At 38.0% G+C, this 288,358-nt stretch overlaps 2 protein-coding genes, 2 non-coding genes and 1 pseudogene across 16 annotated transcripts; 4 read left to right on the top strand and 1 right to left on the bottom strand.

The window, feature by feature from the left end:
- Nucleotides 1–11,815: 11,815 nt before the first annotated feature.
- Tpd52 (tumor protein D52) lies at nucleotides 11,816–115,272 on the top strand. Of its 13 annotated transcripts, none has more exons than XM_077800386.1 (8): nucleotides 11,816–11,934; nucleotides 87,535–87,650; nucleotides 97,903–98,051; nucleotides 101,277–101,378; nucleotides 102,455–102,481; nucleotides 109,214–109,255; nucleotides 110,715–110,775; nucleotides 113,012–115,272. In XM_077800386.1, the coding sequence occupies exons 1-8, from the start codon at nucleotides 11,916–11,918 to the stop codon at nucleotides 113,129–113,131; spliced, it is 636 nt and encodes a 211-aa protein (XP_077656512.1). In that variant the 5' UTR covers nucleotides 11,816–11,915; the 3' UTR covers nucleotides 113,132–115,272. The 13 variants fall into 13 exon arrangements, with proteins under 13 accessions (XP_077656512.1, XP_026238176.1, XP_077656516.1 ...); XM_026382391.2 differs by having other exon boundaries at nucleotides 110,715–110,763; XM_077800390.1 differs by having other exon boundaries at nucleotides 110,715–110,763; nucleotides 113,019–113,101.
- On the top strand, nucleotides 41,682–41,788 carry LOC113180172 (U6 spliceosomal RNA). The gene has a single exon (XR_003300438.1). It is a non-coding gene; the product is annotated as a U6 spliceosomal RNA (small nuclear RNA).
- On the top strand, nucleotides 106,325–106,396 carry Trnaa-ugc (transfer RNA alanine (anticodon UGC)). Its single transcript has one exon. It is a non-coding gene; the product is annotated as a tRNA-Ala (tRNA).
- A 3,943-nt stretch (nucleotides 115,273–119,215) lies between the features above and the next one.
- Nucleotides 119,216–221,922, top strand: Mrps28 (mitochondrial ribosomal protein S28). Its single transcript, XM_026382742.1, has 3 exons — nucleotides 119,216–119,450; nucleotides 143,115–143,296; nucleotides 221,649–221,922. Exons 1-3 carry the CDS (start codon nucleotides 119,241–119,243, stop codon nucleotides 221,809–221,811), a joined length of 555 nt encoding a protein of 184 aa, XP_026238527.1. The 5' UTR covers nucleotides 119,216–119,240; the 3' UTR covers nucleotides 221,812–221,922.
- Nucleotides 144,457–145,375, bottom strand: LOC113179675 (small ribosomal subunit protein eS8-like; annotated as a pseudogene).
- Nucleotides 221,923–288,358: the final 66,436 nt, after the last annotated feature.

Below are 288,358 nucleotides of genomic sequence, written 5' to 3' on the forward strand. Positions count from 1 at the left end.
GTTAGAAAAGCTACATTTTCTCCAACTTATGCTTTTGACTCTTTTGTCAAGGATTAGATGACTATGTATCTATGTGGATTTGTCTCTGTGTCTTCTTGTCTATTCCATTGGTCTTAGTATCTATTTTTATGCCAACATCACGCTGTTATGTGACTATAGTCCTGTCGTATAATTTGAGAGTGCATTGTGGTGACTCCAGCCTCACTCTTGATGCTCAGGAATGCTTTGGCTATTCTGGGTCTTTTATTCTTCCACATAAATTTTAGGACTGTTTTTTTCTAGTTCTGGAAAGAATGTCATTGGTATTTAATGAAATTTGCATTAAATCTGTAGATTGCTTTTGGTAACAGTCCATTTTGGTGATATTATCTCTACCTATCTATAAATAGGGGAGTCTTCTTATCTTGTAAGGTCTTCTTCCATTTCTTTCTTTTTTTTTATTGATTGTTCAAAACATTACAGAGCTCATGATATATCATCTTTCATACATTTGACTCAATTGGGTTTTGAACTCCCTTCCATTTCTTTCTTCAGTGTTTTATAATTTTCTTTGTAGAAGTCTTTCACCTCCTTAGATTTATTCTCAAGTATTTTTATTTTGAGACTATCATAAATGAAATCATGTTCATGATTTCTTTCTCAGCAGATTTATTATTAGAGTATAGGAGAGCTATTGATTTTCATATGTTGATCTTCATCTCCTACAACTTTGCTGAATTTGTTTATCGATCCAAGAGTCTTTTGGAGGAAGTTTTTTTTTTTTTGGGGGGGTGTCTTCTAGGTATAGGATAATGTTGTGAGCAAACAGATAAGTTTACTTCATTTCCTATGTGTATCGCTTTCATTTCCTTCTCCAGACTGATAGCTCTGGCTAATACTTTTAAGAACTATGTTGAATAGGATTGAATACCACCATTTCTTTATCCATTCATCCATGCATGGGTGATTCCATATCTTGGCTACTGTGAATGATGCTGCAATAATGATGCTGCAATAATTTCCTTTAGATGTATACCTAATATTAGAATTGCTGAATCATATGGCACTTCTGGGTTTTTATTTTTTTGAGGAATCTTCATACTGTTTTGCATTATGACTGTACTAATTTATATTAGAGCAAGAGTGTAGGAGAGTCCCCTTTCTCTACATGTCTGCCAGGATTTATTTATTTATTTTTGTCTTTTTGGTAATAGCCATTCTAATGGTGGCAAAATAATGCCTTATCATGACTTGAATATGCATTTAGCAGTGCTGGGAATGGAACCCAGGGCCTAAGTGCTACGCAAGCATTCTACCACTGAGCTACATCTTCAGCCCTGAGCAGTTTTTTGTAAACTTCTTGGGTCATTTGTCATTTGTATACTTTTCTTTAGAGAGGTACCTATTCAGATCATTTGCCCATTTTTCTGTTGTTTGAATTCTTCATGTATTTAAATGTTTGGGATATTAATCTGAAAGATTAATACTTTGCAAATATTTTCTCTCATTCTGTAGATTACTTTTTAACTTAGCCAATGTTTCCTTTGGTCTGTAGAATGCTTTCTTACTTTTAGTAACTAGCATATGTTGCTGTTTCTTCTGGTTTTAGGCACATTCACCAGTTTGTCCACCATGAATGATGAGGGAGGATTCAACCCTCCTGTTCATCCCTCACTATTCCCCATCCTTAACTTTTCTGTTTGCTCCTTATTCTGTCCGTGCAGTACAAGGGAGCAATAAGAGAGGATCACTTTTCTTCGGCAAATTAAAGGCAAGTCTCCATTGTCTTTTACTTTTGTTTAAAAGTTCAGTGCTCTTATTATTCCTTCTACTTTCATTATGACCTTTTCCCCTTCATCTCTAGAACTTGTAGTTACTTGTCTCCAGTGTTCTGAATTTCATAAATATGTGCCTTACTCTGGGATCTCAGTGAGCCCTTTCAATGTAGAAATCAAGTCTGAATTATTTCACTGATGATTTCCGTTTTTTTCTCTCCTCCATCTTACTCTCTTGAACCCTTTTGTGGAATGTTGGATCTCTGGGATCAGACTTCTAATTCTCTTTTTTCCGTCTACTCTGGGAAATTTACTTAATGAAGTAAGTTGAAATAACACAAATGTATCATCTTATAATTCTGAGGCTCAGAAATCTATCAAGAGTTGCACTGGAATAAACAAGTTGGCTGGAGGACTACGCTTTTTCTGGAGACTTGGGAAAAATATGTTTCTTGCTTATTCATGCTGTTGGCAGAACTCAGTTTTATGTAATTGTAAGAATGACATCCTGCTCTCTGGATAGCTGTCAGCAAAGGGATCTTTTAGCTTCTATATCTACCCACAGTTCTTAGCTCATGCCTCTTCCTCTCTCTTTAAGCCAGTAACAATGGGTCAAGTTCTTCTCATGCCTTCTAATCTCTCTTGCTTCTTTGTCTGCTGCAGTATCTCCCAACCTCTGGCCACTAGATTCTCATATTTTAAGACCTCATGCAGTTAGATTGGGCCCACCCAATGATCCAGGAGAGTTCCCCCATCTCAAGATCTCAAACCTTAGAGTCTGAAAAGTCTTTTTTTTTTTTTTTTTTTTTTGCCATAGGCTCTGAGGATTAGGACATAGTCTCTACCTACTGCAGGAGTTGTTTTTTTTAAATTTATTTATTTATTCTAATTTGATATATATGATATGCATTTCAATTCATAGTAGACATATGGAACACAATTTTTCATTTCTCTGGTTGTACACAAAGTAGAGTCACACCATTTGTGTCTTCATGCATGCACCTAGGGTAATGATGTTCATCTCATTCCACTATCTTTCCTACCCCCATGTCCTCTCTCCTTGTCCTCCCTCCCCTTTGCCCTATCCAAAGTTCCTCCATCATGGATCAGCATCCACTTATCAGAGAAAACATTCGGCCTTTGGTTTTTTGGGATTGGCTTACTTCACTTAGCACAATATCCTCCATCTCCATCCATTTACCTGCAAATGTCATGATTTTATTCTCTTTTTAATACTGAGTAATATTCCGTTGTGTATATATACCACGGTTTCTTTATCCATTCATCTATTGAGGGGCATCTAGTTTGGTTCCTCAATTTAGCTATTGTGAGTTGTGCTGCTATAAACATTGATGTGGCTGCGTCACTGGAGTATGCTGTTTTTAAGTCCTTTAGGTATAAACCGAGGAGTGGGATAGCTGGGTCAAATGGTGATTCCATTCCAAGTTTTCCAAGGAATCTCCATACTGCTTTCCAGATTGGTTACTGTAGGAGTTTTAATGTCTATTATAATCTATTGAATTTTGAAGAACTTTTTGTTCTCTAAATGTTCCCTTTTTCATATAGCAAATTATTTTTGTTTCATGCTTGGAATATTTGCTTTTTATTTTTTTTTTCTTTTTAGTGTTAGGAGTTGAACCTTGGCCCTCTGCATGTGGAGTGTGCACTGTACCACTGAACTACATCCTCAGTCATAGGATGTCTTCACTTATCTCTCTAAATATATAATGAGAGCTTTTATTTCTTTTATTTTTATTTTTTTAAGAATCCTAATTGGCTTTATTTTAATTTTAAAATCAGATAACACTTCATTCCATAAAACAGAATCCGTTTTCCTATGAGCCAAGCACTCATCAAAAATAATTTGATGAGTCAACATCAGATTATTTATTTTGCTTACACAAAATAAGGACAAGGGAACTTCATTATTTCGCCAGTTGAGAATGGCTGTTCTCCCTCCAATCCAGATTTCTCTTGGAGGACCAGATGTGTCAGCTTGGTTTGATTGACTCTATGTTGGTTTTTTTCCCCCCCTGGAATATTGTCTCTGTTAAAAAACTGGCTTCACAAAGAAGGTGGCAGCAGGAAAATTTCAAAATCCAAAGCTTAAAAATAAGTCTTGGGCAGTGTGGGGTTATTTTCTGTCTCTGGGAGGGATCATCCGGTGTCTGAGGCCTGGAGACAGAGGCAAAGTCCCAGCCACCCATCCAGGAGATGTCACTCTCAGTAGCATCTGGTGTCCTGACCTGTGCTCGCCCAGGATGACAGTGGGTAAGGAGCAGAAGGTCACAGGGGCCCCCTGACCCTCTGGGAGACAGAGCTCTCCCTGGGCAGACCCTGGGGCTGAGGGTCGATGGCCAGGGGAGAATCATGTCAATGACTCCCCACCTGTGGTCCCTGAGGTCCTGGGGCAGGGATGCAGGAGGCAGCTAGTGTCATAAGACGTCCCTGTCCCCAGCAAGGCTGGGCGCCTGGTTAAGCCAGGAGAAAGACGGTATCCCTCCTCAGGGCTTGGCCCCTGCTCCTGGTCTCACTTCCTCCTCTGCACCGCCTGGAAGGGGAAGAAGTGACACCCAGGGGAAGGCCGGGAGAGGAGGCCACCGTTAGATTCAAGTTCAGGGTGTGACAGCTCAGTCTACCCACCAACAGGCCCCATACTCAGCTCCCCTTCATGGGCCACGTCCCTTCTAAGAGTCATGCCTTGCCCTTTATAGGCACAAGGACCCAGAAGTTCCAGGGACACATCCATGTTTAGGCCCCCGATCCGGATCCAGAAGTTTCAAAGGTGCACGTCCATGTTTAGGAGCCCGGATCCGGAAGTTCCTCAGGCGTCCATATTTAGGCCCACGGATCCGGAGGTTCCTCAGGTGCATGTCCGTCTTTAAGCCCCCAGGGCCGGAAGTTCCTCAGCATCCATGTTTAGGCTCTAGGATCCGGAAGTGCCTCAGGTGTCCATGTTTAGGCCCTCGGATGCGGAAGTTCCTCAGGCACACGTCCATGTTTAAGCCCCCGGATCCGGAAGTTTATCAGTCCTCCATGTTTAGGCCCCCGGATCCGGAAGTTGCTCAGACATTCATGTTTAGGCCCCTGGATCCGGATCCAGAAGTTTCAAAGGTGCTCGTCCATGTTTAGGAGCCCGGATCCGGAAGTTCCTGAGGTGTCCATGTTTAGGTCCACGGATCTGGAGGTTCCTCAGGTGCACATCCATGTTTAAGCCCCAGGATGTGGAAGTTTGTTGGGTGCACGTCCATGTTTAAGCCCCCCGGGTCCGGAAGTTCCTCAGGAATCCATGGTTAGGCTCTAGGATCTGGAAGTGCCTCAGGCATTGATGTTTAGGCCCCCAGATCTGGAAGTTCCTCAGGTGCACTTCCATCTTTGGGCCCTCAGATCGGGAAGTGCCTCAGGAGTCCATGTTTAGGCCCCAGGATCTTAATGAGAGCTTTTAAAGTCCATTTTCTCCTCTTTGTAAAGTTTATTTCATGTAAGTTACCTTTTTATTGTGATAAGTTTGGTCTCTATTTTCCAGCTGCTTGCCCTAGGCATGAAGCACCTGATTGGTTCCTCCGGGTACCTGGGAAAGACCTGTGGACCATGAGTTTGAAGATACAGCGACCTGGCTTGTCCAATATGAATCTTTTTAGTTCTTTCCTCATGGGTTAGTCGAATCCATGAGAGATGGATCTTTCAATATCCTGCTTTCAGGGTGTGGTGCTGGCTGTTTGCATTCTGGGAAACAAGGAGAGGGAAGTTGGGGATCTCACCATTCATAATGTGCCTGCTAATGGATTTCTCATCTTCCAGTAGGAAATCCTTACCATCAAATGTACTTACTAACTGTCCTTGCATCAGGAGATTATTCAATTCCCTTCTTCAAAAAAATCATTTTGGTTTTCTTTGCAGAGGAGGGGAGGAACCTGGGACTTAACTCCTTTTTAAGTGGACATGCAAACCATCCTCTTGTTTTGAGTCTTGCTTTCTGCAGCAAAGATACCTGATGCCAAGTCCCAAAGCTTTCTGGAAGTTCTGTGGTGTAAATTAGAATGGTCTTGGCTTTCTCCTCTGCTAGCTTAGCATTGGTTTTTTTTTTTTTCAGATCTGAAAGATCAATGATCACTGTGTATCCTCTCATATTCTCTTTGTCCTTGTAGGTTTGTCCCCTGACTGTGAGTTTGTAGCTATGGGAGGAGGTAAAAATGAATCTATGTCGTGAATACACTAAAAATCAACGAATTATATACTTCAGAAGGGTGAATTTTATAGTGTGTGAATTATATCCTAATAAAATAAATTGAAAAAAAATTAATGGAATATGTGTAATATAGCATTTTAAACCCAAGATATAACTTCAGGTTTTAGAAATGAGGATGGTGAATCAGAGAAGGCTATGTGAGAAGCCCAGGACTGGGATGGTTTAAGTGATGACGTGCGTGTGTGTGTGTGTGTGTGTGTGTGTGTGTGTCTGTTTGTGTGTTGCTGGTATGACTTTTAAGTGGTGATTCAGCTGAACCTGTTCTCATGTTCTGAGTTGTATCTGGTCTTGCAGTGTTGTGTTTTAGTGACAGTAACACACACAGGTATTCCTCAGCCTTCACCCTGGGTTCTTGCTATTCGAACCTACACCATTTCTTCAAGAGGATCACTGTTAACGCTGGAAAACTACTCACACTTGCAGGATGAAATGATCTGTAAGACACTAAGTCCAAACATCCGTTAAAAATTTTAGAATATAGGGCTGGGGTTGTAGCTCAGTGGTAGAGTGCTTGCCTTGCACACGTGAGACCCTAGGTTCCATCCCCAGCACCATATAAAAATAAACAAATAAAAATATTTATATTGTGTCCATCTACAACTAAATTTTTTTTTTAAAAAAAATTTAGAATATTATTAATTGTTTAGTTGTTGAATCGATATACAAGTAATTTATACCCTGGGTCATTTAAAGGATGGTTGAAAGTATAAAAATGCTTGATAACAGAGACCACAGAGGAAAAGGGGTCACATCTCTCTCTGTGCTTCCCTCCCCACCCAGCTCTCATAACACAATTTGATAAATACACAGAATTCAAAGTGGCTCAAAAACATACAAGGAAGATTAAGTGGTCTATGGCTTTTCTTAACATAGCCAAAATCAATAATGTGAGATTGCTTCCTCTTAATGTTTAGGAATTTATGTGTCCAACTTGTATTAGTGTTAAGTACTCTTTCCTGCCAATACCCATTTCTACACATTTTTTTAGTTGTTTATCTCATATCCACAGTTAGTCTTTATAGCCGAGAGTACAAGAAGATGGCTCTCCTGTTTTCTTGATCAATTAAATGTTAATTACCTGACATTAAACTGATTTTTCTACAAAATTTGTTCTTAATATCTTGGATCTCCTGATCCTCACCCTCTCATTTACTTTCATGGCTTAAGCAGGAACAGTCTGCCCTTCTCCTGAATGATAACTTTCAAAATTGTGGTATCATCTGCCTTTGCTTGTTGGATGAATCAGTGAGTCCTACTGTCCTTAGATAAACGGTTGTCAGATTTAGCAAATAAAAACATATGATGCCTAAGACTTTTGAATAAATAAGGAATAATTTTTTTTCAGTATAAGCAAGTTACAAATACTTTGGGGATAGATATATTTAATCTAAAAAATTACTTGTTATTTATCCGAAATTCATATTGAATGACACATCCTTTATCTTAGGGGGCAACTCTAGATCTAGGCTCCTGGGAACCCATGTATGGGCCCCCAGCTTTAAAGACTGCCTACCAGTGGTCTCTTCAAGGAGGAGAGTCCTTGGCACCAAACAAACATCTCCATTCATACCTGCACACTTTTTATAGAGCACGCACCAGGTACCTGAAACTCTGAAATCTCCTTCCTACAGTGACCCGCATAGGCTGTCAGGGCCTCCAAACTTTTCCCCAAGACAATCTTTTTGGAGGCTGGCAGTATGGCAAAGAGGCAGCTGATGGAAGAGGGTGGATGGATATGGGATATGTTGTAAGGTGTCTGTATCCAGAGGAGTGGGCCAGGCTCACACTGATGTAGGACAGGGCAAAATGGAAAACAGAAGAGAAAGTCAGGGCTCCATTTGTACTCTTGCCCCCAATATGAGGGTGGGCCTGAAGAAAACATCCTAATATCCATACATTTTGTGTGATTTCTGCTGGTTATCATTTTGAGGTATGTGTATAAGGAAGGCAGAGTGTAGAGGTTTATACTTATATAACCTTTATTTATTTATTTATTTATGCCAGAGATCAAACCCAGGGCTTTTCATATGTTAAGTGCATGATCTAAGTGCATGATCACTGAACTTTGAATTACATTCCCAGCCTCTAAATTCTGTCTGTCCTCTTTAATACTTTTACTTGCTTCAATCCATCTGTTTCTTGTAGTCTACAGTTTCTTGTAGAAATTTCATCAATGAGTGAGTGTTTTGAAAAATAAAAATAAAAAAACCCATGGGGCTGGGGATGTGGCTCAAGCGGTAGCGCGCTAGCCTGGCATGCGTGCGGCCCGGGTTTGATCCCCAGCACCACATACAAACAAAGATGTTGTGTCCGCCGATAACTAAAAAAAAAAAAAAAAATATTAAAATTCTCTCTCTTCTCTCACTCTCTCTTTAAAAAAAAAAAAAAAAAACCATGTCACCCACCAATAACAATAGTAACACAGCAAAGTAAATCTAGCGTCTCTCTCTTGTTCTGAACCTTTTAAGTGTGGCTCAGCTAACTGCACCCAGGTCCTTTGTTTAAGTGCTAACCGTTCTCCAGAGATTCCTCAGAAGGATATTAGCTCTGTTCATTTTAGAAGAAACAGAGTTGTAAGTGAAGGGTTCTGGTTGTCAGGGGGGGAAATTAATTAGAAGACAAAAGAGAAAAGCAAGCTTTTGTGGAAATATTTATGTGTTAGGTTGTTCATAGAACAAAAAGAACTTATTTAACCTTACAGTGAAAATTAAGGTACTATTTGCCTAAGGCTCAGGATTGCATGAACCCATCTTTGTGGATATATGCCAGAAGGGGATTTAAAATATCCCCTCTTTATCAGGATTGCTTTCAGCTCCATGTAACAGGAATCCAACCAACTACAGTGGCTTAAAAGAGTGGAATATTTGTTTTTCTCCTGTAGGAACCAAATCTGTGATGCCATTAAATACTCATTTATTTATTTATTTTTGCCTTTCTGCTCTGCTTGCCATCTTTACCTTGTGTCTTTCTTCTTCATATTTGCAAGATGGCAGCTGCTGCTCCTCCATGCAGGAAGGGCAAAGGGGAAAATAATATTGTGGAGTCTGTTTTCATTATAAATATTTACTTGAAGATTCATTTTTTTAAAAAAATATTTTTTGTTGTAGATTGATATAATACCTTCATTTTATCTATCTGTCTATCTATTTTTTTTAATGTGGCACTGAGGATTGAACCCAGTGCCTCACACGTGCTACACAAATGCTCTATCACTGAACCACAACCCCAGCTCCTGGAGATTCCTACTGGCAAACTTTGCTTACATCTCATTGGTTATTAATGACTTAGAGAGCTACCCCTAGCAGTAAGGGAGTCTGAAGTGTTCAGTGCGTCAGCTGGGCACATTGCTTTCCCAAACAATATTTGGGTTCTTTCAAGAAGGAAAATGAGAAAGCTGCCATGTGTGAACAAGTACATAAACTCTTCAAAATATAACATTTTTGCTTTTCAACATTCATATAAATCAAATCCATCACTACATAGTGAATTGAACGGTGTTTTAGCCAATACTCATTTTCAAGTGTCATTCATTTCTACACAAATTAGTTCATAGCCTGAGAGATTGTCTTTCCAGATGTTTATCTCCATGAAATAGATGGAGCAGTAGCTAAATCAAGAATTCTTTTTTTGTGTGTGTGGTGCTGGGGATTGAACCCAGGGCTTTGCATGTGCTAGGTAAATGTCCCCTCTCTGAGCTATGCCCCAGCTCCATCTAGTCAAAATTCTTTAACACATTATAGAATTTCCTTCCAATGCCAAAATTTATTTTAAAATATATTTATATTAAGAATACTTATGTATTTATTTACTTTAGTACCAGGAATTTTACTCAGGGGTTCTTAACTACTGAGCCAAGCCCTTTTATTTTTTATTTTGAGGCAAGTTCTTGTTAAGTTGTTAATGGACTCCCTAAGTTGCTGAGGCTGGTTTTGAACCTGAGATCCTGCCTCAGCTTTCTGAGCTGTTGGAATTATAGGTCAGCACCACTGTGACCACAAAAATATATTTTTTAAAAGCATACCCTTTCACTTCTTTGTTACAAATATTGGATTGGTAGCAGAGACAGTATACCTTGTTATACAATATACCTTACCCTGAAAGCTAAAATTACAACACCTATTTAGTGTGTGTGTGTGTGTGTGTGTGTGTGTGTTTCTGTCACTACAACCAAAATGTCTGAGATAATCAACTTATAGAGAAAAGGTTTATTTTGGTCCACAGTTTGTGGAGGTCCCAGTCCATGATCAGTTGACCCTGTTGTTTGGGCCTGGCAAGGTACCACTATCATGGAGGGAGCTCACAACAACATCATGGTCAAGAAGAAAAAGAGAAGAAGGAGCTAAGGTCCCACTATCCCCTTCAGGGGCATGTCCACCTCCATCTAATGACCTCCTAATATGGCCCACTTCCTAAAGGTTCTAACATTTCCCTATAGCAGTACCATGGGACCAAGCGTTGAACACATGGTCTTTGGGAGACATTCAAGATCCAGATTATAACATATGTGTGTAATTACAGGGATGCAAAGATGACCAAAATGATCCTTGTCCTCCGGAACTTGTAACATAGTTGAATTGTGAAACAGATAAAACTGTGACAGGCTGGAGCCAGGGACAGCCATCAGGATTAAGTGCTAGAAGAGACAAGCCAGGTGCAGTGAGAGGAGTCAATACCATACCGAGTTGGGGTAAACAGAATACACTTCAACAAAGAGAAGACTTTGGGGAGATTCTGACCAGAAGCAGCTACACTATACATACAGTGCAATAGTCTATAAAGAGAAAGCAAGGAGCCACTTTCCATAACTAGGAGTAATTTTAAAATATACTAACAAAAGCTTAGCGTCTGAGGAGTACTATACAATGCTCAGAGCTGAAGGTCAAGAGCCTCAGAGTCTCCACGGGTAACACAAAGGCACTCGCATCTCAGATGGCTATTGAAATTGAGGTACCATCTTAGGACCTATATAATCAAAATGCGTGGAAGAGGAGTAACCTGTAAAACACCTTGAAAACAGAGTGCCCATGCTGATAATTGAAAGTATTGTCATAGGAACTTCAAACAGACGTTTGATCAATGAACATGAAGCCTAAAAATGCATGTCTCAAAGATCCCTGCTGATATTTTCTGCCCAGTGGTTGATTAATTTCATTTAATTCACTTGAGTGTTGTCTCCAGTCCTGCTACTCAAAACACTCACATTCTTATGACATGAAATTCTTCCTAATTGGTCACCTAAAAAAATCCGTAGATTCTATGAAAAGAAAGGACTATTATTTTCCAGAGATCTTTTGTAATGTTCGCCTCTGCTGGTTTTTGACCTAGTTAGTGAAGATATCACAGGGTATTGAGAATATGGAGACTAAAGGGGAAAAAAGAGCCACTGGCATTTCCAAAGACCCTTCCTGTGGTTTCTACTCTACAAGTGCATGAGAACAGGTGCTCCCAGAGGCGGAGAAAGGGCACCTGCAAAGCCCCGGAGGAAACTTTTGATTTTTATAAATAACTTGGTGGAGCCACACGAACGCCATCTCGGTTCCCAAGCCCTCTCCACGCGGCCTCCATGGTGAGCCTCTCCTCGCGGCCGTCCTCCTCCCTTCTCCCGGTCGATTTCCTGCCCGAGCCCCAGCCGCGACGCGCCCTCCTCGCCGGGCACCGCCCGCCCGCGCCGACGTGGCGGAGCGCACAGGTCGCGGGTCAGGTGGTCGGGTGACGCCCCGGGTAAGCGCTCCCGCCCCGGGCGGGCGGTGCCGCCGCGCCCGACGCCTCAGGGGGTGGGGACTTGGCAGGAGTCGCGGCGGAGGCGAGGAGGAGCTCCGGGCGCGGCGCGGCGCGGCGCGGCTGGCAGGGGCGGAGGCGGACGGGCAGCGGGCGGCAGAGGCGTAGAGGACGCGAGGCGGCCGGCGGGAGACATGGACCGCAGCGAGCAAGGTGAGCGCGCGGCCGCGGCGGGCTCCGCGGCTCCCGGGGCGGGGGCGTTCGGCGGGCGCGGGTTCGGCGCCGGGCTGCGGGGCGGCCGGCCGGGCAGGTGCTGAGCCTCTCCGGCCCGAGCCGCAAGTTGCTTCTCCCGGATCCAGATCCGGCGTCTTGGGGTGGCTGAGCTGGAGGGAGCTGCCCTGGTGGGCGGAATCGGTACTTGGGTATGTGTGAGTGTGTGTGTGTGTGTGTGTGTGTGTGTGTGTGTGTGTGTGTGTGTGTTGGGGAGAAATGGAGAGGGAGGGGAAGGACCTATAGGAAGGAGGGCGAGGGAGAGAAGATTCTGGGATGCAGAGGAGCTGCTGGCCAAGCACCCAACGCTTTGGGCGTACAGTATAGCTAGAGCTTACAAGTGATGGGAACCAGGAACTGGGGGGCTGTGAGTCGTTTTTTTTTTTTTTTTTTTTTTTTGTCCCTCAATAAGGACCTCAGAATGGGCACCTGACTTGTTAAAAGACTTTTTGCCTACTTGGAGTTTAGGTGCTTAGTTAAGATTTTGAGTGGTCTTTGATCCTGTGGCAATGGTTTTGGAAGTAAGACATTTGACATACCAGGTGTTCCCAAATTGTGGAGTGGTGTCTGTGGGTTTAATTTGGGGGGTGGTGGTGTGCGGGAGGGAGCTTTTTATATTGAGGGTTTTCTTTTTTCCAGCAAGGTGAAATCCCACAGGACAGACCCCTTAATTTACCGTAGCTCTATTTTTTAAGATGGTAACTTAAGTGAAATTGCCTTGAAGATAATCCTTCTATGAGGTGTGGTAATATTAGGGCACAATTTTTAGATTTAATTATTGCTTCATCCTAGAGATCTCTCTGCTGATAATAAACCAGACTAACGTAGATATGCATGGCAGGCCTTTAAAAAGATATACAAATGCTAAGAAAAGATAACAAGGTAACATTTGGGAAGTAGGAATAGGAATCATTCCTGTTTTGAGCCTAGACACAACACTTAACCATTTTTGCTTATTTTCTTGCAGTATTTGCCTTCATGATGAGTTTTTATGTAAATAAAACCATATTCCACATATACTGTTTTGTCTTTTACTTCTGATACCTTGTAAGATAGAATCCGTGGAATCCTCTGACACTTGTTTTCCTCCCAACCCCTCAAATTAATTTCACACTTACCATGTGAATGCTTATAAATCTTATGTACAATATGTTTTATACATACACATATTATTCATTATATATGTATCTATTTGATTTATATGCATACATATATTATCTGCTAGATTTTCAGCTTTTGTTTTTGTTTGCGTTTTATGCTAGGGGTGGAACCCAGGGTCTCAGCAATGCTAGGTAAGCTGTATACCACTGAGCCATATCCTCAGCCTGTTTTTAGCTTCTTAAGGTCAGAACATTCCATCTTTGATCATGTGTGGTTGGTTGGGCAGCATGGTGACTTGTACATAGTAGACCCTCAAATGAGTGAAGAAATCTCAACATAGGTTTTATATGTATTGTTAGAAGACTTGGGGGCCACCGTGGCCCCCCAACTCTGGTTTTTAATGTGGGTGATGGCAGAGGTAAACATGTACATGGATATTTGTATACTCATTTGTTTTTAACATAAATTTGCTTTTAACATAAATGAGATTTTTAGAGTAACTGAGCTTGGTACATGCCAAAGTAGTTTAAACAGCTGTTTGATAAAGGTGATTGGACTGATTAGTTTTAATATGTTGTGTGTTCTGCTTTGCGTGGTAACAATTGCAGTATTACTGCGATATTCTAGCTTGCTTACATACTTTCTGTGATTTTATAGAATTTTTTTTTAAAGTTTCTAATTCTAAGAAAGTTTAATTAATCCTTTGGCTTAAGGCAAGTCTATAATATTCAGATGGTGTCTTTGGTTGGTTGAGATATTCATTAGTTAAGTTAGTCCTTGTTTTTAATTGTCCATCCTGGAGGGCTAGGGAAATCCACCTTTTTAATGTGATGGACAATGATGAAGAGGAGTTCCCTGCTTTGGGAAGGTATGTTGGCTTACTCCTATGCTTTGCCATGCTAGATCATATGGCCTTTTCTTAAACTTTTTGCTTCTGTCTGCCTGTCATTTCATCTGTATGTTCTCATGGCATACAGTTAGTGCTCAGCAGTGTGTTGACTGGCTAAAATGTGAGGGAAAGGTATCCAAGAGCAGGTTCCAGTAACGGGAACCTCTGTCTCTCTCCAAATTGATCTCTTGTTTCCCACTGCCTCATGTCTCTTTTTCCCCATTTCTCAAGAAGCAGAACTCTGCGGTTAGGTAAAGAAAGTTGCTGATAAGGCTGTGTTGGGCTTAGTGGATAAGTTTACTTCGAAGGCCTTTGAACTGGTAGCACAGAGGGATCTGTCTTAAATGAATCTGTATCAAGATGTCTGGCTTAAAGTGAACAAGGTGGAATGTTTGAGTTTGATGTTCATTAGCAAACTGTGGTGACTGAGATAAGATTTATAAAACTTTGTGATTGTCTCTTGAATTGTGATGATTTTTTTTCAAATCAAACCAAATCATAAAATTTTTATGATTTCTTTATTTCTTATGTGCCTGAAGTTTTCTTAAATTTGTCTCTTAAAAACCAAAACTCTCATCACAAAGTTAAATGCCCTCTTTCCTTACATGCATTCTTTGTTGAAAATGTCTTGCTTAAACCTTATAAGATCTCAAAATCTGTCCATTGCTGGAAATTTTATTAACAGCTGCAAAGTTTAAAAAAGGGACTCTTTTCTTTGTGTTTTCAGACATGTATTCTAATGTTGTGTTGTAGGAAGACCAGAATATTTTTCTACTTTCTTCTATACCCAGTCCTTATATACAATACTCTGCTTACAGTGAGAGTTCAAAAAACATTCAGTGATTTGAAATACCTTAAACTGCATAATGTCTTTCAATAATTTCTAAGCATTAAGCTAACCGCAGTGCATTTAATGTGTGAGGCGTTTCCCAGTGTGACTGGCTAACTAGAGCATACCTTATGTTGAAACGAAACAAAACTAACAACAACACCCCCCTCCCCAACTCCTGCCTCCTTTTATAGGCTGAATAAATATTTATATGCAAGTATTCTCTTATGTAAGTTTAGTTTAGCATTATTATATTGAAGCTGAGATAGTCACCTAGCCACTAAGAATTTTAATAGTTAGAATTAAAGGGAAAAAAGCCAACTTTATGACTTTCAGAGGATAGGGGAAGATTTCTGAGGCCAAAAACCTGCAGAGGAGAGGCTGCAAGATAATTGCCACTATGATTTCCTCATTGTAATTATGCCTTAGGTATAACACAAATGTGGCATGTCATTTATTTAAAAGTAAAGCATTTATAGAGAAGAAAGGACACCATTGTGAGGGTCTGCTCACAGTCTATGGCTGTGATCTACCTAGGCTATTAATTTCTTTGGTCAACACTCTCGATTTCCATATGGTGCTAATGTCTTTGTTAGCCCTCCTTCACTTCCTGCATTTATTTTTATGCAACAGCTTGCCTAGTCCCTGGAGGAAAAGCTGAGTGGTGGGAGGGGTTGTGATCTCTTAGCAAGATCTCAAAACAGAATAATCTAAGCGTGCAGTAAAAACAAATATTATACATGCACAGTTTAGAACACAATAGAATACCCAAATCCCCCAAACTTCAATGCTCCTGAGCCTTTTGTTGCAGGCTAAGCTTATTTTATTTTCCTGTTGGGGTTAATTATTGCTGCTTTAGTTGTTGACTGTTGTAAAATAGTAAATTGTAAATTGTCTCTCCTCTGAGACATTCCCAAATTTATTTAAACTGGGTGGTTACCAGCTGTGCTGAAACCATAATTTTAGCATGTCTTTTTATCTAAGACAAAAAAGGTAAAAATGATAAAGATATTTAAATTTTAATGAAAGTTCATAAAGAAAATGTTTGAATCTAAAATTACTTTGTTTTTTGTTATCAAGAATAGTTGTCCATTTTAGAAAAATCAATAGTATAGATTCAGAAAAAGAAAATGAAATCACTTGTAATCCTATTCTGGAAAATTATAGTTAACATATTGGTTTGTTTTCATCTGTATAGTTATCCTTTTAAAATAAATCACAAAGCAGTCTTATTGAATGCTCTACATTTAAACTTTTTAAAAAAATAAACTTGATGTATTTTAAAAATATACTTCAACATCATTTGTCTAGTATTTTCAAGTAATTAATGCACTCCATATAAAACTCAAAATGACTGAAAGGGTGTAAAATTTAAATCTCTTTCTCATTCTCATCTCTTGGCTATTATTTCTTTAGATAACAATGCTGTCATAGTTTCTCTGTTCATCCTGAGAGATTCTATGTATGTTTGTATAGATACATATATATACTTAAACATGTATGTATGGCTTATATAAACTAGCATATAAGTTGTTAAGAACCCAACTTTCTTCATTAAATACAGTATTTGTTTTACTGATCACTCAACACAATATTATTATATGGAACGGCTTTTTGTTGTGGTGGTTGTTATGCTGGGGACAGAATCCAGAGCCTTGTATATGTTAAGCAGGCACTCTACCAGTGAGCTATAGCCCAACTTAGAACAGCTTCATTAAAAAAAGAATATTTTTAGTTGTAGATGGACACAATATTTATCTATTTTTATATTAATCAAACCCAGTGCCTCACATGCTCCAGGCAAGTGCTCTACCATTGAGCTACAGCCCTAGCCCCTAGAATAGCTTCATTTTTAATGGCCATTTGTACATGTCTGTTATATATATACTATTTTGTGTCTGCATTAGGCAATTTTTAACCCATTTTGTTGTATCTTCCCAGATGTGAAACACCTATAAAAACTTATATTGAGCAACGAATGATGTCACTTATAGTAACTCTGAAATAATATTTACATATTTATTATGTTTGCAGAATTGAAAGCTTGGGACTCAGTAAGTTAACTTGTTCTCTGCTGATGGGTATTTTAAGTGTGGCTTTATAGGGGAAGGGAAATTTCTTCTCTAGTTTCTCAAGAGTTTTCTGATGGGCTAATGTATAAAGTCAAATCAACAGAAGAAAAATATACTCATCGTATGATTCAAATGTATGATATGTCAACATCATTGTACTGTCATGTGTAACTAATTAAAACAAATGAAAAAAATTTAAAAAAGAAAAAGTATACTCATTTATAAAAGTATGCAAATTTATTCAGTTTACCTGTACAGGGGGGCCACTCACAAGAAAATTGAAGACCCAAATAAGTGACTTAAGTTCTTATATACTAGGATTGGCAATTGTGAAAAAGTAACTAAGACAAAGGTTAGTTTAACAAGATTTGTTGGTATAGATTTCTCTTTATCTTCTATGTTTGCTGTAAGAATGTTTCTTTTTTCCTGTGTAGGAAGGACATTGTTCATATGTAAGTTTCATCTGATTGCAGATGTCAGAATTGAAAGGATGTCAGAATGCCCTGCTATTATTCAGGGTCATTTAGCTCAAAATAATCATTAAGCCAAAATGGAATGTTTTAGTGATGGTGTGTGTTGAAAAGCTTCAGCAGATATATACCTATATATGTATATAGATCTATACGCATATATATGCATCATTTTGCAAAAATGCCAATATGTCTGTAGGAAGAATTCTTAGAAGAATGTGACTGTTCAGTTTTGATTGTGCCAAATTCTGCTCCATAAAAGTGGTGCCAATTATACTTCTACCAGCAGTGTGACCGTCTGCTTTCCTGCACCACGTGGCCAGGCTGTTCTCACACTTTTTCAGCTTTGCTTATCTCACAGAAGAAAAGTGGCTTCTCAGTGTGTGTCTCATCATATATCCTTAATATGAAGTTAGTTGTACTTCTGATATGTTTTATTTTATTTATTTATTTATTTATTTATTTATTTTAAATATTTATTTTTTAGTTCTCGGCGGAGACAACATCTTTGTTGGTATGTGGTGCTGAGGATCGAACCCTGGCCGCACGCATGCCAGGAGAGCGCGCTACCGCTTGAGCCACATCCCCAGCCCTACTTCTGATATGTTTTAGATCTAGATTTCAATTTCTGTGAAGTTTCTGGTTGTAGTAACCTTTGCCAGCTTATCTATTATGTGTTTTTTCTCTTTGTTTTGTAATGTGTAGCTCTTTGATCATAATGTGAGTTTTTAATACGTATTTTTCCTAGTTTGTCATTTCTTTTTTCTTTTTTTTTGATTTTAGTGATTTCCCCTCCCCCCCAACCAGAAATACTAATTGATGGCTTCATTTGTGGATTCTAACTTTTAAATCATTCCTAGAAAAGCCTTCCTCACTTTAAATTTATGTTTTTATGATTTTATTTTTTACATCTAAATCTTTCATCCATCTGGAGTTTATTTTGGCTGGGCGTGGTGGTGCATGCTTGTAATCCCAGACTTTGGAGGCTGAGACAGAAGGATTCCAAGTTTGAGGCCAGCCTCAGCAATTTAGCAAAGGCCCTCAACAATTTAGTGAGTTCCTGTCTCAAAAAAAATACTGGGAAAGCAAATCTGGGTGAAATCCTTCGTACCCTCTACCCCAAAACAAAGTGACTGGAGTTTATTTTGATTGAAGTAAATCTTGACTTTCAATACCTTCCCCCCTCCCCTCTTTTGGATACCCATTTGCTTAACACAATTCATCACCCAATGGAGTTTTCCTCTACTGATTTGAAATGCTAACGTTATCATATACTATTCTTTTTTGTTGTTATTGTTATGCTGGGGATTGAACCCAGGGCCTTGTGCATGTGAGGTAAGCGCTCTACCAACTGAGCTATATCCCCAGCTGTAAATTCTTAACTTATTTTTTCCCCTTGATATATATGTTCATTGCCAACAACTAAACTGTGTAAATTATTGTAGTTTCATAAAATGTAAAAATTCCTGGAAGGGGATCACTTCCTTGATTACTCCCCGAATTACTCTCTCTCCCTTTTTTTTTGGAGATTAGATTTTTCTTGCCAGATTTTATTTTCAAATGAATATTGCCGTCGACCTATATAGGTGAAAATTCAACAGAAATGGTGTTAGCCTAGCTGTTTGTCTTCTGTCCCTTTTCCTCTCTCTTTTTCAGAAATTGGTCTGTTTCTTTATCGAACACCCCAATAATATGTCCATCAGGTTCATATTATATATATTTTTAATCTTAATGTTTAGGGTACTATTAGATAATAAGACTTTGCCATAGCATTATAAATGTTTCCTAAACCTGTAATATTTTATGGTTTCACCCTTCCACCATTTGAATATTCATTTAAATGTTTCTCTGTTACAGTATAGATTGTGTGCCATTTCAGCTACTACAAATAATGCTTTAAGAGAAATTATTTTAAGATGGAATTCCTAAGACATCAAGGAGGTGAAATGTTTCCGGCTTTAAATATGTGATATCTTAATAATTTTTAAGTTTAACATACAGTAGTGTTAACTATATGTACTTTATTTAACAGATCTCTGGAACTTTTTCCTATTGCAAAACTGAATCTAAACCCATTGAATAACAATTCCTTCTTTCCCTCTCCCCTGTCCTGGTAACTGCCATTCCTGAATTTACTGTTTGACATACCTCATGAAGGAGGAATCACTTAGTATTTGTCTTTTTGAGTTTTAATCATTGTGCTTAGTATAAAGTCCTCAAGGTTCATCCAGGTTGTAGCACGTGACAGTTCTTCTTTCTTTTGGGAGATGAATAATGTTGTATGCATACCCTGCATTTTCTTTATCATTCATCTGTCAGTGGACATTTATGTTGCTTCTGTCTTTTGGCTGCTGTGAGTAATGTTGCAGTAAACATGGGCATGCACATCTCTTTGAAATACTGTTTTCACTTCCATTAGAGGTGTCTCTAGAAGTGACATTGTTGGATGGTAGGGCTTTTCTATTTTTAGTTTTTAGAGGAACCTCAATATTTCCTCACATGTCTATACCAGTACATATTCTCACCAGCAGTGCCCAAGGATTATCCCAGTTTATCCACATCTTTGCCAACACTTCCTCTTTCCTTTTTACCTCTTCTTCCCTCTCCTTCTCCCTGTCCCTCTCTCCTCCCTCCCCTTCTGCCATCCTAATGGGTGCAAGGTAGTGTTTCATTTTGGTTTTGATTTGCATTTCTCAAATGGTAAGTAATGTGTGATTTTGCATATATTTGTTGGCTTTTTGTGTATCTTCTTTGGGGAAATGTTCAAGCTCTTTGACTTTTTTTTTTAAGTCAGTTTACTTATTATTGAGTTGTGGGAGTTCTTTATTCTAGATATTAACTTAAGAGTAAATGTTTTATAGGTGACATTCTTGGATACATTGCTTGGCTCTTGAGTGGCTTTTAATACTTCCCTCTCTCTATCTTCTCTCTTTAGATACTTCTGTAACCAGTACTAAAAAGAGTGGTTTCAGAGAAGCTATTAATTTATATACTTTAGTATATAAACTGTATTTCATATTAACAGCTATGTTCATATTGCAAAACTGAATCTAAACCCATTGAACAACAGTTATAATTCATAATAATTCATAAGCTTTAAATAACAATATTGTATATTACTATAATTTTGTTATTATTGTAATCTCTGTTGTAAATTGCAAATTTTTATTTTCCAAAGGGTTTGGATAGAGTCCTCTATTAATATTTTTTTTTAAATTTACTTTTTAGTTGTAGTTGGACACAATACCTTTATTTTACTTATTTGTTTATATATGGTGCTGAGGATTGAACCCAGGGCTTCACAGGTGCTAGGCATGCGCCAGACACCTCTATCGATACTTTTAATAATACATTTTCTGTACTGTTCTATCAAAGTTAGTTACTTGCTTTTAAAGTGTCCTGATCTTAGGACACATGGGTGGTCTCAATATAGTTTAGAAGTAGTTTCTTTGAAAGTAAATTTCTAAAAGAGTGGTGTCAGAGAAGCTATTAACTTCATACCTTAGCTTATAACATAATATATTTCATGTATAGCATAGCACCTATGCTATGTACTTATTGCAAAATTGAATCTAAACCAAGTGTGGGATGTATAATTCATGAACAATTCCTTCAAAATAATTCATAAGCTTTAAACAACTTTCAATATTGTACATTGCTATAATTATTTTTATTTAATTAGTTATTCTTAGCTACTTGGGAGGCTGAGGCAGGAAGATTGAAAGTTTGCCATCCTGGGCAAGTTAGTGATATCCTGTCTAAAAATATAAGAAAAAGGGCTGAGATATAGCTGTGAAGTAGGTAAATGCCAGTTTCAAAAATGACATAATTTTTGAATATAATCATACTATACCTTGATAAAGTTTTGGACTATGAATTTACGAGGATTAAATTAGGGTTTATTGGAACTATTATGGTATGGAAATGAAGCTTGTGGTTCAATCAGGAGGGCTGAAGGAATAAAGATAATAGTTTATCCAACTTGTTGGAAAATGTTCTTGGCTAGAAATAAAGTGTCGCTAGAATATTTTCTCAGCACTCAGTTCAAGGGTGTGTGTAGTAGGTATTCCATCAATATTTGTTATATCACACTCACATCAGCTGGAAGGACTTCTAGCATAAATAGAGTCAGATGGGAGTAGACAGAAAAGGCTAAGAATTAGTGAAAGAAAAAGGTTTGGCAGGGAGATAGGCGTATATGTTCCAAATGTGCTTAAGGTTTTATATATAACTACTGAAAATCTGATCTGTAAATAGAGGAGAAATTGGAACTCTGCTTTGGAATTCTACATGTAAAAATGTGCATGTATACATAGAAGGGCTAATGTTGGCTAAATTTTTATTCTTCAAAGGGTGTGGGATATAGTGCTCTATCAATACTTTTTTAATAACACACTTTCTATGCTGTTCTATCAAAGTTAGTTACTTGCTTTTAATGTGTCCTGACGTTAGGAGACATGTGTAGTCATAATACATTTTAGAAGTAGTTTCTTTGAATGTCACTGAGAAGGGTGTGTTAACAGTAGTGAAAAATGCTTGCTACTAGGAAAAGAGAACAAAAACTCAATAAAGAAAAAAAATGCAGCCAGGTGTGGTGACACCTGCCTGTAATCCCAGTTGGGATTACAGGGGCTGAGGCAGGAAACTTGAAAGTTTGAGCCATTCTGGGCAAGTCAGCGATATCCTGTCTCTAAATAGAAAAAGGGCTGGGATATGGCTCTAAGATAGGGAAACAAAACAAAACAAAAAACAAACAAAAATGCAAAGTCAGCCTGTCTGGGACATTTGCAAAGGAGAGACCCTCCTACAGAGGGTCCTACAGAGGGTCTCTCTTATCCATGGAGATTAGATACATCCTAGGGCCCATAGAGAATGCCTGAAACTGTGGATCATACCCAATCCTGTATGTATTTTGTTTTATCCTGTGTGTGTGTGTGTGTGTGTGTGTGTGTGTATATATATATATATATATATATATATATATATATATATATATCCCTGAGAGTGTTTAATTTGCAAATTAGACATAGTAAGAGATTAATAATAATAACTAATAAAAATAGAATAATTATAACATTGTACTATATTAGAAGTTATTTAAAGCTTATGAATTATTTATTTCTGGAAATTTCCATTGAATATTTTCATACTGTGTCGAAGCAGAGTAACTGAAACCACAGAAAATGAAACCTGGATGGGGAGATTCTCTGTATTATCATCCCAGGTGATGGTGCCATGTGGTCTTTCAGAGCTCCTACTAACTTTCCTACCTCTTACCTCCTTTGAGTCCTCGTGGTGTAGGAGCTAGGACTGGCAAATGGGGAAGCAATCTGAATGACCATGGCTTCCCCAGACTTACTCTTCTGGATGTAGAGAGCTGTACAAAAACTTCATCCCAAACCTCTTGTCTCTAACAAAATAACCTGGGTTCCAAGAAAAACTTAATTAACATTTGCTGCGCAGTTTGGAGGGATAGGAACCTGTTCTAACTCTTTAGAAGTGTTTTCCTTACAAGGAATTTAAGCAAAATTGAAATCTGGAGGGACACAGCTTCAGTCCTGTGTTTTATTTGCTAAAGTTTTCCAGCTGAGGTTTAGGGAGTGTTTTAGTAATACTATTATTACCAGTAGCTGCAACATTTATTGAGTATTTTCTGTATGTCAGGTTCTGTTCTAAGTGCTATTCTGGTTTCATTTTTTTAAAATCTTGACAACAGGCAGGGAGCAGGTGTTGATAGTGTTTCTGCTTTACAAAGGAAACAACCAGGCGTGAAGGGATGGAGTAATAATAACTTCAGGGACACAGAGCTTGGCATAGATGGAGAGCTTGACACAGAGCTTGACACAGAGCTTGGCACACTTGGAGAGCTTGGCATAGAGCTTGCACTTCTGATCTGTGATGCCTTGATATAGAGTACACGACGTCCTTACCTATTATACTGCCTCAAAGTTATACAGCCTCTTTTGTTTCCAAAAGTGGTGTTCAAGAGTAGCATAGCTATGGTAGAAGCTACTAATGGCAGCTCTAAGAAGCAGATGGCCTGCATGCCTGTCTTTGTGCTTCAGAGCTAACTGTATATGTTCGGGCAGAGTGCAGAATGTGAAGCATCACCTGGGTTCAGAATTTGACTTCATCATTTTCTGTTTATGAGACATTGGATACGTTGCTAAACCTCTATTGAGATTGTCGGTACTTTAAATATTTGTGAAAATTAAGTAAAAAATCTGTTGAGTAGCACTGGTGCTCCATAGATACCAGTTCTGAAACTGAGTGGCACGTATTTCTGGGGAATGCTGACTCTGTGGTTCCAAATACAAATTATCAACATGTTATTTATTTGGGGACAAATAGGATAGAATGACTGTCCCCGGACTCATCGGCCAGTCTGGAGGAAACAAACATGCAACTGGGCCGCTGTGGGGAAATGGATGTTGTGAGAGCCACACAACTCTGCCAAGGAGGAAGTGAGCAGCTTCTGCTGGGGTCATCAGGAAAGAACCCAAAGATGACCTTTGAACTTGGATTTGAAGGTTGCTATGGACTGAATGTTTGAACTCCTCCCTAAATTCACATGTGGGAGTCTTAATCTCTAATGTGATATTTGGAGTGAAGTCTTTTGGGAGCCCGCAGGAGTGGGATTAGTGCCCTTTATGAGAAAAGTGAGAGGTGATCTGCGTCTACCCTGTGTGGGTTTAGCAAGACGCAGCCATCCGCAAACTGGAAAAAGGGTTTTCACCAGGAACCGAATCTGTGGTGCCTGTGAGAAGCCAGTGTCTTGTTGAAGTCCCTCAGCCTGTAGTGTTTTGTTATAGTAGCCCATGCTGACAAAGACAAAGTAGGACTCTCCTAAGTGCTGAGATAAAGGGGCGAGGAAGGAAGTTTACCATGATGATTGAGCATGTGCAAAGGTGCAAAGGCATAAAACCACAAACAACACAAATGCAAAAGTAGGTGAGGAGACAAGGAGAGTGAGGTGCTTGATTCCTGAGACTTCTGGGATAGAATAGGTCAGATGGCAGGGGGTGGGGTAAGGAAGGAAAGAAGAGAGAAAAGCTTTCAGATTGAATGAAGGAGAAACTGGAATAGTGAATACAGAAGGAAGAGCAGATACCAGGAGGGAGATAAGGAATTTGTTTTGGGGGTACTTTATATTTGATGTCTGTCCCAAGTTCCAGAGCTGCATAACAAACCTATCCCACCTTATTAAGCAACCACATTTATTGTGGCACAGACCTGTGATTGGAGAAGGGCCTCTGAGGACAGCTATTCTCATTCAGCCTCGGCTGTAAGGATTTGAAGACAGAGGCTGGGGTCTTCCAAAACCTCACATGAGGGATGCTTGGTATCAGGAAGATTTGAACAGCTGTGTTCCTTGGACAGCTGTCTCTATTAACCTGGTCTTGTGCAGCCCCCAGATGCCCAGACTTATTGGATGTTAGCTCAGTGCTTCTCAGGAGGGACCCTGAAGGAGGCAGGGACAAGCTATATGGCATTTGATGACCTGGCCTTGGAAGTCAGGAGGCCTCACTTCTGCATCATTTGAGTGGTTAGAAATGTGTCCCCAGCACCAGCTTACGTTCAGAGGGGAATTAGACTTCACCTTTAGGTGGGAAGAGTCAGTGAATGTGTTCAGGCTTTATGATCACCAGGTCCTTGTGGAATTTCCAAGTGGATAGGTTCAGGAGCAGAAAACATAGATCTCCACACTAACAAGTTGGGCAGGATTAGATCACAGTTGTGGAGATGGCCTGGGAGAAAAAGTAGAGCTGAAAGAAAAGATTGGGGAGGGGAATGTGTGAATTAAGAAATAGAGTTAGACTTCCAAAGGCTGTGGAGTTGTAGGTCAAGGTGGGCAGGTATAATTATTCCAGGCTATGAATAGTGAAACAGAGGCATCCAAAAAGGGGACTCTGCTCTTTGGATAAGTCAAGGTGTGTTTTGAAGGGAAATTTGGAGTAGGAGGTGATGGCAATTTGCAATTTGTTTGTCTGCCCCCCCCCCCCCCCCCCCCCCCCGGGTATTGGGGTTTGAACCCAGGGACACTGAACCACTGAGCTACATCCCCAGCCCTTTTTACTTTTTCTTTTGAGATAGTGTCTTGCTAAGTTGCCCAGCTGGACTCCAAGCCTCCAAAGTTGCTGGGATGGTAGGCATGCACCACTTCACTCAGTGCTTGCCTATGTGGAGTGTTGTTATTTACTTTGGAAATGGAGAGGATAAGTCCTTTGACATTTGTGAGTTGTTTGTAAAATGAAAGAGAAACCGGAGGGCAAGGGAGGAAAAGTGAGTTTGCTATTCCTACATATACCAATGGTTTTAGTTAAGATGCTTTTAATGCGAAATGTATTTTATTTTATTTTGGGGGGTAGTGGAGATTGAACTCAGAGGCACTCTGAACCACATCCCCAGCTCTATTTTGTATTTTATGTAGAGACAGAATTTTACTGAGTGCTTAGCACCTTGCTTTTTGCTGAGGTTGGCTTTGAACTCGAAATTCTCCTGCCTAGCCTCCCAAGCCACTGGGATTACAGGCATGCACCACCATGCCCAGCTGCAAAATGTACTTTAATAGTGTTATTATCGGGTCTGACCTTCAGGGAGCTAAAGTCTGTAAGCAATAATTCACTTCAATGTGTAAGAGTGTTGTGGAGAATAAGCACTTATTAACTATTTCCTTGGTGAAAGTTTTATACTTTCCTTGGGTTGTCTGATCACCAGAGAAGCCATTTAGCCTAGAGGTGACGTTAGAGCAAAATTGTACTGCTGTTATTTTAAAAAAATTTAACCAGCGGTTTCAAAGGGCAAACTGAAGTTGTGAGTACCTGCTTTCCTCATGGAGGGTCTTGGAGATGGGATTGATTTGTGTGGTGTCTGGATTTATCAAATAGTCTTGCTCATGTTTTTTTGAGAAATGATTTTCATTCTGCAGTGCCAGTTCCCTAACTCGGGTGAAAGTCAGCTCTTTCCTTCAGGTTATCTTTGGATAAACCTGTTTGCCCTGTCTGCCTTGCCTGGTGATTTTAAATGGATTGTTACTGCTCATTGCTTCAGGGATTCAGTGAAAATTTGACTCATAGTAAAGATAACATGACAGATTTTTCTTGTTTAGGATCTTTAGAATTCCTTCCCAAACTTTCTTCCTTTTTATTGTTTTAAATTCCCCAAGAGGGGACTCGGATAGGGCTCTGGCCAGGGCTGTGGTCTCTGCAGAGCACATTCTCCTGGTGCAATTATTCCACTCATAATGAAAGCAGGTAAGTCTGTTGAGATAGCCAACTTCTCAAAATGCTCCAGATAACTTTTCTCATTTTCTCCAATGTCTAGGGAAGTACAGACCTCAAATCAGCGTGTCCACTTTCTTGTTTTCCTCTCTGCAGGTGCCTTTCTTTCAGGGCTTCTACCTCCCATTCTTACTTTCCTATCCTTTTTCTTCACCAATTCCCTTCTTTCTCTTTTTATCTTTTCCCATTTGGAGCCATTAAAGTGGAACTCAAGTGTTTTTGTCTTGCTTCTGTTTTAGGAATTTTATGAACTTATTCAGTGTGCTTTATGTATCCTATTAATTTATTTTTGTGTGCAGGAATAAGAGAAAAATAACTTCTGAAAATGGATTTCACTTACCATGTTCATTTATTATTCATTTCATTGCTTTTTCAAAGCTGATTTAGTGTGGGTGGGAGAAATGCTTCAAGGTTTAAAAGAAACATTTCAAATTGTTAATTGATGACTTAAGAAAATCATATTTTATTGGTTAGCTTAACTTTTTGGGTTTCTCTGGGCCAGCAGAGAAATAGAGGCCACAATAGCTTTCCCTTAATGTTATTGTCATTTTAACTTATTAGAAGATGAACAGGAAATTTTGAATTTTTCTTTCTCAAATAAAGGTTTTGAGGGAAAGTGGCGAGTCAGTTGTTGATTCTAATCTGGCTTCATCCTAGGACCTGGACTTCTGTGGTATTTATTGTCTTCGTCCTCATGGACACTGGCCAGTGCTCAGAGCTCCTGCTCCTGCGGTGCTTGCTTGGGCCTAGAATTCAGGAGGCGATGCAGGTTGGGCCTGTGTCTTTCTGACTCTCCTGCTTCTTTTGACCAGAAACCTGCCTGCCCAATCACTTTTTTACTTTTGACACTAACACACTTTTTTAGGTGTGTTCATTTTCCCAAAGTTAGAATATGTTAAATCTCTTATCTTTGCACAGTGAACAAAGGAAAGATGTCATTGTGTTCTTCATAGTGTGGCAGTTCTACTCATCTCTTTCTTAAAGGTTGGAAAAGGTGAATGAGAGAATGCAGAGGGTGAGATGGTTGGTCTGGGCTGAAGAATTTGGAGTTTTTAGTTCTTTTCAACTAGTACTGTATGGAAAAGAAGCAATTTCGTTTGATAGTGATACTAACTTGTATCATGCGCTTCCTAGGTCCTGGCTACGGCTCCACATTTATGGGTGAGTGCCTTAATTGAGCCTCACTTCAGCCCTGACAGCTGATGTACTTTTCCTTTTCCTGTTTACTGATGTGGGAGTTTAAAGCTCATGAGGATTAAGAAACTACCCCAAATCACTGAGTTTATCTGCAGTCTTACTACCTGTTTCTAATGTAGAAAGACCTTATTTTAAATGAATTTGTTATAGACATTAATCTGCCAAAATGAAGTTGATTTATTTGATAATACCAAATCTCAAATAAGGGATGGAATTTTGGCTGAGAATTATTGAGTTAATCATGGGTGGAATGTTATGGTACATGGAGAGCAAAATCTTTGGTTTTGCTGTAGGCCATTTTGGAGAGAAAAGCCCCTGTGATGTAGGAGAGGAGAGAAGGCAGTGGTAAGCTGTGGAAAGTGCTGAGGAAGTGTTCTGCTCACCCCTGCCCAGCCTGCCCAGGGGAGCTGTAACTGCCTTTGAAGAAGTAACTGTTCTATGGAGGCTGTGCACCTCTGTTGATTCTAGCAGAAGCCTGGGCAGGCCACTGGGTAGCCCTGTGTTCTTGGAGACAGCTGTGGTCACCTTCAGTTTCCTTCAATTTCTGGGCATTGTGAAGTCAAATCAGCTGTACTTAATGTATTTAGTATTTTTTTATGTTTTCAAGTAATTACCTTTTTTTTTTTTTCCTTTTGTATCAGGGATTGAAACCAGGGATGCTTAACCACATCCCTAACCTTTTTTATTTTGAGATAGGATCTCACTAAGTTGCTTAGAGCCTTGCTAAGTTGTTGAGGCTGGCTTTGAACTCATGATCCTCCTGTCTCAGCCTTCAGAGTTGCTGGGATTGCAGCAACTGTGCGTCACCATACCTGGCATAATTATAACTTTTTTTTTCTTTCCTAAGTTACACATAACTTTAGTGAAGAAATGTATAGGAGAGCATAGCAATGAGACATTTTAATAAAACTAGACTTTCATTAATTTATTTATGTTTATATGTAAATAAATTAATTATTAGAACCTACACAGTCTTAAGCACTCTTCTACATTGACTTGTTAGTGTCTTAAGAGTCGATGTTTCTTTGAATATACACGTAAATTAAGGGGCAAATATGCTAACAGGAACATAAGCACTTCTAATAAGAGTGGAACTCAAGCAGGACCTCATTTTCTGTATTCACTCGCAGTGGTCGGCCCTCCCTGCACACACCCCATCAAGTCACCCTTCAGGTTCTCAATCACAGGCCTTTACTTGAAACACAGGCTGCTTTTGTTGGCAGCCCTTCAAACTATCAGGTTTCCTTGGTTCAAAGGGAACCCAAGACCTGCTTGTGCCTGCCTTTTTCATGTAAGAGATCGTGTTTAGAGCTGGATTTGCCTGTCTCAGTTTGGATTTAAATGTAGTGGGTGTTTTTTGGTGGGGTGGGTGCAGAGAAGGAAAAATGTTTTCACAGCATCATTTCATGCCCGTCTCGGTGCCCCAGGTGGGGTTTCCTTGTGTCAAAATGGGCTTGTCAATTTCTTGTGGGCTGGCCTGGTGTTGAGAGCCACAGCCAAAGGGGCCCCAGAAAACTTCCAGCTGCCAGCAAACTCCCAGCTGCCGGCTGATGATTGGCTCACAGTGGCCCCAGCAACATCTAGCTGATTGGCTCCTCTGTGGTGATGTTCATTGGGCTGTTTCCCTGCCCTTCAGACTGCCAGCTGATGATTGGCTCACAGCGGCCCCAGCAACATCTAGCTGATTGGCTCCTCTGCGGTGATATTCATTGGGCTGTTTCCCTGCCCTTCAGACTACGGAACTGCTCATTGGGGGACTTCTTTGGCTCCGCCCACGCGACCCAGCCAATCGGCCTCAAGAGCAGGAGGATTGTGGGAGGTGGTGTGGTTTGTGTAGGGAGAGGCTTCTGGAAGCCAGTGGTGGCAGTTGGGCTCTGAGGGTTTTTCCTGAGGAGCTGTTTTGTTTGGCGTTTGTAGTTTTAAAAATAAAGTTTGTTTCTTTTGACAAGTGGCTCCTGAATTGTGCCCAGTCAGACTGCGGCAGCCTGGCTCCTACATGCTTCTCAGCTTCCCCATCAGTTCTCTACCTCTGGATGGGGAAAAATGTCCAGGTCTCACTTGTTGCTGAAATGGGGGCCCAAGGGCAGGTAAAGTCAGTTCTGGCCTTCCTCCTTTCTTGAGTTGTTGCAGGCTATTCAGACAAGTCTGTTTCAGAAGTCTCCAAAGCCCAAACCCCCAAGAAGAAAGAAAGGTGCAGGGCTCTTGTTCTATGGAAAGCTGCTGATCAGGAAGTGCTGAGGCCTCTTCTGACAAATATTGACATAAAGGCAATTATATCTGATGTCTTGCTTTTAACTTGTTTCCTGACTCATGTAGGAATGGATATATTCCAGAATGTTCATGTACTGTGTCTTACACCTGTCAAAAGACAGAATGACAACAAATTTAGTTACAGATCAAATTGAGTTTTATTTGAGATTCATTTAGAATGAGAACTCCCAGTGGGAATGATGGAACAGCGGGCTTTGTAAGGTGGGAACAAGAAAATGGAACAATAGGAAAAAAAAAAAAAAGATTGATTGACTTCAGGTTACTTTTTTTCCCCAAGGTTTAAAGCAGGGGGGACTTCCTTTGTTCAGCTGACTTGGGTAGACTGGAATCTTGTGTTTTCAGAAAAAAGCTAGACTTTTTTTGGGAATCTGCCTGTTCAAGTTTCAGTTTGATTCTGTGGCACTTAGCAAAAGTTGACTCCATTTTTCTTTGATCTGCTTTCTTGGGCTTTAGTATAGCTGATTCTCAAACAAATGGCCTCTAATTTTTTTGTTTAACATGTCTTAAAAACGATTTATGCTGCTTTTCTCAAGTATTAAACATCCTCCCTTTAGAGGTAAAGTATATCTATTTCTCTTGTTCCTTCTCACACAGTAGCAGATACTTTTCCTTTTTGGATAATTGGTTATCCCTGTTTTATGAGACTGTAACAACAACACTTTTTGTATTATCTTCTCTGGTGAAGACTAAGTTTCTTAAATGGATACAACTAAAAATCTGACCTTGTTAAAGGAATCAAAAGATAGACTGACTAGTGGGAGATGAGAAGAGTCGTATTTGCTTTCAGGTTAAAAAGGGAAATATTTTTTTTTTTTCTATACAATGGAAAATCATTGCTCCAAAAGTCGAACAGCACACAGCTGTTTCTTTGTAGTTCTGCAGTCCCTTCCAGCATGGGGTCTCAGCAAATGTGAGGATGACAGAGAGGGCTGGGAGCTGCAGTGGATGTATAGTGCTAAAGACTCAAAAAAAAAAAAAAAAAAAACAGGACAACAAAAGACCTTATAACCATAGAGCTTTGCCAAAACAAGGTCTGCATTGTTCAGTCTTTTTCATCCTGTGGCTTCTAGCTGTCCTCCTTGCTAGACTTGGCCACTTGTCATGTACTCTCTCCATGGAAGATCCCAGTAAGACCAGCTCTTGAGGGTTTGAGTGAAATCTCTACTGGATGTGTTTTTGTGCCCTTTGTGATCTCCACTGCTGAGCCTCTCCTAAGGACCCTCATTCTGTTTCACTAGCTTTGTCTCTCCCATTCTTGCATAGTTAGCCATTTCACTAATCCCCCCATCCCAGCACTGTAGTATCTCAAACAAGTTACTTTTAATTTATAGAAGCAATGCACAAATACACTCTTCTTGTTTAAAAGTAAGTGAAAGAGAATATAGATAAAGCTCAGGGATCTCAGTTGGTGTAATTCTCTCTTAGTGATCTCTATGCTAATGTAGACCAGGGGCTCTTAAACTGTAGGGGTATCCAAGGGCTTGTTAAAATATAAATACACACCCCACCCACAGAATCCTAATTCAGTAGGTCTGAGGTCAGGCCCAAGAATTAGCATTTTTAGCAAGTTCCTGGTAGTGCTGATACTGTTGGTTCAGGGATCACATTTTTTTCCCCCGTAGTTTTATTGGTGCATTATAATTATTCATAATAGTGGGATTTGTTGTTAAATATTCACAGGGACCACATTTAGCAATACTACATGGAACTGGTTTTTGTGTGTGTGCCTTTTTTTTTTTCTTGGTTTTGCAATGCAGGCAATCAAACTTAGTGACTCATGCATGCTAGACAAGAGCACAACTGCTGTGCTACACTTCACAACCTTGTGTGTCTTTATAAAAAGCAAATGCTAACACTATTCCTGTTTTTATCAGATTTGTGTCATGGAGACCTTTCTGTGCAAGTACACATTGGGCATTTCACTCTTTTTAACTGCCGCATAGTGTTCCACGGTATAAATATTCCTTAATTCAGCTTCTAATAATGGACATTTCCAGTATTTTTATTATTATAAAAATGCTGCATTTCACCTCTTTGTATATTCCTCTTCTATGCAAGCATGCTTACCTAGGGTAATATGGAGCAGTGGAATTGCTCAGCATGCATACACATGTTTAATTTCATTTTGGGGCTAATAAATAATGGCCCCCTGACTTTTTGATTCTTATCACATTAATGCACAGTTCTAGGTAATTTGTTTTTTTCCTCTTACCAATTTGGGACTTCCTCAGAGTTGATAAGAAAATCATAAAATATGTGCTAGCTGGACCCTTTAAAAATTCAACGTGCATTGAGTTTTGAGCTGTTGGCTAATTTAATTTTTTAGATAGAATTTCTAAAGCAGTGACATTCAGTGTCTGCCTGCTAGTACACCGAGGGATGAGAATTGCCCTCAGCAGCGACTCACTTGGATCCACTTCTAGGGGATATTTTTTTTCGTGGGGTTGGTGCTTGGCTTTCCCAGGGGATCTCTCACCTGGTGTGTAACCAAGTGCAGCATTTTTGTGCCCTCCTCTTTCCAAACCAGTTCTTCCTCTTTCTTCTTGGACCTGAGCAGTAATGGGTGTTACTTGAGTTGGACAGGTTTTGGGGAGGCCTACTGTCATAGGTGAGTTCGAGCAGGGTGAGTGGGTGTTAATCCTGCTACTACCAATCCTTATTTTTTTGGATTTCATAAAATGATAAAATCAGGGACAAGGAGAGCTCACACTGGATTTTCAATTCCTTCTTTTGCCAAGTCATTAAAAGCAACCAACAAAAAGTCACCATCTTTTTATAAATACGAGATTTTTTACCACCCCTGCCCCCCCAATCTGGAAGAACATTATCTCAGAATAAAAGGCATTACTTCTAGGTTTAGTGTCAGGAAAATTGCTTTTTCATTTCTCCTTTTGCCTCACACAAGTGGAAATGTTGATGTGGTTTAGAATTGTCCTGGTTTTTCGAGGAACTCAGTCATTTCTTGAATAGGTTTGATGGCTGGTTCAGGCTGGACTGGATTGTCATGTTGCAATCTTTCTCTGCCTTAGAGGCTGCTGGGCATGCGGTGGGCCTGGAGTCTGTGGTGTCCTGAAGGAAGCAGCATTCTTGTGATTCTTAGAGTTCCCACCCTTTGAGCACCTGCTGTGTTCCTGCACTGAGCTAGACCTGGAGAAGGAATGGTGTCCCTGCAGGACAGCAGCTCCTGAATACAGCTTCTTCAATAGTGTACAATCTGCTGTCCTGTGAAACCTTCTGTGCTGATAGCTTGCCATGCCCGCGCAGGTATCACTTGCCATCAGAATTGACATAGATCTGTCACTTCTGGCCACTGCTGGGCTTGAAGAGCTCTGCTGTGTCTGAGAGTGTTTTGGGAGGCATTGCTACTCACTTAGCTGCAGGCAGGGTGGGGTCAGGCAATGGCAGCCCTTTATTGCTAGGAAATCTTCATATCTGTTCCCAACTTCTGTGCTTCTGCTTTGGGATGTGAAAATAACCCTAATACGTGACAACAAAATTTTCACTAACGTTAACATCCAGGCTCCCTAGATATGGAATGGCCCTCCAGGAAGGCTTCTGCTGAGTCTAAGGTAGCTGTTAATTTTAAACCTCATGTGGTATGTGGAAACAAATTAAAAAATAACCCACAGAATAACTCTTTGCAATTATAATTCTTTCCAAACAATGAAGACATAAAGGGCTTATTAGGTTTTAAATAGATACTGTACTTCATTAGATTTTTTGTCATTGTTGTTCTAACTTACTAGGATGAGGTGCTGAGGGGATTGAGATGACCTGAAAACTTTGAAAAACATTTCAAAATGGACACAGAATGCCATGCAAGAAATGGAAAAGGAGTCGTGTTGGACTGGGATGTTACTTCCCACCCCAAATAATCGTTGTGGACATTCTCTTTCTGGGTTTCAGTGAATCTGAAGGAAGAGGTGTCCTTGAAGGACAGATGGTACGCTCTAAGCTGTGTGTGCCTCCCATGAACTTCTCCAAGAAGCCCCCTGTTCTGAAGCCTAATAAATGTTTAATGTTAGAGGAGGCATCTGAAGGGCTTGCTGCAATTGCTATGGAGGCAGTGTTGGCCTCAGCTGTGTGACACAGGCAGGGCTTTTAGCAACCAGAGCAAGAGCAAAAGGTCATTTAATCTCCGCTCGAAGTGCCCTCTTGGTTCTGGTGAGCATTGAGCATTCTCCATGGTCTCCCATATTGTAATGTGTCTAACATTTTTAACTGTTCATGATTTTTTAAAGTACTGTTTTATTTGAATTAGAATTTTATTTGGACTAGTTCCAGTTGCAGAATCTTATTGGCCTTGTATGTTGGTAAAATTAAGATATAATTTACTTGCCAATTGTTTGTAACATTGTACAATTCTTCACAGTAGGTTAAAAGAACAAAATATTACAATATTTATAATAATTATGAAATATTAAAAAATTCTTGCCTGACAAAGATTGTTTTCATTTGAAGAAGCATAAATGCTCTCGATTGATTCTGAGTATACCTAGAATTTTTAAAAACTTATTATAAAATTTGTCTTATTTTGTCATGTAATTTAAATTTTGGAATCTTTTACATGAATTTCATTTTATGGATTAACCAACAAATGGACTGTGATTTTAGTGATGGTTTAAAAAGTTAATCTTTATATTTCATGAATATTATATGAGAATGTTTCATAAATAACATTTAAAAATATTTTTAGTTATGGATGGACACAATGCCTTTATTTTATTTAGTTTTATATGGTGCTGGGGATCAAACCCAGGGCCTCACATATGCTAGGCAAGTACTCTACCACTGAGCTACAACCCCAGCCCCATAAATAACATTTTTGGGAAAACATTTTTGCTTCTTTTTGTCTGTTTTGGTTCCTAATACAGTGGAATGTATTAGGAACTTTTTTTTTTTTTTCTCCTTGTGCTGGGGATGGAACCTAGAGTCTCACACATGCCAGACAGACACTGCACCACTGACTACATCTCTAGCCCAGAATGTTCTAGAATCTAATAACTATTTAACAAATGTGCTTCACGTTGAAAATAAAACTATCCAATTCTTAGTAGGTTCAGTGTTTCTACTTTCTTAGTCTTCTGAGTGAGGTTATATGATCCTTGGTAAGTTCTAGAAATATTAATTTTTGGTTGACTACTCAGTTGTCTTTAAAGTAATGGATACTATGCTAAACTATGATACTTTTAGGAATAAAAGGAGAGAAGGAAAGGCATCCTTGGCTTCTGTACCTAAGTAAGGTATAGATAGGTGAGGGAGGCCAGGATGTGTTATTTCGAGTGGTACTCTGTATAATTATTAATTCAGAATAAGCTTGTGGGTGGCCTCCTGTTAAGTTTTAAAGAGTTGTGATTAATATATGTTTTAAGGGAGCCAAACTTTTAGTTGGGGCCACCCTTATGAATTCAAGAATGGTAGAGCCTCTTGGGATTTGTGGCAACAAAAGCAAATAGGAATGACTTTGGGTCTTCAGGTTGCTGCTTATACCTTCCTATTCTGGGCACAACTTCTCAAAGGCCCAGAGAGGGGAAGGGAGTGAATGATTTGACAAGCTTTGTTCTGGGTGTTTTGTTAACTTCTAGATGGGTGCATTTTCTCTCTTCAACAGCTGTCTCAGTCATTTATAGGTGATCCAAGGGTCCAAGAAGTGGATACTTCTTCCTTGCTCATGATCCATAGTGGAGTCAAGATGGAAACCTGAGTTGGTTGGATTCTTAAGTGTGTGATCTATGGCCACTACTATCAACCGTCAGCTGTGGGAAGATCTGGGTAGATGACTTGGTGGGTGGTGTTCTGTTGCCTCTTGACCTACCTGCCTTTACCTCACTTCCCCTGTGAACATGTGCACCCATGGGTATGTATGAACACATAACTGAACATGTGTACAGAGGCCTTAGCTTTTTCTGGATTTTGGGCACAGCATCATCATCATCAAGATGATGTTTCTGTGAACTATTTCTCCTTTCCCACTGCTTCTGGTAGCAATATAAGAGAGGGGAGGGGTAAGAAAGGTAAGCAAAGATTGAGTTCTGGGAAGGACCTCTCTGAGTGTGCTTTTTTCTTCCCTCTTTCTTCGACCCTCCATGTTTTTCTCATGTGGTCCCTGATTAGAGAAGGTCTCTCCATGGTTAATCAAGTCTTTTTATCATTGGGAAAAAGCCCAATCCTAATGTAACATCCAGCAATGTCACTTCCCAGTTTTTTCTTTACGCAGGTGTGGGTGAGTCTCTAACATAACCAGGCCAAACTGCTCTTGGTGAGAAGAGATAGGCTACATCCATGTCTTAATGTAGGGTGGGATGCAGGGCCATGAGCCTTAAAGCAGAGTGACATCAATGTTAAAGACTGAGCCATGCAATTTGAGTGAAGAGAAAGAAGTAACTCCTGAGAGTGAGATTGCAAAGTATTGTCATAAATGATAAGCCACTTTTCTTGGATCACAGTGTTGAGAATTTTTGCAGGTCATCCTAGGGAAGAACATTCTAGATAAAGGGGATATGGAGCTTGTCTTAGTGTCTGTTGCTGCATAACATACTATTCCCTTCCAAAACAAAACAAAACCTAGAACATTGTTACCTCTCGCGGTCCCTGCAGCTCAGGAGCTTGGTGTGGAGCTAGCTGAGTGGTTCTGGCTCAGTGTTTTCCTGGAGGATCCAGTAAAGCTGTTGGTTGGAGCTCCAATCATCCCAAGGCTCAGTGGGACTGGAGGATCTACCTCCAAGCTCACATGGGTAGGCCGTGTCAGTTCCTTGCTCCTGGGTCTCTCTGTAAGGCTGTATAGGACATGGCTTCTCTCAGGGTCAGTGATCTGAGAGAGAACCTAAGGACTGTTTTAGTCTGTTGGTTGCACAGATCAACCCTGGTACCATGTGCAAAAGGCCTACTACACAGTGTGTATATCTCAGTGATCTTGGGGGCCACAGAGATGATGGTCCAGGTGTGCGATGTATGTGGGGAGAAGACACACCTACTTTAGCTAGGACCTAGGGGCTCAGGAGTGATGTCTGGAAGGTAAAATTGATGCTGATGAGTGGTTGAGTTTTGTGGGGTGTGGAACATGTGGAATTGACCTTCAAGTAGCTTAGTCTAGTTGGGTGTTAGCATTTTTTGTGTAACTGTGATCCATGTAGGAAATTAATACACATGCAGAGGTATGGATTGTAAGGATGAGAGTTTGGAGGTCACTGGGAGCTAAGAGAGTAGAGCAGAGCCAGGTTTGTGTGGATGGGGTTTGGTCCAAGTGTGGCTCACCTTGGGTTTTTATGCCATGGACTGCTGTGATTGTGCACATGAACACACACACACACACACACACACACACACACACACTTGTCTAGTCATTGAAAGAGCCTCTGCTTGTGTGTTTTCTTGCTAGGATGATGGAACTTGTAGAATGCTAGTGTAGAGTCAAGTTAAGTGGTCACTCTAGTTGGTTTGGGAGTGTTGACCCCTCTAACTTTTCTGGTTTTAAGTGGTGCAGAAGTTGGAGCTGGTAGGAAATATGTAATTTTCTAGATTGCACTTCTACTAAACCTTTTAATTTATGTTATATTGTTTAGAGTTTGTTACCACATGTGACCAATTCACTTAAAAATAGATGACATGAGGGAGTTGTGTTTGTCCAGGTCATTGTTAATTTTAAGAGACGTGTCCTGCACCCCGGGAGGTCTTAACCATTGTTACTTATGTGGATTACTTTTCAGTAGTTAGTTAATCTCTTTAGGTCATTAACAGCTTAGAGATTAAGACACAAACCCACAAAATACTACTTTGTGCTTGAAAAAAAGAGTTAATGTTCCTGGAAAAAGCAAGCTGCTTTTTCTAGCTAACAAGGTAAAGCCGGTGTTCCTAGTGGCTCAGGTTATAAGACTGGATGAGTCAGGAGTGATGTCATTCTGGGGGGCAACTGTCGAGCAGATTAGAATTTTGCTTCAATTTAATTAAAAGATTCTAACTTTAATATACCTTCCCATCTGAGGGACACATATGTACTTTAGGTTCTGTTCCTGATTTTCCATGTAATCTGGGGAGAACTCCGGACTTTGACATCGGGGAGGGCTCTCATTCTTGCCACCAAACAAAGGGAAAGCATTTATACGGGACATCGGACCAGTGTCTGTGTGTCACAGGCAGGCCAGTGCCGAGAAAATCTCCAGGGTTTAGCATAAAACAAAGGCATGCTTTGTTGTGTTGAGAGCATAAATAGCTTGCTCTTATTTTCCTTTTTTTGAGTCAGATATGTGGTTGGAATTGCTTAACTGTAACACGGTGTCTGCTCAGTGAGCCGGTTTGTTCACTTTTCCTACACAGGCAGAAGAGCTGGTCTAGGGGTTCAGCCTGGGTGACTGGGAACCAGGTGTCACCCTTGAGTGACAGGCTCTCCACTTACAACTATCCTGTGTACCTACCAAGATGGTTGGAAGAATTGAAAAATAGCCACTGTTTTATAAAATTTGATTTTGTGATATGACCATTTTCCAAGAGACCTACACTCCTAATAAATTTTTAAATGTATAATATAGTATTGCTAGCTGTAGTATTTGAGTGCATTTTATAAGTTGTCCAAGCACAGATACATTTATTGTTGCATATTATTTTTTTTAGTTGTAATTGGACACAAAACCTTTATTTTATTTATTTATTTTTATGTAGTAATGAGGATCGAACCCAGTGCCTTGCACGTGCTGGGTGAGCACTCTACTGCTGAGCCACAACCCCAGCCCTGTTGCATATTATTTTAATAGTTATGCCGATTTTTTTCCCCCAGGGGAAACCTTACCTCTGCTCTATAAGTTGCATATGCTCAACAGTGGGTAATTATTAACTGTACTAATCTAGATCACATACTGTACAGTCTTTGGATAACATGAATAGTTTATAAGTTTAAATGTTCTTAAAGTTTGTACATATGAAACTCTGAAAAAAAATCTTTTTTTTTTTGTCATAAGATCACTATCCCGGACTGCTGATGGGTACAAGTTTCTCTTTGGGGTAATGAAATGTTCCTAAAATTAGATCCGGGTGACGGTTGCACAACTATGAATAAACCCTTTATAACCACTGAATCGTACTCTTTATGAAGGGTGAATTTTACAGCGTGTGGATTATGTCTCGGTAAAACTGCTGTTAAGAAACAAAACACGTCCCTAAACGTTACTACAAAAAATCCCCTCATTTCTGGCCTCTCGGTGTCTAAGACACAGTAAGCTATTCAGCACATACAGGTATCTGAATGTTGCACAGTATTTTAGTCCATTTTCTGCTGTTGTAATGAAATATCTGAAACGAGGTAATTTCTAGTGAACACAGATTTCATTCAGCTCGTGTTCGTGGGAACTGGGATGTCCATGGTGCAAGGACCTTCATGCTGCCTCGTCCCCTGGAGTAACGTGGAAGGGTGAGAGAGAAGCCAGAGAGTGCTGAACTTGCTCTTATGACAGATCCATACTTGCAGTGACAGATCACCCTCTTCTCTGATAATAAAATCCATTCATGATTGCAGATCTCTTGTGACCTAATGACCTCTGATGAGGCCTCACTTCCCAGCACTGTTGCATTGGGGATTAAGTTTCTAACACACGAATTTTGAGAGACACATTCAAACCCTAGCAGATAATGCAGTTGAAGTAATCCAAATGGCACAAATAGGTCAGAGTGGGTGTAGGGGCTGTAAGAGTGGGAGTAAAACTCCCAGGGGAGAGAAAGGTCCCAAGGGTGGCAGGGATGTTGGCTCAGAAGGAAGACAGGCCTCATCCAGATGGGAAGACTGTAGTCGAGTCTGGATGCAGGTTGGACACAAGTCCTGTGTTTGAAAGTTGGGTAGTATTTTATGATTCCAGTCCTGGTTACTGGGGTCTTCTACATCAGGGTGGGCTTGAGGCTGGAGAAAGCTGCATTTTGTGGAAGTTGGGGAGGTGAGGATGGGGTGAGCCATAAGTTCTCCATTTGCTATGTCTGGGTCCTGGCATTGCAAGGTGATAGATAGCCAAGGGGTGAGGGGAGGTAAGAAGTGGAGCCACACCTGGGACTGGACAGTTGTTGAACGGCCGACTGGCAGCTTTGGGAGTGTGGGAGCTATTTTGGGGGTCTGTTTTAGTTTTTTCTTTGTGGTATTTTTATTTTTGATAACTCTCCATAAAGGAGTACCTTTTCAGTTCCCTTGGTGCTGATAGCCCTGTACTGGGGTATAATATAGCTAGTGCCTTTTCAGATTTCCAGTTGCAAAGCTTAAGAGTTTCATTTGAGCACCTGCAGAGGCAGATGACTAAGATTTAGGAAGCCACACTTCCCCTCCTCGGGGGGCATTCAAATTCTCTTCCTGTTGGGTTTTATGCAGTAAGCTTTCAGATGGAAGATTCTGTCACTTGGCATTTTATTGTCAAAGACAGACCTTTTAAATGTAGTCTTTTACTGAGGAATATTTAAATTCTGAAGCACCCTCTTTCAAAGGACAGAATCGACTAGCACCATAAGGAACTTGGGATTACTGTGTGAGTCCTACTTCTGAGGGCTTCCACCCAACTTGTTTTTGTGTTTATGAAAAATAATACGTGCTCAAGGCAAATAAATTCAAATAGTATAAAGTGGTGTGCAGTTAAAAGCCAAACTCTCTTTACCTGGACCCGTTTCCTGCAGATAACAACTGTCATGATTGGCCTTTTGGGTGTCTCACCAGAAATGTCCAGGCACGTAATGTGGGCAGCCACCTGCTTGTCCCACACATTGTCTTGTACTTTGCTTGTTTTAACTTCCTTGAATCTTGACCATTTTTCCTTATTTGGCATGTAAAGATTTTTTTTTTTTTAAATAACCCTATTGAGGTATAATTTGCCATAAATAATTACCATATAATTTACCTTAAAATTTGCTTTTTAATGAGGAATTCATTGGAATTTAGTAAACTTAGCATTGTGCAGCCGTCACCATAATCCTTTTAGAACCTTTCTGTCGCCCTGTGCCTGTTTACAGTCCTGCATGTTCCTACCCCTAGGCAACCCCTAATCTACTTTCTGTCTCTGTAGATCGATTTTACTCTTTTAAACAGAAGCTGCTGGTCCATTTTGTGGAAGTACAAAAATGTACGTAACTGGTCTCTTTCCAAGCAGATTTAGTTTTTTTGCTGATGTATTATTCTAAAGCTTTCCTACTTCCTCCTAAAAATGTTTTGACAAGATGGAAATTTTGCCTTTCAGCCACACTTTGTAAGATTGATAAGAGAATTTTAGCTGAAGTTGTTTATGGGTTTTCCAGTCATTAACTGTAGGACTAGGAGAATTTTAGGGCCTGGATAATTATCTGCATTTGAATAGAAACTGCCTGAGGTTGTTCTTGATTAGGTAGAATTCCATGCATTAAATGTGTATTTTATGGATGTGGATGAAGTGGAACTAAGTATTTGCACATGATTGAGGCTGAAGGGAATTTATTATTTGGGTTTTCACTTTCATCTCTAAGTAGGAGGATTTCAGGAGCTGTGGAATGTTCAGGCATATAATTAAGAATATATTTTTCTGTGTATTGGGACCTATTACTGGGTGATGACTTTTGACCAATTGTTTTTTTAAGAAACAAAGTAGAGTGCTCCCTTTGGCAGCACATATACTAAAATTGGAACGATACAGAGAAGATTAGCATGGCCCCTGCGCAAGGATGACACACAAATTCGAGAAGCATTCCATATTTTTTAAAGGAGAATAAAATCATGGCATTTGCAGGTAAATGGATGGAGTTGGAGAATATAATACTGAGTAAAGTAAGCTAGTCCTCCAAAACCAAATGCCTGAATGTTTTCTCATATATAAGGATGCTGCTTCATAATGGGGATGGGGGGGCATGGGAGGAATGGAGAAACTTTAGATAGGGCAAAGGGGAGGAAGGGGAAGGGAGGGGGCATGGGGGTAGGAAAGACAGGGGAATGAGATGGACATCATTACCCCTGAGTACATGTATGAAGACACGAATGGTGAGTGGTGTGACTCTGCTTTGTGTGCAGTCAGAGACATGAAAAGCTGTGCTATATATGTGTAATATGAGTTGAATCTCATTCTGCTGTCATGTATAACAAATTAGAATAAAAAAAGGAATAGAACATATAATAGTAAAATATTTTACATGTTGTGGTGGTGAGCCTTGTTCTCTGAAACTTGAGATTTAGTTGTGTGTGTGTGTGTGTGTGTGTGTGTGTGTGTGTGTATGTGTTAGATAAATATCAGAATCAAGGGATCTAACAGGTTATATTCAGGATTCCTCCACATCTGAGTTTTCTGGGTGTTGGTATGGTAGGATGAGAAGACTAGGATCCAATGGCTAGTGGTTTTTTTTTTTTTTTTTTTTTTTTGAGAGGGAAGGGTACTGGGGATTGAACCCAGAGGTGCTGTACCAGTGAGCTACATCCAGAGCCCCTTTAATTTTTTATTTTGAGGCAGGGTCCCACTGGGTTGCCCAGACTGGCCTCCAATTTGTGATCCTCCTTCCTCAACCTCCCAGATCACTAGAATTACCGATATTTGTCACCGTGCCTAGAAAGTGGTTACTTGATTGAGATAAAAATGTGTTGGGGTTATCTAGGGAAGTCAGTTAGTTAATTGTGGGAACTGAGAGGTGAAAATGACACTTCCTGTGTAACCACTTTTCTTCACCAAAATAATGAATCATTTCAAATGTTCTTGACAGGAGGCTTTGAGTGATTTCTGTTTATCAACCAATCACTTCTGGAATTTTTGAAAATATTATATAGGAAATCTAGACTAGGAAAGATTTTAGAAAAAAATAAATTCATTAGATCTTATGGTTGAAAGTAATGTGAATGGCCCATCCTGTGCAGGTTTCTATCTGAGGTATGCATCCTTCTATCATATCTGTTTGATATTTCTACATACCATATTTGTATATATCAGTCAAAAGGAAAGTCATTAATTCCAGGGATCCCAGTTCTTTAGTTTCTTCATGTTGAAGATTAGGCTTCATATGTCTCAGTTTTCTGGATTGGGTAACTGTATTACTTATCACTGTTTAATAGATTATCTCAAAATTTAGTGGCTTAGGCATCAAATATTATCTCAGGAATAAGTTGAGAATCTTGGATTGAATTATCTGGATGGTCTGGCTGAGGGTTTCTTATGAGACTGCAATCAAGTTGACAGGGCTGCATTCAATGGAAGGTTGCATGGGCAAGAGGATCGTCTTTTAAGATGGCTCACTTACATAGCTATTGGCAGGAGACCTGCGTTCCTCACTGTGTAGCTTTCTGCATGGAGTTGCTTGAGTGTTTGCATGACACACTCTCACATCAAGAGTGAGGGAGAAGGGCTGTGGATGTATCTCAGTTGATAGAGTGCTTGTCTGGCATGCATAAGGCCCTGGGTTCAATCTCCAGCACGCACACACAAAAAGAAGAGGTAAGAATGTCTTTTATGATTTTACTTTGAAATATGTATAATATACTAAGTATATTATATATAATCACATGTATAATCACTTTTGTATTTTATTGGTCACCCAGACCAACCCTGATACAATGTGGGAGGGTTTACCCAAGAGTGTGAGTACCAGCAGGTGGGATCGCAGGGGCCATCATGGAGACTGGTCACCATAGCAGCTGACTAGATGATGGTTATGGTAGTGTTCTAGGAGATATTGGTGGGATCTTGTGATCCTCCTGAGCACAGTTCAACTTGACTGTCGATGATGAGTTGAGTTTGGCTGTGCTGAGCTTAATATACAGTTGTGCATTGCTTGATAGGGGTATGTTTTGCAAAAGATGTCTTTAGGTGATTTTTTTTTTTTTTTGCCTAATACCATGGAGTGTGCTTGCACAAATATAGATGGCATAGCCTACAGCATACCTTGGCTAAATGGTGTGGCATGTTGCTCCTAGGATGCAAATCTGAATAGCTTGTACTGTACTCAGTACTGAAGGTAGTTGTATACTAAACATAGAAAAGGTACAGTAGAAATTATGTATAAAAGACACACACACACACACACACACACACACACACAAAGTGACATACCTGTATAGAGCACTTAGCTTGAATGAAACTTGCAGGACTGGCAGTTTGCTCTGGGTGAGTTGGCGAGTGACTGGGAAGCGAAGCCCTAGGACTCCACTGTACAGTGCTGTAGTACTACGGTATTTATAAAAAGTTTTCTTCAATAGTAAGTTAACCTTAGGTTAACTGTAATGCTCTTACTTCATAGATTTTTAACTTTTAAAACCCTTTTTGACTCTTGTAATACCACTTAGCTTAGGGCTGGGGTGTAACTTAGTGGTAGAGCACTGCCTAGTGTGCACAGGATCGCTATGCTAGATCACATAGTCATGTGTTGCTTAAAATTGGGGGTAATTTGAGAAAGGTATCATTAGGCAATTTCATTTTTGTGTGAATATCATAGAAACTGCTTAGAAATTCAGACAGCTACCATGTCTATTATGCAATATGATCTCATGGATCCACCATTATGGACCAAAACATCATTATGTGGCAATGACTGTGTTTGAATGACTGCAACACCCCTTAGGGTTGCAGTGAAGATCATGGGAGAGAGTACATGTAGATCACAAAGCCTAGTACCTAGTGCATGGCAAATGTGCAATTAATAGTGCTGTCAGAGTTCCCAAAATAGAGATGACTAAGTAAGACTGTTAAGGTAAATGGCTGCTGCCCCTAAGCCATGACCATGGGTCAGGGTCCACACTGTATCTGCCACATCATTGACTGTACAGAATATTAGATATAGGGAAATGGTTCTTATTATTTTCTGTCTGGATGACATAGAATAAATGTCATTTTCTGTGTCTAGATGATTTCCCCAATTTAAGTTTCAACCATGACTCCTGGTGCCCTGAGTCATTGTCATCTTAGGCTGCATCGTACAAGAGAAACTTAAATGCTTAAAAATTATTCTTCCTTGGTGTGTATTGACTGTTCTCTTCCTCTTTACCTGGCTTCCTCAAGATGTACCAGCAGTTCTTTTCCTTTTTAATGTTAGTGATACCAGCAGTTTCTGGACTCCAGATTGAAGAATGGAGACAGGGTCTGCAGCAATCCATTAGGATAAGGTGGTGGTGTCATCTAGGCCTAAGGTGTGGTAGGAGGAATGGAAAGAAACAAAGCCGAAGGATTTGGTTGTGCACTAGCTGAATTAGTGTATGGGACCAGGAAGTTATAAATAGGGTGACTGCAGAGAGTGCTGTGTGTGTGTGTGTGTGTGTGTGTGTGACTTGAATCCAAGGACATTCATCATTGTGCTACATCCCCAGTCCATTTTATTTATTTATTTTTGAGACAGGGTAACTAAATTGCTGAGAGTCTTGCTAAGTTGCTGAGGCTGACCTCAAACTTGGTGGTCTTCCTTCCCCAGCTTCCCTAGTTGCTGGGATTAGAGGCATGTGCCACCATGTGATTATGTTATTAAGAAACCAGAAAGAACAGAAAGGAAAAGAGAAAAGAATATCTGGTTTTGGAGGGGGAGAAGTAAAATTCAGTTTAGATTTTACATTGAAGGGAATGGGTGTTATCCACCCGATGGTTTTACTGGAGATTATGACCCCAGATGGCTATAATGTTCCTTGATGTTACTCTTTGAACCTCTTGCGATTCAGAGGGTATAAAGTTCTTACAGATAACATCTTGAGTTGGTCCAGGAAAAGGGATTTGTGGTTTATGGAAGAAAGGTAGAGAATAATTTTTCCCCCCAGTACTGGAGGTTGAACCCAGGGAATCTTTACCACTGAGTTACATCCCCATCCCTTTTTATTTTACTTTGAGACAGGGTCTTGCTTACTTGCTTTGGTGAACTTGTGCTCCTTCTGCCTCAACTTCCTGGGTAGCTGGGATTATAGGCATGCACTACTATGCCTAGTAGAATAAACATTTTTAAGCACCAAGAATTGTTACTTCTGAGTGTCATACTTATTCTTCATAGCAATTATATAAAGTATATTGGCTACCCTAGTTTTAAAAATATAGGAAAAATGGGACTGCAGTTACCAGCAGACCTGTTCAAGGTCACAGAGCTAGTAGATGTGGGAGCTAAGATTTGCATTCTACACTCAGTTTTTATCATCTTTTGCCCTTCATTTCTTTAGCCACTAGAGGATGTCTTCATGTGGTACTCTATCTCCCAAAGGGCACTGTTCCCTCCTGCTATTGAGGCTGGAGACTGTGTTTTCTTTTGTTAATCAGCAAGAGGTAGCAGCAAATAGCAAATGGAGGTCTGGTTTCAAATCCTGTCCTTCAAAGCCTCTGGCACCATCCACTCCTCTTCCCTCTTGGTCCTCTCCAGCCTCACCCTGATATACTGAAAAACCAGGAAGGACAGTTCTGTGTGGCTCCCACCATTGATTGTATTATGTCAGTGTGGAAGAGGGAGGGTTGGTTGGCAGGTAGATTTTCTCACAGGCTCCTAAATCCTCTCTCGCAAATAATATCAATCACAATTTCCAATAACTAATTCTGGAACATTTGCCATGTATGGAAAGATTTGTGGATACAGAAAGAGTTAATCCTTTATAGCAACTGAATTAGATTTAAATTTTTTTTTTTTAGTTGTAGATGGGCACAATACCTTTATTTTATTTATTTATTTTTATGTGGTTCTGAGAATCGAACCCAGGGTCTCACATGTGCTAGGTGAGCACTCTACCACTGCCATAATCCAAGCCCCTGAGATTTTTATTGTCCCACTGTAAAAAAAAAAGTTGTCCATGGACCTTTATTTTACTTATTTATATGCAGTGCTGAGATTCGAACCTAGGACCTCACACATGCCAGGCAAGCGCTGAGCCACAACTCCAGCCCTATTGTCCCACTTTTATTGAAGAAGTTTGTTTCACCAATTTACACATTTAGTAAGTGGTAGATATTTAGCAGCATTTGGCATCCCTGGAGTTTCAGACTTTGATGTTCTGTGCTAGGACGCTGAGTTGTCTCTTCACATGAAACCTCTTCCAAACAAAAGCCATTTCATCCACAGCTCTTCTTAAATCATTTGGTTTTGATGGCTGCTACGTGGAGGAGCCGTAAGGGCATATATGGTTGAGACAACTAGTGGTTCTCCTCTCTTAGAAGGAATCTTCTTGTAGGTATTGCTGGGGGGCCTGAGCTCCAAGGAAGACTAAACGTGGCCACATCTCAACAATGTTGGGTGAGGGTGGAGGAAGTGAACTGCTTAGTAGTGGCCCAGGGACTCTATGAAAGCTACCTGATAAGTGTACCATTATACCTGGGAAGTTGTGCTGAAGTCTTGCCCAGGAGGAGTGAAGGGCTTAGGAGACATACTGATCTTCTGAAGACACCAGGATATTAGATGAGATTAGCATTTAAAAGGGAGTCTCAATTATTCAGTGTACCAATTAATACTTGAGGGTGTTCATGTGCTAGATATTTTGCCATGAAATGTGTTTACTGTGATTAATAAAGCAGGTTTATCAGTATAATGATTTATTAGTTCCAGAGGAATATACCTGACAAGCAAATGGAGTCATTGGTGAGTTTGCTCCCCTTCTGTAGGTGGCCAGTTTTTACTGGCCTCCTCATCTTAACACCAGGCTTTGTTCTTGACCCTCCTCTCAATTTTCTGTCCACACTGGCCCTGTAGGTGATCTTACTTAGTACCAGGGCTTTGAATACCACGGAGACACTGACTCTTCAAGCCAAAACTTCACCCCCTCCCAACCCCCCTATTCCTAGAAGTCATTGTTGTGGGTGGGAAGAAAAAATAATTCCCAGGACTTGGGAGAAGACTGGTTAAACCACTTTCCCCCTCCATTACCCTCTTTTTAAAAATGTTATTTTAAGTATGGTTAAAATTGTTCCTCTTCATAAACAGAAGCATGAAATCAGATATTTTATTTCCCAGCCCTTAGGCAATACTTAGTGTGTTGATGACTCTTACTGGGGAGAAAATGTCAGGATTTATCTTCTTTGTGGGTTGGATTAAGGGTGAGCTGTAATGTTGAGGGCAGGTGAGGTTGGATTCTAAACAGTTCATCCTGGAGTATGCATCTTAATGTTTAAGTCGTTTCAAACAATGTTTCTTCAAGCTATAAATGTGAAAACAATTTGGCTAGTGTATTGCTGATGATTTGTCGTCTCCGTCTTGTCCAAATCAACTTAAAAAGTAGCTAAAGCTCCCTACTGTGGGTAAGAGAAGTGTCCTGGATGGGCGGCAGTGTGTATCATGTCCTGAAGGTTACCTAGCTCTTTGTAATACTGCTCAGTGACCAGGATGATGTAGTAGTAGGTGGACTGCAATGGGGTTGGTAACAGAGGCCTAAGAGTCTTGTGTGCCTCATTAAAGAAGTAAATTTGGTCTTAAGGGCCATAGAAGGTCTTTGTTTATAACCAGGTACTACAAAGTGAGTTAAAATTTGGTTTTGTTTTTAATAGAACTGGGGATTAAACCCAGGAATGCTTTGCTACTGAGCTACATTACCTTTGAAAAATTTGAGACAGTCTCAATAAGTTGACCAGGCTGATCTCAAAGTTATGATTCTCCTGCCTCAGCCTCCCTATTAGCTGGGCTTACAGACATGTGCCACTGTGCTCAGAGAGCCAGTTTTTAAAAGTAGTGGCGCACACCTATAGTCCTACCATCTTGGGAGGATTGCAAGTTCAAAGCCAGCCTCAGCAAAAGCAAAGTGCTAAGCAACTCAGTGACACCCTGTCTCTAAATAAAATACAAAATAGGGCTGGGAATGTGGCTCAGTGGTTTAATGCTCCTGGATTCAATCACCAGTACCAAAAAAAAAAAAAAAAAAAAAAAAGATTTTCCAGCCTATGATATCAACGTCCTATGCTTTTATAGGTTGAGTATCCTTTGTTTGAAATACTTGGGTTGCTGCCCTCCCCTTCTCTTCCTCTTGTTAATGTAAGTGAAATCAGCTGTGCAAACTGTGGCACATAGGTGGTGGTTCTTTAGTGGTAAATAAAAAACAATAACGAAACATGCAGCTAGAATACAAGAGCAGAGAAAACCTACCAGCACTTGGGTGTGACTCAGCTGACAGATCTTGGCGTTGGTGTTTGTGTCACGTAAGACTGGTTGTTATTTTTACAATAATAACAACTATTTAAAATTTGTTATTTTAAAAAAAGACTTTGTGTTTGGAGCCAGGCAGATATAATAGTGGGGAACAACCATGAATGTCTTCATTATTCATAAACTCGTATGCCTAATATAGATAGATGAGAATGAGGAAATGTCAGAATCCTGCTTATACATTAAGTTCTTGAAAATAAGTGAGGATTATATTACAACATTTACCTTCAAGTTACAAGTCAAACACACTTTCCACAGGCCCTCGGTGCCTCTCTAGTATTATCTAATGTCTCGCTTTCTTTCTTCTGTTCAGTTCTCCAAGAGGTCTGCTCTATCTTCACTTCCTTACTTTCAGCTCTGGTCATTAGACTTCTTCCTTCTGCCACTTTCCTGACTGCTGTTGTCCACATCCCGTCTCCTCCTGCTTGCCACTGGTTTGGCCTTCCTTATGTTATCAGACATTTCTGTTGCGTGGGGTGCTGTTTCCCCATTCTTCTTCTTGAACCTCTATTCCAAAATCTTTCTGGTTGAACTTGTACGGTGTTGCTCATACTACTTGGATCAGTTCTTCAAGACGACATTCTCTGTCCGTCCTTTACAAGTTCATGGTTCTCTGTCTCCCTGGGTGCATTCTGTCAGAGCTTAGGCCTTTCTCACAGTTTTAGCTTCAATTTTATGCTCATGATTTAGAAACCTGTTCTTTGGCTGTTCCTCAGCATCCCATTTCCAACTGCTCATGTAGTATATCTACTTGGATATTCCTTGAACTTGATCAAATGAAATTCAGTTTTCTTTAAACCTTCTTAACCTTTTGCATTCTTTTTTGTTTGGTGACACCACTGTCTAACCAGTCTTTTGAGAGTCATCCTTCTCTCTTTTTTTAGCTTCTGTGTGCAGTAGTTTAGTGTGTAAATTTTATCTTCTGAGTCTTTCTCAGCATTCACTTTACTCCTATCATAAGCCATCAAGGATCCCCCCACCAAAACCACACCCAATCGTGGAAATGTGAGAGCTCTCCTAGCTGGTCTCTCTGTCTCTGGGTTTGGTCTCACCTGATCCTCCAGTCTCCAGAGGCACTCACCTAAGTGGCTGATCCCAGTGTGTCACCTCTCTGGCTTCCGGTCTCCAACATATAGGTACTTTCCTTGCTCCCATCTCCACTGCCCTTTGTCTGGAGCCTCCTGGTCCCCTGTGTTTGCCTTCCCTCTGCTCCTGTGCCCCACTGCTCTGGCCCAGGCTTGCGTTTTCTGCCCTTGGGTAAAGCTCAGCACTCTCAGCCTGGCAGGGAAGGTTCTCCAGACCTTACTTTCTAACCTAGATAATTTATTCCTGTTCTTAGAATGGACCTGTCTTTGTGTGTGTTGCTGTCTATTCAGTCCAAATGCTGCTTCTTATTCAAATGCTGTGCACTCCAACCTGGCTTAATCATATTTTTTTCTGTTTTGTTTTGAGATGCAGTGTATTGCAATAGATTTGAAAGCCCTCCTCAGGGTGTAAGACTTGATTCCTGGTTCTCATGAGAGGACTCCCCTGTGATTTTAGCTAAATTAAATGAATGGTTTGATCTACAGTGTTCTCATGGATAAAATGGCAGTGATGATATAACAACATTGCCTCAGAATTTTTTTTTTTGAAGCTGTGAGTATATTGAAAACAAAAGGGGACTATATAAGGTAGAAATAATAAACTGATAAACATAATCCTATAGCATTTATTATTTAACTAATAATAATGGAAAAGGAAACTTTCACCTATGTCTTATTACTCATAGCTCTAGGACCTCAGCCATAAAGAAAAAGGACAAATTCAGGGCTGGCATTGTAGCTCAGTGGTGAAGAGCTCGCTTGGCATGTGTGAGGCACTGGGTTCCATCCTCAGCACCACATAAAAATAAATAAAGGTATTAAAAAAGAAAAGAAAAGAAAAAGAAAAAGGACACAGTCAGATTGGATCCCTGGTGGTACCTCAGGCTGAGAGTAGAGGGAGACAAAGGTGGCCGGCAGGGCAGGCTAGGGTCATGAAGGCTGGGTTAGGTCTGGGATTGGATTGTTTTGGAGTTAATTACAGGTATTCGTATAAGAATGTAATCTCAGTTGGAATTTCTTGTAGAAAATGTACAGAGTTTAGGGGGAGATAATTATAAGATATTTCCCGAGTGCCTTTTGAGGTTTCATAGGATTAGCTTGTATGGTCTATTTGTATGCTTGACTACTTCCACACAATGTACTTGTTAGTTTTGCACTGTGGCATTTGTGAGGATTAATGGCTGCATTAAGAATAAACCCAAGACTCTGAGAGATCATTGTGAAAACATTGTCAAAATCCCCAGTCTCTGTGGCCATAATCTTTTGATCGAATTGAGTAATGTGGCTTCTTATCCTTTGCGGAGAAAGGTCTTGTCCTGTCATGTTCATTGGGGACTCCTGCCATTCTTGCCTTTTCTGGACTTGTGAAAGGGTGGCAGATTTACTGCATTCATCTTAAATCCTTAGTTTTACATTGATTATTTGTTCCTGTGAAAAATGATAGAAATGTTGATTCCAGTTGTCTTGGCAAGATATATTTGCAAATTTGTATGGGTAAAGGAAGAGAAAACCAATATAAACAGATTTTGAATTTTTATTTTACTATCAACATTATATTTAAAGATGTGTGGCAGGTGAAGAAAGCCTGCTTCATTTTGAACTATTTTTCTTAGATTTTTCTAACTAAAATGATTATAATAAATATTTGTTTATATTGCTCACTAGAGAGGATCAAACACTTTACATACCAAAGCTGCATTTCACTTCTGTACATATATTGCATTTTAGCACCATCAGTAACTTCCTGAATCAAACTGTAATTCAGTCCACACATGATTTTTTATTAACTGGTCCCCTCCCACCATCTGTTTTAGAAATGTATACCAAGGCCCCCAGTGGATGCCTGAGAGTATATACATGGTGTCAAACCCTGTATGTGTTGTTTTTTCTGTACATAAGAGTCCTATGATAAAATGATTTATAAGTGAGATACAAATATGGGGAAAAAGGCATACTCATACATTGCTGGTGGGAATGCAAATTGGTGCAGCCAATATGGAAAGCAGTATCCAGATTCCTTGAAAATCTCGGAATGGAACCACCATTTGACACAGCTGTCCCTCTCCTCAGTCTATACCCAAAAGACTTAAAAACAGCATACTACAGGGACACAGCCACCTCAATGTTTATAGCAGCACAAGTCACAGTAGCTAAACTGTGGAGCCAACCTAGATACCCTTCAGTGGATGAATGAATAAAAGAAAAGTGTCATATATATACAATGGGATTTTACTCAGCAATGAAAGAGAACAAAATTATGGCATTTGCAGGTAAATGGATGGCGTTGGAGAAGATAATGAAGTGAAGTTAGCCAATCTCCAAAACACAAATGCCCAATGTTTTCTCTGATATAAGGAGGCTGACTCATAGTGGGGCAGGGAGGGAGAGCATGGGAGGAATAGATGAATTCTAGATAGGGCAGAGGGGTGGGAGGGAAAGGGAAGGGGCAAGGGATTAGCAAGGATGGTGGAATGTGATAGACATCATTATCCAGCATACATGTATGAAGACACGAATTGGTGTCAACATACTTTATGTACAACCAGAGATATGAAAAATTATGCTGTTTATGTGGAATAAGAATTGTAATGCATTCTGCTGTCATTTATTTAAAAAAATAAAAAAATAAGTGAGACACAATAAGTTTAACAACAACTAATAATAAAACAGAGCAAATATTATCATATACTATAATAAAAATTATTAAAAACTTAAAAACTAATTTAATTCTAATTTTGTTTTTTAGGATGTTTTCGAATTATTATTCTATGTATGCTGCAAAATATATAAACTCAGGTCTGTTGTAAACATTTTCTATCACTCATCTTTTAACATTTTTTATTATAATATTTTATATGTAGTCAAATTCGTTAGTCTTCTAGTAACTTTTGAATTTTTAATCTTAAATCATCTATACTCAAATCATAAATGTAATATCTGATAGATTTTCTAGCATTTTTCTTGTATAGATTTTTCTAATGTTTATGTGTAAGTTTTTTATTCCATCATGAATTTCTGACTTAGGCTGGAAAATGACTTCTTTTCTCCTCTCATATAATATTTTCATATATTAGTTATATTTTCATATATTAAATTACTTTGTAGTCATGGAATTATTTCTGAATTTCAGTTTGTTTCTATATTTTGTTTATTTTGATGCTAGCATTGTATCTTTAAATGCCATATAAACTAAAGCCTGTATTCCTTCAATTAAAAAAAAAAGTTTATATTTTCTCTTACATATTGTTACATATCTGAAACAAATTTTATGTGACTAGCAAGGTATTAAATAAAAATTGAAACCCTCTTTCTTGAACCTCTTCCTTGTTCCCTTCTACCTTTCTTTCCTTTCCTGGGATTGAACCTAGGTCCTCATGCATACTAAGTATATGCTCTACCACTGAGCCCCATGACCTGCCTTCTATCTTTTATTTTGTTGTATGTGCTTTTGGTGTCATATCTAAGAAAACATTGCATAATCCAGGCCATGTAATTTATGTCTGTGTTTTCTTAGAATTTTATAGTTTAAGCCCTTACATGTAGGTCTTTGGTTCAAAGTGTGTGCTTTGAGGAATGGATCCAGTTTTGCACTTTTGTGTGTGGATAGCCATTTTCCCCAACCATTTTATGAAAAGTCTATTTTCTTTTTTTAAAAAATATTTTATTGTTGTCAATGGACCTTTATTTTATTTATTTATATGTGGTGCTGAGAATTGAACCTAGGGCAAGTGCTATTCCACTAAGCCACAACCCCAGCCCATGAAAAGTCTATTTTCATCATTGGATCATCTTGGTATCTTGTAAAAAACCAATTGACCTTAAATGTGAATTTTGCCTCTGTACTCTTAATTCTTTTCCAAGGATCTGTATGTCTTATCTCTAGACCCATGTCCTATTCTCTTGATTATATATAGTAATGTGGCAAGTTTTGAAATTAGAAAGCATAAGTCTTCTAATATACTATTTCTCAAGATTATTCCAGCTATTTTGGCTACTCAATTTCCACATGAATTTTAGGGTGAACTCTTAAATTGCTGAAAGGAAATCAGCTGGGATTTTGATAGGTATTACATTGAATCTGTCAAGTGATTTGGAACACCATCTTAACAATATCATGAAATTGATGCACCACCTACTGCGTTAACAAGGCACCTCCATCCTAACATATTAAGTCTTCAGATCCATGGGTATGGGGCATCATCCCACCCATTTAAGCTGTCTGATTTCTTTCAAAAATATTTTATAGTTTTCAGAGTATCAATTCTGCTTTTCTTTTGTTAAAGAAAATTTGCTGTTGCAAATAGAATTTATCTTAATTTCATTTTCATATTATTCATTACAATTGACCAGATACTTGACAACTTTTATATATTGGTCTTACTTCCTGTAAGCTTGCTAAACTTGTTATGTAGTTCTAATAGTTTTTAATGGATTCTTCAGTTGTTCTATATATGAGATAATGTTATCTGTAAGTAGAGATTATCTTCTTCATTTACAAAACAGATGCCTTTCATTCACAATAGGTTTGATACTGAAGGTGAAAGTGTTGTGGTATAATCAAGGCACTCTAGAAAGAGGGATACATGAATAAAGGCACTGAGGTAGGAAAACAGAAAGTTGAGGAAATGCCATCACCCTGGATTTCTGGGTCTCATTTAGTGGAATTAAAGTTAAAGGTCAGTTAGGACCCAGTTTTGGAGTGTGAGGAATCCCTGAGAGGATGTCTGAATTTTATTTATAAGTATTGGAAAGCTACTAAAAGTTTTGAGCTGGACACTGACACGTATGTAATCCAACAGATTTCTGTGTGTCAGGTACTGTTGTAGGCACTTTGAGGTATGTGTGTTTTTTTTTTTTTTTTTTTTTTTTGTGGGGCTAGGGATTGAACCCAGGGCCTGTGCATGCAAGGCCAGCACTCTATCAACTGAGCTATATCCCCAGCCCAACTTTGGGAATGTCAATAAGGAAAAAAGGAAAAAAAAAAGGAATAAAAAAATTCCTGCTGTTAGAATTTATGTTGGGAGAGACAGACAATAATGAAGATACATAATAAGTATATCACATATTAGGTATATATTCCATTATAAAACTAAATAGAGTGGGGCGGTGAGGTTGGTTGCACATGTAGGGGCTTTAAGGTAAAGAACATAGTTGTGTGATTTGAAATAGGTGGTCAAGGTAGAGTTCAGAATAAAGGTGGCAGATGATAGAACCTAATAGTTCCTCAGGGAGGACAGTCTAGAAAGCCAGGGGTGGTGTGGCATGAGGGGGCAGGTAGGTGGAAAGTCTGCAGGCAGGCATGTGCTGGAGTATCGTATGACCTAATGTGATGCTTTAGTTTTGCAAGTGGAATTCCTGTTCCACTTGGTTGTGTATTTTTATACCTTAGCAAAGTCTAGCACTTAATTACCCTGATCAGCTCTACTTTGTTTTTTAGACTTAAGAGAAATACGATTCTTAAACTGTACGTATTGTTTACTACAGATAGGGTTCAAGTGTTTCTCGAAGTGTACTCATGGACTATCAGTATCAGAATCACTTGGGAGCCCAGTTACAGATCCAGATATCTGGGCCCTGTCTTGGGGGCAGAGCCGAATGGTAATTAACACAGGCTCCAGAGAGTCAGCCTGCGTTCAAATCCTGGATCTGCCCCTTACTCGGTGGTCTTGGGCCAGATATGTAACCTTTTGGCACCTCTCTAATGGTACTATCTCGTCCATAAAATTGTTGTGAGATTAAAATGCTATGAAGTGCTCAGAGCACTGCCAACAGGCAATGCCTTGTCATTACTAAGTGTTTGATACTGTTGTTTTTGTTTTTATTGGCACATGATCTCTGAAGATGAGACAAGTAATTTTCAGACTCAGCAGTGAACCTGTTGGTTCATTTGGCCATGTGCAATGGGGTATGCATTATTGCTACTTCTAGAACTACAGTAGTATGGTGTCTTTGTTTTAATATGAACCAACTAGTTTTTAAATTTCCCAGATACAGTGGTTTATTTAGCAACTGATGCCATTGTTGTGGTGTGTATGACTGCTAAGCATGTTGTGCTCATTTCCAACAACCCCATGAAATAGGGAGATATTAGCTTAATTTTATAGATGAAAAACCTAGGTTCATGGACGAAATGACACGGCCAGTGACCTATGGAATGCCATGAATATTTTATTTTTCCTGACTCCAGAGCATCCACTCCTTCCTTGATACTGTCTTCTACTTATTACCCTCTGAATCTTGTAAATGTGTACTTTATAGTCAGATGTGTTGAGTCACATCATCCTATAGGATTGAGAACTTAAGAAAAAAAATATATTTTTTTGGATCTTTACAAGTGTGGTGAAACAGCACTGGAAAAAACCAAAGTATTTTTTTTTTCCATTCTCACGGTCACTCAGTCTACCACAAAATGCTTTTGTGACCAAATGTGTGTGAGCTTTTCCCACCCACAGATTTTCCAAGTAGCTCTGCAGTGGACACAGGCCTGGTGTCCTCTGATTGAGTTCATTCTGACACTGTGTACCTGGAGGTTGCATGATTACACAGGCTGAGAGCTCAGTCTTCTAAGACACTCTCCTGCTTCAGATGCCAGTCCCAAGTCTGGGCCACTAGGGCTTCTAACTGACCAGCTCTGAATTGTAGTTCTCATAAATCTCTTAGTAATTTGCTTGAGTAACTAAAAAACAAAACAAAACAAAACACCTCAGAAATACTTTACAGATAATTTCCCATTTATGACAGAGGTTTCTCATGCATAGCCAGAGGGAAGGGATGCATAAGGTGAAGTCCATGGGAAGGGGCACAGAACTCCATTTCCTTTCCATCTGTGCCATGGTCCAGGAACCTCCCCCTGTTCACTTGTCTGAAAGCTCCCAGAACTTGGTTCTTTGGGATTTTTATGGAAGTTCCATTGTGTAGGCATGAGTGATTGAATCATCGGTCATTGTTTTATCAGTCCTCAACCTGTAGCCCTTCTCTCCTTCCTGGAGATCAGGAGTAAGACTGACAACCCGCAAGTCACATGGTTGGTTTGCCTGACTACCTGATCCCTTCCTAGCTAGCTAGGGTCCCCCAGCCACCAGCAAAAGATAGCCCTCTGGAGATTCCACGTAGTGTAGGAACTGTATGTCAGAAAAAGGGATGAAGACCAAATATATATTAATATCATAGTAAGATATTTTTGAAAACTGTTCTATTTGCGAGTTTCCAGTACCAAAACTCACTACAAGGTGTTTTTCTGCCCCACCCCCAGTACTGACACACCCAGGTGGTAGACAGCCTCCAGGATGCTATCCAGTGATCCAGCATTCACTCCTGGATATAGTCCCCTGCCATGCACTAGACTAGGTTTAGTTTGTGTGTGACCAGTAGGATATGGCAGAAATGATGGCAAGTGACTTCTGAGATGGGGTTATAAAAGACTGCAGCTTCCATCTTGGCCTCTTTTTCTAGTCACTTTCTGGGGGAAGCTAAGTGCCAGGTTGTGAACACCTCTATGAAAGGCCAATGTGGGGAGAGAGAAAACCTCCAGCCAGTAGCTACGTGAGTGAGCTTGGCAGTGGCTCCCCCAGCTGGACTCAAGCTTGCCTGCAACCTCATGAGATCCTCAAGTAAGAACCACCCAGCTGAGCTATTCTCTGATACCTCGCCTTCAAATTTGTTAAGCAGCCTTGGTACTAGCAATCCTCCAATTCCTGTTGCAAAATTACAAATTACACCCTTTCTCCCAGCATTCTAGAGTTTCTCAGTGCTTGCCTCTCTCCTCTTCTTTTTCTCATAACATTTCATGTAGTTGCCTAATTTACTTCTTTATTATGCCTGTTAACCTAGACCATCTGTGTTCTACCTGTTTTTCCACTGAATATGTTGTTGACTGCGTTGCTGTTGCTAAAACTTGAAAAGTGAATGTATTAGTGAAGCCCTCAGTGTGTGGCAGTACTCTGAGCAGCTTAGTGATGAAGTGTTTGTGTATGTGTCAACTTGAGTGGGCCACGGGTTGCCCAGACTTTGGGTCAAACAGCCTGGATTTGTCTCTGAGGATGTTTTTGGATAAGATGAGTGTTTCAGTTGATAGAGAAGTAAAGCAGACCTCCATCCCCATGTGGGTGGGCTCCCGAAATCCACTGGAGGCCTGAGGAGAATAAAAAGGCTGCATTAGAGGGGAACCCGTGGGACCTTTCTTCACCTGTCTTTAGCTGGGACCGTGGTCTTTTCCTGCTTTCAGACTTTGACTGGAAATTAACATCCTCGCCTCTCCTGGGCTGCTGGCTGGCCAACTACAGATCTGGGGATTTCTCAGCCTCCAGAATGGCAAGAGAGATATATCTAACTACAGTGAAGTCTGACTAATATGGATGACTTAAGACACATGAGCTGAACATAGTCATTCTGAGATGCTGCATGCTGGCAGGCCTTCCCCTAGCAGCCCCCAGTGAACCTTGTTTCTGGTAGAGTTTTCAGTGATGCAGCTTCTAATTTCTGCTGCAGAAATGCTCTTGGTTTTTTAGGGAGAAGTCTTTCTTGCTTCTCATGCAGAGTAAAATCTGGAAGGGGAAGTCATTGTGAGTCATGTTTCGGTTTTTGTTTAAAAGTAAGAAATGGTGATAGAGAAAAATCATTAGGGCTCAGATCTGCATTTTTAAAGCAATGATCTTCCTATAAAGGTAAGTATTACCATGGTTTCTGTTTCACAGCTTGTTTCTGTAAGTCATTTTGCTTCATCCTGTAGTTAGTGCCCTATGATTTCCAGTTCTTAAAATGTGGAGGTCAGTTTTCTCTAGAGGATTACTTTCCTAAACCAAATCTTCTTATGGAGAATATGAATTTAGAATTGCTCTCTGTTTTGATCAACATGTGGGTTAAGTGTTCAGCACACGCTTAGGGGAGCTGCTGGGGCCCTGTCTGCCTTCCTAGAAATCCATAGAAAAGAGCCAGGGCTACCAGTGTTCAGTGTGTCATTGGTACTAAAGGTTTTGTCATCTTGGTAGGCTGTTTCCACTGAATTTTTGCCAAGAAGGAAACTTAAGGATCAAGTGTAGGCTTTCAACTTCGTATCCTTTTTCTATATTAACTCATTATGTCCATTGTCTTATAATAGGTCACCCATAAAAAAAAAAAACCTATACAGAAATTCAAAGGACAGCTACTCAGTTGCTCAGTTTGTTTTTATAGGATGATGGGACATAATGGTTAAATAGATATCTGTTCCTGATTAGTTAGTTTTAGAAAGATGTTAGATTACCAGTAAGTTTTGCGAAACACCTTTACCTGAGGTAGAAGGTTCTTTGAAAATGATACTGTTGTCTTGTAGTTTGCAGCATCTTTAGTTTGACAGATACTGAAACCACTACATTTTTTTTCTTTTAAGAGAGGAGTGTATCTAGAGATGCTCAGGTGATTGTCCACTTCCCATTAATAATGTAACTTGCTAATAAAGCGATCATTTATTTATCATGAGCTTAGAACTTACTTTCTGTGGTGAAGCATTGACAATAAAAAGCCCAAGTAAAGTTGTTTCAGTATTCTGGTGCTTTCCCTTAGGCAGAGTAGGTGAAATGGGTTCATTTTTAAAATTAATAGGTTTTAATTGTTTTCAAGCAGTACAAAAAATTGAGCAGATAGTACAAAAAGTACCCCTTAGTTTACCCTGTTAACATCTTATATTTGTCAGGCATAGTGACATACACCTGTAATCCCAGCTACTCAGGAGGCTGAGGCAGGAATTTGATGAGTTTTTAGGGAAACCCTGTTTTCTTAGTATGTGGGAGGCCCTGGGTTCAATACCCAGTACTGCAAAAAACAAAATAAGTACATTTGTATGGCAGGTATGTTGCAGTTGATTAATGTGATACATTATTAACTAAAGTGTGTGGTTTACATTAGGATTCACTCATTGTGTTGGACGTTGAAAGGGTTTTGATAAATGTACATGACACGAACCCACCATTATAGTATCCTACAAAGTATGTATATTTCATTGCCCTAAAATCCCCTGTGTTCTGCTGACCTCTCCTTCCTTCCTCTCACACCTAGTCCTTGGCAGCCACTGATCTTTTTCCTGACTGCATGGTTTTGCTCTCCAGAATGTCTTATGTTAGAGTCATGTGTATCTTTTTTCTGTCTCCATGGTTTTGTCTCTCCAAAATGTCAGATGTTGGAATCATGCGTATGTGGTCTTTTTGCGTAGCTTCTTTCACTCATTCCCAGTGTCTGTCCTCTTGCTGATACCTGTCCTTTTTTCCTGTGGCAACCGTCCTGGTTCTGCCTCTGCTAGGTGTTCTTCTTCACAGGAAACATTTCCTGAACAAATCTGGACCCAGATTTTGATTGTGTGATTTTAAGTACACTTCCAGAAAGGGTACTTAAAAATTTTAATCACAAATATTCCTTAATCATAGTAATGGGCTCCTACCCTTTCCATTGTTCCATGTTGAACTTCTTATTTTGTTTTTTTTCTGATATTAATTAATTTTAAAATGTAAATGTCTTTATGTGATTTTGGGATGTTTTTTATTGTGATAGAATGTGTATAACAAAATTTGCCATTTTAACCTTTTTATTTAATTTATATATTTTAGTTGTAGATTGATACAATACCTTTATTTATTTTATTTATTTTTTTTATATGGTGCTGAGTATCAAACCCAGTGCCTCACATGTGCTAGGCAGGGGCTCCACCACTGAGCTACAACCCCAGCCCTTAACCATTTTTAAATGTACGGTTGAGAGCATTTATTATATTCACAGCATTTGGAAACTATCTTCACTATCTGGTTCTAAAACTTTTTCATCTGGGGATATGATCATTTTAAAAGAGAAATTTATTTATTTATTTATTTTTTGCTTTTTATAGAACTGTATTTCCTTCCGTAGTTAATTACTTTTTTTATGATTTTCTTTTTTTTTATTGTTGGTCGTTCAAAACATTATATAGTTCTTAATACATCATATTTCACAGTTTGATTCAAGTGGGTTATGAACTCTCACTTTTACCCCGTATACAGATTGCTGTATCACATCAGTTACCCTTCCATTGATTGACAAATTGCCTTTCTAGTGTCTGATGTATTCTGCTGTCTGTCCTATTCTCTACTATCCCCCCTCCCCTCCCCTCCCCTTTTCTCTCTCTACCCCTTCTACTGTAAATCATTTTTTCGATTTGTATTATCTTGTTTTACCCCTCCTTTCCTCTTATATGTCATTTTGTATAACCCTGAGGATCGCCTTCCGTTTCCATGCGATTTCTCTTCTCACTCCCTTTCCCTCCCACCTCTCATCCCTGTTTAATGTAAATCTAAAAGAGAAATTTAAAACAATCCATTTGAAGCTCTGTTTGGCTGAATAATCAGCTTATGCTGAATTCTGCCACAGTTAACACTCCCCGACTCTCAGTGGCCATGGACAGTAATCTTTGTGTCTTCCTTATGTTGTGTAGGTATCATTTTCCTTTGGCTACAACTTAGTCTCGTTGCCATATCTAACTGCAGGAGCCTGGAAACTGTACTAGCTACGTGCATAGGAATAAGAGGAAATTGGTTTGGTGATTAGTTAGCATTCTTAGTCATATTAAGTAAGATGATTAAACCATACTCATAATCATCTTGATCTTTCAGGGATGACATGGCAGTAAATGCATGGTTTCCCAGTTCTGGAGACTTTTCAGGAGAGCATTTTTCCACTTCATGCTCCCTTCTCATCCATACTTCAGTGATCGTACCCTTTCAACACTGGGAATGCTTCCTGGAATAAATAAAGTGATGTGTTGTTTTGATAAATACCCATTTGATAATAACTTTATGTAAAACCGAAAAAAAGGCCATAAAGAGCCTTTACAGTAATAAGTACTGTTATTATAGTCAGATGATTTTAAAATTTCAGGACTCTCCTCCAGTACCTCCATTGGGGTACTCTTGTAGCATTGCTGTTCTATTGTTGTCTTTAAGAAGCAAAGGATTTGGAACAAACTATGTTACGTGCATTTATGAATCTGTCAAAATTTACCCCACCATTGTGTATAACTATAATGTATTAATAAAAACATTAAAAGAAGAAGGAAAAGCTATGAAATTTGGAATTGGAGACAGCATCTCCCAGAGTACCAGGATCAGAGACAGATGCTATAAATTTTGACATAAGACTCTTATTTCTTAATAAAATTCAGCAATAGGCAGTATTTGTGCTGTGTATTTTTTAATCGTTGACCCACTGGATACAGCTAGTTAGCTTAATACAAGATTAAAAGTGAGTTCAGCTGCCTGGCTATATGACTTGCTGGTATTTTGAGCATGTTTGGTATGCCTCAGCTTGCTGGTGATTGAAGTTCATGGCCAACATTCATTTTGAGTAAGTGCCTACTGTTCTCAAGAAACTCCCACTCCCTTAGTAAAGTATTTCATCTGAGCCTCCAGTTGCTGGGAATAGCTGTGTAAGCATTGTGGAAGTTTTTCCAAATTAAAATTAGGTTTGCCAATGCATTAATTCCTTTTAGGGTTCTGACAGTTGGGTTTATTATGCACCCCTATAGAGAGCTCTTTAAACTCAGTCAGCAAATTGGAATCATTCAGCTTGGACGAATCCTCTTTATCTTCCAGTAATCTCACCATAGAGACCATGGTGCTCTCAAACGCATCGTTAATACTCTTAGGCAGAATGGCCAGCTTTCCTTCCCATATTACTGTTCCAATCTGTTTATTGTTATTATAATTCTAGACTTGAGGTAATTATCCATAGAAACACCCTATCATGACAGGACATATCAGTTTGTCCTGAACTTGCTTCCTTTGTGAGCTGTTGGGACAGTAGGAAAACAAAAACAAACATCAAAAAGAAAAAAAAAAAAAAACCCTTCTTTGGCTATAAAGTCTTTTATCAAAAATATATATTTGAAAATGATGAGATTATGTAGAGTGACAGTCATGTGTCAAGTAACATTTTGTTTTTAGTGGGGAGGGTTTACTGGGAATGAACCCAGGGGTGTTTTACCACTGAGCTACATCCCCAGCCTTTTCTGTTTTTAATTTTGAAACAGGGTCTTGCTAAGTTGCTGGGGGTCTTGCTAAATTGCTGAAGATGACCTTGAACTTGTGATCCTTCTGCCTCCACCTCCTTAGTTGCTGAGACCATAGGCGTGTGCAATGCCTGGCAAAAATAATATTTCAATTAACTATTCCAATGCTTTGTCTCTGGGATGTTCCGGAAGGACTCATTTATTGAAGGCTTGCTCACCATCCTTGGCACCATTAGGAGGTGGTAGAACCTTCAAGAGGTAGGGTCTACTGGAAGCAAGTTAGAAGTGGGGGGCATGCCCTAGAAGAGGATTAGGAACTCCTGCCCCTTTCTGTCTGCTTCCTGTCCCCCAGGGGGTGAGTGGCTGTGCTCCACCACATACTTGGGCTGCCATGTTCTGCCTTGCTACACTTGGGCTCAAAGGGACCAGGGACTGAAACCTCTGAATCTGATCCAAAATAAATCTTTCCTCCTTTTGAATATCTCAGGCAATTTGTCACAGTTATGGAAATCTGACCAGCACAAGAATGAGCCACATGTAAGACAGTGATCCCATAATATCATATCATCTAATGAAGTCATAATTTTCTTAGTTTTTGTTAGTGCACTCAGTGATGTTCTCACAGTGACCAAATTATGTAATTACATGTTTCCCAGGGTATGTCTTCTGGTTAGGTGACACATGACTATAGAGTTTGCTCAAGATGTCATCCTCAGGAAACTTAGCAGCTGCTAACTAAAGCTGGCCCTACAGCATCCAGAATCACCTCGAGCTTTTCTCCAAAGCAGAATCTCAGGTTCCTCTCCAGCCCTTCTCAATCAATCTATAGTTCAACAAGGTCCCCATGTGGTTCATGTGTGTGGCAAAGTTGGAGAAGTAGTGGTTGGAGAACTTTTATCTGAGCCTATAATGTAGGAAACCACTGGTTAGTTTGAAGAGTGATCATAAATTTTTTAAAATATGAAATTATAAATTTATTACCAACAAAGTTACATTTCCAACTGAGTTTTTATCAATTGCAGATATGTACACATCCAGTAACCAGACAAAATAATATTTTTCACAACTAAGGGTTCATACTGGAAAGAAAATAGGCATATGTCCAAAAGATAATCAGAAAGCCACAGAAATTTTTCCTCTTTCAATATGGAAAATCTTCTAAGGGAGACTCTTTCTGGGCAAGATTTAGTAATCAAAACTGCTTGTAACCTTAAGGTTTTCAATATCATTTTATTCATCAAATCAGACTTTTATTTGAAGTTTTCAAAATTTCCATGTTAATTAAAAATCAACATTTGTAGAAAACACGAAGTTTCAAGTGGCTGCAACTCTACTGTGCTAAATTTATTATTCTTTAATGTGCTAAAATGATGCATAATTCATCCTTCACAACTGAAAATTCAATATAAAACCAAATATTGGTTTTGTCCAGTGGAGAAATATAAATGCTTACAAAGTATGCAATAATTGTTAGAATGTATAAATTGAAATTTTATTTCAATCTTATATTTAAATATGCTTAATTTTCAAGCTTCTTTTTCACACTGAAGTTCATTTTGTATAAACGAGATGTCTAAAACTGTCAATAAACAAGCTACACCAAGAACATATTAGTAAAGATATAATGGAAAACAAAGTAACAGCAGACACAGTTGATAACATCCATTTACTGTGCTACTATGTTACCAAGTTTTTCAATGTTCATATGTCTTGTTCATACTAGTAAATATGTTATTTCAAAATATTTCATGTCATACATTAGTCTTAGCTTAGAAGGGGAGGACTCTTTAAAAATATTTATAAAGAAAAAATACCTTTTAAGAGAGAAAATGTGTAATGGAAAGGACATAAACTCAGGGTTCATTATTTTTTTGACCTAGTAAGAATATAAATATCAGTGGTTATTTAAGAATACACAAAACCCAAACTGAATGTAATTTCTCAATTTATTCAGCCTAGCAACTAAAAAAATAATAATTTTGTCATTCCTGGCACAGATCCAATCCATGATTCAAAGTCGTGTCCTTGGACCAGCCCATTTTCTTACAAGATTTATTTTTTAAAAGAAAAGAACTTGTTTGGCTCTATTTATTAACTTAACTCAAAGATAAGCAAATGATTTTCTCATTTAATTCAAGATGGAAGAAAACAGATTAAAGTAGATCAACACTGTAAAGAAGGACATCTAAGCTCAAAATCAAAAACATTTTGGTTTCAGACAAATCAGTGCTTTCCCCTCACTCTACATTGAGAAATTTCAGATATAAATTGGAGAAACCAGTATATGAAATTTTTGGAAAATCTTGCTAAAAGTGATTATAAAAATGCTTTTAGAAATTTAAGATGTAAAATACAGTTGACCATAAATTAAAGTACAAAACAACCTCACCCCACCTCCCCCAATTTACAAGGTTATACCTTAAAAACTGATTTTATTCTTGTCAGTATTTTGGCTGTATTTCCCATCATCCGGTGGCCACCTTGTGGCATTTCAAAGAAGTTCTGCTAGCATTTTTGAAGCCCAGTGCTTTTTTCCCCTTTGAAATACTATAACAGGGCATCAAGTTTCATAATACTTACTTCAAAGGCTCCCCTCCCTGCCCCAAAAGTCTATTTCCTAGTGGAGTTAAGGTAATCTTTATATATATGCATGTGTGTGTGTGTATATATATATATACACACACACACATATATGATGTATGCATCTCTCTCTCTCTCTATACACACACACACACACACACACACACACATACACACACACTTTTATTTTAATGTGGTGCTTAGGATTGAACCTAGTGCCTGACACATGCTAGGTGAGCACTCTACCTCTGAGCCACAACCTCAGCCCCAAGGTAATCTTTTTTAATAGGAAGCAGTGGGATTTGTGAGTGACTAACTCAGCCTCTTTATAAAAATGAAAAAGCTTTTTTCTTTTCCTTGATATATGGTAGTTAAAATCTACATATATGGCAAATATCAAGCTATGTTTCTATTTTGTGCTATGATACTGAAGCCTTTTTAGTCTGTGAATAGTGGTGGCAAAAACATGCTCTGAGACGACTGAATCACCTTGGTAAGATCTTGTGCACTTTGGAATTCAGTGTGACTTTCTGTGACAGAGAATACTGGCACTCCTGAGAATTCTCAACAGGTGCTGATCTGCCCAGTTAAAGGCTTAACTAGAAAATGTGTCTGGTGGTAGGTTGAGGGAGGGAATGAAATCTCATTAAGTGTCACTTTTAATTTAAAACAAAAGCAAAAAATCTTGAGTGGGGGAGAAAGACTCTGGCCTGACAACTGACAGGAACTCAATTACTATTATTTTGTGAAGGCAGAACATTCCTGAAATGTTAGGGTTCCTGCCAAGTGAGGATTTCTTTGCAAGTCAAAGGGTCAGATAAATGGAGTTGAACTTTTTAAAGAGCTCATTTATCACTGAAGAAGTATTTGCATTTAGGTATAAATAATTTGAATATGTTTTCTAGTTTATGTATTTTTATTCAGGATAGGGGTCTTCAAAGAGGACATGTTTTTGTTTGTTTGTTTGTTTATTTGTAGTACTGGGGATTGAATCCAGGGTGTCAAGGATGCTAAGGAAACCCTCTGCCACTGAGCCACACGATCAGACCAGATAGATTTTTAAATTTCAACTTTTAAATAATACTGGGCACTGTAGACTTTTCTCCCCTTGGGGTGGAAAATAAAGGGGGAAAGTAATGGTGTTTCCATAAGGAATATTTCCTCAATTTCTAATGCAAAGTTTTAAACTTGAAGGCTGACATATATTTTTTACTTTTTAAAAAATCTATTTAATTTTTTTTTTTTTTTTTGGCCAGGTGTTATGGTGCTCGCCTGAATTCCTAGTGGCTCAGGAGGCTGAGGCAGGAGGATCATGAGCTCAAAGCTAGCCTCAGAAACAGCGAGGCGCTAAGCAACTACGTGAGACCCCGTCTCTAAATTAAGTACAAAATAGGGCTGGGGATGTGGCTCAGTAGTTGAGTGCCCCTGAGTTCAATCCCCAGTCCCCTCTGGAAATTGAACATATAGGTGCTATCTCCAAACTACCTCCGCAGTTTTTTTTTTTTAATTTATTTTTAAAATTTTGACACAGGGTCTTACTGAGTTGCTAAGGATCTTGTTAAATTGCCAAGGCTGGCCTCAAACTCGCAATTCTCCTGTCTCAGCCTCCCCACTCACTGTCATTGCAGGAGTGCTGGGCTTTCCCAACATATATTTTTAAAACAAAGCCGAAATGATTTAATCTAGTTATACTAAATTTAGAAATTGAAGTCACCTCCAAACCTTCCTAGACATCTGACGTCACTCTACACCTGCCTTTGTATTGCCTCTTTTGTCTCTTCCAATATACACAAATTTTATTTTTTTAAAACTTATTTTCACTTGACTTTTCCCTTCTCTACCCTTCGCTAGCCTCCACATTCCCTTATCTTTTGCCATGGCTTGTAACTAAAACTTACCTGCAAGGTCACTTGGACCCCAAGTCCAGTGGTTTCATTCAGAGTCTCTCTGGTGTTTGATCTCATCCATCCTTTTCCTTTTATTCCTGTGATATTGGTCGCTCAAGGTTTTCTTCCATGTGTTTTGCTTCTTGATAGCACAGGAGCCAGACTGCAGGAACTCAAGTCCCAGCTTCACCTCTTCCTGTGTGCCTGAGGCAAATCACTTTACTTTTGTGGGCCTCAGTTTTTTCATCTGCAAAATGAGTGTGGTGAAAAAGTCTGCCCCAAAGGACCCGTGAGAAGTGCATTGAAGAATGCCTGGTTCCCATTAGTGGTTCCTTAGGGGTGAGTCATGGTTGTCATCATCATTAAAGGACATTTTCTGCCTTTGGCCCATTCCTGGCTTTGCTTCCTGCTGGCAGGTGTTCACTGTTCCCCCTGCCTCAGAAAATATGTCACCAGCAAAGGATGTGACGGTGAGACTGCTTTTACTGCAGATGGAAGATCAGGTGTTTGTTCAGTGGAAAGGGGAGCAATCCTTTCAGCTCTCAGAAGTGGCTGGGAGCCAGGATGCGCCTGTGCATCTCAGTGGTAACCGAAGCCCAGTCCTGTCAGGCCAGTGACCCCATTACTGCCTCTTCCTTTTTATTTGCTCCCTCAGGACTGCTAAATCTGATGCAGAGGAGTTCTTGCCATTCAGTTTTTAATTTCATATTTATAGAAAGATGGCAAAAAAAGAATAATATAAGGAACACATGCATTCTCTTTTCAGATTCCCCTACTGTTAACATTTTACCCCACCTGCTTTATCATTCTCTGAGTCTGAAGTACTTGAGAGGAAGTCGCATATTCCAGGGCCATTTGCCACTCACTACTTCTTGTATTTCCTACAAAGGGGAATATTCTCTTATAGCCTTAGTGCAGTGGGCAACCTTAGTAAATTTAAAATTTGTACAGCTTTTGACTGATTTGCAGTTGTATTCCAGTTTTCACAGCTGACCCAGTAATGGCCTATTTTATACAGTTTCTTTTTTTTTTTCTTCCCTTGAATATACAACCAAATCTAGGACCACGTGTTGACTCTTTAGTTGTTGTGTCTTTATAATCTCCTTTAGTATGAATCATTTTCATAGTCTTAGTTTTTAATGAAGTCAGTAATTTCCAAGAATGCAACCCCCTCCCCCCTTTTAAATATTTATTTTTAGTTATAGGCGGACACAACATCTTTGTTTTATTTTTATGTGGTGCTGAGGATTGAACCCAGTGCTTCATGCAAGTGAGGTGAGCACTCTCCCTCTGAGCCACAATCCCAGCCCCAACCCCTCCCCTTTTAAAAAAACAGAACCTTCTCATGTTGGATTTGTCTGATGTTTTCTCATTAATAGGTTCAGGGTCTGCTTTCCTAGTCAGAACACCATAGACATTTTCAGAATATCATACTTAAGGACACACATCCATCTGCCTTTCATTGGGTGATGGCAGTTTTGGTCATCATTTAAGGTGCTGTCCATTTCTTCTCTGTATCACTAGTATATTTTCCCTTCTGACAGCTGATTAATCTCCTGGGGAGGGACACTTTAAAACACATAATATCCTGCTTACGGCTTACTAAAATTTCTCCCTAGATTTGGCTTCCATTCATTATTCTTGCCTGACTCTTTGCAGTGATGGCCAGGATGGCATTCTTCTGAAATCAAGAGTCGTCCTTCTCCCTCTTTACTTATGTTTATATTTATTATTTGCATGGATTCTTGGATTCCTCTTTTCCCAGTGATTTATAATCCATTGCTGCCCCTAATTATTTTGGTCCAGTTGCCCTGTATTTTGGTAAGTGGAGCTCTTTGAAGCTGGCTGCTGTGTCGGGGCTCATGCACTTTACCTAAATCCTTGTGACCTGCCTCTGCTGTTGGGCAGCTAAATTGTCTCTCTTTGACATGCCCTTCAGGCCCCACCCTCTTAAGTTTAGTATATTGTATAGTTTTATTTAAAAATTATATGTGTGTGTGTGCGTGTGTGTGTATAAAATACATGCATATATATGTAAAATTATATGTATCTTTTTTGTGGTTCTGGGTATTGAACCCAAGGATTTACACACACAAATCTCTCTCTACACACACACACACACACACACACTCCCCAGAATCTTATCAATTTATTTATTTATTTTTGGCAGATGGACAGAATGCCTTCATCTTGTTTATTTTTATGTAGTGTGAAGGATCTAACTCAGTGCCTCACATACGCTAGGCAAGTGCTCTGCCACTGAGCTACAGCCCCAGCTCCACAATTTTATTTTTTATGTTTTATCTTGCTCAGTTGCTGAGGGTGACCTTCAACTCCTGAGTGCTGGAATTATAGGTGTGTCCCATGGTGCTCTACTTTCCTATAGTTTTAAATCAGACTAACCCTTAAATGTCTTTCAGATTTGGAGAGGATGCATGCTGACGTATTTGAGTGATGTTTTAGTAGGCAGAGAGAAATTTAATTTTCTGTACGGTTATTGTACCTACTTCCATTTCCATTTGCAATATGAGTCTTCTAATGGGTTTATGCCCTGTTGTATGCACTGTACTGAGTTGACCTCTGAACTGCTCGTGAGTGCCCTCTGCTGGTCATACAGTGCATGAGCACTTTTGGGGGGAGTTGAATGCTGTATTTCTGCCCATTTTCCTTCTTTGATCAGTTGTTTTCAGTTTTTACACAGCTGTGGATCATACAATACAACCTTCTTTTGAACGTGTTTTGTTACTTGAAATTATATCAAGAATGTTTCCATGTAAAAATAGATATATTTTTAGATCATCATGTTAATATTTGCACATTTTCTATTATGAGTGTTTTTTTAAACATTCAAATAATCAAATTTTAATAGGCATTTGTAGTGCCTATTTTAAAAATTTTAAGTAGCATGTAAAATGAACATCTCTTGTACATTATACCATTTGTATGTGACTTATTAGGTAGAGTTTGATTAGTGGTTAGGAATTTGTTAAAAATGTAGAGAAAGGAGAATTTAGCCCGAAAAAAAATTGTCTAGGGAAGGTTTAGAGTATGTTCAAGAAACAGGAAAATCAAATTTGGCAGAAACATGGTTGGGTAATAGTTGGGAAATGTGGTTGGAAAGTAGGAATTTTGAGACTTTTTATATTGGATGAATAAAATCAAACAAGAAAAGCAGAACAGAAATTTATCTGTTAAGTAGCTGGGAAGCCCAGGCAGTTGGATTCAGGAGCTCAGGTGCTGCTGCTATATCCCTTACCTGTCTCTGTTGTGTTCTTTCTCCATCTCAACACTGGTTTTCTTGCCTATTGGAGAGGGGAAGGAAGGAGCCCCAGATCTCTCCAAACCAGCTTCTAACAGCTCAGGTTATAGAGAAAGCCACTTTCCCCCACTCTACTCATAGAGGAATTACAGGGAAGGGCACTAACTGGAGCTATTTGGACATCTTCCCTTAGGCCAGTCTCTGTGAACAAGGGGACCAAGGTCTGCATGGGCCAGATCTGAAGCATAGAATCTCACTTAAGGCCAGTGAATAGGTGAGAACTATGTTCATTTTCCCTCTCAGAACCCATGCAGTAGGTGAGGTGAAATTCCTCAAGGGAAAGAGGGTGTTAAAAAGACAGGACAGGGCTGAAGTTGTGGCTCAGTGGTAGAGTGATCACCTAGCATGCATGAGGCACTGGGTTACTCCTCAGCACCATATAAAAATAAAACAAAGATATTGTGTCCACCTAAAAACTAAAACAAACAAAAAACTAGACAGTGGATATCCACCTACTGTTGTGGCCTGGTCCCTGTGGAAACACTCCAAGCAGGTCTGACTAGGGTGGGGTCAGAGACAGTGGAAGAAAGAGAGGTGGACAGTTTGTGGTGTAGTTGGATAAACAGCCAGCCCTTGGTGGTGACTTATAGAATGGGAGTTCTTGGGAACTGTGCACCATGAGGAAGACTGGTGAATTCAGTCTTAGGCACTTCGATTTTCGACTGTTTTCGACAGTCCTGTAAAAATGTCCAGCAGCACAGGACCACATGTTACCTGACTCTTCCTTGGGCCAACTAGCCCACATGGGAAGTAAAAAGAGCTGCTGTGCATAAAAAAGGAATGACTTCATGACATCTACCGGAAAATGGATGGATCTGGAGACTTTTATGCTAAGTGAAATAAGCCAATCCCTCCCAAACCAAAGGTCGAGTGTTCTCTCTGATAATGTGAATGCTAACACACAACAAGGGGTGGGGGTGGGGGAGAGGAGAATAGAAATTAAGTAGATTAGACAAAGGTGAATGAAGGGGAAGGAGTGGGGACAGGAATAGGAAAGATAGTGGAATGAACTCTTCTTTGTAGATATATAAATATACACCACAGTGAATCTCCACATCATGTACAACTACAAGAGTGGGATCCTAATTAGAATAAGAGGTACTCCATGTTTGTATAAATATGTTAAAATATACTGTCATGTATAATTAAAAAGAAAAATTAAAATAAATAAATAAAAAGAGCTGCTGTGGACCCAAAGACTTCTTTCTTTCTTGTCTGTATTATACTATGATCCTCTTTTTAGATAAGCACCCCCTCCTTATCTTGAGGTGCTGGGGATTGAACCCAGGGTCTCACAAGTGCTAGGCAAGCACTCTGCCACTGAGCTGCATCTCAGCTCCTCATATTTACTTTTTATACTGTCTCACAGTATACTAAGTGTAAATACTCGTCCCTCAAGATTTTTAGTGGTCTGTCCCCAAACCACATTTCTTCCTTTTATTTTTTTCAACTCCTCTTCCACTTTGCTTGTGAATTTTGAACCAGTTGAGCTTCTGTCATTCCATTAACTCATCTGTGATTTTTCCACATCTGGTCATCTGTTTTCACTTTTCTCAAGGCTAGAATGTGTGAATTAGGTTCTGATGGGAGATATGGAGAACAAGAACCTGTTCTAAGAACCAGGCTGTTAACACAGCAGTCCTAAGCTTGCACCTAAGCAGATAGAGAAAAATTTTTAGACAGTTACTTAAATCTCAAATAGTCATATAATGTCTTCATAAGCCATTATTGATTTTTTCCCCCCACTCCATGTTAATTGCAAGCCACATCTTCAGGGTACGTGTAGCCATGCAGCATGGGCCCTGAGGGGAGGCTGTGGAGGCACCGACTAGCTGGCCAACAGGCACTTTACATCTGTGTGCTACTGCTGGGAGAGGGGAGGTCACACTGGGAAGGCTTCTGAGAAGAGGTGGCATTTCTGCCTGACCTTTGAAGGGTGCATAACTTTGGCTAACACTTCAGGTAGAGGGTGTAGCTTATACTCAGCAGAAGGTCAAGGATATGAGTTTGAGGAGGTGAGAGTGTGGAGGTGACTGTGGCATGCATTGTATCTATGTCAGTATTACCTTATAAGACCTGTGGCTTTAGAAAGAAGAACAAGGTAACAGAGAATTATTATTTTTTTCCTACCAGTATTCAGTGACCAAATGCAGAATGTGTGGAGAAGGCCAAAGACCCCATAAACCACTTCTAGCCCAAGGACAGAATTCTGATGTGTGTCCTGTTGCAGTGTGAGTTACCATGGAGTTCAGGAAAATGACAATTCATTCTTTCAAGTAATAATTAAAATAAGAAATCATTCTACTTCTAAATGTAAAATGAACAACATTTGTAGTTGACCCAATTTTGGTACCTTTTAGTAGAAAACAGATTAATTTTTTTTTTGTTATAAAAAATGAAACCTTTAAAAACTTAAATAAGATAAAGACTTGCTGTAAATGGAGTAAAACATGAGAGTAACAACAACAAAAATATTAAAAACCTGCCATAAGTTGAGATGAATATAAACTACCTTGGTGCATGTATATTTTAATATACTAGATATACTCTGATTTTTTTTTTTTTTCAATGCTTAAAATACATTGAAGCTGGGCATGGTGAAACACACCTGTAATCCCAGAGGCTCAGGAGGCTGGGACAGGAGGATCATGAGTTCAAAGTTTAGGAGCCATTTAGCAAGGCCCTAAGCAACTCAGTGAGACCCTGTCTCTCAATGAAATACAAAAAAGGGCTGGGGATGTGGCTAAGCCTGGTTAAGAGCCCCTGAGTTCAAACCCAGGTCCCCACCCCCACCCCGCCCCTGCCCCCAGTGGGGAGTAGGGGGGGATTGAGTTTCTTATTTTGCATAAACGGTTTTAGAGGAGGAAAAGTTTATTTGGGGCTCATGGTTTAAGATGTCTCACTTCATAGGTGGCTGGCTCCATTGTTCTGAGCCCAGGGTGGTGGCAGAAGAATGTGGTGGAGAAATCCAGGTCAGGAAGTGGCCACCAAGAAGCAAAGAGGGCTGGGGTTGTGACTCAGTGGAGCACTTGCCTAGCACGTGTGAGGCACTGGGTTTGATCCTCAGCACCACGTATAAATGAATAAAAAATAAAGGTACATCAAGAACTAAAAAACGCAGAGAGACTTGCTCACCTTGGACAAAATATAAACCCCAAGGGCACGCCCCCAGCGACCCACCTCCTCCAGGCACCCCACCTGCCTACAGTTACCACCCAGTTAACCCCAATCAGTGGACTAATGCATTATTTAGGTTAAGGCTCTCATAATCCAATCATTTCACTTCTGAAATTTCTTGCATTGTCTCACATGAGCTTTTGGGGTGACATCTCATATCTAAATCTTTACACGGTAACAGACCATTGCCTATCAAGGGCAATGGAGTGAACTGCCTTTATTTTTATCTGCTTAGTATTAGAATCAGCAGGAGCTGTAAATGCTGAGCTTGAGCAGAGATCATGCAAAGGTGAGCATACAAAGATTCTGCTAGGAGCCTTGTGGTAAGGAATTTTGTTTTACAAGTTAATTGTGGCCCAGTTGCTGTAGAGGGGCTGTGCAAAGGGAAAGGGGTTTAATGTAGAACCTGCAGAGTCATGGCCTTAGTCATAGGGTCAAAAAGACACGGGAGCTGCACCTTCAAAGCTGTTCATCTCATTTTAAGTACAAGTAACGGAAACACTTCATCCTTCTGAAAAAGAAAGGAAAGAAAGGGAGAAAGAAAAGACGGATTGAAACTTTTATGACAGTAATGCTACTCTACTTTAGATCAAGTAATAATGAAAATACAGCTTTATTTTTGTACCGGGGTTATGCTTAGAAAGCAGGTTGCTAAACCAGGAAGCTTGGCTTCCAGAGTTCATTGGTAATCCAGGGTGGAAAAAAAAAGTATCACCCAGATGGCAGTTGCAGGAGATTATTGATTGATAATCCTTTCTTGTCCTAGAAGATTAAGTCGGCCTGGGGTAGCTGTGGTCAGCTGACTGGTTTTTAAAAGAATAAATTGTAGTTCTTGTAATTCTGCCAGAACCTGGCATTGGCTTGAACTGTTTGCACAGCAAGCGCTGCCGCAGAGCCTGGCCCTCCTTTGTTTACTGAAGCAAGCTCCACTCCCCTGCCCAGGTTGTTCTTTGTTGACTGAAATTAACAACAGGTGGTGAATAGAGCCCCTCCTAAGGGTGCTCTGGAGAAGTCATTTCTGAAATAGGCCTGCTTGCCAGGAGGGAAGGGTTCCCAGAAGGAATTGCTGCACCTGGGCCCGGAAGCCAGGGCGGGGCCTCTAAACCGGGGTGATTTCCTTGGAGAGGGTGCATGGTGCAGAGGGAATATGGTCAGAGGGGCATGCATCTGAAGAGTAACCTCAGGCGGTGGTGATCAAGCCATGCCTCCTGCCTTTGTTTGGAATGGATTGTCCAGACACGGATTTATATGAGGACTACCAGTCCCCGTTTGATTTTGACACGGGAGTGAACAAAAACTACCTCTACTTGTCTCCTAGTGGGAATTCATCTCCACCTGGATCACCTACTCAGATATTCGGTAACTCTTAATTTTGTGAGGCTAAGGTTGCTGTGACAAAAGCTAGACATAGTTTGAGGTTAACCTGGCTTTATGATTTTTAGTGTAAAGATGTACCAGGGTGTTGCTCTGTTGTACCTAGTTAGCAAAGCTGTTCTAGATTCAAAGCCAGGAGAGAGAGGGCTCGTTAAATATTTAGAATGTAGTTAGGTTTTAAATTAATAGACTATGTTTGTGATCATTAGAAGTCTTCTGATCACTTTGAGCATGTTGAGCTGCTAAGTAGGAGGAAAGAAGGAATAGGAAGGACTTGGTTTCCAGTTGCCGAAGGAATTTATGGAGACCCCCCTGTTTTTTGTCTTTGGTAAAATGAGGTGTGAGCTCCTAAAGTACTGACTAAATTCAGGGGCCCACACTAGGTGGCCTGGAGTTTGTAGTGGAAGATTGAGAGCAGTGTACCAAAGTTCCTAGGCAAGAGATTTCTTTAAAAAAGGAAAAAATTGCTGTACCTTTGGAAGCAGTTATTCCCTCCGATGTGCTAGTATGTATTTTTCCGAAGTTTGAAGCCCCATCAGGTAGGATCACAGGACAGCACCAAGCCCACGGCAGCTTAGCCATTGCCTTTGTCCAGGCATTTTATAGCCATCGCTGGAAAATGGGAAAGAGACCTCCTCTTAACTTGTCAGGGAGGTAACCAGTTTTTCCCAGAAAAGGTTAATTATTTCCTTGTTAGTGAAGAACAGGTCACATTTTGTTCTTTCTTTCTTTCTTTTTTTTGGTTGTAGATGGACACAATACCTTTATTTTGCTTTATTTTTATGTGGTGCTGGATATTGAATTCACACATGCTAGGCAAGCACTCTACCACTGAGCCACAACCCCAGCCCACATTTTGTTCTTTTAAAGCATGAAACGTGGAAAACAAATGATAAAGGATAGTATGAAGCCTAGTTATAAGCATCTGAGGTTTGTCTATTTGCTGACCACAGAGTGAGCTAAAGCAACACGCCTTTAACTGGATTGCATTTGGTAGCCACCTTTGGGAGTGCAGTTTGGATTTCTAGGAAGGGAAAAAAATACTGAAAGTAACAGAGAAAGGTCAGCTGGTTTCTAGAAGCTGGGGACTGGTGGACAGCCGCTCATGTCTATTGGAAGAGGTGGATTTTCAGGACTTTTCTGCTTTGCTGACCTTTTCTTGTCTGTGTGGCCCACCTTGGACCTCTGTCATACAGGGGCTCAGTCTTCCTCCTTGCCCAGCCTCTATAAAAAGATGGCATCATCCGTTCTAACTTCTAAATCTTAATCAGAGCTGCACAAGCAGCTGGAAAGTTAGATCTCCGTAATACAACCTCAGTGATAAGGGCTGTATGCACCCTGGAGAAGCCAGGGCTGCAACTGCTGCAATTCAGAGGTGTAAGATTCCTGGGAAACCTTGGGCTGCTTGTTTCTTGTCATTCTTTTTGCCACTTCCAGTTGTGGCTGCCTTTGAATGTTTTCTGTCAAAACAAAGGCAGTTGTAGGGTTGGGTATGCCTTTAGGAAAGTTTTGAAAAATTATGTTCGCAGTTCCTAATAGCAGTCTGAAAGAGCTTGGCTCATGGGATTAAAAAAAAATTATGAAACAAAGGAACAACAAGAACTAAAAACTCCTATAACTGCTAGTGCTCAGATTTAATAGTTTGCATTAATTAATAGAAAGAAGAGGGAGTGAGCAAGAAAATGAGCAGAAAGTATTACAAGAGATCATCTGGTAAGAACACAGTGATTCTAAAATAGACAAAACTGGAACCCAGGACAATGATTACCAGTCTCTGTACCTGGGAACTGTTCTGGCACAAGAGCCCAGTAAACTTGTCTGAACATCAAGTGTGCTGTGTAGACAGAATGAATAACTTGTCCTCTGTGTATGCTATTTGTATTTCTATGTAGAAGTTCTTAGGATTTATGCTGATGAATCTATTTGAAAGTTCATGTGGCTTTTAGCCACTATTTTCTTAATCAGACAAGAAGTGCATATAAAAAGAGAACTGATATTAAAAAAAAGCATCCTACTCAGAAAGGTTGCGAACACTTTATCTGAAAGAACATATTCTTTGATATTTATCCATAATGCCATTTTTGGGCAAATGAGAAAGTAATGAGATTCAATCTACGGGCAGGACGTTCCTAAGAAGCACCCACAGTGAAGAGTAGGAGGTGAACCAGTGACCAGAAAGAAAAGAGACCTTCTGTCAGGACTTCGGACCTCCTTTGTAACCAGTGACCCACATTCAGAAATACCTTATCCTTCTTGATCCTCCTAAATACAAATATCTATCAGTAACTAAGCAAATTGTGTGAAACAGCTTATTCTTACTATGTGTGATACACTCATATATATTTTATGATATTCTGTTCTATTTCTTCTTTTCAAAATGCTTATCAAAGATTCAGTGACCAAAAAAAAAAAAAAATGCTTATCAGGTACTACTACTAAATGAATTTCACCACCTATACTTTTATATAGTAAGTTCCAGAATCTAGAGTGGAAGCTCTATGAGCGGTTGTTAGTTTTGTATTTTTGTGGTTGTTCACAGCTATTTCCTCAAACATCTGGAATGGAACTTGACATTTGTGGCTCAACAAATACTTGTGGAATGAATGAATGAGTGAAGGAAATTGGTAAAGACTACTTCACACTTAGTTCACTTTGCACATGTGAGCACTGAGTCTAGGAGATACGGGTAGTATCTTCAGGTCACTAAGTCCAGCGAGCCTAAGCTGGACTTGCCCTGTTCTTAGCTCTCAAGCCAGGGTTTGTTTTTGGACGACAGCATCTCAGCCTCTCTGGTGATGGATGTTATGGAACAGGTTAGTCATTCAAGGCACAGCTTCTCCTTAGGTCAGGGGTTTTACTCTGGGGTGTTTTGCTGGTTCTTTATGTGCCACAGGTACCTGAGCTTTCCATTCCACCTTTGGGTAACCCTCAGCACCAGTGGTCCCACACATGTTGCGCTTTTCTCTTCCCCAACTCTGAACTCTTACTGAACCCCTGGTGAGGGTAATTCCCAGATGTTATTTATGTAGAATCTCTTCATCTTGAGAATTTTCTAGGAAAAGTCAGGAAGGCAGACCTGACTTTTTATACCTTTGGCTATGATTGGTGACTTCAGAAATTATGAACAATTTATAAAAACAAAATCTCACCGTTAAATGCTGCCATATTTAAAACTCAGAATAAGAGTGAAAAGTGAAACTGAGATGCTGGGGCTTGTACTTCTCTTCCTTTTGTTTTGCCCTTTTTGATTTCTACTTCGTCATTCCCACTTCTTCTTAGGGAAGTAAGTGGTTGTTGCATCTTACAAACTTTTCGTCATTGGAAAGGTGTTAAATAACCTGCACATTATACAAAATAAAAACCAGAGTAGAGCTGAAGAAATGGAGAACTCTTTATCCCTAGAATGAAAATTTAAGGATGGAAGAGACTTCCTCTCTGGCACCCCCACTTCTCCTCTGCAGAGTGTCCATGCTACTGGTTTTACACTAGGTTTGGGAGGAGTCGCGTGGACTGATGAGGGGAGGAGATGGCTTTGAAGTAATTGAAGGTTTTTTTCCCCCATTTTTTAAAAACTTGAAACAGATTTAAGGGTCAGGTTAGAAATATCTGGAAGGAGCAAATAAAACGTTGGAAACTGTGTTCTACCTGTGTTGCACCTTGGCGAGCTCTCCTTCCTTCTCTACTCTTGCTGTGAAGTTTTGGGAGGTGATTCTTTCTTGGGTGGGAAATTGACAGCAGTCCAGAGCCCTGCTTTCCTACTCAAGCCCCAGGATACTCGCCACTATCTGGCTCCCAAGCCCTCCTTTCCCTTTTAGTCCTAGTACCTGCCTTTCCCTTCCTCTCCTTGGAAATGACCTTGATATCCCTCAGTTAAGCTCTTAAGGTTCCTGGATCTGCCCCAGATGGAGCAGATTGAGTTTTCTCAGCTTCGAGGTTCTCTGCTTTACAGTGACTCGGTTTCCTCCCTCAGGTTTTTCCTCTCCTCACCATGGACAAATAATGGGGAAATGACAGCCTCAAGAATCCCAAGTTCCTAGGGCCCTTGCTTCTGCATCACCACCTTTGGAAGGTGATCAGCTGCATGGGTCTTCAGATGTCCCTTGCCCTAAGTCAGTGGTCCTTGCCTGGGGCGCACACCTGGTGTAGGTGTGTGGCTGGTACTTGTGTCTAGTGTGTGGAGGTCCTGATGCTACCCAGGGTAGGGCTTCCACCACAGAGTGAATTCTAACTCAAAACCCGGTGCATGTCTGAGAAGCCCATCTTCACTGAAGAGAACACCTTGGTGTGGGGACCCCCATGTTTTCCCCCACCTCTCCTGGGGTTTCATTACATCCATAAACAAAGAGCAAGGTGCAGAAAGCAGGAGCCCCAAACACAGACCTGTGGGGGGAAAAGCAGCTTTAACTTGTGACGTTTGGGGTATTGCTATTAAAGACACTTCAAACTCTATAGTATCTCTTTCTCTGTCTCTTGGGCTAAAAAGGTGTATATTTCCTGTTTGTGATAAAATAAAACAATCCTAGAGACTAAATTTCTTATTCAGTCTCTTATCTTAAAGCTATTGCTGCCTCTTTGAAGACTGTGCAGTTTTCTTTTTTTGGCGGTGCTGGGGATTGAACCCAGGGCCTTGTGCCTGTGAGGCAAGCATTCTACCAACGGAGCTATATCCCTAGCCCCTACAATTTTATTTTCTAAAGACATGTTGAACACTTAATTATACATCAACAAATTATTTTTGGGTAGATGGGTTAACGCTCTGACCAGATGTCAGATACCTTAGGTTGGTTTTTTTTGGCATCTTCTTTTCTCCTAGTTGAACCTTCTTGGGAACAGCTGATATAGCCCTCCTTCTGTAATGTCACTTGTGCCCCGCCTGTGTAACCATGGTGCCTTTGCCTCGTACACACTTCTCTGTAACACGAAGGGAGGCGGCCTGTCCAAATAGTAAGTCTTTGGATAGATGAAATATGAGATGGAAGTTTTATTGCTTTAGTAAAGTGACAGTTTATGTCTGTTTTAAATAGGAAAGCCTTTGTTGGTAAGAAGCAGTTAAGAGAGAATGCAATGCATGAAATAAAAGTCTCAAAATATATGATAGATAGTGAAGCCAGGCTGGGTTCTTATATTTCCCTCTGACTGAACTGTGTACCTTCTTTTAATCCATTTATTTGGAGAGTATTTCTGAACATCTCCTGTGTGCTGGGCACTGTGCGTCAGAGATCGTGTTGGGGCTACAGGTATGGAACTGGAACGCGGAAGCCAAGCATTGCTTGAGGTTTGCAGAGGTATGTGGCGAATAGGTGGTTATGCATAGGAACAGAGACACCTGTTTTGAATCTTGAATCCAATAAGTCACTTCAAATAAAGTCTTTATTAACATTTGTTCTGTTCTAGGTACTGAGGGTTTTTTGTTTGTTTTGGTTTTTTTGTGTGTTTTTTTGGGGGGGGTACTGGGAATTGAATTGAGGGGTGCTTAACCACTGAGTTACATTCCCATCTTGTTTTTTTATGATTTATTTAGAGATGGCCTTGCTGAGTTGCTTAGGGCCTTGCTAAGTTCCTGAGGCTGGCTTTGAACTCACTGTCCTCCTGCTTCAGCCTCCCAAGCTGTTGGGATTATAGGCGTGTGCCTCTGCACCTGGCTGTAGGCACTGTGAGTTCTAAGATGAAAGGTAAGGAGTAATGTCAGGACTTTATAGTCTAGAACTGGATTGTCTTCCATTCTCTGAACTCTTTTCATTCTCCTCTCAGGCTGGCCTGCTTTCCTCCTGTCCATCACATTTGCTCCCAGGCGTTCCCACAAGGCCAAAAGCTTAAGGACCCTGTCTTCCTCAGATGACCCCCAAGTGCTCACAAGTTTGCATTTGATCAAATCTAAGACCTCAGATCTTATGATGTTCTGTTGTTTTGTGCTTTATTAAGAGGCAAAAGATGTTGGCAATTTAAACCAAGAATCAATACTTTCTTGCCACTTAAAAATTGTAATTTCATATGTAGTGAAAAGTCTTTTTTAGATTTATTTAGATATATATGTACACTGACACGGGCATAATTGTTTTGGAGTGAGAAAGTTGAGGTTTTCCTAAAATGCCTTTACATTTGTTGTCTCACTTGCCTGAATTGCTTTTTATCTAGGAATCCTCTATGCCTGTGCTGTGTATTTTCTTCACACATATTGTCTGTGTGGTAGTCCTTCTTAAGTGAGAGGTCTGTTCTGTAAGTAGATCTGGGGATTTCTAAGCCACTCACACCATTTTGCAGGTGATAGCAGAGTCACAGGCCTGGTTGGCCGAGCAGTCGTACAGTGCCTCTTAAGCTCAGAGATGTAAGAAAGATATCTTAAGACTGGTGCCCTACGTCTTATCCTTCATCCTTGCTCCCCAGAGAGTGGGGCTCTCACCTGCACATCCAACAGTCATCTGTGTGTGAGCTTAAGGCTCTTCTCAGTGCAGGCCACCAGCCACCCTGTTGCTAGAGGGACTTTCTAGAGGATACACCGGTCACTTCCCCCACTTAAACACTTCAAAGGATACATGGGTGGAGTTGAAGATGGCCACAAACGATGACTTGATGGGACATGGGGTCACCAATTTCAGGCTCTTGGTACTTTCAGACCAGTTGTTTCAGTCAGCTTTTTTGCTGCTGTGACTAAAAGACCCAACTAGGACAATTGTAGAGGAGGAAGAGTTTATTTGGGGGCTCACAGTTTCAGAGGTCTTAGTTCGTGGACAGCTAGCTCCATTTCTTGGGGCTCAAGGTGAGGACGTCATGGCAGAAGAGGGTAGCAAAGGGAAGCAGCTCACATGGTTATCAGGAAGCAGAGAGAGAGAGAGGTCTCCACTTATCAGATACAAATATGTACCTCAAAGCCATGCCCCTAATGGCCACCTCCTTCCGCACACCCTACCACTTCAGGTACCACTCAATTAATCCCTAGTAGAGAGATTAATTCACTGACGGGGTGAAAGACTCTCACAACCCAATCATTTCCCCTCTGAACCCTCTCTCATGGTCTCACCCATGAGCTTTTGGGGGACACCTCACATCCAAACCATAACACCAGTGATGTAGTGTGGAGTCTCTGTGGAGAAAGAATTGGCCCTGTTTCCTTTATGCAGGCTTTAAAATCCAGTAGCTTTTTGAGCATCAAGTTTTGTTTTCCAGATTAGGAGTGCTCAACCTATATCTGAATCCCTTTAGATTCTTCCTGAATTGGGGAGTACACATAGACAAAAAGTATATGTCTAAGAAAAAAATGTGAAGGGCAAGAGTTTAAGTGTCAGGAGGACCCTCAGTTTTTATCTTGCTTCTGTGAATCTGGGTGAATTATATACCCTCAGGGGATCTCAGGTTTCTGGTGGAAATAAATAGTAGTTCTCTCATCAGGTGATGGAAGGTTGTAAGGTTTTTCTGTTTTAATGAGACTACATGTTAGAGAAAAAATATTCAGTGATACTTGTTTTAAAGCACAGTGTGAAAGACTTTATCCAAGACCATCAAGGTAGATGTAGGGACCACTGCACTTGGGGGCGTCTTATACTGGGGGAGGGAGACTGGCTCCATTCTGAATTCAGCATGGGCAAATGGGAATTTATAGTCATTTATTGTTATATATATTATTATTATAGCGTGGGGGGTCTGTGGATGGAAAATCACTAAGAGGTTAGGGGTAAAGCAGGTTCTGGCTAAACCAACCCAACAGGATTCTTGCTGAAGGCTGCGGGTGGTGGAGGATGAGGCACCTAATCAGATGTCAAGGTAAATCAGATATCAAGGATGTGGATTCTGGCTAAACTGACTTAGCAGGGTTCTTTTGCTAAAACTAGATTTTACAAGAAAGTGCACAGATGAGCCTAGGAAGAGTTCAAAGGCCTGACTGAAGTTTGGTCAAGCAAAGAATCTTTGCCCATGTAAAAATGTCCCCTCAGAGTAGCTGGTGTATTAAACTTCAATAAATATTATACTAATGTTAATTATCCCCTTCATCTTTTTTGGGGGAAAGGAGGGGGTACTGTGGATTTAACCCAGGGCTTCTTGAATACTAGGCCAGCACTCTTACCACTAAGCTACATCCCCAGTCCCCTCCCTGCCCCATCATTTAAAAAAACAGCTTTCCATCAGATTCTGAGAAGAAACATTAAAATTAACAAGTAAGTTTATTTTTGGATTATTTATAGTTTTAAGCAATACTTTAAAATATCCTCATTTCTCACCTCTCATGTTGAATGTGAAAGTGGCTTGTAAGCTAGATTCTCCTTCCGTCTTAGATATTGAGGTATTACTGATCACATAGGAAGCAAGCTAATATTGAGAAAATACATAAGGCAAATTTGGAAACCATAGAGTTGGAAGTGATGAAGACTGGTTTTGATATAGCTACCAGATTCTTTTATGTTTTTAGTTTTATTTTTATTATTGCTTCCAGATATCTTCCAAGCCTGGCTGCCAGCTTCCTACTTGTGTCTTATGTGTTTTCACATCAGTGATTTGAAACATCTGTTTTCAAATCAGACTGTGTTCAAAATCCTAACTCCACCACTCATTCAGGTGTGTGATCTTGGTCAAGTTACTTCTCCCTTGTGAACTTTTGTTTCCCCATCTGTAAATGGTGGTAGTTTTCCCCACCTTACAGAAATGTTGCAGGTAAATGAATGTTTTTGGACTCTTTAGCTCAGATTTGGATATAAATAGGATGCACGTGTGTTGGTATGTATGGTTAGTAACACTCCTGAGGCACATTGTGCTGGTTGTTTTGTTTATTTGGGATCTACCATTCTGTTTTTTTTTTTTAATGTTCTTTATTTTCATTTTCTTTTTCCAGCTGATTATCTAAAAACAAACCTTCAAAAATATTGATGATTTGCTGCCACCTACAGGCTCCTGTGGGAAAAGCAGAACACATCATTTCTCATCTCTTTTTTCCTCCTGGTACTGGAAACTGAACGCAGGGATACTCTACCATTGTGCTACATCCCAGCCCTTTTCATTTTTGAGACAGGGTCTTCCTAAGTTTCCCAGGCTGGCCTCTAACTTGCAATCCTTCTACCTCAATCTCCCAAATAGTCAGGATTTCAAGTGTCTGCCACCACACCTGGCCATTACCAGCTTCTTAGATGCCAAATATGTTTCCATGTTATCCTGAACCAAATATGAATAATACCACCTCTTTGTTTTCCTTGGTAGCCTAATGGAATATTTAAATAATACATAGATAAATATGGGTATTCCTTATTTGAAATTCTTGGGGCCAGAGTATTTCAGATTTTGGAGTTTTTTAGGATTTTGGGTTGCATAGACTTCACCAATTGTGCATCCCTAATTTGAAAATCTAAAATCATGCATCCTTTAAAATTCAGTAGCTTTTTGAGCATCAAGTTTTGTTTTCCAGATTAGAAGTGCTCAACCTTTATCTGAATCCCTTTAGATTCTTCCTGAATGGGGCAGTACACATAAATCATTAGCAGCTAGATAATATATTTACACCTTGAAGTTGATTTGAAAAGTATGGTTTATTCAAAAGCATGGGAGAGTTTTTTCTGTTTTAAGACATGGCTTAGCACCTGAATTTTTTCTTATTTTGTTTTGGGCTCCTGTTGTAGTTGAGAACTTAGGAGCTCTGAGTAGAGCATTAAAATAATGTTTAGTGTTTGTTTTGGCTGCACATATACTAAAAAAAATAATAATAAAAGAAAAGTATTGTTTATAGGCAGTTCTGTTAGTTCTTTCTGTGCTGCCATATCTGATGGCTCCTTGTGTGTTTGCCTCCTATCCTCAATCTCATACTCCCTTTGTCACACAGTCTGACGTGGAGGGTGAATTTCCAAGTGCACACAGATCTCGGAAGTGGTTTCTGACAGTACAGGGCACAGTGCCTCTTCACAGTTTGGTTTGGCTGGCGTTGTAGTAAGAGGTGCCAATGCCAGGAAGCAGGAGATGGCATCTGGTAAAGGCCTGGGTGCTGACCCAAGGGGCTAAGCTAAAACAATAAGAAACTGCTGGAAGATTTCAAGTGGAGAGTAACATGATCTGACTTCTGTTATGGAAATGTTGCATAAGTAGTCCATTCAGGATATTTTAGAGGAAATGTACAGAAGCCATTATTCATTGAGCTCTTCTACTGGCTGATCATACATTTGAAGTACCGTGTGTGCATTTGAGAGCTTGTTCATATTCTATTTGTCAGTCCAATTTGTGGTTTTGGAATTGTTTTATTTTATTAACAATTCTGTAAACACCTTCAGGTAGGCACTGTTTTGGTACTTCACCTTGGTGATTCTTGTTACTAAGCAGTTATTATACAACAGAGACTATCAGGTCCCTCTGTAAGTGTATGCAATGTTCATACACATTGTCACCTTGGCTCCTTTACTCTTCTCATGTTTGCGGTGATGAAGGCAGCTTTTTCAACATTGTAGCTCTTTTTCCTCTCTGCCTGCCTGCCTGTTAAGTCCTTCATCTGCTGCCTGGCGTCTTGCTTTGGGCAGGTGCCACATGATGATAGGACTGAACAATCCCTTCTCAGACATGGGAGTGGAAGGTGGTAGGGGAAAACTGCAATGGCTGTGACACTCACTGGCAGAAAAAGGAGAATAGAAACAGAGGGAAGCTTCCTCTGGTCCTCCATGAAAAAAAAAAATTGCTGCTACAGAAAACCATGAAATCTCAAATCTGCAACATGGGAACGGGTGGGTGGACCATAGTGTCTGTGTAAGCAGGAGGCCCGTGAGTGCTTGCTTCAGGTGGAGATGTTTAAGTGGGTGCCCAAAACTCAGCAATCAGATATGTTAATACAGTGTTTTTAAAACATCAAACTTAATGCAAACAAAATATGTGATGAACAGAATATTAAAATTGTAAAGTCATGGTCAGTAACAGTGCTGTCCATGTAGAGCCATTTGGGAACCCGAAGCAAGAGGAGAAAAAAAAGCAGTACGGATCCTATTTAAAATTGGGTATTTTGTTTGTCATGGATTCTTGGAATTAATTTTGATTTTAAAACTGCATTACAATATTATTTGTATTGAGTTTTTTTGGTGCTCACTTCCATTTTGTACTTAAGGTTTAGGATCTTGCTGGCCTCATCTTCGCCTTTGGATGAGGATTGAGCAAGAAGACAGGGGAGAGCGGAGGGGCAGCTGCCTTCCTGGCCATGCTCCAGATACAGAGCTCGTCTAGTGGGCTCTGTTCCAGGGGAATGGGTGCAACTGATTTGGCTTTAAGTAATATGAAAAGTCTGTGTTTTTATGTATATGCGTGTATTTGTATGTATGCTTTTTAAAGAGTATCTGGATCCCTCGTACTGAGGATTGAACTCAAGAGTACTCTAACCCTGAGCTACATGGAAAGAAATGGAAGGAATAGAATTTCTTCAGGGCTTTAAGTTCATCCCATGGTTGATTCTTCACTGTTTTTCTTTTCTTTGGATGGTGCTGGGGATGGAACCCAGGACCTCACACATCCTAGGCAAGTGCTCTACCACTGAGCAACCTCCCCATCCCTGAGGTTTTTGAATGTTGGGTTTGATCACCGCAGGAAGCTAACGATGTGTACAGTCTTCTCCCAGGGGCTAAAATCTTTCATCTTGTTTATGCTGATTTGCTTATGTAGCATCTTATAGATGTATCCTGTGCGGATCCCATTCTCAGCCTCTCTTCTGCTCTGTCCAAACTGCATGGTGACTGAGAATGTGAGCAGAAGCTAGCAGAAGCCTGTATTTTTAAAATTCGTATTCTGGCAGAGTCTAAGTTGGTGGTTTTAGTGGTTAGCCCAGACTTTACTCTTATCTTTTGTTGGGAGAGCCAGGTCATTTGAAGGTACAGAGAGGTGATGTGTGGATCTAACCTAATTGACTTTATTCTGGTCGGTTTAGCGGAGCAACCCAAAGGAGAATTCTACTGACCTTTCATAATTGACAGACTTTTCTCTTTCTTTCTTTCTTTTTTTTTTTTTTATCCCCAAGGTTTGCTGAGGACACCCACAGTACCCGAGGAAGGAGAAGATGTTGCAGCCACGCTCAGTGCCACAGAGACCCTCTCAGAAGAGGAGCAAGAAGAGCTGAGAAGAGAACTTGCAAAGGTGAAGGAGAACCATTCCTTTTATAAGCTGGTGTTTTGTTGCACTTAATATGCAATTTCCTTGTTTCTCTAAAGCATGTGGGACTGGTTTACAGTTAGTTCCAGGGAAGAGAAAGCACCTTGTGTTTATTGCTTAAATTAGGTCTTGCTTCAGGAGAGGAGATAGAAGGGGATGATTCCAGTTTGTTTTTATATAATAAAACATATGGGTCAAGTAGGTCTGAGATGTAGCGTGTGGAGGAGGAAATGGGTGGGAACAATACAGCAAGTCTCCTAAGGGACGTTACTGAGCCTGATACTTGTGTTCTTCAGCCACACCAGTGACTGCCCTGTCCCTGCCTGTGTTGTGGGTATTGGCGCCTCTGAACCTTCTGCTCTCCAACTCCATTCCTCCCTCCCTCCTTTCCTTCCTTCAGCTTTCTGCCTGACTTCAAAATTCCAACTTCCTTCTTTCCTAACTTCCTTTCTTCTATAAAACTCACATAACATAAAATTAACTGTTTTTCTGGGCATTGTGGTACACCTGTAAAAATCACAGTGACTTGGGAGGCTGAGGCAGGAGGATTGCAAGTTTGAAGCAGACTGGTCAACTTAGCAAAACCCTGATTCAAAATAAAACAACAAGAAGGACTGTAGATGTGATTTAGTGGTAGAGCATCTCTGGGTACCCTTCAGTTGAACTGTTTTAAAAGTGTACGATTCAATAGCGTTTAGTGCATTTACATGGTTGTGCACTATTACATCTTTCAAGTTCCAAACATTTTCTCTTGCTCCAAAGGAATTGTCCATACTCATTAAGCAGTTACTGTTTGGTTTCCCTTCTCTCAGCCCCTGGAAATAGCTAATCTGCTTGTGCCTGTATGGATTTAACTGCTTTCTGGATATTTCATGTAAATGGAATCATGCAATATGTGACATCTGGTTTCTTCTGCTTAACATAATGTTTTCAAGGTTTATTCATTTCGTAGTATGTGTCAGTACTTCATTTTTATGGCTGAATAATATTCCATTGCATGTACCTTGCATATTTTGTTTCTTCATTCATTTATTGATGGGACATTTGGGTAGTTTCTATCTTTTAATTATTGTGAATAGTGAGCTTTTAGCATTTATGTACAGATATTTGTTATGCCTGGAAGTGGAATTGCTTTGTCATGGGGTGATTCCACCTTTAACATTTTTAGAGAACCACCAAACTTCCACAGCAGTGACACCATTTTGTATTATCACCAGCCATTTATTCACATCCTTGGTAACATGTTTCCTTCATTAATAGCCATTCTAGTGGGTATGAAGTGGTATTTCGTTGTGGTTTTGATTTGAATTTCTCTAATGACTAGTGATATTGAGCATCTATTCATGTGCTCATTGGCCATTTATCTCTCTTGGAGAAATGTCTATTTAAGTCTTTTGCCCATTTAAATAATTGGTTGCTTGTCTGTTGTGGAGATGTAAGAGAGAGAGAGAGAGAGAGAGAGAGAGAGAGAGAGAGAGAGAGAGAGAGAGAGAGAGATTGAGAGTGTGTGTGTGTGTGTGTGTGTGTGTGTGTATTCTGGATGCTAGATCCTTATCAGATACACAGCAGTCAAATGTTTTCTTCTGTCTTGTAGGTTGTCTTTTTACTTTCTCCATAGTATCTCTTGATATGTAAACGTTAATTTTTGATGAATTCCAATTTTTTTCCTCTCTAGTTGCTTGTGGTTTTGGTGTTATATATAAACATTCATTTCCAAATCTCAGATCATAAAGATTTGCCCCTGTGTTTTCTTCTAATATTTTTATGGTGTTAGCTTTTACATTTAAAGCCCTTTGTTTATTTTGAGTTAATCTCTGTGGTTTGTGGTAGGGTTCCAAGTTCATTTTTTTGCATGTGGATGTTTAGTTTTCTCAGACTATTCTTTTCCAGTAAATGCTGTTGGCATCTTTGTCAAAAATCAGTTAACCATATATGAATTTATTTCAGAGCTGTCAATTCTGTTACATTCCTCTAGATGTTTCTTCTTAGAATAATTTTATGCTGTTTTGATTACTATAGCTTTGTAGTAAGTTTTGAAATCTCAAAGTATGAATCCTTGACCTTTTCTTCTTTTAAAAAATGTAATTCAGGGTCCCTTGGAATTAAAAATGGACTTCAGAATCTGCTCCTCTTCTTCTTCATCATCTTTTTTTTTTCCCCCTTTGGTACCAGGGATTGAACCCAGAGGTGCTTAATCACTGAGCCATATCCCCAGCCTTTTTTATTTTATTTTTTTGAGACAGAGTCTCACCAAGTTGCTTAATGGCCTTGCTAAATTGTTGAGGGTGGCTTTGAACCCAGGATCCTCCTTCATCAGACTCGAGAGTCACTGGAATTACAGGTACTCACCACTGCTCCCAGTAGAAGCTGCTTTTCCACCACAAAAAATACCACTGGAATTTTGATAGGGCTGGCATTGAATCTGTAGATTGAGTTGGTGAATATTGCTATATTTTTTGTAGGGGGGTGGATTGCTTAATAAGTTGCTTAGTGTCTTGCTGTTGCTGAGGCTGGCTTTGAATTTGTGATCCTCCTGTTTCAGCCTTCCTAGCCACTGGGATTGTAGGCATGCACCACCACACCTGGTGAATATTGCTACCTTAACAATATTAAGTCTTTAGTCCATCAACATAGAATGTCTTACCATTTAACAGTGTTTTTTATTTTTCTGTGTACAACGTACACTTCCTTAGTTATGTTTATTCCTTTAAAATTTTTATGTATTTGATCCTTTTACTGTTAACATTTTATTGTTTTATTCTTTTGTGTGCAGTCATAAATATAATTTTTTGGGAGACGGTTCTGGGGATCAACCCCTAGAACTTCATGTATGTGAGGCAAGCATTCTACTGCTGAGCTCTATCCTCAATCCTAGAATTATTTTTTAAGTTTCCTTTTTAGGTTGTTCATTGCTATTGTATAGAAATACAATCAAATTTTAATGTTGATCTGATATCCTGACACTTTGCTGAATTTGTTTGTGAGCATTAATAGTTTTTTTTTTTTGGTGGGTTCTTTAGGATTTTCTATATATAAAATCATGTCATCTGTGAATAAAGGTAGTTTTTCTCTTTTTAGTTTGCACATCTTTTATTTATTTTTCTTGCATAATTGCTCTGTCTAAAATATCTAGTAGAGTGTTGAAGAGCAGTGGAGTATTCCTATCCTATTCTTAATCTTGGGATAATCTAGTATTTATTATACTAGCCATCAGTTTTTCATAAGTATACTTTTCCATGCTGAGGAAAAGTAGGGGTTGATCCCCAGAACTGTCTCCCAAAAAATTATTTCTCCCAAAAAAAGATATTCTATTTCTTTTGGCATTGGTTTTGATTATTTCTCTATTTTGAAGAATTTGTCCATTTAATCTAGGTTATCTACTTTGCCTGCATATAATTGTTCATAGTATTCTTTTATAATATTTGTTTCTGCAAGGTTAATAATGGCCCCACTTTCATTCTGACTTAGATTTTTTTGTATCTTCTCTTTCTTCTGTCTAGCTATTTTTTTCAATCATGCTGATCTTTTTAAAGAATCAGCTTCAACTTTATTCATCATTGTTTCCTAGTTTACATTTTGTTTAGTCTTTATTATTCTCTTCCTCTTGTTAGCTTTGCATTTAGTTAACTGGTTTTTTCTCTTTCTTTAAGATGTGGATTTATGGTATTGATTTGACATCTTTATTCTTTTTTTATATAGGTATTGATAGGTGTATATCTCCCACGGACACTGTTTTCATTACAACCCATCAGATTTAGTATCTTGTGGTTTTGTTTTCATTCATCTCAAAATATTTTGGGGCTGGGGATGTGGCTCAAGCGGTAGTGCGCTTGCCTGGCATGCACAGGGTGCTGGGTTCAATCCTCAGCATCACATACAAATAAAATAAAGATGTTGTGTCCACTGAAAACTAAAAAATAAATATTTAAAAAATTCTCTCTCTCTCTCAATTTTTTTTTTTTTTGTAATTCCCTTTGTATTTCTTCTTCAACTTACTGGTGGTTGAACAGTGTGTTACTTTTCATAACTATGAATTTTCCAATTTTCCTTTGGCTTTTGATTTCTAATTTCATTTCATTGTGGTTTAGTAGAAGGTGCTTGTACAGCTTAAATGTTATCAAGACTTACGCTGTTGCCTGGAGAATGTTCCTTTTTGTAACTGAGAAAAATGTGGGTTCTATGGTTTTGTGGGGGAGAGTTCTATGTATGTCCATTAGATCTAGTTGGTTATATTATCTTTCAAAGCCCTGTTTCCTTCTTTGTCTGGCTGTTTGCACTATCCATTTCTTTCCAAAAGGTTTTATGAATAAGGCTGGGATAGAATGGGTAAGGGAGATTGACATAGGCCTTATGAGGAGGGTGAGGATTATTACGAGTATTTAAGGTGTGACTAATGTTACTTTTAAAAAGACAAAACCCAGTTTTTCTACAAGTTATGTTTACTATAGAAACATTAAAAATTGAAGAAGATTGTAATGAACGACAGTGTCAAAGTTTTTAGATTAAGTTTCTTGACTTTCTTTGTATATATTGCTGTAACCTGTTTTAGAAATCTCTTCTAAGAAAACATTAGAATATACATCTGTAGCTTTTCCCCACTTATTTAAATTTCAAAACATTTTTCATACCAATAAATAATCTTTCACAGTCTTATTTTTGATTTCTGTAAGCTCATTTTTAGTTGATGGACATATTGTCATTTATAAACATTCTGGGTTTTTTTTGCTATTATGAATAATTGATAAAAATACTTTCACATAAATCTTTATGCACTTCTTTAATTATTTCTTTAAGAGAAAGTCCTTGAAGTAGAATTATTTATATTCCCACGTACACCAACTTAGCCAAGATGCTCTTCCTCATGTTTTTCTTGGTGTATGAAAGATCATTTTTTCCAAATCCTTTCCAGCTCTCAATATTATATCAAAATAAAAATAATTAATGGCACCTAATGTCTATTAATAAAAATAATATACTGAGCTCTCAGTGTATTATTTTTATTAATTTTTTTTAAAGAGAGAGTGAGAGAGGAAAGAGAGAGAGAGAGAGAATTTTTAATATTTATTTTTTAGTTCTCGGCAGACACAACATCTTTGTTGGTATGTGGTGCTGAGGATCGAACCCGGGCCGCATGCATGCCAGGCGAGCGCGCTACCGCTTGAGCCCCAGCCCCAGCCCTATTTTTATTAATTTTAATAGCAGATGTTATCATGATGGATGGGAGAGGAAACAAAGGTCTAGGTCTTGAAATAGATTATATAACTTTGTTTAGTAAATGAAGTTATGGGGTCTATGATTTGTAAATATTTTCCCCACTCTATGGATTACCTAAGTTGTTTTTTCTTTCCTTTTTTTCCTGGGATTGAACCCAGCACCTTATATATGCTGGACAAGCACTGTACCACTGAGCTACACTTGATTGTACCCTTTGAAACAAAGAGGTTTTTAATTTTGATAGTCAACTTGATGTATATTTCTCCTGTGGTTTCTTGTGCTTTAGTATCCTATGACAGAAGCCTAATCCAAGGTTGTGAAGATCAAGGTTGCCTACACAATGAAGGGTAGCAGCCTTTAGGCCTATATTCAGAGTTAAGCCTTTATGAACTCTGATGCCTGGGCACATCCTGTTTTGTTTGTATAGTATTCATGCTTTTTTTAGAAGTTTATCCACCTTTCCCAAAGTCTGTGAGATATGACAGAATACAATGACAGTTACCTCTTGGTTGTGTAATAATAATAATTAGATACAACAAAAATCATTTACACTTCTAAGTAAGGATAATTTTCAATTTGGAAAAAAACTGGTTGAAATAATTGCAGAAACTTCAATAGATTTAAAAAAAAAAACCCTTTAATTATTTTTTTTGGGGGGGGAGGAGGAACCCAGGGATTGAACTCAGGGGCATACAACCACTGAGCCACATCCCCAGCCCTATTTTGTATTTTATTTAGAGTCAGGGTCTCACTGATTTGCTTAGCACCAAACGAAGTTGCTAGGGCTGGCTTTGAACTTGTGATCCTCCTGTCTCAGCCTCCTGAGCTGTTGGGATTACAGGCATGGGCTGCTGTGCCCAGCTCTTTATTTATTTTAATCAATTTATCTATCTATCTAATCTATTAGTTCCCATCAGTTATACATGATAGTAGAAAGTTCTTTGATTCATTGTACACAAATGGAGTAAAAGTTTTCACTTCTTTAGGTTGTGCATGAAGTAGAGTCTCATCATTTGTGCAATCATACATGTACCTAGAGCAGTGATGCCCATCATTCCACTGTCTTTCCTACCCCTTTGTCTCCTCCCGACCTCCCCTTTGCCCCATCCAAACTTCCTCCACTTATCCCAGGTGCCCCCACCCCCATATGGATTAGCATCCACTTATCAGAGAAAATATTTGGTCCCTGATTTTTTTTGAGATTGGCTTATTTCACTTAGCATAATATTCTCCAACTCTATTCTTACTTTGAGCTATAACTTAAATACTATCAAATTCAACCTTTCAAAGTGTACAATTTGGGGTTTGCCTATGTTCATTCACTAGGTTGTACAGCCATCACTGCCAATACCAGAACATTTTCATCACCTCACAAAGAAACCTGTTCCCCTTAACAGTCAGTCCCAATTCTCCCTCCCCAGCCCCTGATGATTATCTCTTTCCCCATAGATTTGCCTATTCTGAAAGTTGCATGTAAATGAAATCATGTAACACATGGTCATTTATGATTGCTTCTTTTACTTTGTATAATGTTTTCAAAGTTCACTCATGTGACACATACCAGGACTTTTAATGGCTGAACAGTATTCCATTACATGGTCACATTTTGTCTTTCCATTCATCAGTTGATGGACATTTAGGTTGTTTTCACTTGGGGCTGTTAAGAGTAATACTGCTGTGAATATTTGTATATGGGTTTTTCTGGGGATATATGTTTTCAGTTCTCTTCGTTAAATACCTAGGAGTAGAACTGCCAGGACATATGGTAGCTTTTTTTTTTAATTTTTGAGGAACCATCCAACTGCTTTGCTGCCAAACTGCATCATTTTATCTTCCACCAATAGTAACTGAGGTTTACTTTAGTAACTTTGTCCTTGCCAACACTGGTTTATGTCTGTCTTTTTGGTTATAGCAGTCCTACTGGATGTAAAGTGTTATTTCTGTTGATGTTGATCATCTTTTCTTCTTGCAAGAAATGTCTACTCAAGTCTCTTTCCCACTTAAATCTGGTTATTTGTCTTTATTATTCAGCTGTAAGTTTCTTTATATATTTTGGATACTAGACCAGACATATCGTAATATATAACATTTAACTCTCAGGCACTTAATTTGCCCATTCTGTCAGTTTTTCTTTTCTTTTTTTTGGTACAGAGGTTGAGCCCAGAGGTGTTCTACCACTGACCTACATCCCCAGCCCTTTTTGTATTTTTAATTTGAGACAGGATCTTTTTTTCCCCTCTACATATTTTATTGGTGCATTGTAGTTGTACATATTGATGGGATTTATTGTTACAGATTTGTACATGTACACATATAATTTTTAAAAAAAGTTTTTTAGTTGTAGTTGGACACAATAACTTTATTTTATTTATTTATTTTTATGTGGTGCTGAGGATTGAACCCAGTGCCTCATTTATGCTAGGTGAGCACTCTACTACTGAGCCATAACCCCAGCCCCTCAACAATATACTTTTTGAGACAGGATCTTGCCAAGTTGTTGAGGCTGGCCTTAAACTTGTAGTCTTCCTACTTTAAACCCCCTAGTCACTGGGATTACAGACCTACAAGTCAGATTACACCTGATTTGTCAGTTGTCATTTTAATTTCATGATAATGTATTTTGGAGCACAGCAGTTTTTAATTTTGATGATGTCTGATTTAATTTTTTCCTTGTTGCTTGTGCTTTATGTGTCATATCTAAGAAACCATTGCCTAAATCAAGGTTTTAAAGATTTGCCTCGGTGATTTATTTTGAGAGTTATATGGCTTAGTTTTTATATTTAGGTTTCTGATCCATTTTGAGTTAATTTTTGTATATGAACTGAGTTAAGTGCTCAGTTTTATTCTTTTATCCAAGAAATTGGAAATTCAGTTGTCCAAGTCATATTTATTGGGGATAAAAAACAAACCAAAACAAAAAACCAAAAACCAAACAAACAAACCTATTTTTTTCCCACTAGTTATCTTGGCCACTTTTATTGAAAACTAGTTTGCTTAATTTTATTCCACTGGTCAACAGGCCTGTTCTTCCTCTCCTTCCCTTCCCTCTTTTTCAGTACTAGGGATTGAACCCATAGCCTCTCACAAGCTAGGCAGGCAGTGTATGACTAGGCTACATTCCTAGTCCTCACATGTCTGTTCTTAATGCCAAGTACCACAGTCTCCATTAATAGAACCTTGTAATGCCTTTTTCACTTGTTATTTTTGATTTGCACCAGAGATTCTTACTGATGTTCTCTAATGCTTTTAAAGTCATTGTGTATGTGGAATTAAGGAATGGTAGCTATGTTGGGCTATATTTTACCACATCCTAACCAACAAAAGCAGGGAATGCACTGGGTTGTGCATTGTTAGGAAGATTCACAGTGGTCTTTTTTTTTTTTCTTTTCTAAGTTTCATTAGGGAAAATTGGTACCTCAGAAAAGTGGGGGGTAGGAACTTACCATTTAGTTCTATGTGAAGTACCCGGGGATTTGGAGTTTGGGGGAGAAAGAGGTATTGGAAAGGTAAGAGTGCACGATGAGGCCCCTGGGTTTAATTGCAAAGATTTGTAAGTACTTTCAGAGCTTAAACTAAGTCACTCATTCTGAAATCATGGAGAAGTGGAGTCTGGAAACCTGGGTTGAATTTGTGGTTCCTGTGTTACTTGTTGGATGACTTTGGGCAAATCATTCAATTTACTCAATTTTGAACCATATTTACTCCCCTTCTGCTACATTTTTACATTCTACTTCATCAGCATTAATCTTAAAATATATCTTTCAAAACTGGTATATACTTGAGCTATCTCCTACAGGCACAGAAGATGGTCTGTTCTTGCCATACCTTCCAATTAAGCCATTTAAGAGCCGAGTGGTTAGAGTATTCTATTTTTTGGTGTCCACATCATGTTTGACATATGCTTCTCTACATTGTTGGTACTATATTTTTTAATTTCATGTTCTCTTAAGATTTAATTAGCAGCGCAAACAGTTGACTTAGTTATGTATGTTGTTGTTAAAGGTTGTATTGTCTTTGAGGTCATAGAAGTGTGCTGGTGAGGGCTGAGAGTATGGTTTTGCAGTAAGCTAAGGGAAGCATGTCTGTAAAGGTCTAGAATAGTCAGAAGCATACCTTAGGGACCTAATTTTTCAATTTTCTAGGACAAAAAAAACAAAAAACAAATTCTCTCCCATATGGTGTGTTTCCCTGTGTGAGCCTACCCTTTTTCTGATTTCCTGGTTTAGCCTTTTCTCCTTTCTTTTCTTTGTAGCACCTGCTTACAGTTTTAGCTTCCGCAGCTTCTTCCTCCAAGTCTTTTCAGCTTCTCCTTTCAGTGTTATCTCAATTTCTCAAACTGAGCTTCTGGATGAGAGAATGATTAGTTAAGTACCTCTTTCCCACCAGGCATATCACTGGTTCACGGCCCCTCGATGGGTGAATGGTCTTGGGTCCCTGACCCACAAAGGATCTCCACAGGCCCCTGTGGGAGGCAGTGTGGTTTATTATGGCAGTTTCTTTGGCTGTCACGAAAAATGATACACCCAGTATGAACTCACGAAATACACAAGAAGGTTGGATTCTGGTGTGGGTTGGTGGTCCATGTTTTAGTGGGGAATGAAGGTTATTTTGATTTTGTACAAAAATAGAAGATTTTGTGGGCATTCAAATAGTGTAGAATTATTTTATCTGGCAGGTTGCATCACAGGTCAGCAGAATAGGTATTGGAGTGATTTCAGCATTATCTGTTGGAAAGGGTTTTCAGCTCTCATCCACCATTCGATAACTAAGTAAAGAACTACAGGGAGAGAGAAGGCAGATACAGCTCAATAGGAATTTGAACAATTACCTGCAGAGAGAAAAGAACAGCTCTTAGAGAGAACCAGCATGTAGCCTGTTTGTATAACAACATGATGTTTTAAAAAGACAGGTAAATGAATCAATTTTTAAATCACTCTGGAATTTTGAGTAGAGTTTTGCTCTAATAATCTTGACTTACTGAATAACTTTTGCCATATTCCTCCCCCAAATCTCTTCCTCATAGGTAGAAGAAGAAATCCAGACTCTGTCTCAGGTGTTAGCAGCAAAAGAGAAGCATCTAGCAGAGATCAAGCGGAAACTTGGAATCAGTTCACTACAGGAACTAAAACAGAACATTGCCAAAGGGTGGCAAGATGTGACGGCAACGTCTGCGTATGTTCCCTCAATACATTTTTCTAGACAACATGAAGGACATTTCTGTACTTTTTCTTTGGGGAAGGGAAGAGAAAGGGGATGAGGACACTTGGATAGCTTTTATTTAAATCACACAGAACACTTTCTTTCCGTTTCTCTATTATAACTTTGGTTTTCTAACTGTTTTAGGGAATAGAAATAAAACCAGCCTCATATGCAAGTTGAAAAAAACAAAATTCAAATTCAAGAAGGCTATACAATAGTCCTCCTTTACCATAGTTGTTTCCTGAGGTTTCAGTTTCTTATAGTCAACTATACTCTGAGAATATTAAATGAAAAAATTCTAGAAATAAATAATTAATAAGTTTTAAATTGCATGCCCTTCTGAGTAGCATGATAAAATCTCTTGCTTTCTAGCAAAGGAAACAATTAGATGTAAGAGATAACCTACTGAATAGGAGAAAATCTTTCCTAGCTACTCTTCTGATAGGATTAATACCTAGAATATATAAAGCATACAAAAAACTTTAATAAGCAAAATAATCCCACTAATAAAAGGGCAAATGAATTAAACAGACACTTCTCCAAAAAAGAATACAAATGGCCAATAAATATATGAAAAAAAATGTTCATCATTAGCAATAAGGGAAATGCACATCAAAACTACACTGAGTTTTCATCTCACATCAGTCAGATGACAGTCATCAAGAATACAAATAATAATAAATGCTGGGGAGGATGTGGAAAAAAAGGAACACTTTTACACTGTTGGTGAGATTATAAATTAATACAACTGCTATGGAAATCAGTGTGGAGATTTCTCAAAAGACTAGGCATGGAACCACCATATGGTCTAGTTATATCACTTCTTGGTATTTGTCCTAAAGAATTAAAAGTCTTCACACTACAGTGATATATGTATACTCATGTTTATAGCAGCACAATTCACAGAGCCAAACTATGGAACCAGCCGAGGTGTCCATCAATGAATGGATAAAGAAGAGTTTTATTTAGTCATAAAAAAAGAAATTGTTATTTGCAGGAAAATGGGTATAGCTAGAGACCATTATGTTAAGCAAAATAAGTCAAACTCAGAAAGTTAAGGGTCATATGTTTTCTCTCATATGTGGAAGCTAGACAGGAAAAAGAGGGGGAGGATCTCATGAAAATCAAAGGGAAGATCAATAGAAGAAAGGAACTGAAGGAGTTGGGGAGGGAAGAAGGAAGTGCTGGGGAGTGATATTGGCCAAATTATACTGTTATATTGTGTGTTGTATGCATGTATGAATATGTAACAGCAAATACCATCATCATGTACAACTATAATGCACCAATTAAAAACATGAGAGGAAAAATATTTTCCCGCCATTAGGTACTTCCAGAAATCATTAAAAAAACAAACAAAAAAACCAAAAAACTCATGCTATCCTGCTTGGGACACAAATCATCCCCTTTGTCCAGTGTATTCATGTTGAGTATGCTACCAAGTCACTTAGAAGCCACATTAGAGAAAACAGTATATACAGAGCTTGTGAGATCTGTGGTTTTATGCATACACTGATGGTCTTGGAACGTGCATTGCCATCAGATTAGGGAGGGGACTACTGTATATTGACTTTCCAAATATATATATAGTGTCGTTTAGTCCTCAGAATAAGTCATTAGGGTATTGGTAAGACAATCCTAGATAAGGAAATAGGCCCAGATAAGTGAAGTTTTGAGGTCACACACCTCTCAAAATGTTGGGTCAGGACTCAAATTAAAGTCTGGACAACTATACAGCCAGTCCTTTTTATTTTTTAGCCTGCTTGTATGTATCATAAGATTCTCGGGTCAGTCTCTTCTATGTGCTCATAACAGAGACCAGTTCTTTGAGATGCGTCTTTGATCACACAAGTTCTGATATAGCATTATCATAGTGCAGTTTTCTTTCTTGTCACAAGGAGGAGCAAACTTCTAGCAAGGGATTTAAACTGTTTTCTTATCTTTTGTATCTCTGCAACTGCCTACCAGGTGAGCTTAGGAGTTGTTTACAGCTTAGCCATCATTGGTGAGGCCAGCTGCTTTTGACCTGATGGTACTTGCCCACTCTTGATCCACTTCCATTCATATTAGTTGGCAGTGGGAAAACACAAAGGAAACTAGTCTTTGACTGCATTATCATGAACAATGTTTGTTCCTGGTATTTGATCTTGATGGGGTAAGAAAAAATGCCTGAGGGGCTGGGCTTGTAGCTTAGTGGTTGAGCTCTTGTTTCACATTCGTGAGGCCCTGGTTCGATTCTCGGCACCACATAAAAATAAATAAATAAGAATAAAGACATTGTGTCCATCTACAACTAAAAAAGTATTTTAAAAAAATGCCTGAGCATTCATTTCCACAGTGGGGATCTTAACCTTTGTGGTAGGTACCATACTCTTTTTGTTGTTTGTTTTTCTAATCTTAGGTGGCTGGGAAGAGAGGGGATGGTAACTTAACACCTTTCTGGTACAATATCACCCTAGAGTCATTTTAAGTGTTGCATCTTTTACATACTCTGGTGAGGGTTCAACAAGTCCTTACTTGGTAGCTGTACAGATGGGAAAAAATTTTAAAAAATTATGCTCATAAAATTTGTTTAGATAATAAAATATACAAGGGCTCTACTGAACCTGACCTACTTTTTGCTTTTGAGCCTGGTTTTATTTGCTTTAACTACGTGAGATAACGGTGTAAAAGGCATTTGAACAATTTGATTTCATTTTTGCTTTGTTTGATTTATGTGGAAAAGGAAGGAAGAAGAGGTGTAATTTTGTTCAGACTCTGGCTCATTTTCATTTTGCTACTATTTGAAACACTTCCCTTGGATTCTGTGGGCCTTCTGTAATAAGCCTCTGCCTTTCTGTCTGGATGAGGGTGCTGCAGGAAACTGCCTGAAATGATAGCTCAGACTGTGATGTGATTGTTGCTGCCCTGGTATTAGGAAGGATTTTAGAAGTTTTTAAAGATATTTTATTTTGAGGGGCTGGAGTTGTGGCTCAGTTGTAGAGGGTTGTCTAGCACATGTGAAGCACTAGATTCGATCCTCAGCATCACATAAAAATAAATAAAGGCATTGTGTTCATATACAACTAAAAAAATAAAAGATAAAAAAGATACTATTAAAAAAAGATATTTGAGAGTCCTTCAGTAGATGGTGACCACTGCCTTGAAATAATGTTAGAAAATATTAACTCACTTTTTTTTTTTAATAATTGGACATAGATATAAGAAGACGTCTGAAACCCTGTCTCAGGCTGGACAGAAGGCTTCTGCTGCATTGTCATCTGTTGGCTCAGTCATCACCAGAAAGCTGGAAGATGTAAAGTATGTCTGCATTTTTCCTTGCTCACTAAGTAGCTCAGGCAGATTGAAATGCTTTTGTGATTGCTTTTGTTTCCCAACTTTGGCTCAAGATGATGCTGAATTCTCTCCTCTGATGGAGTGAGGGAGGGTGCTCTGTCCAGCCAGGACCTAAAATGTTTGCATAACATTCTGACTTCAAAATGATCACCTTATGAATCTGTTAAAAGTTGTTGAGAAATTCTGGTTGCAAACTTTTGTGTTTTTTAGTCCTCCTTCATTTTACAGGGTGGTAAGTATGTCCTGGTGGTTGCAAATTTGTGATTGTGGGCAGAGCCTGGTGCCTTTCTGGGGATGAGTACAAGAACATTGACATGCACGCTTGGATTGAGACCCAGCTTTACGTTCTGAATGTGACCATGGTGTGATTGCAACAGGCTGATTTGTGCAGTGATGCGTACTAACTCGTAAGCTGTACCTACATTCATGCTTAGGCCCAAATCTTGATTTTTGAGCTGTTGCTTTTTATTTTGCATTTGTATTTGAGATTAGTTTGCAGATATTTTTCTTGTCATTTTGATAAAACCACTTCATAGTGCTTTTGTGCCTCCCTGTACCCATGTGGATTAGAGTAGTGCTGAAGATGACAAACATGGTTTATATCAGCTATGCTTTCTGTTGGCATGCAAAATTTGTGATAAAAAAAAAAAAAGCTCAGATTGCATGACTTTGTGTTTTTTGTTTGTGGAGAAAGTAGATTTTACAACCAGAATTTTGTTAGTTGAATAGGTTTGGTCAGTTAAGGTATTATATACTTTGTATCAAAATAACTAAGTTCCTCGCTCATTGTATTTGGAGTATCGGAAATCTAAGCTTAATGTAATAAGCATAGTTTTCTTGACCCCTTTTACACATATGTGTGTGTTATATATATACATACGTTTATTAGATGCTCTCTCTTCTTTTTATGCTGATTGAATGGTGTAGCATTTTAGGGCCCAGGTAAAACATCATATGACTTTTTAAAAGTAGGTTATTTAATTGTTCTAGATTTATCAGTACTTCCTTTCTTTTTTAATGCTTACTCTGGCTTCTTACAGATTGCAAGCTTTTTCACATTCCTTTAGGTAAGGAGAGTTTGAACCATCACTGCAGTCTAGCAGTCATGTAAGACAAGTGTGCTAAGATGAGATTATTAAGCCACATTGAATAGTCATGTTTGTCCACTACATAATTTTCTTGCATTTGCAATATCTTTTTCCTCTACTGCATTTCTAACTTTAAAGGGAGGGTTTCTTGTATACCATGAGTAATGGATAAATTAAAAGAAGAATTTGACACTGTGGTTCAAGGGATATGGAAATGATTTTGAAGTTTCTTTTTTTTTTTTTTTTTTTTATAAAAAGAAGCAGTCTTACCATGGCATGCAGAATTCCTCCCTTTTAATGTCTGACTTTGTTTGTTTGTTTTTGATGCTTTTGGTTCTTTGGTGCTTTTGTAAGGATGTTGGAATTCTCCTTCACCTGGGTTCCATTATGTAATTATAATAGACTGCATATGTACTGCCTCGTGTTAAGTCCTCTGTCTTTTATGAGCAACTCTACTTTTTTGTGTGTTTGTTAAAATAAACATAAGAATTTTTTTACTATTACTTCACACTTTTTAATACTTGTTTTACTAGCTTACAGTTTTTACCCATTTTATTACCCCAGTTATATTCTTTATGCACCAAAGCAATTTCATGATTTGCAAAGGAAAAAGTGTGTTAGTCTAAAACAGAAAGCTCATTTAAAAGATGTTAGCTCAGGTCATGCCTTATAGGAGTACTTGTGATGTTGAGCAAACCTTTCTTCTCTCCCAGGCAGACTCTGATAATCCAGTCAGGTGTGGGAAGAAAACAAAAGTGGAGGGAGATCTTTAGAGTGTCAGCAGGAAGGATAATATAATAGTTTCCATTTCTGTTCCTGTTACAGCAGATTGTCTTCTCAAGCATCACTGTTATGATCTAGCTATAATAGGCCTTCTTAAGTAAGCAAACAGATACTTAATAGCTCAGATTTTGGTGACACTTAGTCCTAGAAGTGAGTAAGTCATAGGGATGTACAGACTCTAAATATTGAACTCTTTAAAGCAAAAAAATTATGTGTTAAAAATATCAAGTCACTAGCTAGGTGCAATGGCACACGCCTATAGTTTCATTGACCCAGGAGGCTGAGGCAGGAGGATTGCATGTTTGAGCCTAACTTCAGCAATTTAGTGAGACTCTAAGCAACTTAGTCTCAAAATAAAAAATAGAAAGGGTGGGGAGGTAGCTCAGTGGTAAAGCACCCCTGGATTCAACCCTCAATACAAAAAAAAAAAAATTAAAAATCAAGTCACCAGTAATAGGAGGTGATTTTATATCTTTGGAGTTAAGTAAAAAAATGGCCTAGGGGCTGGGGCTGTAGCTCAGTTGGGAGAGTGCTTGCCTTGCATGCACAAGGCCCTGGGTTCAATCCCCGGCACCATATTTTAAAAAATGGCCTAAATATTGCCACTGAGTAAGCATTTAGTTATATAATTCATTCTGCTAACTTGAGGGTGCCTGCTGTGGGCAGATCCTAAGGTTATAACTATAAAACAGACAAGGCAGTTATTAAAATAGAGCTTAAAATTTTTGAGTCAAGTGAGGTAAGGAGAAGGGGACTTGGGATGCATTTAAGAATGGAAGACTCTGTAAGTATTTGATTAAAGAATGTTAGGTGTGATATAGATGTAAACTATAAGAACATGCAAGGGCTCTAGAGAAATGATATGTTTCATCTGTACTTATCACTATTATTTTTCTGCATCTTTAGAAATATCAAGTAGATGGATCTAGGTATCTAGTCTTATTTTTAATGACTATACTGTGTATCAATATGTGGATGTTAAGTAAATCTTTTGATTAATACTTGGAATGAGAGACATAAGATACTGACAAATCTTTGTAATTAATTCTTAACAGACCAAAAGTTGGATAACCTGCCCTCACTTTTTGGTGGTACTGGGAGTTGAACCCAGGGGCACTCTACTGCTAAACCACACCCCAAGTCTTTTTAATTTTTTTGAGACAAGGTCTTGCTAAATTCCCAGGCTGGCCTTGGAATCCTCCTATAATCCCAAGTAGGTGGGATTACAGGTGTGCACCAGTCACTTAATCTGATGGAGTGTGTTAAGATGTATGAAGAAAAACTACATTTTTGAGATCAAGTGGGTCACAGAGGCAAATACTAGCCACAGGAACTATCCAAGGAGAGGGAGCTAGACTGTAGAGTTGAGTGCTCCAATTTCAGCAGCAAGGCCCCTTACCACCAGGGATAGATGCAGGAGGCTCCTTGGGGCAACTGCTTGGTTAATGCAGTTAACTGTTCCAAATCTGTATTTCTGGAAAATTTAGGCCAGTGATTTCACTCTTAAATGTAATTACAAATACAGAAGGAGAAATGTACCTAGTTTTGCCAACTTGAAGGTATTAGAGTCAACTACAGTTTTAATTTTACAGAGTCATCTAATTATCTCTTAAAGTTTAGATATTTGTCATACTTTGATTAGGGGAAAAGATGAGAGGAGAAAGAGAGGGAAAATGAGGGAGATGGAGAGGAAAGAGAAGGAGGTAGAGAGAGATGGAGGGGGTAGGGGGAGTGAGTAAGAGAGAAGGAATGATGATATGAATATCTGTTTTATGCTTTGAGAATGAGGGCCCAGCAGGGTGGCTAAGGGTCAGGTAGGACAAGATAATGAGAACTGTCCTGGGGAACTTCTGGGGACAGCCAGCTTTCCCCCATGTGCTGTATGCATTTCCACCACTCTCCTGTTTGCTTACTCTTTATACATACATATAAGTATTGACTCATGCTTTTACAATTTCAAGATAAACTTTAAAAGAACAGTTCTTCAGTGCTACTGTTAAACATAAGTTTCATTGTTACAAATAGTATAACTGTATTTATTTAGTAGCATGTTGCTCTATTTTTGATACATTTAAGAGGAAGTGCTAAATCATTTTGCCCTCATTTTCAAAGGGAATTGCTTCTTTTAAAATGTTTCTTCATGTATATGATATTTTTTGTTCTGTTAAAATCATTCAAGATAAGTCACTTTTGCTGAAAATTTCTACCCCTTAGTGAAAAAGAAATGTCTCTTTTTAGAAAGAGAATACCCTTTGATTAGACTTTGAAACACTATAATAACTTTTCTACCTTTCATACCTCTACTTCCCAATTTTAGTTAACAAAATTGTTTATTCCTTGATTCTTTCATTTAGAAGTATTTATTGAGTGCTGTGTATTGAGTACTGTTCTGGACTGTAGAGTCAAAGCTAATGAATGAAATAACTATGAAATTTGAAAACTTTGAGAGAGGACATTTAGCACAAAGTAGATGCTGATTTGTGTTTCAACTCAAATCATCCATTATAATAATGGTTAAAGAGTTTATGCCACTCAAAGCTATAGATTGAGCTTCTGAAGTAATTGCGGGTACTGCTTTCATACTGCAGCTGGGAGGAAACTGCCCCTTGGGGAGATTGATTTCCGCAGGGTTGGCAAGCAAGTGTGAGTAACTGATGGTCCGGATTTGACCCCAGGACACCCTAGATCTGAAACTGGCACTCTCAACTGTGCCTCCCCAGAGGAGTGATAGTTTGAGATGGTTTCTCTAGGCATTGCTCAGAAGTAACTCTTCCATTGCCTACATGAAGATATTGTTGGGGGCAAAATGGCGTAATCATGTGCAGACAGCTCTTACAAGCCTGCCTGGCTGAAAGCATTCTAACACGCCCGCATATCCTCTTCCTTCTCTTTCTCCACTTACTGCATCCTTCCCCCACCTCACCATCTGCTCCTCCACCCCTAGTTAATAAGATGAAAAGTTCAAAATAACTGTGTAAGAAATAAGAAAAAAAATTAAAATCAGTTTAGCTATTTTAAAAAAATTATCTTTTGGGGGCTGGGGATATAGCTCAGTTGGTAGAGTGCTTGCCTTGCATGCACAAGGCCTGGGTTCAATCCCCAGCACCACCACCAAAAAAAAAAAAAAGAAGAATAACCTTTTCACAGTAGGAGTAAATTTGAGATTAGAACGTATTTAGTGAGAATCAGGTTGCCCTGTGACTTTTTTATTCTTCTTCTCAGTGTGTTTTGAGAAACACAGCTTTGTATTTCTACTTTGATAATATATTTGATGGTTACAAATCAAGGTGGGAAAGTTTGCTATAGATGCTAACTGATCTTTACAGCCTATGAGATGATTCTGCTCTAACAGCACCCTGCCATTTTGCTTTTGAAGGTTTCCACATTATATTTAACCTTGGATGAAATTTTAAGTTGAAGCAGTTGAAGCTTTTGTTAACTTTCCATAGAGAAGCCCAAATGAGAGAGCTGCTGCCCCCTGGATTACAGACTATCTAAAAAAAAAGGATAGAATTTCATCTAAATTTGGATGGTAGAGAAGACCAGATAATTGGATGGAATTGAAGCTGGTGTGTGCTCCTTGGTCTTCCTACTGAAATGGCTACCTCAAAGGCAGAGAAGCCTCAACTATAACCCTATCTCTATTAATTGATTTCATTTTGTTTAATGGGTACATCTAAAAATCCTTTTACTGTGAAATACAATGCACACAGAGAATTGCTCAAATTGCTCAGATAAAATTCAGTTCAGTGATTTTCACAAATAAACCTTAATCAGATTGCTTCCTTTCTCTTTCTTACATATTACCACTGAAGAACATTGTCGGTTTGTGCTGGTTAATGGGACTGAGAACCCAGCTGTCTGCTGATAAGATCAGTGACTACAATTAGCTGTGAATTTTTAAAATTTGTACTTACCTTATTCACGTATTTCCTCAGTCCGTTGATACTGTAGAATTCAGTGTATGTCCCGTGAACTGTTTATCCGGGTTTGGCCATCCCTTGCCTTCTGTCACCAGAATTTGATAGTTTTTGCCATAATGTGTGTTCTAGTGAAGATCTGGTTGCATGGAACAGAAAACTATCTGTTAGTTCATCTTAAATGGAGACTGGGTTGCACAGATTAAAAAAAAATATTTTGTGATCCACAGAGAGGAAAGGAAGCAAGTCCAGGCCCCAATCAAGGCAGTCCTGCTTTATTGGAAATGGGTTAGAAATTAGGATAACTTCTAGAAACCGAGGAAACCAGTTCCTCCTCAACCCTGTCCTGTTCCCTGCATGGTCTTCTCTCCTTGTTACCTCTAACTGTGATTAGGCTTGATTCCTTCTTTGGGAACAGGCTTCCTATGCTTGAAGCTTTCCCCTTGTCTCAAAGAAGTCTTTGTCAGTATTTAAGTCGATGTGACTTTCTGGCTGAAGTAACTGCCACTAACTGAACCAGAAGCTGACTTTGAATTTTTTAACCCCCTGCCCTATTCAGTCCAAACAGTCTGTAGCTCACAGGAGGTTAGGTGTGGGCTCTGCTCCCTGGCCCAGTTATTATATGACTTATGGTGGAAGGTGGTTTGTGGCAGTGTGGCTGTTCTAGGCAGTTTCTTTAGAAGGATGAGGTGAGGGGCAGATGATGACTGGAGTTCTGGTGTGGGGAATTTAGAAGGATGCTTATCATCAATCTCTGTCCCCCAAATATGGAACCAATAAACTTCAGATCAAGTAGGAAAAGGACTAGTAAATGCCTTCCAGAGTATATTATAGTCCTTTAAGCCAACATATCAACCACCATTGTAGGATGGAGAGAATACTCAGTTAAATGGATCTTTTCCTGTGTTACCTAAGATATCAAGTACAGAGATGTCCAAATATTTTATTGCTTATCTTGATTACACAAACTTTCAGAACATTTTGATGTATTTTAAAATAGTAACTCTATATTACACATGAATACAATACTAGATTTGAGGAGCTGCATTTAAAACACATTATCATTTGTTAACAACCGAGTCTCAGAGAAAACCAAATCATATACACACAAAATACTTAAATATAATTGAGTCTTGCTACCTTGAGGGGTCCACTTTATCCAAAGGAAAGTTTATTTATGTAAAAAAAAAAAAAGCTGTTCCAGTGGTCAAAATTATGTATATGGTAACAGTAAGAGCAGATTGCAATGATTTTAAAATCCTAGGAATAAAGGTACTTTCAGCATATGAAGAGTTCTCTGGGAAATGACTAAAAATAGATACCCTTGAACCTGTACAGTTACTAAGATGCCTTCCTTGAGTAGAAGTTGGACCTAGTAAGACAGAGAACCAAATTTTATTTGGCCTTTTAGAAGCATTCAATTTAATTGGGATGAGTATAAGCATCTCTTATTACAAAATGGGAACTGTTATTACTGAGGAGTGATATGTAATTTTAAAATCACTTAAAGTTGTCAGGTAATTTATTTTGAAACCTACCTGTTTTAGCCTGGGGACAAATAACAAATACCTGAGAGAAAGGGGGCTGCAGGGCCTTTTACTGGCCTCGCTTGTGTATTTGTGTGTGTGCTTCATTTTTGAGGGAGGTGGTAAACATTGAATTAAGAGTCCCTGAGACCCAAGTTCATTCTTAATTCTGCCATGACCTTGGGTAAACCATCTTACTTCTGAGCCTCTGTAAGATTATGCACCTTACAGATCCAGGTGAGAGTACAGTTTCAAATGCAAGGTTGTATTATTAGTTGTAATAATGATTGGGATTAATTGGTTTATGAGTAAAAGTAAGTTATGTTGGAATAACTTTGATCCCCTCCACCTCAAAAAGCAGATACTTCTTCATGGTGCCCAAAGAATAAAGCTATAAAGCTTAAGTTTTGTTGGCTTTTTATATGTTGAATCACCCCTATATACTAACTTCATTTCTATCTCTTTTTAATGCTGCCTCTTAGTATACGCTCCATTCAACATTCAATTAGCATGCCTGCTATGAGGTAAAGTATATTTTTACAAAGTGTAGTTGGTATTATGCTTTCTGGTGCTTTGTTTAAATGTTTAACCTGAACTCTTCTGAGGCAGGGATCTAGAATTCTACTCTTAACAAGCTATGTGTTTAACACTGTATCAGTCTTCAGTTACTCTTACAGTGTTTGCATGGGTACAAGAGATCCATTAAATGTTTGAGTTAAAAAGGAGTTTCTCTTTTATTTTATAAAGCCTTTATGTTGTTTATAAGTGAACGCTACTCTCTAAAGAACCTTCTGTTCAAGGGTATAGCTGGCCCACCTCCTTTGTGAGCATTAGCCTTCGTTACACTCCCCTTTTCTCCCATTCAACCCATCTTTGCTTCCCTCGTCCCAGTGTGATGTTGGGAGACAACTGTGATTAATTCTACTGTCTGTTTTCTTCAGTGAGCACTTGAAGTAGTACATGTTGTTCTCTTTTCCAAACCCTCTAGAGAAGCAGCGGATTTTAAAAATGTCTGCTTGGTGTGTATTGGAATCTCCCAGAGGGCTTGTTAACCCTGCTTGCTGGGCCCACTCCTAGAGTTTCTGCTTCTGTAGAGCTGGGGTGGGACTATGGGTTTGCATTACCCACAAGTGCTGCAAAGTTGTGGACCCAACTGTTGTGGGGGCCACACTTTGAGAACCATTGGCTTACCTTAGTCTGTTAACACCACTGTGAGGAGGAGGAAGCTCCTGGTTTCCTTCTCTGCCTTTTCATCTTGATAGGAGTATATTCAAGGTCTAGTATATAGGATAAAAATTGTGGAAACCCATGGGTGAGATAAAAGTGCTGCAGTCCTTAATTAGTGTGGGTCAGTGTGACTGTGCCTACAAAGCTTCCCTGGGGCTCAGAGGCTATCAGGTGGGGCAACTTGTTAAGTATCAAAGTCAAGTTTCTGTGCTCCTCCCCTCCTCTTGGTCCCTCCTTTCCCTGTCTGTGGTGCTGCTCCCTGGATATTAGGATCCTTGTTGTAGAACCCCACGGATCTGCTTTTCCTGAATGGGTGGTATTGGACTCCTGCCAGGTAGGAAGTGAATATAATCAGGAATTCTAGAGTCTAGTATCTTTACCAAAATTAAACTAATCTAATGGTGGCATTTTCTTGAATTGTGACACGTTGATTGGGGAAGTGACAGACTTGATGTTTTACCTGGTTTGTTCCCACTTCTCTCACATGTACTGGATTTTTTCTGTATCACTTTGTCTAAATGTGATATAGACTTAAAATCATGGACTCAAAATCAGACTTGTAAAAATATTAGCTCAGGAATTGGTAATCTTACATAAAAATATTTGTGCATATACCTGTACACATGTACATGTAAATATATCTGTTATTTTGCTCACTGAGAATAATGGTGAAGAGAAATATGGTCAGCTAATAGTACTCAAAACTGTCGAGTTTTTTCAGTGTTTATAATTTAACTATTTTTTTTCCCTCTCTAGAAACTCTCCAACTTTCAAATCATTTGAAGAAAAGGTTGAAAACTTAAAGGCAAGTACAAAGGTGAACAGGGTCTTTGTAACAAATTGCATGTGCCTTAACTTTCTTTGGTGTGGGCAAATCATTTGCATCTGTATTATTATTATTATTATTTTTTTGGTTGTAGATGGACACAATACCTTTATTTTATTTTATTTATTTATTTTTATGTGGTGTGGAACATCGATCCCAGTGCCTCACATGTGCTAGGCCAGTGCTATAGCACTGAGCTACAAACCAGCCCTTTTAAAATTATTTTTATTTTTCATACTGGGGATTTAACCCAGGGGTACTGTACCTCTGAGCTACATCCTAGCCCTTTTTATTTTATTTTTGAGACAGGGTCTCACTGAGTCACTGAGGGTTTTGCTAAATTGCTGAGGCTGGCCTTGAAATTGTGATTCTCTTCCTCAACCACCCAAGTCACTGAGATTACAGATGTGCACTACCATGCCTAGCTTTTTTTTTAATTAAAAAAACAAAAACCTTTAAGAACCATACTCTTTATGCTATTAATGGATATTTCAAGAGTTATGTAACTCTTTTAACCAATATGTTTTGAGGGTATGTTATAGCATAGTAGCATGCTAAATGCTGAAAGGATTTAGAAATTTAAAAATTTGTGCTGCTTTTTGCTTTATTCATTTTAAATAAAATATACTATAAATTTATTGTAGTTAACAATATAGAAGGCACAAAATTTTTTAAAAACTTGGTGTTACTACCCAGAAACAGTAATGTACACACACACACACACACACACACACACACACAATGCTGTTATACCTTAAAATGGATGTTGTTTTTTAGTTTTTCATTATTGGGCATTCTATTTTTATTTTATTATAGTGATGCCATGATGATTGTCATTTACTGTTCACTGTTTTGCATTATCTCAAGGATTATATTAAAAAGAAAATCATCAGTTCTTAGAATCACAAGTGACCTGAAATGTCATATAATTTATATGCACTGCCTGACTTGCTCTAGTTTGTATGATGGCTATGTGTTCATTGCTTCCTAACTTAATTCTGATAATTATAGTGGCATCTTTGAAGGGTTAAAACCCATATCTTAGTGAGCATAAAAGCTATTATTTAGTCTTTCAGAACTTTAACAATGTCACTCATTCTTAAATCAACTTTTAAAAATTATAGAACCAGGGTATATTTATTGAAAGAAAATCAAATGCTGCATAGTGATCTGGATTTTTTTCCCCCTTGCACATACTAACATTAGCACACACCTTTTCTGTTTGTATGCACATGCCATGAATGTTTTCCAGAGGCACAGTATATACACAGCCTTATAGCTTATTTATTCAAAATCCACCAGCATGGTGCTCTGTGAACTCATAATGATAGGGTCCTGTTCTTTCTGTTCACTGAACTTCTCAGTGGTCTAGAATAATGCTTTGCACATTGCTCAGTATGCATTTGATGAATAAAAAATACATCATTCTTCTAAATCTGTACAAGAGACCTGCTTAGTTTTTGAAATGGCTAGCAAGCACAGATACATCAATGTGGAAAAGCGAGAACTGACATGTTATGTATAAAGGTTTTGAAAAGCATAAAATACTATATAAATGTATATGATTTCAAACATATTTATTGACAATTTCAGTTTAGATAGGCTGGAGTAGTGTTTCACAAACAGAATGTACACATGAATCACCGGGATCCTATAAAAATGTAATTTCAGTTTTGTGGTTGGAATTGGGGTGGGGAAGAGTATGTGTCTGAAGTTTTGCATTTCTGACAAGCTCCCAGATGATGTTGAGTCTGCAGGGCCTTGAAGCACACCTTAAGTAGTAAAGGGCTGACATGCCTACACTGTAGCTGGAAAAAATACATATATTATCTTTTATTTATTTTGCTCAGTATTTCTTCAGTAAGTGGAGCTGAATGAAGAACTGAATGTAATACAAAATGTTTATCAAGCAGCAAGAGTTCAATAGATACTTTATATTTTTCAGTAGATATTTTATTAGAATAGGCTTTACAAAGTTCTTTAAATAAAATTTCCTTTGAAGAATAGTTAGTTGATGGGGCTGGGGCAAGGGTAGAATTTACCACCCTGAATGTTACAACAGTACTAAATTATATATATATATATATATATATATATATATATATATCTCGCTGAGCTACCAGGTTCTTGACTTATTTGTTTTTGAAAGTAAAATTAGAGTTCCTTTATGCAAAGTTAGCTAATTTTGTTTCATATTGTCTTTTCCTTTTTTGAACTTTTTTTTAAGTCTAAAGTAGGGGGAACCAAACCTGCTGGTGGTGATTTTGGAGAAGTCTTGAATTCGACTGCAAATGCTAGTGTCACCGCCACAGAGCCGCCTACAGAACAGACGCAGGAGAACCTGTGAGATTCCTACCTTTGTTCTGCTACCCACTGCCAGATGCTGCAAGCAAGATCCAAGCACATCTTGTCAACATTCATTGCCATGAATTTCTACCAGATGTGCTTTTATTTAGCTTTACATATTCTTTGACCAAATAGTTTGTGGGTTAAACAAAATGAAAATACCTTAACCTCTACTTCTGGGAAACACCCTTTAATGTGTATTGAAGGTCCATTATTTAGGAAATGCTATTATATAAAGTCACATATAGTACCTGGGGATGCTCACTAGGATGATCTGAGAAGCTGCAGGTGATCATAGTTGCTTTCTTACTTTATAAAATTGCTCTGCATCTGGGATGCCAGTTTGCTCTTTTGTCTTCTATAAGAGTATTTCCCTTTTTGAATCACTGCATATTTGATTCCTGACTAAAATTGTTCTTTTAAATTTTATGAATCCTGGTTATTAAAAATTTTAGTGTCATTTTCTTTACCTTAAGGGATGAACTACGAACTACAAAAAAAAACCATTTTTGAATAAACACTCCTTAATATAAGGTACCTATCTTGGGTATCTGAAGATGCCAGACTAAAATAAACAGTTCTATATCCATTTTGTTATAACTTCATATGTACAGTAATTCACACTGCTGGGTGACTTGAGAGTGGGACCCCCATCCCCCATATCCTTGTTAATTGGCATTCGTGACAGTAAGCATTTCAGCCTATTAGTTATTTCACCACTTATGTCAACTTTTCTTCAGATTCAAGTTTAAAGTTCAGAGTAAACTGACATCATTCTGAGTCAAACATACTGTATTTCAGTAGGCCAAAATATGAGTGCACCCATCAGTGTTCAAGTGTTTTAGACCTAGTTGTAAACATGCTAAAATCAACCACATCAGGGAACACATTGCTGTCTCCACTTAATTCATTTAGCATCCTTTAAGTACACAAAGTTATATTACTGTTAAAACTTGAACATATTTTGGTGATAATTCCTGAGGATGTAATACATTAATAAAAATCAATTCATTATTCTCTACTTGTTTTCAGTGTGTTAGAAATTATAAAATGATACTGTAGACATTCCCCTGCTGTGAGAGCTGTGTTGGGGCTGATGAATCAAAGCCTCTGGACAGATCTGCATAGAGACTGAGGTTCTAACTCTACTCTGACTCACCACCACTTTTTTCTTATGCTGTAAATGTAATGGCTTACATTGTCGTATCTATTATTTATCGAGTTGTGATTGTTTAATTGTTTATGCCAAATGTTAATTGCCAAGCTTGGAGTGACCTCAAACATTTTTTTAAAAGCATGATTAGATGTCTTTATGATAAATTCTTCTAAACACCAAATTTGAAAAACCCCAAGTGGTTTTATAAAATAATGTGCTGCCATTCTTGATTGCTAGAGCTTTTGTTAGCACTCTGGTGCAGTTGAATCTATGCTCTATTACATGTGAAAAACTTAATAAGTTCTGTATATCAGTAGTATAGATCTCAATATCTATTATGAGACTAGTGTTCTGGAAATAGTTTATTGTATAAAAGAATCAACTGGTACCTCTTCTTTTAAAAAGGCAATTAAAAAATAATCCACTTTAAACCACTGCTTAATGGTATCAGATTAACATTCTCTAATTTCCTTCTAAAGGCTTTAAGATAAAAGTTGAAGCATTGGCCCAGAAGAGAGCTTTGTAGAAATTTGTCACTTTATAGAAATATTATGGTTGTTCCTCATAGCTGTTAAGTTATTTTTCCCAACAACTAGTCTTTAAAAAATTTGTTGTTTTTCAATCATCTTCAGTTCATCACATTGTTTCTTGGGTGTCCTGCCTTGTTCATGTCTTTTCAACACTGCCAAATAGAGTAAGATGGCAATTTCTTTAGTTAAGAGAAATATTCTCATATCTTTTTACTGTGTGTATGCAAAAAAATTATGGAAATTGGAATGGGAAATGGAATGGGTATATGAAGGTGAGTACTGGAGATAGTCATGAAAGAACTGGAGAATTATTTTTTGTTTTTATCTTGTTTGCCCCCCAGCCAATCATTTTTGTAGACATCTTTCCAGTCTACAAACCAAACCAACCAACTAACCAACCAACACTTGCTTCTTAAAAGTAAAGAATGAGGATGAATTTAGGAAAATAAAACTGGATTTAGACATACTATGCAAAATGTTCTTTGTGGTAGATTTAATATCATGAGACAGATATTTAAGAAATTTGTAAAAGTGATTAATAGGAAAACCCAGAAAGAGGTCCTGGCTACTCTGTTGTGTGTTTTATGTGACACTACAAGAAAACAGCAGGAAAGTGAAATCTTGGATATTTAAGGATTCAAGAAGTGTAACAGAAGAAAATATCACTGACAACAACTCTGTCTTACAAATAGGAATGCCTTTAAATTATAGAGTGTGGGAATATTGCATGATTCGTATGCTTGTAAGACCAAAGTAATCAATGAAGAGGGAACACATTGATTGGATTATCATCTTAGCAACTTAATTACTGCAATACAAAGAAAAAAAAAACCACCAAACAATTTGGACTGTTCTTTAAGATACACACACTGTCTATTTTTTGTATAATATTTGAAAACAATAAAAATTCTATGATTTGGGTATGGGTTCTTTTGTATGTATTACCTGTCTGTGGAGGAAAGGGGTAAGTCCATTAGGCAAACTTAACTCCAAACCTGTTCTATCCTGGATATGTAAGGAACCGTGACAGCTGTATGGAATCAATGTTATCAAGCAAAAATGAGAAAGCTACATGCTGGCTACCAAAAGGCATTTATGAAGTGACTATTTGCTGCACATGTTCCAGAGAAAATGCTGCATAAGGCAGTTTGTCAAAATCATGTTTCTTTATAGTTAAAACCAGATGAAAACTCTGATTTTTGCACGTAGTGAAGACATTTGGCCATTGGTTAATCATTTTTAGTGATGGTCCCATAATTATATATCAGTTATAGAGACCATGGGTGGGTCACAATTAATAGAAAACATTGCTTTTGAATAAACCAGCAAACTTCAAAACTTCCATATTCTGATGTTGAAACCAAAATGAATCTAAAGGCTTTTTCAAACTCTTAGTATGTGAGCTCTTAGAGAGCAGGGTTTGCATGTGCCTGTCACCTGCCAGGATTTCATACTTCAATAAATGCTGTTTGGTGACTCAAATTCTTGAAAACTCATATAATTTTTTTTTTTTTTTTGGTACTGGGGATTGAACTGAGGGACATTCTACCACACACATCCCAGCACTTTCTATTTTCTGAGACGAGGTCTTCCCAAGTTGCACAGGCTGGCCTCAAATTTGTACTTCTCATTTAGCCTCCTAAGTATCTGAAATAACAGGCATGCACCACCCTGCCCAACTCATGTAATTTTGATGTTACTGAGGCTGGTCAGTGTGAATTATTTTAATTTGATGGTTTTTCTACTACACAGTAAAAGCAAAACACGTTTTGGGTTTTGAATTATATTTTTAAGTGGCTATCTTCAATATTCTCTAAAGGTTTTCTTGCTTTCCAGGATTAATTCCATTATTTTCCAATTTGACTAACAGTATTTTCACAATTCCTTAAATGCTATTTGCCTATCTTCATCATTTACAGAATCCATCTTCTTAATGAGCTTATCTATTTCTTTACCTGAAATGACTGTCTTTGGACAGTCTGTACATCTAGACCAGTCCCCTCTCTTTCAGGCATTTATATGTGGTTAAAAGGCACAAATCTTTAATCACCTCCTAGTCATCTTCACCTAGCCATCAATAAGCTATTTTTTGAGCTTTCATTAAGTGCCTAGACATTTTACACATTTCCTTTCATTCTTAGGGGTGTGGTTTCAGTTTTATTGATGAGACTATAGCCAGTACTTGTGAGGCCAGGATTTGAATTATTTTCTTTTCACTTACCTTGTCATCTGCCATTACTATTATTTTTGTAGTGTGTGTTTTAACTTGCAAAAAAAGAGGAATATTTTTAACGAAGCAAGAGGGAAGGTGCAGTTAGGGCAGGATCAGAATCCTTAAAATGTGAAAACCACAGCCCCTCTGTAGTGTCTGTTTCTATTTGTGGCTTGCATAGGCAAAAAAGCCTGCAAAACCTCATTTGCTGTTTCTGATCCTCTATCAGAGGCAGATAGTTTTGCTTATTAAAAAATATTGTGGAAGTAACCTTCAATCTTCAAGTAAAAGTATGAAGAAGATGTAGCCTACTTATGTGGACTCACAGCCCATCGACATGTAACTTTAAAAAAAAAACCCTACAGGAATTGTTCTGAAAATGACTTATCACACAGTCCTTGAGAAGTTTACCATTTGGCTGAACTAGGACATGCTATACCTATTGAGTTTCAGTACTAGGGAGTACTCACCTGGAATAGAATTTATATTAAGCTCCTACTGAATTTATAAGGGTCTTCCCACAGTTGGCTAGTTATTGTGAATCCTACAATTATTTCTAATGTTTTGTACATTGTCTATGCCATACAAGGCATGAGAAAGGCATCCCTAGTCAGAGGCATTAGTAGAATAGGGTTTGTGGTCCTAAAAAGTACTTCCCTCGGTAATTTTTTCAAATGTCATGGAAAAGTGTGTGCCACCTTGTCTCCAAAACAGCTTGATTGCAGGTTAACATTAAAACTACTGGGTAAAAGATGGCTGAACTACTTCATTCATTAAAAAGTGAAGTATGGTGTTTGAAGAGGGTGGGCAAAATCTCGGAATTAATAATATTGAGGTAAAAAAAGTGACAGAGCCTCTGGTACAATACACAGGCACTATCTGAAATTCCCTAATGTTAGGGAACATACAGATGTGAATGGTGGGAACATAGAGATTAAGAGTAATTCCCCCCAAATGGGCCCAGTGTGCTGCCCCCACATGCTTTCTTTTCCAGAAAGCAGTTTACCTGCAGCTCTGTCTGGCCATTCCTCAGCAAACTGCCAGTTATCTGCAGGAGAACTACAGGTGGTTGTTAAGAGGACCCCAAGTTGCACTGAAGGAGGAGCCTTTTATGACCAGATACGGAAATATTAGGAGATAAGAATAGTTCCTCCTAGCCTTAAAATCTACAAGAATATATGGTTAAGAGTCCACCTAAAACTTAAAAATAAATAAATATTTTTTAAAAAATCCAATTAGAACTGGCCAGCATGGGCTAAGGTGACCTAGAGTTGTCAAGGCAGTAGGGATTTGAAAGACTGATGTCATCTTGCTGTCAGCCAAAAGTCATGAGGTGGACCTGGGTGGGACATTTTGGAAACATCTCTGGAATCCGCAATAAGTGTAAGAATGGCACATTGTTTCTCTCCTCTCATAGAGGCAATTCTCTCCTTTGAGAGTGTCCACATTCCTTTTCCCTATCCTTTCAATAAACTCATTCCTGTTACTCTGAGCAACATGTCTGAAATATTTCTGACTTGATCACAAGAATCAGGGTTTGAAGGGCAGGTTTTTGCATTGCCTGGTTCTTGCAAGGACCGAGCTCCTTAACACTAGAAGGTACAATAGCTATTAGGAGGTGACAGACGTCTCAGATTATTATATTCACGTGAGGAATGGCCCCAGAAGTGGCAAAGGATTAACTTGCATCCAGAATTTCACGAATGTGAATTGTTCGATGTGAACTGCGTCTTACTAAGTGCCCAGTACAAAAGACCTAACAGCAAATTCCTTCCTTCATGGAGAAACTTCGGAAAGCACCTAAAATTTTAAGTGCTCAAAGTCACAAAGAAAGCAGAGCACTGGCGTGCATATCCGGACTTCCAATTCTAAGTTGGGTAACAGGGAGATAACTTCCAATTCTAAGTAGGATAACAGGGAGAACTAAGTAGGTTAACAGGGAAAACTGAGGGAGCCTGAAAGGTTGCATTACCGCACTCTGCCATGAACTAAGCGCACTTCCCACACGAAACGGCGATCTCCAGTCCCTGAGGATATAGTCCATGCATTTTAACTTAAACCTCCACCTCCTACACTTCTTCATCAGCACAGCACAGCCCTCAAACAGCCAGTCCTCCTGGCTCCGCGGCCGGTGGGCGGGCCTCTCCTCGCTCCGCCCTTGACCCGCACGCTTGCGGAACGGAGGCCGTAGGTCAGAGGTTGTGAAGGCGTCATGGCGGCGCTGTGTGGGACTCGTGCCGTGGCTGCCGAGAGCCATTTTCTGCGAGTGTTTCTCTTCTCTAGGCCCTTTAGAAGCGCAGGCACTGAGAGTGGCTCCGAAAGCGGGAGCTCCGATTCCTCGAAGCCTCAGACGAGTCCAGGCGGCTTTGCCAGCGCGTTGGAGCGGCACTCAGAGCTGCAGCGGAAGGCGGAGCTCCGACGGGTGAGAGGCAGCCGCGGAGCCACGCCCACGACGCGGTTGAGTGGCTGGGGCCGGCGTAAAGGGTGGGGCCACGCCAGTGACATGTGGGCGGGGCCGGGCCGGATGGTGGGCGGGGAGTCGGCGAGGGGAACCGGAACTGGGAGGGCTGGAGGTGGCTGGTGGCTTGGGGGACCTGGGGGACCTGGGAACCTGGGAGGCTGGAGGGCGGTTGTTGGGCCGTATGTTGGCTCTGTGGCTGGCGGCTTGCTGCCGAGCGCGTGGCTGGTGTTTTTCTTCATTGGTTGTACTTTTATGTGACTGACTCTGTAAGCGCGGGTCTTGCTGGCCCTTGGGCAGCAGGGAGCGCTGCCAGTGAGGCGGTCTGGGGCGAGTCCGGGGACTGGTAGAAGTGGACTCACACTGGGAGAGGCAAGGCTCTGCTTGGTCTCCTTCTATACAACAGCTCCAGTGTGGAGCTTCTTGGTAGCTGTTCTAAGCATTTGTTAAATAGGGGAACGATGGAATTACTATTTTTCTGAACTTGGGCAAGTGATTTAACAGGTCAGTGCTTCACTTTCCTTTTCTGTAAGTGACTTTTTTGGGTTTATTACCCCTTTGCCTTACCAATATTTTTCTAAAGTACGAAATAACTAAATAAGCGAAATAAAGGAAATAGACAGGTACAGATGTTGTTTTTGTTTTGTTTTTTACTATTGCATTCAGCAGACATGAAATTGGATATATTAAAAAAATTCTCAATTTCTGTATTTATTTCCTTGGGGAATAGTATCAAATAGCTAATAGGCAGTTTCTTGGATTGTAGGATCATTTTAGTCGTTAGAGTCAAAATTTTCCTAAGATCCAAGGTATAAAAGAAGTCTGATGTATATTCTCTTCTGCTGTAACAAATTACCACAAGTTTAGTGGCTTAAGACAAATTTGTTATTTTGAGGGTTGTGAGAAGTCTGCAGTCTCACTGGGTTACAACCAAGGTGTTGGCAGCATTTCCTGTTCCATAGGTTTTGGGGAGGAACTGTTTCCTTGCCTTTTCTAATTTATGGGGGCCACTGCCATTTATTGGCTCCTGGCCTCCTTTTGCTTCTTCAAAGCCAGTAACAATAGGTTGAGGCCCTCTCACAGGGAGTTCTGTTATGTCTCATTCATTTTTGTGCTCCTTTATGATTATATTGGATCTGCCAGATAATCCACAATATTTTTTCTAAAATTAGTTGATTAGCAATCTTAATCCAACCTGCATTTTAATTCCTCTTTGCCACAGAAGGTGACATTCACAAATTCTAGGAATTTGGATGTGGACATCTTTAGGGGCACATTATTCTGTCTACCATACCTGAAATCATCAAAGGGATGAATCGGATTCATCCTTGGCATAAGGCATTGCTAACGAAGTGTGGTAAGGTAGGAAGCATAAATATAATTCAGTGTTCTTCTGAATATTTGTGTAGGAAAAGAATTTCCCTGTTTCTCACCTTCATCCTTTCTCATTACCAGCCCCATAAGTACCCCATTTTAAGTTTCTTCAAAATCTCCAGAAAATAATTCTCAGATTGCTGAGTTAATTGTGGTAAGAATGAAAATTGTTGCATCACATTAGCAAGTGTTTGAAGCTAAAATTGTCTCCCATATTTTAGTGTTTCACATGATGAGCAGTAGTAAATGTTTAATGAAGGAGAAATTCAGGGTATTTATGAGTGAGCAGGATTCCCTTTCCATTCCTCTCCAAGACAATTCTAATTGGACTGCTCAGTTTTTCCAGGAGGCAACTGGGTATTTCCTGGGAGTCTCAGCACATCCGTTGGATTTGCCTCGTCCAGCTCAGACTCAACAGTCTCCATGGGCAGTTTTTCTTCACTAACATAGTTTTGAAAACATTATTCTATTAGATGGAGAGTAAATGTGTTTAGTTCTAACATGTGGTTCACATTTTTCTGGTTCATAGTTCTTGGACATCTTGGTTTAATGGAAGGGTAATTTCCTGGGAAGGATGGTATCAGGAATCTGGGGTGTAGTCTTGTGTTTTATGAGTTCTTAGCTTTGTAGCATTTTGAGTGTTCCCTTTTATGCAGTAATGAATACCTCTGACTTCAGCTGTGCTGAAGGTCATTATAGACATAGCAACAGAGTTCTGCTCTACAAATCAGACATAAGGAGGTGGTCTTTATGTTTTTCTTGGGAACGTTGTAAACTGCCATTCCTGTTCCCTCAAACTTAACAATACATTTCTTGCTATGGTATTAAAGACTTACTGGCCTGGGGCAGAGGTTAAAAGTTGCTCAGTTTGAGGCTGCTGGGATTGTGATACTCATCCAGTCTTCTTACTAGTTGAGTGACTTTGACAAATTAGCTTGCATACTCGAGTTTGCACCCTTATATCTAAGTGAAAATAATACTCTAATTGGAGTTATTGGGAAGTTTATATGAAATAATACATTTAAAAGATTCTCAGCACACAGTGTAGAGAAAGCCTTCACTTAATGCATTTTAGATATTATGTGGCCCCAGCCATTTCTCCATTGTCCTCCTGCATATTGGAGAATATTTGCAACAGAGATGTTTCCAGAACCACATAGTTCTTTAATGAAACCCAATATTAAGTTGTGAATAATAAGCCTTGTCAAACCATCCATGTAGGTTCATCCATTGTAACACATATACTCTGGTGGGGATGTTGATAGTAGGGGAGGCTATGCAAGTTGGGGGTCAGAGAGCACATGGGATTTCTCTCTACTATGCAGTTTTGCTCTAAACCTAAAACTGTTCCCCCCAAAAAAGAGTGCACGTAAGAGGCTATTTAAAAAATGTAGATGAGTCTATAATTTTAGATTGAGCTGTACAGAAACAATAGAGTTTTTTACAGAAAAAAAATTAAAACTAACCAAGCAAACAAAATTACTCCAAATCAGCATGCACATGCACATGCACATGCCATTCTGTTTAATCTCTAATTTAAAGATATTTGTAATCTCCAATATCTCAGGCAGCCAGTGCCTCACCAGGGTAATTTTTCCTGCACAGAAGGAGATAAGCCACCTGAGAAATAAAGTCTGAAATAATTAGTGAAGAAATAAGAGGCAGTGTCAAAGAATAGATTTTAAAAGCAGGGCCTCTGATAGGATCTTCCAGTCCTGGTAGGAGCTGGAACAGAGCAATTAAAAAATGGCTCTGGTGGTTTATTTAAGGGGGTACATCAAAGGCAGGGGTAAGGTTTCAGGGGTGGAGTCTTGCTTCCAGATGTCATGTAGTCAGCAGATTGATTGGCATCTTGTCAGGTCACACCCATCTCAGAGACACTATGTGGCTATAGCAGGTTACCCCATCTCTGGTGCTATGTGGGACCTCTGGCAGAGCTTGGTGGGAGTTCACAGCAGGGTTGCCACTGTTAAGTTCCCACATACCAGACTTTCCCATTCAATGGGCTTTCATGCTGATTTGGTCCACACATAGTCCACGGATGATTCTTAATGCTCTAATATGTCAACTTAATATGTCAGAGTACTATGCACACTTCAGAAAGTAGTTTATTTTGACTTTTCTCCCCCCAGTGGAATGTAAGTTTTAGGAGGACAAAAAATTTTTCTCCTTCATTCTGATAAGTCCCTAGTACCTGGCACCATGCTTGACCCGTGGTGGGTACTTTATAAATATTTGCCAAATGGATAAATGAATGAATGGCACATACGTTGCATATTGAAACTTCAGTTCCACTTGACTTGTCTTTGAATTGTGATATGTGTGCGACTGCTCTCAAGCAGTTTGCGCAAGTTGAATAATATAGGCTTGAGCATATTAGTTAAATGTGCCTGACCAGAACAATAATTGAGTGAAAAAAATTGTAGGAATAATAAGAAAACTCAAAATACTACATTAGATTTAATTTTAATGTTTATTTGGAAGTTTTGGGTGTATTTCTATCTTATATTTATGATGGGAATATGAGCAGTTGTTAGTTGTTGATAGGGATCCAACTTAATATTCCTTTTTGAAGTTTTTGGATCTATTTAATTGAAGACTATCCTGAGATTACAAGATGAATAATTACTTATTTTGAATCAGGATTTTTGAAACAATTTAATTATTTAAAAAGTATAAAAGCAATATTTATTTACTTTAAAAAGACATTTTAATAGTGCTGAAAATTATTATGTGAAATATAAACAACTCTGTTTCCTTTTTCTAATTTTCTCAAGGCTGGAGAGTATGATTTTTAATGGATGCCTCTGGAGTTTTATATATATATACATATTCCAAGTGTAATTATTAAATGGTTAATACTAAGTACTGTTCTGGACTATTATTAATGTTTAAGAGTATAAGCTCTGGGCTTTAAATCCTGGCTCTTCTACTATTTATTAGCTACTTTTCTTTGAGAAATGACTTAATATCTGTGTATTTCCTTTTCCTTTTTTGTAAAAGGAAATCCTGTGTCACAGTATTATTATGAGATAATCTCTTTAGGGCTGTTCCCTAAACAAATCATTATTGTTTTACCTTATTATGTTTTATTGATTAAATAATTTATTATTTAAAGCACTGAATACAAGTGCCTAATACTTTTAGAAAAATCAGTATTTTTAGTTGCTGCTGAAAATTGTTATTTTCACTGAAGTATAACTTTGAGTTATAAGTGTACTTTATGTGCCTCATTTAAAAAATTGTTGGTATTCCATAGTAGGTATCATTTATTAACTAGAAAAGGCCTTCATTAAAAGCATTAGATTGTTGCCCCTCCCTCAACAGTCAATCTTACAGTGGACATTTGCTCTTTTGCATGCTTATGAGAGTGAATTTATAGGATGTGTTCTAGGAGAAAGTATATGCATATATGCACAGTTTGAACTTGAACAATTAGTTGGTTTAATAAACTCCCACTGTAGTGCTTGGCAATGCTCATTTCCTCGCCCTCAATAACATATGCTGTTATAAGTGGATTTGATTCTTCTTTTTCTTCTTTTTTGTGGTAGGGGGGATGGAACCCAGGGCCTCCTGCATGCTAGGCAAGAAATACTCTACCTTGGAGCCACACGCCCAGCCCCTAGGTGGATTTTCCTCATATTGGAGGACCAAAACAAAATACAGGAATTAGGAACTGGGTTTGTTATCCCTCATCTCTGATTCCCATCAAAATTACTACACATTCACAGTTTTTACTTTATAATAAAGAAACACTACCAAATTGAACTCATAAAATATACTAACAAAAACTAAGTTATATGTACATATTAGGGTTCTATGTAAGATATTATTGGTAGAATGGCTTCTGCTTAATTTTTTTTTCTTTTGAAGATAAAAGTTTGCTGTTCCCTAAACAGAACATTATTGCTTTACCTTTGCTCTTTACCCTGAAATTAACTTCTCTGACTGCCGATTTCCTTGTAAAAATCACAGGAGGTGGGAGGTTCCAACCAATAGAAGATCTGTTAGGGGAAGAACTAATAGAGGAAGGGGATTGATGGGGAGGGAGGAGGGATGGGATAAGGGAAGAACAGTGAAGGATTCTGACCTGACTTTCCTATGTACACATGTGATATACTACAGTGATTCTCACAATCACGACATCCACAAGACGTTAATTAAAAAGAAAAAACTGTAAGTAAATAGCAGAGAGATCAGTAGAGTAGAGTGAAGGGAACAAGGGGTGGAAGGAAGGGTGGGGAAGGGGAAGTACTGGGGACTGAATCAGAGCAAATTATATTCCATGCTTTTATAATTATGTTAAAGTGAATCCTAATGTTATATAAAACTAAAAAGAACTAATTAAAAACAAAGAAGGGGGAGGATCATGTATTCTTTTGGGCCTCTGTGATCTCACCAACCAGGTGCCAATCCTCTTGAATGTCCTAAGGCATTGTTTTCTACTACCTTTATGTCACAACTGTAGTTTTAAGTTACATTAAAGTCATTTGTGAGCCTGTTTTAATCTGTTTTCTACTTGTAGTTACTAGAGATCAAGGTTATACCTTATTCACTCTTTTTTTTTGATGTGTGTGTGGGGTACTGGGGATTGAATCTAGGGGCACTCAACCACTGAGCCACATCATCAGTCCTATTTTGTATTTTATTTAGAGACAGGGCCTCACTGAGTTCGTTGGCACCTCGCTTTTGCTGAGGCTGGCTTTGAACTCGTGCTCCTCCTGCCTCAGCCTCCTGAAGTGCTGGGATTACAGGCTTGGGCCACCACACCCAGCCCTTATTCACTCTTTTCATCCCTTGCATAAAGCTTTACATATAAGCAAGAATTTAATACAATATAAATTGTAATAATATTTTAGTTTGATGATTGAATAATTATAAATGAAAAATGACATTCAGATCACTTATTGTGGGATTTAAAAAAAAAAAAAAAAATATATATATATATATATATATATATATATACTGAAGTTCAAGTAGTGAGCTTTGATTTAATTTTAAAGTCCTTAAAGTGTAAACTAAAGTATACATAGACCTCAGAAATAAATAATTTTCAGTAAGAGCCCAAAAAATTATCCTTGCAGAGACCTTTTCCTCACAGTCAGGACTGAACCAAGGTCAGTGCATCATGATCCTTTTCCTAATATTTCACTGAAGTTACTCCGTAAAGAGAGCTTGGGTTTAAAAGACCTGCAACACTGTTGTTTTGTGTGGAGGCTTTGAGTTCTGTAATTGTGCTGTGCTCTCTCATTCACTCTCTTTTCTTTTGGTTCATGTGCTTTAATACTGGTTTATGCATCTATTTCTTCAACTAGTTTTTGTTTTGTTTTGGCTTATTTTGGGGATTGGAACAAGTCCTGTTTATTTTTGTGACCAATAAGTTGCCCACTTATGTATAAAAAAACTGGTAAATATTTGCAAAAGTGGGCTGGGGTTATGGCTCAGCGATAGAGCACTTGCCTATCATGTGTGAACCCCTGGGTTCCATCCTCAGCACCACATATGAATAAATAAAATAAAGGTCTTGTGTTCACCCACAACTAAAAATAATTTGCAAAAGTTTGGGATTTTTTGTGTGTGTATTTTTGTTTTTTAGCCAGATACCTTTCTTCTCCCCATTCCCTGCTTTTAAAAATCTTAAAAGCTTCATATCTCTTTTGTACTTAAATAATATAAATTTGCAGACTTGGGACCTGTGCTGTAGCATATAACCCATCTCATAGCCACAAGGTGGCAACAGTTGAACAGAGGTTTGCTTTTTCTGCTGTATGAACATTATTACTACTGGTCCTTTACAGTAGAGGGTGGCACATCACTTTCCAGCACGTTAAAAAAGGCAGTGAAACATCTTACTACTTTTTATTTATTTAGAATGCTGAAGTTACAGGAAAGCTTTTAGTGTTATTTTTAACACTATATTAAATGGATTTCTTGCAAATATTTTTAAATGCTATGTTTCACTAATATTTCTTATTGCTATTTTTTATTTAAAAATACTGGAATATTCTGGGAGACAGAACATTTCAATCAGATGTTTAGTTCTTTTTAGAATACTGAAAAAATGAAAACATAGATTGTTTAAAGGATTTGTTTTAATATAAAGGAAAAATTCTCTAAATTTTTATGTAACTTTTAAGTCCACTAAATTCATATGGTAGTAAAATTATCTAGTTTTGGTTAATCCTTTGTTTTCCCTTAGTTTTGTGTTGAGAACTTTAAAAATTGCACCAATCTTTTAAAATTAAAATTTAATATGTAAAGGAATGTTGGAAAATGTTTCTTATTTTAACTGTGATGCAAGCCTGTTTTTATATTGTAGAATTCTAAGAGAGTTATCTTTGAGTTAATGATAAAGAATCTTCTGAAATGTTTAGTTCCATTTTCAAAGAATGTTTAGAGAAATGTGTCCATTTAATTAAAAAAACAACAACAAAAGAGTGAATTGAAGTAAATAGAATTCTCAGGGAAAAGTAGGTTTTTATCAGTACCTGTATTGTGCTTATGAGCAGTAGAATCCATTTCCTAAAAAGGAAGATGCTTATTTTCTGTATGTATTGTATTTTGTAGGTGGTCATATGATCTGACTTCTCAGGTCAGCATTAGCTTTTGCTATTTGTAGATCTTTCCTTATTCTTATTTTTACCCAGAAATGTTGCTACCTTCCTTTAATGTGGTTAGGTTTTATATTGCTTTTTAAAATTTTTTTCTTTTGAATATATTAATTGTTGTGGCATGAGTATAGCCCCTAAGTTTGTTTTTATTTATTGGCATTAAGGAAATAAAAGAAGCTTTTAAGTTATACAGAATGTAACTTTTGTGAAGAATCTGATTTGTATGGTTCAGGGAGTAAAATTAAATAGTTTGAATTTAGTTTGGATTTTGCTCTCCTTTTTAAAGCTTCAGGGACTCTGTGGTTGGCAACTGCTGGACAGTGAGTCAGTCTTGGCATAGGAGTTGGCAGTTCAAGTTGCCTGGTTTCTGACCAGCTTGATATGGTTGGGTTCTCTCAAAAAAAAAAAAAAAAAAAAGGTGGGGGGGGGGACACTGGGAGTTGGATGCTACTGGGCAGAGAGTATGTATCCCAAAGACATGGAAACATGTTTATATAACAAACTATGCAAATATGGCATTATCTATAGTACTAAAACTGGAAACAGCTTATATGCCCTTTGGTGAATGGTTAAACTACAGTACATTCTTATCATGGAATAGTACTTAGCAATAAAAAGCAACAAGCAATTGATACATGTAACAATTGGAATGACTCTGAAGGGAATTAGGCTACATGAATAAAAAGCCAGTCTCAAAGGGTTATATATATTGAGTAATTCCATTTATATGACATTCTTGGAATGACAGATTTATAGAGATGGAAAACAGATTAGAATGGAATAGGTATGTAGATGGGAGTTTGAGAGGTATAAAAGGACACACAGGGATCTTATGTCAGTGGAACTGTTCTGTATCTGACTGTGGTAATAAATAGGAACCAGTACATATGACAAAATCTCATAGAACCAGATACATGCATGTAAACAATTACAGGTAAAACGAGTGAAATCTGAACAAGACCTTTGGACTGTATCAGTGTTGATTTCATTTCCTAGTTGTGATAGTCTTGCAAGATGTTATCACTGAGGGTAAGTGGTAAGTGGATCTCTGTATATTATTTATTACAACTGCATGCAAATTTACAAGGATTTCAAAAGAGAAAGTTTAATTAAAAATAAAAGGATCATTTCACTAGGCTGTCAGGCCCAACACAGGTAAGACCAATGAATTTAATAAGCAATAAACCTATTACCCTATACTATTTCCTACAAAATGATTCTTTGGTGACAAGCACTGTCGTATGGAATGCCTTGTCAATTAATAGAGCATTATATACATTCAGAAATGTATATAATGCTCTATTCATTGATGGTTTTGGTAGAATCTTTTGGACAAGTAAGATAAGTCTATATTCAGAGTGCCTATTTCCAGTGATAATATGTTGTTATTTTTTTCTCTACATGAAATAATTGAATATAATCAACTTGCCACCAGGGAATGATGCTATATTGGTATCTTAGCATTGGTCTCTGCTGTTGGCAGATTAGTAATTTAGTGGAGATTGTAACTGTATCAACATGGGTGAGTAAAAGTCAGTGTTCCTGAATTCATTCATAGTCTCCATCTCAACTATAGAAGGACCTACCACTTTGGTGACATTCTTACATGACTAGTAGTCTGGTGTATGTTGAGATACCCCTTTTAGCCCTGAGACAGAAGCACATCCCTGTTGCCAGAGTCACTTTGTTCTTGAACCTATTTGGGAGGAACAGGAGTAGCTGGGGAAGAAGGTTGACAGGCATTCAGGGGAATGGTTATCTTGTCCACCTGAATAATAAGATTCTCTGATGAAGAGGTCATTCACATGTAACTTACCATGGTCTGACAATGGTTTGTCTCTCAAGGGTTCATGTACTGAACGCTTGGTTCTCAGTGTGGTGATGTGAGAGGTGGTAGGGTCTTTAAGAGGTGGAGTCTAGTGCTGGGAGATTAGCTCATTGGGAGTGCTGCCCTCAGAAGTAATTGGTATAATTCTTATGGGACCCCATTTAGTTCTCATGAGAGGTTGTTAGAAGAGAGCAAGTCTGACCCCTGAATTGCATTTTGGCTTCTTTTCTTGCCATGTGATCTCTCCCTATCGGTACACTCCCACCATGATACCATCTGCCATGATGAGACATAGTTATGGGGGCCCACATCAAAACAGTACCATGCTATTTGAACTTTCATACTCCACAACTTGAGCTAAATAAACCTCCTTTATAAAGTACCCAACTTTGGGTATTTTCTTATAGCAATGAAATAGACTCATACAGACTCATTTATGTTTTTACTCTGTGCCTATTCAGAGTATCTCCCATCCCAACCCCAATACTGGAGAATGAACCCAGTGGTACTCTACTACTGAGCTTCATCCTCAGCCCTTTTTATTTTTTATTGTAAGACAGGGTCTCTCTAAGTTGTCCAGACTGGCCTTGAACTTGGTGATCCTTCTGCCTTAGCCTTTCAAGTAACTGGGGTTACAAGTGTGTACCACCACACCCAACTTCTGTGCCTATTCAGAGAGCTCAAAACCTTGTCATCTATTTTTTGGTTAGGTTTTTTAAAGCACCTAGCCATCAGCAAAATCATTCACCATTTTCCATAATAAATACAAGCTATCTCTCTTTCTGGGCAAAATGATCATTTGCATGTATTGTTCAGAGTTCATTTGCATGTATTGTTCAGGGAGCTGCTACTTTTAATACTGTCCTTCAATGCCCTCTTGTTCTATATAATCAGCCACCAATAGAGGGCTGTCAAAGACTCCTTCTCCAACTTCATCTGCCACGATTCTCCCAAGCACCACTATAGCTCAAGAAATAGAATAGCTGGCCTGAGAGCCTGGACCTGTCGCAGAGTCATCTCCATCTGGGATCCTGTCAAAACTGGTAGCTTTGGGGGTTCTTAATAAAAGGATTAGAAAAACATGTCTAAATAATAATGTATTTGTTGCTTTCAAAGTTTAAAAAGAATTACTAAGCATTGTGCTCCTTTCCTTTTAGTAAGAAGGGGTGATTTACATGTTCTAGACCACTAACCCTTAGGAATTTCACCAAGGTGGGATTTATTGTCGTCTGGCATTCATGTGTCTTACCATGTGTTGCTGCTTAGAGGTTCCATCAACAAGTATAATGGACCAGCATGTTGTCTAATGGAATGGAGTGGCAATCACAGTTCCTACAGATTAGACCATAACATAGAGCTAGAGAATTGATATAACCTTGAGATAACATGGGCTTTACTAGCAGTTTAGATAAAGAAAGCATTGTCAGGTCAATAATTGCATCCCAGAGGTTGAGGTATATTTGATTTGTTCCAGCCTTGAAACCACTTCTAGTGCCATGGCAGCTACAAGTGGATTTATCATCTGATTAAGTTTATGATAATGAATTGTCATTCTCTGAGACCCATCTGTTTGCTGCAAGGTCAAATAGGCAAGTTGAAGAGGAATGTTGTAGGAATCAGTATCTCCAAGTCCTTCATGGTGGCACAAATTGCTACAGTCCTTCCAGGATTACTTTAATTTGCTTTTTTGGTAAAGTGGAACAAGGGCAAGTTCTAGTATCTTGCACTTGTTCTTCTCTAGCTTAATAGCTCTTATTCCTTAAGTCAGGGAACCAATGAGGGTTACCTAGTACCTACTTGTTGCCTAGTACCTATTCCAGTTGTCTTCTGGACTGTAGAATATCCACAGCATGGGTACATAGAATGGACTTGAGTTATAATGCTATTGAGTATGTGAACTCTGTAAGCCCCTATTCTGGTCAGTAGTAAACTGGTTCTCTAAGAAGCAGTCAGGGGGCTGGGATTGTGGCTCAGTGGTAGAGCGCTTGCCTAGCATGTATGATTTATCATACATGATAAATGGAGTGGCAATCACAGTTCCTACAGATTAGACCATAACATAGAGCTAGAGAGTTGATATAACCACATATAAATAAATGAGTAAAGTAAAGGTCCATCAATATCTAAAAAACTATTTAAAAAAAGAAGCAGAGTCAGTTCAGATATCTCTGAAAAGTCTGATTATTTCCCCTTCCTCTATGGACAGTCACCTAGGTAAATAGCCATAATACCCCTGAGAAACAAGATTGGTAATAAAAGTTTTTGACTCTTGGTGAAAGGAGTATCTAGAGATCCTCCCAGGCAACATGCTAAGGGGCAGGTGAACAGGTCAGAAATAATGAATCCACTCCAACATTCCATTCCCTCTAAGCCTTTTAGATGCCTTCCTCTATCCTTAGAAAGTTCTGGTATTTCAGTTTTATTTAGTGTAGTCTAAATGGGTCCAGGTTTCATTCAATCAACTGGGTGAACTCTTAAAAACTCTTCCTACTCACCTGAGCTAACACCGTGTCTAGAACATCTGCTTAACAAGCTTATAATAATAAATTTTGATTTCAGGCAAGACTGTTTTTCCTCTCACCATGATATCAAACTCTCAGGCTCCATTTCCACACTTATCCCCAATTTCTGTTGATGTAAGTTGGCAAAATCATGCAATCATTTTGTGTACATTGCACATCCACATGAACTATACTTTTTATCTTACCCATGATAGTTTGCTGAGAACTTGAGTTTGTTTAAAGGTCTGGGACAGTTTTCTCTGATAGAACATTTTGTGATGATAGGAATATCCTATAATGTGCTATCCACATGTAGATTTTTGTGTATTTAAAATGTGGCCAGTGCAATGGAGGAAATGAATTTTAAATTTTATTTATTTTAATTTGAAATTAGAGTTAAGTGGCCACATATGTCTAGTGGATACCATGCTGAACAATGCAGGTCTAAAAACAACAACAAGTCATAGAGATGGATGTTTAGGAGGATCAGTTGTCCTTTGTAAGTACCTTCAGGGTTGACCGTTACAGGTACTTCAGGAAAGGAGAGACTGAGTTCCTGAGATGGAGATGGAGGGTCTTCTTTTATTGGCAGAGAACACTCAGTAGAATTTAGGGGTTTAAGATATACCATCCCATTTTAGTTTTCAGAATCCACTGCTTTCCTAATTGATACTCTAATATTAGAGAATCTGAAAAGTTGGGAATACAATTTATATTGTCTTTCAGCCCATCTGCAGAATTAGACCGTGAGTTTATTTTTTAGAAAACTCAATCATGACTAAATAAGATAAAGGTTTCTTTTTGGACTGTCATAGATACTTTGAGATTCCTTATGTTGACCTTTATTTGGGAATTTTTAGCATCCAACAAACAACACTTTTATATTTCAGTATTTTGATCTAACTGATATGGGACAGAAAATGTTGCTCACCACAAAGCCTTGACTTCTGTGGGTACTTGGTTATAGATGTCTCCAGGTGCTACACCACACACTGCTACATGTACCTGCTTTGCCACCATACACTGTGGGTACCCCTTATCACTAGAAATGGAATCAATTAATGCTTTTAAGCAGAATCACTTTGGACCACTGACCCTGAATAACCCAGAATTTTTTTCCGACAGCCCACATTAAGGTTCTTTTCCTCTGAAACAGTTTTGGTATCTCATCTCATATTCACAGCCTTGCTCTAGGGACTTAAATTTAGTGTCTATTTATGAGCCTGTTCCTGTCCTGGACATTTTTCCCAGATGTTATTTGTGCAGGTTGAATAAGAGTTAGAAGAAGGCACCAGTAGCATTTTTATATCAGATCTCTCAAAACACTTTTTACAGTAGCCTCTTATATAACACATTTCCTAAAGAATTTTTTGCCTAGTGTGGTTGTTAAATATTGAAATGTGGGTGTTAGATGGTGCCATAGAAAGGATAAAAATTGATTACTAGAAGGTTGTTTATAAAATATGATATAGGCCAATTCTATTTTTTGCCTTTTAGGAACTGAGTTTACATATTTATATAGCTTCTACTTTTTGTTTTTAGTAGTAAACAAGACACATACCTGTTTTCATCTTGAAATATAGCAAAAAAGTTAAAATTTTAAGAATAAAATTTAAATTTAAATATAATGTTATTAAAGAAACTGTGTAGCATTGATTGAGTTGAGTTATGTAAGACCTGAGAGCACATCTAGTTTTGGAAATGTTCTAATTCCTAGAATAGTTAGAAGTAATATTCCATATGTCTACCTGAGAGAGAGAGAACACCTAACTTCCTCTTGTAACTATGTTTCCCTATATCTAGTAGTTATTCTCCTGCTACTATAAAATCTCTTCATTCTAAAGTTTTTGAAATTTTTCAATCATGCTTCTTCATTAAGAGATTTTTGAGGACTGGTTCAGGTATTTACTTTAAAAATATATATTTTTGTGAACAGTCACCACTGTAACCTTTCCTGTAACTATTTCTTGCCTTCTTGATAACCTCACTTCTCTTCTGACCTTCCTTAATGTAGGATGTGAGGGGTCTCTAAGAATAGAAAAGGTTCTTTCTTCTCAGTAACATTATAAACTCCTGTTTTATTGGAAATGCTTTAAAAAGACTCCTTAACAGAAATTTTCTCAACTCTTTCAATTTTTTCTTCAGCATTAGCTTGCAGCTTTTTTCTTTTTCTATATGTGCTTACCATCTTAATTGACTTCAGTATCTCCATTGATGATTTTACCAGTAGTTTGACTAGATGGGTTTTTATTAAATTTATATCCCACAACCTTATTGTAAACCGTATTAGTTCCAGGAGTTCTTTTGTTGTGGTGGTTGATTTCCTTTTGTCAAAAAAATTTCTATATCTACATCTGTGTGTGTGCGTGTGTGTGTGTGTGTATATGTATGTGTATGTATATAAATATGTATACAATCATGTCATTGGCAAAGGAAAGATTTCTTACTTCTCAATATATATACCTTTTATTTGTGGGATTGGTTTTTATTTTTTGGTCTTATTGCATTAGCTAGAACTTCCAGTATGATGCTGAAAAGCGATGTGAGAGGGTACATCTTGCTTTCTTCCTGATTTTAGTAGAAGAGCTTCAAGTTTCTCATCAAGTATGATGTTAGCTGTAGGGTTTTGGAGATATTCTTTATCATTTTGAAAAGTTCCTATTACTAGTTTACTGAGAATCTTTAATCATGAATGAATATTGAATTTAGTTGAACTTTTTTTGCAATTATTGGCAATTATTGATATGATCATATGATTTTTCTTCTTTAGCCTGTTGATGTGATGATTACATTAATTGATTTTTGAACTTGTCATAAAACTCGCTTTGTATGGTGTTTAATTCTTTTTAAGAGTTGTTTGATTTGTTAATATTTTGTTGAAGAATCTTTAATTCATATTTATTATGAAACATATTGGTCTGTAGTTTTCATTGTAATGTCCTTACATAGTTTTAGTGTTAGGATAATGCTGACCTCATAGGATGAATTAGGAGTTGCTCCCTCTGTTTCTGTCTTCTGAGGGAAATTGTATGTTATTCTAAATGTTTGGTAGATTTCATCAGTGAATTCATTTGGACCCGGTGCTCTCTGTTTTGGAAAGATGTTAATTATTTATTGAACTTCTTTAATAGGCCTATTCAGATTGCCTGTTTCTTGTATGAGTTTTGGTGGATTGCGTCTTTCAAGGAATTCGAGTAATTCATTTAGGTTATCAAATTTGTAGGCATAGAGTTCTTTATTAGCATTTTAATGTCCATGAACTCTGTAGTATTATCGCTCTTTTCATGTCTTATATGTGGTTTTTCTTGGCATGGTTTTAGTACTATCTACAGTTTTAGACATCCAGTGAGGGTCTTGGAACATAGTTGTCATGGATGAAGGGGGCTATTATATTAGTAATTTGTGTCTTCTCTCTCTTTATCTTGGTTAACCTGACTGGAAGCTTATCAAATTTATTGATCTTTTTAAAGAACCAGTTTTTGGCTTTGTTGATTATCTGTACTGATTTCCTGTTTTTAGTTTCATTGCTTTTTGCCTCAATTTACATTTTTTCTTATTTGCTTTGAGTACAGTTAGCTTTTCCTTTTCTGATTTGTTAAGGTGAAAGTTTAGTTGATTGATTTCAGAGCTTTCTTCTTTTCTAATATATGCATTCATTATCATAAAATTCTCTCTAAACACTGCTTTCACTGTATCCCAAAAATTTTGATAAGTTCTATTTTCATTTAGTTGAAAGTATTTTTTAATTTCTCTTGAAATTTCTTCTTTCTCTCAGATGTTAAAAAGTATAAGTATGTAGTATATTTTCTAAGTATTTTTAGACTTTGAGAATTTTGAGCTAAATTTCTGTTATTATTTCTAGTTTAATTCCATTGTTATCTGAGAGCAGACATTATATGATTTTTAAACTCCAAAATTTAAGTGTGTTTTATGATCTAGAATATGACCTAATTTGGTGACTGTTCCAAGTGAGCTTGAGAAGAATATGTATTCTGTTGTTGTAGGATTAAACAGTCTATAAATGCCCATTATATCCAATTGATTGATGGTGGTATTGAATTCAACCATATCCTTATTGATTTTTATGCCTGCTGGCTCCATCCATTTCTAGTGGGGGAGGGGTGTTAAGTCTCCATTTGTAATAGTGAATTTGTTCATTTTTCCTTGGGGTTCTATTGGGTTTTGCCTCATATGATTTGGCTTGCTTTCTTAGGTGCACCCATATTAATGATTCTTATGTATTCTTGGAGAATTGATCCCTTTATTATTAATGAATTGCTTATCATGAACAAACTGTTTTCTAGTCTATTAAGAATAAGAAAAATAAAAGTTTTTCTTTTATTTGCACTATTCCTTCTCTAATGCTCTTTTTTTGTTTATGTAGATCCAAGTTTCTGACCTTTATGTAATTTTTCTTCTCTCAGAATAATTTCTTTTAATATTTCTTACAAAGCCTACTGGCAAAATATTCCATCAGTGTTTGAGAAAATCTTAGGTATTTCATTTCCCTCTGTTTTTGTATGAATGGTTACTGAGAAGTTATAAGTAGTTCTTACCTTTATCCCTTTATTGGTAAGGTGGGGTTTTTTTGTTTTTGTTTTTGCCTCTGGTTTCTTTCAAGATTTTTTTTCTTAATCTTTGACTTTCTCTAGTTTGAAAATTATATAGTCCAATGTTTTTGACATTTATCCTGCTTTGTGTTCTCTGAGCTTCCTGGAACTGTGGTTGGTGTTTGATACTAATTTAGGGAAATTCCTGGTCATTATTATTTCAAATACTTCCATGCTCGCTCTCTCTCTCTTTCTCCTTCTGGAATTCTCATTATGTTTATCTTATACCTTTTGTAGTTGTCCCAGAGTTCTTGGCTATTCTGTCTACCACCCCATCTTTTTTCTCTTTATTTTTTTAGACTTGGCTATTTCTATTGAGATATTTTTAAGGACAGAGATTCTTCCCTCAGGTGTCCTGTGTAACAAAAGCCTATCAGAGGCATTCTTCATTTCTGTTAGTGTTTTTGATCTCTGGCATGTCGATTTTGGTACTTTCCAAGCCATTTCAATCTTTTTGAGCTTGCATGCTGTTTTTGTTACAGCAACTCTGAACATTAGAGCCCTTAGCATCTTTATCATAGTTGTTTTAGATTTCTGGTTTAAAAATTCCAACATTGCTTTCATATCTGAGTCTGTCTCTTCTTACTGTGTGTTTTTGCTTTTGTTTTTGGTGTTATTTTTTGCTTTTCGATATGTCTTAATGTCTTATGTCTTATGTCTTATGTCTTAATGTCTTATGTCTTAATGGCTGCACATGATATATTGGGTAAAAGGAATCACTTTATATAGACATTAGTTATATGAGGATAAGAGGAAATGTTCTACAGCCGTATGAATAGGTCTCAATCTTTTAATAAGCCTGTGCCTTTGGGCTGTAAACTTCACATGTGCTTTTTGGGCGCACCCCTGCTTCCATGGGACAGGTGCTTAAAGCCTGCTGGAGCTGGGTATTTCCCTTCCTCCAGGTTAGGCTCTGATAAAACCCCAGCAAGTCAGATTCTGGTTAGTTTCTCCTGAGGATATACCTTGTTGAACAGAACAGAAAGCTCTGGTGTATTCAAAATTATTTTCCTTCTATCCTCTCCCCTTGCCTGAAGCACAAAGGGATTTTTCTTATATCTTTAATGTGAGAACCAAGTTAAGCTCCTGGAAATTAAATTCACAAAAGTGTGGGAGCACCCAGTGACTGAGTCCCTCAGTTTTTATCTCCCCGACTTGTCCACTCTGAGCCTCTACCAATTCATCAGTTTAGTTCACATTTTCCCACATTGGCACTGGTTCCTACAGAGATTTGGGGCTTTGACCAACAGTTCAGTTCTCTATATTTTGCTATTTGAGGAGTAACAGTTTGCCCTGTGACTCCCACCTTTTCCATGTATTTAAAGACATTGTTATTTTCTTCAGTTTGTACATCTTTTTACCTGTTAGGATGAAGTGACAACTTCTAGTTTCTTACATTCAGCACCAGAAACCAGAAGTCACCACACAATTTTTTAGTATCATATTTTAAGACCTTTATTTCCACTTTCCTTCACTTGTAGATATGTGGTAATTTGCATATTATTATCACTTAGAACTATCTTATGTTCAAGTTCTCAAACGTCTGAGCTCTTTCTTGGATCACAGTTTTACCATTATCATGTTCACTAGTCCCTTAATCTCACCTTTCACCACCAGTCTATCAACTTTTATCTGGTCCTATCTTACTTCATACTGTCTAGAGTCACTTGACAGCCATTCGGATGTCCTGGAATCTCACTCCTTAATCTTTTTTGCCTTGCCTGCCACCCTAGAACTCCCTTAATGTAACTTAAATTGTTCTGCTGTTTGCTGCTGGTTCTCTTAGTCCAGGAATTTTAACCTTGATATTAGTGACAGCTGGATCAGATAATTCTTTGTTGTGGGAAGCTGTTGTGTGCACTGTTGGATTTTTAGTGGCACCCTGGCCTCTCTGCAGTAGCATCTCCAGTCATAACAATCAAACATATTTCCAAACATTGCCAGATGTCTCCCGTGGGGCAAAAATTATCCCCTTTGAAAAATATTAGGTTAATCAATGAAATTTTATGGTGGCTAATTCTAGAAAGATTTGACTAATTTTTTAAAAAGCTAAATTTGGGGGGCTGCTTCCTTTAGACATCATTCAAGTGGCTTACATGTGGCCATGCATCTATTTCATCCTCACAGCAACACTAAACTCTGTGTACTGTAATTATTAGTCACAGTGTATAAGGCGATACCTTGTGGAGCAGCACAGAAGCACAGTGCATTGCTTCATCCACAGGGCTGCTCAGTGGTAGAGCCCAGATGTGAAGCATGTGGCTGGACTTCAGAGCCTGCCTTCAGGAGCCTCCAGTGCTAGTCCTCACTAACAACTGCACAGCTGTCGTTTTAATTCTTTATTGTTTATTAATGTTATCTATTATTGCATAATAGAATATCCCAAACTTAGTTCTCCTTTGGACAATTTGTTCAAAAATTTTTTTAGAGAAGAGGGAAGATATTTATTTTTGCTAGAGCAATAAATGCCTGCTTACCAGGTACTGTGCACTTGAGATATTTTGTGCTTAACAGAGATTGGCTGTACTACCTCTGTTTTTAATGAAATTATTTCTCTTGTTTTCATCTGGTCTTCTCATCGTAGCCTTCTATTATTCCTGGTGTCACTAACCCCACATCTTCGTGAAATTCTTCAGGATAGATGATAGATTGGCCACATGCTAGGCAAGTGCTGTGCCACATCCCCTCAAGATTATTTTTTTAAAAAATATATTTATCGACTACTTTAGTCTAACAGGATTTGAATTTCCTAGAATTTCTGTTATTCTGCCATACTATATCCTTCATTTTAAGTTTTTGTATGATGTCTCTGTCTACTTTCTGTATCTTGTGACAATTTTGTTGAATAACAGGTATGGTCTTTGTATTCATTAGTTGGATTGGGCAGTGTCTCATGTTTCTTTTAGTGCTAATAATCTCTGATTACAACCCGTATAGTATGTGCCTTCATATGCATGATAGTTATAATATGTATGTACACTTAACGTAATAAAGTAATACATATTCTTTTGTAGTCTAGATTTTCTGTAATCAATAATATAAAGAAGAAAATAGTTCTATACATAAATTATTGCAGTTAGCATACGGCATATTTCCTTAGAGGGATTAATATCTATATAATATCACTAAACATACATAAATATCTGTAGAAATATGTACACTGATGGGTTGTTTTTTTTTTTTTTTTTCAATGCTGAGGATTGAACCCAGGGTTTAGTGAATGCTAGGCAAGGACTCTTTCACTGAGCTACATTCCCAACCCTATCGTGTTTTCTTAAACTATCTACCAGATAGTCCGTGTTCCCTAAAATCTTATATAGGTTTATGTAAAAACCCTAATATATAACAAGTAAACTTACTCTCTTACTCTGCTGCACCCCACCCCATTTCTTAATACTCCTCAATTGAATATCAAGTCCTTGTTTTACTATTTGGAAAATATCTCTGTTTCCATTCTTTTGTTTTCCTGTGGCCACAGCTGGGTTCAATAAAGGCCCTTTATCATCTCTATCCTAGCTAATTGAAGGATCGAGAAGCTTCTCAACATTGACCCTCTTTCCAATTTTTCTTTTCCTCCCTCAAATCCACCTTTCATGCTGTTGCCAAAGGTTCTGGGGATTGAACCCACAGGGGCTCTACCACTGAGCCACGTCCCCAGCCCTTTTTTATATTCTGTTTAGAAATAGCATCTCACTAAGTTGCTGAGGATCTTGGTAAGTCACTGACTGGCCTTGAACTTGTGAGACTCCTGCCTCAGACTCCTGACCTGCTGGGATTACAGGTTTGCACTACTGCTACCAGCCAAGGCTTTCTTTTTAAAACAAAGGATAAGTGCTGTCACCCCATTGGTGACAAACCTCTTTTGACTCCCCATTTCTTATAGGATTTTTAACTCAGCCTGGAATAAAAGACTCTTTACAATTGAAGTATGAGTAGTGATTACTTTCAGCAACTATTTGGATCCTATGCTCTGTAGTAATGCTGGTTTAACTCTGTTCCCCTACCATTGCACATATTTACAAACAAGGCCCAGAAGAGAGGCAAGTGCTCACCACTCAATGTATGTTTGATGAATGAGTGATTAAAAGCCGTACCGTTTCTTGTATCTGTAATCCCTGTACCTTTCCTCTTCCTATCTAAACATTCCTGTTCAACTTCAAAGTGAGAAAACTATAGCAGAATAACAGGAAATCTGAGCTCTATACCAATTTTTAAAGGAAACAATCAACTCTGGTTACCTGCTTTACTTCTGAGACAACTTTTTTGGTAACATTTTCCATAACCTGGATGTAGGTTATGATACAGACCCAACAGTAGATTAGGTATACCTACCACTTTGGAGTTTGCATCCACAGGAGAGGAGCTAACAATGTTTTTTTAGACACCTAATAAACAGGACTTCCTGTTGTCAACATGTATTGTGGGAGTTGCTACATTTATTATTTTTAGAAGTCACCTGACAAGTAAATGTGTACAGCTGGGCTTGTACCCTAGGAATTCAAAGATGGTTCCACATTATGATTTTTGAAGGAGAGCTTTGTCTGATTGTTAGATAGTTTCCAAAAATCAGTGAGCAATAATGAATGTACAGTTTAAAAACAAATTTAGTTGTTAACTAACAAGTATTATGCTTGTAGTAAAATCATTTCACTCACTGGAAATGCTTTTGCCTTCATTGTAAAATGTGATGAAGTAAAAGCAAAAGTAATTGAACAGAAAGCAATAACAAGTTATTTCCAAGTTATTTTATTTTTTGTGGTTTTGGGGATTGAACCTAGGGCTTCATATGCTGGGCAAGTGCTCTACTACTGAGCTACATCCCTAACCTTCCCCTTGAATTTAAAGTTGTCTTAAAAAATCATTATTCCTAGTTTTATAAAGTTTATGATGAAACAGGTATTTCACAATAGATTTACTAAAGATCTCAGAATCTTCTTAAATAGTCAAGAATACTCAATTTATTAATGTCTTCTACATTTTTCAGTTTATTATGAGTTTTCAAAAATAGTCCTTGATGATACTCTGTGTTTCAATGTTTGGTGATATCTCCTTTTTCTTCTCTAATTTTGTTGAGTTGGGTATTCTCTCTTTATTTTGTTTTGGCTAGGAGTTTATTGTTTATCTTTTCAAAGAACCAACTAGATGTTTTGGCTTTCTTTTTCCTGAGGCAGAGGCCATAAACTCATGGTCCATGAGCCAAATTCAATACCTGAGTGTGTTTTGCCTGATTTGTAAAGTGGAAAATTTTTATTTTTCAATGTATAAGTATTTTAAGATTGGAAATTTTATATTAATGTATGGATTTGGGGCTTCTTGGATAATTAAAACGTGGCAATAACTGGACTTGAATTGTAGCCACAGGTGCAATTGAATAGTGGCTGCACCTTTTAGGCTGGGTACATATTCTTCTGTATATCTAGCTCCTATGTGGCCTGGCATTTGAGTTTGTAATCCTTGGAGTAATACATGCTCTAAAATTAAGTCATATTTATAGTTGTGTAGTTTAAAAAGTAAATATGCAATGGTACTTAGTAATTTTCCTTGAATAACAAATGTAAAAAGTCACTCCAAATACAGGATGTAGGTAGCCGGATCAAATTGTTAATGTTCTTCTGTGATTAAGTCTCACAAATAGAAACATAGTACTTCCCTTAGTTTGTGCCAAAGCATGCACACATCATTCTTTGTGAAAATTAAAGATGAGTAGAAATACATCTCTGTGTTCATGGGTTCCTATAAAAGCATGTGTTTGGAAAAAAAATTATAAGAAAAAAAAAAGGAGTAATCAGGTTACATTATATGTTCAGCCATCCCTCAAGTGAATTGTGTCTGCAAAAAACACTCCTAGAAAGTGAGCAGCACAAAATAGTTGAAAAAGCTATTTTTCCTGTGGGATTTTACCTTTTGAAAAAGAAAGAAATTAAACTCAAGTCATTTAAATTAGTACAAGAACTCATGTTCAGACTGATAATTGTGATAAAGGGTCCTTAGGTGTTTTTATCTGAATATATATTTGAATTTGTACTAAATACATAGTCCTTCTCACCAAACTTGAATCAGATGTCAGTACTAGGAATAGTCAATGGTCTCTTTGGATGCCCTACTCACCTTTAGATTCTTATACACCCCAGGCCCCTATTCTAGGATACTTGGTATGCAGACTCCCCTCTGTTGTTTACCTGCCGGGGCTTTTGAGACTCACACTGGCTCACCTCATCCCTCCATCACCTGCCAAGTGTAGGTGTCTACTTTTCACTGGTTCATCTTCAGGAAGGTAAAGGAAGAAGAGCAAGTTGAAGAGCATAACTAGCTTCCCCCCCCACCCTCCGGTGGACACAACATCTTTATTTTATTTTATTTTTATTAGTTACACATGACAGTACAATGATCTTGACAATTCATACATTTGAATCAAATGGGGTATAATTTCTCATTTTTCTGATTGTACAGGTTGCAGAATCACATTGGTCATACAGTCACCTATGTACATACAGCAATAATAATGTCTATTTTATTCTGCTGCAGGGCAGCAGAATAACTAGCTTTTAAAAGCAAAAATTCACTTATATTCATCTATTATTGCTACAAAATGTAAATGTAGAACAAGTTGGCTTTTAAAAATCTCCCTGTAAGACTTCATTATACTTGCCATATTGTGTCTCATGTTGAATCTTATGTATATAAATATCTCTTTTCATATTTAGGAGTCTCAGAAAAATGTGGAATCCTTCGCATCCATGCTGAGACACTCTCCTCTGACACAGATGGGGCCTGCCAAGGATAAATTGGTCATTGGACGGATCTTTCATGTTGTGGAGAATGATCTTTACATAGATTTTGGTGGCAAGTTTCATTGTGTATGTAAAAGACCAGAAGTGGATGGAGAGTAAGTAAAATCATTTTCAAGTGCTTTAAGAATGTTCTTAAAAGAAGTACCTCAAAATTATTGTTTGATGTAGGTGATTTAAAAAGACAGTATATTTATTTCTCTTGGTAATGCTATTAGAAGAAAAGTCAGAAGTGCTTAAGATATATTTGTTAGTCATATTCAGTCATATTCATATCTTATCAAAGCACTGATAACATTTGGGAAGAAGGTATGAATGTTCATCCCAGTAACAAACCATTTCATACCAAAAAATTAAAGCAAGCTTTGTAGTAGTATATGCTCATGAGGCCCTTTTTCCTGTAAACTTTTTTTGCCTCTATTATTCCATAATCTCTTTCCACTTATAAAGGAATCCTCCCCCTGTTGCTTCTTCACTGATGCTCCTTTCTCTTACCTTACCAAATTCTGATGCTATATCATTTTTTAAAATTATTCTCCATTTCTTTTTCCAGATTGTTATTTTTCCTATTATAATTATATTAGTAGAATTAGTTGTTATTTGTAGTCTGTACTGATAAAGATATTTCTAAATATAAATATACAATGGGGAAAGCACTAAGATGGGAGATCTAGGAGTAGCATGTCAAGGTTAAAGGAAATGTTGAACTAAGATTCTAAAAGGGAAAACAACAGTAAGCAAAATAGAAATGACTATTTCTCAACAATTTTTAATGTGAAAACTTTTTAGATTTTCATATTTCTGGTATCAGAATGCATCTTACAGTTGATGGTATATCAATTTTATTGATAATGTTTTTTTCTCCTTAATGGTATGTAAAATAATGGTGAATGTAGTAATCAGTAACATGTTAGAATAAATTACAGTAATGAAGAAGTTTATGAGTTTAAGAATGAAATATATTGTAGAAATGAATAAGAAGAGAACCTACTCTGAACGTAACTGAGAATTATGGGATGAATTGTTTCTTTCTGAGAATTTTAGGCATCTAAAGATGTAGATGATAATGGAGCTCACCCAGTGAAGGGTCATAAGCTCATTCTACATTAGTATGAAAAGGACCCAACAAAATTAACAGAATACACATTTCCTCAGATCATTCACAAGTGAGTAAATGTTTAACAATCAGATTTTTTTAAGGGTGGAATAGAATAATAAACACCTGTATTACATGAGCTAAGACAGAAGGGAGGAGGACTCATTTACCTTTCCCGGCTTTGATTTTCCTCAAATAGAACTCCAGCTTCTTGCCTTCTAGCACATAACCATCTGCTCGGCTACACTGTCCTGATCTTAATGCAATGCAGGCAAGAAGCTTGCCCTGACTGCTCTTCCAGAAGAGTGTTGATTTTAGCATTTTTCTTCCTTTCATCGTATTTCTTTTGAATTTTCTTTGATCAGTCTTTGTTTAAAATTTCTTCCTCCTCAGAAGTCAGCTTGGCCCCCTTCTTGCAGCCCAGGGGCGGTGTGTAGTGGGACTTGTACCACTGTTGGTATGGTGTGCTCTCAATGAGCATGCTGCAGTTCTTCACCAGGGTCTTGGTGTGGACCAGCTCATTACTGGATGCATTGTAGACAACATCAATGATCCTTGTTTTGCTAGTACAACACTCCAGCCTCAAAGCCCATACTTCTTGTTGCCTTCTTGCACTCGGACAGTGTGTACGCAGTGGGGTCCAATCATAGTGTTGGCAGCAGGGTGTCCCAACTCATACTTCTCTTTCTTGTGGTAGAGCCTTCTCTTGCCCCCAGTCTTTCAGCACTTGTGCCAGTTGTCCCGGCAGATGCCTATCGCTTGGTGCCCGTTGGAAAGAGGCAATACCAACAATCAGATTTTGAGTTAAAAAAAAAAAGACCCAATTTGTTAATTTCTGTGGTATAAATTTTTATCATGGCCAATTTCAAGTTACTAATGTGATATCACTGAATGCAGGGCTAGGAAGATATGTGTATAGTGTGCTCTCACAGGCTAATATGAGCCAGTTCCAGGACACCTTTTTCTCTGCTAATCAGATACCAGCCAGTTCTTAGTGAGGTAGGTGGGTAAAGCAGCTTATACCTGGGAAAGAAAATGACCTTCTTACACTTCCTGGCATGGGAGGTAATGGTTTGAGCATGGTTTGAATTAGTATATCCAATAACATACAAGCTCATTCAGAAGTACCAAGACCTAAAGAAATTTATAAGTTGGATATATTTATCAGTTCAGATTTTAGTAAAATATTATATATCATGTAGAGTTATTGGAGTAAATTAGTGCCTCATTTTTGCTGAGGCTGGCTTTGAATGCGAAATCTTCCTGCCTCAGGCTCCTGAGCCACTGTATTACAGATGTGTTTCTCTGCACCCAGCTGTCATATTCTTATTTGTTTTTGTTTTTGTTTTTTTGCAGTACCAGGGATTGAACCCAGGATCTTGTGCATGCTAGACAAGTGCTCTACCATTGATCTATATCCCCAGCCTTATGTCATATTCTTGAATGTAATATTTCAGAATGCGTTAGGAATCTAGAATTAGGATTTGATTTTTATGTCTTATTTGCTAAATCACAACATTTTAAATATCAGTATTTATTATCAGTTCTTTCTGTATTTAGGGCTATAGTATGATTTAAATTTACTTTATGTATAGTATAGCTTTAAGTGGTTAAATACGGGAGCCTTGCAACATTTATTAAATCTTAAATTTTTATTGAAAACCATATCCATACTATATATGCACATATGGAAGTTACTATATGTTTAAAATCCCATTTTTAGGGGCTGGAGTTGTGGCTCAGCAGTAGGGCGCTTGCCTCCTACGTGTGAGGCACTGCATTCGATACCCAGCACCACGTATAAATTAGCAAATAAAAAATAAAGGTCCATCAACAACTAAAAAAAAATATTTAAAAAAAAAGAAATCCTCTTTTTAAAATCTGTTTCCCCTCCCCCCAATGAAGCGATCTGTTTAATAAAACTCTTTTTGGGGAATGACTCATGGTAATTTTTTTTCCTTTTTTTCTGGGGGCGGGCAGGCTGGTGTTGTGGGTTGAGCTCAGGAACAGTCTACCACTCAATTACATCCCCAGGCTTTTTTTCTCATTCTTTTTTTGGAAGACAGGGTCTCTCCAAGTAGTTGAGGCTGGTCTCAAACTTGGATTCCTCCTGCCTCAGCTTCTCGAATCTCTGGGATTAAAGGAGTATGTTACCACGCTGGTCATAATCCTAATAATTTTGCAAATAAGTTCTCTAGTCTTTGGAGCAGTGACTGTATTATAGTCTTTTGATGTTGTAGAAGAGTTAAATGCCTGCATTTCTGTATTCTATAGTTCTCTCTCAGCTCCTGCTTCCATGAAACTACATGTCCAGTATCCAGTCACCATCCAGAAATACCCACTTAAATTTCCAGAGTACTTGCAAAATCAATACATTCATGAATGAGAATCTTGAAAAAGGAGGAGTCAGAGTGGTCTAGAAATAAATTTGTTCATTTGTATGCTCATTCATTCCTTCATTCACTCATTCAAATGTGACTAAAACATATCAATTTGCCAGGCATAATTTTAAGGGTTGGTAAACAAAACAGACTAATTTCCTACCTTCATGAAATGAATATTCTAATGGGAGAAGGAGGAACAGATAGGAAACAAGTATATAAATCAATTTAAAATATTGGTAATTATAAAAGTGAAAATGGGGAAAATATGGTGGCAAGGTGCTGATGAATAGAAAATAACAATAGTCAGAAAGGTCTTTGACCTCTACTTCTGTTGCTATAAGTGTGAAATGCCATCAAAGTACCTTAAAGGGGGGAGGGTGAGAGAGAGAAATGACAAACAGGAGTTAAAGCTTAAGCTCTATTCCTCTCTATCATGTGGATCAGAAATGTTGTTTCTAATAGTATGTGCAAAGGGATAGTTTCCTTCTGCCAGTATTCAATTTGAACCTACACACATTGCATTTGGGAGAAGGACTTCCTAAGTTAGCAAGTTCCTTGTTATTCAGTTTTTACTTATCATGAAATGAAGGTTTATTCTTTTCACAGAGTGTTTACTAAATCTCTTATATATGTAGAAATATTTAGGTTCTTTCTAAAAACCCTTGTCTAGGTTTCTTACAGATCTCTGTCACTTACACTTAGAAAATATTGTCAGGCCAGCATATAGTTTTATTTACTTTTTATTTCTAGGCCAGCATATAGTTTTATTTACTTTTTATTTCTACTTGTGTCTAAAACAAAAGTTGTGAGTAGGAACCTACTTTATTCAAATGTTTGCTTATTGTCTCTGTCATTGGTGGGAAAGATGATAGCACTGAAAGGGGAAATAAGGAGATTTGGCTTGATTGTTTCTGTGTTCCCATTTTTTACCCCTACAAGATTAGATAATGTGACTAGATAGACCAGCTTGTTGGGCTGGACATCTCTTGGCATTCTCCCTCCATAATGTCTAATGGCTCAGATTCTGGGAGGCTTCATCCCAGTGATAACAGACCTTCTTATTGTGATACATTTAAAATCACTATAAATGAGATTCAGAAATTTCTATAACTTATTTATCATTTATCAGACTGACCACTTTTTAATTATCCCTTTAGAGAATCATTTTTTCACTTCATTCAGACTTTTGTGTATTGAATACATTCTACTTAGGATAATTTAAAGTAATCAAGATTGTATAGTTAAAATAACTAAGATTCAATAAAATATCCAGTTTAGCCAGATGTTTTAATTTTTTCATTATTTAAATAAATAAATTTGATGGCATTTCAGATTAGTAGTTGATAAGGATTGGAAGCATTTTGGTTACCTGAATAATCTAATTAGCTAAGTAATAGTCTTTTAATAAGCTGTATATTTTTGTTTTAATATTTAATATTTAAATATTTAAGCTGTATAATTTTTGTTGTAATGCTAGTTTTGAGGAACTGTTTTCAACCTTTTCGCCAAACAGCCCTAGAATTTGCAGAAAGATTTCAAAGATTGTGCAGAGGTTGGGAAGTAAAGAGAGAATTAGGTTAACTACTTTCAGAGCAGCTTTACATTTATGTGTTTTATTTATTTGGCGGGACATTTCTGTTTAAAATGTGTGGGTAATAGTGTTTTTTTTTCTACTGCAAAAAAATTTAAAGTTTGAAAAGTACTTTTAAAGGAAAAAAATGATTCTAGAACAATATTACATTTTAAATAACATTCAGAGTCTAAGCTATAGTATTTAAGTTTGAACAATAGTGATCTAGAATTGCAAAATAGAAATATTATAAGTAATTTCAGAGATTTGGGGGCATGAGTGGGCCCTCATACTTATTAGTTCTGACCTCAAAAGTTTTACCAATTATGTTTTTCTTCCAAATCAAGAGCTAAATTTAATGTTTTGGAAAGACTTCATTAAGTAGAGGTGTTTTGTTTTGTTAAGCAATTGCTATTGAAGGATGAAAAGAAAACTATGAATATTGAAAAAAAAAATCAGGGCTGGGGGATTTGGTAGAGTGCTTGCCCAGAATGCGCTGGGTTCCGTCCCTAGCGCGCGCACACACTCACACACACTACACACACACGACTGAAAAGAATATTATGAACATGTGGAAGGTATTGCTTTCCAGATGTCTTTGTGCTCTTGTTCTGCTTTCATGTGACTGGCCCTGGCAGGCCTAGGTCTTGTAGTGTGGGCCTTCTTATGTAAGGAAGTAGGTGCTGAGCTCCAGTGTGTGTGGACCCCAACTCAGAGAAAAGGTATTGGCCTCATTTCAGAATATCCATGCTGATTTGCTGTAAGTTAATGTCTTTATAGTATATGTGTGCCCTTTTCTGTGAATCTTTACTTTGACCTACTTCCATGAACCAATCTAAGTCAGAGGGCTTCTACTGTGATTTAAACAAAGCACTTTTCTTATCATGTCATCTGCCTTCCCTTTAGATATTTTTTCTTCTGTCATATTAATATAACACACAATTTTACAAAATTTGTCTTAGTGTGAATTAAGATTGCTGTCTTTCCATATTCTATTCTATTTCATTTTATAATCATACCAGTTAGTTTTTTGAAAACCTACATTGACATTTTATATATATTGTTTCATTTATAACTTATAAGAAACATAGTAAGTAGACCACATTATTTTCATTCTCCAAATGAAGAAAATGAGTCTCTGAACATAAGTAATGTGTTGCAGTCACACAACTAGAAATTAACAAAGCAGAGATCTAAACCTACTGCTGTATAGATCTGAAGCCCATCGATGTTTTTTCACCTTACTGTGCTATTTTCCAAGTCATCCAACATATATTCATTCAAGTGTCTTAAAAACCTCCTAAAATAGTCTCACTTATGAAGCAGTTTCAGACCAGGGATCCTGAAGTTAAGGTGATAGTGAGATAGGGAGCCCCATGCAGGGCTATTAAGGAATGATGAGTAGTCCATTTTGAGATTCTGGGTTATGGTATTCATGACTGCTGTGTTCTGAATGTTTGTGTCCCCCCAGGATTCATATGTTGAAATATAATCATCAGTGTGATGTTTTTAAGAGATGGGCTAATGGGATGCGGTTAGATCATGAGTGATCTGCCTTCATGAATGGGATTGGTGTCCTTAGGAAAGCTGCCTTGGTCCTTCTGCCATGTGAGGACACAGTGAGAAGGTGGCACCTGTGACCAGTACCACCCTTCATCAGACATTGAATCTCCTGGCACCTTGTTCTTGGACTTCATAGCTTCTAGAACTCTGAGAAATAAATTTATGTTGTTTATAATTTCTGATATTTAGTTATAGCAGCCTGAACCAACTAAGACAGTGGAATAATATATTTATATAGTGTTATGGCCAATAAGATAATGACTAATAGGCATGGTTTTGTTTTGGAATGGATCTATCTTATAATTATAGTGAGACCTGTTATCATAGTAACTGGTTAATGTTTGACATTGATTAGTCACTTTAAGTCAGAATTGCTTCATATTATTTGGGAAGGATATATTTTATAAAGGTTTATTCTGCAAATAATAGAAAGTTGGTCATTTCATGCTTGATTTTTAATTCCTTATTGGAGCTTTTTAAAATGAATCATCTTGGGCTGAGGTTGTGGCTCAGTGGTAGAGCGCTTGCCTAGTATGTGTGAGGTACTAACTTTGATTCTTAGCACTGCATATAAATAAATTAAATACAGGTTAATTGAAACTAAAAAATATTTTATAAAATAAAATGTATCATCTACTTTCTTGGAACTTTGTTATACCTAAAGTAATTTAGCCTTTTTTGGTTGGTTGATGAGCCAAGATCATAATTATAAATACCAATTTTTGTATTATATCATCAAATACTATATAGAATTATTACTTAATAACACATAACCTCCCAGTTCTATAGTTTTGTTTCAACTTTCCTTTTCTGCTACTATGCCCATTTCTGCCTGTTATAACTTTCTCAGACCTCTTAATTTTCTTGTTTCTGGATGCTGATAAGTTGGTCACCATGTTTATTGTGCTTAAAATAAGAGAAGTTAGTATGTTAGTGAGGACCTAACAGCCACCTCTATAAGTGAAGTGCTTTCACTTTAGTGCATGGGCTTCAACATGTATTTTGACAGCTCCTAAACTCCTGTTTAATTCTCATTGGGTTCTGTGTATACTTGATATTGTCATCAGATAACTAACTTACTGATAAGTAAAGTGTCACTGGTTCAGAGTTTTGCTTGTGTTGACTGCCTGTTCACTGATGCCCTTCCTAGGGATTGTCACATATCAGCACAGTGTTTGTTGAACTAGTCAAGGTGTTAAGTGTTTTGGACATGAACATTTATCATGGTTGAAGCTTTTGCACCTCCAATAGGAACAATAGGAAAAATAAGATGGGATTATTGAGTCCCAAATTCTATTTGAGGTGGTGCCATTTCTTTTTTTTTTTTTTTTTTTTTATTTTGTATCTCTTTTATTTCATAAAGTACAATAAAGTTAGCTTATATTTTACATTTATCTGTCTTTAATAATTTTGACATCTAATATCTTGAGTGGTTATTTTTCTGTATGTTTTATAGTTTTTAACTATGAACTCAAGTCTTCCCATGTTTTTTTTCAGGGGCTTCTAGAAACTGCCATCCTAATACTACTTTGCATTAAATTATTTGTTGAAGGTTTTTAGACCATTCAGATAATATAGATTTGGGCTGTAAGAGTTTATGAAGGCTGAGTTGTAGTTAAGAACTTCTAGGGGGGAATTTTTCCCTCCCTATTCAGCTCTGAAACTCCACAGCTGATGTTTCCTTATTTTATTTAGGGTGGGAGACAGGCAGTTTTATTTCACATTCACCCATTTCCTGTGGCCACACCTGTTGGATAGCCAACCTCTTATGATGGGGTCCTCTGTGGGATTCTCTGCCTTCCAGGGCCCTATTTTATCTCCTCTCCCCAATCTTCAAAGAGGCCATGACTAATGAAGCTCAAATTCACCACCTTTTGCCTTGGAACAAAACCTGGCTTTAGTATGTTGCTCATTTTTCTGAATTCCTGTTTCCACTTTATTTTTGGCCTTTGAATATTTATGGTATTGATTATCCATCTGATGTCCCTTTAGAAAACATTTTAATAATTTACATAGCCTTTTAATTGTTTTTAGAGGCAGAGTTGTTTGGGGTATTAACCACCATCATTTCTTATAGTGAATTTATAAGTAATGAGCATTTTTGGAGCAGGGGTAGGGGTGGGGTGGGGTGGGGAGTATGAGTGGGTGGGGTCTAAGGGTGGTACTGAGGATTGAACCTAGGGGTACATAACTGCTGAGCCACATCCTTAGTCCTTTTTAAAAATATTTTATTTAGAGACAGGGTTGCTAAGTGCTGAGGCTGGCTTTGAACTCACGATCCTCCTGCTTTCAGCCCCCCAAGTTGCTGGGATTACAGGAGTGCACCACCTTGCCTGGCAGTAATGAGCAATCTTGTTAAGCCCAAAGAATCACTTTATAGCACTGATTAGTTTGATTGCTTTGGAAAATGCCTGTAAAACCTTTTATGAGTCTTAAGAAATTACTTTTATTAATTTTATTTTTAAATCAGGCATGGAACAGTTTTTCATTGAACTAGCAAGTTTTTAATGTGCAGCTCTGATAAGCTGCCTCTGTATTTAGTGCTTATGCTGTGTGGATTAAAGACAATCTCTGCTTTCTGAGAATTGATTAAATCTGGGCATAGAGACTAAACTGATAGGTATACCATTCAGTTCTTTTTACTGATTCTATAGGAATGGAGAAGAGGGAAATCAATAGTTCAAATGCTTGTGTCAGAGAAGCTTTCTCAGTGAAACTAATAGTTGAACTGAGTTGTAAAAGATAGAGAGGAGCCACTAAGGGCAGGCAGTGAGTGATTCCAGGTGAGGGAGCAGCACTTGGTAAACACTACCAGTAAGCAGGGAAGCTAGGCAGGTAATTGGCTTAAGTTAAGGAGGAGTGGTAGAAGAGTGGGGAGGCAGATAGATCCAGATTTTCAGGAATTTGTATGCCATCCTAAGAAAGTGGGGCTGTATTCTGAAGTTGGGGAATAGCCATTAAAATAGCAACAAGTAACAGGATTATATTTGCATTTCAGTGAGATCATTCTGGCAGAGGCATGGAGTCTATGTTGAAGAATGATGCAGAGTTAGTTTAGTAAGGAAGCTATTGGAACAAAATGATGTGGATGTGAATTAAGTCTGCTCATGGGGAAAGGAGACAGCAATTTAGGATATGGAAGTGATAGGTCTTGTTGACTGAATAGTAATGGATTATGAGATGGGTAAACATTTTGAATAGTTTATTTCAGATATAAGTGACTAGTTAGGTAGTGAGTTAGGTTATATTGGGGAGGTGGAGAAGGCGTATGTATTGTATTGATATTTTTACCCACTTGCCCAGATTTACATGATTTCCATTTGTGGTCATAATACTTCTGTTTAGTTATTGGACAAGGAACATTTCTCTTTTTACTGAAATTGTAAAATCCCTGTGGCTAATTCATATATCTTATATTTTATCAAGAGCCAAAAATCTTTTCATTTTATGGTTATATTTTAGGTTTGATTCTTCAAGAGTTGTTGACATTTTCTGTGAAATCCTCAGGTCCAGTTATAAGTAAAGTCCACTTGTTTATTATTGTGGAAATGAGGGTTGTGTCTTTTAAAGCATTGTCTCTACATGGGCATCTGTATCACAGTATTCATGATTGACACCTCTGAAAATCGAAGAGTTTCAAAACAAGCATGATTGGCAGCTCTAAGGTAACTAGCACGTGCACTGAATATTATTTGTGCTTTTGTTTGACACTAAGGTGGAATAAACAAGCTAATTTCCCAGTCTTTGTTTCTATTTCAGGTTCTATGATATGTAGGGTCAAATAGAAAGTGGAATGTATATTGAATGTTTCAAAAACTAAAGTTTGCAAGGTGTATTGGAGGAAAAAGAAAATAATTTGAATAAGGTGGATCTTTTTATTCCAGAGGACATGGAACACAATTATAAAGTATGCATAGCTTTGAATAGATTGGTGATTTAAAACCATCCTATGAGCTTTTCTTTAACAGAACTTTGATTTTTTTTAAGGAAAAGAAAGCCTGTTATATTTAACTTATAATAACAAACCTTAAGAATATGTTCAAATATGAATTATATATTAAAATATATAAATTATATATTAAAAATAATCATATTAAAATATGATTTTAGGAATGTTCTGGGTTCATGAAACACATGTGATTCAGACCAAATAGCATTAGAGTTTTTTTTTTTCTTGTTTTCATATATGTCATGCAAAGTTCTGTTGGATTTTGTTCTGATGGTTTGGTTGTTCTGATTCTATTTTGATTGGCATACAAAATTGACTTACTTTATGTAGCAGTCACATGTATGGTTCTATCAGTCCAAAGACTGACTAAATTTATATGTCTAGTAGTTTGCCTTATATGCCTTCTCAGGACTGTAAAGGTCAAAAGTGAATCAGGAAACTACTTCAGTAACTGCTTATTAGGAATGCAAACAATTAGGTGTTCCTACAAAAGCTTTGAAGTTAGTATCTTAATGGGATAGAGAGAAAAAGTCAAGTCTGTATTCCTACAATTGGTTCAGGCTCCTATTGACTTAGGAGTGGATTTTTGAACAATTAAAAGTTATCTTAATAGAAGGTTTGAGTTCTATTTTAGTTTGTAGAATTTTGTATTAATTTAGGTTGCCACTTGATAACATCTATTGACTCTTAGGAACCCATAATTTCAGCATATACTTTGTAATTTATGATTAATTATACAAATCATAACTAACATTTGCTGAGCACTTTCTCCATGTTGGGTGCTTTGTTCAAAGATTTGCATACATTGATTTCTATAACCTTTTAACACTCTTATGTAGACACTTGGGATCCTCATTAAGGGGGGAAAAACACTGAAGAACTAAGGCTTACAGAGATTTTAAGTAATTTATCTAGAAATGGCAGTAAGTAAGCATCCGAGGCAGTGTAGCATACGTCCATTTTTGTTAACCACTACTTTATACTATTCAAAAACACTTCCACAGTGCATGTGTGTATAATTTGCTGATTTTTCTCAGCAAATTATTGAGTACCTTAATTACAAAGTGCTGAATGCAATTTAAAAAAACTGTTAAGACATCTTTAAGAGAAAAGATATATATAGCACTGTAATATAGAGGAACATATGAACAAATGTGTCAGTGAACGATGTGGCTAAACAGAAGTGTTCAAAGGAAATGCTAGAGAAAATGTTGAGATGATTTCATAAATAAAGTATCTCTCCAAAACATAGAACTTTAATTAGATTCTGAAAGATGGGGGAGGTTACGGGAGATGAGTGATGAAGGAAAATCTCAGGGGAAATGGTGTGAGCAATGGCATAGAATTGAGAATGGACTCAGTGTGACTGAATTAGTTTTTTATGTTTATATCACAAAGTATTTCAAAACTTAGTGTCTTAAAACAGTAAGCATTTATTGACTCACACAATTGCTGTGGTCCAGGAATTGCTGGATGGTTCTGACTCAAGGTATTTCATAAAGTTCTGTCAAGGGCATCAGTCATCTGAAGGTTTAACTGGGGCTGGAGAATTTTCTTTCAAGTTAGCTCAATCATATGCCTGGCAAGTTAGTGCTATGTATTAGTTTTCTGTGACTGTGATAAAAAACATATATATATCTAAGGTAAAATCAGCTTCTAAGGAGGAAAGGTTTATTTTGAGTCATGGTTTCAGAGGCTCAGTTCATAATTAGTTGCCTCTGTTGCTTTTGGGCCTGTGGTGAGCCAGAACATCATGGTGATGAGTGTATGATAGAGCAAAGATGCTCCCCTCGTGTTAGCTGAGAAGAAAGAGAGAAACAGGAAGAGGCCAGGGGCCAGTATCCCCTTCAGGTGCTCACCCCAATGAAATTACTTCCTTCCACTAGGCCCCACTACTGAAGGCTCCAACACCTCCCAATAGTGTAATAGGCTGGGGACTAAGCCTTTAACATATGGCCTTTGAGGGACATTTAAGATCGAAACTATAGCATGCTGGTTGTTGTCAGGAAGCCTTAGTTCCTTCTCATATTGACATCTCCATTGGGTTGAATAAGTGTCCTCATGAATGATCTAAGGAGAGAGCAAGGAGAAAATATAATACTTTTCATGATGGTGTCATACATTGTCACTTGTGCCATATTCTGTTTGTTAGAAATGAATCGACACTCAAGGGGAAGGGAATCAGTCTGTGCCTTTTAGAAGGAGACATGTACCAAAATCCATGTACATATTCTATCTTTGTATCAATAAAACTTTTTAAATCTAAGAATGTAATAACTATAAAAACAAATATATGATAGAGCAAGATTTTAAAAAATGGAAACAACTTCCCTTTTTGCTCCATTTTCAATGTTAAGTATTTTTATCAGTAATATTACTGTTATTAGACATTACTCTAGCTTAGATTACCTATATGCTTACAAGATACTTTTATTGTTTTCTTCGCTACTGTGATTTCAAAATCTAAAACTTTGTCTCCTTACTTATTCATACACTGAATAAACTGCTGGTAACTTTGGACTAGTTCAGAAAACATTTATAAAGTTTGTCAGACCCAGTGCTAGCTTGGGCTGTACTGTTTCTCTTTCTTTCTCTCAGTTGCAATCCAGTGGAGGCAAAAGCTCTTTTTCAGGCTACTGGAAATCAGTTCTCTTAAGTAGTTATTTCCCTCTCATGCAAGAGAGCCTTGCTAACTTTAGTTAGTCTTCAAAACCACATTTTTGGTTTGGTTAATTGAATTAGTACCCAGCCACTTAGACTAGAAAGTTGAGAGACATAATAGACTCCTTTTTCTTCATTTTAGCCCTCCTCCCAGATCTAATCAACCCATAGCTTCTGTCCACCTTCCCTCTTAAGAATCGCTGAAATCTGCCCTCTTTTCTGTCTCTGCCACTGGGGCTTTCCTTCAGCCTTTGATATCTTGTTCTTCATACCTGGATTTGTCCTAGTGACTTCCTGCTAATCATTCTCTTTCATCCTCTAATCTATTTTTCCATGTACATATTTTAAAACCACTGCAGTGGTCAAGATCTCTTGGCGTGGCTGACATTTTAGGGATTGGGAAACAGTTTGCTTTGCTGGATAGGCTAGGATTCTTATAAAATACTCTGAATTTCAGACTGAAAAGTTATGATGGGAGAAGCAGAAGCATGGTGTTTGAGGATGGCCGTTTTTGGATGCTGATATTAGTATAGTCATGCGTGGAGTAGAGCGGACCCAGCAAGACCAGTTCCGAGAATCTAGTAGTGATCAAAGCAGGAGTGGAGTGGGGCTGGATTGGAGTGAGAAGGATAGGAACAGAAAGCTGGGGGAGGCTGTTCAAACTGAGACTGATAGGATTCAAACTGAGACTGATAGGACTGCCTGGAGGTCACAGCGGGAGGGAGGTTGGGTAGAGGAACCATTCACAGGGCAGGAAGCTGAGCTTTGTTCTAGACACATTTGGATTATTCTGTTAGCATTTGGTACATGGGATTGGGAATAAGAAATTAGGCTTATAAAAGCCACAGACCTGGAATTAGCTCTACAACTGTATATCTTCTGCCTTTTTCAGGAAAAAATCCAAAATACAGAGGCTTTGACACTTATAGACACCTTTATAGGTTTGTGTTCATGCTGCATTAAGTGAGAGTGACTGCCTTGAAGAAGTCTGGTAATGTTCAGGTTTGAGTTTAAACCATATGAAATTGCTGTTTTTGTAAGTCAGAAATAGTTGAATGTCTGAAATTTCATATGATTTTCTGGGTTTCCTATTCATTACCTTAAATTTTTTCAGTATTGTCTTTTATAGGGAATTTGATAAAACAAATAACTTGTTTCCCCTGGAAGCTATTGGTCTGTTCTTCCCTGTCCCAAATATTGCTCAAATTTTAAAAATCTCCACTCAGTCCTTGGTCGAGCCTGCCAGACTGCCCTCCCCATTCTGTTTAGTAAAGCTCATCGGTGGCCTCTGGTCATCGGCTCAAGCCCTCCTTCTTATTCAACACTGTTGGTTATTCTTTTCTTTGACATTGTCACAGCCCTTTATTTTCTTGGTTATCTTTCTACCTTTCTGTTCTTGATCTGTATTCCTATAGGAAGTATTTTATAAAATTTTAAAAGATAGAAATGGCCAGAAGGAGATGTGGTAGTGCTTTAGCTTGGGTCTTGAATGCCTTGCAAAGGCCTGGGTGCTGAAAGCTTATTGCCAAGAGTGGTGCCTTGGAGAGGTGGTGGAACCTTTGGGAAGAGTAGCCTAGGGGAAGGAAGCTGGGGCAGCAGGGTGTTGTCCTTGAAGGGGTTATTGGGAGGCTAGTCTATTCCTCACTCTCTTTGGTTGCCAGCCACCATGAGGTGAGCAGTTTCTTTCACCACATGCTCCTATCATGATGAAAGTCTTGCCACAGACCCAAGCAACAGGGCCATGAAACTTCTGAGGTGTGAGCCAAAATAAACTGTTCCTCTTTATTATTTATTTATTTATTTTACAATTGAATGCATTTTGACATATTGTACACAAATGGAGCACAACTTCTTCTTCTGGCTGTGTGTGGTGCTGAGTCATTCCAGTGGTGTAATCATACACATATAGAGGGTAATAATGTCTGTCTCATTATATCGTCCTTCCCAGCCCACAACCCCACCTCTCCCCTCACTCCCCTCTGCACAGTCCAATGTTCCTTCATTCTTCCCTATCTTCCCACCCAACTATGTATGCATTTGCCTATCAGAGAAAACATTTGGCTTTTGTAAACTTTTCCTCTTTTTAAGTTTATTTTTCTTAGGTATTTGTTACAGTAAAGGTAAGCTGACTAACAGAAGTAGTTTGAGGCATGTGCCAGGAAGATAAGCAAGGCAAGTATCACAAAGAAAATGAGAGCAGAGGGCAAGAGGCCTTGTTTTTTTTTTTTTTTTATTTCTTTTTTAAAATTTTTTTACATAAACTATTTATTTTTTTAATTGATTTTATTTTTTTAGATACACGACAGCGAATGCATTATAATTATAATTCTTATTACACATGTAGCACAGTTTTTCATGTTTGTATATAAAGTATGTTCACGCCAATTCATGTCTTTATACGTGTACTTTGGTGGTTTTTTTTTGCATTACAATTATTATTACACATATATACCACAATTTTTCATATCTCTGTTTGTATATAAAGTATGTTGATACCCAATTCATATCTTTATACACTTACTTTGGATAATGATGTTCATCACATTCCACCATACTTGCTAATCCTCTGTCCCCTCCCTTTCCCTCCCACCCCTCTTCCCTATCTAGAATTCATAAGAGGCCTTGTTTCTAATCCTGCATTTATCATGTTGTACAGGAAAAGTTCTTTACTTGGGAATCTAAACCCTAGGCCAATTTAACCAATGGGATTTTTCCTAAAAGGGGCTGAGGTGTAGCTCAGTGGTAAAGCATGTAAATACATGAGGACCTGGGTTCAATCCCCAGTACTACCAATATAATGATAATAATTGTTCTGAAAGGATTGTTCTAGTGTTTTCCCATTTTAAAAACTACATAATTTTAATAATTGAAAACATTTTATGTGCCTATAAATGAAACTTATGAATGTCTCCATGTCTATATATCTATTTTTTTTTCATTTAGTGAGTAAGAAATCATTCAGGTTCAACATAGCCCAGTACTTGAAAATGTGCTTTGTTCTCAGCTTTTTCTAAATTTTAAGAAAATATTTTTTCCATAAATATACTTTTTCCATAAATATAAAAGAAATTTAGGTTTCTTTTAAAGTTTTAATTTTGGAGAACTTTAATTTTGGAGCTAAAATAGAATACTTTGTGTTCCTTTTTAAAATGCAAATTAGATATTAAGTAGGTATAATTAGGTCCTTAATTAGTACTGATTGAGCATATTATAATGTTCATGTGGATTTTGCGCTACTGCCTCTGTCATATTTGAATTTATTAAGCAAATGAATGTTTCCTTGATATATTTTCCTTGAAAGCATTTTCTTTTATATACTGCATTCTTATGAAAATCACAGTATCAACTATTTACTGTGATAAATAATGAACAAAGATATAGCTTCTTCAGTATGGAATATATGATTTGAAATTATTTGGCTTCCAAAATATATTGCTGTAAATGTACATGTTTTGAGACAACATTTTTACTTGAGCTAACCTGGTCTCAAAATTTCTGTTTTACTCAACATTCATTTTGTAAGCCTTTACATGACATTTATTTTCTTGTTTACTAAAAAGACAATATTTCAGACTATTTGGAAAATTAACAGCTAAACATAACTCTTGAAATCTCAAAATCTGCTTCAGAAACTAAATATCATTTTCTAGTTGCTCTTGCAAATATTTTAGCCTACCCAATTCCTGAATGTAATTTATTTAGAAACTTAAATTCTGAATTTATCTTTGTGTTTTGAATACTGTGCCTTGAGCATGACTTTTTAAAAAGTTCTTTGTCTCCTTACTTTACTGAAGGAAACATCTGAAGCTTGAAGAAAAATGTTCTAAAAGCAAAGCTTAGCATATGCTGGTTTGTGAGATAAGTTTTATATTTGTTAGTAGTGGTAGTTGATAATGGTGTTGATGACTAATAACAGCAATAGCAACTTCCTAATTTGTAGCACTCTGAAGGAATTCTCCCTCTAGAGGGATCTTTAGTCACTTTAAGAAAACCAACATATGCTAAATCTTTGGGGAAAAATAATCTTTAAATATCTGGCATAGTACCATACAGAGTGTAAATTCACAGTGTTTATTACTCACATTTTTTTTTTTTAAGTGCTGAGGATTGAACCCAGGACTGGCACATGCTAAGTGTGCATTCTACCAGTGATGATACCTCCAGCCAAATTGTTTACTTTCTGGATAGACAGGATTCACAAAATCATTTTGCTAATAGTGGAGTATTTCAATTATTGGTTGAGATATACTGTTTTTAATGTTCCTTTGATGTTAAAAAGGAACAAAATTACTTTTGATGAAGAGGCTTGAGTATTCCTGTTTCAGGGAAGAAATTAAAACATTCTTAATTTTAAGAAGGAAAATAAAATTAATATTGAATTCAATGGGAATTTACTATTTTCCAAAATTGAAAGGAAATTTCCTGCCAGTTCTTGTCTTCATTGTTGTTCATATTGTCATAATTTTTATAGCAAATAATTTCAATTCTTATTGTGTTTAGTCACTTTTCTAAGCATTAGTCCCAGAATAAAGATTTCTAAATTTGAATCCTGGCTCTACTCCTTATTAACTGTGTGATCCTGAGCAAGTTGCTTAATTCTTGGAGTCTCAACTTTCTTTTCTTTAAGGATCGATAAAATGATAGTGCTTTCCCCTGGTGGTTAGTGTGAGGATTAAATAAGGCTATCACCATTGAAACAGCTGGCATGATTGAGCCTTTTCTGTGTGTCACATTTTTTTTTTCCCTTTGTTCATGTATCTTAGTATCATTGCACCTACTTAATAGATGAGGGAAGTGAGTCTTAGCGAATTTAGGTGACTTTCCAGATTATTTAGACTTGTGGCAATTGCAAATAGCAGAAATCTTGAAGGATTGTGGCTTAAACATTAAGAGACTTATTTTTCTTGCGTAACAATCCAGGATGTTGGCAGCTTCTGGGGTTGCCTCAACAACTTGACTCCCTCAGTGCTTCATGCTTCAGCATCAGCATCAGGCTTCATGCTTCTTGGGTCACAGGTACCTTAAGGTTGTTGGTACTATAGGTGGGCAGCCTAGAGGGAGAAAGAATGAAGAACTCAGGGTCAGCTTGTTTGTTTTTGTCAGGGAAACAAAAACTTTATTAGAAACCTTTCCAAATTTCTCTGGTTAGATATGTATAACATGCCCCCTCTCTAGGTGCAGGGAAAACTCTAAAATACAGCATTTAACTTTTTGTAATTAAAATTTTTTTTTTCATTGACTTTTTCACTGTGGAGTGTCACGGGGGATAAGAGGGTTGGGAATAATTTTTGTGTTACCTAACCAGTGGGTCTACACTTTCCCTGAGCCCCTCTGACTTAAATAGCCAAGATGGGATTCTAATCCAGGTATATCTCCGGCCTCTAACTCTCCAGTCCTGCCTCTTAAAGAATAAAGACACTCACATTATAGACATTTGAAAGGACATTATTGACATCTATACAAGTGCAGTTCTTCTTGGATTTCTATGGTTTTCAGAATAAAAATTATTTACCTTTAGGGGCTGGGGGAATTTGGGAGATACAGATTTTATTCCTCCCTACCTCCAAGGAGTAGAATAAAACAAAAGAAAATTTAGTGTCTGAATACTTTTTGCTGTGTTTGTTTCTGGGAATTTATGATTGGTGGGGGGTGGTAGTGCCAGGGATTGAACTCAGGAGTACTCAACCACTGAGCCACATCCCCAGCCCTTTTTTGTATTTTATTTAGAGACAGGATCTTGCTGAGTTACTGAGGCTAGCTTTGAACTTGCTATCCTCCTGCCTCAACCTCCTCAATCAATGGGATTACAGGTGTGTGCCACTGTACCTGGCTCTGATAACATTTTTAAACTTTCTGTAGTGCAAAAAATCACAATACATGAAGTACTGACTATGTTTTCACCTCTTTCCACTCTAATTATTATGTTTTAACTCGGGTTAAATGAGTTTGTTCTGTGTTTACTTCCTAAGGAGTGGTTATCACTCATTTTCTGGAAAAATAAAAATATCACAATTCTTGGAAAGTGGACACTGTATTTGTTTATTATTTGTTCTGTTTTTGCAGAGAAAAGGTGGTATAGAGTCATAATTCAAATTCTGTGTTTGGACCTTAAATATAGTCATAGTTCACTCTCTTTTTTTGCCTTTTTTATATTTGAAGTAAATGATATTGAATTTCGTAAAGGAAAAGGGTAATGTTCTGAGTTAGGCAACATTATCCACATTTTTTTAGGCAAGAAAACTCAGACCAGAGAAATGATTAAATTTATGCAAAAATCCATAAACTGTGTTTTCAGCAGAGTTGGATTGCAGCCTGACTCAATTCAGATTGGCCTGTGAGAATGACATCCCAAGCAGTCTCTAGTTAGGACAGATTTTTATTCTTATAGTTCTTTTAAAAACTTAAAAATGAATTCTACTGTCATTTATAACTAAAAAGAACCAGTTTAAAAAATCTAAAAATTAATTACATGTTTATCAGGGGGAAAAGCGTACAATTAAGTATCATTTTTTTAAAAAGATTCAGCGACTTTTGTCACAATCATCTTTTATAGAAGAATTTTTAAAGGACAGTGAGTATGGTCTGAGTTTACCTTACACATGTTTCCATTTGTTTTACCAAATAACTACCAGAGATGATATTAAATACCGTACTATATGTCTTTTTAACTATTACATTGTACTTGGTCTGTCTACATTTCTGTGTGTATGGCTGTATTTTCAGTTTTTTAATTGGATAATTAACCAAGCAAAATATTTCTAGCTTAATTTTTATAATAAAAAGGAAATTAGGAAGAATTATTTGTATATTTGTTGTAAATACTAAATGTTGTGCTCTTGTATATTAAAATTGACAGTTTGCTGAAAATGCAGAAAATTTAATTAATGGAAATATTCTTTTTTCTATATACTCTTTTTAAATATTTTCATATATCCTTTTGTTTTATAAAGATATTTGTGACAAATTCAAGCCTAATTAATTCTTTTGACCTCTTCATTTTAGATTAAAACTTTAAATCATTTATTTATTCTATATAATAATTACTGTAGTGTCAAAGCTAATATTCTTCAGTGATCAAGCCATATTAGTAAAGTTGTACTTATGTTATTTGTTATTAATTTAGTCTTTTTCATTTTGACTTGAAAAAATAATGCATTTTTATAAAAAAGCTATGGGAAACTTTGTAAGTATTTAAATGTTTATGCTTCATTATTCCACAAGCATTTTAGTGCACTTCCCGCCAGACTTTTCAGCCACAGGTTTGGTTTTGTTTGTATACCATTTTAATCAGACTGTCAATAATTTTTTAAACTTAAGCTTCTCATTTAATTTATATGATAGCAGCTTTTCACTGTGCTGAATGCATTATATATCATTAGATACATTCTAATTTCTTCTGGCATTCCTCTTTGTTAGATGTTGTTTCTATTTTTTCACTCTTAAAATTGATGCAGCCATAAATATCGTTTTATATAACATCTATAGGATTATTTCCTGAGTGGAATAACTAGGCTTAAAGTTATTAATATTTTTCAGTCTTATGTAAATAGATCAAAATTTTATATACTTAGTATTGTTTTTTTTCTTAAAAATGCCCATTTTTCTTAACCTTATTTATCTTGGCATTAGGTATCTCCGTAATCTATGTACATGAGATCTTAATGTTGTTAAGATTGTTTACCTTTTTGTTTTAAAAGTACCATCATCTTTTACAGAAGTAATTCAAGTTGATTGCAAAGTACAAATTCAGGTATATTGAAGAAGAAAACAAAGATTACCTAGTGAAAAGATTTTTACACATATTAAAAAAAAGTTTCTGAACAAAAAATGCTATTTTTGAATTGTTTTATGACTTGACTTCCCATTGGGGCTATATAACTATGTCATGACAATATTGTTAAAGACTACATACCGGGCTGGGGAATGTGGCTCAATCGGTAATGCACTCCTTTGGCATGCGAGGGGCGCTGGGTTCAATCCTCAGCACCACATAAAAATAAAAAAATAAAGATGTTGTGTCCATCAAAAACTGAAAAATAAATATTAAAAAATTCTCTCTCTTTCCTCTCTCTTAAAAAAAAAGACTACATAGCATTTCATTAGTATAACTTATTTAACTAGTCAAAATTTGATATATATTGATATTGTTTCTAGTTTTTACTACTTTTATAAATGATACTTCTGTGACAGTTCTGTGCATAAAACTTGCTTTTAGTATCTGATTATTTCCTTGGAATAAAGTCTTTGTAATAGCAGAACTAGAAAGACTATATAGTCAGCCTATAGTCAGAAAAATAAATTGTATCTGTACTGAAAATATGTACAGACTTTTTTTGGTCATTATTCGCTAAACAATACAACTATTTACATAGCATTTATATTGTGTTAGGTATTATAGTCATCTAGAGATGATTTAAGTATGCAGGAAGATGGTCTTGGGACATAAATACTATTACCATTTTATATATGGAAATTGACCATCTGCAGGATCTTTACTTTCTCTTTGTGTTCCTAGTTATACTTCCTCCTAGCCTCTTGTCTACTTGATGCTGTTCCCCAAATTCTGGACTCTCTCCTCGACAGAAACACTCATGGGAGTTAGTGATGCTTGGCTAGATTCTTCTTTAATCTCCCTTTGCACTTAACTAGTCATAGACATAGACTTTTCCCAGCCTTCCAGTATAGGTTGCATACCTAGTAAATAGAATCAGGGCCCTTGCCATCCAGAATGTGCAGTTTTCTAAATAGTTTATAAAGTTGTTGGTCTTCAAATTGCTTACCACTAATCCATTTGGGCAATAGCTCTTTATTATCTTTACTGAATGGTTATAGATGCTAGCTCCTATGTTCTGTTCTAAATCTGTATACTATATTTGCTTTGCCCTGTTGAACATATGTCACTTTTCTATCTTAAAAATAATTTCCCCTTCTAATGAATGAAGTTATATAGATGTCACTTAGTAAAAATTCATTTTGTCCTTTTTAGTTTATTTCTTAAGATTTCCCCCAGGGCTGGGGATGTGGCTCAAGTGGTAGCACACTCGCCTGGCATGCGTGCGGCCCGGGTTCAGCACCACATACCAACAAAGATGTTGTGTCCGCTGAGAACTAAAAATAAATATTAAAAATTCTCTCTCTCTCTCTCCTCTCTCACTCTCTCTTTAAAAAAAAAAAAGATTTCCCCCAAATTTTAAGTGTTTGACATTTATCTCATGTATAATATTTTGATATGATGTAAATAATAAAGAGAATATTTACTATATTATAGCCCTTTTAAAAATAGTAATTTGAAGCTATCTTTTTGTTCTGAACACTGAATCTGGGTTTCATATAATGGTAGATAAACTATATTTATCAACACTTGAATTTTTTTCTTCACTTACCTATAATCGAAAATTAAAGAGTTCATGATATGATTGTTATGATTTAAAAGCTAGAACTTTTTAATGGGTGGGAATATAAAAGGGAGCAAACTACTCTAGATAACTTTTTTGTAGTTTCTTATGTGGTTACAGTAACAATATGATCCAGGAGTTCCACTCCTATGTGTACATAACTGAGAAAAATGATATACATGTCCACTCAAAACTTACATACAAATGTCTATAGCAGCATTTTTTGCAATAGCCAAAAGGTGAAAACAATCTAAATGTTCATTAACTGATAAATGATAAAGAAAATATGGCATTTCCACACACTGTTATATTATTTGGCTATAAAAGTAATGAAGTTACGGAGCCGTGGGCACAATGTGGCTGAATCTCAAAAATTTTATTCTTTGTGTTGGCAAGAGTGGTATACTAGGGATTTAACCCAGGGGTGCTGTACAACTGAGTTACATCTCTAGCCCTTTTTAATTTTTTTTTTTTTTTTTGAGACAGGGTCTTGCTAAATTGCTAAGGCTGACCTCAAACTTGTGATCCTCCTGCCTCAGCCTCCTGAGTAGCTGAGATTGCAAGTGAGCATCACTGTGCCTGGCTTGAAAATTTTATTCTTAAACGAAAGAAGGGAGTCACAAAGGACTTCTTATTGTATGATCCCATTTATGTGAGTTGTCCAGAATAGGCAAATAGGTAGAAAAAGTAGATTAGTGGTGGCCTAGGGATAAGTAGAAGGGGTGACAAAGGGACACTGAAGGGAGTAAGGGCTAAAGAATACAATTTCTTTGGGGAGTGATAGAAATGTTCAAAATTGTGGTGATGGATGCACAACTGTTTTTAGTGAATATACTAAAAGACATAAAATTGTTTAAGTTGGTAATTGTATCTCATGAGAATTATATTTCAATTAAAAATACCTTTCTCTGCAAAGAAGGCAGTGTAATAAGAGAGCCAGGAGACTCAATTTCTTTTCATTCTGTTTTGTGAACTTGAACAAGTCACAGGCCCAGTTTGGTCCTCAGTTTCTGCTGTATGTTGGTGCTTATGAGCCTTTCCCCACTCCAAAATCTATGATTTTAATTTTGGGAGCAATGATCTGATTATAGCTGTCAACAAATAATGCACACAGACACACTGATTGCTCTGATTCAGTGGTTTGCCCAATTGCAGGTCAGCTGGTTCCATGGTACCACTTCTGCTGCCTTCTTCTCCCTTATCATGGCTTTTAAGGAAAATCCATTGTTTGTTTATATTAAAGTCACTGCTTTCCCAATGTTACTATACAGTGCAGTCCACATCATTTCTTAGCCCAGACAATACATGTGGTGCCACCCAGTCTCCTGTCAAATAGCTTTAGTTATTCTTTTATAAAACATGCTTAAAAGTAGCCCTTGTCATTGCAATGTTAGAGTATCTCAGCAAATAACCACAGATGTTATTTATAGCAATGTATGTTTTGGATTTATAACATTTTATCTGTTAGAGACATAGTATATTATTTGCTTGGTTACTTTATAATTGTGATAGTTTTGTGCCACCCACTGTAGGTTGTTCTACAGTGGTTATTCTAACCACAAATTAAGGAGTTATTTTTCTGTGGTTCCGTTATACACAAGGATTATATTGCAAGAGTTGCTGGAGCCTAAGTTCTGTAAACAGTTGTTTTGGAAGAAGTCTTTGTCTGACAGACTGACTAGATTGCTGGTACTCAAAACATTCTAGGATGGAATTTAGATGAGCAAAGCATAACTTGCCAATTATGTTCAACTCGTTGAATATTGTGCTAAGAAATGTCAGATAAGGAATTTCCCAAGTGCCTTTTGAGTTAGTATATGGCAGCAGCCTTTTCAGTAGGATAGAATTGCTAGGGAATTTCCTACACCTAGAGTAGTGAGCATTTATACTTTCTAGGCCCATTTTAGATCACAGTTAAAGCACATTGTCTAGGAAAATTTGCACACGTATGTACATATAACATTTTGCATGCAGTCATGGGGGCCAGTAAGCGCATTTCATTTAACACACCCACTGGCCTTTAGGTGTCCATGATCATAGATTAAAAATCCATGATCTGGAGGTCTGATGATATGGAAGCAAAATAGGTGTTATCTTCTAGTTTCACTAATGTTATTGAATTGCAGGTGAAGCCACAGCTTCTTGTGGCAGTGAATAAGGTTAGCAAAGTGTTGCTGAACTTGTTGGACAGAGGTTTCCCATGTGATAAGCCCAGTAGGAATGATATAACACTTGTTGCTTCTTGTTCACGGTTCTCTTCAAGCAAGTACAGAGTAATAGATGCTTTTATTTAAAGAATGAATGAATGGGTTCAGGGAGAAATGTGTTCTGAAAAAGAGCTAACTCTTGTTTCAGATTTCACCATGTCTTCTTTAATCCCTTTCTTAATAGCTGGTATTTCAGAATCAAAATAAGAAAAATAGGTGAATATACATTCAACAGTGATGTGACATTATAGAAGATGCTCACTGACCTCTGAGCAGAAGCTTAATTTTCCTATTTTCTTCTTACCTTGTATAACCATATTTGTTCTTCTTTTGTTGCAGATGACTAAGTTTTTCTTTACTGTCTTTTTTTTTCCATTTCAGATATTACTTTAGTAACTAGAGAAAGGGCAGAATTCATTAAAAGTTTTGAATTGTTTCTAGTTATTTTAAAAGCCTACAAGAGTTCTTGAGATTTATTTTTGGCTTAAATTTTGTTTTTTTAAGTAAAGAAAATCTTGTTCTGTTAGAGTTCTTTCTAGATTTCTTCTGTTTTCCTTTTCTTTTGTGGCACTGGAGACCTAACTCAAACCCTTTTGAGTGGTAGGCAATCACTCTACCACTGAGCTACCGCCCCAGACCCCAGTTTTGTCTTTATATTTATTTATTTGGGGGCAGAGGTACTGGGGATTAAACCCAGTGGTTCTTTTGTTTTTAACCACTCAACTATATCCCCAGTCTTTTTTTTTTTTTTTTTTTTCAATTTTGAGACAGGGCCTTGCTAAGTGTCTGAGGCTGGTCTTCAACTTGAGATGCTCCTGTCTCAGCCTCCTCAGTAGCTGGGATTACTGGTGTACGCCACCATGCCCAGCTCAATATTTCCTTTCTTCTTTGAAATTATTCAAATAGGTATCTAAACTTTCCAAATTATTTCTGCCTCTCTAGTGGATGACTTAGTAAGATAATCAAAGTTCTTCTTCTATTAATTATGACTTTTTTCTTAAATAGGTTTAGTACATCACTGATTTAGTCAGCATTTTCACTGCTGTGACTAAAAGATCTGAGCAGAACAATTTTAAAGGAGGAAGAGTTTATTTGAGGGCTCACAGTTTCAGAGGGTCTTAGTCCATAGAAGGCTGGTTCCATTCCTTGGGACTCCAGACAAGGATGAACATTATGGCGGGAGAGTGTGGCGGAGGGAAGCAGCTCACATCATAATCAGAAATCAGAAAGGGAGGTCTTCACTTGCCAGATACAAATATATGCCCAAAGCCACACCCCAGTTCCCACCTCCTCCAGCCACACCCTACCACTTCAGTTACCACTCAGTTAATCCCTATCAGGGGATTAATTCATTGATTGGGTTAAGACTCTTACAACCCAATCATTTTTCCTCTGAATCTTCTTGCATTGTCTCACACATAAGTTTTGAGGGACACCTCACATCCAAACCATAACAGTCCCCCTTGGTTTTTTGATTTTGTTTTTTAGTACAAGGCCTCACAAATGTTAGACTACTATTGAGGTCTAGCCAGCCCCAGCCTCTCAGTCATCTTTTTTTAAAGGAAAATAAGTTATTCAGTATGTTATCTTTTTTTTTTTTTTCTTTTTTTAGTATCATGAGGGCTGGGGTTATGGCTCAGTGGTAGAGTGCTTGCCTAGAACATGTGAGGCACTGGGTTCGATTCTCAATACCGCATATAAGTAAATGAATAAAGGTCCATCAACATCTAAAAAAAAAAACAGGAGTTTTTTTTAATTGAATGGCTTAATAGAATAGAATTCAGGTTCATAATTCTAAGGAACAGGAATAACTTTTAAACAAGAAGCTAATATTTAAGGATAATTGGCTAAGGCCCATACTAACTTTTACTTATTAAAATCTGCCCACATAATGCTTTATATTCAGTAACTCATTAATCCTTAGATTTATATTGAATACACACTATTATTAGTCCCATTTTACAATTTGAAGGCAACCAAAGGCAAAGAGAAGTTAAGTAACTTGTCCAATGTCACATGTTACTCATTAATAATAATTTGCAGAGCCTTTGCTATTAAGTACCATGTTGAAATGCCCTTAAACTCTAATCTAGAGTGCATGGATGGAACAATATTTATTAGCAACTCAATTCATAATAGCTAAGCTATGGAACCAACCCAGCTACCCTTCAACAGATGAATAGATAAAGAAAATGTATATATACACAATGGTATATTACTCAGCCATAAAAAAGAATGACTTTATGACTTTTGCTGGAAAAATAGATGGATCTGGAGACTATCACACTATCAAGTGAAATAAGCCAACCCTAAAAAGCAAGGCCAAATATTCTCTCTCCTATGTGGATGCTAACTTGTTCAAAAGGTATTTCAGAGTAGGAATTGGTAGGTAGGTAGGAAGAGGACAGGGAAGTGATAAAGGATTGTGTTAGGATTTACAGACTAAATAAATAGTATATAATGGTGTTTTACCTGAGAGAGAGAAGAGGAAAATGATTTTGCCATTCTAACTTTTACTTATTTAAATCTATATATTCAAGATTGTATAAAATACTTTGTTTCCTTGATAATTGCCATTCTGACTGGGGTCAGATGAAATCTTAGAGTAGTTTTGATTTGCATTTCTCGAATTCCTAAAGATGTTGAGCATTTTTTCATATATTTGTTAATCAATTGTATTTCCTCTTCTGTGAGGTATCTGTTCAGTTCCTTACCCCATTTATTCATTGGGTTATTTGGGGTTTTTTGGTGATTTTTTTTTTTTTTAGCTCTTTATATATCCTGGAGATTAACACTGTATCTGAGGTGCTGCCATGTACAACTAATTAGAACAAATTAAAAACTTTAAAAAAAAAACTATGTTTCCCATCATCTGAGAGTAAGAAATAATAGCTTCTATTCAAACATGACCTGTCAGCTTCTTGAGGCAGCACTGGCCACATATTTCTCTGTTGTACAAGTCTGCTCCTTGAGAAAATCCTTGCTCCACCCCAGATAACAACCTGTCCTTTACTAAAGCCACAAGCAATGCCCTCCACCTTGATTGTCCAACTGGGCACAGGGAGGTGCAAGGATTACATCAGAAAGTACAGTGCTTGCTGGGCACGGTGGCACATGCCTGCAGTTCCAGCTACTCTGAAGGCTGAGGTGGAAGGGTGGCAAGTTCAAGGCCAACCGGGGCAACTTAGCAAGACCCAAAATAAAATAAAAAGGACTGGAAATGTAGCACCTCTGGGTTCAACCCCCCATTGCCACAATTAAAAAAAAAAAAAAAAGCAAACTAGGCTCACTCATACGTTATATACTGATGCTTAACACCTATACCATTTGCTGCTCACAACAGAACCTTTAGTTATCTCTTGCCAGCCAGGCACTGGTCTGTAGGCAGCCATGTCAAACCAATATGGCCTTTTCCACCTGGCCACAGGTGATTATTACACCAGATTAGATACCTGAAGCAAGCTGGAACCAATCCAAATTCCATCTGCTGGAATTGAACATTGAGGTTTTACTTGTAAATTCGAGGGCTCTGAGTAACACGTATCATATGCCATGCAGATTGGGGAACAGAGAGAGCTGATCTAAAAAACAGAGAGAAGAATCACACAGATGGGCAGTGAGAAGAAAGAGAGAGAGAGAGAAATGGGGAGAGACCAGTGCCTGTGTCCCTCCCTCATGGCTTCTCAGCCAGGAATCAGTATCCACAAACAAGTATTCCCACCCTCATTCCTTTTCTTACCTTTTGTAAAAGACACACTATTAGGCACACCTGGACTACCTTTTATTTATTTATTTTGGGCATTGGGGATTGAACCCAGGGGCACTCAACCACTGAGCCACATCCCCAGCCCTATTTTATATTTTATTTAGAGACAGGGTCTCACTGAGTTGCTTGGCGCCTCACTTTTTGCTGAGGCTGGCTTTGAACTCAGAATTCTCTTGCCTCAGCCTCCCTATCTGCTGGGATTACAGGTATGCATCACTGCGCCCAGCTTTATTTTTATTTTATGATTTTCTGGTGCTGGGGATTGAACCCAGGGGTGCTCTACCCCTGGACTAACCCCCAGTCCTTTCTATTTTTTATTCTCACTAGGTTGCTTGTAGCTTAGTTGCTGAGGCTGTCATTAAACCTGGGATCCACCCCTCAGTCTCTCAAACTGCTGGGATTATATGCATGCGCCACTACTTTTGGAAGGTGTTTGACCTTTGGACAACATAGTTAGAGTTAATGATTTGAAATGTAAGTCAGGCCTTTATATTTTCAGTCTAATTTAGGTATTTGTATTGAACTAGTATTTTGGAGTGGGAAATACTGTGGTATGTAATCTAACACAAAATTTAAAATTCAAGTGCATATCCAATGTATCTCTAAACATTTATTTCAAGTTTCTTGTTTTTATTTTTCTTCTCCTACCTCTTTTCAAATGATTCTTGTTGTGTTTTGTAGGCATGTTATGAATATGGAGAAAAAGAAATCTACTCAGGAATCAAGATTGCTTTTAAGCACACACATGTAATTTCTCCACATTTCTCTTTAAAAATGATATGCACACTAATTTTTTTAAAACAACATATGCACACTGAAGTCAAAGAATCACAAATGTATGCCTTCAGGGATGGAAAATTTGAAGATGCCAAACTAACTTTAACAAATTGTCATTTGGAATAGCCCAGCCTAAGAAGATCTCTAATAAGTATAAAATAAGATGGATAGAAATTTATTATAATGAAAAAACATTGGTCATATTTTTATCCATAGTATGCCTAATGGTGAACTGTGATCAGTGTTCTAAGAATGACAAAAGGACTAAAAGCCAAACTGCAAATTGTTAAATAAATTAATTCACAAGAATTAAAGTGCTTTTTTAGTATTCTATATAATATTGTGCTGTTATATAGCATATTTGAGCAACTTTGCTAATGTTTCACATACCTTTTCATGCTATTTTTAAAATTTCTAAACAAATGAGAGAGTTTTTATGATTGAGTTCTAGTGTAATTGTATTGGAATCAGAAAAATACTCCTTTTTTAATTTCTCAAGTTTCTTTTTTGTCCAGTTTTGAGTCAATTGGTATAAATATTTTGTTTATAAAACAACTATTACAGTGTGTTTATCTTTTCTGCTAGTAATTATTTAAATTTTTGCGATTATATATTTTGAGGCTATTTTACTACTTATAGAAGTTTAGAATTTTTATATTCTAAAGAACATAATGAAAAAAATGGAGAAAGTTTAAGTAACTTTCTCCTTTTTTTTTCATTATGTTCTTTGAGATTAGCTCTTTTTTCTTTTTCTGCTTATTATCAATTCTAAGCTATTGGATCAGTGATAAAATTAAATAGTTTTGGTACTTTAATCACACTATGTTTCTTTCTTTTTTGCTGAAGTTTTGGTCAGCTTAATTGTTCTCACATAACTACTAGATGTGGAAGTTTGTTGTTTTTATTTTAAAATTTACTTACAACCCAGATCATTCATGAATGTGTGTATATGTTTACAAGTTCATACTTTGAAGAATAAATTGAATCACAGCTATATGAATGAACTTTTAAAAATAAGTACAGCATTTTACTTAAACTTCTGACATTGTTCTTGCTTAGAATTGATGTTCCTTTAAGAGAAATACTGTGGGAGATTTAAACATAGGCATTCTGAAAGTAATTGAAACTGGACTTTTTTTTTCTTTTTGTAATCACTTATATGCTTAAAGCATCTATCCTTGAGGCAGTCATTTTTCGTTAATTAACTTCTTTGCATTCTTAGAATCATTGCAGATATAATTAACATGTAAGATAAAATTCATAAGCATGAAACTAATTATGGTTGTATAGTGATGAGGATTTATGAAAGCAATTAAATAAGGCATTTTACTTTTTGACTCCTAAGACTAGATGTGGTCAACAACTGACTGCTTATTCTTCAAAAAAGAAGAAAGGACATACCGTAAGCATATTTTAATTCATAGCATATTACCATTTATGAGGCTACTCTGAATTTGTTTTTGATTCTATGCCAGACCTTCTGAAACAGTATCTTCTTTCCTTGGCTAAGCATAAGGACAGTAGTACTTAGCAAGTTGTTATAGATACCTTCACAGGAATATCAGTGAGACAGTATGGTGTAATATTTATGACAAGATCTGAAGTCACATTTCCTGGGTTTGCTTATCAAATAGTGTGATCTTCAGCAAATTACCTGATGCTCTGTCCCTCATTCCTTCATTATAAAAATATTAATATTTTAGATAAATCATTTAGAAAAATCTTTGGTCCCTAAAATTCCAATTAGTTAATTAATGGTTACTATTGTTTTTTTCCTCCTAAGAATAACTTGGGCTATACATTGATTTAGATTTGAGGAAAATATCAAATCATATACATTTTTAAGAGTTTTACTATAGATAGCTTAGTGTGATTATATATATGTGGCTATGTCACATCGTAGCATCCATAAAGCTTGAATTACTGAGGACCACTGAACACGGCCTCTGGGTACATGGGACATCCTCATGGACTCAAGATTCAGTAAGTTCAATCTTCTGGAAATATTTTCCTGTAGAGTCATGAATGTGTTAGTGTGCTCACTGCAGGAGTGGTGGTCGTAGTGTGATATCAGTATTAGTTGGTAGTGACTATAGTGGCAGTATAGGCTCAAACTTATGGTAACATTTATTAAACACATGGTTGCAGGTGCTCTTCTAGGTACTTCACATGGATTAACTGATTTTATCTTCACTGTAACCAAGGAAATAGGTATTATTATTATTATTATCTCAATAATTATTTTTTGAAGTAGCAGAGAAGTCATTAGATACTGGGAAGGATAGGTGGAGGGTAGGATAGAGAGAAGATGGATAATGAGTACAAAGTATAGTTGGGGGTAAGTAGTTCTGCTATTGTATAGCACAGTAGGATAACCATAGTCTACAGCAATTAATTAGAAATGAATTATATTACATATTATGTTATGTAATTATATTAATTATAATGTAATTATAATTAATTATATTATGAAATAACTAGGGAAGAGTTTGAAGTTTCCCAGCATATAGAAATAATAATATTTGAGAAGGAAATGCTAATTATCATGATTTGATCAGATTTGATCATTACACATTGTATATGTGTATTGAGTCATAATACTGTACCCTACAAATAAATATAAATATTATGTAGGTTAAAAAGTAAAAATAAACAAAATAATGGTTTTTCTGAGTGAAGAAATGGATGAACATCCCATTTTACGATGAGGAAGTGAAGTTGTAGAGGGATTATACAAAGTCACAAAGCTGTTAATTGATAGAACTAGGTTTAAATATAAACTGATTCTAAAACTTAAATGCAGATGTAATTCTACCAGCATAGTTTTGGCTTAGGGAAATGACATTTCATTCAGCACTTGAGCTTGTGCCTTGCTATAGCTAGGTTTTCTTGGCCAGTGTCAAGCAAACCATTCTAAGCCAACAGAAGCTGTGTGTCCATAGTCTCCACTGAATTGTCTTAGAATTCTGTTTTATTCCTTGCTTGGGCTTTTTATCATTTTAACTTGTTACCTTAGGAGGTAGGCTTGAAGACAAAAGTGTATGTGCTTGGTACAATATATTAATTAAAAAAAAATTAGATGCCACTGCTATCCCTTACTGATGACTCAAACCCCCTACCTGGATCTTACCCCCTAGACTGCTTTGTGGCCCTATCCCAGCAGACTCTGAGTCGTGGCCTACTTTACTTTAGTTCCCTACTTTGAGCCAACCCTGGTTTCTCTTTGCAGCTAACACAAGTCTCTGAAAAAGATTATGTAAGTGGTCATAGGAGACATACGACAGAAAAGAAAAAATGAGCAGGAATAATAATTCAGTCAGTAACTACATTGATGTTAAACTAATGATAACTTTTCTGTTTTGCCTTACTTGTATTTTAACTCAAAAAAATACTTGAGGCATGTCAGCTAGGGCAGGAAGAGTTTCCTCTAGTGACTTTCCAGTTCTCACTTGACCTGTCATGTGCATATGGATGCAACTGCTGGCCAGGGGAAGAGTGGGGAGCATTCTTCCGCCTTCACTTCCTAGGCTCTTTAGCCCCCATTGAGCTGTGAACAGTGGCTGAGGACAAAAGCTGTATACACTGTACAAACAGAGCAGCAAAGCAGCAGTACACTGAGTCATTCTTCGCTCTGTGTGAGAACTGAGGGGGACTCTATTCATTTCCTTTGTGCTGGTGTCTGTCAACAGCGCTGTTTGAGGCAAGGCCTATTGTGCCGGCCAGTGTTTCTTATTGACCTAAGTCTGTGCCTGCTATGTTCCCAGGGTCGAAGTTGCGAGTGAGAGAATGTTTGGAAAGGGGTAATCATAGGCTAAATGCATTTTGCTGCATTGTCATCTGACCTATTAAATCTAAACTGTGGTCTACGTTAATGCAAACAGGTAATTATATAGTCACAGCTGCAGCTATTGACATCTGGTTACCACCCCCATGGGAAAAAAAATATGTGTTTTTTGTCCTCTGTCTAGGTTCTCATATGGTGGACTTTAATGATTTTTAACTGAAAATAGATAGTAGATTAGGAAGAACGAAAGATCAACAGGGTGGATACTATTAAATAACCTCTGCCACAGATGTTGCATGTTTTTCTTTGATAACAGTGCTTTTCCATGACTCCAGCGTGAATAATCTTGACTTAATTTTAAAGTAGATTAAGGTGAAGACCATTTTTATGTTTCTATCATGTATAATTGCAGCATCATTCTAAATCACTTTGAAGGGCCTGCCTCTCGTAACTTAATTTTGCCGGCTTGCCTTGGGGTTTATCCACTGTGTTCTCGTCGCCGTGCTCTCCCAGTGCAGGGTGGTAAGTGTGCAAGAGCCCTGCGCTCCCTGATCTTAGCAAGTACATTACAGTGACTTGAGGCCATGGCTATCAATTGTGTTAATAAGGTCTATTATTTTTAGTTGCTTTTAGGACTCTAAGGAGCACAAGTTATGAATAAATAACTCTTAGTGTATCACCTCTTCCATGTCCTATGGAGAAGAACTTTTATAATAGCAGAAGAAAAAAATGTTTAGAAATCTGTTCCAGTCTACCATGAAAATCCATTTACTATTTGAATACAGTATTTCATCTCTACAATTCATTATTTAGCAAGATTTATTAAAATTCTAATAAATGATAGACTTTGTGCTACGTATTGGGGTATGTAGAGATGAAGATCCAGTGTTGTTTTTCTAATTCAGTCCATCAACTAGTAGCATTTTGAAGTATAACAAGAAAGACCTTATGAGTTCAAGGTTGTTCTGCTTTTTTTTTTTTTTAAGAGAGAGAGTGAGGTAGAGAGAGAGAGAGAATTTTAATATTTATTTTTTAGTTTTCGGCGGGCACAACATCTTTGTTTGTATGTGGTGCTGAGGATCGAACCCAGGCCGCACGCATGCCAGGCGAGCGCGCTACCGCTTGAGCCACATCCCCAGCTCAAGGTTGTTCTACTTTCTGTCAGGTGAATATTGGAATGCAGTCTCCCTGTAAGTGGATGTTTACAAGTCCTATTGGGTCTTGCACTTCTCAGAGTGTGCAAGGACTGATTGTGCTGCTCTCTTAGAGGTTGTGACGGTCAAAGGAGGGCAATTCAGCATCACTTCTTGCATTCTAGGTACTGGAGATACAAAGACGAATATTTTAAAACTCTTACTGTCATAGGACTCAGGTTAAATGCCTTTTTAAAATCTTCATTGCAAGCATGATTTTGAAAAACAAACTATGGCACCACAGTTGAATTTAATATAATAAATAATAAGATAAAAATTAAATACCAAATATGTTTTATCTTTGAAAACATTGGCCAGTAATGAAGACTGTTCCTTCCACTTTGAAAATAATATTTCATGTTAATATTTGTAAGTTCACGCTAATATTTCTAGGTTGGCATCTTGTATGTGGAGTACTAGGTGGAATCAAAGTGATATTCATGTAAATGGTATTCTGGTCACTGTTTTAATTCTTAAAAATGAGAACCATCTTCAAATTCTTACAGTGAAATCTTTTTCTTTCCTTTTCTCTCTCTGTATTTTTTTTAACAAATAGTACTTTATTTTTCTATGCTGCTGTTTCATATATGGAATTATTTTGACAGATACCAAGTATAATCACTTCAAAAGGCTTTTCATATTTGTAAGAAATAACAAACCATATGCCATCTAGCCAAAGCCCTGATTTGGAAAGAACATGGCTCTTGGCCAGCAATTAATTAAGCCACCCTTTTGTTTTGGCCATATTGTGTTGTTGTATAGGTGTGAAATCATCTGTCGTCACTGGATAGGAATATTCCTATGCATCCATGGCAATTTTAGGGAAAGCAGTCGACTTTGGTACTGTTTTTCTACAAAGAAATAGGAGTGGTAAGTCCAAGTACACGAAGCATGAGAAGCCTGGAAAAAAGCTTTTGGGATAAAAAGGGCATAAGAATTGGGTCTTGGGTAGTTGAAAAGTGATTCCTATCATTTTGGACTCTTGAAAATCATACTAATGTTTGCAGGAAGTTAGAAGCTGAACATCTGTAGCAGGTGTCTATTACTAGAGAATATAGAACAAGAAAAAATTACTTAATTATGTGCTATGTATAGTGGGATGCCCTGTTGTCAAAAAGAGAAAATAATTAGCCTGACTAATCGATTTCCTGCATTTCTCCTAAATTCCAGTTGAGATAGTCTTAAATTATCTTCAAACAGAGATCTGCCCTGATATCAGATTAGATGGGCTCAATTAGGTTAGTCAGTGTTCCTCTCATCGAGTGACTTCACTGCTTCTCATTAGAGTAGAATTAACTTCTTATTCAGGATATAGTAGTTAAACAGAGTTCTGGGCCCTGGGTCTAAAGATTGCAATCAGGGAAGGCTGGTCTCAACATAGAGCTTCCTTTTACCCATTTTGACCATTGTCACTGCTTCCCCTCATTCATCCTCATTGCTGTTGATCTTAGCAAGGGACCCAGAGACACTATTGCCTTGCTTACAAATAAGGTTTTATGTTTGATCTTTTCATTTTGTAAAAGATAAAGCACCTAAATCTTAAAAGGGTGCTTTCTTTTTTTAATGAACAGCATTGGCTTTGGGAATTTCAAAAGCTCTATAATGTTTTGTGCGTATGGTAAAAAGGACTCACAACAGACATTGTGATCCAAATACTTGTTTTCTCTTTCTCTTAGTGGAGAATTATTTCCCTAAGATAAAGCATGATTAAACTAGAATTGTTTGGTGTTTTTTCGCCAAATCCTAACTAATAAATCTAAATTCACACATATATTTTGGAGGGTTTCCTGAACACTAGCCTTGGCTAGTGTTGAGCTTCTCTTCCCTTCGATGAGTGCTGGCTAGCCTGTGGTACCTGCATTTACACATCCATACTCACCCTCTCCTACATTGGTCTGGTACCTATCTTTATTTTGGGGAAAAGTGAAAGTATATTAAAGTGCTTTACAAATAACTGTAGGTGGGTTCAGAGAGGGTTAACCATCTGGCATTTTTAGTGGCTTAATTAGGCTCTGGCATAGAGCCAGCATCCCTAGAAAATGGGTCTGCCAAAGACATCCACAGAAACTGGTGGGTTTCAGTGTCCTGGAAAGGTCTGGAACCTTCAGCATAGTCTGTGCTTTTGCCTACCTGTCGTGTGAAAGAGGGAGGCTGTTCAGACAAAGGGACAAAGCAGCCAGTCATATTTCCATCCAGCACCATGATTGTGTTTTTCTCTTTGAAAAGGAGGCAGGAGTCCCTGTCAGGGTTTTAAACCTCTGTAGTGTTTCACTGCCCTGTGCTTTGCACCATTCAAGGAGCGGCCATCACAGACCTACTCGGAAACCAGTGGTTCCTCTGAGACTGCACCCAAAAGAAAGAGCCTTCCTTGTAAAACAGAATGTTGTTAGGATTTGAGTTTGGGGATTGAACCCTGGGAGATCTGGCAGTGCAGAGAATTTTCACTCAATGTTTAGCCTCCATACTATTTCAAGAAAGGAAAGTAATTTTCACTGTTGCTTTATTGATAGAATGCCTAGTAGCTCAAAAGATTATGAGTACTTTGAAATAAAATATTGGTATAAATGTATTATGTTATAAAACATGCTGGTTTTGCAAGTGTAAAATTTGAAAGATCAAGGATTGTAATCCAATATTTTCTACTTGTCTTTTGTGTGTGTGTGTGTGGTGGGGAGTGCTGGAAATTGAACCCAGGGCCTTCTGCATCTGAGGGAAGCACTCTACCAGCTGAGTTTTATCCCCAGCCCTCTACTTGTTTTATTAGCTTAAAATAAATATATTTGCTATTTGGATTGTTCACAACTTGGGTTTCTAGGACTAAAACGTGAAAAGTAATCTTTGTTTAATTCTAAAACCCTATATTGTAATGTGCTTGAATTTCTATATGCTGAAAAGTTTTTCTGTGTAAAAATTATTTCAGATAGGGGAAACTATTTTGCATTAGAAACCTCTTTCTGGGTTTTTGTTTTATTTTTTTGAAACAACAACTTTATTTTATTTATTTATTTTTATGTGATACTGAGGCTCGAACCCAGTGCCTCACACATGCTAGGCAAACACTCCTCCACGGAGCCACAACTCCAGCCCCTGGACCCTTTTATTTAAAGGTGTGCTATTTAATCTTTCAGAATGAACTCCAACTTTTAAAAACTACATGTAAATAAAAATATAACAAAACTTTATAGTTCATAGAAAAACTTCATTGCACTCTTTATTTAGAAAAGCTATTTTTTCCTATAACTATTATAAATAGGTGGAATGTGTCTTGAGAATAACAATTTGAAATTTTTTTCATATTTTATAACCTTTGTATATAACAAATATCTCCGGCTGTCAGTCTGTCACCTATTCTTTGAAGCATTACTTAAGGTAGCGCTATTTCCCTACCACAAGGAAATGAATAACAGTATTTTGGAAATGATTTATTGCTACAATGAAAGGCAGATTATAGTAGACTGTCATTAATTCCGAATTCCTAGTGGCAGTTAAAATAATGTAATTCCTGTATACTCTAATGCTTTAAAACTCATATATGAAAAAGGGAAGAATTTCATTTCAAAATCCATTGTGTAGCTCCAACTGTATACATATGATGTATATTGTTATTCTCTATATCACTTATTTATTTTGGCCCTTATTCATAGACAATCTTATTTCTTTAACTTATGTCATTTCCAAAGCCAGAGTAAAACCTTATATCTGTGTTTAAGGCAGTGTTGGCACAGACCCACAGCAAACCCTTATTTCCCTCAGTTGCATAATTTGTTTTATTCAAATAACTTGAGCAAATCCAAACTAGTTTTGATATACTTGGGGGCTAACCTTGGAACATTTCTTATAAGGTCTAAGAAAAATTTACTCTGACTTTTTTTTTGTGAACAGAATCCAGTGTTCATGTTGTTCTACACATTTCACAGTCAAAAATTACTGATATACCAAATAAAATTTGTTAGAAATAAAAATTATTTAAAAATAGCCCTGAGTTCCTTTGAATCTTAGTGTCATCTCCTTCAATCAAGGATCCCTTTTCATATTATGCTGTTTGGGGGAGAATTTTAGAATTTTAACTAAATTTAGTTTTTAATGTGTTTTTTCTTACTTTTGAAAACTTTGTAAAAGATAAAGGAATTGTATAATACAACATGAATGAACTCTGAAAACATTTTGTCAAATGAAAGAAGACAGTCACAAAAGACCGCGTATCATATAATTCACTTTATATGAAATGTCCAGAATAGACAGCTTCATAGAGACAGAAAGTAGATTAGTCATCACCAAGGGCCAGGTGAGGAGAGATAGGGGATGTCTGCTAATGGGTCCAGGCTTTTGGGAGGTGATTAAAATGTTCTAAAATTGAGGTAAAGACTGCATAACCCTAGAATGTACTAAAAACCACTAAATTGTCCCCTTTAAATGGATAAATTTTATGATATGTGAATTATATCTCAACAAAACTACTAATGAAGTTTTAGTAGTGGGAAATATTTTAGATTTTAAAAAATTGATAATATTTTATGCTCATAGTTAACCCCTCCCATAATACTCCACTTTAGTAAATATAAGTTATATGTGGACTAAATCATTAGCATCATTTTAATAGCTTGTAATAATATCCACACTATTACATGTTAATCTGTGCAGTCCTAAAACATGACTGTTTAAAAAGATATTTTTTTTATCCTCTTGGACGACATTATCAGTAGAGAGAAAAATGCATGTCTTCAGCAAATATTTGTTGATGACTAATCTGTACTAGGTTCTGTCCCATTGTTACTCATACAGAGATGACCAGATTATGGTTCCTGCCCTCTGGAATATCACCATTAGTATGCAGACAGGCAAAAACAAAAGCCTGCCAGGAAATGTGACCATATGACACATGTTGTCAAAGGCCTGACCATTCTTTATAAGGAGACCCACCAGACTTTGGGAGATGGGGAAAGAAAGAACTGTGGCCTACCTCAAGAACTTAGGAAGATTCTTCAACAACAGTACTTCTGGTCTGTTTGAGTAGAAAGAGAATATGCCAGGGAAAAAAAGGACCTTCTAGGCAGAAAGAATGAAATGAATAGCTCATACCAGGACACAGGAGCAAGGGGAAGACAGACAAAACCATCACAGGCTGTTTAGGAACCTTAAGTGGCACAGGTCACATCTGAGCTCAGGATTTGTGTCTGAGGCTGGATAGGAGCTGCAGCAGGAGGCAGCAGTGGAGAGCTAGGCCAGAAGGGTGCCAGGAAGGGCCCTGGTAGGCTTTACTGAATCCATTAAGTATCTCTGAAAGAACTGCTCATTTATTATTTAATCCCATTCATTTATAATCACCCAGTATAGGGACAGAAGAGGAATTAGGAAATAGTCTAGCCTTTTGTTGTTTTGAAAAGGAAAGTAAGATCCAGAGAAGCCTAGAACATGAGTCCCATCCCAGCAGCATGAGTCCTGTATTACTCGTCTTTGGAAAGTCAGAGGCTGCAGGGCCTAAGTAGCACTCAATAAATGTTAGCTATTCTTAATTTTCAGAGATATTTCCAATATTGTCCAGAGATAGCTAAGAAGTACCAAAAATTGTCCTGCTGAGCCACAGAATGCCAACTCTACACATAAAACAAAGGTTTCCACCAAAGCCTTTGTTTTGAAATTAATTTATAGCTCTTCATATTAAGAAAAATTTCTTAGAAGTCCTTAGAAGCTTAAATAGATTTTTATCTCTTGGTGGAATCCATTCATTTGTAATTGTGAAATTTTTTTTCATCTCTACTAATGTTTCACTTAAAATCTTTTAAGTTTTATATCTCATTAATATGGCCATGCCAGCTTCATTTTAGTTAGGGTTCATCTGATATATCTTTACCCATGTTTTTATTTTACTTTCAACTTTTCTAGGCCTTTTGTTTATGGGGTGCTCCTTAGTCCCTTATCATACCTGGAATCAGGATCCAGCCCTGATAGATGCCCAGCACAGGTTGGAAGATTTAGGGGTTCTACTTAGAAGAAGAAAAGTTGTTTTTGCCATCTGTACCAGTTTGCTCTGCAGGGAAACAGAACCAATAAGAATTATCTTGCTATAGATGATTTATTTTAAGGAATTGGCTCACCCAATTGTTGGGGCTGGCGAGTCTGAAATATGTAGGGCAGGCTTGCAGACTGAAAACTCCAGCAGGCGTTAATACTGCAGTTTTGAGGCAGAATTTCTTCTTCTCTGGGAAACCTTATATTTTGCTTTTAAGGCCTTCAACTGATTAGATGAGGCCCACTCAGATTATTTAGGGTAATTGTGGATGCTAACACTATCTACAAAATAATTTCACAGCACCATTTAGATTACTGTTTGACTAAATGACTGAGTACAATAGCCTAGCCATGTTGACACATAAAACTAACCATCCCATTACTTTTAGCATCAAATAATGTAGAAGCAGCAGCAAAATCACAGAGAGGTGTTTTTAATGGCAGTACTGCCTTTGAGATAGTGGAAATGCCTCCTCTTGGGGAGAGAGCAGCAAAACCTGGGACAGAGACCATTCCCAAATCAGGCATTGTAGGGGTTTGTATAGTTTTGCAGGAAGAACTCATGACACACTCATTCCTTTATTCTTCACCATGAATTTCCAATTTTCCCCAAATATTCAGGGGAAGAACCAGGGAGAAGTAATTCGACTATTGCCACTGTGAGTATTATCCCCTATAGTACTGTTGTACAAATGGCCATCCCGAAATTAAAAGAAAAGTATACGATGCTGAGAATTGAACCCAGTGCCTCACACATGCTAGGCAAGCACTCTACCACTGAGCATAGACACTAGTATTGCTGTATACATATACGTGACTGTATGACCAATGTGATTCTGCAACTTGTACACTCAGAATAATGAGAAATTATACCCCATTTGATTCAGTGTATGATATGTCAAGATCATTGTACTGTCATGTATAACTAATTAAAACAAATTTTAAAAAAGTATAAATATGCTTTATTGTGTTTCTCTAAGTCATGGTATTTTGTATTTTATTATCTTATTATTTTAATTATATAGATTTATGGGGTATAGTGTGATCATTTCATATATATACAATATGTAATGAATGATCTTTTATTTCTATGTCTCTCACTCTCACACTACATATGATTTACTTTTTCTCTTAACTTTCTTTTGTATTTCATTAATTTCATTCTTTAACTGTTCTAAAAGAAATTTGAAGTCACTTTTGTTTTGGTTTATATAAATGAGGTCAATGACTGTTTATTTTTAATTTCCTGGGAAAAAGGCAATTATATGACTATGACTGTGGCTCTCTATGCCTATAGGTATGGATTTAGCTCCAAATCCTGAGTAGAGCACCCCCCACCACCGCCTTTGACATCCATGTACTAATGGAACTGAAAACTTGCTGTCCTCTCTAGCAGTGATGAGAACTCTACGTGCCCTTGGATCATGAAATATGCAATCAGAGTGGCATTGTATTTTTTAAAGGAGAGAAAACGGCTGCAGCCTGCTGAGCTCCAGCAGCTGCTGCTTGATGTCTTCTACTGTGAGAGCACCTTTCTGACAGGTTCTCAGGCTCAACTCTGAGGTCAGCACAGGATTAGGACAGGAACCCACTTTGCACTGACAGCTGCTCTGTTAGTCAGTGTGCTGACTTCAGCCCCATGGCTTCTAAAGAATGTTTAATTAATTTTCTCACTACCAAAAGTTATCTCTAAAAAAGAAAAAAAACTATAATCATGTGCTTTAACTGTTTTTTTGTTTTTTACAAGAGATTATGATTTTTCCCAAAATCAGATGAAATTTTTGTCTCCAACCTGCTCCTGGATGCTCTTACTTAACACAAATGTATCAAATTGTGAATGTTACTGTTCATTTTTTTAAATTATTATCTCTAGGAATGGATTGTTTGCTTTACAGAATGAGGCAACTCAAGATAGGTCCATTTGGCTTATTGAACTGCTGGTTCCCTGTAATAGAGCAACTACCCATGGGCAATAAGGATCTTTACTGAGTGTGAAAGATTCTTCCCTGTGATTAGGACCCAGAGGTGAGGAGGGAGGAAGAGTTCTGCTAGTGAGAACAAGGATGCATCTGCTGGCATGTTCTGTGATGGTTATTTTGCCATGTGGAGATGAAGTCAGCCCATTTGAGGGACAAAGATCTCGATGCCAGAATACTCTCATAGCAAGGACATTCCACCTTACATGAGAATTATTTAATGTCATTGTCTTGTAAAATAAGAGTGTGCACCCTTTCTATCCCCAGTGTAAATGTGTTTGTTCCTATTCTTCATTTATATGGGGTATATGCAATGATGATGTGATTTCAGAAGGTTAAGGATGGAAGCGAGAGAAAGTAGATTTACTAGAAACTTGGTTTTCTTTCTAATATCCCCTATTGATCCATCAAGATAAGATAATGCATCTCAGGTGATATGAATAAATTTGTTTTCATCTATCTATGATCAAGTAAATCACTGAAAACATTCTAACAGAATTTAAAGAGAGATGTTTTTGAATGATTTGATTTAAAATATGGACAATATAATACATAAAATCCAGAAGAATTGGGGACATCTCAAAGGAATGTACATTGTTTTCCAAAGTTTATAGAATAGGTCATTTACTATCTATATTAGTCCTATCAAAAGCTGCCATTAACAGAGAACCCCATTTTATCTTAAACAATAAGGAAATTGATCATGTCACATAACAAGAATCCAAAGCTAGGACAGTTGTAATTGTGTTGTGATAAAAGCCCCGATCCTTCTTTTTATAATTTTCTCATCTAGGCTGGCCTTTCCTCATAGGTTTTGTACTCAGGGTTGATCATTTTGTGGTTTGCAAGATGGTGGTAAAAATACTGGGCATCACTGCCAGAACTGACAATTACAGATGCAGAAAAGGGGGCATCTCTTTTCTGTGTCTTTTTTTTTTTAACAGTAAGAAAACTTTCTCAGAAGTTACCCTGCAAGTACAAAGTAATCGTTGATGAGGGTGAGAGCACCATTATTGATTCATACTTATCAGGATCTGCCAGTGCTGGCTGTATAATTTGTAGGGCCCAGTGCAAAATGAAAATTCAGTCCCTTTTTCAGGAATGGGAAATGAATATTCCCTTCTATGGGCCTGACATTAAACCCCTAGTGGTGGACAAAACCCCAGGAATCTCTGCCTGTTTGCCAGAGTGCACAGAGGTATCTGGATCTTGGATGGATGAGAAGCTCCCATTGGTTTTCCCCCAGAACATGCCACAGCATTATCAACCTGGGGCTGGAAAGGCCACCTCCTTGCCTTGCAGTTGGGATTCCACAGAATGGGTATCCAGCCCTAAAATTGATGGCCAAGAACCTGTCCTGAGGAAACCAATACATGTGAGCCCTGGGTGCATGCTTTGGTGTCCCACCATGCTTCATTTATAACCACAGGTACAAAGAATTTCAAGTTAGTGACAACAAAGCGTTAAACCTCAAACATGCCCTTCTATGCATGAGGCCTGAGTGGCTATACTGGTGGGTTGTACTCCCATTCTCTTCCTGGGATTGGGACCATAGCCAGCCTCCATGAAAAATATCAGAATGGCTGCCTGAAAAAAATGGAGCTTTGTCGTGAACGAAGAAATAGGGGTGGAGAGAGGAATAGACATTAGGCTGGAAATCTGTGATGTCTGCTATCAATATCATTGGCAGAGAAAATACAGTCCCAAAGTAAATGGGAGTCCCAAAGTAAAAGTCACAGGGCATGTGCTCTGACTTCACACTGGCAACTCCAGCATGAACAGCAGAGGAGCTTTAGCCATTTGACATTGGTTATCACTCACCCTGAACAAACCTGAGAAATAAGCTAATCTGACATAAAGTACAGCCCCTAAACTCAAAATTTACTTCAGATGACAAAGTAACATTTCTTCATTAAGGTAACTATATTGGTAAAGGTGTTTTTTATATTTTCGTTTCATCATTTTTATTTCTAGACATATCCAAGGTATTGGAGACGAGTGTCTGTGTTGGTTTTCATGGAGCTCTTACACATATTTTATGTTTATTCCAAGGTGTTTTGTCTTTTTGTCATTGTCATTGCCAGTTGTGTTTTTCCTTCTATGTCTTTTTTTAGCTGTAGTTGGACACATTACCTTTATTTTATTGATTTATTTTTATGTGGTGCTGAGGATCGAATCCAGGGCCTCCCACGTGCTAGACAAGCACTCTACCACTGAGCCACAACCCAGCCCTCCTTCTATGTTTTTATACTACTTGGTTTATCAGTTTGTTCGCATATATGAAGGCACTGGATTTTTGTGTATTAACTTTGTATCCATCACTTTACTAAATTTATGGGTTGTAATATTATTATTAGTAAATATAAATATCTAATATTTACTACTATTTATTATTTGGGATTTTCCAAAGGAAAAAATTATCATCTGTAAACTATGAAAAATATAACGTTCTTTCTATTTTTACGCTTATTTCTTATGTTTTCTAACTATATTGGTTAAAGTGATACTTCTTGTTATTACCGTGTAAAACCACCAGATTATTTATTGATTTTTCTTTTTTGTTTAATAAACAACAGAAAGGTGGGCACACTTACCTGTATCAAATTTTATTTTTAAAAACTGATTCACAAAAACATAAAGTCGTACCTATTAATGAGGTACCATATAATGTTTGATACATATGTACATTGTTTAATAAACAAAAAAGAAAAACTTAGGGACAATTCTGAAAATTTAAATCAAAATGATGTGTTTACAAAAAACAAAAACTTACTGTTTTAATTAGAAAAAATAATAATTTTGAAGAACTATAATTAATGACTTGCTGATAAGTATTTTTTTTCTTTAAAGGTGTCTGTAGAAAATTCAGAAAGTACACAAGAGTAAAAAGAGGAAAATTTGGGCTGGGGATGTGGCTCAAGCTGTAGCGTGCTCGCCTGGCATGCATGGGGCACTGGGTTCCATCCTCAGCACCACATAAAAATAAAATAAAGATGTTGTGTCCACCAAAAACTAAAAAATAAATATTAAAAAATTCTCTCTCTCTCTCTCTCTCTCTCTCTCTCTTTCTCTTTAAAAAAAAGAAAAGAAAATTAATCCCACCAGAGATGATCATTGGAAATATACATACTGAATTCTAGAGGGTTTTTTTCCCAAGTAGGAAGTCTTGAACACATAAGTTTTGTTTTAGTTAATTGTGGATAATGTTTTCAATAGCTAGTTCTAATTTTGGCAAATTGATTCTTGTTCTGTAATATTTTGAACCTTACAGTGAACATTAAATTAGACATGAGTTAAACTGACTAGGTTAGGAGGATTATTTATACTTTCATTATTACAAACAAGGAAAGAGCATATACCACAACATCTATTTCTTCTTTACTTGAAGCACATATATTAAAATAACAATTCAAAAATGCCACAGTGTCGTTTATCCAAACTCAACTATCAGTGATGGGATTGTCTAAGTATCAGTGGAGTTCTCCCCTACCACCTACTATTGTTCTGTTACTTGAGTGCTCAGCTGTGGTGACATACTTATTAAAGCAATTAATTCATACTGGTACATTTTTTAGTTACAGGTCTTATGCCTCAGAGATTTGTAGGTATGTATTTTGAAACAATTTACTTTTTTTAGAGTTCACTCTTATAAAGATCTATCACTCCATTTAAAAAGTAATTCAACAGCATGTTTTCATTGCTTCAGTGTTTATTATAATGAAATTTGTTTTTGAAATTTTAATTTGGGAAAAAGTAATTTTGATTAAATGGTTTAACTTCTTTGAGATTGCTTAGCCCCTCTGTAAAATGGGCTTGATAAATCTTGCTTTTCAAAGGTGCTACCAATATTTCTTGAGTTTCTGCAGTATGCCAGCCACTCCACTATGTGCTGTAAGTAGGTTTAACTGAGAAATAAGGGACTGTAATAATGGTTAGATCCCGCTATGCAAACATTCATGTAGATTACTGGAAAAGCAGGTAGGTGTGTGACTTTTTTCTGTTGATGATTTCAGTTAGATAATTTTCAGAAGTATGAAAGGAGCCCAAAAGAGAGGTGACAGATTATTGCCATAGGGTGTGACATTCTGATGATTTGACTTTGGAGGTAGCATTGGGAATATAAAAGAAGGAATGGGTTCTTGATATATTTACAAAATAGTAAGTAATGGACTTTGTGTTTTAAGTAAAATATTGGGGTCCAGGAGGTTTTTTTAGATTGTCATCTTAGGAACCGTGGATAAACAATTTGGTCTTGAATTGTGTTAGACCTTTTGTATTGGTCTTTAATGCAAATTAGATTTAGTGTTTTTAAGAATATTTCTCGGAGTGCCTTTCATTCATACTGTGAAATAGATTCTTACAGTATGAGCTTTACATGTTTTTTGAGAGGATTAAATAGTTAATATTTAGACTATTGACTTATGGCAGAATTTGGCATGTATTAAAGGTTCAGCAAATGTCATTCTCTTCAAAGTTGTACAGGATTACCTGTACAGACTTGCTTATTACTCTTTTATTCTTTCACACCTTTTTAGACTGTAGGTTTCCCTCCTGTTTAAAATTTTGAGGTCATTCATTAAAAATTAATGAGATTTTACGTTTATCCACATAAACATGATTGATATAAAGATAAAGAGGATTGAAGCTGTGCTTGGGCATTGATTTGAATCCTCATAGTTGTAGCAGAGGAGAGCATGCCATAGAGAAAGTGAAAACTGCAGGATAGATAAAGAACTTCAAAAACTCAATAACGATAACAGCAAGAAAAATCACAATAGTTATGTTTGAAATTGAACAATAGATCTAAATAGATATCTCTTAAAAGAAAAAATTCAGATGGCTAACAGGTACACAAAAAAATGTACTCAGCATTACTAATCATCAGGGAAATGCAAATCAAAACCACAATGAGATTTTATCTCACCTCAGTAAGAATAGCTAATACCAAAAAGACTAAATATAACAGGAGCTGGTGAGTATGTGTAGAAAGGGAACACTGTATACATTGGTAGGAATGTAAATTAGTGCCACCATTATAGAAAAAAGTATGGAGGCTCCTCAAAAAATTAAAAACAGAACTATCTTATGATCCAGCAATTCCACTAGTGGGTACGTATATCCAAACAAAATAAAATTGGTTTTTCAAGGAGACCTCTGTTCTTTATTGCACTGTTCATAATAATCATTGCACAGTTTCAGAATATAAATATATTCACTCTGTGTGTATGTGTGTCTTAATAAAACATCAGTGAATGGCCTTCTTTCTATGTGAGTAGGTTGCCAGGACTTTTCAAAATTACTGACTTTATTGGAACTTACTAGGTTTCATATGTTTTGGTGTAAAATTATGTTCCTATGCAGATCATTCTAACCAGATATTATTAAAAATGTTTCTTACTAGTGATAATCAAGAACTTGAAATTTTGTACTTGACAAGATTGTGCTTTACATAGGAATATTCTTAAGTCTTTTTATATAATGTGCAGCTTAGTATTCCACTCTGACCAAAGCCAATGTGTTCATGCCCTACTGTTAGGCTCCTTTTGGTAGATAATGATAGCCTTCAAAGAAATTTGAAGTTAAGTAAGGACTAGCTACTTCCCACAACCTCATCATTAGAGTCTAAGGAAAGCATATCTCAGACCATATTCTGTTGCACATGTAGAGATTTATTAGCTAAACATTAACAGGCAGGCATAGGCAGTTCTTGGAGCCTGAGGAAACCCCATCTCATAGTCCTCCAAGACACTGCCAACACCTTGTCAAAAAGGGCTCAATAAGGGAAGGTCTTCTGGCTTCATTGCTTTATAGCCCCCAACAGGGAAATGGAGTCCTCCACATTTCACAGCTGGATATCAGAATATTCCACTGAAGGGAAGACATGCAGCAAGGGAAAAGAATCAGTGGATTCTCAGGCCCTATTCATGAAAAGATGGACCAAGTCTTTAAAATACTTTTTAGCCAACCCATATTTCTTAAATGCTATTTATTTCACAATTGGTACCCCATTTTAAATATTCACCATGGTAGTTATAGCTCACTTTTTTTTTTTAACTAATGACACCTCTGATATTCAGTATGGTGATTAGCAAAGAGTTATCTATTAAAATACAGATAGTAGTACTTCTGTAATATGGATTTTTATTAATATTTCCACTGAATATTCCCTGGATCTGTATATTTGTTATCTTTGCTCACAGGGCATTATATCAGCATACGCTTTTAAGTATTTCAGAGTACTAAATTGTAGTAGACCTCATGGTCATTAAGTATAGTGAATATTTTTTATTAAAGTAAAAACATTTTTTAAAATAGAAATATGTCATTGCTGCTTATAAACTATTTAGATTTTTAATCCATATTGAATATACACAGGGAGGGGCATTTTATTCAAACAAAAACACTTTTTTGCAAATGTTAGTTCCCATAAAGTTGTTGTCCACTTCACATTCAGTTGTATCCTGGTATCATCATCCAGGATATAACAATGCTAATGTTAGAAAATCAATTTCCACTAATAACTGTTGAATTTTGGACACAAATATTCAGGATTTTTTGCTTAAATTAAAACTGCTTGAATTTTTTTAAGATTAAAAATCAGGAAAATCTAATCTACTGGTGAGGGTTTACTTCTGTGCATAGACTATTAAAGAATTTAACTTAAAAGTATCAAAATCAGTGTCATATCTCATGATGAAAATAATGTGGAAGTATAGTGTGTTATTGGTAGAAATTATTCGAATTCATTCTTCATCTCCTGAAGCTCTTGTCACATAACACACTCTGCAACAGTATGACAGACAAGCAGCTGCCTTCATAGGCCCTGCCAGCACTAAAGATTTTTCTAGGCTTTTAGCACTCTTCTTTCATCTGTAGGACAGGCAGGGCAGCTGTCTTTATGTGTTGCTGTAGGGTTGGCAAGGTTTGCTAAGGCAGCTGCGGACTGACTTCACAGCTGGGGGAATAGCACTTGGTATTAACAAAACCTCACTAGACAGTGGGGAGATCTTTAATCTTAGATCTGGGCCACTTGGAGTGAAACAGCACTATTGATTCCTCCTAAAAATATAGATAATTACTGGAAGGATATTGAAATAGTTTTAATTGAGCTTGTTGCTAGCCTTTTTTCTTCTTGGTCTTTTTTTAAAAGAATATTTTAGCATTTCCCCTTCTGAGTGATTTAGGACAAGGATATAAAACTGTGGGTTATTTGTTTTACTCAAAAGTAAACCACATTTTCAAAATTTCTTTTTATCTATTGACAACGTATGAGATTTTTCCCCCCTTGTATTATCCATAGTTATAATAGCCTGTTAGACAATTTTAAAATATTTAATTTAGGGAACAAGCAGATTTTAAAGCAATCTCAAGACCTATTTAATTAATTTGACGTGATATAAGTGCCCAAATACTGGTCTAGTGTTACCAGATACCAATTTTGATAAAGTCTGGGGAAACACTAGTATTCTTGAGACTTGCTGGGTAAATTCTCATTGACCCTGTAACAATTCTTGACTCCAGACATGAAAGAAACTAATATTAGAGAACCAGATAGATACAAACACTGCAGAGTTTATATTGTTTTTTATTTAGCCATAAATTTGGGGGTAATTCTAAGCTTTTAGGACCCATCTTCAGAATCCCAGAGATGTCCCTTCACTTTGAGGAACTGACTAGTTCCTGAAACTAAGTTATATTGAGGTAGCTATGAAGCACTGTTCAGGCTAATGATGCTTTGTGACTCTTTTGAAGTTGTGGCCTTATTTTTACTCACAAATGCTGTGCTTCTTTCAAATGCTGTGCCCCCTTGAATACTGCCTGAACCATCAGCGGAGAGTCAGTGCAGTCTGTTACTACCTATTAATCCCTTTTCCTCTTGGACCTAACTACTGACCCTGAACCTCCTTGAGCAAATCACGAATGTTCATTTTTTCACCCTGCAATCTTAAATTCATTGTGCTCAGATGTCTTGTTCCTTGGTATGAAACTTTGCACATCACTAGCAAGCCTGAGGTGAGTCTCATATCTTCAGGTGCTGTGTCTGACTTTTTTTTTTAACCTCCTGAGCAAATTTTCTTGACATGTGACCACATTCAAATAATTAAATGCACATATTCTGCTTTACCTTTTTCCACAGCAGATGGCCCCTATAATTAGCATGAACATGGAGATGAAAAACATGTTTCATCTTCATCCCTTTCTTCCTGATTTACAATATTCAAGTCACAAATTCTTATGATGGATAATACATTGGAAGATGTACAGACCTACCTTCTCTTTAGATCTGAAAAACCATTCACTTTCTCTTTCATTGCAGCTGATTTATCTTTGGCAGTGAGCTTAACTTTTCAACATTTAAAAACCAAACTTCTCAAATTCATTTCTATCTCATTAGTTCATGCTAGCTAACTTGACTAAATGAATAGTAGTAATAGTAGTAGTAGTAGTAGTAGTAGTAATAGAACCTACAATCTTGGAAGAATTGTATTTCATTCGAAGCAACATGTTGATTTAGGAGGACTAGGGGCAGGAGATTGGAAAAGGTGACTTTTCAGAGATTTCCCCCCCGACCCCTGCAAGAATATAATTTTTTTACACTGTATTTGGTTTGCTTTGTTCTGCAGATGTCTTTCTTATCAATACTTGTGTAAATGGAGTAAGTAAGTGTCTAAAACTCTCTGGTTTTAAGATTGTATAAACACCAAATGCTGTGCACAGAGAATGATAAAAGATATGGGAAATAATTGTTGCCTCTTTGTGCAATTTGAAACATCTTCTTTCATTTTTGATCTGCAAGAGTAGAGGGAGACTGACCAGTGAATGGATCAAGATGTTAAACCACATTTAGAATCTAGGAAGGACTGAAAAATTTGATGGTTTTCATTTATTTTTTCCAAATGATTAAATTTATGAAGTAACCACCAACAATTATATGTCTCTCTTTTTCTTTTAAAAAAAATTAAGTTGTAGGTGGACACAATACCTTTATTACTTATTTTTATGTGGTGCTGAGACTCGAACCCAGCACCTCACACCTGATACGCAAGTGCTCACAATCCCAGCTCTCATTTTTCTTAAAGACAAATCTTTCCTGGGGTTGGGACTAAAGTTCCACTAATCTTTTTTAAATATAAATTTTATTTTTAAGCACAGGCTGATGTCACTGACTTGTCTATTGGTGGGAAAAAAAGGATTATGTATATTTAAAAAAAAAAAAAAACAAGGGCTGGGGATGTGGCTCAAGCGGTAGCACGCTCTCCTGGCATGCGTGCGGCCCGGTGCGGCCCGGTTTCGATCTTCAGCACCACATACAAACACAGATGTTGTGTCCGCTGAAAACTAAAAAATAAATATTAAAAAATTTTCTCTCTAAAAAAAAATTAAAAAAACAAAAAACGATGGCCTCCTTTCAGGTGTTTCAATAAAGGGTTCCAAAAAATAATGAAATAAAAATCAATGTTATGTGCTTCATTGCTTTTTCATGGTGAGAAAACTCTTTCAACAATTCTCTCTACCCCAGGGGTACTATAGATTGCTTGTACTGTCAATACTTTTCTGCATTTCTTTTATCCAGTACAATACACCTCCTTGTCCCTTTTTTTGAGAGCAGTGGTAGAATTTCACCCACCATTTAAAATGTAGATGATGCATTGTTTGGAAAAGTTGGCTTTGAAAAAAGCAGTTTAAATCTAAGTGAATTATCACCTAGGTTGTGTGTGTACCTAGACCAGCAACTGGATACTGTGGGAAAACTGTGAGCCACCTTTGGAGGTGGTGAAAAAAGAAAGGTCCTGCTGTATAGCTTCTTTTGCTATGCAATAAAGGCAGAACTTCTTAATCACTTGTCTGTTGTTCTTTCCAAATTTGGAGTATAGACTCCACCCTTTAAGACTGATGTTAAAAGCAGTCTTAGAAAAACTTCAAAAAAAATCATTTCTTCTCATCAGCTGTCACTATATTTTTATTTCCTAGAAGAGTCAAGGAGTTCATTTCTAGCAAATACATTGTAAAAATGTTCCATGAATTTTAAGCAAACGACCAGATGATACGTACAATGATGCCTTATGTCTCAAATTAAGCTCCCAAAATGACAACTTTTCAGGATGGAGCAGAGAACCTAAATATCACGTGGACTTCTAAAAACAGTGGCCATAAAACCTCTGTATTAACTTACCAGAGGTTTTTGCTTAATATGCAAATCATTGATCTTGCCCCAAATGTAAAAAATCTGGTGGTAAAGCCCAAAATGGATCATTCAACACATCCTCCAACTACTTCAGATGCTCACTCAAAATGAACAGTGTTGTGCACGCCTATAATCCCAGCAGCTCGGGAGGCTGAGATAGGAGGATCGGGAGTTCAAAGCCTTCCTCAGCAACAGCAAGGTGCTAAGCAACTCAGTGAGACCCTGTCTCTAAATAAAATACAAAATAGGGCTGGGCATGTGGCACAGTGGTTGAGGGCCCCTGAGTTCAATCCCCGGTACCAAAAAACAATTACAACAACAACAAAAAAAAAAACAGTGTTGCTTTTGGCATTCAGAAAGAGCCTTTTTAACCCTTATACATATACTTCTTAATAAGATTATTTGATTTCCCATTTGAGAGATTAGAAGTGATTCACATCTAAAAACCATAGAGGAAATTGAGGCAGGTACCAGCACAGCAGGAAGAATAATATTGTGAACAGAAATCAAAACATTAAAAGTTACACTCCTTAAAAGAAACTTCTATATTAGAATATTTAATAACAGATCTTTAAAAAATTTTATATTATTTTAATTGATACATAATAATTGAGCATATTTATGGGGTACATTGTAATATTTCAGTGTATTATACATTTTATAATGATAAAATCAGGCTAATTAGTATAGCTATCTCCTCAAACATTTATCATTTCTTTGTGGTAAGAACATTTAAAATCTTCTGTTTTACTTATTTTGAAATATACAATATATTATTATTGATTAGAATTGCCCTATCTTGCAATGGAACAACAGATTTTACTCTTCCTACCTAACAATAACAATATAGCAATAACTTTTGTACCCATTTTCCAGTGTCTCCCCTGTCTTCTTCACTCCCTCACCTCAGCTTCTGGTAACTGCCATTATGTTCTCAACTTGTACAAGATCAACTTTTTTTTTTTTTTTTTTTTTTTTTTAGAAAAAGAAAAATTTATTTTGTTTTTTTTCCTTTTTTTTTTTATTGATTGTTCCAAATATTACAGAGCTCTTGATAAATCATCTTTCATACATTTGACTCTATTGGGTTTTGAACTCCCATTTCTACCCCAAATACAGATAGCCGAATCACATCTGTTACATACTCACATTTTTACATAATGGCATATTAGTGACTGTCTTAATCTGCTACCTTTCCTAACAAGATCAACTTTTTTAGACTCTATGTACGAGTGAGATTGTGTACTATTTGACTTTCTGTTGTCTGGCTTATTTCACTTTATGTCCTCCAGGCTTATCTGGGTTGCTGCAAGTGATAGAATTTCATCCTTTTTATAGCTAAATAGTAATCTATTGTATATATGGTCACATTTTCTCTATCCCTTTGTCTGTTAATGGACCCTTAGGTTGATCCATATCTTAGCTATTGTGAACACTATTACTATAGCACTCTGCAGTAAATATGAGAGTGCATATATCTTTGACACATTGATTTTATTTGCTTTGAATATATACTGTGTTAAGACAAAAGGTTTATTTTGATTCACAGTTTCAAAAGTTTCAATCTATGGGCAGCTGACTCCAAGGCAGAAACTTCATGGTAGAATGGTGTGACAGAGGAAAACAGCTCAGCTCATGGTATTGGAGAAGCAGAGAGAAAGAGGGAAAAAGGGCCAGACACCAGAAATATGCTTCCGGGGCATGCCCCCAGTGACCTCATTCGTCCAAGTAGTTCCTACCTTCTACAATAGTACATTCAGATTTTTAATTCATCAAATCTATCCATTTGATGGCCTAATCCTTTGATGAGGTTAGAGCCTTCATGATTCAATCATTTCCTAAGACGCATCTCTGGACATTGCTGCTTTAGGGAACTAGCCTTCAATATATACATCTTTGGGGGACAACTCACAAACTATAACTACCTAGTAGTGGGATGGTTGAATCAGATTTTCTTAGTGATAAGGCAGATTTTTTTCTTTATTGCAACATGACTTTTGTAATAAATTTTGAAATATGGTTAGGTTTCTAATAACCTTAAAAAGGCAAGGAAGTATGTTATAGGCAACTCTTTCAGCTTTAAAGTCATAATACTAGCAAAAAATAACAGTGGACTGATGGATGACTTAGAAAATGTTTGATTGCCTGACTGCATGCATCATAATGAGACTTAGGAATCAATATGCTCCCCAGCAGGTAATGTCTTTCTCAAAGCACTGTTGTCCTGCTTTCAAATGTGAAAAAATATGATGTGACCACTAGAGTTGTTCTTTTTAATGTGAACAAAATCATTTTGAAAGAAAGAAAACTCTTAGTTAAAGCTCGATGAGATAGCTGAATCCAATCAGATTTTTCAATAAATATCTCTGAAACCATGATTAACTGATGCACATGGATAGAGACTATAAGTTGAAGTAGTAGTCACCACGGACCTCTAGCCACCTTTGTCCCCCTTCCACAGCCAGCCCAGCATATCCAAAGAATCTGTGTTAAGTTTTGGTTTTACTTGTTTAATAAATATTTTTGAATATATATAAAAGTTGAATTTTGTTTCTTGTTCTTTTCTCTTTCTTTTCTTCTTCTTCTTCTTCTTCTTCTTCTTCTTCTTCTTCTTCTTCTTCTTCTTCTTCTTCTTCTTCTTCTTTTTTTTTTTTTTGGTACTGGGGATTGAACTTGGGGGCAGTGGACCACAGAAACACATCCCCAGCCCTATTTTGGATTTTATTTAGAGACAGGTCTCACTGAGTTAGTTGCTTAGTGCCTCACTTTTGCTAAGGCTGGCTTTGAACTCGGGATCCTCCTGCCTCAGCCTCCCGAGCTGCTGGGATTACAGGTGTGCACCACCACACCATGCTGGCCTCTTTTTTCTTTTTCTTTTTTTTCTTAATCAAATTAGGATCTCCTGATCAGAAAACTCATATCATTAACCTATGATCCAGTTAATCTAGAAATCAATTAGGTTATATTTTAACATTCTAATGTACCTTTTTAACAGATTTGCAACAAAATTGTTTAGTTATCTACAAAATTCTTTTATGTCAAGCATTTGATTTGGGTTTTGCTTCTCTAAGAAAATGCACTTTGCCAGTGTCTGAGAGTAGGGAAACCACTGGCAACTGTAAGGTATTCTTTTAGTCTGGTAACAGTCACTACTAGAACTTCTATCATAATGAATTCCTTAATTTTAGTATTCAGTTGACTCATGACTCAATAACATAGTAGAAAGAGCACAGACTGCAATCAAGAGAGAACAGGGTTTGGATCTCAGCTCTAACATTTCCTAGCTGTGTCACTTTGGGAAAGATTTTTCACTTGGAAAATGGTAATATAAATATGTACCTCTAAAGTTGTATGAGAATAAATGAAATGGCATTCAGAGTGCAAGACACTACATGTGACAAATAGTAGTTAATCATACGGGCATGTGCCCCACCATGCCTTGGTGGCACAGCATTCAGACTTGAGGAGATAGGCAAGCTCCCTACACTTTGTGTGTGAGTAATTGCTTCAGAAGGAATCTGCACATCCTTTCAAAGGGCCTTATTTCTTGACAGGTCTTCACATATTGAGATTATTCTTCTGCCTCTTATTTATGAGCATAATGTGGTTGTATACTAATGAACACACAGACAAGCCAGATGAATTAACTTCTAGTAAAGTACTTCTTTAAAATATAACAAGAACACTTGTGTACAGTGAGAAATCCAGATCCAAAACCAGGGCACATTTTCTTATAGATTATTTGCACATACCAGTGTGGCAGTGTAAGGTACCAGGAAAGTAAAAATTTAATAGTCCTGCATTGTCTTTGATTTAAAGAATAAAAACTTCATCATTTCCCATCTGTTCCTCATCTATCAATAACCATATACACAAAAACACAGTTATAATACTGTGTACCAAAAATTGGAAGATATGTTTTACATGATCTTTCTGGCTATGAAAAAATCAGTCCCAATCAGTTATAACTCATATATTCAGTAAATTTTTAAGCTATAACTTTGCAATTGTCTACTACTACTTAAAGTAAAAAACCCAAGATTTTTTTGTCCTGATCCCTTAAATTATTGTACTGACCTGTATCTTATAACATTCAAGTTAAATTTTACGTGATTTACAACAGAACAATTTTTGAAAACTTAGGAAAATGCTAATGTATCTTTCAGAAGAAAAAAGATACTTTTTATTTCTTTAATGATAACATGTTAAAATTTACCATCTATTCTGAGGCAACATTACAAGGAAGTTTCCCCCCACACACACACTATAAAACTAAGAATATGTTTATTATAAAATAGATAAATATAATATCACTATCAAACCACCATGAGATAATATTACTGTCATTCTTTTTTTCCTAAGCAAGCACACATTTTTTAAAAAAGGTGGGTTGTCATTACATATCATATTTTATAATCTGCTATTATTACTTATGAACTATTTAATGAACATATTCATCTCCTCTTTGATTTTCTCTACTGCAGACCACCTGTGGGTCTCAACCCTTACAGGGATAGTTGTCAACTGATGCTTTGTTGAAAGAACTGCTACAGCCAGTTATGCATGTTCTCTTAAAAGCCTTATATTTTTGGTATTATAGTATTCTTTGCAAAGATGTATCATAACTTATTTAGCCAACACATTATAGATGAATATTTAGGTGGTTTCTAAATTGCTTTTATTTTAAATAAAGCACAATAAACATCCTTACACCCTTCTCATTTCACTTGTGTAGGACAATTCTAGAAGTAGAATTGCCAGACAAATTTGTGTAAATATTTGTATTGCCAAATTGTTCTCTTTTAAAAAGGTAATACTAGTTTAAAATCCAGTCCATTCTTTTGTAAACATGAGTACGCTTTTTCTAAAATATTAACCATATCAATAGCAAAAGTATCTAGATTTAATTTTCACTTATTTAATCATTAATGAACTTAAGAATTCTTTTCTAGGGGGTAGATCAAGGTTTAAGGCTTGGAATATGTGATTCTTCTATGGTGAATCCCTAGTTACATCTTCGTCCATTTGTCTCTTGTGCCTCAATTTCTTTTACTTCCTCAAGCCCAATTTTAATTTGAGGTGAAATAAGCATAACAGAATGGTCTGTCTTGGTATAAAATACCAAAAGATGTTTTATTCTTATGAAAGACTAGCTTACACTGTCAGTATTCTACAGGGAATATATAGTTTGCAAGTTTCTTACTCTCAAGAGTATATTACCATTTTTTTTTAGTGTTTTATTTGGATTTATTGCTCTTCAGAATGAAGTTCTAGAATATTCTCAGAATTGGGTATCTTATTTTTATTAATATTCCTTTAGAGATCCTCATTTTCAAAGTGAACACTCTTCCACTGTTCTCAAGTCTAAGTTCATATGAAACCAGAAAATAAACTTTCCTGTGTTTTCTGGGTATAGATAAAGTAATAGTGGATGGCAGATGTAGTTGTTTGACTGTCATGTTAAACAAACAAACAAACAAAAGGGAAGAGGAAGGGAACGAAAGACCATTTCCTCACCAAGCAATCACACAGTTTATTGTCTAGGAAATAAAGAAAGAAGAAATAGAAGAAAGAAAGGAAAAGAAAGAGAGAGGAGGGGGGAAAAAAGAGCCAGTTTTGTGCACTGTCGAGCGCACAGATGTTCCTCTTGGCAGCCACACAGTGCTGGTCAGGACTGGGGTTTTTGCAGACGTAGGATGTGAGGCTTCTTTGTTGGAGACAAAGTGTTGCCTGTGGTGGGAATTGCTGCAGTGATGGGAAAGTATCGTAATGTATTGTTGGATTACTGTGATTTTCAATAGAGACAGTACATTAAAGTAGCTTTGTGGGCAATGGATTGTTTCAGCCAAGCCTGGCTAATAACACACTCATCTTGGCAAACTCTATTTAAAAGGTAGAGCTGGCATAGTTTTGTGGTCATGGAGCCTGTCCCATACTTGGGCCTCAGAATTACTTTTGTAAGCGCTAGTTTTTAACAACCAATTTATTTAATGTAATTCAACAAAAGAGTTTGTGACTGTAAAGCTAGAACTGTAACCACTTTTCAAACAGAACCACTTCTTTTTTTTTGATAATTACTAGTGTTTTGGGGGAGTTATAATAGAAATATCTTTTTAATTGAGTCATTTCTTCTTAATCCACTTCTTAATTCTTTTAAGATAAGGTTTTGTTACAAAATAAAGATGTATGATTTATATTTTCTCAATTTCTTTACATATACGAAGACTGTTTTTGTTTAAATACATATACTGTGTTGTGAAATGTTAAACTATATATATGTGTAAATTGAATTACTAGAAAACAAAGGCAAATATTTCTTAATTGGCCTGTCAGTATTATTGGTCCTGGTCTTTCATATTATTTACTTGAAGTAAAATAATTAGCTGTGCTGTACTAGATGCTAACTTATGTTTTAGCTATATTTTAAGAACAACATGTAAATGTTAAGGACTGATAATTGAATGTTTTTTAGTTGCTTCCCCCCTCCCCCGTTATGTTACATATAGTATTGAATGAATTTTATGTCCTTTTAATTGCTCACATAAAATTCAAACAGGAAGGAAAAGGAGACTATAAAAAGTAGTAGAGACTGGAAACTTTAAGATCACCCCTAATTAGATAGGGTTGGTGGATTAGAGATTGAACTAATATCTTCATCAAGGTTTAGGTCTTGTAAGAATCATAGGTAACTAGTCCACACTGTTTTTTGACTGAAGAAAAATGAGACCCAGAAAAATTAACCTTTAATAACCTCGTTATTCAGGAGTTAGAACCAGATTATAAGGCTCCTGATTTTCACATCTAAGTACTCTTTTATATCCTTTAATTTCATCAAATCAAAGCAACATTCATTGATTGAGCTCCTTCTCTTTTGAAGAATTCACCACATATTTACCACAGAGAAGCCTACATTCTAGTGAGTAAACATGGAATGTACTCATTAAAAGTTGTTGATAACAAAAGATTTAAATAGTAGTTCAAGACAATAATAGGAGCCGTATCTCAGAGCAGTACTTCTTTAATGGCTAAATGAACTGTGCAAACAATAATTATTCTTGAAACTCAGTAAGAGGATAAATATATTCAGGCTGGGGTAATCAGAGGAAGACTTTTCATAGCAGTTGGACTGTAAGGTAGGTCTGGCTCTTCTTGTCTGCTTCACTGGTTAGTTCCTACTCATTCTATAAAACTGAATATTAATTTCAGTTCATCTTCCTAAAGTTCTGTGAAATTTCTTTCCTAATAAAATTCTTTACATTTATATCTATCTTTGGTATAATATGCCTTATTTTATTATAGTTGTCTATTCAATTCTAAGTTTCTTAAGATCACAGACTTCATGTTCTGAGTTTTTGTTTAGCACATAGGTAGTGACTAATGGGTGTTTCATATAAGTTGAACATTTGCTTGAACTCCCACAAATAAGAATTCATATGACAAAATACCCTGTTATGGACTAAGTTTTACCTTCGTCTCCCCTAACCATTCCTATGTTGAATTCCTAACCACTAATATGACTGTACTTGTAAAACCTATAAGGATGTAGTAAGGGTAAGGTGAGTTCATAAGGTGGGGCCCTAATCCAATGGAATTGGTATTCTTATTAAAGGAGGTGGAGACATGAAAGAGTCCCCACCATAAGTGTTCCCGTTCTGTTCACATGTTCTCAGTAATGGGGTCCTGTGGTCAGCAGACAGGCTCTCTGGGGCCTAGAAACACACTTGCTCAAGAGGTCCAGCTGCTGTTACATATCTAATAGATTAGAAGTCTTTAGCTGATTGGTACTCATCAAAAGTTAAACTTGCTCAGGGAAACAGCCTGAACATAGTGAGACCCTGTCTCAAAAAGAAAGGAAGGGAAAGAGAGATAGCAAAAAAAAAAAAAAGAAGAAGAAGAAAGAAAGAAAGAAAAAGAAAAAGGGGAGAAAGAAAGGTTAAGCTCAAATTCATTGAATACAAAATCTTTGAACTCTTCTTGGTCAACCTCTGTCTCTTCCCTGCAAGAGACAGCCCTCCTACCAAGTCTTTTCAGCCCCAGTAAACCTTCCTGCCAGGCCTACTCTGATTATGACAGAAAATAGGTAGTTCTATACCTGAATTATCTCCTTGTTAAATCAAAGCCATCCTGGCAGGACTTTCTTGAAAATTTACTAAGTCTTTTATATGCATTCTTTCATACAGTCTTCAAGCAATCCCATTTTATAGTACCCACAGAGAAGATAAATATCTTACGTAACAATCTGCAGTCCTGGAGTCATTCACAGAAAAGGAGTGTGTCCATGCTAATTTTAGTTATTTCTAGCCAGTAGACCAATAAACTGGCTTTCTTTACCTATTAACATAACATAATATACGCTCCCTAGACAAAATTCTGTTGTTTCTGCATTCATTTTCTCAACAGGTTAAAAAGTTCTAGGATATGAAAATCTTTTCCCTTTCTATAACACTGATTTAGGAAGTCCATTTACATGGGCAAGAAAAGCTAGATGGGAAAACTTCTAAAATAGAATTTGATAGAGAAGGTGAATGCTGGTCAATAAGTTCTTAAGAGTTTCTTATTAAGGACTATTAATTCTTTCTTCATAGTGAAGAAGAAGCTTTCAGAATGGAAGGACAGCAGAATAAAATAGACATTATTATTGCTGTGGGTATATACATGACTGCATGACCAATGTAATTCTGCAACCTGTACACTCAGAAAAATGAGAAATTATATCCCATCTGATTCAAATGTATGATATGTCAAGATTATTGTACTGTCATTGTAACTAATTAAAACAAATTTAAAAATTTAAAAAAAAGAGAGAGAAGTTTTCAGCCACTATCTTACTCTATTGTCAAAATACACCTAATATTCTTTCTTTGGAATTTTATTGTTATTTGAATGTTGTTATTTGAATATTTAAATAAAAGATTTAAAATAATATTATCTAATTCTAAGAAAATTGCCTTCATCTCCTACTTCAATAAAAACAGAAACAAAAGCAAATAAAGAGCTTCTGTTTACAATTTAAAATCATAAATAGATGCTTTGATTTTTTTTTAAATTCACAGATGAAGTATGTAATTTTTTGCAGAATTTTATATTTCAGAGGCACTTGACTCTTGACAATATTTTATTATTAGCATTTAGAAGAGAGTCACCCTGCGGAAATCCTTATTTCTTTCCTTGGATAAGAAACAAAAATGTGGTCAACTTGCTGAGTCTAGCACTGTGGCTACTGTGTGGTTGCACCTGTTTTCACAGGAGTGACCCAGAGCCCAGGATAACATACTACGCTGAGTCACACTTTGTCAACACTTAGTCTGCTCCTCAGGATGTAAAATAAAAATTCAGTGATGAGTTTGGAAGCCAAGTTGAGGAGCAACATGAAGGGCTCAGACCCCAGTTTGCAGAAGCAAGTTGTAGATGTTTTGCATAGCATTTGAAAGTATATATTTACTATAGTCTTCTACAAACATTGACCACATGCATACTTTGGATAGCATAAGTACAGTGTGATAGAGTGAAATTTGAAAATACTACACTAGCATGAATTTATTAAAAGAGTAACATAGGTAACTGAAAAAGTTTTCTACATTTGACCTCTTTAGGGCTCTTCATCATTTATATATCAAAGGACAGAAATTTGGGGATTGCCTACCTGCGAAAGTGATTAAGATAACGGGTAAAACATTTGTGTTGCCAGGTCAATTAAGTGAAACACAGCTTAGTTGGCCAGGAACCATGCCAAGTATTATCTTTAGTTTCAGATTTGAACTTGATGAATAAGTCACTTTTGTATAATAGTACTGCATTGGGAATAAATTCAGGCACCTTTGAATGTAGTGTGAGTCATTCTGAGATGACCATGCTTCATGGTGTGAAGAGGTAGTGAAGCAGAGACTGAAAGGTAATCAGACCCACCTTCTGACTGTTTGGCAGCCCCATGCCCAACTTTTTTTAAACCTTCACAGGAGTGACTTTTATGCTTGCTGGTATGAGAAACCCAATAGGCTTTCTGAGTAGTAGAATCAAAAACGTTAGAAATAGAAGGAATCTTGAAAGTCATCCAAGCTCTTTCCAAATTCAAACTCCATTGTTGCCACAGTTATTATGCATTATAGCAATTCTCTGCAGTTTATACCCTTAATACACAAAACAACACCCTTTCCAGCCAGCTCTGTTAGAAGTTCTTCCTCCTATTAAACTGAAATATGCTAAGTCTGTTCCATCTTGAAGCTTCTACCATTTATCTTATTTCTGCTTCTTTGGAGGTACGTGAAATAATGACACAAAATGTATGTGTCACTTTGTTTTGTCATAAGCTGTTTTGGTTTTCATTTTAATTTTTAATTGATACATAAAAACATTAAAATTGTATATTTTTATGGTATACCATGTGGTATTTTGATAAGGCATATATACTGTGTAATGTTTTAATCAGGGTAAATACGTCTACTCAAAACATTTATCTTTTTTATGGTAAAACTTTCAAGAACCTTTCTTGAATCCTTTCGAAATATACAGCAAGTTATTGTGGATTGCAGTCACCCTGTTGTGCAACAGAAGCTATAGCCTCTTGCTCTCCCCCCCTCCCCCCCTTGCAACTTAGCACTCATTGATCAGCCCTTCCTCATCCCTCCCTACTCTCCCCAGCCTTTCTACTCTCAGCTTCTATGAGATCACCATTATTACTTACCACATACAAGTGAGATCATGCAGTACTAATTTTCTATGTCTGGATAATTTCATTTAACATAATGATCTGCAGTTCTATGTATGTTACAAATGACAAGATTTTGTTCTTTTTTATGGCAAAATAGTGTTTCATGATAGATATGTACCATATTTCCTTTATCCATTGTCAGTTGATGTACATTTAGGTTTTTTTCTATTTCTTTGTTATTATGAATAGTACTATAATTTTAATATTAAGCTCTTTATAATCCAGACAGGTTTAAGATCCTCTATTTTTTTTAACCTAATGAGTACCTTCCTTTCTAAGATTCTCATTCAAAATAATACCAGATTTTTTTCAATGTCCTCTTCTGTGTAGATTCCAATTATCAGTTACTCTAATTGTGATGTCTGGAATAGATCACATTATTGCAGCAAAGTGAAAAGAAATTGAGATTATTATGTTGAATATACATTATTTTATGGAATACATACTTATACTAATTCAACCTAAAAGTACACTAGCTCTCTTGGGAACCAAATCACATTATTGGACTGGGGATGTAGCTCAGTGGTAGAATGCATGCCTAACAGGTATGAGGCCCTGGGTTTGATACCAAGCAGCACAAAAAACAAAAATAAAACAACAAAACACATCATTACCTATTGATGAGCTTGCAACAACCTAAATCTATCTTATCACATGATGTGCCTTTAAACTGCTTTTATGTACATATGTGGTTGACTTTTTTTTTCATGGAACTTCTGTGCCCTTGGATTTTAATAAAGAACATGAACTTAAATACTCATAGTTGGGAGTGCAAAAAGGGCAAGTATCAGAGCCTAAAAATTTTCAAGTCCCAAGCTCTCTTCCAAGCCCCAAAAGTCTTTCTTTAAACCAAGCCTAACATGATGTGGGAGAGGAGCCTTTACGTTCCGCCCTTACCTGCAACTCTTCTTGTCACCCCTCCTCTCATGGCTGCTGGTTCAGGTACTAGAAAGGTGGCTGTTTATCACACTCTAGGCTGCACGGAATCTGCTGCATGGGTCTGATGCTTTATGAAAGATTGCTGGCCCTCATTGGCAACTGTGGTAACAGTCTCTTAAAGTGTGTAGCTGTCAGAAGGTCTCTAATTAAGTTTCATCTCTTGTTGAAAAGGCATAGAAATCTAATTAATAAAATGTCTCTACCTTCCCCTGAGGGAATTAGTGTACACGGCTTTCCACTCCATTTTTGCCACCAAGGATTTCGGGGAGAGGGGATAGCTTCTTAATTTCTTCCTGTAGCCCTCTGACCTCATTGGTGTTGTACAGGTGTTTGTAAAAATTCAACAAATTACCTATCATAAGTAACTAATTTAGAGAGACATAAACAAGATCAAAGAAAACTAAAAAGGAGCAGCACAATAAATTTAGAACTTTTAATGTAGTCAAAAGTTCACCAAATTAGGTAGGAATGTGGAGACATATTTCATGTTTTACCAAGAAAGAACATTACAAAGATGTTTTAGAGATGAGATAATCTGAAGATAATATCTGCTGTAAAGTCATTGTCAAGCTAAAGTTTGACTCATCTCTGATAGCAAGTTCTAGGTTCTGGAGTGTCATATAAGTGATTTTGAAAATCTCCTGTCTTGTGGTCATAAAAATACAACCACAGCCAGCCTAAGATGATTTGGCCTTTTGTTTAGATGAGCATACAGATTAATCTCTTCAGTTTTCATAATGGAAAAACAGTTTTGCTCTTTTCATACCTGATAATTTCATCTTCTATACAATGTTGAAACTGAATTTACTTGTTAGGGAAATGAATGCTTGAATGAAGCAAGATTCACGTTGATCCCAAACTACCACAAACCATTTGGAATTGAGTTATAACAAACACTCAGAGAATAACTTATGAACACATATATCAATAGTCTTTTAATAGGTCCACGAGACAGACCCAATTGAGGGGTTTTTTCCCAAATGTATGTAAATTTCCAGCTTTTCCCTATTGATTTTGACAGAGCGTAGGTTGCACCTCAGGATTCAGATTTGCTTTTTTTTAAAAGAAGACAGAAAGTTTAAAGAGTGTCCACAGGTTATTCTGTTAAGCCTCCCAGCTCGGACTTCCAAGTCTATCCCTGTAAATTATAATTTCTGGATGTTGTTGTCCCTCTCCCTCAGCCCTAAATCCCCAAATATAAAGGATTCCTTCCATAAGTTTTGTTCTCCTGCCATTTATTTTATGTATGTTCAAGTTTGCTTTTAGACTTGTCCACTTGAATAGTTCTGTAGTATCTTCTATAAACCCAAACTCGACAGTGACTTGGAAGGCTGAGGCAGGAGGATCACAAGTTCGAGGACAGCCTGGGCAACTTAGTTAAATCTGCCTCAAAATAAGAAATAAAAGGCTGGGATGTAGCTCAGTTATAGAGCTCTCCTGAGTTCAATGTCCAGTAAAAATAAATAAAATAAAATACCATATTTGTAGTTATTGTTCTTTGATTTGTCTGTTGCACTTTAGGTATAAATATTAATACAGTAAATTTTATAAGAGCTGTTATTACTGATTACTTGCCGTGCACTTTTTATTCCTTCTAATGCTCTAAACCTCCTGACAATGTTGTGAAGTGTTGTGTGTTGTCCTCACATTATAGATAAGTAAACAGCTCAGAAAAGGTGGATTTCTTGTACTCAATCACAGGCAAACCCATATTGTCCACTAACAAAACTGTCTCTGCCAATGATATCCTTTCCTTGTCATCAAGTGAAAGTTACATAATACAAAATGAATTCCTTTCCTCTTTGTTTAGATGCCATAGTGCTGGCACCAGATTTGATCCTGATTGTAATCATCAGCCTAGTTCAGGTGCCTGAAACACTTATTCCTGTTTTCTTTGGATCTTTTCACACACTCCCCCCTTCATATATGAATATTCATATTCTGACTAGGCACAAATTTTCAACTTTTTAAAAAATAATAATGGACTTGATAAGGTTGTTAGGTCATAGAATGAGCCATAGGTAATGAACTACATATATAACATACATATATATTCCACGTGGTCAAAGAGTAGAGCTATTGAGAGCCAGACCCCCCCCCCCCAAATAGAGCTATGGAGCTGCATCCCCAGCCCATTTTGTTGTTGTTTGTTTGTTTTAAAGACAGGGTCTTGTGCCAAGTTGCCCAACCTGGCTTAAAATTTGAAATCCTCCTGCCTCAGCCTCTCAGTAGCTGGTATTATAGATCTATGCTACCATGCAAGGTTCTGCACAGTATTTTAAATAGTAATAATTCAGGTAGTAGAAATTAAGATTATAACACTTTTTATTTTCAATTTACATCTTATAATGGCCTGAGAGAATTAACTAGGACTTAGATTTATTTAAATTTAATGATGAATGAAAATATTAAGTTAAAGTTTATGAATACTCTCTCACTTTTAATTTATTACCTATGTGTTAGTTACTACAATACAGATAGTAGAGTAGCAAGCAATAAAAAATTAAAGTATACATTCAAAACAATTAGCCACTTACATAACAGATTGTACAGAAACCAGTTAGGGCCTATGAAATGTTACATGCTTATGATCAGGTAGGGAATAGAAAGAACAAATAAGAGAATCTTTGGTACCTGGGACAGAACCCAGGGGCACTCAACCACTGATCCACATCCCTAGCCCTTTTTTGTATTTTATTTAGAGACAGGGTCTCACTGAGTTGCTTAGGGTCTCACTAAGTTGCTGAGACTGGCTTTAAACTCTCAATCCTCCTGCCTCAGCTTCCTGAGCTGCTGGGATAACAGGCACACACCACTCCATGCCCAACTAAATGGGAGACTCTTTATAGGCATCCTAGAGATTGAACACAAAGAAGCAAGAGACTGGATAAATCCAAGAAACATGTCTTATAGTTCTTTCAAAAGGTGGGGCAAATCCAAAATATACCAGATAATCTACAATAGAAGTTTACTTATTAAGTGGATATTCGAGTCTATCACAAAATTTTATATAGCTAATAAATATTTAAATTCTTGCATTTATATTTTATCAATTTTGCGCTTAATGTCACTGCAGTATATATCAGTTCCCTAGACCACGGGTATTTTCTAACTCTGCTTTTTAACCATGAGGAGGTTGAGGCCCAGACAGTTCATTTAAAAAAGAGCTAAGTAGGGCTGTAGCTGTAGCTCAGTGGCAGAGCGCTTGTCTAGCATGTGCGAGGCACTGGGTTTGATCCTTAGCACCACATACAAATAAAATAAAGGTATTCTGCCCATCTACAACCACACACACAAAAAAGAGCTAAGGACACCCATTCTTACATGTTCATGCATACATTCAGCTGTGGCTGCCAGCTTTACATATACACCAACATGACTGTGAGAATTACAAAAATCAAATTGCTCTTAGTTAATCCATTAGAAATGTGTTATTTTTTTTCCTCTTAAAAAAAGAAAAATTTACTACTGTAGTCTTAAAACTTTAAGGAATTATGAGAAAGTGAGGATAAAAAAAAATCTAAATGATTTTGACTTCCTGAGCTGAAACCATAAGTGATTAATGATTTCAAAAGAATTATTTTTAGGGCTGGGGTTGTGTCTCAACTATAGAGCGCTCATCTAGCATGTGCAAGGTGCTGGGTTCTGTCCTCAGCACCACATCAAAATAAATAAATAAAATAAAGGTATTGTGTTAAACTACAACTAAAAAATAAATATTTTTTAAAATAACTATTTTTAAAACCCTTAAGAATTATGATTATAGAAAGACAGCTAATTTGACTAGCAAAGTCAGGAATCCTCTCAGTATTCTCTTTGGATACTGAGGTTCAATCCAAGTCTGATGTTTGTGGGCTTTGTATTACTTAATATATTTATATCAAAGAGTTAGTCAGGGAGATTCTCTATTTTAAGTCTATGAGAACCATCAGTAGCATGCACTGACAGATGTTAAAGAATGTCTGTGGAAAGAATGTAAAAAACCTCTCCAAAGGAAAGTCTTTAAACCACGTCCTTAATGCAGAAATGCAAAACCAGATTTAATTGCCCCTTTCCTACTCAGCTCAGACATGCAGACTCTTTATGGTAGCATATGGTCTGAGAAAGTGCACAGCGGAAGAGAGCAGTCCTGTGGAAGGCTCAGATTGAATCCATTTAGGCTGGAGTTCACAAAGATCAGTCAGAAGAAGCACTTGAAGTTGAAAGAAAGAAGCACACCAAGCAGTAGAACACGGGCTGTTCTGTTGTGAATGGCTCATTGGAGTCATCGTATTTGCTTTCAGGACAGTGATACTCTTTGGTTTTAATAGGAAATATAAGATTTCTGAAAAACTAATATCTGGAGTTCTTTTTATCCTAGTTTTTAAAAAATGATGTAAAAAAAGTAGACATTGCATGAAGTTGTGTGGATATTTTTTGGATAATTTAATTCATTATTCACCAGCACTAAACATGGCCATTTTTCTAATGGAGAATCAACATGACTTACATTTTATTTCACAGGATGAACATTATAAGAGTATATGAGGGTTGGGGTTGTAGCTCAAGGGTGGGGCACTTGCCTAGCACATGTGAGGCACTGGGTTTGATCTGTAGCACCACATAAAAATAAATAAAATAAAGGTATTGTGTCCATCTACAACTAAAAAAAATTAATTTATGAAGTGGCAAATTTTTACCATTCATAAAGGAATTAAATTTTCTGTTCTTGCAAGAAATTATAGGTAATTGAGAAACTTAAGAGAGAGAGAGGGAGAGAAAAAAAAAACACCAAGCTGTGAATCCTTTTACACCCCCATACCTTTGGGTATCACTGGGTCACTAGCCTTACTTCTATCTGCCATAGTTTTTCTGTCTGTAACATAGAAGAAGCTACTTGTATGGAAAATGTAATTTTAGCCCTTAAATATCTAAGATAGTTTATTTGTGCGTGTCTGGTACATCACACAGATTTGAGGAAGAATACAAAAAGTAACAAAAGGGGAAAATTACAGGGATCAATGATGGTCTGCATGGAGAGTCAGTCTTTGATATTGCTGGATCTAAGTAGTAGCTGTCATTTATCATGACAAATTATTCCATGTTGCTATTTTTCCTATAAAACTAATCTTCCCACCATAATATGTATTTACATATTGTTGAATAAATATGAGTATTATTTTTATTGTCAACTTGAAATTTTCTAGAACTGCTCTGTCACATCACTTTAAATTTGGATTTTAATTAATTAAAATTAAATAGAATACAAAAATTTAATTTCTAATTCCTAACTCACATTAGCCATATTAAGTGCTCAGTCATCATATTATATGGAATGTTTGCATCATCATACAAAGTTACTTTAGGGCAGTGATATTTTTATATTGATCCTTTATGTTTTTATAAATGCATTTCATCGAACGGGAAGAACATAGGTCATGTTTTGGGATGGCAGGTATAGAGGAGACTCATCTACCAATGGAAAGAAACCCAAGGTAATTCTGGAAAAAAAGTTTCATTTAACACAGGTCACAAACCCAGAAAAGAAAAAGTGACATTGCTTATTGGTGATATAGTGAACAACTCTGGCTAACATTATGAACAAAGACAGTCTCCATCAATTTATTTAATAATCACATTCTTAGAAACTAATTAATGCATATATGTATGTATTAATTTATTTTTAGAAAGTCTGGGATTGCTTCCCATTTCCTGGAAATTTAGTGTATACACAAACTATATTTTTAAAAACCTTTTTATCTTTAGTAGGTATAAGTTCTAGATTTAGATTGTTATATAGCTTACTCTATCCATTTTCAATGAATTTTAGAAAATCTGTGCTTTGTGGTTTAAATATTTAGAACTGTGGACTCACCTAGCCTCTCAATAAGTCATCTTAATCCTGTTCCTTTTGTGAAAATTTTATTGATTTTGTTCTGTTTTTTACTTGAAAATAGGATGCTATTATAGACCTAATTCTTCTTTTAACACCTGTCCTCATTCATTCCTAATAAGGGCAGACTTATTTAAGTATCCAGGGATAATGGAAGGAAATTTTCTTTTTTACATATATTCTGGACTGTTGTTTTGTTTTTATTCTAAAATAAAGCTGTGGTAGAAGTTGGCTTTTCCAGGTTGGCTCCACAGTTTAGCTATTGTGAATTATGCTGCTATAAACATTGATGTGGCAGTGTCCCTATAGTATGCTGTTTTTAAGTCCTTTGGGTAAAATCTGAGGAGAGGGATAACTAGATCAAATGGTGGTTCCATTCCCAGATTTCCAAGGAATCTCCATACTGCTTTCCATATTGGCTGCATCAATTTGCAGTCCCACGAGCAGTGTATGAGTGTGCCTTTTTCCCCACATCCTCGCCAACACTTATTGTTGTTTGTCTTCATAATAGCTGCCATTCTGACTGGAGTGAGATGATATCTTAGAGTAGTTTTGATTTCTCTAATTGCTAAAGATGATGAGCATTTTTTCATATAGTTCAGTGGGTGAATGGATAAAAAAAATGTGGCATATATACACAATGGAATTTTACTCAGCAATAAAAAGAATAAAATCATGGCATTTACAGGTAAATGGATGGCGTTGGAGAAGATAATGCTAAGTGAAGTTAGCCAATCCCAAAGCAACAAATGCCAAATGTTTCCTCTGATACAAGGAGGCTGACTCCATAGTGGGGTAGGGAGGGAGAGCATGGGAGGAATAGATGAATTCTAAATAGGTAAGAGGGGTGGGAGGGAAAGGGAAGGGGCAGCGGGTTAGCAAGGATGGTGGAATGTGATGGACATCATTATCCAAAATACATGTATGAAGACACAAATTGGGTGTCAACCTACTTTATATTATACTTTATATTATAATTTATGAAAATTGTGGTATATTTGTGTAATAAGAATTGTAATGCATTCCGCTATCATTTTTTTAAATCAATAAAAAAATAAAATAAAATAAAAAATACAACTTTAAATATAAAGCTGAAAACATATTTCTCATTTAAAAAAGGAAGTTGGCTTTTCCACTTTTTAGCATTGAGTGTTGGCCCAATGAGCTTTTTCAGCAAAGTCCTCCGTTTCCTTAAGAAACACAGGCAGAATCATATTTCTCTTACTTAGGACCTAAAGTCTAGAGCAGGACTTATTAATCATCAAGACTTTATACTATTTAGTCACTCTAATCAAGACTTGGTACACTTTTCTGTTTTCCTAGGCTTTATCTCTCAATCTTTCAGATCATCTTTCAGATTATCTTCCAGGTAATCTGTGAACCTCTGAAACTGGAGCAAAATTATGTTTGTGGGCATTCATGCGTGTTTTAGAAGAGAGAAGCCATTGAGATAATCAAGGGAACAAAGAGAAACTGATTAAATAAAAGAATAGCAAACCCCCATTAGAAAGAAGACAGGAAATAGATTTGAATCTATGAAATCATGAAGAGAACAGTTCATTAGATTAGGAGTTAAGTGTGGTACTGAGACAGTGAATTTTAAAAGAAGCTGGGAAAAAATGTTTCTTGGAAGAACAGATAATGAACCTATAGGAATTATTATCCTACCATTCCAAGAAATGGCGTGTGTTCATAAGAAGCTTACAAAGCTCCAGCACTTTCAGGGGTTAAAGCAAAAGTGATAGAAGGTAGGAGAAGACTGCCCTTCTGTTTTCCTCGAGCCTCTGTTGAAAAGAACCCAAGGATAGATGACCCTTTTGTGACTGATAGTACATGCTACTTTCTTGTTCTGTTGTGGCTAATGCTGGGAAATGGGGGTTGTTGAATGTGTAGTTCTCTGAAGTGTGCTCATTCTTGTTCAGTACAATTTTGCTTCATATCCTCCAAAGAAAGTCAAAATTTGTTTCAAAACAAAGTTTCACTTTTGTAGATCATTTATGTTATAATGTATTTTAAGAGAGCAGTGTTCATACCATTAAAATAATTTGGATTTGAATCAAAACCCAACCCTAACTTTCTGTGTATATCCTTTATTGGTATAGTCATAACCTAGAATTATTACAGCTGGGAGGGTTCTTGTACACTTTCACCCCCACAGTAGAATATCAAGTGTCGCTGAGTTTGTTTTGATGATGCTGATGATTTCATTGAGGAAGAGAGCCAATATTTAAGAGGCTCTTATAAGGACTTGACATATAATTGCTCATTTTTATGCTCACAACAACCTTAGGAGATAGGCACAATTATTATTCTTATTTTACAAATGAGGAAACTGAAACAGAGATAAAGTACCTGAGTCAGAGTTGCATATTTAGAAGTGGTAGAGCCGAGTGCCATTCCTAGTCAGCTGATTCCAGGACACACTCTGAATGACTACATTGCTTCTTCTAGATTTTTGTTCTTAGGCCAGATCATTGAATAAAGCAACCATTTAAAGACTACACAAACAATCCAGGGAAAGTTTACTGGCATATTCACTTTAAATCTTGTTATGGGACAATGGGAAGCCAAATAAGACGACTAAGTAATGTAAGTGATTATCAGAAACCACAACAGTGAAGGTTCACCTAAAATTACATTGACAGAAATGGAGTTCTCAGAAATACATTATTAGTTGAGTACTTTCTTTCTCTTTAATAAGTGTTCCAAAGTTAAAGCAAGAATGAACTCCTCATCCATTGTATGGCCACTATTCCTGTTGAGTGAAGGGTTTGGTAACCTTTCCGTGTCCTGGATTTCCCAGAATGGACTGTGTGCAGCAGAGGCCACCCCCATTGCAGCCTGACAGTGGGCTTTGTTGAAGGGATTCCTCACGTTTGCATTTCTCCATTTTATAGTGCCATTGCCTGGCCTCCCCCCACCCCCACCAAATGATTAGACCTTTAAGACTCTTTTTTTAAATTTTTTAAAAAATATTTATTTTTCAGTTGAAGTTGGACACAACACCTTTATTTTATTTATTTTATGTGGTGCTGAGGATCGAACCCAGGGCCTCACACGTACTAGGCGAGCACTCTACCACTGAGCCACAACCCCAGCTCCTGTAACTCTTTTACCACTTACAAAGGCACCTTGTCCTGCTAAAAGTTGGTAATGATGGCCACAACACTTTGTCAATGGTCCTTATTTTACCAACCCTTTGTACTTATATAGGATGACCTGTCCTCCTATCCTCCTGTCTTATTTATATACAATAAAGGTAATTCTGGGTCAGGTTTTCACAAGTGGTCATCTGAGAGGATTGCCAGAATCACCTTGGGCACTTTTGGAAAAGATGTATTCTCAGGTTCCATCCCAGATTTGCCAGATCCCACTCAAGAGTTGTTTCTGTCCATTAGCATTTTTAACCAGCACTCCAGAAGCTTCTGGTGTACTGGAAAATGTGAAAAACACTGTTCAGCAGACAACATTTAGAGAAATCCTTTCATCAGGACACTGTAAAGAACACACAGGCATGATTATATCCTGGACCTTAAGGAGGCTATAGTCTAATAGGGAAGGTAACACTTGCATAGAATATGTACAAAGTTTAAAAAAAAAAAAAAAGTTTCCTAAGTGTAGAAACAGCTACTTTCAGAGAGCAGAAGTTGGAGAATCTTTTAGAGAAGGTTTTTTTTTTTTAGTTGTAGTTGGACACAATACCTTTATTTTGTTTATTTATTTTTATGTGGTGTTGAGGATTGAACCCAGAATCATGTTCATGTCATCAGCAAACAGAGATACTTTTAGCTCTTTTTTTTTTTCCTTTTCGTATTCTCGTTATTCTTTCTTTTGCCTAATTGCTCTGGCTAGAGATTCAAGGACTGTGTTGAATAAAAGTGGTGAAAGTGGGAATCCCTGTCTTGTTCTTGTTTTTAGAGGGAATGCCTTCCATTTTTCTCTGTTTAGAATGAGTTGGCTTCATCTATTGAGATAATCATGTGATTCTTGTCTTTAAGTCTAACGATGTGATGAGTTACATTTATTGATTTCCTTATGTTGAACCAACCTTGCATTCCTGGGATGAACCCCACTAGGTTGTGGTACACTTTCTTTTTAATGTATTTTTTGTATGTGATTTGCCTGTTTGTTTGTTTGTTTTGTTTTGTTTTTAAAGAGAGAGACAGAGAGAGAGAGAATTTTTTAATATTTATTTTTAGTTTTCAGTGGACACAACATTTTTATTTGTATGTGGTGCTGAGGATTGAACCCAGCGCCATGTGCATGCCAGGCAAGCGCGCTACCACTTGAGCCACATCCCCAGCCCGATTTGCCTGTTTTTTATTGAGAATTTTTCCATCTATATTCATCAGGGATATTAGTCTGAAGTTTTCTTTCTTTGATGTGTCTTTGTCTGGTTTTGGCATCAGGTGATATTAGCTTTATATAATGAGTTTGGAATTGTTCCTTCCTTTTCTGTTTTGTGCAATAATTTAAGGAAAATTGGTATTAGTTCTTCTTTACAGGTCTGGTAGATTTGGCTGATAATCCATCTAGTCCTGGGCTTTTCTTTGTTGGTAGGCTTTTAATGGCTTCTTCAGTCTCATTATTTGAAATTGATCTGTTTAAATCTTCTATATCATTCTGGTTCAATCTGAGTAGGTTATATATCTCTTGGAATTTATTGCTGTCTTCAAGATTTTCTAGTTTTTGGAGTATAGATTTTCAAAATAGCCTCTGATTATCCTCTCTATTTCAATAGGATCTGTGGTTTTATTTCCATTTCATCACAGATTTTAATAATTTGCATTTTTCTCCTTTCTTTTGGTTAGCTTGGCTAAGGGTTCATCAATTTTGTTTATTTTTTCAATGAACCAACTTTTTGATCCATTGATTTTTAAATTATTTATTATTTTTTTAAATTATCAGTTTCAATGATTTCAGCTCTGATTTCAATTATTTCCTTTCTTCTGCTGATTTTGATGTCTCAAAATGGCCATACTACCAAAAGCACTTTATAAATTCAGTGCAATTCCCATCAAAATTCTAATGACATCCTTCATGGAAATAGAAAAAGCAATCATGAAATTCATTTGGAAAAATAAGAAACCCAGAATAGCCAAAACAATCCTTAGAAAAGCAAAGCAGGAAACATCACAATACCAAACAAAAATTATACTGTAGAGCTACAGTAACAAAAACAGCCTGGTATTGGCACCAAAACTGGCAAGAAGGCCAATGGACCAGAATATAAGATACAGAGACAAACCCACAAAAGTATAGTTACTTCATACTAGACAAAGGCACCAAAAACATATATTGGAGGAAAAAAAGCCTCTTTAACAAACGGTGCTAGGAAAACTGGAAATCCACGTATAGTAGAATGAAATTTAACCCTCATCTCACCCTGCACAAAAGTTAGTTCAAAGTAGATCAAGGACCTAGGTATTAGACTAGAAACCCTGCACATACTACAAGAAAATTTAGGCCCAACACTCCAACTTATCAACTCAGGAACTGACTTCCTTAACAAGACTCCTAAAGTGCAAGAAGTAAAATCAATAATCAATAAATGGATTGGCATCAACTAAAAAAAAAAAAAGCTTCTTCACAGCAAAGAAAACAAAAGCATGAAGAAAGAGCCTACATAATGGGAGAAAATCTTTGCCACCTGCACCTCTGTTACAGCATTAACTTCCAGGATATATAAAGAACTCAAAAAACTTACACACACACACACACACACACACACACACACACACACGAATAACCCAATCAATAAATGAGAAACTGAATAGACACTTCAGAAGAAGAAATATGAATGGTCAACAAATATATGAAAAAATGTTCAACATCTCTAGCAATTAGAGAAATGAAAATTAAAACTACACTGAGATTCCATCTTACTCAAGTTACAATGGTAATTATCAAGAGTACAAGCAACAATTAATGTTGGTGAGGATGTGGGAAAAAAGGTACACTCATACATTGCTGGTGGGACTGCAAATTGGTGCATCCACTCTGGAAAGCAGTTTGGAAATTCCTCAAAAAACTTGGAATGGAATCACTGCTTGACCCAGTTATCCCACTCCTCAGCATATACCCAAAGAACTTAAAATCAGCATATTACAGTGACATAGCCACATTAATGTTTATAGCAGCCCAATTCACAATTGCTGAGCTATGGAACCAAAGTAGGTGCCCTTCAACAGATGAATGGATAAAGAAAATGTGGCATATAAACACAATGGAGCCATAAAGAAGAATTTGACTTTTGGACATTTGCCAGCAAATGGATTGATCTAGAGATGATCATGCTAAGTGAAATCAGCCAGTCCCAAACAGACAAAGGTTCAATGTTTTCTCTGACATGTGGAAGCTAATCCACAATAAGGGGGATGGAGGTGAGGGGAAGAGTAGAAGTTCAGTAGATTAGACAATGGGGAATGAAGAGAAGGGAGGAGGGATAGAAAAGGAAAGACAGTAGAATGAATCTGACATAATTTTCCCATGTACAGTATGGAAACCACACATTGTATCCCATCATCATGTACATCCATAAGAATGGGATCCTATCTAGAATAAGATATATTTTATGCTTGTATAATTATATCAAAATGGATTCTGCTTCTGTGTATAACCAAAAGAACCACTTAAATAAATACGTCTTACCTGATCACACCTCTAAAAAAAAGAAAATCTGTGCTTAAGAATGAACAGAATTTGATAACTAATTGGATGTTGCAGAGAAGAGAGAAGGGAGGGGTCAACATAAATGAAAGCTGATTGGATGAATCACTGAGTCATGCTATGAGGACAAATAAAAGAATCCATTAGAACACAGGTTACAACTCCAAGTAATGTGGACAAGTAGGGCTCTGCTTTACCTGGACTGCAAATTAACCTTATATTTCTGGTGGTTAGCTCATGGAATGTGTTCTATAATTGCAGCTTTCTAAGAATATAAAGCCATAATTCAATAGTCTGGATATATGTTTAAGTTTTTTAAACAGAGACACAAAAAACATGATATATGTTGACAAATACACACTTGAACATATATTTAAATATATAGGAGGAATAGGATATATGACTGACTTCATTATTTTCCAGATTTTACCAAAGGAAATTTGCTTTTAAAATCAGAAAGAAAAATAACTTTTCTTTAAAAACTGAATGGACTAAATATTTACCATTTTTCAATTCCTTCAGAATACCTAATCAAACATGTAGAGACTATTCATTATATGGTCTGCCAAAATGACTTTCCAGAGTGACGTTTTTGAAAACTTTAAAATTTTCCATTTATGTAAAATTATTTTAATTTCAATATTAGAGTATTTGAAGTATATGTTTAGACATTTAAAGATTTGTAGCTTTCAGCCAGTGGCAATATTTTCACTCTCTGGCATTTCTATGATGTTGATATTAAGCTTTTAAAATCCTTGATTATTGAAGAAAGGCAAGTAAATATCAATTCTCATTTGGTGTCATAAAATACTTGAATACTCAATAATTATTGGCCAAATTTAGTCATAATTTATGTTATGTTGGTATTACATTTTTCCCTTGTTTATTTATTTACTAATTTTTAAATGGGCAGATAAAAATTGTATATGTTATTGTGTACAACATGATGTATACATGGCATACATATGTATACATGGTGGAATGGCTAAAATGAGCTAATTAACATGTAACCTCATATCATATTTAAAATCTCCCTTGTCTATTTTCATGTACGCATAACATTGTTATTAATTATAGTCACCATAATGTATAATAATAGATCTCTTCAATTTATTTCTCTAATTTAAATGAAATTTCTGTCTTTGACTAGTATCTCCCCAAACCTCCATACTCACTAGCATCTGGTAACCACCCTTGTATTTGCTCCTTCTATAAATAACTATTTTAGATTCAACATACAAGTGAGATTATAGTGTTTGTCTTTTTGTGACTGGCTTTTTTTACTTAACATGATGTCCTCCAGGTTCATCCAGCTAGCCTTACGTTTTAATAACAGTCCAGTCAATACCAAGTTCTAAGTTTGTACTTGGGCTTTTTCCCATTTTGCTTTTTTAAAATGAAAATGAGAAATTTCCTTTACTTTGAAAGATTTTAATTTTAGGAATAAAAATGTAACTGAAAACTTTTTTCCTCTATTATTCTCTCTCACTTTAAAAATGAATGACATATTAAAATAAATGCTAGTTCTAAGAACGACTTGCTGAATTTCAGATTGGAATACATTTAAGATGAAAATCCTGATACAACCAAATTAATTTTATGTCAAATATAGTTATTTCTCAGATACTTGTGTTAACTTTGTCTATTTGAATAAGCACAAACTAAAATTAGAATTTGGATTTCATTTTGAACCAGTTGTTCACATTATGATATGCAGAATTAATGGAATTTTTCCTTACCATTTAGGAAATACCAGACAGGAACCAAGGTACGGCTGCGCCTCCTAGATCTGGAGCTCACATCTCGGTTCCTGGGAGCAACCACAGACACAACAATACTGGAGGCTGATGCCATTCTCTTAGGACTTCAGGAAAGCAGAAAATCAAAAGAGGAACATCATGAAAAGTAAATGAACTTTGCCTAGTGGGTTCATGCCCTCTTTGTTGAACCTATATACTCTTCAAGAATGCAATTAGAAAATTATGAAAAAATGATTGAATAAAGATGTCATAAGTGAAAACTGTAATTATGGTATAGTGCTTATTCATTAGAATTTTCTTTAGCTTAATCCCCCTACATTTTAACCCATATTTTCCTTTGTTTCATGTGTTGGACAGTGATACACACTAAAAAGCAAAATAAAGCCAGGAAGAGGTTACAGAGTGCCCAAGGACAGGTTGAAATTTAGGTATGGTGTCAATGTAAGGCCTCACAGAGGAGGTCACTGTTGAATATCTGAGGGAACAGAGAAAGCTAGCCATGCGAGTGTCTGGGAAAGAATATTCCAACAGAGGCAATGACTATTGCAAAGGCTGTAAGTCCGGCCTGTGTCTATCCATAGGGAAAGCAGGGAGGTACTTCTCAGCCAGCGTAGCTGAGTGTGTAAGAGGAGTAGGAGACAAATGCAGAGAGGCAAGGGAGGCCATGTTGGTCCTTTGGCTGGTATTTATTTCCTCTGATTGAGATGGAGGATTACTGAAGGGTACTGAGCAAAGAAGGGATATATAATCTGATGGAAGTTTTAGCAGGATCCCTGCAGTAGATTGCCTAAGTAAACAGAAGATTAACAAGAGCTTCTGTAGGCAAGATCTGGAAGGAGACTATCATGTCATCCAGGTGAGAGATGATGGCAATTTGGATCAGAATGGTGGCAGTGGAGGTGGTGAGAAGTGATTGGTCTGGATGTATTTTGAAGGTAGAGCCAGTGGGATTTCATAACTACTGGATATGAAGAATGGGAGAGGAGTAAAGGCAAAGTTCTTGGCCTGTGTAACTAGAAGAGTTCAATTGCCTTTAACTGAGCTAGGGAAGAGCAGCTTTGGGAGAACTGCCCTGCTTTCTTTTTTAGAGTCATGTATCATCCTGTCACCTCACTCGCCTCATTTCTTACCTAGCAAAACTCCAGCCCCACTCAAATCTATTCACCTACTTCCTGTCTATACCTGACCAACTCAACATTATGGGAGCAAACTTCACCATCATGTCAATTGCTGTCACTTTAAATTGGGAATGCCAATTTTCTGAACTAGTCTAGGAAGTCATATTGCTTCATATTTTCTCAGCTGATTGTTAAAAAAAGAAAAAAGAAGAAAAGAGGATTCCAACATGGCGGCGGGCACGGAGAGATCAAGTCTCTGACCTCTTCAGCTGTGCAGGCATAGGGAGTCGTAAACAGCCTAAATCTGTTTGCTCAGGATCACTAAGCAATGCTGACCTGACGTGGATCTGGGGTGATCAATCTGGACCTCTCAGAACACACACTGAGCCCGGATCGGCTGAATTCAAGCTCCCATTTGCCTGATTCCCGCAGACAAACAGCTGTGACTCAGCACTAATCCATCCTGCTGAAACAACTGGTCAGCCCTTCTGATCCTACGGAGGTAATGGCAACCGAGCCTTCATAGGTAGTGGCCACAGGTTTCAAACGGGGCTTGGGAGAGACAGTAAGGACCCACCCATTGCATTGGTCACCCGGCAAAGGGAAACGAACTGTCGCCATTTGCAAGAGATACCACCATGGCAGAGAACTGACGTCATCAGACTGCAGCGGAGGAGATAACTTCATTGAATCCTGCGGCTACAGGTGTGTAATCCCCTAGCCTTCCCTCTCCACACATCGGGGAAACCTTAAGGGCCCCTCCCAGCTCTCCCGTAAGGGCCCCTCCCAGCTCTCCCGTGAGCGAGGTAGCCAGACCGAGGGAATTAGAGGTGGCGAGGGACCCACGGCGCGGAACTACCACTCCCACCAGAGCTGACAGCTGAGGTCTCGTGCACCAGCTACCGGGGGCGTGGCTACCGGAGGGCAAGTAAAATTTGCTGAGGATTCTCAGCCCTAAGCTCCACAAACTTAGGGTCTGTGGGACAGGCAATCTGGGAGAGTGTGCCCAATCGTCCATGAAAACAGGGCTCCCGGGAGCAGCAGACCTGGCGTGTACCCAGTATTGTGGTGAGCGGCACCGGTGAGAGGGGCCTGGCTAGAGGAAAAGTGGGGAAGTGACTAGACACAAGAGGAGGCCCTAGGCACTCAGGATTGGAGACTCGCCCAGTCTGGGAGGAGGAGCTGCTGCACAGTGATTGGTTCCCACGTATTGACAGGAGAAACTTGGCCTGGTGGGCACAGCGCCACCTACTGGAAGAGAAGTTAATCAAACTCTAAGACTGCATTTATTAGTGTTTTTTTTTTCTTTTTTCTTTTCTCTTTTTTTTTTTTTTGATTTTGATTTGGGGTTTTCTTTCATTTTCATTTTATTTCTTGTTTTTTAAATTTTTTTTACAATTTAAAAAAATTTTTTTTCTTCCAATTTTAATATTAATTTTTGTTTTATTCTTTTTTTTATAAATTTTTTTTCTTTTTCTTTTTTTATTTCCTATTTTTTTCTTCTTTTGTCTTTTCATTTCTTTTCAATTATCTTATCCCCCCTTCCTTGAATTCTACCTGCTTACTCTCATTCTCTTTAGTGACTTCTTCCCTTCCCTTCTAATACCTTTCCTCCCAAGCATCAAATAAATTTATAGGAGTAAACAGTAACTCAGCAGTCAAACAGAACAAGAAGTAACATGAGCAGCTTCAAAAAGCAAGGAAGAAAAGGAGTACAAACAATGCAGGACAGCCTAAATATTCAGGAGGACCTAGAGTCATCGGAAAAATGTTCATATAAAGAACTCAAGGAACACCTTAGACAGATGGAATGGAACCTTAAAGAGGATACGAGACAGCAAATTCAAGCAGCAAAAGAACACATTGAGAATGAGTTACATAAACAGATAAAAGAAGAAGTTAAGCATCTTTATCAGGAGATAGAGATTATAAAAAATAATCAAACAATAATTCTAGAAATGAAGGAAACGATAAACCAAATTAAAAACTCAATTGAGAGTATCACTAACAGAGTGGAGCAAGTAGAAGCCAGAACGTCAGATACTGAAGACAAAATATATCATCTTGAAAAGAGTCTAGCCAACTCAGAAAGGCTGGTAAAAAATCACGAGAAAAACATCCAAGAGTTATGGGATAACATAAAAAAACCAAATTTACGAGTCATCGGGATAGAAGAAGGCACAGAGATTCAAACCAAGGGAATGAGTAACCTGCTGAATGAAATAATTACAGAAAACTTTCCAGAAATAAAAAAGGAAACAGATATACAAATTGAAGATGCATTCAGGACACCGAGCACACAAAATCACAGTAGACCAACGCCAAGACACATTGTTATGAAGATATCCAATATACAGAACAAAGAGAAAATATTAAAAGCTACAAGAGAAAAGAGACAGATTACATTCAGGGGTAAACCAATAAGGTTAACAACAGATTTTTCATCACAGACACTGAAAGCAAGAAGGTCATGGAACAATGTATTTCAAACACTGAAAGACAATGGATGCCAACCAAGAATTCTGTATCCACCAAAATTAAGCTTCAGGTATGACAACGAAATAAAAATCTTTCATGATAAACAAAAGTTAAAAGAATTTGCAGCCAGAAAACCAGCATTGCAAAGCATTTTGAGCAAAACACTACACAAGGAAGAAATGAAAAACAATAACCAAAACCATCAGAAGGAAGTGCCTCGGTAAAGACAGAGGGTGAGGGGAAAGATAATCATGGAGAAACAAACTAAATTTTTTAAAAAAAGGATAAATAATCAAACATGGATGGAAGTACAAACCATATATCAATAGTAACTCTGAATGTTAATGGCTTAAACCCTCCAATAAAGCGACATAGGCTGGTATCATGGATTAAAAAAACAAATCCAACAATATGCTGCCTCCAGGAGACACATCTGATTGGAAAAGACATACACAGGCTGAAGGTGAAAGGATGGGAAAAAATATACCACGCACACGGTCCTCGTAAGCAAGCAGGGGTGGCCATCCTCATATCGAATAAAATCGACTTCAAGACTAAGTTAATCAAAAGGGATAAAGAAGGACACTATATACTGTTAAAAGGAACCATTCACCAACAAGACATAACAATTATCAATATTTATGCACCAAATAATGGCGCTGCGATATTCATAAAACAAATTCTCCTCAAGTTCAGGAATCAAATAGACGAAAACACAATAATTATGGGTGACTTCAACACACCTCTCTCACCATTAGACAGATCCTCCAAACAAAAGTTGAATAAAGAAACTATAGAACTCAATACCACAATCAATAACCTAGACTTAACTGACATATATAGAATATATCAACCATCATCAAATGGATATACTTTTTTCTCAGCAGCACATGGATCCTTCTCAAAAATAGACCATATATTATGCCATAGGGCAACCCTCAGTAAATATAAAGGGGTGGAGATAATACCATGCATTTTATCTGATCATAATGGAATGAAACTGGAAATCAATGATAAAAGAAGGAAGGAAAAATCCTGCATCACATGGAAAATGAACAATATGTTACTGAATGATCAATGGGTTACAGAAGACATAAAGGAGGAAATCAAAAAATTCTTAGAGATAAATGAAAATACAGACACAACATATCGGAACCTATGGGACACAATGAAAGCAGTTTTAAGAGGAAAATTCATCGCCTGGTGGTCATTCCTCAAAAAAAGAAAAAACCAACAAATAAATGAGCTCACACTTCATCTCAAAGCCCTAGAAAAGGAAGAGCAAAACAACAGCAAATGTAGCAGAAGGCAAGAAATAATTAAAATCAGAGCGGAAATCAATGAAATTGAAACAAAAGAAACTATTGAAAAAATTAACAAAACTAAAAGTTGGTTCTTCGAAAAAATAAATAAGATCGACAGACCTTTAGCCATGCTAACGAAGAGAAGAAGAGAGAAAACTCAAATTACTAACATACGGGATGAAAAAGGCAATATCACAACAGATGCTACAGAAATACAGAAGACAATTAGAAATTATTTTGAAAACCTATATTCCAATAAAATAGAAGATAGTGAAGACATCGATAAATTTCTTAAGTCATATGATTTGCCCAGACTGAGTCAGGAGGATACACACAATTTGAACAGACCAATATCAATGGATGAAATTGAAGAAGCCATCAAAAGACTACCAACCAAGAAAAGCCCAGGACCAGATGGGTATACAGCAGAGTTTTACAAAACCTTTAAAGAAGAATTCATACCAATACTTTTCAAGTTATTTCAGGAAATAGAAAAAGAGGGAGCTCTTCCAAATTCATTCTACGAGGCCAACATCACCCTGATTCCGAAACCAGACAAAGACACCTCAAAGAAAGAAAACTACAGACCAATATCTCTAATGAACCTAGATGCAAAAATCCTCAATAAAATTCTGGCAAATCGAATACAAAAACACATCAAAAAAAATGTGCACCATGATCAAGTAGGATTCATCCCTGGGATGCAAGGATGGTTCAATATACGTAAATCAATAAATATTATTCACCACATCAATAGACTTAAAGATAAGAACCATATGATCGTCTCGATAGACGCAGAGAAAGCATTCGACAAAGTACAGCACCCCTTTATGTTCAAAACATTAGAAAAACTGGGGATAACAGGAACTTACCTTGACATTGTAAAAGCTATCTATGCTAAGCCTCAGGCTAGCATCATTCTGAATGGACAAAAGTTAAAGGCATTCCCTCTAAAATCTGGAACAAGACAGGGATGCCCTCTATCACCACTTCTATTCAATATAGTTCTCGAAACACTGGCCAGAGCAATTAGACAGACTAAGGAAATTAAAGGCATAACAATAGGAAAAGAAGAACTTAAATTATCACTATTTGCAGATGACATGATTCTATACCTAGAAGACCCAAAAGGATCTACAAAGAAACTACTAGAACTAATAAATGAATTCAGCAAAGTGGCAGGATATAAAATCAACACGCACAAATCAAAGGCATTTCTGTGTATCAGCGACAAAACTTCTGAAACGGAAATGAGGAAAAAGACTCCATTCACAATATCCTCAAAAAAAATAAAATACTTGGGAATCAACCTAACAAAAGAGGTGAAAGATTTATACAATGAAAACTACAGAACCCTAAAGAGAGAAGTAGAAGAAGACCTTAGAAGATGGAAAAATATACCCTGTTCATGGATAGGCCGAACTAACATTATCAAAATGGCGATATTACCAAAAGCTCTCTATAGGTTTAATGCAATGCCAATCAAAATCCCAACGGCATTTCTTGAAGAAATAGATAAAGCAATCATGAAATTCATATGGAAAAATAAAAGACCCAGAATAGCAAAAGCAATTCTAAGCAGGAAGTGTGAATCAGGCGGTATAGCGATACCAGATTTCAAACTATATTACAGAGCAATAGTGACCAAAACAGCATGGTACTGGTACCAAAACAGGCGGGTGGACCAATGGTATAGAATAGAGGACACAGAGACTAATCCACAAAGTTACAACTATCTTATATTTGATAAAGGGGCTAAAAGCATGCAATGGAGGAAGGATAGCATCTTCAACAAATGGTGTTGGGAAAACTGGAAATCCATATGCAACAAAATGAAACTGAATCCCTTTCTCTCGCCATGCACAAAAGTTAACTCAAAATGGATCAAGGAGCTTGATATCAAATCAGAGACTCTTTGCCTGATAGAAGAAAAAGTTGGCTATGATTTACATATTGTGGGGTCGGGCTCCAAATTCCTCAATAGGACACCCATAGCACAAGAGTTAATAACAAGAATCAACAAATGGGACTTACTTAAACTAAAAAGTTTTTTCTCAGCAAGAGAAACAATAAGAGAGGTAAATAGGGAGCCTACATCCTGGGAACAAATTTTTACTCCTCACACTTCAGATAGAGCCCTAATATCCAGAGTATACAAAGAACTCAAAAAATTAGACAATAAGATAGCAAATAACCCAATCAACAAATGGGCCAAGGACCTGAACAGACACTTCTCAGAGGAGGACATACAATCAATCAACAAGTACATGAAAAAATGCTCACCATCTCTAGCAGTCAGAGAAATGCAAATCAAAACCACCCTAAGATACCATCTCACTCCAGTAAGATTGGCAGCCACTATGAAGTCAAACAACAACAAGTGCTGGCGAGGATGTGGAGAAAAGGGTACTCTTGTACATTGCTGGTGGGACTGCAAATTGGTGCGGCCAATTTGGAAAGCAGTTTGGAGATTCCTGCGAAAACTGGGAATGGAACCACCATTTGACCCTGTTATTGCCCTTCTCGGACTATTCCCTGAAGACCTTAAAAGAGCATGCTACAGGGATGCTGCCACATCGATGTTCATAGCAGCACAATTCACAATAGCTAGACTGTGGAACCAACCCAGATGCCCTTCAATAGATGAATGGATAAAAAAAATGTGGCATCTATACACAATGGAGTACTATGCAGCAATAAAAAATGACAAAATCATTGAATTTGCAGGGAAATGGATGGCACTAGAGCAGATTATGCTTAGTGAAGCTAGTCAATCCCTAAAAAACAAATACCAAATGTCTTCTTTGATATAATGAGAGCAACTATGAACAGAGCAGGGAGGAAGAGCAGGAAGAAAAGATTAACATTAAACAGAGACATGAGATGGGAGGGAAAGGGAGAGAAAAGGGAAATTGCATGGAAATGAAGGGAGACCCTCATTGCTATACAATATCACATATAAGAGGTTGTGAGGGGAATGGGAAAATTAACAAGGAGAGAAATGAATTATAATAGATGGGGTAGAGAGAGAAGATGGGAGGGGAGGGGAGGGGGGATAGTAGGGGATAGGAAAAGTAGCAGAATACAACAATTACTAATTGGGCATTATGTAAAATTGTGGATGTGTAACCGACGTGATTCTGCAATCTGCATTTGGGGTAAAATTGGGAGTTCATAACCCACTTCAATCTAATGTATGAAATATGATATGTCATGAGCTTTGTAATGTTGTGAACAACCAATAAAAAAAAAAAAAAAAGAGAGAAGAAAAGAAAAGAAATGCCAGCCCATAGTTAAGGGGAAGGGAATCACAGTCCATCTCTTACTGCAAGTGTGGCTTTGTCATATTGTAGAAGACCAAATGAGATGAGAGATATTATGGTCTTTTTTTTAGAAAACAGTCTGCCACACCACTCTTCCCAAAGGTCACACCCAATATGCACACCTTCAAAATCTCAAATGAAAATTTCAAACCTTCCCCTCACTATCCTTCCTGCTTTTGTGTACCCATTCGAACACTTTTTCAACAGTCTGTGGAACTTCAGTCTATTAGCTCCCAGTGTTATCCTTCATCATCTCCAAGTTCTCACTGCCCTGCTTTCCCCCAATTTAGAGTCACGCATCATCCTGTCACCTCACCCGCCTCATTTCTTACCTAGCAAAACTCCAGCCCCACTCAAATCTATTCACTTACTTCCTGCCTGTACCTGACCAACTCAACATTATGGGAGAAAACTTCACCATCATGTCAATTGCTGTCACTTTAAATTGGGAATTCCAAATTAAGATCTTAGATTAACATACATATTTATTGTCACTCCTTCTAAAACCCCATAAAATGACAATAAAGAGATGGTTGGAGAGATGGATCATGGATAGATGGATGAATGGATGGATAAATAAATGAATATCTACCCCCCACACACAAAAAAAAGTATTAAAAAAACAGAAAAATGACAACAGCAACAAAATATTGCAATCTGGAAAGTAGATGGATGAATAGAAATTGCCTTAGCAGAAGAGATACAGACAGATTGTGAGTTGGCAGTGGGGAAAGCTGAGAATCAATCTGATTTACTACAGAATCCTCAGAATGTTCAGGAGCTGACAATGCTGGGCACTTCTGGATCTGGAAGTGAAATATGTGGGGGGGAGGTCAAAATAAACATGACTGGGTAAAAGCTGAGAAGCAAGACCCTAGATTCCTTCTCCTACCCAACGTCAGTGGTCCAGTTGCCCCCTCTATCCAATGTGGCTGATTCCCTCCGACCCTAATAGAAGTGTGGCAATTCAGTATTTGGACTCTGGCTGTCTGCCTTTCTCTATGGAGAGAGTGGGGAGGTGCATGCACATGTGCACTAAGCCAGATATTTCATTGTGCTCTGAGAACTGGAAGCCAAAGAGAGTATCAATTAAGAAATCATCTTAATTGTGGAGGAATGGTTGTCAGGAAAGAAGAATCTATGTCCTCTGATGTTTCAGATCCTGTAGCAAGATGCTATATTTCTGTTTTCAAACACCACCAGATAATTCTTTTCCATCTCTTATGACACTAATCTGTAGGCCAGCTTTTAATCTAAATTCATTCCCAGGCACACTGGGTTAAATATTGTGCCCCCCTCCCCAAATTTATGTTCACCTGGAACCTAGAATATAATCTTATTTGGAATAAGGACTTTGCTGATGTAAGTCAAGTTAACATGAGGTGATGCTGGATTGAGGTGAGTTCTAAATGCAATCTGACCGTTGTCCTTACACAATGAGGGAAATTTGCACAGACACACAGGGTGAGTGCTGTGAAATAACTCTGCTATACATGAAATTCCATCTCTTTAAATTATAGTTATTCTCCCACAAATCAAGGGGTGCCAAGGATTGAAGCTAGGAAAGGGGCATGGAACAGAATTTCTTAAGTCCCTGAGAAGGAACCATTGTGCTGACACCTTGGTCTCAAACTTCCAGCCTCTTGAACTGTGAGAGAATGAATTTTGTTATTTCAAGCCATCCAATTGTGGGAATCTGTCAGGGCAACCCTAGAAAATCAATATACCAGGCATATGTAAGAGGTATGGTATCTGGACAGGAATTGATTTCCCAGTGTCTGTTCTAGAGCTTTGGCTCCATGATTCCCATTTGTACCTCTATTTATTTCCAGTTTCCTGTCTTTCATTCTTTGGTGGCCACTTCCTTATTGTGGTACATCGTGTCCTCCATTTGCAGCCTTGATGAGAACATCTATCAAGACCTCCAGCTGTATTCAGCCTAGAGAAAACAGTTCCTCCAACCCCCAGTTATCTAGTTGAAGTCAGCCAGGCTAAGATATCCTGGAGAAATAGCTCTCAGGGAACAATATTTATCCTTTAGTATTTTTAAAGTAAGGCAAATATTTGAATCAAGTCAAGTCAGTACTTTTTTTGGTACTGGAGATTGAATCCAAAGACACTCTGCTCCTGAGCTACATCCCCAGCCCTTTTTAAATTTTTTTTTTATTTTGAAACAGAGCCTTGCTAAGTTGCTGAGGCTGGCCTTGAACTTTCAGCCCCGCTGTCTCAGTCTCCCTAGTGGCTGGGATTACAGGCATCCTGGTACTTTTTTTTTTTTTTTATAAGTCAATTCATCATGCCAAACAAAACCTATCTCATAAAGTTTTTGTGTCAGCTCAGGCCCTCCAGGAGGCAGACACTAGACAGAACAGGACATGCACTTCTGGGGGAAATGCCTGTGAAGGATAAAGGACGAAGGAGCAGGAATAGGTGGGGGAGTCTCCAACTGTGATGTCAACCTGACACCTGTGAAAGAAGGAGGATTGAGGAGGAAGAATCCAGACTGCAGTGAAATTCTCAGGCATTCCAAAGACTGCCAATTAGAAGAGTCTTGTATTTGGGAGGGCTGACCCTCCAATGCTGCTCCCACCAAGCTTTGTCATTGGAAATGCCCAGGTAGCATCACAGATAGTCTCTGAAGCTACAGTCACGGAAGCAAAGCTCTCTGCAGACTGCCCTACCATACCCGGCTCAAGGGAGATCTCAGCAGTGAATTCCTAAGGCTACTGCAATTTCTACACATGCAAGTGCTGACATATAAAGGATGGTGCTGTTCTGACTTGTCTCCTGGTTTTCTGAACAAGAATATAAACTTGAAAAAGGTGATTTTTCAGTCATAACAGATTTGCCATGTCTGTAAAAGTCTAATTTTATTTGAAGTATAGATGTATCATAAGAGCATCTCAGCCCTTCTCAAATTTATTTTTATTTGGCCTACAATTTACTGATCAAATATAGCCAACTCCTAATTACCTATGATGATAGATACGGTATTGTGGATTATCTTAATTATTTATATTTATCTTTATAATATATATTTTTTCTATGAGGCAAATAGTTTTTTAAATTATAAAATAGATAAGCATATTTTATCATTTAAAAGCCATTTTAAATGCATAATTTTTTCAGCATCCCAAACTGATGCTTTGTATTCATTAAATAATAACTCCCCATCTGTCCCCATTCCTAGCCCATAGTAACCACTATTCTACTTTCCCCTCTATGAATTTGACTATGCTGGGTATTTCATTAAGTGGAATTATACAATATTTGCCCTTTTATGTCTGATTTATTCCACTTAGCATAATATTTTCAAGGTTTATCCATGTGATAGCATGTATCAAAACTTCATTCCTTTTTAAGGCCTTTTAATATTCCATTGTGTAAATATACAATATTTTATTCTTTGTTCATGTGTTGTTTCCATCTTTGGGGTATTGTATATAATAATGTATGGTGCTTCTGTGAATATGGGTGTACTGAAATATAGTTTTGAAAATACAATCAAAACAATCTATCTGACCTGAGCAACTTTGGGCATGCAAAAAACAAAAAAGGAAAGAAAGGAAGAAAAATTATATTCTGTAGTAAATAACAGGCTAATTCTGGATATGCCAGTTAACTCTGCAGCATATTGGTCCTGCCTTTCCTATCCTTCCAGGTGCTTGGTGAGAATGTAACAACCCTAGCGCTTGCTAAACAGAACTGACCTCTTTCTACTATTGCTGGTTTACACATTACTGACACAAATATTCTATTTCTGTGGTGTTGTAAAAAACTAGACATGACTAGAAATCATCTAGCAAGGAACTTAAAGCATTTTTAGGCATAAAAACCTTTATTCCAATGAAATATTATTTAGCACAATAGATTGAATTATTGGTCATGATTCTTTCCTCTGAGGTAGTACATTGTATGTCTGTACTCTCTGCATGGTGTCCTAGGGCAAAATGTACTTTCCACTCTTTAACTTTGGACTTGCTCTGGTCAATAGGATTTTAGTGCCTGTAATGTGCACAAGCCTAAAACATGCTTTTGAGCCTGGCTTTGCTCTCTGGCACAGATCCTCAGACTACAGCCAAGATCATTTGGCTCACGCCTGAAGCAGCAATACCCTAAATCTAGAAAGTTCCATAAATATATATCAGTATAAACTGCTGATATATTTTTTGGCTGTTTGTTAAGCAGCAAAGGCTGGCTGATACAGAAATTAATTCCCAGAAGTGGCATTTGTTTTGGAATTCGATGGTGTGAAAAATAGTGATCTATGTTATGTAGTAGCAAAATGTTTGATAAAACTGTCACCTCAGTTATCTTGAAAGACAAAATGTACCTAATTAGTAGATTTGGGCAAGAGGTCTTGAGGCAGAATGTCAAAGGTATAAGCTGCATTTAATGAGGTACTATAAGAAACAGATGAACTCGGGAAAGATTCTGGAAGCTGTGCGCATTAAAACAGCTCAAGCAAAAGTGAAATTCAGGGTGTTATCAGTAAGTCATGACCTTCGAGTAAAGATCAAATCAGAACATGGCTCTAACGTCTGTTAAGTCTTCCAGAAGGAGCAAGGTGTGTCTGTCTAGTAGATTACTTCAATGGACAAAAGATCTTTTAGAAATCTTACAGGCAAAGACCTACAGAAACCTGAATGTGTCCAGTAGAGGGAATTAGGTTTAGAGAGATAAAGGCTTACCTCAAAGAAAATTGTGAATGTGCCTTTTGGCATATGAAGTTGATTGGAATTAAGTAAATAGAAAACCTACAACATTTGTGAGGGACATATATTGACAAAAAATGTTTCCAGTCTAGACTAAAAGAGAATGAGATTGTTTCAGATGTAAAAAGACCTTATGGGCCTCAGCTTTCTACAGGCAAGGAGGGGTCTGGGAAAAAAAATTGCTCAATTTCTAAGAAGACCATATTCTCCAATGTTCTTTTCACAAGAGAAAAAAGAGTTTGATGGAATGGGAAGGCCTCTGAAAAGACAGCCAAGAACAATGGAAAAGACAGGTTTGAGATCTATCCCTATGAAGCAGAATGGGCATTTAATCAAGCTGGATACAGGAATAAGTATCCCTGTATACCAGTACCAAGTATCCCAAGTGGTTAATGACAGGAATCCCCACAGCATTATCTAATGAAATCTCAGAATTGCTGTGAGTCAGTGATTGTTATGTGACCCCTATTCTTCACCTTTTCAAAAGGGACTGTTTCCTACAACTATCCTGTCCCTGTTTTATTGTACATTAGATGTGCATAATCTACTGTTAATTATCTGTTGCTAAATGTGTTAGTCAGATTTCTGTCACTGTGACAAAATAAATGAGTAAAGCAATTGAAAAAAGGAAAGATTTGTTTTGCCTTGTGGTTTCAGAGATTTCAGTCCCTAATCTTTTGGTCCCACAGCTGTGATGAGACAAAACATCATGGCAGGGATGGTGTGGCAGAGCAAAACCGCTCACCTCGTGGAGGCCCAGAGCAGGGGTGGGCGGGGACAAGATAAGCACATCAAGGACCCACCCCAGCAACCTTCTTCCTCCAACTAGGCCCCACTCTTAATGTTTCCACCACCTTCCAATGATGTCACCAACTACAAACCACGCCTGTAACACATGAGCTTTGGGAGATATTCCAGATCCAGACTATAACAGTAATTAAAAATCATCCCCCAGGGGGCTGGGGATGTGGCTCAAGCGGTAGTGCGCTCGCCTGGCATGCGTGCGACCTGGGTTCGATCCTCAGCACCACATACCAACAAAGATGTTGTGTCTGCCGAGAACTAAAAAATAAATATTAAAAATTCTCTCTCTCTCTCTCTCTCTCTCTCCTCTCTCACTCTCTCTTTAAAAAAAAAAATCATCCCCCAAATATATTCATTTAAAACAACACATATTTATTATCTTATTGTTCTGATTCAGGGTATTTCACAAAGCTTCATCCAAGTCCTGACCAGAGGGTCATCTGAGACTTCACTGGGAAAGGATCCATTCCCAAACTCACCTTCATGGTTGGCAGTATTTAGTTCCTTGAGGACTGTTAGACTGAGGGCTTCAATTCCTTGTCAGCTAATGGCTGAAAGTCACCTTCAGTTCCTTACCATGTGAGCCTCTTCAGCATAGCTCTTACTTCATCACAACCAGAGAGAAAGGTGGAAATCACTAAGGTAACCTAATCATAAATCCTGAGGATATGCTGTCACTGCTACCACATTCTATTGATGAGAAACAAGTTACTCACGGGAAGAGGACAACATAAAGCCAAATTTTCAGGAGGTAAGGACTATTGGGGGGCATGTTAAAAGCTGCCTACCAGCAGTATGTAGGAAGCAGATAATTTTCTGTTCAATTCATAGGTCTCTGGATCAGAGGCAGGATCTGGACCTGATGTAGATGAAAAGATCCTGTGGTTAAAACTGGTGCCATGAGTTGAACGTGGCTTTGGGAAGACGGCTCCCAGAATGAGGGTGAATATTACTTGTGTCTTACTTTATAATGAATAGTTGTGACCAGGAATGACAGATTGATTATCCATTCCCATTCTTCCTTCCCCTGGAGTAGTGCCCTTGCTCATGGTAGTTAGGGTGAGATACCCTAGCCATTGTGGGACTTTTCGTTTCTCTGTTGATATAAGCCAGAGTTATAAATAGTTTGGGAAAAAATGTAGATGAATCTATGAATGGTAAATTCAGATTTGAGTATTAGAGGAAACCAGGGAGTTTGAATACATCCCAAAACTTCTGAAGCCAACATTAATGGAGTACTGTGAAACTTTGGAACCACAGGCTGGTTAGACCATTGGGTTGACCCAGTATTGCATTTCTTATATTCATATCATTTGGTTTTTAAAAATAAATACACATTTTAGTATAAATTCCTAAGGGACACATGTAGCTTATTTGAAAACTGTAACTTACTTTTCCATGTATCTTTTAAACTAATTACAAGGAACTTAGTGATGCTCTGACCTGAAGGAGTTTGCAAAAATAAAACTTTATGAAAAAATAGTGTCTTATTTTAAGTTCTCCAACCTGTATTCTATATGTGGGAGATGGAAAATGAGATTCTGAACATAGAATGTTAGTCTCCAGGTAAGAAAATGTATGGACTCTGAAATCACCCTGTGAACGAATGAAATTTTTAGAAACCAAAAAGTGGCTCAGATTACTACCATTTGCTTCACAAAATTGCCTGCCTGAAAAAAACAATCCAACTGTTTGACCATAGTCTATAAGTCTCAAATCATTATGGTTTGGGAAAAATGCACAAGAGACTATGATAGCAATAATTAGTTCAAATGAATGAATAAAAGAAAACAAGATATTGTGTTTTTTTCCAGGCAACATTTAAATGTAGAATCTTTCATTTGGGATGCAGTAAATACCACAGAAGCCAGTAGATAAAGATAATGTCCCAACTCCCAAAACCATACCAAAAGAAGTGGGAATTCCACTCAGGCAGGCAGCTGAGGCAAGGATTGTGGGAAAATGGGTGAGCTCTATTGGTTGGAAATAATGGTACGGCTGAGTTACGTTGCTGCATGACTGTCTTTTAAATATATTTAGCGATGCCCATTATTCTAGTAAATTTCCAAAACAGGACCACAAAAATGGATGGCAATTTAAGGCAGTCCATATAATTTTGTTTAAAAAATGTCTGCTGAGTTAGTCATTTCAATCTTTGTTAACACCTCTTTTCCCACTCACCCTCTGGTGCAGATGTTACCAAAATTTGAAATGACTTAATGGACCAGAAAATGTCCTGGAACATCTAGCAAGTGGATACAATCATTGGCCTCCACGTGATCTAACTTAAACATTACCTTATAGGTATGGATCTAGAACTAGAAAACCCAGAAAAGATATTATTTCACAAGAAGCTAAAGGGAACGTGACTATAAAGTTTATCCTCTGATAAACCAGAAAGTAAAGTCTTAACTCGTGTGAGATGACTTAACTTCACCATGGTTATCTTCTAGATAATTCTCTATGACTGCCTGGGGAAGTTAGGAAGTTATTGGTCAAGGATACAAACAATGTGAGCTGGATGGCCATTTGAGAAGTGTATGTAGTGTGCAAGAAGATTATAAAGTTCCATGGTTATTAAGGAGAAAGAAACACAGCCCGTCTGCAGCTAAGAACTGATTAGATAAGGCTTGCTCATCCATACAGAATTCTAGGTTGTGTTTTGACTTTCTTCTCTCCTACTCCAATAAGGACAGACCAGTTTCCATTCTCACCAGGGTGCACCCTCAGAAAACACCATCATCATATCCAGATACCTCTAAGTCAAGGCCCAGGAAAGTGAGGCCCAGAGAAAGGTGTTCTCTCTCTCATTTAAGGAAGGGCTTTCTCTCAAATGCATTTCCTATTCCAGGGCCATCTTCCTTCATTTGAAAGATGTAGGGACCCACCAAAGTGTGCCTTTCCCTAGGGCCAGAACATTACATGCCTGTTGTAATGTTCTCATCTATTGAAAAAAAGGCAGGTAGAATCATGGGGTCATTTTCCCCTATTCTCTCCACCCCATGCCTTATCTAGAGGGTCCTGCCTCTGTCAACCTTCCACTGCAAAATCTCTGTGCAGCCAAGTTAACACATATTCTTCATGCTGTTTCTACCATTGTCAGCTTTCTTCCTGTCATCATTTCTCCATTTATACAAAAGTTACACAAAATTCTCTCCCCCGTAGAGGTTAGATTTTAGTGTTTTAAAATAATTGGGGGAATATCTGAAAATTTAATTACTTTTTTTTTTGACTAGCCATTTCTAGTGGCATGTTATCATAGTTGGTAGTTATTAGAGGAAACTTTTAGAAGAACATTTGATTGATCAAGCCCCTGATTAATTAGAGAATACAGTATCTAGGGAATATGTAAAATGTGTACCCAACCAAATCTTGCCTATAAAACTCTAAAATGCATTATTCAGACTCCTGGCCCCAAAACATTTCCTGCTTTTTAAAATAGAGAATACTAAACAGGATTTAAGGTTTTCCTTGATGACTCAGGGCCACCATTATGGAAAACAATGACATAATGATGTGATTTCCCAGGGATTATTAAGGTGGGTAGAGCTCCTAGCTCCTAGCGAATGGTCCAGAACATTGTGGCCTTTGAAGTTTTTCACTTGTTACCTCCATTCTCCCATGTTATCAGCTGATCCTTTATGATTATGTCATATAGCTGTATCTTCTAGTCATCTCCAAGCATGTTGCTCAATCTAACAGAGGGAACTTTTTTTGCCTGTGTACTAGGGTTTTCAATAACTACCCTTCAGTTCTTCCATTTGCTTTAAACATTTTTTTCAATCTCTTGTCTCTACCGTCAGCCATCACTTTTATTGGTATCATCGTGCTTTTCTGTTTCTGATTTATAAGCATGTTTTATAGTAGTCTGGAAGAGGGACCAAGGGCGATTTTGTAGAATTATAGAGCTATGCATGAATTTGAATTTTAGAATATTTATTTTCAGTTTCAAAGCCTTTGAGTCTTTTATTTTTTATTCTTATGCTTCCCCAGAAGTATACTTTGTTTTTTAAATGTTATAAGTTGTTAATTTAATTTCAGTTTATTTTTAGACTGCTTTTAGAAAACCTTGTGATAGAAGGGTTTTAGAAAAGGAGATAAAACTAACAAGAAAATAACTTGAATATTTTCAAAATCAGCTTTAAGAGTGTCCTGATACAATCTCCTAGACCTTGAGTATCTTAAGTATGAAAAAAATGAAATAAATGAATGGATAATTGAATTTATAGATTACTTCTCAAGCTAATTAGTGCTTTGTAGACCATCTCCTAGGGAGTTACTATAAACTCCCTTAATAAACTATAGACATCTCAAAGATGGGGTCTGGGTTTAGTCATTTTCTTGTCTTCTTTTGTGCAAGAACGAGGTGAAAAACATTAAGAATGCTCATCAGTATTTGTTGAGTGTAATTTAGTTGATTTAGTGGCTATTGTTCTACAAGATTCTCTGTTGACAGAGAAAGATAAAATGGTCTGCAAACTCTGATCCTCAAGGAAAGAAGTGGACATTTTTGGCAATTAGATTGGTGCAGATAATCTCCTGAATGACCTTCATTGCACTCCTCTCTTACACAGTCCCCTCCACCTCAGATCCTTTGTCTCTGCCACCACCCTATGCTTTCTGAGCAAATGATGATTCACTACATTTTGTTTTAGAGGCTTTGAACAAAAATTAAACATTAGGCTGTGTGAACAGATTTTTTGTGTTAGAGTGTTCATTTGAGTGTGGCTCATAGCTCCTTGTAATGTTTTAGCAAAAAAGCTGTTTGCTGGGCTTGTGTCTCCATGTCTAGCATTTTGCTCGCCTGCAGGGCAGAAACAGAGGAAGTGATCATGTGTGTGACTATAAAAGATGCCTCATGATTTTATGTTAACTGTGCTCTCTTACTTTGTTGGCACAAATGCTAGAGTGCTCACTGTATTCATTGCAACCAGAGGGGAATTCCTTGAGTCTAGGGAATGTGGGGAGTGTATGGAGGCTGCAGAGGGGAGGGCACAGAATCCATTCTCTTTATGAGCATTCTGGTCTTTTCATGAATTGCATGCAGGTCTTATAAACTTTCAATGCCCGTCTCTTTCCTGCCTCTGAGCACTTTTCCTTCCATCACTCATATTGTTTACCCAAGTGTTGACAGGCAGCTTTTTCCTTAAGGCTGCTGGAAAGATGGTTATATTGAAACTAAGCATTTGGCTCCCTGTTTAATCCCACAAAAAGTGCACAAGGGTTGCCTCTTAATCAAATTTGCCCTCACAAAGCGATAATCTCTGCTCCTTGGTTTGAGAGCCACTCCTATGCCCCCATTGTCAGAGTCAATGATGGCTTGTTAAACTTTTCCCTATGTATACACACAAAACAAGGTCACTCGAGAGTGAATACCACACTGTCTGCACAATAAAACTTATTGGTTCCATCTGTGTTTCGTCCACCCCCAACCTCACAGATAAAACTGGGACATGCAGGTAAAACAGTTCTACTTTTAACTTCAGAATGAAAAGGCAGGCCTGAAGGCAGGAAAGAAGTCCAGCCAGACTCAGCTTCCGACATAGAGTGGCCTTCTTATGGATCCTTTCATGGGAAAAGTCCAGGGTTGTATTCTTTATTTGCCTGTTAGCACTTCAGAACAGACATGGAGAATTGCTCTGTGCTGTGTCCAGTCCAAGTTGTGAAAACACCAGTAAAAAACAAACAAAAAACAATTTTATTCTTTGTCTATTTATTGCTTTTATTATTGCATTATAATTCTACATATTAGTGGAGCTCTTTGTGACATATATGCATGAAACATAATTTGCTCTATTTCATTTCCCAGTATTTGCCCTTGCTTTCCCTCTTCCCTCCCCTGACCCCCTGACCCCTTTCCTCTACTCTACTGGTCTTCCTTCTATTTATTTATTTATTTTTAGTTGGTACATTGTAATTATACATAAAAGTGGGATTCATTGTGATACATCCATACATTGCACATAGTTCCTCACTTTTTCTTCTCTTCCCTCCACCTCGATCACCGTCCTCTACTGTTCTTCCTTCTATTTTCATGAGAATTCCCCTACTTTTTAAAATTCATTTTTCCCCCTCTCTCTCTAGCTTTCACATATGAGAGAAAAATATTGGACTCTTGACTTTCTGAGTCTGGTTTGGTTCACTTAGCATCTTGTTCTCCAGTTCCATCCGTTTACCAGCCAATGATATTATTTCAGTCTTCTTTATGACTGAGTAAAACCCAATTTTGTGTGTGTGTGTGTGTGTGTTTTCTTTATCCATTCCTTTGTTGAAGGGCACTGAGGCTGGCTCCATATAACTTGGTTCTTGTGAATAAATATTGGAATGCTATAAACATTGGAATGTATGTATTGCTATAGTATGCAAATTAATACAACCAGGATAGAAATCAGTATGGAGATTACTCAAAAGAGAGGAACAGAACTACCATTTAACCCAGCTGTTCCCCTTCTTGGTAGTTATCCAAAAGAAGGGAAGTCATCATACTAAGCAACATTTAAAAATCATCATGCAACTTCATTAGCACTTATGTTAACTCTATGTGGGATTCTATCATTTTTCTGACCTCAAGTTCAGCATTTGAATCTGACTTCCCAGAAAGTAGATAGAGAAGGTCACAGAACATCCTGTGTTTTGGATTTGAAAGTGACTTTAACTAAAAGGTCACAACTTCTTAATAAGAAGTTATTAATATTTAAAAAATATGTCAGTGGAATAGTATTCCAAAATATTTTTGTCCCTGGTGGAGGCAGTATCTCCCCTCTGCATGTAATCCTACTTACTTTCATTATAGTGATGAAGTATAAAAGTATGTAATTTTCTACCATAGGTTTACTAATTCTATATTTCTGATATTTTCTGATCAGTTCTTCATTATGGATTACCTGTGTGATAAATAACTTATCGATAACCTTTTAAAAATTCTTGGCTAAAAGGCACTGAGAAGAATTATCAGGGTTTTTTTTTAAATGTTATTTTTCTCACAATTATTTTAGAGTATTTAAGGTTACATTAAAATCCAGGGGAAAAAAAAAATTCCCCTGTTAAAGCAGATATCTATCAAATAAGTAAAGGACTGATAAGATGACATTTATCCTCATATAGTATACCTTTAAATTATTTTTTACTTGATAATTTATAACATGATTTAGGATTTATATCCTAAATATAATGATATTCTACTGGGATATTCTATTTCAGTAGAAAAAAAAAAGCAGCTTATAAAATTACTACCTAGAATTAAATCACTGCTGAATCAGAAATTCATTTATTCTCTAGAAATCCTTCTACCTGTCTGCTTTTTTTTTTTTTTTTTTTTTCCTATTTAAGTCATCTGGATAGATAAGCACTCAAGTGATCTGGATCCTGGCCTCCAGGCCACCTACTGTCACTAAGACTGCTCAGCTCCACAGTCCACAGTGTGCAGCCTGTGCCCGGAAATGCGACTTCCAGCAGACCTTCCCTCCCCTCCTCTCTTGTCCCACTTCCTGCCTTTATGTCTTTTGAGACCCAGACAGTGTGGATTGAGGAGACTTCAAGATAAACAGGAATCATTTGGGGGCTTTTCCATTGTAGTAGGTGCTTAGAGCAAAGAAGTACAATAAGCAGCAAACAGTAAAATATTTCTCAACAAGCATTATATTTTCAAGTTTTTGTTTTGTTTTGTTTTTATGAATTGTGAGATTTCTTTCCAGTTTTTCATTGTCTTTTCATTTGGGTTTGGGTATGTTTTAATATTACACATGCTTATTTTGAATTCTTTCCTTTGAATTCATTCCTTTTCCCAGAAAAGGAATGGCACCTTTCAAAAGCCAAATAACTTCATGTTATACTCCAAAAACCAACCTCACATGGGAGCAAAGTATCACCACAGTTCAATGCTCTCCAGATGCCTGCTTGTCACCAGTGTAAATAGAGATTTTCCAGTTTTTCTTATCTCGTCAAAATGTAGGCCTAAATATACATAAAAAGCATTCAGAGGTTCTCACCTTATCTATGGATGATCAATATTTTTTCCTATTTAAGGTAACTAAGATTAGAAACTAGCCTCCCTCTCCTAAACACATTTGGTTGGCTGGAAGGTTGGAAGTTTGGCCCAGACCACTCTGTGGAAATTGTCATCCTGGGTCATATTTCTGCCCCCCAGGGGTTTATAGTGAGGGGGGCGGGGAAGTGGCAAATAGAAAAGCTTGAACATTTCAGTTAGTAGAATTTAGCACGGACGTCATCTTTGACAGTCCCTAAATTCTATAAATCCTTGGACCAAGGCCACTTGGACTTTGCCAGTGGTTCCTTGAGAGACAGTGTGTCTAAAACATTCTGCTTTCTGTTCTTCTCTTCAGGGACTAGGACACAGGCACAAGCACATTACCTGATCTTGTGGAGCTTAGAATTCAGAGGGAAAAGAAAATATTATGCACCAATTCTCAGGAAATACATAAGTGTCAATTTGTTAAGTTCCTGAAAAAAGATTCTGTTTTCATGAGCGTATAAATGGGCATCTTAGTCAATTTTCTGTGGCTATAACAGAATATTTAAGACTGGGTAATTCTTAAAGAAAAGAGGTTTATGTAGCTCATGGTTCTGGAATCAGGAAACTTCAAAATTGGGAGGCCACATCTAGCAAGGGCCTGGTGTTGCATTTTGAATGTCAGATGGTATCACACACCAGGACAGTGTTTAAAAGTGACAAGTGAACACAAGTGGAAGGGACAATACAGGGGTCACACTGCTCTATAATAACCCACTCTGGTAGCAAACAGTTCAGTTTGCTGATCAGAACAGTTCTGATTCCTGAGAGGGCATTAATCTGTTCATAGTCTTCACTCCAGGATCATCATGAGACAATTTTTTCAGAAGATCAATAATGATGGTTTTTATAGATTTAAAACTTTAAAACCACGTCTTTTAAGATAATTTTTTTAAAAATTACATTTAACAATCAATGCAACAAAATCTTCACTTCATTAGGGTTGATCTAAAAATATCCTAGAGAGCTGTGTCCATTAGTCATTCAATCCAACTGCTCATCACAGAAAACCCAACAGCAGTAAGAGCCTACACTGGGGGGTTTCTTTTTTGCACCAGTTTAGAACCAACCAATGGCTGGTTGTGTGGTAGGTAGCTCCAGAGCTCTTTGATTCTCTCAGCTGTTTTCTCATGGCTGCAAGGTGGCTTTGATGACTCTAGTGCTAGTCGCCTCTTGTTTTTCCAAACAGGGACAGTAACAGCCATATGTGTATCCGGAATGCAGAACCTAGAACTCACCTGCAGACGTCCTGTGAACTATCGGTCAGAACAGTGTCACATGGCCACTCCAAGTTGCCAGAGAAGATGGGGAAGGGGAGTCTGTTAATAAGGAAATGGAGGAGCATGTATTATGGATAGGTAATTAATTGTTGTTAAGACCAAAGATTATTTAGCCTACTTTGTGAGTGGAAATACTTTTTTTTCTACAACTACCCAAAGGACTTAGTTATTTGTATTTCAAAGAATCATGACTTTGGGGCATGTGTTTATCGACCTTGGTGACCCTCACAGTCTGTTGCAATGTTAAACAGACTTAAACCAAAATGAATCTTGTCCTTATGATAACACAGATTTGTTTCCTTTCAGATTGTGTCTTGTCCTGTTCCATAAAATCGGAGCATCTGCTCTGTTACATTCTCCTGTTAAAAGGCACACAGTCATGTGTTGGCTTCTGTAGTCTGTGCGCTGTAGCTCGGGGGTGAAAGAAAACCAAGAAGTAAACTGTCTAAATGATTTAATCAATCCAAGACGCAGGCCATTTTCAGATCATCTACTGTACTTGTAATTGCAAAATTCTAGATCAGCTTTGCTTGTAGTATTTTCTGAAACCTTTGAACATCCTCCCAGATTCAACTCAAAGAACCAAGGAAATGATTGGGTACGAGTGGTGGGAGGCATTATGGAAGCACAGCAGGAACAAGCCTTGGGAACACTGCGGCTTACCTCCCCATGTCCTCATGTCTGATTTCAGTCATGTTGGTACATTCTGTGTGGGTCCTGGTACATTCTGTGTGGGTTCTGGTACATTCTGTGCTGACAGTGCCCCCTAAGCACATATTCACATATGGTAGCAAGTCTACAGGATGGCCCCAGTTGGCCCCAATTGTCTCCACTCTCTGGTGAACTCGTTCTTTATTTTTTTAAATTTATATGAGACAGAGGAATGCATTACAATTCTTATTACATATATAGAGCACAATTTTTCATATCTCTGGTTGTATACATAGTATATTCACATCAATTGTGTCTTCATATGTGTACTTTGGATAATAATGGTCATCACATTCCACCATCATTAATTACTCCATGCCCCTTCCCTTCCCCTCCTACCCCCTCTGCCCTAACTAGAGTTCCTCTATTCCTCCCGTGCTCCTGCTCCCTATCCCACTATGAATCAGCCACCTTATATCAAAGAAGACATTCAGCATTTGTTTTTTTTAGGATTAGCTAACTTCACTTAGCATCATCTTCTCTAACTCTATCCATTTACCTGCAAATGCCATGATTTTATTCTCTTTTATTGCTGAGTAATATTATATTGTGTATATATATATATATATATATCACATTGTTTTAATCCATTCATCTACTGAAGGGCATCTAGGTTGGCTCCACAGTTTAGCTATTGTGAATTGTGCTGCTATAAACATTGATGTGGCTGTGTCCCTGTAGTATGCTGTTTTTAAGTCCTTTGAGTATAGACCAGGAAAGGGATAGCTGGGTGGTATACTCATTCTTATGTAATCTCCTCCAGTGTATCAGGGTTGATCTGTATGACCAATAGCATAGATACTATTGGATAGTTATAAAAAACTTTGTGGCATCAGTCTTGCTCATCTCCCCCCACCCCCTCCACATGCCAGATCATTTTTTTCTGGGAGAAATTTAACATCTAGAAGTATAGCAAGGATACTTTAGAAACCCTATAGAATGGCCCATGTGATGGTAAATAAGGGCCACTGCCAATAGCCTGTGAGGAACCAATGTTTTCTGCCATCAGCCATATGCATGGACTATCTTGGAAGCCAAGGTCTGCACCTTGGCTAGGTCCATCCTGAGCCAGTTTTGCAGCTGCTCCTACATTCTTTTTTTTTTTAAATTTATTTATTCTAATTTGTTATCCATGATAGCAGAATGCAGCTCAGTTCATAGTACACATATAGAGCACAATTTTTCATGTCCAGAATCACACCATTTGTGTCTTCATACATGTTCTTGAGGTAACGATGTCCATCTCATTCCACCGTCTTTCCTACCCCCCATCCCCTCCCTTCCCCTCCTCCCCTTTGTCCTATCTATCTAAAGTTCCTCCATTCCTCCCATACTCCCACCCCCACCCCCACCCCCATTATGGATCAGCCTCATTTGACTCATAGCAGCTCTGTGTGTTTGTCAACATTTTGTCATTGTGACAAAATACCTGAGAAAAATAACTTAAAGAGGAAAGATTTATTTTGACTCACAATTTCAGAAGTTTCATTCCATTGTTATTGTTTCTGGGTCTGCTGTGAGGTGGTACTTACTCCCTGGAAACCAAGAAGGAAAGAGAGAGAAGGAGCCATGCACAAGTTACAGTTCCCAAGGACACATCCCTAAGGACCCTCTCCCTTCAACTAGGTTCCATCTCCTATGGTTTCCACTACCTCCCAAATAGTCCAGTCAGCAATGAATCCATCTTTAGTTTAATCCATTAATGAGGCCCTCATGAATCAACCACTTCTCAAAAGCCCCACCTCTGAAGATTGCTGCACTGGGGACAAACCTTCAACACCTGGATTCTTTGGAGAAAATTTTAGATCCAAACCATTCAGTATCAAATAATAAAATATTTATGGTTTTAAGCCATAAAATTTTGGGTGATTTATTCTATAACAAAGAAAACTAATAACATCACATGTTTTTGTTTTCTACCCTGAAGTACTACGGATTCTGAAAAGGGCTGGATTGTTCCAGGCATTTGCATGGATCAGGAAGTTAATGTTACTGAGGATGGGAAGGAGCTGATGACCTCCTGAACCTGCTCCCTCTGTCTCAGTAGGGCAGTTCCAAAAGACATTAAGTGAGCTTCTCAGGTGGCCCCAGAAGAATCAATCCCTTATTCTCACAATAGTATTTTCCCCTTTTGCTATCTTATTCTTTTTCCTCTTCTCCAGAGTCACCTCCCAAATAATCTACCATGCACACACATCCTGGTATCAGCTCTTCCTTCAGGGAATCCAAGCTAACACAATAACAGTGTGAATAAATACCACATGCTTGCAGGGAGTGTGTGAGAGTAGTGCGTGGGCCTACACAGAAGAGACAAAACAGGGTAACCCTGCTTTATAACAACCTGCTCTTGGAGTAAACAGTCTAGTCCTTTGAGAATGCAAGAACTCAATTGCTCCTGAGTCAGGGCATGAATCTCTACCCAAACACCTCCCACCCAACTCTGCCTCATTGAAAAACTTTCAACATGAGCTTTGATGGGGACAAATCATAGCACTGAGTTGTTTGGTTCACCTGGAAAAGTCAGCCAAAGCCTCTGCAAGGAGCTGTCAGGTAAATTGGGGGTAGACACTTCTCATTCTAAATGAGAATGTAAACATTTGACTTCCTGGTTGAGAGCAACAGGCTTAGCCTAGCTTAAGTGGAATGTACAAATAAGTTTATTTTACTGGAGGACTTCTTGAATAGCCTAATGTCAAATCTCCCCCCCCCCTTTCTTTTAAAAGAAAATGTGAGCGTTTTCCACAGTGTTGGCTTTGCAAGTTTCCTAATTAGACATCCACATATCAAGGGCTCTTCTAGGCCCTTTCTCTTGGCATTAATAAAGAATAAAATAGCTCCTGAGGAGAAATAAAAGGTAAACTACATATTGCATTCTTCGTTCTTCAAAAAAGAAAGCTTATTCTCAGACAAGCCTGACAGCTAAAAGTTCAGGTGCTTTGGTATCCACAAAGGGAGTGTCCCCACCTGCTAGACTGCCCTGGAGTCGGCTGGAATAGAGGGCTCCTTGGAAAGGCATTTTCCTAAGGATGAAGAACTCAAACTTCTTTAACTAAGTAGGGTTATCATTCTTGTGTCTCTGCCCCACCACCCAGATAATAGTTATGTATGATGTATGTTTTTGTTTTAAATATTTTTTTTAGTTTTAGGTGAACACAATACCTTTGTTTTATTTATTGATTTTTATGTGGTGCTGAGAATTGAACCCAGTGCCTCACACATGCTAGGCAAGTGCTTCACCACTGAGCTACAACTCCAGCCCCAGGTGTCTATTTTTGATGAAAGCAATTGTTATCGTGCACTAGGTTTGCTTTGTCTTATAAAAAAGAGTTCTCTTGCATTAATCTGATTTTATTAACTACCAGAAAGAAGTCTAAAGGGGTACTTTAAAGTAAGTTGACATAAAAAAAATTAAGGGAAGTATAATTCATGGGTTCCTTTGGCTACAATACCATTCTATGACCCCTGAGAGGTGGTCCACAGGGGAGGGCAGGAAGCTTCAGTCCAAGTCCATTTCCAACAGACTCAAACCCAGGCTTATACAGCATCCCTTTACTTTTAGTAGCCCCCAATCCACCTTATATGTTCAGAACTACAGTGAAGATAGAAGTTATTCTAGATAGAGAGAAAATTTTACCCTAAATCTGATTTTTGACACTAGGATTACAGAATGAGAAAAAAAAAATCAACTGAAATGGGAACACAACAGAGCATGGTAGACACTGGAGTTCACAGAAATTGAAAACAAATGCAGGGCTACAGGCCATTCATTCCACATGTAGAGTGGCTACTTGGTGACCAGTGCTGTGCTGGATTTGTAATGATGATGACGTCTCAGACCCTGTCCTTAAGGAGTACAGCCCAGGGAGAAATATGACGATAAAAAATAAAATAAATGATATTCCAAGTTTGTGTCATTTTTGAAATTTTTCCAGGGGAAATCTGAACACAAGGACCTTGATAAAGACAGAGATGGATGCAATCATGACAGTGACCATAATTCCTATTCCAGCCCCTTCTTGATTTCTAAAATAACTTTACAAGATAACGCAGTTGAAAGCTTCTCTGCATAGTGCCTGACAAGTGTTTATTCTCCACCAAGCCAAGTGCACAGAATTGCTCCAGGTCTCCAATTCTGAGTCAGTCCTTTTCCCTCATGACTCAAAAGCCTACTTTCCTAGGACTTGCCCTCATCTCCTGGGGCTTCCCTCCTTGGCTAGCAGGTGGCCACTTGTTGTGCCTTTTTTCTGTGTGTACCCCAAGTGACTCTTAGTTAGCTTTTGCACTACTGTAATCAAGAGAACTGACAAGAACAATTTTAGAGGAGGAAAGTGTATTTGGGACTCACAGTTTGAAAAGTCTCAGTCCATAGATGGCTGGCTCCATTGCTCTGGACCTGAGGTGAGGCAGAACATTAAGATAAGGATGTGACTGAGGAAAGCAGCTCAGGACATGACAATCAGGAAATATATATATACACCAAAGACATGCCTCAATGACCCATTTCCTCCAGCCATACCCTTTCTGCCCACAGGTACCACCAAGTTAATCCCTATCAGTGGATTAATGCACTGATTAAGTTAAGGCTCTTATAACCCAATAATTTTACCTCAAACCTTTTTTACATTATCTCTCACATTGTCTCACACATGAGCTTTTAGGGAACACCTCATATCTAAGCCATAACACTTTGTATGTCCAAATTTCCTCTTCTTATAAGGATACCAGTCATTTTGGATTAGGCCTCCTGTTACCATAATCCAAAGCATAATCCAAAGCAGTCCCATTCGGAGGCACTGGGATTAGGACTAATTTGGAGAGAACCCAGTTCAGCCCATGACAGAAGAAGTCATCACTGAGTAAGTTTATAACTTCCCAAGTGTTCTTTTGTGAAGAACAGCATCATTTTTAAATACTGGTGTGCTTATTAAAAAGTAATTGTTTTCATCAGTGGGTAAATGGATAAACAAAATGTGGTAAATATATACGATGGAATATGATTCAGCCTTTTAAAGAATTGAAATTCTAATGCATGCTGCATGTCAGTCAGCTCTCCGTTGTTTTACTAAAATACCCAACACAATCAATTTATAAGGAGGACTTCTTTTGGATTATTGCTTCAGAGGTTTCAGTCCCTCGGCGATTGGCCTTGTTACGTTTGGGCCTGTGGTGAGGCAGTATATCATGGCAGAGAGTGCAAGGTGCTTACCTTATAGCAGTCAGGAAGCAAAAGAGACACAGAAGAGGGGCGAAGTCCCAACATCCCTTCACCAATACAGACCCAATGACCTAACATTCCTCTGTTAGGGTCTCTCTCTCCTAAAAGTTCCACCCTCCTCTCAATAGCATTACAGACTAGCAACCAATCTTTCAACACATAGCCTTTGGAGCCCCTAGAAGATCCAAACCATAACATTCTCTGACATGGAAAAATGTCTAAGACATCATGCCCAATGAAACAAGCCACTCCCAAAATGACAACTATCGTATGATTCCACTTGTATAAGATACCTAGCAGAGTCAAATGCTATCAGAAAGAAGGTAGAACAATGGTTATCGGGGCCTGCAGGGAGGAGAGAGTTGTTTAATGGGTAGAGTTTCTGTATGGGAAGATGCAAACATTCTGGTGCTATATAGTGGTGATGATGGGAACTGCATTTCATGCCACTGAACCATACACTTAAAATGGGTAAAATAGTAAATTTTATAATATTGTATATATTTAACCAAAAATTTTAAATTCAAGGTAATTACTCTGTAGTTGTCAAGAAATAAAAGCCTAAGTCTTCCAGTTAATGTGGCTTAAAATGGCCTCTCTATTGAAGCAAAAAATAAACAGATATACCCAGGGATATAGAGAGCCCAGGAACCCAGGAAAGTTGGACAGTTATAATTTCCAATGCAGTGTCTTAATTATTGGACAACAGTAATATCTCTATAATAACCTGCAATAGCAAGTCAGGAGTCCCTATTTCTATCTAAATAGTGCTGTTATGGTCCACAGGAGTCTTCCTACCAACAGTATGCCATGTCCTGTGGTGAGAGTATGAGGTAGCTGCCCATTCCCAGGATTGAGTCTTAATTAAACCATAAAGCAAATTTTGTCCAATTCTAGATTCCCTTCCTGTGCTCCTTCTCCATTTGCTGAAATCTTATTTTCCCATTCCACTGACTACCAAGTGTTTTCAGTACTTTACTTTTGAAGCTCAAATTTTCTTGCCATCAATTCCCCATCCCAATCTGAGACTCTCTGTACAGAAATCCAGAAACATATAACCAGAATTATTCGTATTTTCATCTCTTGCTCCATCTTATCAAAGCTTGCAGTGATCAAAATAGAAGTTTTCTGAGAAGTTGTGGACCAGGAAAACTGTCTATTATATAACATATGGTGATTTGTAAGAGAATAAACTGAGAAAATGTGTTGATTTCATCCACCATTTTAAAAAGAACAAAATTTGTACTAAGATGTGAATGGCTAGAGAGTTTACTGGCAGGAGGAGGCAAAGGTCAGTAGCTTTCTTCTTGTGCTTGGCCCTCTGGAGCCAGTGCATCAATTTTCTTTTGCAAGACTGAGGTCAGAGAGGAGTTTTATTAGAGCTTGGCAGTTCTCAGTTCCTAGCTCTTAACCACAATCAACCAACCCTCCACAAATGCCACTAGAGAGTGACAGTGCTTCTGTTGGCCTTATGCTTGTCCAAGATAAGGCTTTTCAATGGTATTATTATTCTTTCATATATAGAGAAACATAATCAGACTCTTGATTTGTCTTCCCTAGACTTGGTTTTGAAATAAATGAAAAAATCGTACCAAATGGCATTCCACTGACATAATAGCTTAAACCAAAGTTGCGCTAGTAAATAAATGATTCTAACCTTGTGAAAATATTTGTGTAAGTTTCTTCCAGTTACAAGGGGCTCTTTCTCAAATTAAATTCTCTATAAAGTGATTCTTCTTTGACTTTCCTGAAAGAAGTCTAGATTCTGAAGGTGTCAGAAGACATTGCAAATACAACTCCATCTCAAAGATGTTCTCATGGCACCCGACCCTGAAGACAACACCAGGCTTCACTTTATGGTCTATGCAAAATAATGAATGTCAAGTCATATATTCAAAAACATAAAGCTATCCTTAGGCAGTAATAAGGGCATCACTTGGTTCTCTCCTTTTTACTACCACCTCATTTTCATTAATATTAATTTACTATCTACATCTAATTGTTTGTTGCTGTCAAAACTACTGCAAGTTTGAATTGTGGGGCCATATTGCATTTTTAACCTTTCCCACATCAGAAGTTTCACCCAGAATCTGAGTCTGATTGCTGCAGCCCGGCTGGCTGGGCAAAATAACGGGGGGGGGGGGGTTGAGAACAAGTTGATATAGCAGGAGTGGAAGCCATTTATTGTAGGACAGGAGCGGTATTTATACATTCCACACAGCTTATCTTAATTAGCATAAACTAGATACAGCAGTCAACCAATAAGGAATCTCCACACTTAATAGCTCGCTGGCATTACTTCACAAACCACTCCCTCTGGCATTTTGCCAGGCGCCATCTTGACTTGTTTATAGACCCTAACATCTGATGAGTGAGGAATGACAGTTGGGTCTGGTCCTTGTGAGCATTTGAGTTTCTCTGATGTTGAAATCTTGAGCCTGGGAGGAAATTCCTCAGAGGTAAAATTAATGCAGGGCCCTTCTAGGAGAAAGAAAATGTCTCTTCTACACACCAGATTTCTCACACAAAAAGGAAAAATGCCTTCTTGCTGTTCTACTGCTTTTCTGTCCTCTGCTGCTCAATATTGATCGGACTCTAGCCCAGGAGTGAGGAACTCTTAAGAGCATTGGAGCCAGATGGGCCAGCCACTTACAATGGTGTGGTTGGGCAGTTTCTGAACCTTCCTAAGCCTGTTTAATCATCCATAAAATAGGCTCTTGTGAGGAGTAAATAAGATAATTATAAAGCATGAAGCAAGTGGCATTACTCCTGCTTGTTATTAGGGTCTGCAGAGACTCTCCATTTGGGTGTCAGCAAAGAATTACCTGGGCCTGCAGCCTGCAGATCCCTGGGGTCATCACCTAGGTTGAGAAATCCAGCTTTCCCACAGCAACTAGCAGCGACTCCATTAGCCAGGAAGCAGGAGTGGTGCTGAGAGGAACAAGAACCTCAAGTCTTTCTCCAGAACTCACTCTCTGTCTCGGAAGAACAAGAGCCATGGTGAAGGAACCCATATATTTCAGTGGCAATTCCAAGAATCAGTGGGGGAAGTAGTTGGCAATTTACTAATCCCTGAACTAGGAAAAGCCATCTAAGGCCACCAAAGGCTTGCACAGATCACTGTGCTCCTGCTCAGGTAGCTTCAGATTAAATGCCTCAGGGAAAGGAGTTCCTATCTAACTGCATCGGGTGAAATTCCCCTTTGATGCACACACTAAATAAAAGGCTGACTCATAATGATCAAGGTAAATGTAGTTATCTCTTGGGTCTGTCTAGAAGACCATTTCACGTTCTCCTCCCTAATTTCATCTTGATCAGTGTGAGTTTCAAGCTAGTTGCATCAGGGCAGGAGGCGGAGGGGGCCTCTGGTGCGGGTCGCTCGGGTGGCACCAGGGATGCCCGGGACAGGGAGGGGATGGAGACCTCGCAGGGCCCGGGGCTGTGAAAGAGCAGCGGCTGCCGGCCGCCCCGCGCTCCGGCTCCGCGGCCCCCGCCGCCCCACACACGCGGGATCACAGGGGAGCTGACGTTTCATTTACCGACTGAGCGACTCTGAAAAAGGCCCCTGTGCCCAATTACCGCGGCGCGCCGTCTGCTCGGCGGCGGGCGCGGGCGCCCTGCGCTCGGCTGGGCCGGGGAGGCTTTCAAGGGAGCCGCTGGGAGCGGGATTCTTGTGTGAAAAACAACGGCCACAATGCCCGAGTCGTCACCTCGTCACCCCTGACGACATGGGAATGCCGCGGCCGCCGGGGCAGCCCTCGGAGGGCTCGCCCCCGCTCCGCCCGCGGGCCCCAGGCCGCTGCGAAAGGACGCTTGTCTTCCCGGGACCCCAAGTTCAAGCGCCCATCATTTCTCAGGACCTTTTCCTGCCTTTATGCGCTCTCCTCTCTCTTTGTCTTTCTCTTCTTGTAGGGATGTGCCAGAGGCATTTGAGAATACAAAAAAAAAAAAAAAAAAAATCACAAATGAGGCTTGGTTTTCTCTTTGGCGGCCCCTGGATGTGCCACTAAGCGGTCCCCCGGCGAGGTGGCGGTTTCCCCCCACGCCCCCCTCAGCGACCTCACAAGAGCCCCAGCTGGCTTCCTGGCCACCGTTTGGCTTCCTGGCAGGCTGGGCTCCGACCGCCTACTCTGCCTTGGGGTCAGAGTGAGCTCTCCCCAATTAGGGACAACATCTGAATCTCCAGCTTCATTGGTACTTAACGTTTTGGTATCGACTAGGAATACCTGCTTTCCGCCAGTCCCTGCACGTAGGTAGGCAGGAGGCACCTACCTAATCGGCAGATCGGTTAACCTGTTTGCCAGCCACCTGACAGGAAGGTGGCGTGGTTGAGTGAAAGGGACAATGGCCTGTGCGTCAGGAGCCTTGGGTTATGTTTCCACCTCTATCGGAGACTTAACCACCTTTGCTGGCCCAGCCTCACTTTCTCCATTGAGAGAGCCTGGATAAAGGCTCTTTGAGAAAGCCCCATTGAGGATTAGTGAGATAGCATCTGTGTGGAGCTCTGCGGTCTTGAAGGAAAACGCTGTGTAAATACAACGTGCTGAAATCACCCTTCTTCTTGCTATTAATCTTGCCTTCCCTTCCTTGTCTGTTTTGGTGACATTATATAACCCTGTGTGTGCATGCGTGTGCCTGTGGGTATGCGTGTGCGTTTGGGGAGATGGGATGGGATTTGAGTTCAGAATAAAAGCCAAGCCCTTAAAAACTATGAAAGCCAGGAAAATTCCAGTCTGGAAAACCCCTAAAGCTTGATAGGTGAAAGCAATGTGTTCATTTCAACTCAGCTTCTCCGGATCTCACTCCCCCAGCCCACCCCGCCCGTGCTGCATTAAAACCCATTATATCTCACCGTACCATATGCAGGAAACTATAAAAACATAAATTAAGCAAAAAATTGGATTCTAACTTTCAGAAGACACTACTGAATGACCAGGGCAGTAAAATGAGATTTTAAACTTGTTCTTTTTTGCTTACTTAACCATATCCATTTTTTTTCTTTTAGAAATTGTAAGCAACTTGAATAAGAGAGAAATAATTGCAGAAAGTGAAGTTAACAGTTCCCAGGACACTGCCTTGTTCCTTGTGGACAACAAGAGATTTATTAGTGATCTGTCCAGTGCAGAGAGAGTAGAATGGGCTGAGTACAGGGAGACCTTCTGATCCAGGTAGCTACACACACTAGAATCAGGTTCAGGGCTTGCAACAGTTTCCACCTTCTCCCACTGCTATTACCTGGTGTCCTCACCCACCCAACTGCCTGAAGTTCCCATAGCAGAGTGGCCAGGGGCAAGGTAGAAACTTCTGGACTGATATGCTGTTATATTCCTCTTCAGGGGCCTTTTAAAACTGCTTGCATTTTTTAAGATAGCCTAATAAATATATTAATCATAGACTCTGCTCTTCTTCTAATAAGTTTTTTTTTTTTTTTTTAATAAACCTTTGTAGTTAGGCATAGTGACGCACACCTGTAATCCCAGCAACTCAGGAGGCTGAGGCAGGAGAATCACAAGTGCAAAGCCAGCCTGGGCAATTTAGTGAGACCCTGTCTCAAAACAAAAAATAAAAGGGTATAGGACCAGCGGCCGTGGCACACACCTGTAATCCCAGGGACTTGGGAGGTTGAAACAAGAAGATTGCACATTAAAGACCAACTTCAGCAATTTTGAAGGCCCTAAGGATTTAGCAAAACCCTGTCTCAAAACAAAACATTAAAAAAAAAAGAAGAAGAAGAAAAGAAAAAAGAAAGAAAAAAAGGGGCGCTGGAGATACAGCTCAGTGCTTAAGTGCTGTGGATTCAATCCCTGGTACCAAAACAAAAGTAAGTATGGGGAAGTAGCTCAGTGATAGAGTGCATGTACAAGGGCCCTGGGTTCAATCCCCAGTACCATGAAACAAATCAGGGGGAAAAAAAATCCACAAAACATTGTGTTCTAAAGACTTAGATTGCCAATTTGTAAGCAATATTTTGCTTTGCTAAAAATCAAGCCAATTTAATGCCTTTTATATATCAAGTGGAATTATAGACATTTTGAAAGGTCCACATGTTTGTAGTAACTCATTTTCAAAAAGTCTAAACTGACTGGATGCAGTGATGCACACCTGTAATCCCAGCAACTGGGGGATCTCAAGTTCAAGGCCAGCCTCATCAATTTAGTGAGACTCTATCTCAAAATAAATAACTAAATAAAAGTGTTGGAAATGTAGCTAAGTCGTAGGGTACCTCTGGGTTCCATCCCAAGTACCACCAATGAATAGATAGATAGATAGATAAAATAAAAACAGTCATAGGGAGACTTTGCATTAGCAGACTGTCTCTTCAGTATGAAAGGTCTGGAGGTCATCAATATATTGCAGTATAAAAGATAACTATATATTTGTTAAAACAAGGTAAAATTATGCTTATTGCACTCCATTTAGAGTGGCAGGGAAATAGTAATTTTTTTATCAAGTTCCCATTTAAAATAGGAATTTTTAGCACTTAGGGGGATAAACTTTGGTTGGCTGTGAAATATTTAAGTAAAATTCCTCATTCCTCAAGAATGTTAGCTAAATGAAACATTTTAATGAGGAAAAACTAGTAGTTTTACATATTATTCTAATGGATGATTTCCAGTTAAACCTCAGACTACAAGGAGTACTGATTTAGTGCTGATTACAGGAAAGATTATTATCCATGAAATAATTTAGCTCACATCCTCTTTTCCTCTGATTTCCATCCCTGAAGAATCAAGGCCTAGTTTTTTTTTTTTTTTTAAGTTTGTGAAGTTCCCATCCATAGAAGTTGGCTAAGGGCCATGAGTTCTAGGCATGTCAGACTTGGGTTACCACATTGTCTGTGTATGTCATTAAGAATTGGGAAGCAGTTTGATAAAATTACCAAAAATACCTGGGAAACACAAATTAAAAACTAGCCACAAGGATTCCATGGAAAGTTATGCTGGAGTTACACAAAGCACACCAGACCACGATTGCTGGTCCAACAAATGTGAAAACAGATATCTGGGTTTCTCTAGAGAACACAAAAATAGGAAACAAGACTAGAAGAATTTGCTTATTCCTGAGCCATACAACGAGGAAAAGAATTTATGTGAATAGCAATAGCTGTAGAAACGAAGCTAAATTCTGAGATTAAGATTTTATTTGGCATAGCTCAGTTGCAAGGATAACTGATGGAAGTTTCCAAAGTCCATCCTAATATTTGAATTTGCAGAAACCTGGAATACTTTTCATCTGAGATAAATAAATTTTTAAAAAGTCCATACCTCCATACCTTGCCCCAGGTGTAATAATCACAAGTTACATTAATAGAGTTGGTAATGCCAAGACTTTCCTTGTTTTAATAATGGGTAGCACGCCTGTCATTCCAGCTGCTTGGGAGGCTGACAGGAGGATTTTGAGTTTGAAGCCAGCCTCAGCAATTTAATGAGGCCCTAAGTAACTTAGTGAGATCCTGTCTCAAAATAAAAAGGTCTGGAGATGTGGCTCAGTGGCAAATTACCCTGGTTTAATCCCCAGTACAAAAAAGCAAACAAACACACAAAAAAAGAGTGGATGATGCAAATCACAATATGCAATATGTGATCAATTTACAAAGAATTTTGTGTTTCTTCTCTGTTATGTGATGTCAATTTCAAAATATACTCAGAATATCTTATTCTCCCAGTAACTACCTTTAGGACTCTTTCTCTGCACTGCCAACTGGGGGTATCACATTTGTTAAACACCCACCCTCTTCTAGATGCTGACCTAAGTAAATAGAATAATCCAATTATCTTCTTTTTCTAGATGAGGAAGTTAAAAGCTTAGAGAGATAAGCTAACTTGCCCTAGGACTCATAAGTGGTAAAAAAAAAGATGGAGTTAGCCTTCAAATCCAGGTCCATATTTTTCTAAAGTGAGTACTCATTCCACACACTGTCCCAGAGGAAGGAAATTGCATTAAGATGACTGACTCCAAGGTCTAGATGTACAGAAGTCTCTAGGCATCTACACATTTATGTAATATACTTTAAGATTTTGAATATAAACAGTGTTAGATATTTCGAATTTTTTTTCTTTTTAAATGAAATGTCCAAACATTTCAAAGTTTCTATCTCTGCCAATCTAGAAATTGAGTTGAGTGTCTGCATCTCACTTATTATTGCTAAATTGCCTCAAATGCAATCAGAGCTGCCTGATGAACTTAAGTGCAAGTTAAGAACCATGATTCTGTTCTTTCTGCAACTCAAAGAGAAGGATTCGTCCTATTATGGAACAAAGAGCTGGTATTGTGTTCTGATACAGAAAAGGGATTTAAAGTCTTTTGTAGTTGTGTACTTTCTATCCTTTGTTTGGTGAGTTGAGAAATTCTGAGAGGTACAATAAGGTAATAACATAAAGTTTAGGTTTGTGAAAAAGGAAATTATGAAGCACTTAACCCTGGTATCACATTTCCCTTTTTTAAAAAAAAAATCTACATTCCCCATCATTTCTTTTCGGATAGTAGAGTTTGTTCTTCAAATGACCTAACATTTTAACTATTTATACTTCAAAAATAATAACGACTACCATTCACTTCCCAACTTTTTTTCCAGCCAGTGTGTGGTGGGGTTAGATTAGGGGGTGCAGTTAGAAAATTTCCGACTCGGCTGTGGCTCTCAGCAGAATATTGCCTAAAATTTTTATTTAATATAATTTAATATAAATATAATAATATAAACTTTTATAGTATGAAACTTCAAGAGTGAGGCATGAACACATACACACAAAATAAATCTGAAAACTCCTCATTTGAAATAAGAGAACTTCTGGTTCAACTTGCCTCTGGGCTACAGGTTTCCATGTACTTTACAAAGAATCCAGCCAAGGGTTGATGCATTGTCCTGTTTATATCTTTCTAAGTAAGAGTGAACAGTGTCTTAATTGCCAGGATAAGATAAATTGCATATTTTGATGTTCAAATCTGCATCTTGTATTTGATTATTCCAGAACTGCTTTACTCTAGGAAATACAAGTGAGGGAATCAAGTAATGGCCCCTCTTTATTCCTCCTGTTTTTCCTTCCAAAAGTAAAAGAAAGAAGATAGAATAAGAATATAGGGTCTTATGATCCCTATAGATAATTTTGTAGCCAGTCCTGATGTGACTTTCTAGAAAAATATAGACAAGGAACTGCCAAGTACAAACATTGCTGGCTTTAGAGCAGAAGGGTCCCACTATGCTTGCCTGTTGAAGCGTGTGAATGTTAGGGAGTTGAAGTACATAATTTAGAAGTAGATTCTAGACATGCATGCATGTTCTCACTGCTTGATTCCTCTGCTTCTTAAAGTCAGAGTCCCCAGGACATAGTCCTTGCATTTATTATCTTCTCTCATCTATACTCACTGGTATGGTCTCATGACTTTAATCCCAACTTTAAATTTCTAGACAGAATCTTTCCAGAACTAGACTGAATCTTTCATATATATATATATATATATATATATATATATATATATTTCCAAAATGCTACACAATCTGGAATTTTTTTGAACACCAATGAGACTCCACAAATGGAAAATTTCATACCCGATCTCATGTGACAGGTCACAGTCAAAATGCAGGTGCACTGAAAATATTATACAAAATTACCTTCAACTTGTGTGCATAAGATACATAAGAAACAAATAAGTTTTGTGTTTAGACTTGGATCCCATTCCCAAGATATCACATTAGTTTTATGCAAATATTCCAAAATCCAAAAATTCCCAAATCAGAGACACTTCCAGTCTCAAACATTTCAGATGAGGGATATTCAATCTATATGACCATCATCTATTCCATCGGGATGTCCAGTCAGCAATGAAGAACTTAATATCACTGGGAGTGGTGGCACATACCTGTGAACCCAGCGACTCAGGAGGCCAAGGTAGGAGGATGGCAAGTTCAAAGCCAGCCTCAGCAAATTAGTGAGGCCCTAAGCAACTCACTGAGACCCTGTTTCAAAATAAAATACAAAAGGGCTAAGAATGTGGCTCAGTGGTTAAGTGTCCCTGAGTTCCATCCCTGATTTTAAAAAGAAACAAACAAACAAACAAATAAAACTAACTTATTAGCTCCTTCTGATGCCCTTTACCTCCAACTTCTCACAGCCTTCTGCCCGACTCCTTTTGGCCAGCTGTTTAAGCTAAAGAGCATGGAATCAGCATTGATCCCTCCCTTTCAAGTAAACCTCTTTTCTCATCTTGCAAAAAATCCTTTTGGCTCACCTTCAAAACAGAACCAGCCTCTAGCTACCTCTCCCCACCAGCACTTCATGGAAGTTTTGTAATTGCTCTCAATGATCTTTCTCAAAAGTATCCAGTTTACTCAAAAAGATCCCTTAGATTAAATTTGTTTAGGGATGAGATTCTTCTAGAAAAACTGATTATGACACATTTTTGCCAGAGTCTGGCACTGAAACACTATGTGGAAACCCCTGTCATCAGGCATTCAACAGACACTTGCTAAGTGTTTATTAGGTGCTTTGGGGCATATAGAAAAGAAAATAGAGCTTGCCCTTCAAGGAGCTTATTTTTAGTATATAGATATTAATAATAGATATTAATAATCTATGATGCTACATGAGGGAGATAAGTACCAAAGAAATCGTATCAACACATAGCTCTTAGGGTAGTGTGAATTGAGAAAATACTTCCAATAGCAGTGGTCAAGAAAAACCTTATGAAAGAGCAGACATTTGAGATGGGCCTTGAAGCCTGGTTAGGATTTGACAGGTGGAGATAGATATTGGGATGCAGGCAAGCTATTATCCAAATCTGTGAGAGCTTACTTTCTCTAGAGGAGCTTTCTTTGGTAGAGAAGAAAGAGAGTAATTTTGTTTTGTTTCAGCCATTTTTTGCTTTACCCTAAAGTTTGAAGGGGGTTATCTTTACTGAAAAGAATTCTCTTCAGTAAGAGGAATAGGGTTACTCTGCAGTAACATTAAGTATAAAATAATATTTGGGCACTCAGAAACTCAGTTTAACAGATACAGATGCCATACCCAATTTGTCCAAGACTTTATAGAGAGGAGAGCTAGGAGAGATAGGAGGAGAATGAGATTGTCCCCAAAACCACAGGATCGGACTGTTTGAATTTAGCAAAGGAGACCCTTCTTAGAGTGGTCAGTGTGCTGGACAGATGGGAAGCCATTAAAGTGCAAGTGAATGGCGTGGACTGGATGGACAGGCAAGGAGGGCAGATGGATGTTCCAGGAACTGTGTTGGTGCTAGGGGGGCAGAGTTTAAGGCAAAGTGCTTGCTGAAGGAGTTATCTTGGATCATTGGAAGCATTTTTTCTGAAAGGATTTATCTATACAATATTTTATATATGTTATAATTTTAATTTCTCACATTATCACTTTCTCTTATTGTGAAATATGAGCAAGAGAGGGGAAAAGAGACAAAGGGAGGAATGGAAAATGCAGTAACTGCTCTTATTTCCCACTTTCCTCTATAGTTAGTACAATTTGAGCTGCTGCTTGGGCCAGCAGCAGGTTGGAGCCATGACAAAATCCATCAGAAGCTTCTGGATAAGAGTTTTTCATCCTTGGATTCATCATCAGAGCATTTTAAGATTGGTAAGGTTTCCAGAGTCAAATCACCAACTCACCAGGGCGGATTCCTGGTCTCTGGCCTTAGCCCACTATTTCCCCTGCACTGTTCCACAAAACCTCAAAGTCTCACTTATTTTTCAAAGGCATGCTAATGCTGCATTCTACTTCACAAAAATGTACATTTTTGTTGTGATATGGAAATTCTGTGTGTATTACTTTATACAGAAAAACAATGTTCATGAATGTTTCACCTAATTTCAACATATTCTGCAAATGGAGTTGTCCTTCCTGAGAGATTCAGGATCTTAGGCTCTCTACAAAATAAGGAATTCTTCTCTCTTTGGTGTGCCTTTCATTTTCATTAAGGAGAGGACAAACTACTCTTGAGTACTTACTTGTCTAATGAACAAGTACTTACTGAGCACCTACTGTATGACAGGTACTGTATACTGGTGAACAAGACAGACAGGGGCTTGCTTTTGTCAAGAAAGAATGAACTAGAGACAGACATTCCTGCCTTCTCACCTCACCTCCATGAAACTCTACACCATGAAAATACTAGGGAATCCTCTGTCTAGGCAACACTCTGTCTGAGCAAGAGAGGGGAAAAGAGACAAAGGGAGGAATGGAAAATGTAGTTACTACTCTTATTTCCCACTTTTAGTTGGAAAGCAAGAGATCCTTCCTAAAGGGAGACCCCCAAAGCAACATATTAGTCCTGATGTAATTTTGACTCCGCCAAGACAATGAAGGCTGAATTGAATTTTGAGATGGGATATTCATTTCTGTTATATCCTATTTGTAGGAAAAACAAATGATACAATTGAGGCCCAATAACTTCTTTGAGGTCATGTGGCTAATTAGTGTCAAAGTAGGACTAGGATTCTCTGGTCATCAGACTCTTCACCAAATCTTCCCTTGGCATCGTAAGGTCCAGTGTTGGCTTGCAGCCCTCGGAGGACTAGGCACTGACTTCCAGCAGGCTCAGAGCAGGGGTGAGGACCTGCTGAATTCCAGGTGGAGCTGGTGAGGCGTCAGCTGTGGCTCTGATTTCTTCAAGCAGCAGGAAGACTTCCTCCTGAGGACCAGGATCTAAGCTCCTGTTTCTTTCAAATTTTGAATCCCTGCCTTGTCTTAAAGAAGAGAGAACAGAAGTCTGCTGTGTACCTGTTCCATGCCATATTCGATGTTAAACCCATATCCTTATTTTCATAGAGAACCTTAGAGTAAACAGCTACCGTAGGTAAAGTGGGATTAAGGGAAGCCAGGTAGACCTTGAGGGCTGGCACTTTTAATGGCCAGAGAAGCAGAAGGGAAAAACCAATTGCCAGTGCTGTATTGGCAGCTGAATGCTTTATCTATAGACTAAATGCTTATCTTTTCATCTAAGCGTGGAAAATAAGTGTCTCAGAGTGCAGAGCACAGCCTGTGCCCAGATTGCTCAAAGACCAGTTATTGTTGAAGATTATGTAAAAAAAAAAAAAAAAAAAGGCTTGTTGGGAGCTTAAAAAAAAAAAAGTTAAAATCACAGAGTCCCATTTGTTTCTATTGTCAGAGTGAGATATTGGCCAGGGAAGAAGGAAGGAAAGACTAAAACCCTGTCGGATAGCACACAAATGCTCATGCGTGAATCAAAGCTGCTTGATCTTCTAATGACCACAGGCCAAGCAACTGAGAGTTTTTGTTCCAAGGAGAGCTGGTCCGCACTGTGGCATGGGAGCTGGAGTGGCACACTGCTATGAGACTTCCTTATCCCCTGCTGGTGGCGGGAGAAGGAGGCCCTTCCTCTATGGTTCTGCCTCAGGCAATGGTCCTATCCGTTGGAGACTGCTTCTCTCTGCTGTTCCACATCCTGCCTGTTGTCTGGGCCCATCAGTGCTCCCTCCTAAACCCCTCCCAAATCCATCTGCTTCTCTCCATTCCCACTGCCACACCCTGGGCCAAGCCACATTCCTCTCTAACTTCCAGAATTCAGTCTTAATGCGCCTGCCCCATCCATTCTCCACTCAGCAAGCAGGATGTCTTTCCAAAGGATAAATCCAATCTGTTTCAAACCATCAATGGCTTTTTCATTGCTCTTTAGGACAAAACCAAACTCCCTAACCAGCTTACCTTGTGCTCCCTGAGTCCTCTCTCCCTGCCTGTCCATCCTCACTGATTTCTCACTTGCCCACTGCTTTAGGGCCTTCATCACGTTGTCTCTGCCTGGAAGTCTCCTGATGCCACCTGACCTAGAAGAATCCTTAATATCCTTCAATTACTTAGAAAGGATTTCTCTAAGTCTGTTATGTGCTCTCATAATATTCGGACTTCTTTCTTTGTAGCATTTACAAAGCTTATCATTAAATATATGGTAGTTGCTTACAATCTCTCTCTGTTCTAAAGGACAATATATACTCAGAACAAGGGTGCATCTTGTCTATCTACAGCATCAAGGGCAAGCCTCAGCCTGCAGCAGGTCTCAGACCACCGAATGAATGGGAAGACGTCCTCCATTGGGCCACTCTTAGTTTATGCACGACTTCCTTATTTATCCTTTTTTGCAGTGCTGGGAATCAGTGCCTCACATGTGCCAGGCAAGCACTCTTCCACTAAGCCATAACCCTAGACCATAGTCTATGTCCTTCTTGAGGTCAGAAGACCCCTTTTATCCCAGGTCTAGTATTGAACCTAGTATCACAGAGAGACCAGCTACATTTTCCTCGCTTGACTTTGAGTCATCTACTTATAGATTTGGAGGGACAACTTCTAAAAGCTTGTTCCAGAGAGTTACTAGGACATCTGACTTAAGACATAGACACTCATTGTAACTTTTTTCTTACTTAATTACTGGCTTAGCTGGAACCTATAGATTTTAGTTATTAATTTTGCCTGTTTTTTTCTGGTTTAGATCTTTCTTTGAATTTATATCCGCTCATAAAGACTGAGGGGAAATTTTGAATGAGGAAAACTAAAAGGGGGCATTGAAAGATTTTTACAAAATTGCATGATTTAATTTTATTTATTTATTTATTTTTTAGATGGGGTCTTGCTCTACTGCCCAGGCTGACCTTGAACTCTTGGGTACAAGCAGTCCTCCAGTCTGAACCTCTTGAGTATCTGGGAGTACAGGCCTGGACTACCACACTCCCAGTCTCCTCCAGTCCATTTTCCCTCCCAGGCCCTCAGGGACTTCTGACTTTGATTGTCCCAGCAGAAGCTGCTTTATTAAGAAGGTATATCAAGATGAAGCTCTAATTCACCTAGTTTGTATTTCCACTAATACTCCCTTCTTTCCCCGCTTCATTTCTTCATTGTCTCTTTCATCCTATGATCTCAAAATGAGCAACATTTTATTCTTTTCCAAAATTTTACCTTTCCTACACTCTATTTTTCTGTATGTGTACTTGAGATTGATCCCAGGGCCACTTCACCTTGAACTGTATCCCAGTCCTTTTTTTTTTTTTTTTTGTAGTTGGACACAATGTCTTTCTTTTATTTATTTCTATGTAGTTCTGAGGATTGAACCCAGAGCCTCACACCTGCTAGGCGAACACTTTACCGCTGAGCCACAACCCTAGCCCCACCCCCAAGTCCTTTTTATTTTTTATTTTGAGATAGGATCTTGCTGAGCTCCTGAGGTTGGCCTCAAACTTGTGACCCTCCTGCCTCAGCTTCCTGGAGTCGCTGGAATTACGGGTGTGCACCACCGTACCCTACTTACCCTACACTCTTAATCCCAGTTTTTCCTGTTTTCTTCAAGGCTTTGATCTCTTTGTCAAGACTTCTCTCTCTCTCTCCCAGCTCCTCTTCATGGCCCATGCCAGTGCTCAGTTCTCAAAAATCCCCAAACAAACCCTTCCTTTTATTTTGATTCCTTTTCCTGCTCCTGTTTATCTTTCTATTTCTATTTTCTTTTGTTTATCAACTGACTCAGAAGAATTGTTCATAATTATCACTGCCACTTTTCTTAGGCCTTCTCACTCTGATACTCATTGCAGTATTTTTTTTCTGAGTTTTCTACTTACTACTGATAAATACATGGAAGATCCATAGTCACCTTCATCCAGATAGCTGAACCCAATGGGCCCTGAGGTGCACATAATGTGTGCTGGACACCGTAAGTGAAGGATTGTGACAGGAGTACACGGAGGCAGAGACATCATGCCTGCCCACCTGGAGCCCACAGACAGAAGAGCTGATAAGTGAGTACAGCACAAGAAATAACTGCTTTATGGAAGGACACACAAAGTGTGATGAAATAACTAGAGGAGATGATAAGCTCTTCCCCAGGAAGTCAGTCCTTCAGCTGAGAGTTGCTGGAACAAGAGGAGATTCATGAGGCTAAAACTTCTGGATGCTGTAAGAGAGAGTGCAGGTTCCCTTAAGGAGGAGAGCAGGAGACTTCCAGGGGTGCGGAGAAGGCAGATGCTAGGGCACTCTGAACAAGGCTGTGCTTGATCTGGACCCTGCACCATGGATTGGATGTGCACATCTTGGAAGTGATTTGGCCAAAATCTCCAAGGATTCCATCTGTAGAAGACTATAGTATGGAAGGGAAGCAGGAATTCTACCTCCTAATGGGAAGGCGGAAACAGCTCGTGTACACTGAGTGGGGTATCCAGGGGATTGTCAATTAGGCTGATTTCTACCTTTAATCACATGTATTAAGCATGTTCACTGAATGGGGAGGGGGTTCAAGTTTACAAGAGAATTCAAAGTGTGAGTTCTGCTCTTGCCAACTCTCTCCATCTGCTCCATGTTCTCTAACACAACCTAAATGGGGAGGGGGGAAACTATGCAAATCTGCAGAATCCTTTTCTCCTCTTTAGTTTCTATGTATTTAACTCATAAAATGAGCCATTTTGTATGGCCTTTCCCTGCTCCGTTTCCTAGCTCTCCCTCCCCTTTTGGATGTGTTGGCAGAGAGAAAGGAACAATATTCTATTTGTGAGTGAAAAGAGGACACAGATAGAATGGTTTGGAAATGAAACAAAGCCCCAAAATAAAGTCAGTGCTCTTGGTTTCTCCCTCCTCCTTGGGTTTTGAACTGTTGGGACACTTGCCTTCCTCTATTGTCCACGGAGCCAGGAATGGTTTCTGCTGAATGGTTTTTAAGTTTCCGCCAATGTCACTATCAATTAGAACATCACAAATTAAAAGGCACAATTGCTTTAGGATACAAATAGTAAAAGCTCATGTAAAAGTAAAACAGAGAAGGAAAAATTAATTTGGGCTTTTGCTTTCTGATCCCAGAATCGAGTGTGGGTGCTGGGGTGAATTGCTGTTTTTTATTTGTCCATATTGTGAGGACTCTAGGATCAGAAATGAAAACATTACCAAGTGGTGAGTGAGGCCTAATCCCTATAGGGTGTTCAAGGGGACAAGGGTCCACCTTGGGCTGGCAGCCACAGATAAACAAGCAAAAACAATAAACAGTGAAGGTGAACAAGGCCAGAGGAGGAAGATTTTAATAATCCAGGACTCTTTTGCCAGAGGAGAATGATCCCCTTCACAGCTACCTGCCAACTCCTTGGCCACTGGAGCAGTAGGGGAAGAAGGCCCAAGTAGTCCTTTGTTCTCTAAAGCCTTGCCCCATGCACACAGCTTTCTGGCTTCGCAGGAAACATTTTGTTGTGTGTGGTATGCAACATGCTATTTGAATGAATTAGACTCTACAAATACTTACAAGTCTTATTTAATCCCTCTAATAATCTACATGGGACAATACCTTTTGTCCTCAATTCTGGTACAGACTCTGTGAAGGCAGAGACCGAGTCGCCAGGTTGTGTGTGTGTGTGTGTGTGTGTGTGTGTAATATAATTAAGATAGATTCACATAGTCAGATCTTCCAGTGCCTGTGCTGATGTATTTTAACAATCACATATGCTTATGTGAACACCATCGCAAATTAGATATAGAATATTTTCATTCTTCTAGAAAGTTCCCTCATGCCCCTTTGCAACCTTTCCCCATGCCCCCATCCCCAACATGTTATTCACTGCTTTCTGAATTCTGTCACCCTAGATTAGTTTTGCCTGTACTTGGATTCTTTGTAAAGGAATCAGATGGCATGGAGCCTCCTTTCCCTTCCCATGATGCACATTGTTACACATATCAGTTCTTTCCTGAGGAGTATTTCTTCATCTGGGTGTATTGCGATTTATCCATTCTCATTTTGATTCTCTGTGGATAGACATTTGGGTTGACTGACATTTGCCTATTATAAACAAGGCTCTTTGGGGGAATCACATGTTTTCATTTATCTTGGGTAAAAGACCTAAAAGCAAAATTTCTAAGTCCATAGGACAGACATAAGTTTACCATGAGAAGAAACTTGCAAACCATTCTCCAAAGTGTTTTTAACATTCTGCATCTCTGCTGGCAATCTATGAGAGTTTCATGTATATTGTGCCCTCCGCAGCAGAGTTGCCATGGTTTTTTTGTTGTTGTTTTAACCATTCTAGTAGATGTGAAATGGGATCTCATCATGGTTTTTAATTTTCATTTCCCTAGTAACTATTGATGTAATCCACTTCTAAGTGATCATTCAGTCATATTATTTTATGCAGGGTCTATTCAAGTCTTTGGTCTATTTTAAAGTAATATTTGCTGATTTATTAATAATTTATAGTTAACTGATGTTCTAGATAGTAATCCTTTTTATTTTTTTGTTGTTGTAGATGGAAACAGTACCTTTATTTTTATGAGGTGCTGAGGATGTGCTTCATACGTGCTAGATGAGTGCTCTACCATTGAGCCACAACCTCAGCCCCTAGATTTAATTTTTTTTTCATCAGGTTATGGATGCAATTGCTTTTCCCATTCTGTGATTTGTCTGTTCATTTTCTTAATGGTGACTTCTAATGAGAAGAAAAATTTAAATTTCAGTGTAGTATGATTTATAATTTTTTGATTAGTGTTTTCTGCATCTAACCTAAAAAAAAAAAAACATTTGCCTACATCAAAGCTACAAAGATATTCTACACAAAAAGAAAAGTTTTCCCTCTAGGTGCTATAAGGTTCTTGGTTTCAGGTTGAGGTCTATAATCTCAAATTAACTTTGTATATGGAATGAAATAGTGTCAGGTTCCTGCCCACCCAGGGATGCCACTTGCTGCATTCCTGTGACTAAAACACTCAGGGTCACTCCAGGGGAGCTGGGCTGCATGAAATAACCACACAAGAGACAGAAATACCTTTTTCTTTGGGGGTGCTGTGATGGCTCCTCTGACCTTAAGGGTCCACAGAAAGAGAGATGGAGTGCGAGCCTGCGCTGACCCCTTTTATTGAGGAGAAGCCATTCAAATGTGGCAAGGGGTTAGGTTTCAGGGGGTTGAGTCTAGCTTCATGATGTCTGCTGTCAGCAGGTTGACTGACATCTAGGAAGGCCACACCCAAGGACAGAGTAAAAGAAGGGGACACACAAAGGGCGTTTCCATGGGACATTCTATCCCAAACAGGGCAAGGGGTAATATCACAAAGGAACAGGTGAGCATAACTCGATCCCTGGGGATATAGGAAGGCACGCCTAGGCATGAAGACACATTTGGTTGCATTTTTACTATTCTCAAGATCGGGGCTACCTTCTCTGGCTACTTAAAAGCAGCCAGATCACGGGAAGTGACCGACAGTGCCTCAATTGATCAGGAGAGAAAAACGCTGGTCACATGACATGACGGTCTCCCACAAAATAGGGATCAAAGTATTTTTTCTCCCTTTTGATTTTTAGCTGATCCCACGTTTATTCAAAAAACTTTCCTTTCCTCATTGGGTTGACTTGGAACCTTGTTTTGGAAATCAATTGCTTATATATGGGAGGATCTATTTCTCAATTATTCCATTTTATTGATTTATTTACCTATCCCTAAACTACTACTTGTGTGTTTATTTTAAAATTCAGAACTACAACCCCTTTACCCAGCTGCCCCATAAACTCAAACATATGGTCATTGTATACTTATTTAGGTATCAATCAATATATTGCATACTTATTTAGGTATCAATACTTGTCAAAGACTTTAGTATACTTTTTAGATTATGCTAGCAGTATTAATTAAATGGCTATCATGTGCCAGTCTTACTCTTTGCTTCTCCTATACATGGCTTATATTCTTATAAGCCTTTACATAGATGTTATCTTCATTTTATTGATGAAGAAACTGCACAAAGAAGTAAATAACTTACCTAAGATCACTTGGTTTGTTGGCATTAGAGTTGAGATTCCAAATTAGCTCTGATGGCCCAAGAGTTATTGCCACTATTCTCTAATAGGGGTGCAATAAGGCAATGTAATCTACTTTTCAACAGAATGTGCTCCTTATATACAACTGGGAAGATATATTGTTTTAAGGCTAAAACTTAACCCTATATTTACTTTTCCAGCTAGTGCTTGTGCTGATAGCTTTGCCTCTTTAGATGAATTCACAACACACCATCTTTCTAAAATGTAAATGTATGTTGGTAGAAATCTGCAAATTTGTGGGTAAAAAAGTATTCAAATTAAAAATGAATTGTTTAGTAGATAGATGGAATAAACAGATCATTGAGTAAGACTGATGACCGTAGGAACTGTCCACATTCCTCACTGATCCTGCTGGTGATGGAGTTGGGATGATTTTGTGATTCCTTACTCAGTCTGTTGCAAGTGCTTTCTGCTACCCCACACTCCCAACCCATGGCTCAGTGTGTCCAAAAAGACTCGCCAATGCTCTGAGCTCCCCTCTTGCTTTCTTGGGCTCGTAAATGACTCTAGTGAGGTGAGGTAGGGTCTCCATTGTCTGTACTTGGAGACACTGACTCAAATTTCAATAAAAAAGAAAAAAAAAAGAATGCTAAAGACATTTTCAAGAGGTGCCTTCTATTGTTTCTGAAAGTATTACAGGTTCAGTATCTTTTATTTAAAATGTTTGGAACCAGAAGTGTTTCAGATTTCAGATTTTGAAATATTTACATATACATGATGAGATATCTTAGGGATGGGGCCCTAATATAAATACCAAATTAATTGATGTTTCACGTATACCTTCCACACATAACACAAAGGTAATTTTGCATATAATTTGTACCCTTGCATTTTTAACTGACCTGTCACATGAGGCCAGGTGCAGAATGTTCTGTTGTGGTACCAGCTCAGCACTCAAAAAATTTTGAATTTTGTACCCTTTCAAATTTCGGATTTTCAAATTAGGGATGCTTAACCTGTGTAATCAAGAGTTTGCTTTCTTGAGTTCTTTCTAAGTTGTTGGGTTGCCTGGAGAAAAAGCCTGTCCTCCCTCGCCTGGGTTTAGTGGTTGAGAACAAACTGCTACTCTTGGGGACGGCTCACACCTCTTAATCAGTTCCAGCAGCCAAGGAGCACAGGAGTCAAGTGCACAGGGGAGAAAAAGCAACCCTGTCAAACAAGTTTGGCTTTTAAAACAAGCCTGAATCCTAAGCTTCCCTTCACTTTGAAAATATTTCTGGATTATCATTTAAATGCCACCTTAGACTGTGGAAAATCTTCTGAGTTAGCAGATGTGGAAAAAAAAAAACAGATTCTGGTTTAGAATTTCATCAGCAGCAATCATAAGAGTTGAGTTTTCATTCATTAATCTGTTCATTCACTCATTTATTTATTCATCCATTCATCATTCAGCAGCACTTACTAAATAGCCCTCTGCTAGATGCTGCTTGGTAAATATGTATAATTTCTATATTGTCCAAGTTATTTATTTCCCAGTCTTAGGAGAAAAAATAACAGTAGAAATAAGATTATTACCTTGAATAAAATTCAGTTGTAAGAAGGAGGAGAGACAGAGAGATCAAGATATTTTAACTGTACACACACACACACACACACACACACATATTCATATCTTATGGTTCAGTTTCAACAATAAGTTACCTTGGAATAATAGGCTTTTGATGATATTCTTAATTTATAATTCACAATTTTTTTTCATTAAGCAGATTGATATAGTACATTTTGGTTAGATTTGAGTACATTGCAATAATTTACTTTTCAGTGATAGGATGAATATTTGAGGGTCCTGCAAAGTGAGTATTTGCATATGCTTCATTTTTTAGTTTAACAATATTCCAATTTCACAAGCCAGTCACTTATGTCTATGAATGTAAGAATGCTTGATAAATATAAGTGACCTTTGGGGGTGGGGGTGGGGCGGAAGCAGTATTCTTTTTTTTTTTTTTTTGCAAAGTTTCTCCTTAGTCTCACCAAATAGCACCATATTGAATCTGTTGGTCAGCATTACTGGTTTGTGGAAGTGGATTTACCCTCTCATATCTGCTCACAGTCATTTTCCAAAATACTTTAGGTTTCTAGTTAAAGTACTGTTGCCACGCCAGGACCCAGAATTATGGCAGATATCTGAGGCCAGGACCAGCAATTGCCAAGGCAAGGAGAGAGCTGTTAGGAGAGAGCCTGACCCAGGAGCTGGCAGAGTCTGGGAGTGCTTAAAAACTAGTAGTTAAATATGGAGCCTGGGGAACAGTAAGAGTCAGGGAACACGCATGTTAGAGGTGCCCCTGGACACAGGAGTGGTGATGAAAATGGTCAGGAGGTACTGGCTGCAAGGAACCCTGGGACTGGAGCTGATTTTTTCCTCTGCCAGAAAGCCCTTCCCATGCCACTCACAGCAGAAGCTGCTCCCAGGTGTACTGCACTGGCAACCTGTGGGGAGATAGCTAGTGAGTTAAGCTCTAGAGAGGGGACAGAGGGGACATGTGTGGACCTGCCCAGGTCACAGTCCCCGCACAAGTCCTCTCATCCCTGGCTCTGTGTTCCTTATTCCTTCTGTTCCTTCCGCTAAGGCCACTGCTTCTGATCTGGAAAGCTTTTCTGGGAGAATGGTGGCTCCTGATCTTCTTCTCTAAGGAGATTAGTTTGTTACAAGGCAGGAAGTTGAATAGCTTTGGGCTTTAATCTCCTGGTTTTTCTGAGGCTGTTTGATGTTAGCTCTTCCTTCAGACTAGGGCTTTGAAAAGGACTTATTCTTTTTCTATGACAGAAAAAATGGCCAGGACACAGCCATGTTTTAAGTTCCAGGGGCCCTCACATCTGTTTGCTTCATGCATTCTGTGTACAAATAATATGTGATATTTAGAGAACATTGCTTTCATTTTCTCTCTCTCTCTCTCTCTCTCTCTCTCTCTCTCTCTCTCTCTCATGCATTTTTGTTTCTTGCTCCTCTCCTCTTAGCTGTTTTTATGCCATTAAGTTATAACTGAGGTTGTTACTTCAGATGTGCTTACTCAGCCTGGAGGAGAATACAGGATTAAGAACACAGGCCAAGCCTGACAGCCCTGTTAATTGTTTACTTATTTATTACTTAACACACACTATCAGGCTTGTTTCTAGGCCTCCTGGCTGCTGGAGTGATATAGCCTCCAGCTCTGCCATAAAACCTGAAAGCTGTCGCCCAACTTGGGCAAATCCAGCCTGAATTTTAGAATCTTAAAAAAGAAGTACAAATTTATTGCTTTGAAGAGCATCCAATTCAAGTAATAAAATATTATTCAGGATGAGTTTTTTAGGGATCTACTTTACTAAAAAGAGAACAAACTTCATAGTTACCATGTCAACTGTACTTAAATGGCACATCAAAGAGCTTCCCCACGTTGAAAACTTTATGCTTTTACTTGTACAAACTCCATCATCAGTTTGATACCATTCATTTGCTTAGTAGATGCTTTTTTTCATCTATAAAAATGCAAGTCATTTCTGTTTCTATCTGCATTATAAAAAATTTGATTCTAATTGCACATGGATCATTAGTTCCTATGTGGAATATGATCAGCAGTATGTGGATTGTGCCCATCTTCAGGGTTTCTTTTTCTAATAGGTAATGATTTTTATTTTATTTTATTTGTATCAGGGATTGAACATAAGGGCACTTACACTGAGTCACATCCCCAACCCTTTTTATTTTTATTTTTTTGAGACAGAGTCTTACTAAGTTGCTTAGCACCTCACTAAGTTGCTGAGGCTGGCTTTGAATTTACAATCCTCCTGCCTGAGTCTCTCAAGCCACTGGGTTGTGCACCACCACACCTGACTCTTATGATCTTTTTTGTGGACATTCAGACTCTTCTGAGTCATCAATTGAATCTTTGTTTTGTCCAAGAAAGAGAAACCTAGTTCTAAGATTTTCACCTAACTGAGCAGAAATAGTAGAATGTTTTGCTCATAAGCTTCTGAGCTTGAATATAGTACCATTTTTTTTTTTCAAGAGATGATGATTTTCTAGTTTTAGGCTGGTCACTTTTGCATATGTTTAAGCTTGATCAACTTATTGCATTCCCTTTAGTTTTCAGTTCTCCAATCATGCAGGTCTTAAAAGAAGTTCAGCCTGTGATTCCAGGGCTCAAGTCTGAATGAGACAATGTTTTAGAAGTAGAAGGAAGAGAAAGCAGATGGGACAAGGATTCAGAAACGGGTAAGGAAGGTACAGATTTGGGCAACATGCCTGCCTAGTGTGTTCTAGAGAATACTGCAAGTCCGATCACAAAAGCCTCCAATTAAGCCTCAAAGCACAATCAATTTCCCTCTTATCGAGAGAGAAAATATTCTATCTTTCTAAGTAGGCAGCATATGGGAGCTGCTGGGAAGGCCTTCCAGGCCAATTAAAAGGCAGATAGATCAGAGGACACAGGGCTCCTGAAGCTGTCTGATCTTTTGCCTATGATTTGTCACTAGTACAACTGACAGCCCCAACTAGCAATTACAATGCAGGGCCTGGTATAGCCAGAGACTGGTCCAACAGGGAGGGAAGGTTTGACCATTTACATGAAGTTAATTATTAAGGGCTGTCAGATGTCAGAATGGGAATTGGTAATATTGTGGTTAAACGCCCACCACATGTCTAATTTGAGTTGTACCCACTACCTCCAGCACCAGTTCAAATTAAGTCTACATTAATGTCTGATGACTCACAGCTGTGCAGCATACAACTCCGTGCACCCCCCAGGGGGTGGGAGGGGGAATTTGCATATCAGTTAGTGCCAGATAGTGATTATGAAAGAGGTGCATTTTTCTTTGTTGAAGTAAGAACCATATAAGCCCAAACTGGAGTTATTATTAATATTATTTATATTTAATATTATTTTAAAACCATCTTCATGCTGCAGAAAAAGTTGATCTGTAAATTAGCTTCTTGGTACCACGATTCCTGCTTACAGAAGGTAATTCCAGGTAAAATAAGATACCCGTTGTTAACCGGTGCCCAAAGGCCCAAAGAGATTAGAATTTGGCCAACTAAGAATTGAAATAAAGCCTGTCTCTACAATTACTCTCTGTTAAACATGATGAGAGGTTATGTTTTGGGCTGCCAAAATCCTTTTTTTTTTAGTTGATGATGGTTTTGAATATAGTGCTCCAAGTAGGCCCCTGGAGCTGGGACCATGGTGCCCACCTGCCTAGCATTTGGTTAAGGGAGTTCTCCGGGGGTCTTGTACCATGCCAATGCTCTCACAGCAGGGTTCTACCCATCCCGACAGGCAGAGAGCAGGTGTCACTCGGCTCAGAGGTGCACTCTGACAGTGTCCAGGGACTGTGGGAGCTTTGAGAGTGATGGCCAATTTCCAGCAATCCAGAGGGCTCTATGGGGAACTCTTCATGCAGAAATATTTTGGGGTCCTGGGCGTACATATGGTTTTGTGCTATGTGGTAAGTGGAGGGGAATGAAAACTGGTGGTGGAGGCCAGGTTGGCATATTGGCATTTAGTACCCTTGGCCATTCCATGGGCTATCCTGTGAGAAGTGCCACACTTAGTGGAAATCTTGTGTGAGGCATTATTGTTCAAGAAAAATAAACATTTCTGAGAAGACCAAAACAGGAATCCTTTATTTATGGAACAGATGGTATAGACTCTGTACTTAAGTCAGAAATCATAACATCTCATCACTTACAAGCAAATTAGCATGAAATCATTACATAAAAGCAAGTCAAAACTTAAATTACATTCACTCTTGCTATCAGAGATATTTTGTTTGCAAAAAAAAAAAAGAAAGGAAGAAAGTCAAATGATAGATGAAAGAGAAATAGGACTTTGGTAAGATTTCATTTCAATAATGACCAAGGAAGCATTTAGAAAACAAATGGATGTGTATGTGTCACATGTGTCTTGATTTTGTGCTGTGTAGATAGCAGGAGCTGAGGAATGGAGACCTCACTGGGGGCCAAGAGACTATCTCACTGTTTCCATCAAGAGCCTAAAAAAAGCCTGCTCGGGGAGGTGGCCTCCGGGCAGGAGCAGGAGGCCAAGTGCAGGCCTCAGCCTGGTCACTCTGGTTAGTGTTCTCTTTCTGTCCTCCAAGTGGGTGATTAGGAAGCCCAAACATAATGATCTGTTATGGATGGAGATCACAGTGTCTGCGGTTTCCAGAAGCTGCTACTGACATTGTCTTGACAAGAGCCTCAGCTCAGGGGTCACTTGAGTAGATCTGTGGGCTTGGTGTCCTGAGAAAACTTCAGAACTGGGGACCGTTGGGCCTGATGCAGAGTGTGAGGTTGTTTTCCTTCATCAGGATTTTGTGTCTGAGCTGGACTTCTGCCTCTCTCTGCTCATCACTTCTTAAACTAGTTATTTTGTGCTGGGGCCTGTAGGCTGGGTAGTGACTATTGAAATATCAATGCTCCCTAAAAAACAGCCAGGTGTAATGACTGTCATGATTTGGGCATTTAGGGCCCATCTAAAATCTACATCAGGTGGTATGGCTTTAATACTTGTAGGATGCTACACCTGTTTGCAAGATTGCTTTTTTTTTTTTTTTTTTTTTTTTTTGGTGCTGGGGATTGAACCCAGGGCCTTGTGCATGGGAGAGGACCACTCTACCAACTGAGCTATATCCCCAGCTATTTTTGTTTGTTTGTTTGTTTATCTCATTTCCTGTTTTCAGAAACTGTCAATAGCCCTACCTTTTTGCTTTGTTAGTGATTTCTCTACCTTTCAAAAGTGTAATTGGTGAGTATTTTTAGATTCAATATCATACTTCTTTAAGGCACATTTCTTGGTGGTTGGTGTGATAGAAAGATTGGGAGACAATTACATTTGTGCTGTAATATCTAAAACATGACATCTGGGAATGAATAAATATTTCTCCCAAGATGATGTAAGCTAATAACATTTACTAAATGAAAAGTTGGCCCATGCAGGTTATAGAACACTTCAGTCAGTGTTCTGGCCACTGGATGCAGTCCTCTGCCTGGGAAGGAACTCGTTTCCTTGTCCTGAGGAATGAAGTCCACTGAGGTGCTGATGGGGTTGGCTTCATAGTGGAGAGGGATGGAGGAAAGTTGCCTGGTTTGGCCCAAATCCTACAATTGCCCCCTTTCTTAGATGGATGTTCTTGAGCTCTTGTTTAGCTCTTTAGATCTTAGTAACTGGGTTTGCAAAATAAGAGAAATAATAATACACTCATGAGCTCGTTATGAGAAATCAATGATGCTGTTCATGTAATACATCAGCTCAGCTCCAGACAAAAGAGAGGAACTCAACTTATATGCCTTTCCTTCCCCATAACTTTACATTAAAATGCCTTGATGACAAAATCTTTCCTTTTAGTCGTTTATACACATCATTCATAACAGATGATCACTTTTGATAATGTACTGCTAATTTTTAAACCACAAATTGCACAAATTTACTTTTTGTGTAATGATCTATTTCATACCTGTCTTCTCCTGAGTGTACGTAAGCTCTCTGAGGTTAGGACCCACATCTGCCTTGCTCATTACCATATTCTTGGTTCTGCCTATGACTTGGCACCACTCAAAAACACTTGTTGGATAAATAAATCTTTACAAAATCCAGACCCACTTGGGATGGGGGAGGGAGTCCCATTGGAAAGACAGGTATTGATGAACCAAAATAAATAAGTAAAGAAAAGCTAAGCTGTCTGCTATCTCAGATCTTGCAAATCTTCCTGTAGCACTTAGCCAATAAACCTACTGCTTCTCAGTGGTACTGAGTTTTCACTGGTGTGGGCTTGTCTGAACTTTGATACCTAAGGTGGGGGTCAAGTCAGATAAGCAGTGAAAGTTCATGAAGCTGGAAACCTGATAAAAATTTCTACTTGGAAAACCTTAGGACAAATTAACTATGTTCCTTAATTACCAGCCTTGTCTAGGCCACGTCTACACTAGGCTGGAACCCTGTGGAATTCTCTCTGTCAGGTTTTGTGTATATGACACTTCCTTTATACTTTTGATCCTCCACTACCACACACTACCTCCTTTGCCTGCTTGACTTCTGTTTATTCTTAAGATCTCACCTTAGAGGCCTCTCTGAACCACACAAATTTAAGCTAGTTCTGTTTGAGGCACTTAGAAATTTTGTATTTCACCATTCATAAAGTATGTCATGCTACATCATAATTTCTTTACTTATCTGTGTCTCTCTCCAAACTTTAGGTTTTCTAAGAGCAAGAAATAGGTCTATCTCATATGACCAGAACCAGCACAATAACTGGCATGAAATAGGTGTTCAAAATTTCTGGAAATACTAAAAGTATAAAATAGAAAGTGAGAGTCCCATAGATGTCCCCCTCCCCTGTTGATGACTCTGTTTATTATTGGCAAGCAGCTCCAATCACCAACATAAAAAAATATATCTCACCAAATAGCTATCTTTTTTAAAATTTTTAAAAAAATTTTTTAGGTGTAGATGGACACAACACAATGCCTTTATTTTTATGTGGTGCTAAGGATCGAACCCAGGTCCTGCCCGTGCTAGGCAAGAGCTCTACTGCTGAGCCACAATCCCAGCCCTACACAGCTATCTTAAGATTTGAGAAAATATTTTAAATTAAAGATGCCAGATTTTTAATTCTGTCTGCAAAATAAACCATTTAGTGGTCTTTCCTACTGTGGATTGACTTTTTTATAAATAGATTGAATGAAGTTACTCCCATCCCTCTGGACCCTATTGCTTCCACATTGATGATTTGGATTTTGCGAATTCATCATTCTGACTTCCTTGATAAGAGGAAATAAGCCCCACCGTCTCGGATAGCTAAGCTTTTCTCTGGTCTCCAGCACAGGTGAAAGGCACAGCACCCATGTATTGGGCTTTAGAAAAGTTATTTAGGAGGCCTTAAGTGAAACGAAGTATGAGAACTTTCAGGGTTTCTGGGAGCTAAGCAACCAGGAACAATTCCCTACTGTTTTCAACCAAGACAAACTGAAGAAAGAAAAAAAAAAAAAAAAAGAAAGGAAGAAAGAAAAAAGGAGGGAGGAACCCTGGTCTCTGATAAATAACCTTTCCATATGAGGTGCACATCAGTCTGACACAAGTAATTAGCTGTCAGGTGCTGGGCTTTGCTGTCAGAGGCCAATTTTCAGATTAGTGTTAATTGCAGGGGGCCCCCCCTCGAAGGCCTTTGCTCCCAGCCCTCTCCGCCTTCCGCAGGCTCCCCTCCCCAGCATGCTGCCAGTTTGACTGCAGCCTAGAGTAATGGAGCTGGCAGGGTGGAATCAATTACTGGCCAATGAAGATTTTCCCACAGGTCTGGGCTTGGGAAAGGAGAGCTATTCCTGCTGCCTAGACAGCTGGCCTGACTGTCCACTGGGAAAGGAGCCTACCAAAGTGAGAGCAGGGGCCATGCTCAGCCATACACAACCCAGAGCCCATACATTATTGACACGATTTGGCAGAGGGGTGCCTTCGCTACCTCGACTTGTCCTAACCCTCTCCAGGGTTTGTGTCTGCTCTGACTACTGCTTTCTCCCAACATCTTGCGCCCAAATGGAAGTCAACAGAGAAAAACCCCAATTCAATTGACTTTATGGGTGTCAACCCAAGGGAAACTGAAAAACAAGATGGCAGGGTGTTTCCACAATCTAATAGCAACTTTGGAATTTGTTTGTGCAAATTTTCTGATTCTTTTTTTTTCCATGATTAGGGTTGTGCTTCATATCATTCTGTTTCCCTTAGAGTCATCACATAGAAGTCATCAGGGGCTCAATGCTGGTGCCACCTGGATTTTAGAGTCACTTCTAAAGTTTCAAAACCTTTGGGGCTTTAGTCAACCTAGGATTCATTTGTTACTGACGGCATTTCAAAAATCTCTTCCACTCCAAGGTGTTTTTCTTCATAGTAATAATAAAGTTCACATAAAGATGTTTTGCCTTTAGCTGAAATTTTGAGCAAAAATAATCATTTGAATGTAGGCATACTGCTTTGATATTTTTTTAAAGATAAACTTTTTTAATATATATCTTTATTTATTTTTATGTGGTGCTGAGGATTCAACTCAGTGCCTCATGCATGTGAGGCAAGTGCTCTACCACTGAGCTACAACCTCAACCCCTACTTTATCACTTTTATTCTGTCATTTAAATATTTTTACTCAGGTTAATGTGAATAAGTAATCCCATGTTGTTTTTACACTATCACTGGCTATTTAAAAGCAAAGTGTTCATATTAGATAATGTACCAAAATTCATTTACCAATGATATAAAAACATTTCAGGGAAATTTTGGTTTTTGAAAGATGCATTTATTCAATTCAATTTATTCATTAAAAGCACCTTCAACTGAGACAAGAAAATTACCCCCCAAAAGACTGCTATAAAAACTAGTGCCATATTATTTTAAAATTAAAATATTCATGCATGAAAATGTATTCTTAATAACATTAATTGATTTCTCTTTAATTATTTTTCTTTTAAAAAACTAACATTAAGCCTGAATTTTTTTTCTTTCTCTGCTTTACACATAAAACTTTTTAAAAACTAATTAATTTATTTTAATCAGGTCTATATGACAGCAGAATGCATTTTGATTCATTGTAATCAACTGCAGCACAACTTTTCATTTACCTGGTTGGTCGTGATGCAGCGTGGCACCATATGTGCAGTCATATGTGTTACACATAAAACTTTGAGGGAGTTTAGCTGTGTAGTTAAAACAGTCTTGGGTTGTGGTTATTCAACTCAAATTTCAATAAAGTGGACAAATAAACATGGTTCTGGAATGAGATATAAGGGGGAAAAAAGGAAGAAAGGAAGGAGGGAGAAAGAAAGTAAAAGAAACGAGATATTGCAGAAAAATCAGTCCATACTTGTTAGGTGACAAGTTTCAGATACTAGGCCTAAAATATCTTTAGAAACATAACAATTGGGATGAGAAATACAAGCCTGAGATCCAACTGATTGTACCTCCTGTAATCAAAGAAAGGTAATCAGGGAGAATGCTCCTCTGTCTCTAGTGTGATAACTGGTTCCCTGCTCTGTGCCCTGGAGGAAGGCGGGAGTTAGGGATAGAAGGAGGGGTCAGGAATCAGAATCCTCCCATCTGTACCACACATGGTGCAGGGAGGGCTAACAGGTGACTTCTTTGAAGCCACACCTGTGACAATGTTAAACGATTCTAAATCCCAGAATGAAGGGTTTGTGACTGAGGTTCCATTGTGCAATATTAACCTCTGTGGAATCTGGAGTCCCTGGTGACTGACATTTAAAATGATGTCCATACAGTGCTTATTTTTAAAGATTGCCTACCAAATCATTCTGCCTCATTTCTAGCATGGAGCAGTCTCATATTAATTGGGAAATAGTAATTCTGTGATGCAATTCGCTAATCTAATTTCTGCTTTTAGGACATTTACCAAGTTTGTTCCATGATTTTGTTGGCTGGAAAAATATTATTCTCCCCATTTAAAATATGAGCTGCGTGTTTCTGTGCTATCACAGTGTTCTGACAAAATCGAGCACGAAGCACATTCTAAGGGTGTGTTCTGTGTCTCTGGTCTGTAAGGGGCTCCTATTCTATTTTTATCTCTGACATCTAGCAGAGAGATGGCAAGCAATAGGTGTTTGGTAAATACAAAGAGAGAAGGAAGGGAAGAATGGTGAGAGGAGACAAAATAACATAAAAAGGCAGAAATCACCTGCTCAGGAATCATGACAAATTATCATGATGTACAGACAAGTACATAAGTCATCATCAAAAAAGTATTAAAGTTGAGCCGTCAATTGTATAACTAATTTGATTTATTTCCATGGTTTTGTGAAAATTTTCAGATAAATGTAATGGGTACGAATTGCTCCATGACCCTGGAATACAAGACATGTCACATTTACTTTTCTAAATAAAATTAAGAGAAGGTCAGCCCTTAAACATCTAGTTGGAAGAAGCTCCAGTTTCAGTTATTGTCTTAGTGTTCTCAATTCTTCCCTTTTATGAGCAGATGAGGTTCCTGGGGCTTGTGTAATCTGGGGAAATAGTGAAGGGTTTCTGGTTTCAGTTTAGAGGGTGCTCAAAGAGGCTTGTCATCCAAGCCCCTTCATGCCACAAAGGATGGCGACTCCTCTGGAGTGGGCCACACAAGAGCCTCAGACATTGACCACAGCTCCCTGGAGCCACAGAGCTTTGTGTTGGGCTACTGAGCACTCACCCACACTGTCAGAGGTCCCGCCAACCACTGGGTGCACTGTTCGAGGTGGTCTCAGACCCATCAAGCTACACTTAGGACAAATTCTCTAAATTTCAAATAAGGGGGGTGATCTTAGGGGACATCTTTATCCTCTCTCTTTCTGAGGTCAGGAGCTGTTACTTATCCCCAGAGATGTTCTTCCATTAAGGAGGAAGGAGAAATTCACTCCTTAAAAAAAAAAAAATTAAATTTTCAACTATTTAAAAAAATTTAACTGCTATACATAAATTGTACACATTTATAGAATACCATGTTATATTTTGACACGTGTACATTGTGTAATATTCAAATCAGGGTAAACAAATCTATCCCCCTCAAACATTTATTACTTCTGCATGGTGAAAATATTAAAAATTCTTGCATGTGCTTGCGCGTGCGCATACACACACACACACACACCATACTTATTCATTATGGTCACCCTGCTGTGCAATAGAATACCAGAAAGTCTTACTCGCATCTTAGGACCTGTTAACCAGCCTTTCCCCTTCCTTTTCACCAGTCCCTCTCTCCCTGGCTTCCACTGGCCACCATTCTACCCCCAACCTCTAAAAAAAAATAGTTCTTTTGGATTCCACCATGAATGAGATTATGTGGCACTTGTCTTTTTGCGCCTGGCCTATTTCACATGATCTAATGATCTCCAGTTCCAACCATGTTGTTGCAAATGATACCATTTCATTCATTATATGGCTTACTAGTATTCCATTGTACATATGTACCTTATTTCCTTCATCCATCCATTGGGAAACAAATTTCTCATTCCAAATAAAAAATAAAAATCCACAGACACAACAAATGCTTCAGTCTTTGCTTGGAATAATATGGTCCTGCATAGAGAGAGGCTAGGTTTGAGAAAAAACTGTTTTATTAAAATACTGAATAATTTTGAAAATAAGAAAGCATTCAGAAATGGAAACTTTGCATTAGATATGTTCATAGGTCATTCATAGCTTGGCCATTCAACTTTATAGATGTATGTCAGTAACAGGGGTAATACCTTTACAAATATTAAATAGATGCATTTTAATTCCTTTCTTGCATCTCCCACTGTCTGATAGTTTCCCACCTCTAAGAAACCAAGCCAGAAGGGCAGAATAGTGTGAGCCCCATAACAGGCTTTAAAGCCAAAAGGGAAGGAGGACTACCGGAAGCTCCTCATTAGTTCCTCAAAGAGTTTGCTTATCCCATCAGATTCTAAAGTTTGCCCCAGAGTTTAAACTCCTGTCCAGAAGATCAAAATGTTAGTTCAGAAAAGGGTTGCCTCTTTTGGAGCAGTTGATTTGGAGAGGACAAGGGGAAAGGAGGGGAGATAGAAAGGAGAAGAGTAAGATCGGTTCCTATCTTCAGGATAGCCATGAGCATAGGTTTCAGTCTCAAGAGGGAATGATAAATTAGGTAAAGTCGAGGACCACCTAGGTCTGGAGTCTCTCTCGCTGCTTTCCATCTGGGACTTGGGAGCAAGTCACTTTGCTGGGTCTCAGCATCATCATTAAGCATAGTTTAGGCAGTAGGGTTAGATAGAGGGAGGGCTTAGAGGCTATCCTGGAGCTGCCCTTGACTTACACATGACATCCATGTTGGGAGTCAGTGAGTCCCTAAGGGGCTACTGTGGGGGGATCAAGTAACCTGTAACCAGGACTGGGGGAGGCCAAGGGCAGGGATAGGAGACCATATAGAAGACAGGGTGGATACTCAGAATGGCTAGTGCCAACCAAAGCCTAGGGGAGGTCTAGATGGCAGGGATGGGCCTCGTGCCCTGGCTGTGCTGAGAAAGAAGTTTATCGGCTGTGGATGTCAGCAACAGACACCAGCTCAATGCCCAGGAAGCACTCAAGCCAGAGATTCCCCAGTGGACCTCGGAACAGCCGCTTTGCAGCTGGTCCAGAGAACAGCAGGCCAGTCAGAAGGTCTAGGCACCCAGCCACCCCAGGTCATGGGATCATTCAGTACACCCAGCACCCTTCTGGAGAGGATGGAAGGAGGAAAAGCATAAAGCGAGGGACTGAGCATCCCATTCACAAACTGTTTAAGTGGATTGTACTAGATCAAAATTCAAACAGGGATTTAGTTACTATCTTCTCACTTCCCAGCCAATGGGGCCAAATCAAATCAAATGCACAGGAAAGATAGACCCATTTGCTCTCTGTATCTGAGCTCCAGAGTGAGTGCATTCATGGTCCCTCTATGTCTGTAACTATTTTCTCTCAGTAACTTCGATACTCCAGTCTGTGATCAGGCACAGCTACTTGGATTGGCAGATGGTGGGAAGCTCCACCATGGGGAGTGAGGAAGGGCCTCTAGCTCTCAGGGCTCTGTGTCCTCTTTTGTAAAATGCCAAGGGGCAGAAAGAAGTTATTTTAATTTGCTTTTCATTCACAAAATTCTGTAACCAAATAGGATGAGGAAAAAATGCTCCATGGTCCTCTTTGGAATGTGATAGTGGTTCTCAAATCTTTTCATCATAGTTTTCTAGGAGCAGAGAAGAGAGCTTATACCTGACAGGGTTGTCATGGGCATCACTGAAAGCAGCCCATAACAGGTGGGAAAGTTCTTTATGGTCCTGTGTTTTAAAAAATGTATGTAAATGTTGCATTGCATTTCAGAATAGATTTGTGTGTGTGTTTTTCAAAGTAGGAAAACAGTGCTTTCAATTTCTTACCAGTGCGAAAATGGAGGGACTGAAAGATCTATCACATTTGTTCTATAGCTTCAATTACTTCCTGCTGTGCTGTTGGGGAACACTTGTGAGACACCCCAAACTGAGAAATTGTGAGATTTCACTTGGGCTGCCATATTCTACGATGCAGGTGTTCAGGACTTAGAACTGGTGACCAAGAAGAAACCCCCACCCTAACACCGCATCCGAGTATTAGTTTCCTCGTGTTAAATGGTGTCTTTTTATTTATTCATTTATTTATTTTAGATGGTAGGGCTGCCTTTGAAGAACAAGTAAGTAGGGGCACTAGCCACCAAGAGGCAAGGTGAAATTTCATCCCAGCCCAAATCTGCTTTCCTTCCGCACTCCTTTTATCTCTGAAGCAGAGATCATGCCTCTTATCCCTCTGAATATCCCTTAGCTTCTCAAAGGTTATAAAAATATATGTGCTGTCAAAGAAGGCCAGGTCAATGGCTTGTGGGAAATCCACTGCCAATTTTTGCCCTTTGCGTTTCTCCCATTTCCAATTTTCTTGCCTTGTCTTTCTGATTAAATTTTAATCACTCCAAAATATATTGAGGATAAATAAGAATGAATATAGTCTTCCATGATTTTTTTGGGGGGGAGGTCGTGCTGATGCCTTTATTAGGGAGGTTAGGGAATAAACAGTGTGTTTACATATATGCTCTCACACATGGGTTCACCCTCATGTGTCCCCACCACCACCCCAGCCTCACCCCACAGCCAACACGATGAATTCACATCCTGAGGGGGGAGTACCACCAACAAAATCTGAACAGAGGAAACAATTTCAATTCAATCAGAGGCCTCCTGTGGTTCAGTTTACGAGGAGTGCTGCCAAATCCCACTCTCTTGGCGGACAAACTGTGCAGACTTCAGGCCTGTTGGGAGGGTGAGGCAAGTTTCATACTTTCAAAAGAGGGTCGATCCAAGATGTTTGTATGATTTCAATACTGTTTTTCCTATGGAGCCAGGGTTGGTGGGGTGGGGGTGGAAGTTCTTTTCTTGTTCCTGATATTTTCCAGAGATCAAAATTAAAACACAATGTGCTAAGAGTAATCAGCGGGCTTTCAGAAGAATTGCATGTACTTTTGGTTTCTATAAAAGCTCACACGACACTTCTTTAACCTTTAATTATGTGTAGAGGTACACAAGTGAGCAGGGAGATTTAGATCTCAGCATAGATATCGGCTTCCGGAACCTTGCACATATTTTGGAGGCTCATCAACACCAGTAAGTGTTTTTCATGGGTCCTGTTTATTTGGTCCTGGGGAGTTAACAGAAGTTGAGTCCTGCTCTTCAGCCATGGACATATTTATAAGACTTTTGATTCATTATGCATCCTTTTACTTACTCAGGTGGTAAGGATTAATTCTTGCTCTGTCTGGTATTCGGCATACAGACAGAAAACAGAACCTTCAGAGAGCTTCCAATCTAGGAGGGTGGTAGAAAAGCCGAGACTGAAATGCAGGCTGGTAAATAATGAGAGAGGTCATGTCAGGTTTTCTTGGTAGCGAGAAGCAAGTGCCACTCAACATTTCACTTAAGGATAGGAGCCATCATAAGGAACCAGGAACAGCTCCAAAGTCAGGTCTTTGGGAAGTTGATCAGGTATTGAAATGGGAAGGAAGCCCAGGATCCCAAGAGCTTTGGTAACTGCTTGTCACTGGGCAACACCTGCTGGGGTGGCTCAGCTCCTCTCTGTTCTCCTACTTCTGCTCTATGATCTCTCTCAGCTCCATGCATCCTCTCTCTCCATCTTACTTATTGTGGCTGCTTACTCATCGCCTAGGGAGATCTGAAGTTTGTCTTCTTTCTGTGTCTTTCAGCTTCTTCCCTTGCTACCAAATGTCCAGTCTAAGGCTCCCAAAGAGAGGACACTCTAATATAACCAGCTCATCTCTGTTGGGCAAGTTTTATTCCAGCATACTTGATAGGCCATCTATGAATTGAATCTCCTCATCTGATGCTTCCATGGTCCTGTCTGTTGTGACCAAGGTAGAGGGTTGCTGGGCATCCACCATCACAAGTGACCTGTAATTGGCACATAGGGTGACTCCCTTGCAAGGAGCTTGTGGCAGGCTCCTCCTGGAAGGAACTGAGGTCAAACTGATACCTGCAGATGTGGCACTAACATTGGAGGCTAGGGGAATGCAGACAACCAACTCAGCCAGGAAGCTTCTCAGAGAAGGTCACCTCTAAGCTGAGTTTGAGGAATGGAAGTTTCATTGGAAGGGCCCGCGGTGATGGGGATGGAGGTGGAATAGCAGAATTCCTGACAGAGGAAACTAGGGTAAATGTTCCATGACAGGGTGGTGGTGGTAGTATAATTACAATTGTTTGATTGTTTTGCTTGGGTTTTAACTCAAGCTCAGAATCTCTGCCTTTATTCTAATTTATTATGAGTTCCAGCATCTTTGGATTCATTTCTATCTTTTATTCTATAATTTATATTTTAAGTCATTCGGAAATTATCAGATATAGTAAGAAAAAAACTGTGGATGTGCTTTGTCCTTGTTCTTATCCTCATTTTACAATGTACCATCTTTTACTAGAAACCTGGAATGAAACAAAGATCATGAAATACCCCATGAGGAAGACTGGGGTTTCTGTCTTTGAGAAAATGGGGCATTAAGAAATTAACTTGCAAATACAATTGAAAGGTTTGGATCTTGGCTTTGAAAGCATACCAATCTTTCATTTTTTTCAAGTTATACATACTCACCTTTAAAAAATTCAACAAGTTCTATGAGGTTTGTCCAGAAAGACAGCAGCCCCCATCTCCCCATCTCCCTTGTCCCTATCTTTTTCCCAAAGACAGCCAGTCTCCTGGTCATGTTTATGTATGGTAAAATGGTTAATTCAGGCTAATTAATATCACAGATTTTTAAAAAATTAAAATATTTAGTCTTAGTTGTAGTTGGACACAATACCCTTATTTTATTTTTATGTGGTGCTGAGGATCAAACCCAAGGACTCACATGCTAGGTGAGCACTCTACCACTGAGCCATAACCCCAGCCCCTCACAGACTTGTTTTTTAAACTTCAAAAAGCACATTTTTAGGGT

Source organism: Urocitellus parryii, chromosome 7, assembly GCF_045843805.1.
Source record: "Urocitellus parryii isolate mUroPar1 chromosome 7, mUroPar1.hap1, whole genome shotgun sequence".
NCBI lineage: Eukaryota > Metazoa > Chordata > Mammalia > Rodentia > Sciuridae > Urocitellus > Urocitellus parryii.

Excerpts from the sequence above, each read along its gene's own strand:
- Tpd52 (XM_077800386.1), top strand. Across the intron at positions 98,052-101,276 it reads GATGTGACGGCAACGTCTGC|ATATAAGAAGACGTCTGAAA; the intron begins GTATGTTCCCTC and ends AATTGGACATAG. Across the intron at positions 110,776-113,011 it reads ACTTAAAGGCAAGTACAAAG|TCTAAAGTAGGGGGAACCAA; the intron begins GTGAACAGGGTC and ends CTTTTTTTTAAG.
- Mrps28 (XM_026382742.1), top strand. The coding sequence starts at position 119,241 with ATGGCGGCGCTGTGTGGGACTCGTGCCGTGGCTGCCGAGAGCCATTTT. Across the intron at positions 119,451-143,114 it reads GGAAGGCGGAGCTCCGACGG|GAGTCTCAGAAAAATGTGGA; the intron begins GTGAGAGGCAGC and ends TTTCATATTTAG. Across the intron at positions 143,297-221,648 it reads AGACCAGAAGTGGATGGAGA|GAAATACCAGACAGGAACCA; the intron begins GTAAGTAAAATC and ends CTTACCATTTAG.